General features: G+C 40.7%; 3 protein-coding genes and 1 pseudogene across 15 annotated transcripts; 1 reads left to right on the forward strand and 3 right to left on the reverse strand.

Annotated features, from left to right (window-relative positions):
• Positions 1–1,530: 1,530 nt before the first annotated feature.
• Positions 1,531–118,440, reverse strand: LYN (LYN proto-oncogene, Src family tyrosine kinase). 2 transcript variants are annotated; one of them, XM_045896539.3, is made up of 13 exons: positions 118,172–118,440; positions 61,417–61,490; positions 58,420–58,465; positions 57,499–57,604; positions 55,822–55,920; positions 55,596–55,699; positions 55,300–55,449; positions 54,283–54,435; positions 38,919–39,101; positions 36,626–36,702; positions 12,274–12,427; positions 9,113–9,244; positions 1,531–2,986 (listed from the first exon to the last, which is right to left on the reverse strand). In XM_045896539.3, exons 2-13 carry the CDS (start codon positions 61,483–61,485, stop codon positions 2,784–2,786), a joined length of 1,476 nt encoding a protein of 491 aa, XP_045752495.1. In that variant the 5' UTR covers positions 61,486–61,490; positions 118,172–118,440; the 3' UTR covers positions 1,531–2,783. The 2 variants fall into 2 exon arrangements, with proteins under 2 accessions (XP_045752495.1, XP_045752493.1); XM_045896537.3 differs by having other exon boundaries at positions 61,354–61,490.
• A 54,721-nt stretch (positions 118,441–173,161) lies between these two features.
• Positions 173,162–212,166, reverse strand: TGS1 (trimethylguanosine synthase 1). Of its 9 annotated transcripts, none has more exons than XM_045896541.3 (14): positions 211,866–212,165; positions 206,865–206,929; positions 204,199–204,359; positions 203,048–203,873; positions 200,288–200,405; positions 198,863–198,949; positions 195,384–195,555; positions 193,369–193,675; positions 191,131–191,283; positions 189,131–189,274; positions 185,527–185,743; positions 184,558–184,636; positions 176,266–176,298; positions 173,162–173,630 (listed from the first exon to the last, which is right to left on the reverse strand). In XM_045896541.3, exons 1-14 carry the CDS (start codon positions 211,967–211,969, stop codon positions 173,508–173,510), a joined length of 2,589 nt encoding a protein of 862 aa, XP_045752497.1. In that variant the 5' UTR covers positions 211,970–212,165; the 3' UTR covers positions 173,162–173,507. The 9 variants fall into 9 exon arrangements, 8 of the variants coding, with proteins under 8 accessions (XP_045752497.1, XP_064444386.1, XP_045752496.1 ...); XM_064588316.1 differs by lacking the exon at positions 176,266–176,298 and adding an exon at positions 175,174–175,255 and having other exon boundaries at positions 191,131–191,286; XM_045896540.3 differs by having other exon boundaries at positions 191,131–191,286.
• A 24-nt stretch (positions 212,167–212,190) lies between these two features.
• On the forward strand, positions 212,191–261,594 carry TMEM68 (transmembrane protein 68). 4 transcript variants are annotated; one of them, XM_064588319.1, is made up of 9 exons: positions 212,191–212,332; positions 219,215–219,259; positions 219,868–220,261; positions 238,773–238,940; positions 241,670–241,863; positions 244,094–244,264; positions 247,024–247,084; positions 248,738–248,877; positions 259,898–261,576. In XM_064588319.1, the coding sequence occupies exons 3-9, from the start codon at positions 219,937–219,939 to the stop codon at positions 260,000–260,002; spliced, it is 1,164 nt and encodes a 387-aa protein (XP_064444389.1). In that variant the 5' UTR covers positions 212,191–212,332; positions 219,215–219,259; positions 219,868–219,936; the 3' UTR covers positions 260,003–261,576. The 4 variants fall into 4 exon arrangements, with proteins under 4 accessions (XP_064444389.1, XP_045752499.1, XP_064444390.1 ...); XM_064588320.1 differs by lacking the exon at positions 212,191–212,332 and adding an exon at positions 212,382–212,535 and having other exon boundaries at positions 259,898–261,577; XM_045896543.3 differs by lacking the exon at positions 244,094–244,264 and having other exon boundaries at positions 259,898–261,570.
• Positions 261,595–281,329: 19,735 nt separating this feature from the next.
• Positions 281,330–282,656, reverse strand: LOC123858214 (nucleosome assembly protein 1-like 1; annotated as a pseudogene).
• Between the last annotated feature and the right edge of the window lie 5,702 nt (positions 282,657–288,358).

The following is a 288,358-nucleotide window of genomic DNA, read 5'->3' on the forward strand; positions in this document are numbered from 1 at the left end:
GATGACGCAGTTTGTTCGAGCAAAAGGAAAGATAAAAGGAGAGCCATCACCACAGGCAAAGTTGAAAATGGGTTTATAGTTAGATTTCAGTGCCCTTGATCTATCCCGCTGTGTAAGTAAATAAATACGGTCCCTTCTTTTATTGGCCTCTTTTACACTTTGGGGACACGAATGAGGCTTCTGCAGTGTAGTATCTTCCCTAGGAGAAGGCCTGGGCAGTAGGCTTTTCCAGTGCGATTCTGACAGAACCCAGGGAGGTCTGCGAGGAGGGGCTACGGAGTGTCCCCTCTCCTGAGGACACCCGTGTCAAGCCTATGAGTTTTACCTCAGATTCCATGAGCTTCATGGTCGTAAGAAAGGAAAAAGGCACCTTTTCTCCTTTTCCTTCTTCCTGTAATCCTCCCTCCTCCGGGGGCAGCCAGACCGTCTGAGGGAAAGAGAGGGCTGGCCTTCCTTTGCGCAGTTAACTTTGCAATATTGGGTCAAAGCGAGGGAGTGACTTTCAAGCCTGGGCACAGTATATCCAGCGGGGAAGCTCTTCGAGTAGTGACACAAGTCCCTCACCACAGAACCACAAAGGCAAGGTCTGAGGGGGTAGAGGAGCGGCCATTCTACCTTTCAAGTCCTCGATGATGATCGGGGAGGTGATGATATCAGGCACTCTGCACTCCACGGGAGACCCTATCATGACACAAACACCTGCCCAGCCCCTCATTCTGCCTGCCAGTCATGAGGAAGCTGGAATCCTCCCGTCGAGGGAAGAGACTGAGCTTGCTGTCCCTTGAGCATCACGTGGCTGGAGCACATCCTGAAAGGGAGCGACAGGCCCAAGGTGATGGAGGAAAGGCTCACTGACTTGACTGAGAAGGAAAGTTGAATGTCAAAAGGCAAAAGGAAGCACAATCAAGGGAAGAAAAACAAGGGAAGATAAACTTACTAATTTTCTAGAGACTTCTTCTTGTCTTAGGGATTCTTTACACTTTCTCTCCGCATAACATGCCGGGCCATATGTGTGATTCTGAAATGAAATGTGAACAGGTGGGTGTGTGCAGAAGACTGAGCGTTGTGAATCAAGTCATCAGCTTGTGCAGACATTATATGGGGATAATACTCCATTTTCGTGAGGGTGGCACTTGTCAATCAAGAACTTTAGAATATTTGAGGAAGGACATTTAAAAAAACGCACAGGAAAACAGGTTAAAATTTAGGGAACAGTAGAATATTTTATCCCTTCTCCTAGGTACCCAACACCTAGGCAACACACATAAAATGAAATTCTAGTGATACCTGCTAAGCCTATTTGAAAACAAATCCTATTTGGCTCTCTTAAGGGACATCCAGGCTGTCAACTCCTGGTTTTCATTTTCTTTCTTTCTTTTTTTTTTTTTTGCTCAAAAGATGGAGGTAGAACTTGTACAAGTTCTTTAAACGATGTAACTATATGGAATTCCCTCTCATTTCCCCCCAAACGGTACTCATTTTTAGTTTAATGATCATTAGAAATGTTAAACACAAGGAAAAAACTCGAGATGTTATTGGGCCAGGTGTATTAAAATAAAATCAAAAAATAGAAATATTAGGTATATACACAAGAGCATGAGAAACATGAGGTGATACAGCATTTTCTATTCAAAGCTTACAGTAGAAAAATTTAGTAAACAAAACCTCTCGTATCCTGTGCTACGGGGGCTCTTTTGAGCCTCCTCAGTCACTTATTCTGCTTTCATATCCTTGTATAAATAGTCTCACACATGCCTTACACAATTTAGAAAAGATTGCTGAATCACAAAAATAGACCCAAAGATGGCGTCTTTACTTTTCTCAAGTACAACTAAAATTAACATTTCATCATTAAAATAACGTTCAAATCATTGGAAGCAATAAAGAAAATTCTTATGTTTTATCAGGCCCCATAAGGCCCTGCAGAGATTAGAATCTTATTACTCTCCCAAAGTACACTGTAGGAAATTGTGGAATTGAAAAGCTGGACTGTTAGAAATATTCCTTCTTAGGGTAGAGCAGTTCCTGCGGCCCTTGTCCCTGTCCTGAGAGGTCTGGGCCAGGCCTGGCTGTTGGCGGGGTCCCTGCTGGGACACACAGCAGCTCTGATGCTCACCAGGGACATTTCTACAGGGCCAGACCAGAAGATTGCGGTTGTTCTGCTTCATGTCTAGGGGTTTCTGAGCAGTCTCCACGGAAGGAAAATGTTTACCAGTCTCGGATTTTAGGGGGAGGGGACCTCACTGAAATCTGGGAGAGACCATTTTAACTTTGGACTTCACCTGCAAACTCTAACAGATTGGATTAGTAATTTTTTTAACAGATAAGCCAAAGCACAAAGAAAATGCAAAGAAGGGTCACGATATGCATCCGGTTACTTTACTTTTATAAATGAGTTTCAGTCTGTTACTATTTGAGATTCACTGCAATGGCCTCTGAACCCCAGAGTCACACATTAAGCTGTAAACAAGAGGCCAGAGTGGGTGCATCTTGGACAGAACAGGTGTTTTCTTCTCAGAAGGCTGGCTGCAGATGCTGGTCTAGCAAAGCAAGGGTCCCAGCTGGGAGCAGCCCAAGCGGCCACCAGCGAGCATCAGCCAACGAGAACGAGAATACTTTTCTTCCATGTCGAGAATGTTCTTCCTGAGTAGCCTGGCCTCACTTTCAGGAAGCAGGGGTGGTGATGACCTAGTGCAAGAGATCCTAGCGCAGCCGGTGATTGTCCTGTTTTCTTTTGGCAGGAGGCAGCCGTCCCAGCCAATGGCCACGAGCCTTCCTGTGCGTTAAGGCTGCTGCTGATACTGCCCTTCTGTGGCCGTGTAGAAATCATCCAGGACGCTCTGCAAGTAATCAAACGTTGGCCTCTCTTCGGCCTTTTCCTTCCAGCACATTTTCATGATGTCATAGAGCTCGTCTGGGCAGTTCTCCATGCGGGGCATCCGGTAGCCCTGGGACAGGGCGGTCATCACATCGGCATTAGTTCTCCCTAAAGCAAAAGAAACCAACCATTGAGAAACCTGACCCAGGGTTGAGCTTTGCAGTGGGCTTTCTGATCCCCACGTCCCGCATCCATTCTTTTCTGTTTTTTATTTTATTTGTATTTATTTGAGAGAGAGAGAGAGAGGGTGAGGGAGAGCGAGCACAGAGGGAGAAGCAGACTCCCCGACGCAGGGCTCGATCCCAGGACCCTGAGATCAGGGCCAGGGCCTAAGGCAGACGCTTAACCGACTGAGTCACCCAGGCACCCCATCCTGCATGCAATCTTGAAGCAAGCTTTAGAGGTGGTTATGGGCTGAATTGTGCCCCCACCCCGCCCCACAATACATTCATATGTTGAAGTCCTCAGAACTCCTGAACTCCTCAGTCCCCAGCCTCAGAACATGACTGCCTGCAGAGACAGGGTTTTTAAAGAGGTAATCAAGTTAGGGTGGGCCCTAACCCAATCTGACCGATGTCCTTAGAAGAAAAGGAGATTAGGATACAGAGACCCGGGATATGTGGGCATCGTGTGGGCACCGAGGAAATGCCCGTGTGAAGACACAACAAGAAGGTGGCCATCTACAGGCCAACGAGGAGCCTCAGGAAAAGCCAAACCTGCCCACACCTTGTCGGAGACACCTGGTCTCCAAAACTGAGAAAATTAATTTGCCCCATTCAGTCTGTGGTATTTCGCTACGGCAATCCTCGCAAACGGATAGGGACGCTAAGGAGATTTCTGTGAGCAACTAAGTAATGTAAATTTTAGTACGAAGGGGTCAAGACAGTATTCAGTTTGCCTGAGTGAAAACAGGCCAACATGGGAAGTAGAAAACAGAGCAAGCTTTTAACGGCAGAAGGATAATGGACTTGGCTGACCCTTCAATGAACTACTCAAACCCAATCCTAACCCTCAATCTCAGTTTCTTTTATGGTATTGTTTCCAGCTTCTACCTGTAATACATATACCAAAAAATCATCTTCATGTACATTATCTCTTACCAATATATATATATTTAAAAATCCGCTTTTCCCTATAAGTTTAGTGGAAGAAGTCAAAATCCTTAAATCAGCTAGTCCAGTGGATTATGTCCCAATCATTAAACTGTCCCCTACAAAGTCTTCAGTACAGGCCAGAGTCAGAACTCACACTGACTCTGTGATACGCGTGTTCTCAACACCCAGTGAGGGAAGTGGGGTGTTCATTATTCCTACTGAGCTCTACAAAAGGACTGGTAATGAAGGGTGGCTTGTAATATGGTCAAACGACGCAGGGTAGTTCAGAAGCTGAAATGTCAATCTTTGATACCAAGAACAGGTTTAAGGGGGAAAAAGAACATTTTCCTCCATGATTAAAATGGGATAGAGGAATATGCTCATTTAGCAGTGTAGCAGGACCTATCCACATCTGCATGTTTTGCTTGTTTTGTGAATACCTCATTCTCTAGGGAAAAAGGTATTTCATGCAGCATATTTTCAGGTAGAATATGTCTGATGCCCAGCACATGAGGAATTCCATTTATCTCAACCAATTTCCTTTCCACAGCCATAGATTTTTACCACTGGTGGTCACTGGGAAGATTCTAAGATAGCTAGAAGTGAAATGTCCTTTACTAGATTTGAAACAGAGCCTTCTTTTGAATTTATCCTCTAACTGGTGTTTCTCAAATTGTGGGTCACTACCCATTTGAGATCGACAAATTAATTATTTTTAGGGAACTATCAGTATTTTTAAAATAAATCACAACAGAATGAAATAGCAAAGATCAGAACACACCGCACATAGTAAAAGTTAGTGCGATTTTATGAAACTTTTGTTCTATTTGTGGAGTGGGGTTTCTGTTTTTTTCTTACCATGGGTCATGATCAGTGACCTTTGAACTCCTCTAACCTTAACTAACCTTGCTTTTTCTAACACAGTGACTGAAGGCCCTGCATGGATTTAAACCCTTGAAAGAAGACATGATTACTTCTGTCTTGGAAGAGTCCTTCTTTTTCGAAATGCAAAGTTCCAAGCAAACTTTATAAATGCTAAGATCTCTTGAAAGTTGTTTACATAGTGAATTAATTTTGCTCAAGTCTTCTGAAACACGGTCTTCGGATATTTGTGTAACTGGAATGTTCTAATGGAAAGACTTCAATTTATTCTCATTCTTGAAGCCAAGAGACCGATTTGCAGTCCTTTCTTCATTTGGGGTTCCAGTCTCCAGAAATTATGTGGTTTCAGCATTGCTCTGGCTCTTGTCACTCACTCTCCTCACTTAGATAAATCTCAGATGAAATCCCTCTATTTTGCTTCTACATGGGCATTGGGGGAAGCTCTGGGATCCTGGGAGGAGGACTAACATTCAGGGTGATAGAAAATGGTAGCTGGATGCCCAACGTCTTAGGAATATCTCTTTCACTTTCTGCCTGGAGAACCCCCAGCTGAATGAAAGGTCAGAACGTGCCCACAGAAGAAAAGATTTTTCTAGCCCCTGCCCCCCGAACCTTGCCCCACTGCAGATTTTTCCTTCCTTGTTCTCATATGTTTTCCTGACTCTGCAGGACTCTCCGTGATGCAGATAAAAGCCCATCCTGCCTGGGGGAATCTGACTTGGTAAGAGGACTAGAAAGAAAGAAATCTAAATGCACGAGTAAATCAACGAGCAAAATAAGGCTATTAAGTAACAAGTCTTACAGAACAAAGAAAGAGGGGGAGGGAGACCTCAACCAGACCCTAAGATTAAACCTGATACTTGGTCATTGCTCTGTTGCTAGGTTAAAGAAAGCAAACACTGGTGCTCATAAAAGCAAGCCGTTTCATATTCCATCCGCCATTCTCTCCACAAGCATTTCCTGAGTGCTTACAATGGGACACAAGCTAACACTAGGCTCTGAGAGATACAAAGACGATTAAGACCAAGTCTTGTCCACAAATGGCTCACAGACCAATGGGGGAGATACCCTCAGGAGAGGGAGGTGGGTGGGAAGCAGGAAATGAAATCTGGAGTGGGTAGGAATTAGCAGAGACTAGAAGTTGGTGAAGGAGCACAGGGAGGAGAAAAATGCAGTACAGCAGAGAATAGAAAATTTAGTATTTGACTACTAGGGTTTTGATATGTAACTTTTACTGACAAAATTATATATTTTACTCTCTTATCCCCAGAAGTTTGCTCTCTGTTGGTGATATCAGTTTTGGCACCCAGCCAACATGTGTATTTGCTACACCTCTAATTGTATCTCCATGGATATTTCTAGAGGGTCTCCGTTCAATTCACTGAAATTGATATTAATGGTTCTGATGGGGGCAAGGGGAGGGAGGGCTGTCTGGAGATGAGGAATGAAAGGCACACCACTTCCACCACATACTTCTTTGTATCTCTTGAATTTAGAACCATGGGATCATACTCTTAACGATAAGTAAAACGGGGAAAATTTTTTATTTAAGAGATAATAGTATGAATATAATATTTTGAATTCTGAACAACAAATATTAGAATAAATAACTAAAATTCCTGAAAGTAAATGCCTTTGAGGAGCATGAGGCCAGGGAGGCAATTTTTCATTAGAAGTCTTTTCATACTACCTCATTTTTTGATGCATGTATATTACTTAAACAAGAATGGAAATACTTAATAAAGACATAATTTTTAAAAAGTTAGAAAAAAATAAAAATTGGAAACTTCAGAAGCTTATCAAAAAGAAAATTAATATAGCCTATCATTTCACTGCCCAAGGATAATAACATTTTGCTGTATTTCATCTTTTAGTCTTTTATTTCTTTTAAAAAATATGTGTTCACTTTATATTTGACCTTCTTATTTCCTCTTTGTTTTGTCCCCTCCTTTCTTTTATTCCCATTATTTTGCAAAGGTAGGCATATGGTTTCTAAACCACTTAAAAAAACCCCAAACTTAACATATCCAGCACTCTTCCGGGTAAAGAAGATACGCCCAGATAACTCAATTATCAGTGGCGTCTCTCCCATGAGCAGTTTTATAACAGTGATGGGAATACCCCATGTCGGCAACGTTCACCAATTTCTGTGCCACCTGTGAATCAAGTCCTCTGAGATTTATGTAAATAGGATTGTTCAGTTCTGTTCGCATCTCCTAATGCTAAAGGCTCTCCTCATGACCTGAATACATCATCAATCCAGAGCTCCTGACGGTATCTCTCACACCCCTGGTCCTTACAGGGGACAAGCTACCCTGGGAGTAGATCGGTCAGTGCTTTCTGGTTGGTCCTACTGTATTTTTTTTATTTTATTTTATTTTATTTTATTTTTACCATTTTTCTACTGCTTTTTTTTTTTAACAATTTTTTTATCCTAAACATTTTTAAATCCTGAACATTGAGCATATGGATGAGAACATGGGCCTGGGGTTCAGAAGCAGCTCTGCCAGGAGCTAGTGATTCAGTTCTGGGCAAGAGTCGCCTTCTCTGAGCCTCATGGGAATTGTCTGTATGTCGTTCTGGAGCATGTCAGACATATCACAGATCATTTGATGAAGTTAAATATTTATTTATTTATTTATTTATTTGACAGAGAGAGAGAGAGCACAAGCAAGGGGAGCGGGAGAGGGAGAAGCAGACTCCCGCTGAGCAGGGAGCCCTATGTGGGACTCGATCCCAGGACCCTGGGATCATGACCTGAGCTGAAGGCAGACGCTTAATGACTGAGCCACCTAGGGGCCCTTAAATGTTTATTTGATCAGATATCAGATTATATATGTAATCTGAATAGACTATCTTTCTCTGTAGATAGATACAGATTATATAGATACATAATGTCAGATATCATGATCGATCAAGAAAATATTTCTTTTTCCCTATTTTCCCCTAATGTTCTCATTCACTTCAGCATCTAGAGCAGAGTGGCAGTCAGATATGAAGTGTTGGCACAAGGGGGATTTCAAGGGACAGTCAGCCCACTGTGTAGGCGCCATCCGAAAACTCTCCCCTCTCCCCGCTGGCCCTGGTCCCCGACTTCCCTATGACTCTTCCCCCAAACAGCACTGAGGGTGATCAGGAGCATGAAGGCCACACTGTGGCTCTGTCCACAAGTTTTTCTCATCCACAGCATGGTGTCTATCTAGATGTTAAATGGCTTGAGCACGTCCATTCATTCATCCAGCAAATTCTCACTGAGACCCAAACCATGGGGCCTCGGGATCCCATATAGTGGCTGTTTTCTCTAAGGGACGCTCAGCCCCCCCGACGGCCCTGTGGCTCCCTCCTCATACCTGCTGCTACCAGGATCATAGTGTAAAACCAGCAGCCCTCCTCCTCCTCGACAATCTTTAACCCACTCCATAGGGCACTGTGCCATCTGACAGACTGTCGCCTCACTGTTATCAGTCTCTTCCTACCAGAATACCAGCTCTCAAAGGCAGGAGCTGTGACTGCTGCGTTGGGGCCCCTCAGGGGTACCCGGCACCCTCAGATATTTTTCAAATGAGGGAATGATTTAACTATTAAAGATTCAATTTTAAATTCATCATATCCATCGATTTTGTAAAAAGCCTAACATTAATGTGAAGGCTTTGGGAGAAATCCTCCTTGCATATTCAGGCACGGGTCCCGGTTAAAGGGAAGACTGGTGCAATCCGGCTCCAAGGGCTTTCGGTGTTAGGAACCGAGAGACACCGAATGGATGTCCTCACATTCGGTAAGTTATAGGTCGGAAAGACCTTTCACTGATAAACAGAGGAGGTTATTTCCCGAAGAGACAGAGGCTCCGAAGTACTTCATACAAATCTCTGTTTCAAAACTAACCCAAAAGCATTGCGATTCCTCATTTCTGGGTCTGTTTCCTTCTCCGTCAGGTGCACTGCTTAGGAGAGCACCCGTGTCTAGCCTTCTACTCCGTCCTCGTATCTGCAACACCTACGACGGTGCCAGGCACCTTCCAGGCACTGAGAGGTGCCAGGGATTCGTTAGGGGGAAAAAACAAAGGAGATGCACTCAATCAAATAAGAAGGCAGAGAAGTGTCTAAGCATTTTTAGAACACTTTCCACTCAAGATAGTCATTTGGAAAAGGGCTTATTCTTAGCTTTTGGATATGGATTTATGTTTTTATGCGTCCTGCCATTTGGCTTTTTTTTTTTCTCATATAGACCGCTTGAATGGAAATAGGTAAGGAAACGGTACCTGGGTAGGGAATTTTCCCATAGGTGACGATTTCATACAGGAGAATTCCAAAGGACCACACATCAGACTTAATCGTGAAACATCCAAAGTTGATTGCTTCTGGAGCTGTCCACTTAATGGGGAATTTGGCACCTAAGGGAGAAGACATGTCTTACTTGGGCCTCTGAACTGAAACAAAAAAGTCGTGGGCATGTCACCTTCATACTTTCCTTCTTTTGGGGAAAATTTTAACTATTTCTTTTGAATAGGTAATGCATATACATAGCACAGGACAGAGATGGTAACAAAAATGCTATACTGAAAATAGTTGCCTCCCTCCCGTTTCCCTTTTGGGCATTCCCCTTGTGAGAAGCAAAGTTTCCTTTTTTTTTTTTTTAAGATTTTATTTATTTATTTGACAGAAAGAGACACAGCGAGAGAGGGAATACAAGCAGGGGGAATGGGAGAGGGAGAAGCAGGCTCCCTGCCAAGCATGGAGCCCAATGCGGGGCTCGATCCCAGGACCCTGGGATCATGACCTGAGCCGAGGGCAGACCCTTAACCGACTGAGCCACCCAGGCACCCTGAGAAGGAAAGTTTCTTGTGTATCCTGCCAGAGACATCATAATGAGCCCACTTTAAACCAAAGAACATGACACAGAATGTAAAGAAATTTGTTCTTAGCTTGTGTATTTGTCCCTTAACAGCAGCCTCTAAAGCATACATCTTCAGTGTTCACATGTTCTCCAATGAACCCATACTATGTTTATATGGAATATAAATATCTCTTGATGTGTACATTCTTGCAGACAAATCTCTGTAAGCTCATACCAACAGGAGTTTCAGATACTACTCCAAATGCTAAAGTCTCCTGATTTCACTTGCTCAGCCCAAACTTTACTACTTTTAGGAATTGGGTAGCATCATGATCTGCCCAGAGAGAGATAGTAATGACACCAGGATTCTCATGGGGAGCTGGTGAGGCTAAGGGACAAACCTGGCTCGGGGTAACTTGCAGGGACATCTCAAGGAAAGTAGGGACTCAGGCACAGAATGTCATCCTTATATCCTGGAAAGGCTAGGGGTTCCCACCAACCGTTTTTAAAGATTTTAAACATGTTTGCCTTTATTAGATTTTTGCTTTAGAATTTCTTGTGGTATCAGACCCAAATTGGAAATCTGAACGAGATCAATAAGGACAGCAGAAAGCCTCATGGAACAGCTAGGTACGGTGTGCAGAGCACTCACTATTGCACGTTCTGGGGACTGACCCTGCTGGGCAGTGGCAGAAGGCAGGGTGGGGGTTGGGGCATGTTGATCCAGGAGGGGCCCTGGTGTGTGTGTGGGGGTGTGGAGTCAGTCCCACACAGTGCATCTTGGTTTGAATCCCGGTTCTGCTGTTTCCAACCTGGTGTGACCCTGGCAAACCACCTACTGTCTCTGGGCTTTGTCGGCACCTTCATCTATAAGATGAGGAGACGGAACCTCCCTCAAGTTGGTGCCAGAGTTAACTGGGTTGATCTGCACGCTCGGCACAGGGTAAATACAGACAAAAGGTAATTATTATGGTGGCCCTGAAATGGCTACTATTGAATTCTAGGACCCAGGCTCTCTGAACTAAGCCACCTGTCTCACACAAGAAGAGTTAGTTATTTTTTAAGGCACCACCAGTCTTGTCCAATTCAACAGAGCCAGTGGAATATGTTCTAGATGGTGAACTCTGAGACTACATCTCTTGGGTTTGGTTCTTGGCTCTCCCACTTACTACAGGACCTTAGAAGCTGCTGAGCTTCTCTGTGGCCTCACCTATAAGGTGGGAATGATAATAACAACAACAACAATAGGGCTTATTACATAGGGTTATTATAAACATAAATGAAATAACGTATGAAAAGCACTTAGAGGGGAGCCTGGGTGGCTCAGCCAGTTAAGCACCTGACTCTTGATTTCGGTTCAAGTCATGATCTCAGGGTCCTGGGATTGAGCCCCACGTCGGGCTCCACGCTTAGTGGGGAATCTGCTTGAGATTCTCTCTCCCTCTCCCTCTGCCTCTCCCTGCCTCGTGCGCTCTCCCTCTCTCTCTAAAATAAATAAATAAATCTTAGAAAGAAAGGAAGAAAAAAGGAAGAAAAGCACTTAGAATAGTGCCCACCATACTGCAACTACTCACAAGATTTTAGTTGTTATTTTTCACTCCCTTTCCTCAAACTGTTTTCCTTCACCTGCCTTTTTGCTGAGGACAAGTTGTCACCCACCTAAGAGAACACAATCCTGAGGCAGGAGGAGAACCGCCTGAAGCATGATGGGCACAAGAGATGCTAAACAAATCAAAACAAGGTTCTCAAGCTGCCATCTTTCTTTCTCTCTCTTTCTTTCTTTCTCTCTCTCTCCTTCCTTCCTTCCTTCCTTCCTTCCTTCCTTCCTTCCTTCCTTCCTTCCTTCCTTCCTTCCTTCCTTCCTTTCTTTCTTTCTTTCTTTCTTTCTTTCTTCTTTCCTTTCCTTATTTGTCAGAGAGCAAGAGAGATAGCACAAGCAGGGGGAGGGGCAGAGGGAGAAGCAGACTCCCCACTGAGCAGGAAGCCTAATGTGGGGCTCGATCCCAGGATCCCGGGATCATGACCTGAGCTGAAAGCAGATGCCCAACCTACTGAGCCACCCAGGCGCCCTCTCTGTGTTTTAATATGTGTAGAATATGGAATGCGGTTAAATAAAGGAGTGCATTACATTTATTTCTCTGTGTGTGATAATTTCCAAGTTTTAATTTGCAATGAAAAGGCCAGAATAGAAGATACAGAATTATTGTTGCAAATGTCTTCTCTACAGTTAGGAACAGTGTGCTTCATTGTTTGGGTAAAAGGCTTGAACATACAATATAAACAAAGAATTTTGAACTTGCCAAGTCTCTTTTTGTTTTCTTTTGCTTAACTGAAATACAAATGACAACATCTGTAAACTTTATAAACAGTATGTGGAGTTAATCAGGAGAGTAATTTTTAAAAACAAGTATTAGAACAAACCCACAAACAACAACTATGGTATATTGTGAACATTTTACAAAATGAGTTCATTTTTTTACAGATGACTATTTGTAATTGCTTTGTAAAAAAAAAAACAACAACAGACAGAAACAAAACTAAATAACAAAACATGTAAAGATCGTAAAGATGGTGAGGACAACATACCTTCCCTTGCTGTGTACTCATTATCTTCGATTACTCGAGCAAGGCCAAAATCTGCAATTTTGCACATGAGTGACTCAGAGACCAGAACGTTTGCTGCTCGTAGGTCTCGGTGAATGTAGTTCTTCCTCTCGATGTACGCCATTCCCTCTGCAATCTGAAACCAGAAAGAGGCTCTCATTTTCAATTTAGGGGAGGTTATCACATCAAGGAAAACCAAAACACTTACAAGTTCCTGAAATCCTTTCATGGATATTATTCTGGCCATTCAAGTTTTAAACACAGTGAGTAAAATACAACCAGTATTTTGAGTCCTTTCTAAAATAGCTGCCCCCACCCCAAATCTCCAATATAGGGGTCACGTCTCAATGTGATTTTTAACATAGCTGCCTGTCTTGACATTTCCTAATGGGTAGGGAATCTTAAGACCCTACTAAATTCTTGCACAGAGATCCACAGACATCATGATCCCAGTGTTTCAGATGAGAAAACAGAGCTGGAGAAAGTCACATGCCAATATGAAATGCTTGGGGTATCAAGAACAGGATGTCCTTGGTCAGCAGCCTTGCTGTCCAGTTAATCAACAGCCTGCAGAACCGGTTCTCCGAGTCCCCCCCACCCCCCAGAGTTCCAAGAGGAACGGAGAGATTCACTCTGACCACAAAGCAGGACAGCAGGAAAGAATCCAAAGACCTAAACAAAACCATAAAGTAGGGGAGGTGAAACTACTTCATTACTTGCTAGAAAACTGGGTTTTTAAAGGAATCAAAATGAGATGTTTAGGGAACATATTACCAAATTATAAAGATAAGGATCTGGAAGGAAGGAAGGAAGGAAGGAAGGAAGGAAGGAAGGAAGGAAGGAAGGAAAGAATCAAGGATGGATATAACGAAGGAAGGAATGAAGTACGTCTCGGGATCTGGTGGGCAGTGAGAAGGACAGCTCTCATTAGGATTCTGTCACATAGGAATGAATGTATTCTTTTGGATTCTATCTCGAATTCCTGCAGTCTCAGCTCGGAGGACCTGACTTTCCCCACTCATGTACTCAGTTGAAGCCCCCCCTTCAGCAAGGCTGGGCTGCTTCGCATGGAGCTCAGCTTACTGGCTGTGCTTCTCCTGGACCCTCCCCCGGACCGCCTTGCCTCCCTCCCCTCGGCCAATCCCTACGTTTACCTTCTGCCCAGAGGGCCTTCCCTGAACTCCTCTTGGATGGTTTCTCTTCACTCTCTGCCCACCCTCAGTGGTCAGTTTGTACAAAAACCATCTGCACCTACTGATCAGAGCTCTGTCTTTATTTTCACCCAGTTTTGTGTGCCTATTGTCTTCCTGCCAGACAGGAGACACCTCCAGGGCAGAGCCACACCTTGTACCTTGTCTGTCTTCCCGTGTATCTCTTGGAACCCTCAAGCTTGTCAACAAGCCTCTTCTCAGAAAGTTCTTTAGGAAATGTGCTGGGTTTTCAATACTACCAGAATACTATGTTGCCAGCACACTGCTGCAGGAATTGGGCAGATGGGATTTTCGCGGCCACAGAAGTCTGGTGGGTGATAATCAGCACACACGAGGGCAGGTCTCAGTGTCCCATCAGCCCGGCGGTTGGCATCTGACACCGAGGAACACCGTTTTGAACAGAGAAAATCATACATCAGAAAGAACAACAGAGGTCTGATCTTTTGCTTTTGTTGAAGTGACGATTTAATAACGTACAGCTTTTCCAAGCAAGACGAGCGCGCGTGGCCCTGGAACAGTGCTGGTCAAGTGCAGAAGACCTGGGCTGTGTGACCCCGAGTGGGTGTCGCTGGGGTTGGGTCCCTGCCCTCACTTCCCTGAGGGTCTGGGCCACCACATCCCTCCACAGGAATACTTTAATCCTCTGTGCAAGTCTGACCATGTCATTCCCTGCTTAAAACTAGCTTCAAGACAAGGTCTGAACTCCATTGTTTTTTTAAGATTTCATTTATTTATTTGTCAGAGAGAGACAGCAAGTACATAAGCAGGGGGAGTGGCAGGCAGAGGGAGAGGGAGAAGCAGGCTCCCCTCTGAGCAGGGAGCCCGATGCGGGGCTCAATCCCAGGACCCTGGGATCATGACCTGAGCAGAAAGCAGGCGCTTAACCCACTGAGCCGCCCAGGTGTCCCAGTGTCTGAACTCCTTATCACTGCCACTGTGTGACCGGCCCCTCCTCAACCCTCCTGCCTCCTCCCCGTTGACCAGCTCCTGTCCTGTATCCAGGTTCCACAGCTGCCTCTGCTTGGAACGTTCACTCTTGGTCCTTGGGCCCGGCCAACTCATTCTGAAGGCCTTAGTGGAGATGTCACTTCCTCTAAGGAGCCTTACCCGACTCTCCTCTGCAAACGTGTGTGGTCTCAGGGCCCCGGCTCCTTCTCTGTTTACCTGTCATCGCAGCAGGAATGTAAATCCCTCAGGGCAGGTGTAGGGTGTGCACATTCCTATCCTTGGGCCCTTAGGTCACATTCCAATAGCTATATACAAATGGGGGCAAGAACCCCAAAGAGCTGAAGTCAGCCGCCATCTCAAGCTGGGTCTGCACTTGCACTTGGCCTTGGCCCTGAGAACCTCCGCTGTGCGCCCCTCTAGGGACACAGACTGACCCACACAGATGCGTGCTGGTGGCCCGGACAGAGCCTCTAGGCCACGGCACAAACTATCCACGTCTCTCTTATTCTTGCTGGCGGATTTTAATGATCTAAATGTTATTTAAAAAAGAAAAAAAAAAAGCAGTAACTGTCATTCCCCTTAGAGCTCTGATGAAGCTGAAAGGAAATTTCTTTCCCAGGGTCACACCACAGGTTAGTGCAATGGTTTGGAAGTCAATTGAATTTCCCTTCTGTGCATTTAGCAGTTAAGTCTTAACCCCATGCCAGTATTTCTTAACTCTGGCTGTGTCCCTGGGGATCTTTACATACTACCACCACCTACGCCTCACCCTCACCCAATTAAACCTGAATCTATGGGAGTGGGGCAGTCCAGGCGGAGAACCGCTCTGGACCCTTGTGACACGAAGTGTGGCCCTCAGGTCAGGAGCAGGCTTAACATCAAGTGGGAACTTGGCAGAAGTGTAGCATTTTGGACTCGGACCCAGATGTATTCATTCAGAATCCGAATTTTAACAAGATTTGTGGGTGATGTGCATGCATGTTAAAGTTTCATAAGCACCACACCAGATCATATGCTTTTAAACTTAAGCTATTTTAGGATTCAAAGTTCCACATAGGGGGCGCCTGGGTGGCTCGGTGGGTAAAGCGTCTGCCTTCGGCTCAGGTCAGGATCCCGGGGTCCTGGGGATCCTCGGATGGAGTCCCGCATGGGGCTCCCTGCTCAGTGAGGAGCCTGCTTCTCCCTCTCCCCTGCTTGTGCTCTCTCTCTCGCTCTCTCTTTTAAAATCTTTAAAAATTTTTAAAAAACACTCAACGTTCTACATAGATTGGAAGGAGCTCTTAGTCTCAACACATTACCTACAACCTTGCCAAGTGGACTGCTGTCCTCATAATGCTTGGGAAAGGAAGCTCCCGTACAGCTCAGCTTAAGCCACAGAAGGAGCAGGGGGGTGCATCCAGCAGTAAGGAGCCTGGGCCAGCAGGGAGGAGGCTAAGGTTCAGGGCCCAATGACAGAGGTGCTGGCAATGCCTTGGCTGAAGACCTAGTCCATCAACAGCTCGGCGTATGTGCCTTGAGCCTCTGTATTTCCTATCACTCCCCCAGCCTCACAGCCTGGGGACAGGGGACCGTGGCCTCCGTCTCTCTATATCATGTTCTGGGGCTGGGCCATTCTTCAGAGGACGTGGGAATGACTTTATCCTTATGTTTTAAATCTTAGGAAGAGATGGTCTTCATCCTGGACCACAGCAGCCTCACAACACCAGGCCTAGTGATGTACAAACCCGAGAAGACCTCAACTCCTGTAAACTCCCTGCTGAGGCTAACAAAGGAATGAAACATGTCTCTCATGTTGACGTACTCATTCCTAACTCTATGAGAGAGTCTGGGTGTGAAGCTACTGGAAAGTTGACATAAAAGTGTCCCCATTACCTAAGATGAGAGCAATCATGTAAGAAGACAATGTTAGTGATGTTTTCCTACTCCGGGTTTAAAGCTAGCTGATTTACGCTTAGGTGTGCTTTGCATTTCTCATGTTCTCACAGAGCATGGCAAATGTACATTTCTTAGTTCCTCTTTTTGTCCCTTCAGTGGAAATATATGATGACATTTCTCCCTTTGGGGTACGTGTGTGTGTGTGTGTGTGTGTGTGTGTGTGTGGTGTTCTGCCATCCTGGGAGGGCCAAGAGGAATTATTAAGATAGTGACCCTGAGCCAGTAACCCACATGGGCTCTGGTGAAGTTCCAGGCATCGAGTACCTGGTGCAAGTTCTAGGCACAAGGGCCATATGAAAAATGCTGTCCCCAAGGTAAAGGGCAGTCTTATCTTGTCAGGTGCTCGAGGAGCAGACTTCCAGTCCCATGCAATCCAAGTTTTTCCGAGAGGCCTTTTGGATGCAGTGTGAGAAGAAAAGAAATTGCTCATCCGGTGTCTGCATGGGGGAAATGAACGAGCTAAAAACACACGTGCAGCCAGGGAAAAAAGGTATTATCAAATGCTCTCACCCCAAATACGCTGGCCTGTCTCTTCTGCTGCTGGTGTGAAATAGAAAGTATCATCCCTCCCAACAGATGTACCCTCCAAGGTCCGCAACGAGGTCGAAGGCGCAGTCCTCTAGGGGTAGGTGAGCCAGCTGTCTTGGCTGGTGGGGGAGCTGGATCGGGGTGGATTTCAGACCCTCCTCAGCACCTCAGAGGGGCCTTACAGTGGTGTCTCCAGCATGTGTTTATTTTCTGGTATATTCGTATCTACAGATGTCATTTTACACACACACAAATACACACAAACCTATGGCCAGTTTTCAGAACACCAACATTCTGGAAAGCACTACAGCCTCTGCTCATTACTTTCGACGACGCACAAACAAATATACACCATACACGCCCGTGTGTACACTTATGATCGCAAAGTGGGCACGGAACACTAAATCTAGAGTTCTATTTACTTTGCAAATACATTTTTTTCCCCAGGGTACAAGGTCAGAAATCAGACCAGAGTTTTCAGAAGCATGTGAGCTGAGCTAACTCATTTAAATTCCTTCTCCAACATTAGCATTCAGATAGAAAGTCCGTGTTCCTCTTCCCAAAATGGGGAGTAAACATGGCGGGCAGCTCAGCAGACACTCTTCACACACCCCTGCCTGGGCTGTTCTGAGGAAGGCAACAAGGCTCCCGCTCTCTGAGTGATGCACAGCTTCCATCATCAAATACATTTACTGAGAAGCGAGTTGCCAGTGGCCAACTGGGGGTCTCAGGACAGTTCTGCTTGGGGCAGGAAATACCTAAGGACTCCAGCCGCTAGGGAAATTCCAGTGGGCTTATTTTATGTGGAATACAACTCTAGAGGGGAAAAAAATCTCAATTATGTTTTTACATACCAAAGCAGAGCTCAAATAATCCTCCTCGTAAGTGACCTTCCTCGCTAGCAATGACCACAGAGGTCACTCATCTTTTCCTGTTTTTCTTAGAGGTCCAATCAGAAGCGTGTCCACCCAGCATCCCACACAGTACGTACGCCCCAGCTTCTAGCAGTTTCTCTCCCATTCAGATGCTCAGGCTCTGAGCCTTCAGTAGCCTGTCCCAAGCCTGTGCTCTTGAATGGCTTGCCTAGCACACACACTGGGCTGCTTTCCCCAGAGAATCTGAGTGATGCTTTGGACAAATAACAAAATGTTTGTGTGGACTGCCTTGCTCTGGAAGTCTTGCTCTGGTGTTCTTGTATTCATCCTAATTACTATCACTTTTCTGAGAAATTGGCAAATAACAAGCTATCTTGCTTAGTGAGTTATTTTTTATTTTAATGAGAAGAAGCCCACATTTGAGTCAGATGACGGAGGGAATAAAGGAATGAAAGGAACCTAATTGAGGGACTCAATGTGATCTCTCAAGCAAAGCTAAAATCTGCCCCAGGAAATTCCAGCCTAAATGAGAATCTGGAACTGAAAATAAAACCTGTCTTAGAATTGGCTGGTTGGAAAACATTTATCATCTAGACAAGCAATGAGAGAAATTAAACAAGAAAAGTGCCAAAAGGCAGGAAAGAATAAAAATCTGGTTTTATTGCTTTACCTGTCCTAGTGGGCATCGATAACTTTATTCTTTAGATGATGTATTTGCTTCCTACACTTGGGAAAAATAGAATTCAAATAATTAATCACTTTCAAAAGTCCTAGGAAGCATGTGAAATAATGATAATGATAATATTAATAAGTTGGAATAGAACCAATGAAAAGCAATTGGGTAAAACCTACAGTCTATGTGAAGGATCCTTTGTAACAGGGATCCCCTAGGGTCAATCTGAGCTACAGAGCATTTAATGACCACAGAAAAATAGAATGTAAGACAACAGGGAGCTTTCAAAAAGAAAGCTTAAGTAAGAACACATCTCCTCTGTACTCTAAATATGACAGCATTTGTTTTATAGCCCTTGATAGTTTTTATAGAAACATTTTTCTATTAATATTCATTGATCTTTCCATACTAGAGTCCTACACTCTTCAATCTGTAATTTGGTAGAGGAAGGGATGGAACAGAGAGATCATTCCTTGCTGCGTTTTGGGGTGAAAATTTCTTAGAAATGTTGTTTTAGCTTTATTTGGTTATTAGGTTTTTATTTTTCTCTTTCAAGTGAAACTGCTAAGAAGTAGTGAAGTATATTACTCTGATAATGGGGTGATGGTGATGATTACAGCTGCCATGCACTGGCTTCTTACTCTGCCCAGGCACCTGGCCAGGCATTTATCATCCTTAAAAGAAGCCGATGAGGCAGGCAATCTTCATAGTAAAGATAAGGAAGCTGAGTCTTGGGGCAGCTGGGTGGCTCAGTTGGTTAAGCGACTGCCTTCGGCTCAGGTCAGGATCTTGGAGTCGCGGAATCGAGTCCCGCATTGGGCTCCCCGCTCAGTGGGGAGTCTGCTTCTCCCTCTGACCCTCCTCCCTCTCATGCTCTCTGTCTCTCATTGTCTCTCTCTCAAATAAATAAATAAGATCTTAAAAAAAAAAATCATTAGGAAGCTGAGTCTTGGAGAAGGTAATTTTTTTCCTGGATAAACTTGGATTTGAATCCCAGTTTGGCTGGTCCCACCACCTGTGCCCTTAACCATTTATCCAGACTGGCTTCTTCCTTTACAAAGAGGTACAGATAGTGGAAGGCTCACAGAAAGGTACAAGGAGGGAAAAGAGAAATAAAAAAACAAGATAATTTATAGACTGGCCAAGTTAAAGTTTGCAGTCTTTCAGACTACCTTCAAAGCTCAAAGATGAGGGCAGTTTGCTATATGCAAACTTAGGGAGGGCTGGTAAGGTTCTGGTGACTGGTCAACATTTAATCCATCCAACGGTATGCAAGAATGTCTCAGGGAGACACCCACAATGTCACTGAATATCATATTCAAATCAGTAAGTTTTCATGAAGGAGATTCACCTTCTTTAGCAAAAAAGGAAGACACATTTTTCAACTAATTCCCATAGATGTTCTCTTATGACAACTTGTTGGGAGTACTTCACACCCATGAGGATGGTTATTACAAAGACAAACAAACAAACAAAAAACAAACAAACAAAAAAGCAGAAAATAACAAATGTTGGTGAGTATGTGGAGAAATTGGAATCCTCATGCTTTGCTGGTGGGAATATAAAATGCTGCAGCCACTGTGGAAGACAGAATGGGTGTTCTTAAAAAAATTACCATACAAACATGGAATTACCCTGTGATCCATCAATTCCACTTCTGGGTATATCCCCCTAAAATTAAAAGCAGATGTTTGTACAATATGTAACAGATATTTGTACACCTCTGTTCATAGTAGCATTTTTCACAAGAGCCAAAAGGTGGAAGCAACCTAAGTGTCCACTGATGAATGAATGGATAAACAAAATGTGATCTATACACACAATGGAATATTATTTAGCCTTAAAAAAAGTAATGAAATTCTGACACATGCATGGATGAAAATTGAGGACATTACGTTAAGTGAAATAAGCCAGTCACAAAAGGGCAAATACTGTACGATCCCACTCATATTATGTACTTTGAGCAGTCAAATTCATAGAGACAGAAAGGAGAAAGGTGGTTGTCAAAGGCCAGTGGGAGGGAGAATGGGGAGGTGTTTAGTGGATATAGAGTTTTATTTTTGCAAGATGAAAAAAGTTCTGGAGATGGACAGTGGTGATGATTGCACAACAACATGAATGTATTTATTGCCATTGAACTGTGCACCTAAAAATTATTAAAATGGTGAATTTTATGTTCTGCATATTTTACGCCCTCAAACACACACACGTAAAACTGTCCTGGAAGCCTCCCACTGTAGGAAAGCAGGGTGAGCACCCAGCAAAGGCTCTTGCTGTAGGGAGAGCTGCCAGCAGAGGACTCATCACCCACCCACCTGTGCAATGCAGCTTCCCATCAAGGACAAGACGTGGCAGCTCGCCGTGGCACACCAGATGGGAGCACTCATGCACGCCCGGGCGGGACCAGATCAAAGTGGGAAGCAGCCACAGCTCCTCCCACATCCCTCCTTCCCCTTCGGCAGCTCCTCGATCCAGCCTCGGCTAAACCTGGCCAAGACATGCATACATAACTCGGGATCGGCAAGAAGCAGAGGGATTACCACTGATGCCCCAGGACAGAGTCGGACCGTTGTGAGCGTTCCGAAACTTTAGAATGACTCAGCTTGGGTTTATATAAAACGGGGGGTGAGTTTCTTCTTGAAGCCTCAAGCTTTCCACTCTGCAAAATGGTGATAATAATAGTAGCAACCTGGTAAAGCCCAGATGAGATTGACAGGGAGAATGGAAAAATGCTCGATGCGAGATTATTACTCTCATGACTACCACTGCTACTAATCTTAATCACAGAAAGACCCAAATCCAGATTTGGCTCATAATGTCAAATGACAACCAGTAGAGCTGATCTTGGAGAGCCAAGGGGCAAGTGGTGGGAAGCTGCCAGCACCGTAGGCAAGTGCAGCCCCGGGCACGCCAGCTGGCAGCGCCCTGCCTGCCGGCCCCCTTTGGCTGAGAGGCTGCCACCAACCTTGGCAGAAGCTGACTTCCGGACTCCGCGTGACTAGCTAGCTCCCTTCTACCAACTGCCTGGGAAGGTAAACGGATGATCTGCCAAAGAGTCCCCTGCCCTCCCCGTCGTGAAAGTGACTTGCCACTTCTGTAGAGTGGATAAATGGCACTCGGGGATTAGAGATTGCCTTTGCTTACTGTCCCCTCTGCTACATCAATTTTGCTGCTACTACGACCATCTAAGTGAACTTACTCCTTGATCTGTGGCTAATGAGCCATGCTCCTGCTTATCACTTTGAAAAGAGAAGGAAGCAAATGGTTCACAACTTCTCCCACTGTGGGAGGAAAAGAGAAAAAGAAATGGCTCTTACTTCTGAGCTTGAATACGGATCGCCTCCGAGGTGGAATGTGAACCAACCCAGACATTCCCCCAAAGCACCTCAAACTGAGAAACAATGCACTCTACTCAAATGCCAAATTTTGCTCAGTGAAAACAAGCTGGGAATGTCAAAAGACTTACAAACATTCATGTTCTGATCTGGTTATCTGGCTACTGGGGGCAGGGGAAGGGCGGGGGGGTGCGTTCTAAAGTAAGGAAATAAAATAAGTAAAGGTTTGTCCACAGAAATGTTTTGTATTGTTATTTGTATTAGTGAAGAATTGGAGATTCTTCTTATGTTAATCTATAAGGGAATGTTAAAGAAATCGTGATATAATCATAGGAGTAGAATATTGTACTGTAAAGATACATACATGTTTGTGAAGGATTTTTCATAAAATGAAAAATTATAATATTCAGTCCAATACATATGAAACAGCACTTATGGTAAAAACCTAATGTGTGATTAGAAATAATTAAAATGGATGGTGATATGAGCTGATTGAAAAAATGAGCAAAAGTTTAAAGAAAGAGTTCCCAGAAAAATAAACTTCAAAGAATAAATATAGAAAAGGTGTTTGACCTCATCTATGTTAAATAAACATAAATTGCAATAATGAATGCTAAATTTGACTTATCAGATTGGATTAGAGAATGCTAATAATATCCAGTTTGGGCAAAGGGATGAAGCAAAAGTTACTCTCATTTTTTTGGAAAGACTTTCAGGAATAACTACCAAAATTTAAAATGTATACATACTTTTGGTAGATCTACAACCTACAATTTATCATTCAAACACACTTGTGCAAGTATACAAAAATGTAGCAAAGGCTCTTCACCATATACTGTTTCTTACAGTAAAAACAAAAACAAACAAAAAACTCCAGAAAATAACATAAATGTCCATCAATAAGGCAATGGTTAAATAAATCACAGGACATCTATACAGAAGCAGAGATAAGTGGTTTTAAAAGAATGAGGAGGATCATTCTACACTGATATACAAAAAAAATAGCCCAGATATGTTAAGCTATAGAATTGTAGCATGATACATATCGTGCATTTCCATGGGGGCTGGGGAAGAATGGCCATAATCTATGCTGGTACCTGGAAAGAAGCATTAGAGTTGCTAAAATTGGGACCAAGGAATCGGGGTTTTTAGTTTCTAAGCTATAATATAGTTAGACTTTTCTTTTTTAACCCATTATCGATATAATGCTTAAAAAATCATTAAACAAATAAAATAAAACTGAAATATAGCATAAGAATACACAAAAATGCTTATCAGAGAATAACAGGATCTGAATACTATTTTTTCATTTTTTTCAATAATTCTATCATAAGTATGCATTGACTTTTTTTTTTAAGATTTTATTTATCTGAGAGAAAGGGAAAGCAAGAGAGATCACAGAGGGAGAGGGAGAAGCAGACTTGCCGCTGAGCAGATTGCTCAATGTGGAACTCGATCCCAGGACCCTGAGATTATGACCTGAGCCGAAGGCAGACGCTTAACAGACTGAGACACCCAGGTGCCCCTGCATTGACTTTTAGTAAGGAAAAAAAAAAACCTCTATTAAAAAAAAAAAAAAATGAAATCTGATACGGATCACATTTTCCCAGAACATAAATACTTGTTTTGTGCTACAGGAACCTTGAAAGACCTTCAGGATTATTCACTAAGTACATATTCACATTTATATAATCGTATCATACATGTAGATGCCACAAGTTCACATAAAGCAGCTAGGGGTGTAACTGAATGTCTAGTGACTTGTGGCTTCACAGGATGCCACACCTGGAGGACACTCTTAGCACGTTAAAACACTGAAGATCACTGTCATTCTGAGGCAGGGTCTTCCATTAGCCTGAGGACCATTTTCCATTTATTTGCACCCTGTCCAGCCTGCCCGCCAGGAGCCTAGTCCTGTTCGGGTGCTGTGGGCAACTAAACGCAGTCCCTACTTTTGAAGTTTACTTCCCAGTGGGGCCAAGAGACATACCCTAAGTCAGACAGCCAAGAACCGAAGAAAATATATAGGCACGGTGCCTTATTTCAACTCCAACAAAATACTTTAAAGAACTTGTGTTTTGTTGGGTGGAAAGAACCCCTGGGCAAAGCCCGAGTTCTAGTTCTGAAATTCATCCCTGACTTATTTTTCCTGTGACCCATTTAATGAAGCCTACCATGAGATCTGATAAATTCCAAATATACTTGAGACAGCTTTGCTATAATCTTTATTCATATTCCAACCCTCTTGAAATAAGTTTCCAAGATAACGTGCTTATGAACGGAGCCCGTGAAGGTTTCCTCAGGGTCTGGGAGCAGGAGGGGGAGCTGAAATGCCTGAACCCGAGGTAAAAGTACTGTCAAGTATTTTGTTCACCAGGTAGAATTCCTCTGTGCCTAATGACTGGAGGAAACAGTTACTGGTCTTCACGATCTCAAAGGAGGGAAAGAAATAGAATCCTCCCTACTGGCTATGGGAAACGAAGCAGTAGACTCAACCCTTGAACAACACAGGTTCAAACTGTGAGGGATTATATGTGGATTTTTGGGATAAATACAGTACAGTACTATAAATGCATCCTCCGTATGATTTTCTTTTTCTTTTCTTTTTAAAAAAGATTTATTTATTTATTTATTTGAGAGAGAGTGAGCACACAGAAGGAGAGGCAGAGGGAGAAGCACTCCCCGCTGAGCAGGGAGCCCGACGCGGGACTCAATCCCGGGACCCTGAGTGGAAGGCACACGCTTAACCCACTGAGCCACCCAGGCACCCCTTCCTTATGATTTTCTTAATAACATGTTTTTCTCTTTAGCTTACTTTATTGTAATACAGTATGTAATACGTGTAACATACAAAATATGTGTTAATCGACTTTATGTTATCAGTAAGGCTTCAATCCAGTAGTTACGTCTGGGGAGAGTCAAAAGTTATACACAGATTTTCAGCTGCTTAAGGGGGGTCAGTGCCCCTAAAACCTGTGTTGTCCAAGGGTCAACTGTACTTTTCAAAATGTATGACCTAGAAAAACGGTCACGCGCTTAGTCCAGCAAATTCTTAAGGACAGTGCTTTCCAGACTCATCCGAGCCCGCAAGACAACCTGCAGCTTGTCCTGGGCCCTGCTTCTTAATTACTGATATCAAAGAGAAGGACCCAGAAACCTACAGAGTTTAAACAAGGGCCCAAGGGGAGTCTTATGATAAGGCAAGTCCATGAAACCCTGTGACACAGACTTCCACACAAATAAAAGAATAAAACATTTGTGAAAAGATGGAACTTCTGAAAGATAGTCTATGGCAAGACTACCACCACAGGGAGATAGCCTCTGCGGGGCCTTCAGCTCGTCTTCCGAGTGAGGCGCAGAGCAACTGGAGGCTGAGAAGAGGAGCATGTTGATCTGATTTAGGTTTTGGGAGTAGCACTCTGGCTGCCGCATCTCACATGGGCTCTGGAGGATGCAAGAGCTGAAGCACAAGACGAATCAGGCAGCTCCTCAGTAATTTGTTTTGAGAGACAGCGTGGGACTTGGGCCAGAGTGACAGCGGTGGAGGAGTTAGGAATGTGAATCTGTTGTAGAAGTAGAATCACCTGATTTGATGAAGGATTGGATGCAGGAGAAAGAGGGTCAACAATGACTTCAAGGTTGGGGCCTGACGAGTAGAAGGATGGAGTTGCCGCCACCAGTTGGGGAGAAAGCTCTGGTTGGGCAGGTTCTGCAGTGGAGAGGACAGGTGCTCCGTTCGGGCAGTGTTGAGTCTGACATGCCTAAGACACATGCATGTGGAGATGCTGAGTAAGCACTCAGCTCAGGGGAGCAGATTGAGCTAGAGAGACACTTCAGAGTGCTCAGAGTAGAGACAACTGTGCTGGGTCAGAGAGTCCCCCCTCAAATTCATGACCACCTCGACCCTCGGAACGTGACTTATTTAGAAACAGAGTCTTTGCAGATTGAATTAGTTAAGGATCTCACCATGGCGTCCCATCCTGGGTTTAGGGCAGATCTTAAATCTAATGACTGGTGTCCAAGACCAGTGTCTTATAAGAGAATGGCAGAGGGGGCTTTGAGACACGGATGCAGAGGACCAGGGCTGTGAGGAAAGAGACAGAGTGAAGCAGTATTGCCACAAGCCAGGGCGCACCAGGAGCCAGGAGGTGAATAGGCAAGGAAGGGTCCTCCCCTAGAGCCTTTGGAGGGAGCACATGCAAGCTGACATCTTTATTTAGGACTTGTGGTGCCCAGAACTGTGAGAGAATAAATCCCAGATGTTTTAGGCCACCCAGGTGGCTGGGATTTGTTATGGCGGCTCTAGGAAAGCAACCCAACACTTTCAATGGGATCACTCAGGAGGTCAATGTGGGGAAAGAGAAGGTCCTAGGGCTGAGCTCTGGGGCCCTCCCACGGTTAGATGTTAGGAGATGAGGAGGAAATGGCCAGTGGGAATGGCGTCTCAGAAGCCAAGTGAAGAGAGCATGTCTGGGAGGAGGGGGGTGACCAGCTGCACCAACCATAGCCAGAAGCCCACCAGAGAAGAGGCAGAGGAATGCCCTTGAACTCATGTGGTGGGATCACCTATGACTTGCCAGGACCTGTTTGGGTGAATGGTGCCAAGTTCAAGAGTAGGACACAGGAAAGGAATTGGGAAAAATGAGGATAGTTCTTCCAGGGCTTTTGACCCTACAAGAAGGGAGGAGAAAAATGGAGATGGAGGTAGCTGGAGAGAGAGATGGAGGAAAGGGAGAACTTGTTGTAATTGCTTTGAGAACGGAACAGAAAGGAGGGGGTAACGCTAATGCAGAATTTCTAGAACAATGTCTTGAGATGGCAAGAGGGGGTGGGACCTGCTGCCTGAGGCAGGGTGCTGTCACACCAGGAAGGATGGAGTGGGGGGCAGCTTTGGAAATCCACTGAGGGAGGGCAGGGGAAGGAGGTAAGGCATGGGCACGGAGAAGAAGGAGAAGGTGAAAAACAGTTGTCTAGAAGTGTGAGGAGGCAGCCCCATCACGGGCCTTGACCTAGAAGTGCGAAAAGCCAGCATGTCACATCAGCGCTGGCAGCAGCTGTGAGGTACGGGGCTCAAACAGGTAAAGCGTAGGACTTAAGGCACGTGTGACAAAGGGGGAGGCCCAAGTGGGTCCGCAGAAGCCAGGTCAGGACAGAAGAGAAACAACAAGGGTAGTGGAGACATGAGGACAGTTGGAGGGTTCGATGGGTCGGGAGTGCTGGGAAGTGATTGTTGGAGGTGGAGTCCTGGGGAGGTGGGGAGCCAGACAGATGGGGGCCGGTGGACTGGCTGGGACTTGCGGGGGGTGCAGCTATTGGTCATCAGCATGGAGTGGGCTGCGTGCGGCAGTGGAGGAAAGAGGACAGTGTCCCGGAGGAGAGGAAGTCAAGAAACCGAGAGGCCTGAGTCTGAAGGCCTACCTGCCTGGATCCCTACAAACAACGGCAGGGTCTCCAGGCGCTGGAGGGAGGAAGCGCTGAAACATGGCAGTGACAAGTGTCCAGGGATCCGGGGACAGCCACAACGAGGAGGGAGGGTGGACCTCAAGCTGGGGGTCCTGGCGGGGGGAGGGGGTGGACAGGGAGAAAGAAGGTCTGGATCTTCCATAGGGAGAAGGTACGAAAATGATCTTCATTAGCAAATGTTCAAGCAGCCAGCTCTGTAACACAAGGCGTCGCCCAGCCAGTTACGTTCTAGACATGGGAAGAGATGCGGAGAGAACACGTAACAGGAGCTGGAAATCCTGATACTGGAAGAAGAATCCGCCAGCCCATTGCCACTCGACTTCCAGCATCCTTGCCTCTTCCGGCGGCTGCAGGGACAGACACAGGGCTCTCCCCAGCCCCGGGGAAAGGCCGCCAAAGGATCCGAAGGACACAGTGGGATGAAAACCTTGCTCGGTACTGCCCCCCTCCCCAAGTTAAATGCATCTGCTACTGGCTTCAGTGTTAAATGTTTCGATTATAATATTTCATTCCTCCCGGCATTCTCTATTCCACCGACAAGGAGAAACAAAGCAACTCTTTGTCTTCGCATCAAGGCCCAGATACTTGTATTCTACTTCCTTCTTCTTTTCTCACTTCTGTTTAGACCAACAAGGTAAGTTTTGTGCAGCAAAGTAAACACACTTGGAGGAAGAGGAAGAATGAATGTATCAGGAAAATATTTTACAGTTAAACACACCTGAATAGTGACCCAGAGCTTATGAAGCAGAGAATAAAGAATTTATTGTCTTAAATTGAATATAGGCGGTCCCCACTTTGGTCAATAGAGTCATTCAACAAATATTATTGAGCAACTTCTATTTACATGGCACTAAGTGCTGGGGCAACGGTAAACAAGAACTTATCAAAACATTCAAATTGCCGTAAGCTTTCTGAAAGAAACGAACAGGAGGCCAAGATAGAGAAGAATGGGCTGAGCCGGGGCTTGGGATGGAATTATTTTAGGAGGGATGGTTGGGGAAGGTGTCCTTGAACAGGAGGTGGAGAGAAGGGGTGGCTTCCGGGAGGGGGCTTGGGAGAGGCACAAAGATAGGACAGAGCCTGGTGTTATTCCCGATGGGAATAAGGCAGGATGCTGGGGAGTCGAGCTCATAGGCCATCAGGACATTTTACAAATGTGATGGGAATCCATTGAAGGTGCTAAGCAGGGATGCAAAAGCACCTATTGGTGAGACACCTCAAGCAGTGGACTTCATAGGGACAGAGACAAAAGGGGTGGTTGCCAGGGGCCGGGGAGAGAAGGCAATGGGGAGTCAGTGTTCAACGGGTGGGGACTTCCAGTTTGGGAAGATGAAAAGTTCTGGGGATGGATACTGGGAACGGTTGCATAACAGTGTGGATGCACTTCATGCCACTGAACGGTACACTTAAAAATGGTTAAAATGCTAAAATTTTATGTTATGTATATTTGACCGCACTACAAAATGCACATATACATTTATCTAATTGGCCCTGCCTACTCCGGGCGGCTTGGGAGGAGGAAGCCAAAGAGACCTTAAGAAGAGGTTGCCAGGTAAAATACAAAGAGAACACTGCGACTCAAACATTGTTCCTTGTTTACCCGAAAGTCACATGTCACTGGGAGGCCTTGAATTTCTACTCGCTCAGTCTAGCAACACGTTAAAACGATGGCAACCACCATCGTTCAGATGAGACTTGATAGTGGGGGGAGGGAGATATATTTCAGAAGGAACGAGAGGGTTTGTTTACCAGCTGTCTATCAGGGCAGGGGGTGGAAAGAAGAGAGGGTCCAGGAGCTGCCCCTGGAGTGGGGTGGGGGGTGTTGGTGGGAGGAAGCCAGGCTGGGAGGCCCCTGCAGGCCCACTTCCTGGGGACTGCAACCTCCCTGGCTCTGGCTGCTGCCAAGGGCAGGAGCTCTAGGGGCTGCAGGAGGGGGCCAGCAAGGGGTTTCCTAGAAAGGGGTGTCCTTGTGAGGAGGGAGGGAGGCCACGTGGTGGCACCTGTGGCTCAGCTGCCCTCTGGCGGCCCCTCGCTTGCTGTGGCATCCCTGGCCCCTCGGGTCCTGGGGCAGGGCCTCAGTCTGGCTGCTGAGCTGCACCAGGGAGATCAGAAACAATTCCCCCAGTGGGGGACAGCGAATGAGGCTTCTGCTCTGCTGGCCAGAGGCTGTGAAGCCACCAGGGAGATGCATTCCAGGCGCCAAACTGACCTCACAATAAACTCTGAAGACAACAAACCGTTCTTAAATTGGGGAGCGGGGGGGGCGACTTTTGGTGACTCAATTAAAAAAAATTTTTATATTTTACGAAACCCCACAAGCAATGTAACAGTGTTAAGGCCCACGTTCCAAGGACAGGAGAAGAAAGATTTTTTTTTTCCTACAGCACACTACAAAAACATTTTTTAAAGATCCATCATTTAAAAATCTCTCTTTAAGGAATTTTATTTCATTTTTTTTTTCCTTCATAGAAAACAATCAGTTTGAACTTGCTTTTGAAAAGAAGGAGTATCCAATTGCATTGAAGTAATGACAGAAATCAGTTGTTCCAAGAGTGTGGCTGGGGAATGGTGGGGGAGGACCGAGAGGGAAGGGCGGGAGGGTGAGGAGGAGCCAACCAGGTTTAGAGAGGAAGCCCTACAGACCAAGGAAAGGATTCCAAGAACTGGGAGCAAGGGAGGAGAGCTAGGAACAGAGAAGGGCAATGAGGCCAGGGGTGGGGCTTCCACCTAAACTGCTACACTCACAGGGGTAGCCAAGTTCCAAGTTCTCCAAGGCCTTCCTCATTGCAAAAACCCAATGGGAAGTTCCCACCTTCTCCTTACAGGGCTGTCTCCCCGGACAATGCTCCTGCTGTCCCCAGGCTGGCCTCTGTCCTCTCCCTGGGGTTCTGCTCCCTTCACCCATTCTCCCTGGGAAGTCACGAGATCCCCATTAAAAAGATGGTCCAAAGGGCCAGGCTTCCTGTCCGTCCTCCAGCTCCTGTCTACAGCAAGCACCTTGAGGGCATGTGAGGGGTGGGGGTGGAGGCACAAATACATCTTCTTAGAGTCACCTAGAAAACAGTTAACTGTGCCTCCTATGTAAGTCAAGAGAGGACAATACTTCCAGTCTCTCCCAGCTCTGTCCCCACCCCATTCTTTCCACACGCCCTGTTTGCACCCCCTGTGCCCCTTTTCTGTGTCCTTATGCACCAAGTTCCCTCAAAGACTCCTCCTTACATCCAGCCCCTCCCAGGCTAGCAGGGCCAACCCTTGCTCTGAGGGTCACCTCCTCCAGGAAGCCTACCTCCTCCTGCAACCCCGCCCCCGGGGTCCATCCAACTGCACATGCTCTGAAAGCAGCCTGCAGCGCCCATCCCAGAAAGGCCCTGCCTCATTCCTTATGCACCATCCACTGCTGTTACTGATCTGCCAGGCTGCTCTCTCTACATGCTCATGGGTGAAAGGGGGGGGGGTGTCCCAAGAGGGTGAGGGGAACGTGGGGAAAGCAAGCCAAGGGCTTCAGACAAAGATCAATCGGAATTCACACTCTGCTGCTCCTTTCAAAGTGCTCTTGTCTCCATTTTTAAATTGTGAGCATCTGATAATCAACTCTCTCCGCTCCTAAACTACTTCAATTTAATTCTGGCCTTGCGGGCTTCTGCGATGAGTCCCTAAAGAGGAAATTATTTTGTGACTTACAGTAGCACTGACCAGAAATTGCCACCCTTGGACAAAATAATATTGAGCTATTCCAGAGGAAGATCTGGAATGCAGACCAGAAGTACCACGTCCTCCCCTTTACATTAGCTTAACACTTCTCACTGCTGCTGGAAAGTCTTCCAATCAAAATCGAAACAACAGTAATATCGTCTGCCTTCGTTGCCATTTTAAAAAGCCAGTCATGGTTCCTCCATGTAAACCCACTAAACATCTCCACCCCCACCTAGCAAAGTGGGGAAAAAAGAGAGTTCTTGTTTTATACAATTTTTAAACGACAGCTTCCCATTCTTTAAACTTTTTCAGAATGAAACTGCATATGATCCAGTTTTGCAATTCTGACAGGACCTCTAGTTTCATTTGCCCATTTTGCAAGTTTTCTTTTCTTTCTTTCTTTTTTAAAGATTTTTATATATTCATTTGACACAGAGAGAAAGAGAGAGAGAGAGCACAAACAGGGGGAGTGGCAGGCAGAGGGAGAGAGAGAACAGGCTTCCTGCTGAGCAGGGAGCCCGATGTGGGACTCAATCTCAGGACCCTGGGATCATGACCTGAGCCGAAGGCAGACGCTTAATGACTGAGCCACCCAGGCGCCCCTTTACAAGTTTTCACAGTCAAAGTTTAAGTCTCAGACATAAAGCTCACTATGCAAAACAGATAAAGAGAGCATTTACAGGCTCCAGAGTACTCTATCCCTGTGATACATTCATCGTCCTTTATGTACAGCAATGTCAAAATCTTACATTAGCGTCATCTGAACACACCCAAAATCATTCATTTCACTTTTGGGTGATGATTCACATAGATATTCTCAGTAGATCTTCTTAGTCGTGGAATTTTAGAGTTGGAGCATCAGGCTGTGGGCGACCTAACCTGTGCCTCTCATTTTACAGATGAGGACCGGGCCTATGAAATGATTGTCCCCAACCCTCGGCTCAATGCCTTCCCCTCTATTCACATCATCCATAGCTCCATTTGCAAAACGAGAGTGATATTTCTCATATTCTGTACAAAGAGCTAGCCACCATCTCCATATTTTATATTGGGATTTACATTCTAAGCCATGGCTCCTTAGTAATGCCTCCTGGGTAACGACCATGCCCCTTCAGCCAGCGCAACGTGCCGCTCAGATTATTTTGTAGAATTAATTAATTATCTCTTCCATGCTGGCCTCTTCCCCCTCTGAGGAGGCTTCTGTGCTTGGAAGAAGAATTGGCAACGTGGGGCCTCAATACGGAGTCATGCATGAGAATTCCGGGGTGAAGAAGTGAGACCAAATATGGAGTGGAAAGGAGATCTGGCCTCCTGGATGAGGGGCGAACCAAGTCTGCAACCCGAGGCTTTCCCTTGCCATTGGATCTGATTCATTATCTCCACGCAATTCTTCCTCCAGTTTAAGTAAATTAAATGGGCCGACACTATCAATCAGGGGTTGATTAATAAAGGTTTGGAAAATAAAGTTGTTGCTTCATTATATTACGGTGGGGGAAGCGGGGAGGAAGGGTAGCCATGAGCTGCAGAATGAGAACCTAACTTACCTTTTAGGTTCTTTACAAAGAGGTAGAATGAGCAAACACATTACCTGATGGTATTGGCAAATACTCTACAAACTTCTGCAGCAAATTCCCTCCAGACACTCATTTACCACCAACAGACTGGTGGGTCCCAACCTATAGTTATTGCAAGGGATTCCCAGTCTATGTCTTGTTTTCTCAGTCAGCAGATACTATAATGAGGGGGTACTTTAAAAGCTCTGATGGCAAGTGGCCTTCCTACTCAAAAAGGTTGAGAATTACACAGACGGAGATTTCTGGCCTTCCTCAGTTTACCAAATTCCAACTTAAAATGTGTCTTAAATGTAACGTAGGGGGCAAAATACAGTTGAGCATAATCACTATGTGAAAGAAAGATCTGTTTGTGAATAGAGATTTTTTTTGGGGGGGGGAAGCTATATATCTCTAATTCTGATAAGCAAAACCCACTGAGGGGTAAAAATGCATTATCAGCGCGGTATCAGGTACAAAACGATCTTAAGAGCAACTCTGACCTTGGAATGCAAGTGTGAGACAGTGCAGAGGAAAGAACAAGTTATCTAAAGTCAGAAAACCCAGGACCGAGTCCAGCAATTCCAGCCACTAGCTCTGTAAGCTTAGATAAACCCAAGGTCACCTCCTCATTTGGAAAATGTAGTAAATAAAGATATAAATGCTGTCAAGGTAGTTGGGCTCAAATTAGATATTGTACGTAGAAGTGTTTTATCAACTGGAAGGAGTTAGAGAAAGGGTACTTGTTGTCACGACTATAACAAAAACTGACTTTTCTGTTTCTATTGCAGTTTTACTCACACACAATTGTCCATTTCATTTTTGGTAATTTTTGCCCTTCAGTGATGTTGCCACCAAAGAGCAAGAGATGCTTTGGTTCACTTGGCCTGGATGACAAGATGATTTCTCTGACCGCCATCTTGCAATTGTGAATTTCCCACTTCTGTCCCCTCAGTTGTACAAGTCTACGATTCCACTTCCACTTCCCTTGAAGGGAATTCCCAGATTTTAACCCTCTGCTTTTTCAAGTTCATTTTTCTTCTCTTGCAGGAGGCAAAGGTCTCTCTGCTCTGAAAAGTATCAAACTTACTCCGCAAAGGGCTAATTTTCCTATTTTAGCACAAAGAGCACAACATCGCTTCATTTCATACCAGGGGGAAAGCACTGGTAGAGCTACTTTAGTTGGGATTTCTTCCTCTCCATTAAATGCCGAGGGAGGCGAGTGAGCTGAGAGACAGGTTGCACGGAGTGAATTGCATTTGGGTTCAGAAGAGCTTTTTAGGACTCATCCCGAGACAGGAAGTGATGAAATCAGCTCTCACATGAACCGAGAGGTTGTGTGCACTCACCCACTTCCTGTCCCGACTGGTGTAAGGGGAGGATGGTGAGGGGAAAGCAGAGCTTGGGGAAGTAGGTTGTGGGGAGAGGGAAGAAGAGGCTGATGAGAGGCTGTGGGAAAAGTCCCAGTGCTGTCCCTCACCCGCCCCCCGCCCCGGTTCCCTCATCCTTCTGGGGCTGAGATTAAGTAAGCTGGTTTCTTTCTACTCTCCACCCCTCATTGTGAAAAACAGCTGAGTTTAATTATATCCTCTTGTGCTCTTTGATGTTACTGACAATGCTAACAGAAGAAAGAATAAACTACAGCCTGCTTATTGTTTAGTTTAGAGTTCAAATATGGACTTATACAAATCTTCCGCTTTACCCTATGTCCACTCTAAAGAGTCAAGTGGAAGAAGGTATAGAGAGGATGGATTATTCCAGTATGTGGGCACCAGGTATCCTCTATCACCCTGGGCCAGCGTTATTAGTATTTATTATTCTCATCTTATCCATTAGGGAGAAGTGATGGAGTTAACTGGTGGCACATGATGGAGAGAAAAGGGAAAAAATGCAGAGATGACTTTCTGTATAGAGAGATCATTTCGGAGGAGTGTTGGTAGTACCGGTCACAGAGGGAAATGACAATATTGTGGTGGGAATGCGCATCGGGTGTGGTCAACAGAGAGTCATGGTCAATTTCATGCTCTGGGATAATTTCCCTTGCAAACTACAAAGTTTTAGAAAGCAACTTTTTTCCCCGACTCATTCTTAAGTTAGAAAAATTACCTTTTTTAGCAATAGTAGTAAGGTAGAAAGTTAAAGAATAGATACAGAGACCGAGTTGGACCTTAAAAACTTTGACTATGTCGAGATAAAGCTTTATAAGGTCAGGCATGCAAAATCAAATAAAAAATACCCATGTGACAAATTAAAGTCCTTCTCCAGGTATGGTACACATCCTGATGTGCATAATTTCCATACAACTGTAGACCTTATATAACCCTATAGAACTGTAGGTACACATAGATCAGACCTCAGCTGCACTTGAACTATGACCACTCAGGTCTCCAGGTGCATGGCCCACTTTTCCCTGTCAGCCCCCTTCCCTTCACACCCCTGGGTGCAACAAACCTTCGCTACACTCCCCAAGTGTCTCATCCATAAGGGATGCCTAAATCACCGCCCCAATCAAGGGTCTTCTTTATCAATGTCAAGTGTGACACAAGTTTATCAACGTCTGCTTTCTCCATTTTCTGACTCCTTATCTACATAGGATCTAGAGCTGCATCCATCCAAGTAATCATTCCTCTTGCTGCAGAGCAGTGGTTTTCAAACTATGGTCTTGGAACCCTTGGAGTCCATAGATCCTCGCAGGGGCCAGTGTAGAGAGTTTGAGTAAAGTCAGGGCCGTTGGACTCTTTCCCTTTCCCCAGTGCTACCACAGCAATCTTGCTTCATTCCACGTTAGATACTGGGGTTCCAGATCACCTTTGAATTTCTTACTCAGATAAGGAATCTACTAAAGCTTGCCAAGTTTGGATGGATGAGATGGGGGCTGAGCTGGGTGACTTCATCACACACCTTTACCAGAATGATGGGGACTGTCATCCCCAAGATTCCCTCAGCTTCCATCAAGAGCCTCTGAAGTGCTTGTGTCCATGCCAGTCTGTGATTAGATTAGACCCCCAACAACATCTCCTGAAAACTGGAATTACCATTCCCATTTGATGGGTGAATAAACTAACCCAAAGAGGCAAAAGGCTTCCTGAGTGGTTATGGCTATTGAGTCAGAGCCACGAGCCACGACACATGCCAGTCTTCGGATGTTGAACCCCAACTCTGCCCATGATACTCTACTGTTGAATATGTGTTCTGATCCTCTCTTGAAGGACTTTACCTGCATACTAATTCATTCCTTTGATCTCATCTTCCCAAGAAGGCCTTATCAATTTCCCAACTTAAAGAGGGTCTGAGGGAAGAAACGGGAGTAAGAAATGAAGATCATAAAGGCGACCCTTTCTTGGAACCCCTGGAAGTCCCTTGGGCTACTTTAGGCTTTATGGCACATGGCCTTCCCAACATGAATTACCATGGCCAGTATCAAGAAACAAAACAAGCAAATTACTGAAAATGACTAACAGATACAATTAGACTATTAATAGTCAGTAGCTGGCATCATTCAAACGCGCATTTCCTTGACACACCTGGTACATTGCTGGGTTTCTTCTGCCCTTAAACGCACTTCAGGAAATGTGCTAAACAAACTTGCAACTTCTAGGCTAGTACTAGAAATATAATAAATGAATATTTCTTAGAACCCTAAAGATGTATCTAACGAGAAGGATTGGAAGGGGGTAAATAAGGAAAAGAATATAGTTCCTCTGTTTTCAAGAATACTAAGGACTTAAAAGCACTTGTACCTTAGGTTAGTAACTTAAATACCACATGTGCATCATTTAGAATGTGCTGTGCTCAGAACACTCGGGATTGAGTCTCCAAAATGGAGTGCAAAGTGACCCCTTCCGCCTCATTGTCTCTCTAGCTGGTGCAGGCGTGAACATAAGTATAAGAGGTGCCTTGTTTTAGGGAAGATGACATTCAAGTCAGACCTGAACATACGCACACACTCCTTCAGTGTGAAACACCCATCACTGTCTCCAAGGAAGTGCACTTTGGAAGGCCTTTTTCTCAGAACCACTACTGGGAAACACCCAACACAAATGCTTTCTCCCTAGAACATCATGACGCTGAAGCAGGGAGGTCTTCGAGAGCTTACATGCACCCTGGATTTTTAATACTTCACCTGGGCAGAAAAGTCAATTAGCTTTGGAAGCAGCACTTTGCCCCCTTCTTCGCTCTTCAGGAAATCCAGCAAACTGCCTGTTGGTAGAGGAGGAACCAGTGAGCGTAGTTCAAACACACAAACAAAATGTTTGGAATCGCACATTTAGTTTGGAATCGCACATTTCCTTTCAAAATCCAAGCAAAAGTCAAACGATCCTTACTATTAGCAAGGGAACGCACAGAATGATGGCCTTTACGATTCTGTACGGCCAGAGTGCCTTTTTCTGAAGTTGGTCAAACGCAGTCCCCTCTAACCTGTTACCTTTGACCCGATGTGACACGTGGCGTGTGGGCCAGGTAAGAAAGGGTGACGGTGGACACTGTTTTTCTAGCTATGCGTTTCAGAGCACTTTGCACCTGCCTCCACAATCCACTTACTGCAGCTGCCTGATCTTCAGAGCGGCTCAGAGACAGAAACCAGCAGGTCCTCATAGCAGGCCTGCCTGGAGCAGGCACTGGGCTAGGCTTGCTGCTCTCTGTGTCCAGCAAAAGCACAGAAGTCAGTGCAAGCTGTAGGTGCTCAATGAGAAAGTGTGTCAATAAACCCTCCTACTTCCTACGGCTTCACCTCTAAAACAAGACCTGCTTTTTCTCCTAGAACTTAAAGTGTCACCCTTAGGCAAGCTGCTTACCCATAATGTCTTAGTCCCTGTAAGAGGGCATGTCCTACTAGCTATTATCAGAGGCCTCGTGAGGACAGATTTAAAGCACGTGCCACGGTAGTGCTCAATAAATGTTCTGCTACTTCATCCTCAACACAGAACAATGGTACTTAGCCCTCCGATTGCTAAGAAGATTAAGGGAGATCACGCAGGGAAAGCATCAGAAACAATCTGGTATACAGTAAGTACTCAAGAAAGGCTAAGTATTGTTATGAGGAGAAACTCATATTTACGTTTATGATCCAAATACGACTAATTGCTTAATTCAACAAGGATTTACTGAACTACAAAGTGTCTGATCCGGAGCCTGGTTTCTGGGTTAGAGCAACCTAAGCCACAAGGGTTAGTTTTTTTTTTTTTAAAGATTTTATTTATTTATTTATTTATTTGAGAGAGAGAGAATGAGAGAGAGCACATGAGAGGGGGGAGGGTCAGAGGGAGAAGCAGACTCCCTGCTGAGCAGGGAGCCCGATGTGGGACTTGATCCCGGGACTCCAGGATCATGACCTGAGCCGAAGGCAGTCGCTTAACCAACTGAGCCACCCAGGCGCCAGTTTTTTTGTTTTTTTATTTTTGTTTTTAAACAACGTCTTTTTTTTGAAAGGACTCTGAGTGACTGCTATTTTGAAATATTTACATATATTAAACAAGAAAATGTAATATTCATCTTTCTAATCTACTCAGTTGTGACATCACACTATGAGCTCCATGATGCATGATTCTTAATTCGCTATTATTGTTTATGTTTCTTTCTTTTCTTCCTTCATTCCTTCTAAAGATTTTTAAAGAACCATTTGGCAGTTTGCTAGTATCTCTAACTGACGTGGAGGAAGAAGGGTAGTAATTCAAACCCTGTTATCTGAAGGTAATATCGGCCGGAGAAAACATGTTTGCTGGATACCTCTTCCTCAGTGATTCTGATGACAGAGGAATGTAACCTCTAACAGTTTTAAAAATGTTCACATTTTAAAGTGACACCCTGAACGCTTAGATAATGCTAGAGAGGAAAATGAATGCATTTTAGGATTTTGAGAACTGCCGTTTTAAAGATATAACAAAAATACTCTTCTTTGAAATATGTATTTTTTGGACAAATATTTATTAGGGACCTTCTATGTACTGCATGTGATTCATATGGCTAATATGAATATGAAGACAAATGCAGAGAAAATAGAAAGATTATACATTATTTCTATAATACAGATAATACACAAAATATTTCTGGTGAGGTGGTTTACAAAAATGTTCTGTTTCCCCATGTATTCTGATTTTTCAGGAGTAAGCATGCTGTTTTGGAATTAAAACTATTGGAACATTCTGTGAACATTTAAACGCTTTACTTTGGGGCGCCTGGGTGGTTCAGTCGGTTAAGTGTCTGCATTTGGCTCAGGTTGGGATCCCAGGGTTCTGGGATTGAGCTCCATTGGGCTCCCTGCGTAGTAGGGAGTCTGCTTCTCCCTCTACCCCTCCCCTGTTCATAATCTCTCTCTCTCTCTCAAATAAATAAATAAAAATCTTTTAAAAAAATAAATGTTTTACTTTTGAAGTTTGAAGTCTTTCAAAAGCCCTGTGTTTGGGGGGCACACTCACCCTTGGCCATGTACTCAGTGATAATGTAGATAGGCTCCTCTCTGGTGACCACGGCATAGAGCCTCACCAGCTTGTCATGTTGAAGGGTCTTCATGAGGTTGGCTTCCTCCAGGAAAGCTTGCACAGACATAGTGCCTGGTTTTAGGGTTTTCACAGCCACTTTGGTACTATTGTTATAGTAACCTAGAAAGACAGCAGAAGAGAGGGCATGTTTTATCCAACTGAAAACCAGAAACTTCATGCAGAGTTAGAAGAAAATTTATAGATAGAAAAAACTGACACAAAACTCTAGACATTGTTAACATTAGGGGAGGCCGAGTCAAGGGTGTCTGAGAATTCTCTGTACCATCTTTACAAAAAAAATCTAAAATTATTCCAAAATCAACAAGGTTTCATAAAGCAATATTTCTGGAAAAACCTCCAAATGCACTCCATCATGGAGAAAAGATTTTCCTCTAATGAATAAAATGTTCTTTATCCAAGAACAAAAAAAAGTGCATAGCAAGGCTCGGTATACTCTTACACACACCACACACACACACACACACACACGCATACAGGTCTGGAAGAAAACACACTAAAATATGCCAAATGCTGGCCATCTCCAATGGTGCAATTAGAGTGATTTCATTTGTGTTCACAATACCTTTAACTACCAAATTTTCTACAATGAATATGTATTATTTTTGTAATCAGGAAAAAAAGGTTTGCATTTTTTTAAAAATTTTTTAAAGATTTTATTTATTTATTTGACAGAGAGAGACACAGAGAGAGAGGGAACACAAGCAGGGGGGAGTGGGAGAGGGAGAAGCAGGCTTCCTGCCGAGCAGAGACCCGATGTGGGACTCGATCCCAGGACTCTAGGACCATGACCTGAGCCAAAGGCAGACGCTTAACGACTGAGCCACCCAGGCGCCCCAGGAAGGTTTGCATTTTAAAAAATTATATATACTAACTTTGAAGTATAATATCCTAGAGTCAAATAAACGTTTCCCCAAGTTTTCCAAGAGAACTGGACTTGGGTGACTCTCCATGAGCAAAGGCTTCTGTACGGAAATGTCTGGGAACCACCGCCTGCCTCCCCCTCCCCCATCCAGGAGATGCAGCAGAAGCAGAGAGTCCCGCAGTGAAGAAACTTGTCAGACTTGGCTAACCCCAGCACTTCCCACACCTTCTTGACCACAGGACACACTGTCATGTACCTTTTCACATCCTGTGAAATGCACTTTGGGAAATACTAACTCCTTCATATAGTGTCCCCAAGGTCCCTTTTTCTGGAACCTGCCCCAATGGCGTGCTTACTTCTAAGCCTTTTCTCAGTGGTTTGGCAAAGCAGAAATAGAGATAATCATGTTCCCCTTTCCTCTCCTCTCTTTCTTTACTTCTCTTGGAAGTGCAAGGAAAAGGTGAGGAAGGAGGAACAGCAGGTTCCCTGCGGGTTGCTCTACCTGGTGTACTACAGCTTTTTTTTTTTTTTTTTTAACCTGCCAGCGAAATGGTGATGTCTAGCGTCTGGTCTCTTTGTTAGATCACATAATCATCTGTGTCTGTACAGAATACAGAAATGACTGGAAGCATGCTCAATAAAACACCAACAATGATGATGATCCCTGGGTGATAGAATTTGGAGTGACTTTTCCTTTCTTTTGTTCTTTTCCATTTTGTTTCATTTTGTGAATGAATATGTATCTTTCTTTACAAAAGGGATTATTTTTTTAAAGGAAATTATATCTCTATTTCTACACTTCCAAATGGGCCAGAAAAAGTGTTAACTACAGCTAACAGTCAACCACACTTACTAACTTTTCTTCTGATCATTAACACTTACTACTCTGTTAAAACTTTTCCTTTTATATTTCACTTTGATTTGTACTTAGTAGTAGCTTGCAGTGTTGTACAGAAAAATGAAAAATGCAATGTACAAAGTAAGTGTTAAAATGTATGGATAAGGGGCGCCTGGGTGGCTCAGTCGTTAAGCGTCTGCCTTCGGCTCAGGTCATGATCTCAGGGTCCTGGGATCGAGCCCCGCATCGGGCTCCCTGCTCCGCGGGAAGCCTGCTTCTCCCTCTCCCCCTCCCCCTGCTTGTGTTCCCTCTCTCGCTGTGTCTCTCTCTGTCAAATAAATAAATAAAATCTTTAAAAAATAAAATAAAATAAATAAAAATAAAAATAAATAAATAAAATGTATGGATAAGCCAGTAATAGAAAGCTGACAAAATACTGTACTAGGTTATTTTCAAAAGCCACAACCTACAAAAAATAATGGAATCATAAATCTATTAAATTGATTTTCCATTTAAATGCATAATTACACACAATATGATCTTTCTTATAGCCCTTAAGAGTAAATTTAAAGTAAATTCCACCAACAAAAGTCCTTTAACATTGTATTTGAACCAAGAAGATTCATTATCTCAAAACTACAATAAGATATCACCTCACACCTGTCAGAATGGCTAAAATTAAAAAGACAAAAAACATCAAGGATTGGCAAGGATGTGGAGAAAAAGGAACCCTATTGCAGTGTTGGTGGGAATGCAAACTGGTGCAAGCACTGTGGAAAACGGTATGGGGGTTCCTCAAAAAAATTTAAAATAAAACTATCCCATGATCCAGGGGTCGCACGACTGGGTATTTACCCCCAAAACACAAAAACACTAATTCAAAGGGATACGTGCACCCCTATGTTTATAGCAGCATTATTTACAATAGCCAAACTATGGAAGCAGCCCAAGTGTCCATCAATAGATGAATGGATAAAGAAGATATATATATATATGTATATATATATACATATATATATGCAATGGAATACTATTCAGCCATAAGAAAGAATGAAATCTTGCCATTTGCAACAACATGGATGGAGCTAGAGAGTATAATGCTAAGTAAAATAAGTCAGAGAAAGACAAATAGCATATGATTTCACTCACATGTGGAATTTAAGATACAAAACAAGGAAAGGAAAAAAAAGAGAGAGAGAGAGAGAAACCAAGAAAACAGACTCTTAACTGTAGAAAACAAACTGATGGTTACCAGAGGGGAGGGGGATGGTGGGATGGGTGAAATAGGTGATGGGGATTAAGAGTACACCTCATCATAAAAAAATTAAAAATTAAAATAAAAAAGATTCATTATAAATTTGTTTAAAGGTTTATACATAGGTATTCAGTTACAGGAATAAATCTAATAAATGAATTTAGAAAGTCACAGGATAGAAAGTTAATAAACAGAAATCTGTTGTATATCTACATACTAATAATGAACTAGCATAAAGAGTAATTAAGAAAACAATCCCATTTATAATTGTACCAAAAAGAATAAAATATCTAGGAATAAATTTAACCAAGGAGGTAAAAGATCTGTACTCTGAAAACTATAAAACGTTGATGAAAGAAATTAAAGATGACACAAACTAATAGAAAGATATACCATGCTCATGGATTAGAAGGATTAATATTGTTAAAATGAACTTACTATGCAAAGCAATCTACAGATTCAATGTAATCTCAATCAAAATGCCAACAGTATTTTTTACAGAACTAGAACAAATAATCTGAAAATTTGTATGGAACCACAAAAGACCCTGAATAGCCAAAGCAATCTTGAAAAAGAAGAACAAAGCCGGAGGCATCACAATCCCAGGTTTTGAGATATAGTACAAAGTTACAGTAATCAAAACAGTATGGTACTGGCACAAAAATAGACACATACATCAATAGAACAGAACAGAGAGCCCAGAGATAAACTCATACTTTTATGGTCAATTAATCTGTGAAAAATAAGGCAAGAATATACAATGGGGTAAAGATAGTTTTTATAATAAGTGGTGTTAAGAGAATTGGACAGCTACATGCAAAACAATGAAACTGGACCACTTTCTTACACTATACACAAAAATAAAATTCAAAATGGATTCAAGACTTAAATATAAGACCTAAAACTATAAAACTCCCAAAAGAAAGCATAGGCAGTAAACACTTGACATCAACCTTTGAAACATATTTATAAATATGTTTCCTCAGGCAAGGAAAACAAAAGCAAAACTAATCTACTGGGACTACACCAAAATAAACAGTTTTTGCACAGCAAAGGAAACCATCAACAAAATAAAAAGACAACCTGCTAAGTGGGAGAAGATATTTGCAAGTGATACATCCAATAAGGGGTTAATATCCAAATATATAAGGAACTTCTATAACTCAACACCAGAAAAAAACAAATAATCTGATTAAAAATGGGTAGGGGATCTGAACAGACATTTTTCCAAAGAAGACTTACAGATGGCCAACAGACATATGAAAAGATGCTCAACATCACTAATTATCAGAGAAATGCAAATCAAAACCACAGTGAGATCTCACCTCACACCTGTCAGAATGGCTCGTATCAAAAAGACAAGAAATAACAAGTGTTGGTGAGGATATGGAGAAAAAGGAACCCTTTGCGCAGCCACTGTGGAAAACAGTATGGCGGTTCCTCAAAAAATTAAAAATAGAAATACCGTATGATCCAGCAATTCCACTTTTGGGTATTTACCCAGAGAAAATGAAAACATTAGTTCTATGTTTATTACACCCTTATGTTTATTACAGCATTATATACAATTGCCAAGATACGGAAGCAACCTAAGTGTCCACCAGTAGATGAATGGATAAGGAAGTGGTACACACACACACACACACACACACACGCACTAGAATTTACTCGGCCATAAAAAAGATGAGATCTTGCTATTGGCGACAGCATGAATGGACCTAAAGGGCATTATGCTAAGTGAAATATATCAGACAAAGAAAGACAAATACCATATGATTTCACTTAGATGTGGAACCTAAAAAAACAAAACAAATGGACAAACAAAAAACAAAAACAGACTCAACAGAGAACAAGCTGGTGGTTGCCAGAGGGGAAAGGGGTGTGGGGAAGGGCAAAATAGGTTTAGGGAATGAAGAGGTACAAATGTCCAGTTATAAAATAAGTAAGTCATGGAGATGAAAAGTAGAGCATAGGGAATATAGTCAATAATATTGCAATTATATTATGTGGTGACAGATGGTAACTGCACTTACCAGGGTGAGCAGTGAGTAATTTATAGAATTGTCAAATCACTATTTTGTGCACCTGAAAGTAATATAACATTGTGTGCCAACTATCCTCTAATAATAAATACAAAAAATAAATTATATAAAATGCAAAAGAAAGTTTATACATAGAACCTCAGTTACATGACTATATCAGTGGCAAACAGCAAGAAAATACGATCTCTTTGACACATGTAACTGACAAAGGACTAGTGTCCAGAATATGTAAAGAATTCCTATAAATCAATAAGAAAAATAGAAAAATAGGCAAAGGCTTGAATAGACATTTCAAAAAGAAGAAGTCCACTGGGTGATGGACATTAAGGCGGGCATGTGATGTAATGAGCACTGGGTATTATGTAAGACTGATGAATCACTGATCTCTACCTCTGAAACTAATGATATACTGTATGTTAATTAATTGAATTTAAATTTAAAAAAGAAGTCCAAATGGCTAGGAAACATGTAAAAAGAACTCAATCTTATTAGTAATCAGAGAAGTGCAAATAAAACCATAGGAAGACACCACCACCCAGCTCAACAAAAATGACAAAGCCTGACAATGTGAGTGCTGGTGAGCACACAACCCTAGTGGGGAAACTGGGGCAGCTCCCCAAGGCCTTCTTCTGTGCTCTTTTCTGAGCGTCAGTAAAATTCAGCTGGGAAGCTTCTATCTTTACCAACATTCCCAGGGGCCCATGGCGGATTTTGACAGAGCAGCCTTCTTTCAAGTGCAATTACCTTGAGTGACCACACACACACACACACACACACACACAAACACACAAGGGCTGTGCTGACCAGCAGCCCCCCTCCTTCTAGATACAATTCTGTTGATCAGGAAATGGCACACTGAAATCTCTTGTACATTTTGCTGGGACAAGAACTTTGGAAACAGAGTTGGCAGTATTTAGGAGAGTTGAAGATTCATACTCCCATGATCCAGTAAAACGACTCCTGGCCACCCTTGAGAAAGTCACGTACCCTTTGCACCAGTACAAAAATGTTCCCGGCAGAATTGTTCATAGTGGCTTAAAACTGGGAACACGTCCAGTTCCATCAATAAATAGTGAAATCAATGGATAAGCCTTCTTACCACTTGAGTACTTATATAATGCAACACTACATAGCAATGAAAGTAAATGAACTGTAGCTACACCCCAAAAACATGGATGAATCTCACAACGATAATACTGAACAGAAGAGACGAGACATAATACAAGAGTACATTTGGTATGATTCAATTATATAAAGTTTAAAAACAGGCAAGACTAAACTATATTGTTTGAGGATGCACACCCCCATATACAAAAGTAACAGAAGTGTAAAGAAAAGGAAATTATCACAGAAGTCCAAATGGCAGTTGCCTTTGGGGGACGGTCTTTTGGGGGATAGCGAGGTTGGGGTTGGGAAGGGATAAGTAGGGGCTTCTGGGTGCTGGCAAGTTTCCAGCGTGTGATCTCAGTATCTACCACACCAGCTTTCCTTTTGTAATTATTTGTGATCTTGACTATTTGTGCTGTACATACTTTCCAGTCTGCTTGTTATATGACACAGCAATAAAAGCGAAAGAAACAAAACTATTCCCTCTCTGTCGAACAATGGAACTCACTGAGACTTTTACATCATATAAAATTATGGCTAAAGGATGAAGAAAATAAATGCTTTCCAAGGGTAGGGGAAGAGTTATCAGGAAATAGCACAGCTGCTAAAGATATTAAAAATGCTGATAGGGAGTTTGAGATGAACAGGGACTAAAACAGCTGTGTCAAGAGCACAGCTCAAGAATGGCAGTAACTCCCACTTACTTGTGTCTTGGGGTTGTGGTATTTAAGCAACAGGGCATGTTTCCAACTTGCACTAAAGGCATGGTTTTTATTCGGTGCTACGGATCAAACTGTACTTTACCAAGATATTCTCCAGTATTCAATTAACCTGCTCATGGAGATTTGGGTTGGCATTACAGATGCAAATGATTTTTTTAAAAAATTCATTTGAAAGTAAAGAATGTCTTGAAGAGTGCCACTTTGGCACAGTTAAAGACAGTTGGGGTGACAATCTGAGAAAGCTCTATTTTCAGGTGTGCCTAATTTGCTAAAGAACACCTAAGTACCACAAAATGGAAGTTGGTAAAAAAAAGATGCATGGGGTTGATTTTGCAAGTTGGCTGGTGATTAATTTCAATGCAGTTGGCTTAAATGAAAATGTATCAAGCAAAACCTGAGTGGCTCAGGCCATTAAGCGTGGGACTCTTGATTTCAGCTCAGGTCATGATCTCAGGGTTGTGAGATCGAGCCCCACATCTGGTTCTGCGCTCGGTGCAGAGTCTGCTTGTCCCTCTCTCTCTGCTCCTCCATCTGTTCATGCTCTGTCTCTAAATAAATAAAATCTAAAAAAAAAAAAAAAAATCAAAATTCAATTCAAAACAAGTTCCTTTTCTTCTACAAAGTCTCTTCGTAGACCAAGTGGTAACAGGAAACATCATCCTTGGCTTCACTGACTAGTCAGTTCCCTCGGAATCCAATAATCCACGGGGGAAAAACGTGTCACCAAGCCAGATGTCAAGAGGATCACATGAAGGACAGGAAACAGCTTGAGGGAGAAACTGCTTTCTTTTATCCCCACCCCTCCTCCCCAGAACAGGTCACTTCCTCGTATTTGTTCACTGCATTTCAGACCAAAAAAACCCAGACCATAAAATGTGACTGGTGGTCTATGAACCATTCCTCAAGCTTCACAAAAATATCAATTTACTTGGTTAACAGTGATATCATTTTTAATTTGTTCTTCTTTTTCTATCAATGAGAAAAACTAGCCTGCTCATCTCTTGAGAAATAAAATAGAGAAATAAAAAGAGAAAAAACAAAATTCAGGCAGCTCTAAATGGCAGACTTGTTATTACACCAACCCTCAAGAGAGTTGGAATGAGACATACAGACATACCTAGGAGAGGGGGCAACCTTTGACCTCTGATGCATAACATAATGTCATCAATCATTATTCTTTTGGTTTTATTCCCAGTATTCCTCTGCTAAATGCATTCAACATATTGACCTTATTTCAATAGCTAAGGAAGAGCTCCCTGATAGCCAAATTCACAGAACCGATATATCTGCAAAAGACTGCAGATCAGAATTTCTATTTTGTTCTATTCCCTTTCTTTTTTAAATTTCTTCCTTCTTTCCTTCCTTCCCCACCCTGTTCCTACCTCTTCTTCCTTCCTTTCTTTAATACAAGACCAAAAAGAGAAAAGCCCGATTAAAAAAAAACATCTATGTCAATATCCTGGCAATGATATCATACTGCAGTTTTGCAAGATGTTAGCATTGGGGGAAACTGGGTAAAGGTTACATGGGATCTCTTTGCATTATATATATATGTGATACAATATATATGTATATAAAGCTTTGTTGAAATATAATCCATATACCATACCATTTGCCTATTTAAAGTATACAATTCATTGGTTTTTATATATTCAGAGTTGTGAGCCCATCAGCACAATTATTGAAACATTTCCATCACCCCCAAAAGAAACCCCATATCCCTTGACAGTCACATCCCCATCCTTCCACCTGAGGCAACCACTCATTTCCTTTGTCTTTATAGATTTGCCTATTCACAACATTTCATATAAATGGAATCACATAACATGTGGTCCTCTGTGTCTGTCTGGCTTTTATCATTCAACATAGTGTTTTCAATGGTCATCCACACTGTAGCATGTGTCAGTACTTTATTTCTTTTTCTTGCTGAATAATATTCCATGGTATGGATACACCACATTTTGTCTATCCATTCAGTTGATGGACATGTGGGTTGTTTACACTCTTTAGCTATTATGAATAATGTTCTTCCAAATATCCATGTAAAAGTGTTTGCATGGACATGTTTTCATTTCTGTATTATTTCTTACAATTACATATACATCTATAATTATCTCAAAATAAGAAGTTTAATTTTAAAAACCCCAAGAAACAGGGGTGCCTGGGTGGCTCAGTTTGTTAAATGTCCAACTCTTAGTTTTGGCTCAGGTCATGATCTCATGGATCATGGGACTGAGCCCTGGGTCGGGCTCCACGCTCAGCAGGGAGTCTACTTGAAGATTCTCTCCCTCTCCTTCTGCCCCTCCCCACCTCTGTGCACGCATGAATATGCATGTGCACGCACATGCTCGAGTGCTCTCTCTCTCAAATAAATAAATAAATCTTAAAAAAAATAAATAAATCTTAAAAAAAATAAATAAATCTTAAAAAAAAATCAACAAGAAACAACTTTGTTGAGTGAGGAAATCCTGGGTAATCTCTCCTATTTCGGTCTTTCCACTAATGTTACCATACTTTCTTTATAAGAAAATTCAGTATTTAATAATAACAACAGTTCTCTGAGTGCTGTCGACTACGTGCTCACCTGAATCATCTCATTTAATCCTCACACCATGCCTACAAAAGCTAGGTTCTATTATAATCTTTCAGATAAGCTTCTGTTGCCTCTCTCTTATAAAACATTATTAGCAAATCAAACAAACCAATTAAAACCTGAGCAAAGGACTTGAATAGATATTTCTCCAAAGAAAACATATAAATGGCCAGTAAACACATGAAAAGATAAACACATATACTCAACATAACTAATCACTAGGGAAATACAAATCAAAACCACAATGAGATACAACCTAACATCCATTAGGATGGCTACCTTAGGAAGGAAGGAAGGAAGGAAGGAAGGAAGGAAGGAAGGAAGGAAGGAAGGAAGGTAGGAAGGAAGGAAGGGAAAGATAGAAAAGTAAAGAGTAAGTGTTGGTGAGGATGTAGAGAAATTGGAACCCTTGTGCACTGTTGGTAGGAATGTAAAGTGTAGCTACTAAGGAAAACATTATGGCAGTTCCTCAAAAAATTACATATAGAATTTCCCTGTGATCCAGCAATCCCACTCCTGGGTATATACCCCAAAGAACTGGAAGCAGGGTCTCAAAGAGAAATTTGTGCGCGCATGGACATAGCAGCATTATTCACAATAGCCAAAAGGTGGAATCAACGCAAATGTCTATCAGTGGATGAATGGATCAACAAAATATGGTATATACATACAATGGAATTTAAGTCAGCTTTAGAATGGAAAGAAATTCCATCATAGGCTACGACATGGATGAACCTGGAGGACGTTCATATAGCTAAGTGAAATAAGCCAGTCACACAAAAAAGTACATACTTTATGATTCTGCTTATTTATAAAGAAGAAAGTAGAATGGTGGTGAACAGAGGCTGGGAAGAGGGTTATGGGGAATTGTTGTTTAAAGAGTATAGAAGCCCAGGGCGCCTGGGTGGCTCAGTTGGTTAAGCGACTGCCTTCGGCTCAGGTCATGATCCTGGAGTCCCGGGATCGAGTCCCGCATCAGGCTCCCTGCTCGGCGGGGAGGCTGCTTCTCCCTCTGACCCTCCCCCCTCTCATGTGCTCTCTGTCTCTCTCATTCTCTCTGTCTCAAATAAATAAATAAAATCTTTAAAAAAAATAAAAAATAAAAAATAAATAAAGAGTATAGAAGCCCAGTTTTCAAGATAAAAAGAGCTTTGGAAATTGGCTGTCTAATCAGAATGTCCATAACAGTATTGAACTGTACACTTAAAAACGGTTAAGATGGTAAATTTTAAGCTATATGCATTTTACCACGCACACAAAATTATTAGCAAATCTACTCAAATGCTGAATTTTCACCAGATTTTTACCTTCTTTCAAACAGTTTAAATCCAAGTAACACTCTCGATAGAACAGTTAAATATTTTCCAATGCTGCATTTCTCCTCTCTTCTAAACCTCAGTTTCTCCCACTACCTCGGCTCATGCTAAAAAATGTTCTCTAAAGTCAGTATGAAGATTTAGCAGGTGGCCAGTGGAAGCACATGAACAGGAAAAGGCGAGAAATGGGCAGGAGGATCTAGTATATCTGGAATTGGAAGCAGAGGTTTTCCTCATCTCAGAAGGACCAATGAGCTTGATCTGCAGGTGACAATTTCAGCACAGGTTTGGGTCACTCAGGACAGAAATGTACTGTGAGCCGACTGACTCAGGCGTTGACCCCTGCTGCTACGCTAGCTCACCCCCTCCTCAGTTTCTCTGGCCGAGTTGGGCTGGCATATGGCACCTGCGACCACCACCATGGCAAACCTGGCAAAGAGTTTACCATTCTACTTGCTAGTAGCTCTCAAGAAAATTTTAAGAAGGGATGCCCGGGTGGCTCAGTCGGTTAAGCGTCTGCCTTCGGCTCAAGTCATGATCCCGGGGTCCTGGGATTGAGCCCCACATCGGGCTCCTTGCTCAGCAGGGAGCTGCTTCTCCCTCTCCTGCTGCTCCTCCTGCTTGTGCTCTCTCTCTCTCTCCCTCTCTCTCTCTGGTAAATAAATAAATAATCTTTAATATTTAAAAAAAAGAAAATTTTAAGAAAACACAAGAGGACTAACATAATCTCTTCCCCTCAAAGCAATAACTTCCCAGACTAGCAGATCTTATCCCTTCTCTCTCCAGTGCAAACATCATGTAGTTTGATGCCTTCATCCCGGCTTCACAGCTGAACATGAGGAGGTTGGAACAGAACTCCAAACCATCATTTCATATGCAGGGTTACTGTTTTAGAGCAGATGAGTACACCCTGTTAAGCTCCCTCTACTTTTCTCTTCATGACAGGTATGCAATTCCTTTGCTGGCAAATATTCACAGGAAGGTCTAACTGGATTATTTAGAATTCGAACTCATGATTGAAGTTGGGGAAAATCCACTGAAATATAGCTTCCAGTGACTATGGTCAAATATGGTAAAATAAAGAAGATGAAACTAGAGTGCACAGAACCATACTGTATAGGAAACACGTCAGGTATAGAATTTCATTCTCATTTCAGCAACTGAGAAGATGGTTGTTTGCCCATTTTACTGATGAGGAAACTGATGAGGTCAAACTAACTTGTATATAGCTTTTAGCAAGCAAGTGAGTCCAGGTCTCTGGGAGGCCAAAGCCTCTGGTGTCTTCACTGCCTTGAATGACTTTGGGCAAGTCACTTGTCTGAGTCCAGTGTCCTTGTTTATCAAATGCTGACAATAATTCCTATCTCACAGTGGTATTGCAATGAGTATGAGAGATAACTGAAGAATATGTGCCTAGAAGGCGGGCAGTGGACACTGTACAGCTTGGATAGTCTTTCCTCCCGTCCTTCTTCTTCCTCATCCCCCACTTCATCACCTCCTCCCCATTCAAAGTCATGGTAAATACAGGGAGGAACATGGTTCCCTCAGTGAGCCAGCGGGGTTGGAGAAGACACGTTGGGAGGGAGCGTGGAGGAAGATAGGGGCAGCTTCTCTTTAGAGAAGTGATGGCTTCTAAGAGGGAACAAACCTCAACATGAGCAGATAATGCTGAAACCATTTGAGGAAAGTTCTCTTGGAGCAGAAGATATTTACAAGATCTTAAATGATCTCCCCACAGATTATCAATTAATTATGAAAAAGAACTAAAAAGTAGTATTTACAATGGAGAAATCTGGTAGACCTCCTTAAAATCACACAGACCATGAGCAATAACGGGACCAACTAATATTTTGTACCTCCTGGTAGATGCCTTGCGGACACAGCATCGTTTACTGCTTAGATACTATTCATGCACAAAGGCATTTCCTGAGCCAAATCATGGAAAAATCCAAATGAGGAACATTCTACAGAACAACTGACCCATGTTCTACAAAATGTCAGTGTCATAAAAGATGAAGAAGGACCGAGGGACTGTTCCAGATTAGAGGGTAGTGAAGACACGTCAACTCAATGCAAATACATGATCCTAGGGAGCTCAAGGGCATTACTGGGACAACTAAAGGAATTCTAGACTTCGTATTAGATAATAGTATGTATTGATGTTAGATCTCCTAAACGTGGCCAATGTATTGTGTAAGATAATGGTCCTGCTCTCAGGAGACACATATTTCTGTATTTAGGGGTGAAAAGTCATCACATCTGCAACTCACTGTGTATGTGTGTGTATGTAGAAAAGAGAAAAAGCAAATATAGCAAACCACTAACTGGTGAATTCAGGTGAAGGGTTTGCAATGTTCATTACACAATTCTAGCCCCTATTCTGTGGATTTGCAAAAAAACATATTAAGAAATAAATACAAACACCTCAGAGGAATAAAGAAGGTAGCTTTTTTTTAAAAATGAGCAGGTAACAGCTTGATGATCCCTCAAAAAGCTAATGATAGAATTACCATATGACTCAGCAATTTCACTGTTAAAAGAACATATATACCCAAGAGAAATGAAACCATTTGTCTACACAATTTGTACATGAATGTTCGTAGCAGCACTATTCACAATAGCCAAAAGGTAGAAACAACCCAAATATCCATCAGCAGACAAGTGGATAAACAGTGTGGTGTATCCATACAGTAGAACATTATTCAGCCATTAAAAAAAGGATGAAATTCTGACACATGCTACAACATGGATGAGCCTTGAGGACATTATGTTAAGTGACGTAAGCCAGTCACAAAAAGGCAAATGCAGTAGGATTCCACTTACATGAGGTACCTAGACCAGTCAAGTTCACTGAGACAGAGAGCAGAATGGTGGTTGCCCGGGTCGGGGCAGGGGAAATGGGGAATGGTTGCTTCACGGGTACACTGCTTCCTTTCTGGAACTAGATGGAGGTGGTTATGCAACAACATGAGTACAGTAAATGTCACTGAATCGTTTACTTTAAAATGACTGATTCTCTGTGACACAAATCTTACCTCAATAAAAAGGAAAAGGGCAGACAGGCAAAGGGGGAGTTGGATTCTACAACCTGGGCCACAGAGTGTGAATGAGAAGAGGCTGCCGCGGCCAGGAGTGCACACTCACACCCACGAATCTGCTGGCTGGGATGGAAATGGTGTGCGTGACAGGCACTACTGACTGGTTCTGGAATATGCTAACCAAAATGAAGACTGTCAGCTTGTGTAATTATCATTTACCTGGATTCCATAACAAGTTCACAGACTTACAGCGCAGCGAACTCATTCTATGCTGGGTCAGTATCCGCCATATTCAAAAGATGCTTCAACTAAAGCAACAGCAACAGGAGAAAGGAGGCGATACTCTGATCCCAGAGGCCAACATGTTAGAGGAGAAACCTCTCCCTCACAGACCCCTGGATGGGCAAGTGGGCTGCCTACATGGTCGCAGCAGGCTGAGTCTCTAGCTTCTGCTCAGCTGGGACTGCACAGGATTAAAAGCTGCTACCCCTTCGTCTCTCTAGAAATCACAGTTGCTTTTCACTCACACAAAGCTGGCACAGAAAATGTGATCCACTGAGACTGCCTGACCACACGTGTTATCCTGAACAAGAGCAACGGCATTTTCAGTTAGAACCTCGAAGAGAACATGACTTTTTTAAAAAGGGCTCTATAAATTCTATCACAAAAGAAAAAAGAAAATTCAAATTTGCTATAAAAACTTTAGAAAAGACATGGGGAAAAAAATCCCCTGGAGAAGTCACTGCTCTAATTTCATGGTTACCTCTGGTCTGCCTGAGAAGGCAGGACGTAAGGAATAATTCATGAATGGCAGCATTTTGAGCACCTTTAGAAACTTTCTGGTGAGAAAGTGCAATAAATGTGATGCTTCTTATTATGCCCACTAGTAAGGACGAACCTCACCCTGAATATAATTTTCCCTGAGATGGAAACCAGTTTCCTGCCCTTAAAATATGTGTCCAGAGAATCTGGTGATGAGAGAATCACGAACGAGTAGACAGAACAATCAGGATAAAAACCCACTGTCCTCTTCCTTACAAACGTTCATTCTAAAAGAGCTACTACAGGGGACAGGAGAAGTGAAATAGGTGAAGGGGAGGAAGAGGTACGAACATCCAGTTATAAAACAATTAAGTCACGGGGATGAAAAGTACAGCACGAAGATAGAGTTAATAATATCGTAACAATGTTGTATGGTGACAGATGTGACTATACTTCTCATGGTGAGCAGGACAAAACATACAGAGCTGTTGAATCACTATGTTGTACACCTGAAACAAATATAACATTGTATGTCAAGTATAATTCAACTAAAAATTTAAGAGAGAGAGTTACAAGGAAGAGAGTCCAATCAAACCAATTTGCAGGCCAGTTCTTGTGCCAGGTGGGCAGAGCAAAACAAAAGAAATGATGTTTCTGACATGGTTTAATGTTTGGCTGAGAAAATGGATGGACACTGCTTGAGCCCTTATTTCTCTGGTCACCTCCTCCAGAGCCACACACTCACCCATCCAGACTTCCCCGAACTGCCCAGCACCAAGCCTTTTCACCAACTTGATGGAATCCCGTGGGATCTCCCAGGCATCTTTGTCCCATGGCTTTTGTGGTTTGGGGCTAATACAAGCCTTCTCCAACCTTCTGCACAAGCCATCTGACTGCTCTAATGTGAAAGAGAAAAAAAAAGGTTAAGAAATGTCCTACTTTGTAATTTACCAGTATCTATGAAGAAATTTCGACTACTAGTGGGATCATTGGTTGACGCAGTCGATGCAGTCTACGAACCTAAAATGCTATGGGGGTATCTTTTGTCTAATTGTGACTTTGGAAATTCTTGCCTGAAGGACATTTTATCCATTAGTACTGTTTGCAAACCTACAATATGTATCCCCTCAGAGTGGGTTACAGAAGTAAACAGTACCAGCAGCTACCGACTATAACTGACTTTAATCACACAGAGAATGAACCTAAAGGCCGCCCATGGGTTTGGCTTCTCAGGGCTGAAAAGTGGCACTGGAGACTGAGGACCATTGACTTGCCTCTTCTAAATATTTTCTTGTTGTTGTTATTTCTGTTTTCTTTTACCCAGACTATGGATTACTTTTACACACACACACACACACACATATAAATATATATATATATATATATATATATATATATATATATATATAAAAAGACACAGACCCGCAAATCTGCATTCTGATTCCAAATATTTAAAAATGTGTTGTAAAAATATGCACTACATGAAAAGAATATTCATTTTTCTCTTCTCAGTTTTGGAACATTAACTGTCAAACAGCATGGATGTGGTGGAAAGAACTGGGATAATTATTCACTAAGATCCGATCTGACTTTAAATGCATATGTAATTACAGATTAATTTAGAATCAATTACAGATACGGATCCTCCAAATTCATCCAAAAGAAATATGAGGTAGAAGAATTTTAATATAAAGAAGTGTCTGACACCCTACATTTTGTAATAAATCTGTTTTGTCTTGTCCGACCTTCAGTTTTTACTTACTTTGGTAATGTTTAATCATGTCACTGATACAAGGAAAAGTGATTCGTGGAGAGATGTAATAACCCCCATTGTCCAGACTTCTAATTTTGTAGTGCTTAATAACATCACCGTGCACAGGGTCATAATCTCTGACAGAAAGAGAGTAGCTTCCTGTGGGGGAAAAACATAAGTTTGTTATCAAACCATAAAACTTTCACGACCAGGATATATCTCTTTTTAAAAAAAGAATTCTAGACTAGTTTCTAAGAATGATTTCCTAAATAGTGATTTAGAAGGGGACTTAAACCACTTCCTACCTTTCAAGGTTTCGCTTTCTCTGATAAGAAAAGCTCCAGGACTGTTCCCTGGCGCCAGCAGCTGTCTTTCTGCATCTTTCCTGGTTATATCCTTGAAAAACCACCTGAGAAGACATTGTCACACTTCATGGATGTTACGCTCCAGGGAAGGAAAAAGGTAAGGAATGCATAAGAAAGCCAAGGCAGCAAGCAAAACCATCCAAGATGGCAACAGGTAAGGACTCACTCTTCCGTTTCCAAGGTGTTGACTTTGGCGACATAGTTGCTGGGGATGAACCCTTCTCTCTTTGTTGAAAGGGATTTAGCTTTCCACCATTCTCCATTCCTGGAAGAGAAGCGGACATCAAAAAGTGTCTGTGTCCAGGGGCGCCTGCCTCGCTCTGTTGGTACAGCATGGGACTCCTGACCTTGGGCCTGTGAGTTCGGGTCCCACGTTGTGTGTAGAGATTACGTTTAAAAAAATAAAACTTTAAAAAAATAAGTGTTTGTATCCAATGAGTCAAGAACTGCAATAACAATTGTCTGAAGGGGGGGTGAGGGAGGGTGGGAAGATCCCTGGAGCCCCAGAATCCAGCGGGAAAATTCGCTCCTTTTGCTGAAATAAAACTATGTTTAGGGACTTAAGGCAAAGGAAAACAGCCTCATAAATGGATCACTGTGCTCGGCGCCTCACACACAAGAGTTGGTGAAAATGGTTCCTCTCTTGCAGAAGCAACACGTTTGTAATTTCCCCCAGAATCTCCAAGAAATGCCGTAGGATCCTTATATAGAAACGAGAGTCAAGGGAACAATGAACCATCGCTCTCACGTTATAAACTCCTTTGTTAAAACATCTACTTTCCATAGAGAGGTGCTGTGGAGAGAAGAAACGGAAAACCATGAAGTAATCCCAAGCAGGTAGGCTCATTCCCCCTGTTCTTGCCCTCAGCATGGAGCCAAGGAGGAGGCTGGGGCCGAGGAAGGAGGCAGGAATGGAAGAGTCCCCAGGAGCCTCAACTATGATGTTCAAATCCCCACGCCCAGTCGGGCTCCTTGTTTGCAAGCCATGAAGGACAGCCACAAGGGACACGAAGCTGCTACCTGCCGTACGTGTATTCACGACATTCTCACATCAACCCCCGGACAGAGCCACTGTCACTCCCATTATAGGCCACTCCCATTTCCTAAGTGAAGAAACGAAAGCATAGAGCTGAAGGGACTTGTCAAGGTCACACAGCTATCAAGAGGCAGGGCCAGGATTAGGCCCGAGTTCACACTCACCCAGTAAGTGAGAACTGCTCTTAACCACTTAGCACCTTGTACTTACTAAGGGGTCTCTCTCCTCCAACCCTGGTAGGCCGGCCAGCATGACAACGTATGCAAGATCAGGGGCAAATACTTGGGAAATCCTTATTCTCAGTACCAAGTCCCTGTGGTCTGAGCCACAGGTCTGTGAGTCAGCATGGGGAGCTGGGGGGGCTGGGTCAAGGACACGACAATGTCTAAGTGTCTTCACAGAAGGACGACAACGGCTGAGTAGGGGCTTTTCCAAAATGATGGCTGCTTCTGCACAGTGCCCTTAAAAATCAAACCAAGTCGGACCCATACACCCAGTCTGAATTTGAGCAATATAACTAAGTAAAAACATAAAATAAACATGTTATTTGCATTAAAATAACATGCAAACTCCACACAGACACAAGCTTCTTAAGGTGGCACAGATGGATAAAGAAAGAAACTGGTGTCTGCATTCAAAGGGAAACCTGGAGAACATAAGAGGAAGATTCCTTTGGCCTCACTCCTTGCACTCCCAAAGCCCTGCTAGCAGCAAGGAGGCTGGGAGGCTGCTCATTGCTGTGCTGCTGGGAGCAGAACGAAGGGGCCAGGACTCTGGCCCGAGTAAAGGGTGCGTGGGCATACTTACTCCTCCAGGACTTTCATCTTCTCTCCTTTCTTGAAAGACAAGTCGTCCGGGTGGATGCCATCATAGGGGTACAAGGCTACCACGATGTCTCCTTGCTCCTCCGGATCTAAAAATGAAGGACGAAAGGGGAGATGTTCAAGAATCCATCAATGGAAACGTTTTAACAAATCTTTATCAGGCACAAAAGATGGATAATGACATGTGTTTCCTGCCTAGTGGGGCTCAGAGCCCACATGGTCTGCAGTAAGCAACGTATTATCCACACTGGATACAGCTGATGTTATCCCCAGTCATAGAGACCTACAGCTATAATTAATTCCAGCCCTATACTTCAGAAAGGATACAGCCATGTTCAGAGCAGCATTATTCGCAAGAGCTAAAAGGAAGGAACAGTCCGAATGTTTGGTGGCAAATGAATGGATAAACAAAATGTGGTGTGTACATACAACGTGACATTATTCAACCTTAAAATGGAAGAACATTCTGACACGAGCTACAACACAGATGAACCCTGAAGACATTGGAAGGAGTGAAATAAGCCAGACACGAAAGGACAAACACTTTATGAGTCCACTTATTTGAGGTACCTAGAGTGGCCAAATTCATTGAGACAGAAAGTGGAATGGTGGTTGGCAGGGGCTGTGGGGAGTTGGGGAATGGGGAGTTAGTGTTAAACTTGGACCGAGTTTCAGTCTGGGGAGATGAAGAAGTTCTGGAGATGGATGGTGGTGCTGGCTGCCCAATAATGTGAATGTACTTAAAGCTACTTAACTAGACACGTAAAAATGGTTACAATGATAAATTTTATATTCCATGTATTTTTTTGACAATGAAAATATAAATAAAAACACCCAAGCTGACTCCCTTAATGCATCTCTAACAGTAAAGAAAGGAAACCACCATGTTGCTATGGAAACATACCTTTAGTTTGAAACCTCTGTCCTGGTAAAAGCTGAGATTCTGGAACCTAGGAGAGAATATTGGTTAGGAAAAGGATTTTTACGTTTAGCTTTTCTTACTCACATACATGTTGTATGTTATGTCATTTTTCTCACAGTAGCAAATGAGGTTTAGAATGGCTCATTTAGGAAGCCGGAAAGAAGAGAACAGAGAAAACATTTCGCAGAGCTGGGTCCCATCCTACACAGCTCAGCGGAACAGCTCTCCCTTCTAAGAGCAGTCATTTGCCGGTGGTGGCAGGAAGTGAACAGGTGAAGGCTGGAGTCTCAGCATGGAAACCAGACACTAGGGACTGCAGAGCAGAAGACGGAAACGGCCTGGGCCCCTGCTGGCTTGGTGGGATTGCCATTTTGGCCAGGACTGCTGATCTCCGTGTTTCCCAGACTTGTTTAGCAAACAGAGTCCGGGCTCTGTCACTAGAGGCTGAGAACAGGTACTAACGGATCCAGGTTTCCTAAGGCTGACCCTGCTCCTGTCATGGGAACAGATGGCATCCCCGGTTACTTCAGCTGGGAGGTGAATTGGCAGGAAGGGTCTGTGGGACAGAAGGTCACCTCAATGACCTTTTAAACCAAATTCCTTTTTCTCTCAGTGACCATGGGGAGGATGATAAGACCTCGTGGGCCCCTTTTCAGGAAAGTACTGTCCAAGGCCTATATCCACAAATCATGCAACTTTTCCCTTTGATTCAGTGACTTAATGGAATGGGACCAAAACAGTTTGCACTGAAATTTAAATTTCTTTTTTTTTTTTTTAATTTAAATTTCTGATGATGACAGTTAGCCCATAAAATCCCCAATTATGAGGTTGGGGCAGTGGGGGAGGGGGCATTACTCTATGTCCTGGTATCAGAAAATCAGGGGTCCGTGCTATCCTTGAATACTTACTTTAAGAAGTTCTAGACTGATTTTTTTAATCATGGGGATTTGCATAATTAGGATGCATGATCAATTACAAATGATTTAGAGGAAATAATTAGAAGATGAGAAACTAGTTAAATCACTTTGAAAGCAGCAAGCCGATTTCAAATACCAAAGAGTCCTTAATTTACAAATGTTTTAACAGACTTTCTAGAAGACCAAAACACGTATAGGCAACTCATCTGTCATAACTCTTTCCTTAAAATGTCTTTTCTTCGGGGTGTTGCTGAATTCCATCAATTTCACCTCACCGGCTTCTTGGAGCTCCTGTCACAGAGCCAGAGCGTGCATTTTTGGCACATCTGGCCACAGCTGGGAGTGTTATCTATGGCCACGGGATAAGGCCGTGCTAGCGGGCTCAGGAAACAAGGGCAGCTGTAGCCAGAGAAGGCACAGACTAAGAGACAGAATCCAGGAGGGAGCTGCCATATTGCAAACCTGTTTACTATTTCTGCCTTCCAACCCCATGGTTAACCTCTTTCAATCTTAGGAGGAGGAAAAATGGTACATTTATACGATTTGCCTTTGTTTTTCTGAATCAAGGGCATCTTCGTTCATCATTTCAAAAGAAAACTTGGGTTCAAAGCACGTAAAGTGCCTATAGCACATAATATCAGGAAAAGCCAGATTCGTTTTATGAGATCTCTTGAAGTCTATAAGGAGGCAACTATCTGTGACTCCAATTCTTTCAATCGTTTTCTTTCCTATTAATCATGTGTATGTAATATAGTTCTCTAATTATACTGGTTTATGTAATGTTTTTAAATATTATATTTATATTATTTATTATCACTAAATTATGAAAGCTATATAGTCTTATACATTTTGAGTTTCTCTCTATACAACTGTAACATTAATTTATCTATCTAGAAACATCATGTACAATAATTGACAGCAATAATATATTCACTCTTCATCTCCACTTTTTAAGAAGGCCAACAGTAACTTCTCAATTTCAGCAATGGCATGAGACTTTGACATCCGTCAAACCTACAGGATAATGGGGAGCTGTGGGGAAAGAGCTGGAAGAAGGCTTGGTAACAAGAACATACTCCATAATGCCAAGGCCTTATATTTAAAACATATCAGACTAGAGACACTATGAAAATTCTTAATAAAGGCATTGGGGCTAATTTGATAATATACTATACATATATAATTTGATAATATACTATTTATATACTATACATATACTTATATATATACTATATATACTAATTTGATTCTATATATATGTATATAATAAAATAGATGGAAAAGATAAAAGATCTGAAGTAAAGTACGTTTAACATAGCATCTATCCAAAGCTCTGGTCCTCTTCTCCATGAAATTGGATAGAGTATTAGGTCTTCCTTTGCCAAGCATTTCCCAACTGCATCAAATAGCACAGCACTCATGTAAAATTTCTGGTACAGGTATCTGTCCAAGGTTAGGGGGTAGAATTAGCTGTGTATTTTTTTAATCCTTTAATTCTCTGTAATAGGTCATGACAACTTCAGAATCTGTACTGTCTGGAGTTAACTGAAGAATGACAAGATAGGGGATAAAATATGATACGCCAAAGGGCATATTAGCACTTATTTTAGCTTCTGACTTGAATCCAGAATTTCTTTTTTGCCTCCAGACCACTGTGCTAATCTCACTACCTATCCTAAGTCACCCAAGTTCAGATAGACAGATAGATTGATCTTTATATATAAAGGGTGGGTCTTTGCACCAGTGATATGAAAGATGATTTTCTTTACACGTGAGTAGGTGATCAAAGGCCCTTTATTGTACAATAAGTGGTCTGCTTATCTCTAAAATGTTTACAAACTCTTTAAAGGATTAAGCTATAAAGGAAATCAAAACTTATTTGAGGCCCAAGTAATGGATGTGATTTTTTTGCACGCACATGTTACAGATTTGGCGTCTAAATTACGCAGCCATGCTTTGATCCTGCTGTGGGAATTCTCCCCTGAGACTATCTACTTACTGGCCTTTGCTGTTTATTGGACGTTGGATCTCTCACATAAATAGTTCGGTCAGTATTACGTACTGGTTGAGTCTTCAAATCTATTCCATCGTCATTCAGATTGTCTTTCCTTTTTGATTTTATACATCCCATATTTCCTGTGGGAACACAAAAGCAATGACATTGTTTTACCATTTTAGAACTGGCTTCAAGCTACCAAAATATCTCCATTCACAAAGAATAAAAAGACTACATTTTTATTTTTTATTATAGATAGCTTAACAAACTCAAATGTGAATACTGTCCACATACCCATTTGCTTGTTCATTCATTCATTCAACAACTATTTATTGAGCACCAATTTTATATCAGAAGACATCATTCCTGCCCTAAAGATGCTCCTATTCTTGTGGCAGAGATTTGTGAATTAAAACTACAGTACAGTGTGGCGAGTCAATGACAGAGGATGCACAGGACCTAGGAAAGGGCACCTAACTCAGGCAAGTGGAAACGCCCCAAAGGAAATGCTGAGTCAAAATGGGAGGGATGTTAGTCATGTGGCAGAGTCAGTAAAGGGATTCCAGGAAGAAGGAACTTCATATGCAAAATACGGATCCCGAGATAACATGGCCCCTTCAGGGAACTAGTTCATCACATCCCTTTGGGGAACTGGTTCATCTCACTCCTTCAGGGAACAGATTCAAGCTGATCCCTTCAGGGAACTAGTTCTATGATGAGAAACCCTTTAGCCAAGGAGCAAGTAGGGAAGGCCAGGAGTTGGGATGGAAACAGAGGCGCACCGTGGGTGCCATGCTGGGGAGCTGTTTTTCTTACTTTGTCATTTCACGAGGACACAATGGGCAAGGTCAAGTGAGGGGGCTTGAGGCTTCCAAGGCAAGCATGATTAAGAGCTAGATGGTGCAGAACCTGGCTCCAACTGGATGTGGCTTGGGGCCTGGGAAAACGGTGGTGGCCCTTCACCAAGACCAGAAATAAAGGAGGAGATGCCAACGGGAGAGACGATGCCTGGAGGAACATCCAGATGATCAGCTCCGGTGGGCTTCCCAGGAAGCTACGTGAGTGTGGAAAGCAGGAGAGATGGTGGAGGTAGGGGCAGCAACGAAGGCATCAGCACACTGTGACCGTGCATAATATTCGGAGGAAGAGCCGTGGACAGAAGGGGCTCGAGCCTGACCAGTGCAGAACGACACAACCATGCTTCTGAAAGCTAAACTCCTTTATTAATTCCTCTGGTTCATAGTAGGATGTATAGAGCACCGCACCGAGCACTCTGGGGACTGAAGGATCGAATTTAAAAACTGAAATCAGGGCGCCTGGGTGGCTCAGTTGGTTGAGCGACTGCCTTCGGCTCAGGTCATGATCCTGGAGTCCCTGGATCGAGTCCCGCATCGGGCTCCCTGCTCGGCGAGGAGCCTGCTTCTCCCTCTAACCCTCCCCCCTCTCATGTACTCTCTCTCTCTCTCTCATTCTCGCTCTCTCAAATAAATAAATAAATCTTAAAAAAAAAAAAACTGAAATCAGATACGAATCTTGCCTTACAGCACAGCTCACAGTTAAATCCATACATTAAAAACAATAAATCTGTTATGAGCTCCATTAGAAGGTCCCATAGGGCAGTGGCTCCCAAAGCTGAAGGGACACCAGGATCATCACCCGCAACAGAACAGATTCTCTGGATGCATTCCAGGAAATTCCCTCAGGCCCAGTGGAGGCAGGGTGTCCACCCCTCCCCTGCCCCGGGGTGGGGGGGGCGGTAATCTGTGGAACGCGGAAGCACTGCCATTGGAAGACCACTGCCTAGATCTCTAGAGGAGGGAGAGAGGATTCCCAGTCTGGGGAGGAGGTGGTGGGAAACAGGAAATAACTCCCGGGGGAGGAACTGTTCTAAGAAACCTCAAGATCTCCAAATTGTCAAACTGTCATCCACAGGCCAGCTCATCTCCGCACCTTGTCCTGCAGGATTCCAGGGGGCCTGCAACCTTCAATTTGTTTATCATCTCATCATGGAGATCTGAAGCCTCTAAAGTACAGTCACACCTCTTTCCGAAACTAGCAAGCAGCAGTTCCCAAAATAAAGGGGAAGCAAGTACTTCTTTGATTCAAAACAGCCCTTTTTTTTTTTTAAATATGCTAAAGTATCTGCAATGGGGAAGGGTTTTTAAGTTGATCTGTAAATAAGTGAGACAGGTTTTAAAGTTGATCTGTAAGTAAACAGTCAAGCTCTTTTCTCACCAGTCTCAACCCCCACCCCCTCCCAAAAAAGCTGTATCTCACTGATCATCCATTAAGATGGTGCTGTTCAAGAAGGGAAGGTGGAGCCCACCACTGAGCACACAGGCAGCTCCAAGAGGAGGCCCCGGAGGGTCCACCTGACCACCGCTGCCCTTTGCCCTTCGCAACACCCCGCTTTCCCCTCGCACTGACCGCACCCCCCACCGAGCCTCTGGGCTGCCAGCACTCCCGCAGACTGGCCAAGCTGCCCCACTCCAGCGCACGCTCTCTATCTCTCTGTCTCCGTCTCTCTGTCTGTCTCTTCCTGCCTGTCTCTCTCTGTGTCCCTGCCTGTCTCTTTCTCCCTCTTTCCCTTTCAGTGTCTCTCTGTCTCTGCATCTCTGTCTCTCTCTCCCACCCTCTCCAGATCTAAACACAATGTTACCTGCCCAGACTGGTCTTCACTAACGAGCCTACTAAAAAAATCGCCCCTCTGCCCATTCCTCAGGCTTTACACTCTTCTTTTTCTAATTGTGACCGACATCCCATTACATATTGGTGAATTCGTGGTCAGCCCCCAGCAGAACTGAGGCAGACAGGGAGGCCCCCAGCCTGTTTCTTCAGGGCAGTATTCCCAGCAGCTACACAGGGCCTGCGCAGAGCAGGTGCTCAGGGGATATGTGCTGTGAATGGATGGACCAGCTCCGGTTGCTGCACTCCACCTTCCCACATGTTCATCCTGACGCCCCTTGCAAAAGGTGGACAAGAAAAAGGAAAGGAGGTGAAACCCACCTCAGTTGTTTTAAAAGATACAGAAACCTCTAGAACTAACTTCTAGTTTATAGGAAACACAGAGGTTAGAGGAACAAAATGATCAGACAAATCCATAATGTGTAACCAATCTCGATACTTTTAAAAGTACAGGGGGCGGGGTAGAGAGGTGAGGACAGAACTATTCCATATTAAGAAACGAAAGAAACACAATGGGTGAACTTTGAATGAATCCTGGATGGAGGGGGTTGGGGGTAGAGGAGGACACAGGTTGGGATAATTGGGGAAATCTTGAATATATTTGAACATGGTATTAGGGAATTGCTGGGCTTCATAGGTGACATGATGATAGCACCGTGGTTATGCAGAAGAATGTCCCTATCTTAGGAGATGCATACACACGTGTGCACGAATGGAGTCTCATGGTGTCTGGGAGTTACAACACTTTGGGCAAGATGAAAAAGAGAAGGGAGTGGGAGACAAATGTGGCATAACATTAAAAAATCAGTGAATCCAGGTGAGGACGTTCTTTCATTTTTTTTTTCCTGTGGCTTTGTTATTTTCAAAATAAAAAGTTGGAGTGGGGAGAAAATAAGGGGATATTTATATTATATTACTTTCTCTCATAAAGTTGTTCAAAATGTTAGAAACAGTGAGTGTGTGCATGCACACAGGGGATGAGGTTAGAAAAGTACTTTGAGGGGTGTTATTTCTGTATCATGCCAAGGAGTGCAGACTTTATTTCAGCAGGAAGCCATGGGAAGTTTTTTACCCAGGGAAACGATATGATGAGACCACTCCTTCCCAGAGAGAACTCTGTAGGAGCAAGAGGGGAGACGAGAGCTGGATGGGGACATCTGGGACCCAGACCTCTAAGAGGTCTGGACAAAGAGACAATGGCGACTGTCCATGGGCAGTGGCCCTGGGAAGGAAGACAAAGGATGGAAATAGAAAGCAGGTGGATGTGTGAGGGGTGGTGACAGTCCACGGATTATCATTTCTTTATGCTTATTTCGTATTTTCCTCTCCCCCATCACCATGGATCACTGAGAACCAATGCATGGGCCATAGATGGAAACAATTACAACATTGCTCCACGTGGAGATACCGTCCTTGGTCGCTCAGGCTGAGCCGGCCTCTGCTGACTGCCCACCCAGCAGGGAGCCCTGGGTTGGGGCCCTACAGTTCCTCACGGTCCAGCAAGAAAGCTCAGAGAGCTCCTTGTAGTGACATGGGGATGAACTCAGACCAGGTCTTGCCTTCTGCTGTGGGAAGGTACCAGAAAGGTCGAAGATACAACGTACGCCCACAAAAACTGAGAAAGTGGTTACATGTTTGCAAATGATATGAGCTACACTGTACAATGACTTGCACCTTAGTATTTTTTAATTAAACATTTATCATTTTCTAAGCATCTTGTTTACTGCTTGAATAAACCCTATGACATAGGTATTACTAACCCCACTCTACAGAGGAGTACACTGAGGCCTACAGAAGTCGTGTGACCAGTTCCCAAGCCACAGCGGTGGGGAATGCCGGCGCTGGGCCTCACACACGGCTTTAGCCGAAAGTCCGAGCGCCACCATTTTGCCATACGATGGCTATTTTGAAACTTGTGCTTTATCTACATATTACCGATGCTGAATGAAGGGATTATTTCTGTGGCCTGCTTCTTTCTCAAAAGGACTTGACATGCTTTCACCAAAAAAAGACGATAATGAGTTTAAACAAATGAAAGCAGAAAAGCTGAGCCCAGGACAAGAGGAGAACGGAGGTCGGGTAACATGGTGCGCACCAGATTTGTTAGAGCAGGTTTCCTGGCAGGAAGAGCGAGAGTGCAGGGCGAGTGACAGCGCTTTCATGAAGGGAAGAGGAAGTAACCGAGCTCGTCACGGGAGGCCAAGGCCCCGGCACGAATGCTTATGACAGATGTGACATCAAGTCCTATGGACATTCAAGTCCGATGGCAATATATTCCTTTTTTTTTTTTTAGCAGTAATGAAGGCACATTTCATATGTGGAGATTCTCATTTAATTATGATAATAACCGGGGGTTTGACATGCAAATACAGCCCTGGGATATTCATTACATGAGCTCAACTACATGGTCTGAAGAGACACAAACAGCTGGGCAACCATTTGCTCACAAAGGGACATCCACCCACACATCCAGGAAACGGGAAGTGGGTAAGTTTTCTTTCCAAAAATGTCTGTTGGTCACTGCAACAAATATCCACTGGGTGGCTTATCCTCATGTAAGGGCCTTAGAATACCAAAATCCTTAAAAAAAAGAAAAAAAGATTTTGGAGAAAAGACTAAGTATGAGTCTTCATTCATCACTCCTGCTGCCTGTGGTCAGATCCAATAATGCCTTACAATTATCCATGTGCTCAACAAAGAAGCAACTGTCCACTCGGAATTCTACTTCTGGGGATGGGTTTGTTCTTTTTTTTCCCCTCCAGCTTTATAGAGATATAACTGACACATGACTTTGTGTAAGCGTAGGTACATGACGTAATGATTTCATATACTGTGTATTGTGAAGTGATGACCACAATAAAGTTAGTTAACACATCCATCACTTCACATGGTTGTCAGGTTTAGTTTATTTGTTTTATGGTAAGGAGTTTTAGAGGTTTTGTTCTTGAGATACACTTGAATAGGGCACAAGGACGTTCACATGAATGTTATTTGTATTATACAGAGAGACAATCTAGATGTCCATCAATAGGGAAGAGTTCATTAAATTGGGTCAAGCTGACATATTCTGAGACTAGGGTGAATTAAAAAGAGAGATTTGTATAATTTAGGCATTCTTGACCATCAATCATTATTGACTGAAAAAATGCACATATACATAGTTAACACAGACATATCCATACGAAAGCAAATCCACATATCCACCAGCCTGGCAGTTAGGTTCTAAAGTCCACTTATAAGGTGCAAGATCCTATATAGAAATTTTCTCTTAAGAATTCCTAAGGAAGACACTACAATTTACAAGATATTTTGGAGTAAGGACTGTAGAGTTGGCTCCCTGACCTCAAATCCTAGGTCCATCAATCATTAACTGTATGATCTTGGGCAAGCTGCCAAACCTTTCTGTCCCTCAGTATCCTTCTGAAAAATGGAGATGACTTTATCTGGCTCTTTGCATTGTTATGATGGTTAAATGAATTAAATTAGCTGATATTTGTAAAGTGCTTAGAGGTATGCTTAAAACAGTAAGAGCTATAAACATGTTTGTTAAACACATAAATAAATGAGGTCTAGATACTAGTGCACAACCCCACCCCACCCCAAAGAGGGAATAGTAGGAGCACATCTCCCATCTCACCTGCAGGGTGGAACCCAGGCCACTTGGACCATCTAAATGGATGTTTTCTTCTGCCCCCCCTTCCCTTCCCACTTTTGGGCGGGCACCTTGCATGCTACACCAACTCTACTGTATACTTTGGTATTGCAGGATGATCTGAATGTGAATGTACACATTACTCGGTAATTGAAGAGCGGAGAGGGAAGCTGTGAAGTGAGAGGGGTTCCTGAGTTTGCATATTACATGTTTTGGGTAATATTTTGTTTGTCATAGATTTCCTAAGGTTGAAAGGTATTACATCCCGCTGGATGCCACTTCCCCCTGTGAAAGCTGAATCCATGTTTTAACAATTCCACACAGTCCTAGATCTTAAAATTTAAAAATGAAGTTACTAGAATTTAACCTCCCAGAACCTCAATTCCTAGCCTTTACAAAATGCTACAAAGAAACTGTGTTGGTATCATGTTTTGTTTTTCTTATGACTTGTAAATTTTCTCTCTTTATTCCAGCAGCCACCAAAAAGCAACTAAAAACTTTTTTTGGCATTGAACTTCACCACCACTTCCCAAACTGACTGCTTCAATTTGCATTGAGTTTCCCAGCAACAAGCCAATTACTCATCCAAAGACTCATCGGGAGCTGTGAAATCTTTCTCCTGTTAGCTACCTTTTGCCTGACCCTGCATTATCAAGCGGTCATTCTGGAGTTACTAGAAATATCTATGCTGGTAGGGAAAAAAAAGAGAAGAATGTGTAATTACCTACTTTGTGCCTGGCACTGCCCAGATGAGGAAAGAAAAGCCCTGATGTAAACCTGTGCCAGGTTATCAAAGGTCTTAGATAAAAGTGGAACTTTGTCCATCTGCTTCAAAGCTGCACTTTTTTTTTTTTAAAGATTTAATTTATTTATTTGTCAGAGAGAGAGCACAAGCAGGGGGAGCGGCAGGCAGAGGGAGAAGCAGACTCCCCGCTGAGCAAGGAGCCCGATGGGGGGCTCGATCCGAAGACCCTGGGATCATGACCTGAGCCGAAGGCAGACGCTTAATTTACTGAGCCACCCAAGCGTCCCCCAAGCTGCACTTCTTTACCCACCCAAAGCTTTGCGGCCTCTCTGTGGAGTGAGTTTTATCTCTCTGAATTAGCGAGCTTAGAAAAAGAGAAAGAAGTCCCAAGGACTTAGAGATGGATGGTAACAATCCCAAACAAAAGTGATCTTGAGCTTCCAAAGTAGGCTGGGTTTGGTTCAAGGGTCGTTCAGAGGAATGTATCCCTAAAACAGTGTCCGCGCCTCGTGCTTGCATTCCAGGACCAGTTCGTTAACTTAAGAGCCTTGCTTTGCCTGCCCAAATAGAAGACTTTTCGACACCCTTTGACTGTTTTCCTTCTTACTTTACTTTCAAGAATGAGACTTCAGAGATGTTTTCAGAGAAGCAAAGTCTACATATGGAAGAGTTGCAATGTTTTCTTCATACAACCTATCAGAGAGAAAAGGGGTCAGAGAAGCCTTAGAAGTAGCCTCAGGACAGCAGAGGAGGAGAAAGCTCCAGAACTAAACTCCACAATCAACTCCATCCAGTTCCTATCTTAAGTAGCTTTCTTTTCTTTTGCCCATTTCTTTTTGAAAAATACAGAATTGAAAAAAGGTATAGCCAGACTCTCTTTACTTAGATAACTAAGATTTCTCTCCTTTGTATGTCATGGTAATAATTTTCAAATGTTCTCAGTATTTTTCTTCTGTGAAATCTCCCAGAAAACCATTGTTGACACAGTTAGTAAGCTGGTAACCTAGGTCTGCCTGGGTCCAGACCCTGGCTTTGACCAGTCTCTAATATGAGATCCCTAAGGTTTAAATAACATATGTAACAGGAACAGTGTCTTGGGGCAATTAAGTCCATGTCGTTTTGGTATCTGGTAATCCCAGCTCCTGGTGTTCCTCTGGGTTCCTTATTAAGAGGAAATCCTTGACAACTCAGATCCCAGGGCTGCTCTATGGTGTGGATATCATCTCCAGTCTGGGAGGAATATTGGGTTCCCCCTAGAAGGGAAGGATGTATACTTTACAAGAAGTACTTCTTGAGTTATAAACTGTGACAAAGAGGAGCCTGAAGGAGCATTAGAAAGAGTAAGAATGGGATAGAAGGTGTGTCCAAGGTGGCCACCCCCCAACCATTTTTACTAGGAAGGGCCAATTGGAAAAGGGCGGGGGGGGTGGTGGAAAGTGACTTGAAGATCTAGTAGTTTTAGGTCCACATACCTAGACCAAGCCTGGAGGAAGCTGTAGATCTGAAAGAGTTGCTGCCTCTCCCTTTGCTTCCCACCTCACACAGGGTAAAGCACACAGGGCGACTGTCTAGAGGGTCCCCTCACTCAGCCTGCTGAAGGTATAAAGGGCTCTGGAACTTTTGGAGTGTCCCAATGTGATGCATTCGCTCTGGGGGCGCTGTTAGGGTAACACTCGCAACAATCAGCAGTGCCCAGTCATATGTCAGCAGACATATAAAGAATATGGAGAGAATCTGTGGCTTTTTTTCTCCCCAAACAGCACAACAGAAACCCTTTATCTACTTAGGTACCATCTTCGAAGGGAGCTGGAGAAGAAACGTGGACAAAGCTCCTAGGTTAAAGAAATGGCGGCATGACGGTAAAAAGATTAAACTGGATCAAACCCTGTTGGCCAAACTTAAGGCTGTTTTCCCACCTGCCGCTATTCAGAGGGATGAAGAGAAATAGTTAAAGAATGTGAAGGCTTTTTTTCCCTTTGTTTTTGCACAGCTGAATTGCAGCGTGTACATTCTGCAAGCACGCTACACAGGAGACACAGAGGATTCTGGAATTAGAGAGTGGTGATGGTGTTACAACGTTGTGAATATACTAAAACCCACCGAATCGTACACTTTGAAAGGGTGAATTTGTGGCATGTATCAATAAAAAAATTAATTAAAAAAATGCTTTCCCCCACCCACCAAGAGAGATGTAGTGCAGTATGGCTGGCTTCCTCCTCATCACATTTTCTTTATGTTTTTGTGATCTGATCGGATGAATCCAATACATTTTAATTTACCTTATGCTTGCCAATGTCTTTACCTGATTTGAAAGCATTTTTTTTTATTATTATATGCTGTAGGACATATGCATAGCAGCAGGAAGACCCAGGTATTACGTAGTTAGCTATAACAGGAATGTGTAGCATAACTAATGTTAAGCCAATACTGAGATATTCTGAAATAATGATGCATAAAAAGAGCAAATTGACTGCATTTATCAGCACCCTAATAAGCCAGTATAGTTTTAGTCACAGTATTTGTTACAGTGAGTCCGAAAAAGACCATTAAAGAGGTAGGTGAGGGTTCAAATACCTTACCATTTGGAATCTAGAGCAGAGAAGTTGAAGGGTAATTTGACTCCTGCCTGGAAGAAGGCAGTGGATAATGACATGTGCAGCAAATTAGGAATTGGGAAGCAGGGAGGCTACGTCCAGTAATTATGGACAAAACCACTTTCTTCTCTCAGCTCCAATTTCCTCACCATAAAATGAAATGGCTGGGCTTGGCAGAGGGAGTAAATGATACTATTTTTAACTTGACAATACATATATTAAAGTCCTTTAAAATGTGTGCACTTCTTAACATTCCACTTCTAGCAATACATTGTTTCTATGAAAATAACTGGGCAGTTACACAACGCTCTGTAGAAAAGGATATTTAGTGTGGGACTGTTTGTTGTGGGTCAGCTTAAGTTTACAACTGTGTATTGGTTTTACTGTGAAGTGGTTTTAATAGCTTAAGGGTATAACAATTCTTATCAAATGTAATTGTTTTAAAAGCTTTTGAAAATTTCTATGATGCCTTTTAAGAAATGTTCTCTTTTTTTAGGGGGAGGGAGGGGCAGGAGGAGAGGGAAAGAGAATGTTCAGTAGGTTCCACGCCCAGCGCAGAGCCTGACTCGGGGCTCAATCTCATGACCCTGAGATCATGACCTGAGCCAAAATCCAAGAGTTGGATGCTTAACCAGCTGAGCCACCCAGGTACCCCAAAATGTTCTTCTTAAAAACAGGATTGTTGAATCTTCTTAGGATTATATTAACATTAGCTGATAGTAATAAGCAGCTTAGTTATTAACAACAATAAGATAACTGGAGAAATTGGATCATTTACTGGATATGTAATAAGGAGTTATCAACACTTTTATGTTTAATAATAATGGTATTAAATTTATATTTAATGGGGCGCCTGGGTGGCTCAGTCGTTAGGCGTCTGCCTTCGGCTCAGGTCGTGATCCCAGGGTCCTGGGATCGAGCCCCGCATTGGGCTCCCTCCTCGGCGGGAAGCCTGCTTCTCCCTCTGCCACTCCCCCTGCTTGTGTTCCCTCTCTCGCTGTGTCTCTCTCTTCAAATAAATAGATAAAAATCTTTAAAAAAAAAAAATTATATTTAAAACATGAGTCTTTACCTTTTAGAGATTAAAATATTTATAGATATAATTTTTAAAACTGTAACAAGTAGCTTAAGTGTACTCTGAGATATGGTTGTTTCTGTAGTTTCCTAGTTCATTCCTTACTTTATTCACCCTTACATTTTTAGGATTTTAAACTAATTTCTAAAAATTCATCAACCCTGGTCACACGTTTTTGTTACATCTGAGGTGCAAATCTCCTGCTTCCTTCTAGAAATTCCTCTACACATCCTCACTTCCCTTCCACATCTCAGGATGGTTTTATCCCTCTGTGTCAAATGGTTTTGCAAACAGTTGCTGGGTCAACACATCCTAATTTCTCCTTAGAAGCTAAAGTGTTAGCATGTCTGATGTCTTGGGAATGTTTTGGTCACTTGTAATTTCTTTCTAATGCTTCTAAATTTAAACTTAAGCTTAAGTTAAAATTTTATTATTTTAAGTACAGAAACAACAAGGTTGATATGCCTTTTGAAAACTAGCAAGAGAAACAGTAAAAAAAATGAATATACTTTAAAAAAATAGGCATAATATTCAAGTCCTCTGGTAAATTGGAAAATTTGATAAATATATCAGATTGGCCTTTAGGCAACTGAGTTTTGGAAAGTTGACCTAGAAGATTAGATACATCAACATAAAAGAATACTATGTAGTTATTAAAATAGTGTGTGTGTGTGCGTGTGTGTGTGTGTGTGTGTGTGTAGCCAGAGGGAGGGAGCACCTGGGTGGTGCAGTTGGTAAAATGTCTGACTCTTAGTTCTGGCTCAGGTCGTGATCTCAGGGTCCTGAGATCCAGCCTAGCCACGGATTCTGAGTTCAGCTTGGAGTCTGCTTAAGACTCTCTCTCCCTCTTCCTCTCCCCCCATTCCCCTCTGTACACGCTCTTTCTCTCTCTCTCAAATAAATAAATAAATCTTTAAAAAAAAAAAGATATTCAGAGTACATACAGCATGATAGCATTTTGTTGGGGAAAAACAAGTAGAAAAAGGTCTAGGAAGAAATATCCTAAAATATCAGAATGTTCCCAATGATGGGATTGCAAGGATTTTTGGTTTTGCCTTGCCAAGTTTTAAATTTTCCATATATATGTAAAATATTTTCCTAATATATATACATATATATGAGTTTGAAGGACCTTAGGTCATGTATTCAGTTACCCTTATTCTAAAATTTTTAAAGCTGTTTCTATTTTGTATAAATTATATATATACACACACACACAATGTATTTTTATTATACATATATATGTATTTTTATTTTTGTATTTTTCTTATACATATATAACATGTAATATACGTACATATATATAAACTTGTACAAAAATGGAAAACATTTTTTACAAGTTTAAAACAAAATACACCTAGGTCAGTGGCACAGAATAGAGAACTGAGAAATAAATCCATGCTTATATGGCCAATTTATCTATGACAAAGAAGGCAAGAATATACAATGACGAAAATACAGTCTCTTCAACAAATGCTGTTGGGAAAACTGGACAGCTACATGCAGAAGAATGAAACTGGACCCTTTCTGACACTATGCACAAAAATAAACTCAAAATGAATTAAAGACCTAAACGTAAGACTTGAAACCTTATAAAACTTCTAAGAGAAAACATAGGCAGTAAACTCTTGGCCATCAGCATTAACAATATTTTTCTGTCTTCCCAGGGAAGTGTAACAAAAGCAAAATAAACAATTGGGACTACATAAAACTAAAAAGTTTTTGCACAGTGAAAGAAATCATCAACAAAATGAAAAGGCAACCTACTGCATGGGAGAAGTATTTGCAAATGATATATCCAATGAGGGGTTAATAACCAAAATATATAAAGAACTCCTACAACTCAACACCAAGAAAAGAAACAATCTGATTAAAAAATGGGCAGGGGATCTGAATAGACATTTTTCCAAAGAACACATCCAGATCGCCAACAGACATGAAAAGATGCTCAATATTACTCATCATATCAGGGAAATGCAAATCAAAACCCCAATGAGATATCACCTTACACCAGTCAGAATGGCTAAAATAAAAAAGACAAGAAATAACAAGTATTGGTGAGGATGGTGAGAAAAAGAAATCTTTGTGCACTGTTGGTGGAATGTAAATTTGTGCAGCCACTGTGGAAAGCAGTATGGAAATTCCTCAAAAAATTAAAAATAGAAATACCATATGATCCAGCAATTCCCCTTCTGGATATTTACCCAAAGAAAATGAAAACACTGGGGCGCCTGGGTGGCTCAGATGGTTAAGCGTCTGCCTTCAGCTCAGGTCATGATCCCAGGGTCCTGGGATCGAGCCCCACATCAGGCTCTTGGCTCAGCGAGGAGCCTGCTTCTCCCTCTCCCTCTCCTCTCTCCCTGCTCATGCTTTCTCTCTCTCTCTCTGTATCTCTGTGTCTCAAATGAATAAATAAAATCTTAAAAAAAAAAAAGGAAATGAAAACACTAATTCAAAAAGATACCTGCACCCCTCTGTTTACTGCTTCATTATTTACAATAGCCAAGATATGAAATGTCCATCAGCAGATGAATGGATAAAGAAGTGGTGTGTACACACACACACACACACACACACACACACGCTGGAATATTACTCAGCCATAAAAAAGAATGAGATCTTGCTATTCACAACAGCATAGATGGACCTAGAGGGTATTATGCTAAGTGAAATAAGTCAGACAGAAAGACAAATACCATATGACTTCACTTACATCTGGAATCTAAAAAATAAAACAGGGCACCTGGGTGGCTCAGTCGGTTAAACGACTGTCTTCGGCTCAGGTCATGATCCTGGAGTCCCGGGATCGAGTCCCGCATCGGGCTCCCTGCTCAGCAGGGAGTCTGCTTCTCCCTCTGACCCTCCTCCCTCTTGTGGTCTCTGTCTCTCATTCTCTCTCACAAATAAATAAATTTAAAAAAAAAATCTTTAAAAAAATAAAAATAAAAATAAAAAATAAAACAAATGAATGAATAAACAGATACATACTCATAAATACAGAAAACTGATGGGTTACCAGAGGAGAGGGGGGTGGGGGATAGGCAAAACAGGTGAGGAAGATTAAAAGGTACTAAATTCCAATTATAAAGTGAGTAAGTCACAGGGATGAAAAGTACAGCATAGGAAATAAATGAACAAACAAGAGAATCTGAACCCATGGCCTAAAACCTTCAAACTCTGATAATCTGTGGGATTAAAGAATTTGGAGAGGTTGCAGCTGGAGTCATAGTCTTTGCCAAGAATTTAAACAGAAATAAATTGTCAATCATGAAGATTTTTTACTAGATATAAGGAAAACTGCTCAACATCCAGGAAATGCACCTAAGTGGGCTCTGAAGAGACAGCAAGGGCTCTGTCAGGCGTCTCAAGAGGTGACAGCCACTCAGGCCCCCATGTGAACAGAAGAAGCAATGTCCCCTTCTCTTTGACTCCTAGCAAAGTTGGGATGTCTCAGGGAAGGGAGTTGGAGGTGGAAGAAAGAGGCCATGCAAAGGTCCTGTGACTGGAATGAGGTGAGGGGCAGAAAAGGAGCTGGTATGGCTGGAGGGAAGCAAGCAAGGGGATGAGTGGTTAAGAGGGAAGGCCTAGGTCCTGACCCTCTTATGACCAGTGTGCGGCTGATGACAGACACGCCAGAGATGGGTGACATTCGCCTGGATCGATGTGCAGTAAGAAGCCTCACTTACACAGCTGATCCCAATTTGCATAACTCTTAGTTGAGCAATTTCACACAAAGGAAGACAACAGGGGATTGCTGAAACAATGGGGTTTTTTGGTTTTGTTTCTCTTAACAATAAAAGGGAACACACTGAAAACAAGATGAGCTCATGGAAACTTACGTATCATAGAAACTTATGTATCAAATGCATCATTTAAAGGACCAGAAGAGGAAATGAAAAGCAGATTCTGAATTATGCATGTACAACCAACTAAGAAGTATTATAAACATCGACTTTGTGTCTAGAGTCAGATTTTTGTGATCAAGAATTCAGTCACATGTATTCAGAAATATATAAAATTACGTATTTATATTCCACTTTAAGAGTTAGGGCAGCTTCACATAAGTGCAGGCAACATAATGCAGACTACTATGAAATCAGAAAAAAGGTGAAACTAAGCCCAAGACATCTAAAGGAAGCTGAATGTTACAGCACACCGTAAGTTTTGGTACAATTGTTGGACATAGGCTATAAATCTACAAAAAGGTAGGTTTTCTAGAGGTTAAAGCCAAGAGGAAAACATGACACGATATAAATAAATCAGCTGCTCTACAACAGAATTTCTCAACCTCAGCACTACTGACATTTCGAACCCCCAAAATTATTTGTTGTGGGGGCTGTCCTGTGCATTGTAGGGTAGTTCACGGTATCCTTGGCCTCTACCCAAGCAGCTAGTAACGCCCTTCTCCCCCGCCTCCTCACGAGTGGTGATAACCAAAAATGTCTCCAGACACGGCCAAATGTCCCCCGATGAAAGTTGCCTGGGCAGGAAATCAGAGGTTTTAATGACTGGCAATGACCTTAAGTATATTTTCTGTTACAGACTGGAATAGAGCAAAATGCTTTGTTGGTCAACAGTGCAAGACAGGTTTAATAGCCCATTATAAAACTTCAGGGGCATCACCAGAAATCTTGTACAGTTGATGTCTGTCACTCCGCCTATACACACAGACACAGAAACAGACTCACGAAGACAAACACACAGATCTGGAGTTTGTTGGAACTGACCCAGAAACTTTATGAGAAAATCATCGGCCTGACTCTATATTTCAATATAAACTAGTCTCATGAGATAAAGCTAGAAGAAACAGTAAGAATGATCTAGGCTACCTACCCCCTTCTTATGAAAATGTATTTTATTTTCACTGAAATTAACACAAAAATTCATTTAAAAGTTTATTGTGAACAGAGTAGAGAGACCAGAAATAGACCTACAGAAATATGGTCAACTGACCTTTGACAGAGGAGCATATACAATTCAATGGAGAAATGATAGTCTTTTCAACAAATGATGTTGAACAACTGAACGTCCGCGTGAAAAAGAAATTAACGTAGACCCAGATCTTACATCTTTTACAAAAATTAGCTCAAAATGAACTAACAGAACTAAATGTAAAATGCAAAAGCATCAGACTCCTAGAAGATAACACGGGAGAAAATCTAGATGACCCTGGGTTTGGTGATGACTTTTAGATACAACACCAAAAGCATAATCCATGAAAAAAAATTGGTAAGTTAGATTTTGTTAAAATTTAAAACTTCTGTTCTGTGAAAGACACTGAAGAAAATAAAAAGACAAACTAAAGACTGGGAGAAAATCGTTGCAAAACACAAATAAAGAACTGGTAGGCAAAAGATACAAAAACTCCTAAAAATCATTAACAAGTAAACAAAGAATCCAAGTTAAAAACGTGCTGAAGATCTGAATAGACAGCACTGAGGCAGATACACAGATGGTCAATAAGCATCTGAAAAGATGCTAAACACCGCATGTCATGAAGGAATTGCAAATTGAAACATAGTGCTATGTACCACCACACACCTATTCAAACGGCAAAATCCAAAACACTGACAACACCAGATGCTGTTGAAGATGTGGAGTGACAGGAGCTCTCATTCACTGCTGGGGGAATGTAAGATGATGGTACAACCATTTACAAAACTAAACTTTCTCTTAACGTAGGATTCGGTAATTGTACCTCTTTGGAATTGAAAACTTAAGTTTACGTAAGAACCTGCGCACAGATGTTTATAACAACTTTATTCATAACTGCCAAAACTTGCAAGCAACCAAGAAGTACTTCACTAGGGGAATGGATAAAGAAATGATGGTACGTCCATGCAGAAAATCTTCTTCATAAATTAAAAGAAATGGGCCATCAAACCACAAAAAGACATGGAGAAAAGGTAAACACATAATGCTGAATGAAAGAAGCCAATCTGAAAAGGCTACATACTGCACGATTGCAACTATATGACATTCTGGAAAAGGCAAAACAGCACCGTTTACTGGAAATGGTAAGAAGATCATTGCTTGCCAGGAGTTTAGGGGGAGGAAGGGGTAAATAGGTGGAGCACAGGGGATTTTTAGGGCAGTGAACTATTCCATACAATGCTGTAATGATGAATACATGTCATTATATATTGGTCAAAACCCACAGAATGTACAACACAAAGCGTGAACCCCCAAAAAACTGGACTTTCACTGATGATGATGTACCAATATTGGCTCATCAGATGTAACAAACGTACCACATGAATGCAATATGTTCATGATTTGGGGAAGCTGGGGGGTGGTGAGTGCTATATGGGAAACTCTCTGTACTTTCCAGTCAATAAACCACTCTGTAAGCCTAAAACTGCTTGAAAAAGGTAATTCTATTAATTTGTTAAGTTTATTGTGACAGAATGGGTACCATGTACTTTTGAGTCAGTATTTCAGAAAACAGATCCTCAATTTTGAAAAGATGATTGCCTTAAAATATTTCTGTTGAGAAAATTTGCACACATCCATATACTATGCTCCTTCCTAACACCCCAAATTTTTCAATTATCAAGGGCAGGCTGTTACCTGCCTTAATAATTATGGTGTAAAATACAATAGAATTTCATTAAATCTTCTCAGCTGAACTCCTAAACTTCTACAACATTAGCTTGGGAAAATTACTGGCAAAAGATGGGAGTCCCAGTAATGTTTAATAATAAAGCCGTGAATCCTAACAATATGCCTTTGGCCATTTATGATGAATGAAAGGTGAAACTGAGTTAGGCCTATAAAAATGGCAAGGCAAAGTACATCTGATAATGTGGCCCTGAGTTTACCCACATACATTTGCACAGTAAACAGGATTTTATCAGCAATTAGTAAACCTGAAGAACCACCAATGTCAACTGATAGTTCAGTAAAGCCAAACAAGTAAAAACAGGCTGGGTAGCAGGTACATAAATGATGTGGTCCATTTAAGGGGCTATTACGGAGCCACTAAAATTGAGGACAAGAAAGTGGTTGGATCTAGTGAGTAAAACTGGATGGGGGGGCATCAGGAAAGTGGGGTAGGAGTCTGCTGTTTTATGTTAAAGCTTTTTAGCTGTTTTGGTTTTCAAATTATGTGCAAGTATCACCTTGATGGTGATGAAGAATTTTTTTAAGGATGGCTAAAAGAACTATGTACCTAAATTTAAAAAAAATGTTTATAATGTAACTTTTTAAAAAAGCAAGATCAGTGTTATATACATTATGATTACATACGTAGAAAAAAGTTTGGAAAGAATATTAAAATCGAATTAAAATCAAAATAAAAACACTTTCATGCTTCTATGACTGGTCAGTATTTATTCTTCTCTTTCTCCATTAACAAAATGTACACAAAAAGCTACAGTGTTGGGGGGTGCCTAAGCAGCGGTCAGTTAAGTATCCGACTCCTGATTTCTGCTCAGGTCGTGATCTCAGGGTTGTGGGTTTGAGCCCCTCATCAGGCTCCGTGCTCAGTGGGGAGTCTGCTTAGGATTCTCTCTCTCCCTCTCCCTCTGCCCCTCTCCCACGCTCCCCCCATGTGCACTCTCTCTCTCTAAAATAAATAAACACCTTTTTTAAAACAGCTACAGTGGGGATGCCTGGGTGACTCAGTAGGTTAAGCATCTACCTTCGGCTCAGGTCATAACCCCAGGGTCCTGGGATCGAGTCCCACATCGGGTTCCTTGCTCAGCAGGGAGCCTGCTTCTCCCTCTCCCTCTGTTGCTCCCCTAGCTTGTGCACGTGTTCTCTCTCTCTCCCCAGCTTGTGCTCTCCTTCCCCCCACCCCCCAGCTTGTGCTCTATCTCTCTGACAAATAAAATCTTTAAAAGAAAAAAGCTACAGTGTTTTACTTTTATAAAAATATGGCTGTCATAGTTACCTCCACCCAGAGTGACCTCTGGGACTTTCTCATTATCTGGGAGACAAGCAAAACTCATATGATGTTCCGTCCTGCTGCAATGCCTTGATATCAGCCTGCCTCAGTCTCCTCAGACAGGAACGGACTGGTAATGGCACTCATCCCCATGGGGTTGTGGTGGACTCTCAATATTTTCAAGAGAGCTGAAGGCATGGGAAGCCTGTCTTCCCTATGGCCTGGCACCCATGTGAGCTTGTGGTCAATAAAGTATGATGGTTAAAAGCCAGGCAATGATTCTAACCCAGAAGACCAGAGGTCACAGGGCCACGATTTTATTCACAAAAGATGTGAGGAAGAAGAAGAACTGGAAACAATTCCTTGGACTAAGCTTGAAGACAAAGCAGTGACTTATCAAGTGTGGTGTATGATATCAAGAGTGGACTGGTGAGTCACTTTAAACTCACGCCAAGAGTCTACAAATGAAAAAGAGGAGATAAGGCCATGGCTGGGTCTAAAGTTACTTTCTTAATTAAAATGGGTATGGCCAAGAAGTGTCATAAGGGTGAGGAAAAGAAAAAGAGACGGTAGAGAACAGGCCTGTACCGTAGTTCCCAAACTGTGTGCCAAGGTACCCAGGGTGCCATGGCAAACTCAAGGGGTGCCTGGGGATATTTCAAATTTTCAAGGGAAACATAATGACATCTGTTGGACACCATGAGAACTAAGAGCTCAAAGTAGCTCAGTTTCAACATTAGATCGTACTGTATTCCTTTCAACAACTTCGTATTTGTGTGACATAGGGTTTTCTGTGGTTGCTGTGATAAAAAGGAAGTATCACATGGAACAGAAAGTAAGGGTGGTGGTGTCCAAATACATTTCCAAAAGCTGAGAGGCTGCACGACACAGGTATACATTTCTTAAATGGACACATATTTGTGTCCATTTAAGAAGAACATAAAAATAATATTTTTGCTTTCAGTGTGTGTGTACTATTTTTTCAAATAGTACTAAGTTGTTATAATAAATACATGTTACGTTGTTTAGACCTAACAAGCTAACCAATGGAACTCTTCTGCTCTAGGATGGCGACGTAAAAGTCACTGACACACTCAGGGTCCGTAATCTTTGAAACGTGAGCTGCAGCAGATAGCAGGTTAGGACAGAGCAGGTGGGTGCAGTCAGGGTGAGAGGCGAGGCAGAAAGGCAGCCGAGGGTGGGGCCACTGGCCAGGCGCACCCGGGGGGGAGAGGCAAGGTGTTCTGGCACCGGGAACCCACCACCTTTAACTTCATCTTGCCCACCCCGTTGTAAGGAGAAACCGCTGGTTCTCACTATGAATACACTAGAGGATGCCCCCAATTAATTCCAGAAATCTTCAAATCATGGAAACAGCATGACAGATACTCTGCTGAATTTCCATTTTTCTTAATGACATCTCCTTTTTCTCCGCATCCTACTCACCCAGGCTCACAACCTCTGTCATCTTTGTGACTCCATGTCACACTTTATGTAGTAGAAACAACTCCTCACCAAGCCCTGTCCCTTTTGCAATATAATTGTGCTTGGTTTCGAAGCTTAGGAAAAGGGGTGGACCAGAAAAATCGTGTATTCCAGTGGTTTTTCCTACACGAGTCTTCTTTCTCTATGAAACCCTACATGATGTTAATTACTAACATCATAGCATTTTAGGGAAAACTCCTCTTGATTGTTGCAGTTGCCTCCTAGCTAGTCCCTACGGCAGCATCCGTCCTTCCCCTACTCTTTGCTCATCTTTGCGAATTACATTATCTTCATGTCACTCTATATTCAACGTTCTTCAGACCACCTTCGATCTTTTCACTGATTCAATGAGTTAATACATATACGCAGGGCTCAGTCTTACAATGGCGATGTCCTCTCATTCATCCCCACCCTGCCCACTTCCCTATTTCCATTTCTCTACAGCATTATTACAGGAATTCAGATTAGAAGACCTATTTTATCATCTGTCTGTCTCTCCTCTCAGGAGAGCAGGGATTTTTGTTAGTTCTGGACACGGCTGTACTGCCAGAGCAGAGAACAGTGCTGGGCACTTGGACGTGTTCTTTTTTTTTTTTTTTTTTTTAAGATTTTATTTATTTATTTGAGAGAGAGAGAATGAGAGACAGAGAGCATGAGAGGGAGGAGAGTCAGAGGGAGAAGCAGACTCCCTGCCGAGCAGGGAGCCCGATGCGGGACTCGATCCAGGGACTCCAGGATCATGACCTGAGCCGAAGGCAGTCGCTTAACCAACTGAGCCACCCAGGCGCCCGGACGTGTTCTATAAATGTTCATTTGTTGAATAGAGCGCCCCGTAGTACCAACGCTCAACAAATGTTAGATATGTGTTTATAGTTATTAGTGGTACACCACCACCTCTAATACTGCCATCAGCCTCACTGCCATTGCCAATAAGATAAAAGCTCCAATATTTAATTTGCCACTCAGCCCCTCACAGCCTGGCGACAGTCTACCTCACCAGCACCTGTTACTCCCAACAGAAGACTCCCTGATGGACACAGATATGTATTGACGTGACAGCATGAGCCTGCCTTGATTGGCATCTCGGCTCTTACCCATACAGGCAAATCCTGCGTATCCTCCAACACCTAACTCACACCCAATCTTGCCTGATCCCCTCAGGTTACATTCTTCTCTCCCTCTGTGACCATTCAAAGAATTTGGGCTGAAAATCTCTCCATTATAAAAATAATTTTTCTGAAGTGAAGTGAAGCAAAGGGCTTTGGGATGAGGAAATCTGCATCCAATCTGGTTCCTTTGTTTATTAATGGCCATATAAACATCAGCAAGTTACTCAATTAAGCTTCATTTTCACTTTACTCATCCATAAAATGTAAATAATATTCCTCCTTCAAGGGTTGCCGCAGGGATTAAACGAAATAGCATCTGTTAAATGCTTCTCCCAAAATAAGTGAACAATGTGTTACTTCCCGTTTTCCCTCCCTGTCCCCTAAAACAAGGAGGGCCAGATTACAGTGACATTATCATACTTAAGCGAAGAAAGGCTCCTGCAACCTTTGACACAAACAAAATTGTTAAATAAAAATTGTTAAGGGGGCGCCTGGGTGGCTCAGTCGTTAAGCGTCTGCCTTCGGCTCAGGTCATGATCCTGGGGTCTTGGGATCGAGCCCCACATCAGGCTCCCTGCTCGGTCAGAAGCCTGCTTCTCCCTCTCCCATTCCCCCTGCTTGTGTTCCCCCTCTGGCTGTCTCTCTCTCAAAAAGTCAGGAGAATGGTTATCTGTTGCACAGGTAAATGCAGCAGTGTTGTTACTATTTTATTTCATAAATTGAAGGGTGGATTTAATTTGTCTTTTTAACGTATGTATGTAATTTTATTCATTTGGAGATTAAAAATATTACATGCAAATTTAACATGTTAAACTTAGCCTTAATTCCACCAGAAGAAAAAAAAAGAATAAATTAAAACAAGGGGCGCCTGGGTGGCTCAGTTGGTTAAGCATCTGCCTTCGGCTCAGGTCATGATTCTGGGGTCTTGGGATCGAGCCCCGCATCGGGCTCCCTGCTCAGTGGGAAGCCTGCTTCTCCCTCTCCCACTCCCCCTGCTTGTGTTCCCTCTCTCACTGTGTCTCTCTCTGTCAAATAAATAAATAAAATCTTTAAAAATATATATATATTTAAAAAGTTCTTAAAAAAAATGTTGAGCTTTCTGGGGCGCCTGGGTGGCTCAGTCGTTAAGCGTCTGCCTTCGGCTCAGGTCATGATCCCAGGGTCCTGGGATCGAGCCCCGCATCGGGCTCCCTGCTCTGCGGGAAGCCTGCTTCTCCCGCTCCCACTCCCCCTGCTTGTGTTCCCTCTCTCACTATGTCTCTGTCAAATAAATAAATAAAGTCTTTTTTAAAAAGTTGGCGAGGAGTCTTCCCGAGTGTGGATTCCGCTCACAGCTAAAGCCACTCCAGTTTTCACAGCATCCCAGGTAACTTCTGGCGAACCCCCTCACCTCCACCTCAATTCCCACCTTCCGTTTGCTCTACTAAAATCGAAGGGGCCCGGACTCTAGACCTTTCCCCAACTTGCACGGGGCTCCCCTCAGTTAATCTGCTAAGTCGCTTTACGGGATTCGCAGCACACACTCCACATACTTGGCAGGAAAATGAGCTCTGTGTTTGCGGCTATTTCTTTTTCACTTGGCCTTGCCTTTTCTCGGATTTGGTCACCAAGTGAGCTAAAAAATGAAGAATCTGATTTTCCGGCTTCGAGATGTGTTTGACGGAAGGACAGAAGAGGCAGAGGAGCAAAGAGGGGGCACTCAGCACAGTCACTCGGGTCATTCATTCCCTCAGGAGCACACAGAATTAGAAAGCTGCCCCTCACCAGTTTCTTTGCCTTGAGAACCACGTTCCAAACCTACCTCGCAGCCAGTGTGTACTCAGTTACTTATCCAAGCTGGCGTGCTCTCTCTCCCCGCTACCCCTTTGCATCTCGGATGCCTCCCCAGCCAGCCTCATGCTGAGCAGGAAAGGGACTCATGACAGGCAGATTAGAGTTTTCAAGCAGCCCCAGGAGGAGGAAGTTACTCGTTCCCACGGGCCTGGGTTTTTCTTTTTGTGGGTGTGTTTTCTCTTTCTGAAACCAGGAAGCTAAATTTGCCTAATGGTTAAACCCAAAAGGATTACAGATTCTTTCTTCAAGAACCCTCAGAGGCCTGTCGTCCATCCCTCTGTGTTAAAAGCAGTCCATTTCCAAATCACCCAGGCAGGGGAGAGGCTTTCTCTACACTCTTCAGTGAAGTCTCTTCTATTCCGTTACTTTTATGACAAGCACTATATCAACAGACCACTCATATTTATGTTCCCCACTCTCCTTACCAAACACTACACGATATCTCAATTTCCTAAAAAAACAAAATTCAAAACTTCATTTCCCCCCCCCGCCCCCACCACTTCTTTCTCCTCTATGAACTAAACTACTTTTAGGTTCAGGCTCTCACTCACTCACATTCTTCACATTTCCGTTAATTAGCCCTGAACGCCCAGCATGTTCTGCTTTTCTTGCAATAATTGAGATCCTCTTTCTCGCCTAGCATTTTTACTAAAAATGTGTTCTCCCTTGGCAACAACGTATGCCAACATTCAGCCGTCATTGTGTCAGGGATGTCACTGTTGGCTGTTTTAACCTCCAGACAGGTGGAGGATCCTCACCGAAGCCCCAGCATGGTCCCACACGGGAACGTGGGAGAGAGGCCACTCAGAATCTGCTGTCTCAGCGTGCTGGCCGCGTTTGTCCAAGAACTGTGGGCACAGGCTGAGCTCGAATCCCAAGCTACTGGTCCACCCTGGGACGTTATTTAACCCCTCAGTCTCCGTCGACTCACCTGGAAAATGAGGATACTGCCACTGTAGGTAAGGCCACTGTAAGGACTAAGGGAACTGGTACACCCAGAGCACCTAGCAAGCCCTCAGTGGGAGAGGGCTCTTGTCAATTTCACTCATGTGTGGTTATCTACAAATAAATGCCTTGCTATTCCTTAATAATCCTTTCTAGATTTCTCATCCTTAATTCTTTTAAGCATATTTTCAGCTGCACTGCTTATGGCAGCACACTCTGTCTTTGTTCTATCAATGCGTAAGGCCACGATTCTTAACCTCTGTGTGCCTTAAAACACAACGTGGGGGCTTTTAAAAATAAGTGCCCAGATCAGTTATGTCAGAATCTCTGGAGGTTAGGCCTGGGCATCAGTATCTGGAAATCTCCAGAAGCAAACGAGTAAATGGAAGATTGGTAGGTGATGGTATGTACAGTGGAGAAAAGACAAGGTCCCAGGAGAGGGAGGTATGGGATAGTTGGTCAGTGAGGCCGGTATGAGCAGACCACGCTCAAGGTGAGGCCAGCCTTGCGGAGTCTCACGTCTGGGTCAGAGGCAGAGTGGCCAGGGAGCAGGGCTGAGGCAGCAGCAGGAGATCCACAAGCTGGGCTGTCCGGAGGCCACCCAGGTTCCTTCCCACCGCAGCTCTGCTTGCTCAGCATCTCCTTCAGTTCCGGGCAATTTTGGGCAATGCCTCAGCTTCCTTCCAATAATTCCCCATTTCTGCTTAAGCTAGCCAAAGGAGATCTCCATGGAAACCCAACAAACTTCTACTAAGACAAGAGCTTATTTAGTTTAAATCAGTCTTATTTATGTAATCGTCTTTGACAAACATGGAACTTCAAATCAAGATATTTGGAGGAATTCGTTAACGTCTCGACCACTGAGGATCCCAAATATATTCCTTAACTTTTCCTGGACCTACACCTTCTCGTCACTTGTAAAACACATGGGTCAAACAAAATATCCATCTCTTCCAGCTCAAGTTCTATGCATCCGTGCATCTGGGATCATTTTCATTTGTTGAACACATTATAAGAGAGACACTGGAGGCATAAATATTGTAAGACATGGCCATCTCCAAGGAGTTGAGTATGTCTTCCTATTAATGGAGGATAACTACCCAGTGTGTGCGTATTTAGGAAACTCTTTTCCTTTCCTTCTTTCTTTAGTTCACGTCACCAGCTCATTAGCACCAGCCTCTCCTTTCTCACTCCCGCAACTTCGCAAGTTTGACAAAATGTTATTATTAGTGTATCCAGCATATCAAAACTTCGAAAGAGCAGTTTCAAAACTCTCCCTGACCTCAACCATCACCCCAAATTAAACTTTTATTTTTAAATTTCCTCTGCTAATTTTTAAGACTTCTCTCTGATATCACACACACACACACACACACACACATGCCTGCACACACTCATGTATGCACACACACCGCCTGAGGCAGCATTTAATCATTCTGCACAGGCTCCAGAGCAGTGACTATTCCCACATTTCTAGGATAGAGCCAGATAGAGGTGGGTCTGTGCTCTTCTCTCGGGGGTGGGGCATTGGGAAATTCAGTACATGATGAGGGATTTATATCTTCCTTAACATCTGGTGCTCAGGAATCATCATCAAAGACAGGATACCCATCTAGAACAATTGTTCCAGGGTAAGAGTCTACATCATTGCCCTATGATGTAAATATAGGTCTCTGTTGCTCTGTGATTTACATTTTGACTACATCCTTCCAGAGTGGTATTATGTTTGGAAATTAGGCATAAATCTTTCAAAATCACCCAAAGTAATCTGACAAAGTCTAGAAGAAGTAGAAGATTTGGCCTTAGAAGCATTATTTTTATTTTTTATTTTTATTTTTATTTTTTTTTAAAGATTTTATTTATTTGATGTGAAAGAGACAGCGAGAGAGGGAACACAAGCAGGGGGAGTGTGAGAGGGAGAAGCAGGCTTCCCGCTGAGCTGGGAGCCCGATGCGGGGCTCGATCCCAGGACCTTGAGATCATGACCTGAGCCGAAGGCAGTCACTTAACCAACTGAGCCACTCAGGCGCCCCTAGAAGCATTATTTTTAAATGAGGAAATACGACTGTTTAATAGTATACATTGGAAACACAACCTCATCAGTTGCAATTTACTGATATTAAAAGCACATTAATGTTTAACACGCCCAATATTTCTCTCCAATATTTTCCTTTTCTGCCTTCAAAAACCAAAATAAAATGTTCCTTTAAAACCAGTACTTCTTTAGCCAATGATCAACTTGATAGAAATTTTTTCTCAACATTTAGCTAACAAATGGGACTATCACAGAAATAATTTACCATAAAGTAGAATTACCGAATTAATTTACCCAAAGTGTTATGTTCTCCTGAATCTAAAATACTGTTGATTTGTACATCATTATTTTATGTAACGTTAAAGAAAACAAAACAGGGGGCACCTGAGTTGCTCAGTTGGTTAAGCATCTGACTCTTGATTTCGGCTCAGGTCATGATATCAGGGTTGTGGGATCAAGCCCATGTCAGGCTCCACACTTCCTGTAGAGTCTGCTTGAAATTCTCTCTCCCCCTCTCCCTCTGCCCCTCCCCCTGCTTGCGTGTTCTTTCTCTCTCGAAATAAATAAAACCTTAAAAAAGAAAACAAAACAGAATGGCAACCCTTCAAATTATTAAGATGCCTTTAACTATGATTTCAAAGGTATTAAAATGTAAAAATATGCTTGCCTTAGAGCTTGTGAGATATAGTAAGTACATGCTTACTGAATATCCATTTATTTTAGAAATGATAATCCATGTTCTGTTTTATCCTTAAATGTCTTTTTTTTTTTTTTGGTAGTGCTGCTTCATATTCTTTTTAAGTACAGAGAATTTAATTATTATTAAAGTAAATTTTAATAGAATTAAGCAAGAAGAAGCTCTCTTTTTTTCCCATTTAATGGTGAAATGAGTAGTATTTCAAAAGCCTGGTGCCTGGTTCATGCAGGGTAATTGTATTATCATCATCTCTAATCCATGCCGAACTTGTTTTCCCATCCAGACATTGCTGCTGACCATACCTGATAAAAGCTAACATCTATTTAACGCTTACTATGTACCTGGTACTGTGTCAAGCACTTTACATGGATTGTTTCATTCAATCCTTAGAACAATCCTTCAGATACTATTATTAATCCCATTTAACAGATGAGAAAGTTGCGGCTCAGAGAGGTAAAGAGACTTCCAAGATGACCGAAACAGTAAGCAACGGACCCAGAGTTGAGATGTGTGCTGTTAAGTAAGCACCATTTGCTCTCCAGGGCGTATTGCAAAAAACCCCCCAAGAGTCCAGACTTCAGACTACAGAAGCGAGGGCCACTGGGTGCCACTGTCCACCCCAGGATGACTGCACACTGTGAATGTGGTGTGACCTGGCCTCTAGATGCTGACAGGTAATGGTTTTTTTAGTGGCTGGAGTGAGCTGCAGGAGCAGAGAAACAGGACCCCAGGGGTGTGACTGGAAGAAATCTGCAGGAGCAAGAAGGAGTAATTACAGAAAACACCTGTGAAGTTGAGGGCAGAAATGGGCAGACACCACCATCTATTTGAGAAATGTTACCAGGCCCCACTTGATGCATTATAGAGGAACATAGAATCAAAATTTTTGAGCTGGAGAAGACTTTTTAAAGGTCAATCTAGACCAGCAAGCTCAGCACCTCCTGGGAACGGGTAAGAAATGCAAATGCTCAGGGCCAACCCCGACCTTCGGAATCAGACCCTGTGGGTGGAGCCACAATCTAGGTCTGCACAAACCCTCTGAGGGATTCTTATACCTGCTAATGTTCCAGAACCACTGGGTCACCTGGGTGGCTCAGTCGGTTAAGTGTCCCGACTCTTGATTTCGGCTCAGGTCATGATCTCAGGATCCTGAGATTGCCTAGAGCAGGTCCTGAGCTCTGAGCAGGGACCCTTAAAAATTCTCTCTCTCCCTCGATCTCTACCCCTCCCCCTGCTCCGGCCCCCCCTTCCCACTTGTGCGTGCAAGCACACACACACACTCTCTCTCTCAAATCTCCTAAATTATAATAAACATTTAAAGTTTCAGAACCCCTAACTAGTCCAAACTCCTTATCTGACAGACTGTGATGCTCAAGGTCCAGCAACCTAGACACGGCAAAGTGAACAAACAGAAAACCAGTTTTCAGGGACTTAGTCTAGAACCTCAAATACTTCAGTGTTTGGTTTGTGTTTCACAGAGGTACTGATTTTTAAAAAAACTGGATGCAATAAAATGTATTGAAACAAACTATAGTTAATATAATTAAACCTTGATATCAGAGGCTCGGTGGGGCTCTGGAATCACAGAGCGTTAAGTTCACAAAAGATTGGGCAAAGAACAGTAAGAGTTGCAGCACCCAGTTCTAGAATGCCAGAGACTAGACAGCCCCAACACAGCGTGATAGAAATTAAATAAGACACAGTTAGAAGAACAGCTGATAGATAGGGCTTTAAGACATAGTATGGCCTCAGCCATCAACCCGCGGTTAGTAGAAGTATCATAAAATATAATTTCTTCATCTAATTAACAAACCCATTAGTACTCTCCCAGTCTAATTGGACTTTATTAAATTATCTTAATTCAAAGCAGGTGAAACCTCAGGCATACAAACAGATGGCAAAGAGCCCATTTTCAAGTTTAGCTGGCCCTGGATCCTACTGGAAACAAATCCATTAGCATTGTTCACCTTTTCTGCGTTTGTTTGAAACTTGGCTTCACTGTTACAAACAAAGCGAATAGGGATGGGGGAGGGGGGGTAACAGAATAGCCACTTCCTGGATCCTTCTTATTTTACCAAGTAGGTCAATCTACTGGATTTCGTTCTGAAACAGCGTATCCTCATGTCTGAAAGGGGAGGTTGAGGCTGGCGGGAAAGAGGTACAAGGAACACAGCCACCATGGTGATTCCGTTGGCCGGATGGCCACCAAAGGACCTGGCAACAGAGGCCTCAGGGAAAGGTCCCAGAGCTCGGGCTGCTCCTGGGAGCGCACGCAGATGGCCGGAAGGGCAGCGGTGTCCCCAGGGCCCGGGGGGGGGGGGCCGCTGAGGGGGCCTGATCCCCCCACGCAGTCAGTCCCTCCCTGAACTCCGAAGGATCTGAGCGCATCTCACATCAGGAAATCAGAACATTCTCACCTTTGCTTTTTCACTCTCGTCTTTAAGGAAACATTTGCACCCAAAACTATGCAGTCATCTCAGCGTGTTTCACGTTAAATACATAAAATGCTTATGGAGGCAGCAGGGCTGCCTGGGAGGACACACGCAGGGTTCCCTCCTCCTCCTCCTCCGTGCCTGGGCACCTGCCCCCTCCCTGGAATACCACACTCTACCAGCAGGCTCCTTCTTGTTTCCAGTCACCCATCTCAAGCATCACGTCCTGCAGGAAACACTGTCCTCAACCTGCAGGCAGAAGCGCACCTCTGTCCTCCTAGCCCCCCCATCTCAGGCCCAGCCCTCGCTTCACTGTTCATTCCACCGAGTGTCCTCAGCACCCAGGATGCTGCCAAGCCCAGGAGAAACACTGATAAACTTGGCTGAATCCTATAACTAACGAAATTGTTTTGCATGCAATTACCTCTCCTCCAGCCTCTCCAAAGGCTCCTCCACCCATACCTCTGCCCTTGCTCGACTTCAACTACGGAAACCTTTAATCCTCTCACTCAAGCCAGTGTATTCCAGACCTGCAGTTCACAAGAATGACCGGGACGTTGGTTAAAAAGAGATTCTTGGGCCCTGCACTCAACAGACCCTTGAACTAGAATCTGTATGGGGGTTGAGGGCATCTGGAGCAAACAATACAGGTAATTCTTAACATTGAGTTGACTTGGGTGATACTTTGTCCCCTACTAAATTGTGAGATTCTTTGGAAAGAGAATGACATAGTAAATTTTATTAACTGTTTGTACTTTAATGTGAATTTTTGGTAAAATTCCTAAAAGATTTAAATAGAAGGGGTAGGAAAAAAAAGAGAGAGAGACAGAGAAAAGAATGGGTAGAGAAAAAAGAAGAAGTCATGGAATACATCCAATATTGATTTAAAACATTCTCTGGGGGCGCCTGGGTGGCTCAGTTGGTTAAGCGTCTGCCTTCAGCTCAAGTCATGATCCCAGGGTCCTGGGATTGAGCCCCACTTTGGGCTCCCTGCTCAGCGGGGAGTCTGCTTCTCTCCCTCCCTCTGGCTCCCTCTCAAATAAATAAATAAATAAATCTTAAAAAAAATAAAACATTCTCTGGATATGATGTCATTTTACATCCAAACCCTCCCTAATCAAAATGCTTATGTGGTAAAGTGGCGTTATACTATATAAGAATAAAGTCAAGGCAAATGAACTTTTTACAATGGCCACCTTAAAGGAAATTATAATATTTATAGTCCATTTTTTTAAAAAAGTTTTTTTTTATCAGGAAATTCAGTTTTGCAGCTGTGTTTATGAACTCTTGCTTTTTACTCAAAATGAAAGAATTTCTTATTTGAGCTAAAATTTCAGAAAATACCATGGCCGGGTCTGGTTGTAATGCTGGATTTTATAAATGTTGTAACTCTGACACTTTGAGCCTGATTTATCTTATCTGTCCTTCACCGCCCACATAACCTCTTCATTGCAAAAATCATTTTCCTTCATTATGCCTATCAAGGTATCCATAAAGGTACATTAGGAAAGAGGCACCCAGAAATCTGTTACACAATGAAATAGAAATAGTCTGTAGGCTCCTGTGAAGTGCACTGACTTTTCCCCTTTTGGGTTTCTTTTAGGAAGTGGCTTGTCCTAGTCAAGTTATGTTCTAAATTACTCCTCTCCTTCCATTTGAGCCGAATAACACTAGATGGGGAGAGGGAAGAGAGAAGCCTGGAAGGAAGAGATGGGGACGGATGGGGTCACATTACCCAGTCAGAATCAGGCTTCCGTGTCTCCACTTCCTGTTTGCTATACCCTTAAATAAGACATGTCCTCATTGCACACAGAGAGACACACGACCATTCCCCCCATCTCCACTGCGGTAAAGGGCGCCCTCGGCTCTTGAGGTTGGAAACCGAGAAGTCATCTTGATTCCTCTTTTTCTCACTCCCCAAATCCAACTCAGTGGCAGGGTCTTTCCATCGACAAGCACAAGCTCTCCCCAGTCTGACCCTCCTCAGCTCCAGGACCAGGGCCAGATGCATGGGTGCCCCAACAGCCAGATAAAATACAGGACACCTAGTGACACTGGAATTTCACAGATACAGTAATTCATTTTTGCACGGGACACACTTATACTAAAAAATGATTCATCGTTTACCTGACATTGAAGTTGAATCTGGCATCCTGTATTTTTATTTGCTCAAACAGCCAGCCCTGTCTGCCCCTGCATTCCCCACACAGCCAAATCTTTATCTATAGATTAAAACCCTCCCACAGCTTTCTTCAGAATTTAGAATAAAAACTAAGTTCTTTACCAAAGTCTTGAGGGCACTTGATCGGAGAAGGTGGGAGAGCTTGGAGAGGGCCCTCTGCTTGCCTCTCCAAACTCTCTCACCCCCATCCTTCTTCTCTGCAGACACTCAAGCTCATCCCTACCTCAGGACCTTTGCACTTGCTGTCCCCACTGTCTAAAATCCTCTTCCTCTTCTTGTCTTCCATATCATTCACAACACAACTCAAAAAGACCTACCCCCCGGCCAACCTAGCTCAATATGCCCTCTGTCACATTACCCAGTCTTACTTTCCTCAGAACCCCTTCATCCAGCCTGAAAGCATTTATCAATATATTGTCTTTTGTCCTGACTGGCAATGCATGGCACAGAGCAGAGCCCTGTGTCTTTTGTTCAATATCTCCAGCGCACCAAGAACTGAACCTGGCATTTAACAGTCTCTCTTTATGTATTTGCTGATGAATAAATGAATGAGTTTCCCATCTGTAAAATGAAATGTCCTTAAATTCCAAATGGTCTTCACTTTCACATGTTCAACTTCTATAGTAAAATGGTGACATTCCTAAACAACCTTTCCTGCACCAAATGCAGACTTTCTCCCATCAGCCAGCAAATACACCTTTTCACCGATTGCATGGTGGTGCTGCCCACCACTCCAAGTTCAGAGTCATCAGGAGCAGTGTCTTACTCAGTACAAGGTGATAGTGGATGCAGTTACTGGAGTGTGTCATTATATTTTAAGCCTATAATTTAAAAAATTTAGTAGAAAGCCAAAAGCCCAAGTGTTGATATGAATGCTATAAAAAGAGAGATGCCATAAATCTAATTCAACAGTAACAAGATGAAAATCATAAGATAGGCTTAAAGCAAGGACCCTTTAACCTAAGCAAAGCACGTTTTTTGATCTAAGCTGATAGCCTTACTGTGAAGAAAATGCATAAAATTGGAGACCAAGGACAAAATGCTGAATCTATTTTGAAAATTATGTCTAAACGGGAAGACACAATTAGAAACAGTACAAATTGTTTAGCTGTCTGGGGATGGAAGCCCTTATCACATTTAACCCTATTTTTGGCTTTCAGGCTCAGAAGAGGAAGAAGGGGCTGCCCGTGGACCATCTGTGGCACAGCCCGAAAGCACCGTGGCCAGGTCCTTAAACAGTAGCCTATGGTAATCCTTCCCATGACTTTATACTCCTCCTGATCACTGGGAAATCATGGAGTTTCTGAAGAAGAAAAACCTGAAGTTTTAGTTTCAACTCTTCTGAGCTGCTAGGAGAATAAAATATTTTCAGTGGTCGCCCAGGCTCTTTTGTGTTGTTTAGATAGTTGATCTGGAGGCAGGACAGGAAACCACAGGGCACAGGAGAAAGGGAAGTGCCTAAGTCATGGTGTTGGGTGTGGGAGTCCAGAAGCGGACTACAGCAAGAAGGAAGAAAAGAGATAAAACACACATGTTAAATAGAATCAAGTAGTTCCAGGAAGTCATACTAAATGTTCCCCATTTCGAAATTCTAAATTTTCACAGTTTCTTTAACCATTTTACAGAGGTAGTTGTGAAAAATACAGGCTCAGGCGCCTGGGTGGCTCAGTTGGTTAAGCGACTGCCTTCGGCTCAGGTCATGATCCTGAACTCCTGGGATCGAGTCCCGCATCGGGCTCCCTGCTCGGCAGGGAGTCTGCTTCTCCCTCTGACCCTCCTCCCTCTCATGCTCTCTGTCTCTCATTCTCTCTCTCTCAAATAAATAAATAAAATCTTTAAAAAAAAAAAAAAAGGAAAAATACAGGCTCATATTTTCTTTAAGAAGAGCGTGGAGGGGTGCCTGGGTCGCTCAGTCAGTTAAGCGGCTGCCTTTGGCTCAGGTCGTGAGATCGAGGCTCCTGGGATCGAACCCCGCAGTGGGCTCCTTGCTCAGCAGGGAGCCTGCTTCTCCCTCTCCCACTGTCTGCCACTCCCCCTGCTTGTGCTCTCTCTCTCTCTCTCTCTCTCTCTCGCTCTGTGTCAAATAAATAAATAAAATCTTTAAAAAGAAGAAGAAGAAGAACATGGAAACGTAGCAAGCCAAAATCTGCCATTGGGATCATTTGGAGTTCAGCACATTTTCATGAAAACCTCACTTAAATGGAAGAGGATGAGCACGATACTCTCTGCCCTTGGGAATTCAGGGAACAGTGGGAGAAACAGGCAAATCAATGGTAGTGCCAATAAGACATGACAGGTACCACAGCAGATGTATGTTCGACACGCTTCGGGGCCACAGGCCAAAGAAGCGTCAGGGCTGGCTTCACCAATGCACCAGGTGAATACCTCAGTTAGAGCTTGAGTGGACCTTACCACATGATGTTACCTTTCGTTGGCCTCTCTGATTGAAACAAAATGTACATATCATGTTCTGGACATGGATGGTGGTGATGGCTCAGGATCAATGTGCTTAATGCCACAGTACACTTAAAAATGGTTACGATGGTAAATGTCATGTATATTTTACCACAATTGAAAAAGTCAAGAAAAATAAATTCTGATTACCCACCAAAACAAATATGTATATATAATGAAATGCACAGATCTTTTTTTTTTAAAGATTTATTTATTTATTTGAGAGAGTGAGAATGAGAGAGAGAGAGAGAGAGTACATGAGAGGGCGGAGGGTTAGAAGGAGAAGCAGGCTCCTCGCCGAGCAGGGAGCCCGATGCGGGACTCAATCCAGGGACTCCAGGATCATGACCTGAGCTGAAGGCAGTCGCTTAACCAACTGAGCCACTCAGGCGCCCCTCTTTTTTTTTTTTTTAAAGATTTTATTTATTTATTTGACAGAGAAAGACACAGCGAGAGAGGGAACACAAACGGGGAGTGGGAGAGGGAGAGGCAGACTCCCCACTGAGCAGGGAGCCCAATGCGGGACTCGATCCCGGGACTCCAGGATCATGACCTGAACCGAAGGCAGTCGCTTAACCAACTGAGCCACCCAGGCGCCCAAAATGCACAGATCTTAAATGCCGTATGAGATTGATACCGATATATATGTCCACATTCACCTACCCAGCTTCCAAAACAAGATACAAAACATTCCTATCACCTCAGACAGTCCCCTGTGTCCTTTTCTGAGTCACACGCTCCCTGTGAGCACTGCTTCATGCAAATGAAATCATCCAGTATGTATTTCTTTCTGATGTGTTTCCTTTAACATGTTTGTGAGACTCACCCAGCTCTTGCTGTGTCAGTATCCTTTTTTTTTTTGGTCTGAGCACTATCCCATTTTATGAGTCTGCCATTCAAATGTATTGAACCACTCTTCTGATGATGGGAATTCAAGACATTTCCAGGGTTTTGCGGTTTTATAATATATATAATGAAAAATGGTGCTATATACATCATTGCACGAGTCATTTTGTGGATGTATGTTTTCATTCCTCCTACCTAGGTGTGGAAATGCTAGGTTGTGAGGCAGATGTATTTTGAATTTTATAAGAAGCTGCCAAAGGGTGTCTTGTGGTGGTAGCTGTCCCATTTTTGACTGCAATCTCCCCACATCCTTGTCAGCATTTTGGTATGGTCAGTCTTTTTTTTTAATGGACACCGACGGCTCACTGAACCACCATGAATGCTACAGAAAGAGGAAAGTACCTCTTAGACAGGGTTACTGGTTTCCCAGAGGGCTGCTCCTTTTCTCTCAGGCAGGAGGTTTCTACCCCAGCTCAGCGGGAGATTAAATGGGGGTTATTTCATTCCTTACCTTTTCAACAAAACGCTTTCACATACCCTTTCAAAACGAATCCTGAGGGGCGCATGACTGGCTCAGTCAGTTAAGCATCTGCCTTTGGCTCAGGTCATGATCCTGGGTCCTGGGACTGAGTCTGGCATCAGGCTCCCTGCTCATCAGAGAGCCTGCTTCTCCCTCTGCCCCTCCCCCTTGGGCATGGTCACCCTCTCTCTCTCTCTCTCAAATAAATAAATAAAATCTTAAAACAATAACAACAACAAAACGAATTCTGATAAGGAATTCTAACATCTGATAAAGGAGCAGCTCTGAGATGGGGTAATTTGCCCTAGGTTCACAGGGCAGACCTCCTCATTCCAGCCCTCTGACTAAACAGGTTCCCCATTTCTGAGCACATCAGTCAACCTGTTGCATGCGGAAAGAGGAAAAAAAAAAAAAAAAAACTTATTGATTGATGAGTTCTGATGAACTATGCTACGTCATGGTTTCCTATACATACTCCCTCTCACTCACAGGTCCCTTTGACAGAAGTCAAGACCAGTGGGAAAGTGGAGCGAGCCCCTTGCACATGGGAGTCACTCCACGCCTGAATGTGAGGTCCCTGAGTGATGGAAGCTCTGTGGACCCCACACACCTTAAAACACAGCCAAGATATTGCTATTTCAGTGAATGAGACTGTCCCAGCAGGTGGTGTGTCCCTGTCCCACTCCAGGTGCTTCTAAATGTGTGTGGGAGACAGTGGAACAAGCCCTCTGACCCCAGGAAACTGTCCACCCTCTTAACTGGTGCCCACTGCAGTTGCTTTCCTCGAAGGGCGAACTCCTAGCTAGGGAGCTCTTCTGCACATGTCTCCACACTCCAGGATATATGACATTCAGCTGGAGAATGATCAGGTATTAACAGCACCACCTTAATTCATTGATCTGAACGTTTTCTTATAATAGCCCCCAAATTCCATGATGGCTAGATCTAGTGAAATGGTTCTCAACCTTGATACACAAGCAGAATCTCGACGAGAGCTCAAAAAAAGACTGAACTTGGGTTCCCCACTATTCCCATTTAATTGTCTAGGTCCAGCTTGGCATGAGAAGGTTTAAATACCCCCCACTGATTCCCATGAACAGCCAGGATTGAGACTAACTACAAAAACCCCACACTACAACTTCACCTGCTTTTGAAAAAGAAAGGCACCATCCAATTGTGTTAGGAACCTTCGCAAATACTGAACTCCATGCCAGGACTGAAATCATAGCAATGGAAATGCCATGGATGATTTACTTTCAGGTGCCCTGCGGGTTAACTATAACAGTAACGATCCCAAATGGCATTACAATTCCCTGCCCTTATTCAGGAATGGGAATTGGGATTTATCCACTGCCCAGTCTGACCCCATACCTGAACTCAAAACAGAAAACAATGCTCAGGAAAGAAAGTAAAGCTCTAATTGATAAACAGAGTTCATAATTGTAATGTATTTACTGGTATGCAGGAGAGTTGGCTTTCATATCATATTTTTGCTGCTGTGAACTTTATTTCTGTTCTACAAACCTGATAGCCAAAGATAAGGTTACACTATAGCCATAAAAAAAAAATGGTAGAATTTACAAAGTATTAGCTTTGGGGTACATTTTATGGAAAACAGAATTCACTTATAGTTATCTCAGATTTATCTATTATAAAACTATTGCTATCATTTTCCTTTATTTCAAAAGTCATTCTACCTCGTTGTTTATAATCAACCCTCAGAGAACAAATACTTTTATGACTGATAAAACAATGCCACTTCAAGTTTAAGATCTCAAAATCTATATAAAGGATAAAACACTCTAAATTCTACATAAGCAAACAATAAATAGGTAGAAATCACTTTCAAATGGGAGGGTCCCAGTAAGCCCCAATGTCCTCAGATTAAACTATCAACACAGAAATAAAAAGAAGCTTCCGAGGAAATAATTTCTCTCCTGACCTTAAAAATAAAAACTTAGAACAGCAGAAAATTTCCAATCTGTTAATTTCCTGAACCACTGGCAGTCAAAACCAGAAGTAATTCAGTGCATCATTGTTCTCTTGTTAAAGTTTACTTCATCTTTTTCAACTTTGTCCCACAAGTCTTGCATGCAGAAGCCTTACCATTTTCACTCTTCCCCACGAGGTCACTTAGTTCTTCTGAAGGCTTGAAAGAAATACCTCAGAGTAGGGCTCTGCTCTTCTATTTGCTCCACTGTGAAGACACCTTCCCATTCATAACAATACAAGACACTTTTTAAATGAGGATACATAAGTGACTCATGTGACTTTTCAAACCCCAGATTCCCCCGTGTCTGTTCAGGAATGAATCCGTCACTGCCCTGGGTAGTATATTAACCCAAATCGCAGTCCTCGTGCCCGTTTTGGCTTTGGCTCTTCTCATCTGTTCGTCTTTGGTTGAGCCAGGAACCCAGATAAGGACTTAGCACGAGCTGTTCGGCTGGGTGCTCCCTCCTTGCTGCCTCCAGCTCAGGTTCAGGAAGGCGCAGTGGTGTTATGGCCCAAAGGTTCTCGAAGGTCCAGCAACAATTCCAAACTGTCAGTCGACGTAGTTTATTTAAGTGTATGCCCTGTGTTTCTTCTGAATCGGCATGAAAAATATTGACGCAAGACTGCCCCGGCAACACCTTCATCCCCACAGAAAACAAGCATAACACGGCACCTTTGGTCAACATCAAGCCTGAGGCTGCCATATTTGGGGACTATTAGTCCAGGGAAATCACCAGAAGTGTTTCCGGTTAGGCCACAAGGTGGACCGAAAAAGGATCCTGGACGAGCCCAAGAATGAGCACAAGGGCTGGCACTGAGATTAAACAGCTCCTTTTCTCTGAAAGTCGATGTCAAAGCACTTCCACTTAAACCGACTTCCTCAAGACAAGAGAAATCTGGGGTTTCCTCCAAGAACCACCTGACACCCCAGCAATGAAAGAAAGCAGAGAGATTCTAATACGTTTTCCTTTTTTAAAGGAAAAGTTGAAGTCTTATCCATTTTCCTCTTAACTCCTTTTCAGAGAGCCACCATTCAGAAACGGAACAAGCCATGTATAAACCATACAGGAGACAGTGCGTCATGATGTGCCCAAGGGCTGAGCAAAAGCACGGGCCGTTTCGTTGACACTGACTCCCAGGGAACAAAGTGGCTTCGCTCAGGCACCTAGACCCATTGCCACAAATGCCACAAAGAAAAGCGAAGGGGAATGAGCTGGAGAGAGCTATACAACTCCCCTCATCCGGAAGTCCTTCGCCTATTATCCAACCCATTGCCATTCGTAATCTATTAACGACAGTATTAACCTTTCAAACTGCGAGGACTTGTAGCAGCATTTCCTGGTAAGAGTTACCAACTGTATGATACTGAAGAGTTACTGCTTAGTGGGAAGAAAAATGCAAGTTACGTAAGTAATTAGCAAAAGAAAAATGTGAGCTACATACTGAAGAAAAGGCTTAATCCAGTCACGATTCAGCCTTAGCTATAAAACAAAGTATTTACTTTGCTCTGGCGGAAGAGGAAAATGATTCTTTCCCAGCAAAGGGTCACAACTCTAATTGATCAGACTGAGTTGCCAGCTGAAGTTAATGTGGATAAATTCAGCTGGCTTAATCTTGATCGTGCTTTAAACTCTTGATGTGATGTTTATAAAATTTCAGTGCAATTTCAACACATTATTTTGCTCTTCGTCTTTTCAAGTGGTGACCATGGTAAAAAAAATCACACCAAGTTGGCAGAAGTGGGGGCTCTCTCTTGTGCTGACTGGTTTCTAGTGTCTGGGCTTTTGTCTTCTGCAAGACCCAACAGTTAGTTAGACATTAGATTCATGCAGCAGCGGAGCTGAGTTTGACAGCCAGACTTCCTGGGTTCAAGCTCCAGCTCCATCCGGCAGAGCCATGTGACACTGTGGTTAATTAATCTTTATTTGTCTGCAAAAAGGGGATGATAACTGTACCGATTTCAAAAGGTTGTCGTGAGGGTTAAATGAATAAAAATTTCGCAAGTGTTAATGATGCACAGTGTGTGCTCAAAAAATGTTTGCTGCGTCATTTTTATTAGTAATCTCTCAGGAGCAAGCATGTTCCTCTGTTTTCATTTAAGTAAATGTATAAAGTCAACTTGATAAACTAAAGTGGACATTACCTTCCACATGTTATAGTCATGATTTTTTAAAAAATAACCTTTCAGGGGGCGCCTGGGTGGCTCAGTTAAGCATCTGCCTTCAGCTCAGATCATGATCCCAGGGTCCTGGGATAGAGCCCTGCATCGGGCTCCCTCCTCCACGGGAAGCCTCTCCCACTCCCCCTGCTGTGTTCCCTCTCTCTCTGTGTCTCTCTCTGTCAAATAAATAAAAAAATCTTAAAAAAAAAAAAAAACCATGCGGGGAGTCTGCTTCTCCCTCTCCCTCTGCCTTCCCATGCCCTCTCTCTCTCTCTCTGAAATAAATAAAATCCTTAATAAATAAATAAATAAAAATAACCTTTCAAAGTTAAATACAAGTATACCTCATTTTATTGCACTTTGCTTTTTCTGACAACATTTGCTGATTTCATGCCTCTGTGTCACACTCTGGTAATTCTCACAATATTTTAAACTTTTTCATTATGATTATACCTGTTACGGCAATCAGTGATCAGTGATTATGACTCACTGAAAGCTCTGATGATGGTTAGCATTTTTTAGCAATATTCTTTCACTAAGGTATGTACATTTTTTTTTAGACATAATGCTATTGCACACCTAATAGACCATAGTATACTGTAGACAGAACTTTTTTATGCACTGGGAAACCATGGCAATTTGCGCTTTATTGCAGTGGTCGGGAACTGAACTTGCAATATCTCCGAGGTATGCCTGCAAAACACACCAGCGTGGGAGTCAAGCTGGCTCAGGTTCCATTTACTTAGTAGCTAAAGGAGCTAATAAGCGTAATTTATTATCTCTGAGCCCTGGTTTCCTTATCAATAACAAGAATATCAATAACACACCTTGTAAGGAATCGGTCACCTAACAGAGGACACATACTCCATAAAATTGCTATTTCTATTATATTTTCTGTGAAAGGTAAATATTGCTTGATACAAAAGTAAAACAAGTCATAACTGTCCTGGCATCATTATAAAACTCTTGCAATTAAGAAAGAAAGTTGCTTTCCCTTCTACACCAAAACCAATCATTCCCAGCTCCTTTTCTCCCTGATCCTGATAGGTCAGTCTTTTGTCAAAAAAAAAAAATGATTGCAAATTGGATCCTGTGTCTCATCATTAGCTAGTGTTCAGTAAGACCGTCTGGGTTTGAAGACGAGGGCCAGAAAGCTCCTTTTGCTCCCTACAGAGACTAAGCAATGCATGGAAAACTTAAGTCATCCTTATCCATCGTTCATCAAAACATTCTTTCCCTTTTGGCATGTGCTTCTAAGCTTTAACAAACATTTCAAAATGCAGTGCTGGCTCAAGTCCAAGCATGCATCTAAGTTCAGACTGCCATGGCCTTTGCAAAATCTTTTCAGTGATTTACATATAGTTGCACAGAATAAGCTCCCTGAAGACTCTGATGGCCAAAAATGATTATTTTACCAAAGGAAAATCAAATATTAAATATTTGTTATGACTCTATTATGTTTTGAGTATATCCACATAAATGATCACAGCTAAACTTCCAAAGACCTTCTATAATTAATCGTCACACAACAGATGGCCACATGGAGATGACCAGAAGTCAAGTGCCTTGCCCAAGATTATACCTCCAACAGTGAGAATTTATACCTGCAAATGTAGAGCCAGGTCATGTGACCGGGTCCTCCGTCCACTGTCCCTACATGACATTACCTCTCACTAAGAAGCATTGGCTCAAATGATCATGCTTCACTTGATGCTTCTGAGAGTCTGTGAGAAGCGACTTGTCATGTTCATTCTCTAGGTGGGGGAGCTGGGGCTTCCAGAGACCACCTCCCCACAAAGTAAACCTGGTAGTTAGGAACATCGCCATCACCCTCGGGCAGCAGGGAGGGGTGAGCAGCAGAATGCGGCAGGGCAAAATGCCCAGTTTATCCTCAGAATTTAAAGCTCAGCCTTCCAGGATCCCCTCCCAAATGATTTATGTTCCAGTGTTAATAACACTGCCCTTTACAATCTTGGAGGCTTCTCTTGGAGAGGAACTTTATTTATTTTAGGTTGAAGATCTAAAAGAGAAACACTACTTTGAGTACCCTTCTTGATAAAAGACAGAATAAAGGTTCCCACCTTGCCAACAATATTGAGCTTTATAGAAACTGCATTATGAATTACACCTAGAAATTCTGCAGTGTTAAATTAATAACACTGGAAACAGCTGAGTCTGGGAAACATCAGAAGCCATGCACAAAATATCATTAAAAACAGTTGCCTGGAATCTATATGAAGAGAAAGTGGATGAGTGGTGGCTACCCAGGGCAAGGGGGATGGGGGGAGGTTGAGGGAAATGGACAGCGACTGCTTGTGGGTACAGGATTTCTCTATGGTGTTATCAAAATGTTCTTAAGTTGATCGTAGCAATGGTTGCTCACTTCTGTGAACGAACTAAAAATCCCTGAATCGCATACCTTAAATGGGTAAGTTATATGGTACATGAATTATATCTCAATAAGGCCACACTGTAAAAAAGGTCACATACAGTAGGATTCTGTTTATATTACATTCTGGAAAAGGCAAAACTATAGTGACAGAGAGCAGACCAACAGTTGCCAGATGCCAGGGGTGAGAGAACCATTCCGCATCCTTATTATGATGGTGGTTGAATGAATCTATACATTTATTTAAAATCACAGAACTGTATAGCAAAATTTTAGAAGTCAGCTTAAACAACAAAAAACTCCAGCTGTTTCTTAAAGTCAAATCTACTTTCATTTAAGTTTTTGCTACCCTTTTAAAAAAATGTTTATTGATCTTAAAAAGTTATTCTGATGGCTTTGAGTGCTGTATCTCTCTACTGAAGGGATTTTGAAATATCTTGGAGTACATATTAAGTAGTACATTTTTTATTAGATGGGGAGAAAGCCAAGGTAGAAAAGGCAAATTTAAGAGAAAGCTGGGGTGGGGGATTACCAGCAGTACTGTTGTCATGACTGAGGGTCCCATGCAGTCAAGCCCCTCCTAAACGCCACAGGTGAACTTAGAGGTCTGCTCAGCATCTGAGAAGCTTGTTCCTGATCTCAAGGTGTTTTTAATTTGTAAGACGACAAGCATCCTGTAACCGATTATTAGAAGGAGAAAAAGTATCTTTTAAGATACAATAGAGAGGACGGACTTCACTTTCCTTAGCCTAAAATCTGGATTTTCATTTAAATGGCATGATAGGAGTCACATGATTCGAAACCAGTGTACTAACATTTGTGCCTCATCTCCTTGTCGGGAGGAAATAGGCCAAGGCCACTCCAAATGTCAATCGGAGGGTTTGCATGGAGGGAGAGCCTGCATGGAATCCACTCTCTGGCCAGGGCACGGGACTCCACCGAGCTACCCACACCCATGATTTCACTGGGGTCCTGCGACCAGGGCTTTTAAGTTGAGGTGAGGGAGCCTGAGGATGGGCCTCGACCAAATTTGGCAAGATTTTTATCCCCTCTGTTTCTTTATCCATAAAACTAGCTTTTTTTTTTTTTTAATTTTTTCAACTGCTTTACTTCTCATGCTTAAGGACAGCCTAAATAATAAAAGAAAATGTTTTCCCTTTGCCTTTTGCCTGAAAAGAAAGAAGAGGCTAGGGGTACAGAAGCTGAACCCCAAACAATAGCCACAAGTGTGTGGCCAGTGAGATTTCGCCCAGGACTTTCAGGTATGTTACCTCATTTCAGCCTTGCAACAATGGGCTGGAGTAGGAGACAAGCATGTCATTACCGACTTGGGAATGGAAAGGAACTTCATCTCCTCCTGCCCTGAGCCTAGAGCATGACACACGTGGACTGGAACCCAAGTCCTGATTCTTAAATCTATGAGACCATGGCATTACACTGGTCCTCAGTCAGACACCACAAAGTGCATGCCGTGGCCACCCCATTCCTCACAAGTGACCGTACTTTCACTGGTTTTTCACTTGCATAAGGAAGGGATCCTGCTAAGTCGTTTCTCCGCTTTTTCTTTTTTATCCTCACCTGAGGAACACACTTCTTCACCCCGAAATGGCCCTGCTGTGGTCAGGCTCCTTGGCCTAGCCCTGCCCTCCCTCCATTTCCAGGCTTCAGTCCTTCTTCAATCTTCTGTAGCACCCACAGCTGCCAAGAGCCATACATGGTGAGGACACAGAGAAGCCATGCTCCGACGCTGTGGCCAGGGGCCGGGGGCTGCAGGCAGTCCAACCGCAGGCTCTTCCTGTCCTCCCGGCGTGTGGTTCCTCTGGGCCTTGACCTGGACCACAACCTGTGACTTTCTCACAGGAGGACCTCATCTCAGTGCTCCCTGCCTGTGTGTGCTCTTCCTATTTCAGATGAGCGAGAAACTTGTACTCCTCGTTCTACTTTTTCAAGTATTTTTACTTCCTCAGTCCATATGGCACACACAATTCTGCTTCTGAGCGCAAAACGGATGGGACTGCAGGTCGTATGCATGCATATTCATGAGTGCTGAGTGTCCAAGAAATGTTTTCGGAATGGTGAATAAACGAAGCATTACTTCATGGATTAATAAATTCCACAGGTCAAATCATGGATTTCTCTCCCCTCCAAGAAAAATAAATGTCAAAACTACGTGAGGCAAAACAGTCAGTAATAAGGGTACTGTGTGCCTTCACATCGGAAAAGGGAGTCCTATTTTACTGAGGAATAGCATCACTGAATTCCCAAAACTAGTTAGTCCTTTCAAAAGTCTGGGCACGGGCAGCTTTGTGGCGCATAGCAGGATGTTTGATTACATGAGGGTCACTGGAAACCACCTTTATCACACCCGCATTTATATATTTGCATTTATAAATTGACTTAGCTATGCAGAGATGGGCAGAAAAGCAAGCTGTATGTGGCTAGGGCTGCCTAATTTTACTAACTAATGGTTGAATAAAAAACGTATTTAAATGAGGCTCTGATCAAACTCCCCTGTGAGAATTTTAGCAGCTGAATAGCCAGGGTCTAAAACAGGACAAGGACTTGCTCTCTGATTGAACTGCAGTCATTCCGCACACAGGGGAGAGGCCAGGGCCTGCCAAACCCACAGCTTGAAAATCTGTTTATCTGCCAAACCAAATGGCTTTGTACTGCTTTTCAGTTTCCTACACCTTATTGTTAAAAAAGCTGACACTGGAAACTAAATTAAAGCTAGGAGCAGGATGAGAGATGCCTTTGAGGGAAGCGAGTATTGTTTGGGGGTGCATAGGGAGACGCTGGGTTGAGCACTGTTCTGCTTTTTGAGCTGGGGTGTGGGGGTAGTTACATGGGGGTTGGTTTTAAGCTGCTCTGCTACATGTATGTTATACTTCAATTAAAAGAAAAAGACCATTTCTGCCTGGGGGAAACTTTTTAAAAAGCTCCCCTTCAAGCCTATGAGGAAAGCTCCATCAGCAATATTCTTCCCTGCAATTTGGAATCGGTGAGTACGTGGCTAGGAAACACAGCATTATCAAATCAGAAAGCACCTTTTAGAGCCATCTAGTCGGACCTGTTCTAAAAGGTCCTATGAGGGGGGTGCCTGGGTGGCTCAGTTGGTTGAGCGACTGCCTTCGGCTCAGGTCATGATCCTGGAGTCCCTGGATCGAGTCCCGTATCGGGCTCCCTGCTCGGCAGGGAGCCTGCTTCTGCCTCTGACACTCCCCCCTCTCATGTGCTCTCTCTCTCTCATTCTCTCTGTCTCAAATAAATAAATAAAATCTTAAAAAAATAAAATAAAATAAATAAAAAAAATAAAAGGTCCTATGAGGGGCGTCTGGGTGGCTCAGTCATTGCAGCGTCTGCCTTCGGCTCAGGTCGTGATCCCAGGGTCCTGGGATCAAGCCCCCATTGGGCTCCCTGCTCAGTGGGGAGCCTGCTTCTCCCTCTCCCTCTCCCCCTCCCCCCCGATTGTGCTCTCTCTCTCTCTTTCTCAAATAAATAAAATCTTTAAAAAATATATATATAGGGCGCCTGGGTGGCTCAGTTGGTTAAGCGACTGCCTTGGGCTCAGGTCATGATCCTGGAGTCCCGGGATCGAGTCCCGCATCGGGCTCCCTGCTCGGCGGGGAGTCTGCTTCTCCCTCTGACCCTCCTCCCTCTCATGCTCTCTGTCTCTCATTCTCTCTGTCTCAAATAAATAAATAAATCTTTAAATAATAATAATAATAATAATAATAATATATATATATGTACACATAAGGTCTTGTGAGAGAATCGCTCAGTGTACACCTGCAAACTTCGAGGGATGGAGAAGGCCCATTTCTCACCCTGGCCAGGTCCCCAGCAGACTTTTGATTGTTCAAAACCTCCTCCTTACCCTCTAATCCAGCCCCTGCCTTTATAAAATTCTCCACTCTCATACCCTCTCACACACACCACAGCCACTTCCGTATCTTGTCAGCCATCAAGCCACATGGCCCTGTATTAAATACAAGTTGAAGACCCTGTCTTCTCCCCTCAAAGAAGTGAACACCGGCCATCGTGGTGGGCAAATCTCCACTCAGAATAAGGACAATCTATCAGACTCAATGAAATATCCTCTAGACCACCCTCATTATTTGTTTACATTTCTGTTTGCCTAGCAACTTTTCTAAAATCCTTTTTTTTAGGGGCGCCTGGTGGCTCAGTCAGATAAGCGTCTACCTTCCGTTCCGGCCATGATCCGGGAGTCCCAGGATCAAGCCCCGTGTTGGGCTCCCCGCTCAACAGGGAGTCTGTTTCTCCCTCTGACCCTCCCCCCTTTTGTGCTCGCTCTCTCTCACTCTCACTCAAATAAATAAATAAAAATCTTTAAAAGAATAAAAAGTCATTTTTTAAATTGTGATAAAATACACAAAACACTTATATCTTAACCATCTTGTGTTACTATCACCACCATCCACCTCCAGAACTCTTTTCATCTTGCAAAACTCAAACTCTACACCTGTTAAGCATGTACTCCCATGTCCCCCTCCCCCAGCCCCTGACAACCACCATTCCACTTTCTGTCTCTATGAATCTGACTTCTCCAAGAGGATCTCAGGTAAGTGAAATCATACTGTACAGTTGTTCCCTGACCTATGATGATCTGATTTTTTGACTTTATGATGGTGCAAAAGTGATATGCAATCAGTAGAAACCGTACTTGGAATCATGAACTGGGATCATTTCACAGGCTAGCAATGTGCAGTACATTATTCAATACATTACATGAGATACTCAACACCTTATTATAAAATAGTCTTTGTGTTAGATGATGTCGGACAACCTAAGTGTTTTGAGCACATTTCAGGTAGGCGAGGCTAAGCTCTGATGTTCAGTAGGTTTAGGCATATGAAATGCATGGGTTTATTTGGATGTAACTCCAACATAAGTCAGGGAAGAGCTGTCTGTGTCCTTTCATGACTGGCTTATTTCTCTTACCATACTGTTCTCCGAAGGTTCATCCACCTTTCAGCATGTGTCAAAATGTTCTTCCTTTTTAAGGTTTAATAACATATTTCCAGTGTCTGTACATCCCACATTTTGTGTGTCCACTTGATGGACATTGGGGTTGCCTCCACCTCTCAGCTCTTGTGAATAATGCTGCTATGAACATGGGTGTACACATAATCCATTGAAACCCTGCTTTCAATTTTGGGGGGTATAGACTAACACAGAATTACTGGATCATACGGTAATTCTATGTTTAATTTTTTGAGGAATTCCGCCATGTTTTCCACAGCGGCTGCACTGATTCACATTCACACCAGCAGTGCATAAGAGTTCCAGTTTTTCCACATCCTTGCCAACACTTGTTATCTTCTGGTTTCTGTTTTTGTTGTTTTGTTGTTTTGATAGCAACTAGATAATTTCTTTTGATAGTAACGATTACATGACAACCACCAACTACGTGCTTCACGTGTAGCTGGTTCTGAATCCACTGCATCTTGGAATCCTCACAACCAGGGGGGACCCTGGGGCTAACAAGGCCAGCATCTTGTCAGCAAGCTAGGAAAGGACAGAACTGGAATTTGAGCCCAAAGGTGATAATTACACATCCTGTGTTCTATCCACCTCATATGCTGCCTTCTTTCTTCCCAAAGATATTGGTTTCTGGGCACTGATTAAGGTGCCCAGGGAACTCCTGAGCAAGGTTCCTGTCCTGCCTCCTGGCATATTAATTTGTCAGCCTTGTGATCAGTGTACCAGCCAGAGAGAAAAGAGTACAAGAAACTCTTCCAGGATAGGAATCTCACACGTCCAATGTTTGTTTCCCCCAGAGCACCCAATATATGATATTCAATAAATATACATTTGAAAAAGAAATTATAATTATGGAAACCCAGTAATCCCGAATAATCCCACACCAGTCTGTGTGACTGGAGAAAAAAGAATACAGAGTGGACAACCACATACTGTGCACATTACAAATTTAGTAATCAAGATAACTTACAATATTTTTCTTCCTAATTTCTTGACTCTCACATGAGGTTTTTTTGTTTGTTTCTTTATTCCTCATTTATCTCTCACTTCAATTCTCTCCGTCCCTTCCACTCCTTTTCTATTTATATGTTGGGACCATCTATGGAACATTACTTTGCTTTTCTGACTATTGTCCAACCCAAAGTACAGCCATTTATGAACCAATCACTGGCAAGAATAGGAGCCTCTGACCAGTTAGGGCCACCCTATCAATGGGGATGGAGAAAACTTCTGCTGAACCTTCCATGGAGAAGATGGATCCTGAAATAATCTGGGTTCTGTTAGGAAGAGAGTGATGGTGATGGGTGGATAGGCAATCAATAATGTCCCTCCACATCCCAAAGTGAGAGCCACAGCTTCAGATATGTCAAAACAGTGCCAGAGGGCAGAAGTAGAAGCAGAAGGCAGAAATTATGGAAATGAAATATTGTAGGATGATAGAATAAGCTTTCTAATATCCACAGCTGTCCAAAAATGAAATGGGCCACTTTGAGCACCCTATCCTGGTGTTTCTCACGATGTGGCCTCCACCACCTGCATTAGGATAACCTGGGAAGAAACTAACATTTGAGACCCAATGTTCAAGGGAAAGTGATTACCTGCAAAGGTTTATGTTAAGACACACCACCAGAATCTCCTCCTTCTACAAGGTTCTATGATTCAATTATCAAATACCAAGGCAGATAGGCGATGTCAAGAGCCCAAGGGTTGATACTTGACACCAGATGGGCCATGTCATTTGTTTAATTGGATTGTATAGTCCTATCTTTGCTAAAGACTTATAACTATAGCAACAATGTAACATTTGAGAGTCATTCACTAAAGTGTTCAGAAATTTTTTTTTACTAGACTCTAGAAAGATTATCCACTTGTAAACGAATTTAAGGAAAATTACAATTTTCATTTAGTGGTTATATTAATTCATTCAAAACTTTAAAAATAACTGAAAACCATAACGTAAAAGATACACAGGCAGTTAGGAGATTTAACTTGTTAGAATTTCTTTTTTATATACATTTTAATCCATTAAATTTGAAACAATTCAAAAAGTCAGTGTAGCCCACTGTCCAGAGAGACAACAACCAGGGTTTTGTTTAGAGAGACAAAAACCAACTCTTACAGTGCTCATTTGATTATATTGAAGACCATAAACTCCATATTAAAATTTCATTTGAAGCCAGGGACTGTGTCTATTATGGTATTTGTCTGTCACTCTCTCATGAAGCTTCTCATTATTTAAGGATGCAGTCCCCTTTTATTCTATGCCTACTGTGTACCAGAAACAACATTAGGAAATTATAGGTTAGCTCTGTCAATCACCACCACAAACTTGGGTATTACTAAATGGTGAGGCTAAGTAACTTACCTAAAGTTATAAGCAGGGGAACCAAACTAGGAACTCAGATCTGCTTAACTTGGAAGCCCACTTTCTTTTTACCATTTTATATTATCTCCCCTCAAATTTAAAAGTAATAATCCCTCAAAGGCATTGAATACAACAGATGATCAGTATGACATATCTGATTATTCAATATAGTTGCTGGCATCATTGACAAATTATGCCATTTTGACCAAATACTGCCATTCCTAGTTATGGTAATTCTTTTGATAAACTAATATATATATATATACACACATATCATAACATGATCCCAATACCAAGCTGCTGCTTTACAACATATTCTCCTTTAAAATACCACAGAAACTTAGACCTCAACTCCAAATTAATTTCTTACTTCTTCAACAGTGCTACCATCATCAAGAATATTTAGATAAATGTTTGGGCAAGATGACCATTTAGGACAGTGATCAAGTAGCTACGTGCTAGTGACTACAAGGTTAAGCCTTCTGATGTCATGTAAAACAACAACAAATGTTACATTTCAGCCCCAAATTAATCTCTGTTAGCTCCAGGGTTAATCATCCACCTAATTCAGAGCAGTTAATGAGTGCTCACTGTCTCTTTATCATTTGGCAGCACCATATGGAGCCAAAAGTCTAGGCAGTAAGTTGATTGTGATGGAAAAAAAACTGGTTTCTCACTAAAAGGCTCCAATGATTCTCCCTTTTACACAATGAAATCCAACATTTAGTATTCTGGGCAATGGTCCTCCACACTAACCACCACGTCACTAGAACAAGTTCTTGGGCCTTGGAATGATCCCTGCACAAGGTACTCAAAAAATAAGCTCCATACTAAATATAACTAAATATAACTAAACATAAGAAGTGGATGTTCCTTTAAGAAAATGTTATACCTGGGGCACCTGGGTGGCTCAGTCGGTTAGGCGTCTGCCTTCAGCTCAGGTCGTGATCTAGGGATCTTGGGATCGAGCCCCACCTCAGGCTCCCTGCTGAGCCCGCTTCTCCCTCTCCCTCTGCCCCACTATTCCCATGCATTCTCTGTCTCAAATAAATAAATAAAATCTTAAAAGAGAAAGAAAATGTTACATCTATTTACCACATTCATAGTGCGTGAGTTCCTCCAGGGGCAGGTCTGCTTACAATTATATCCACACAAGCGCCATAATGGCCACTTTTGCCCCAATGTCTTCTGATTGCTCCTCCCTTCCCCCTGCACTCACACTGGCTTCGTGTCATTGCTCATTTTACCGCTATTTTCAAATCATACAAGTGATTCTCTTTTTAAAAAAATAAAGATGGGGGGCGCCTGGGTAGCTCAGTTAGTTAAGTGGCTGCCTTCGGCTCAGGTCATAAACCCAGGATCCTGGGGTCTTGGGGGCAAGCCCTGCATCAGGCTCCCTGCTCCCTCTCTCTGCTCCTGCCCCCACTCGTGCTGTCTCTCTCTCTCTCTCTCTCTCTGTCTAAAATAAATAAATAAAAATCTTTAAAAAAATAAAAATTTAAAAAATAAAAAAATAAAGATGTACAAAAGCAAAAAAACAGCATTCACCCATAACCCAGAAATAATCACTATTAAAACTTCAGTATCAAAATTACTGATATGCATAGCTTACAGATTATGTGTCCCACCAATGCATATTTTATTTCAGAAATAGTATCATATGTTACCTACACATTTGTGTTAAGCCTTTTATTTTTTTTTATTTTGTGAATTTATTTTTAATTTATTTTTTTAATTTTAATTCCAGTAGAGTTAACATACAGGGTTAGTTTCTGGTGTACAATATAGTGATTCAACTTTTTAAAAACATCTTTCATTTTAGTAATGTAATTTAATATTGTGTTTAAAGATATCTACAAGGTGTTCCATTGTACGGATGTATCTTAATTTGTATTTGCTTAATAATTAATAAGGCTCTTATCGGACTGGAGCTTGTGGAATTGCTGGGCTCCCCCATGGGCTTTAAACTCTGATCGATCCCACCATGCTGCTGGTCTCAAAGGAACTGCTCTGGGTCACACTACCCAATGAGCTGGAAGGAGGCGTTCTTTCACCAAATTGTGTTTCTTTCTTTCTCTTTTCTTTTTTGCATACAGATAGATGTGCATTCAGGCCCAAGGTAAAACCTGTTTTTTGATGTGGGGTGTGGTCAAAGAAGCATGAAAGTCACCGTTCTATCCCCCCAAATTAATTAGAGGCTAGAACTTAAGTAATTTTTTTTTAAAGATTTTTATTTATTTATTTGTCAGAGAGAGAGAGAGAGAACAAGCAGGGGGAGCAGCAGAGGCAGAGGGAGAAGCAGGCTCCTCACTGAGCAAGGAGCCCAATGCGGGGCTCAATCCCAGGACCCTGGGATCATGACCTGAGCCGAAGGCAGACGCTTAACGACTGAGCCACCCAGGCATCCCTAGAACTTAAGTAATTTTTAAAAATAGAACTGAACCATTCTCACGAGATTAAGAAAATATTATATTGCCTGAACATTAAAAAATTTCAAAACACCCACTTAGATTTTCATAATAGTTTCCATGATGGTGAATATCAAAAGGTACATCTTTCTGATGCTGAAAAATCAAGCATGGCCAACATGGGCTTCGCCATAGAAGGCTCTCCGGTAATGGCTACGTTCATTCTTTTCCTCCCTCCCCCTCTCTCAGGGGCAAACGGAAAATGAACAGAACAGAAGATGGTGGCAAGAACTCTGAGGAAAAAGCCGTGTTGGGTGGCAAGGAAGGTGGGGCTGCAGGCAAATGACTGGGTCTGGGGCCTTCGAAGCAGGAGGAAGTATCACTTCCTTGCCGGCCCCCTCCCTCGGGCCTCCTGTCAGGTCGCTGGCTACAGTTCTGCTCTCCGTGACACAGCTTCCCCGTGGAAAGCAGAAGTGGTCCTCCCTCTCCAGAGGGTCTCTCTGAGACGATCTTCTCTGTTCCCCTCACTCCCGTGGGGGTTAACATTTACAGGAAGAGCAGAGGCACCCAGAAGGCCCCAAAGCCAAGAAGACATCATTGTTTTCAGTTGGAAGTAAATTGGACGTGGACCCATCTCGCCCGTCTCACTGTGTATTCTCACCAGCGCTGAAAAGTGGGCCCACGGAAGTCGTGACAGATGCTGTACCACCAGAGAGAGGAAGGAGGACTGGAGAGGCGTGTTGGCAAAGACCTGTCAATCAGCACGGCTTGGGATCAATACAGTGAGTTTCGATGTTCCCAGAAGGGTGGGAGTGTGGGCAGACCCTGTATTATTTGACTTGCCTGAGGTGTGAACTGTCAAAAGGAGATGAGACAGATTTAAAAGACCCTCTGGGCTACAGGAAATGGAGATCTCTGCCCAGTGTTCTACGACCCAATGGAGGCACAGCCTACAGCGTTAAAAAACACCCGCTCAGATGGATTCTGTAAAGGTATCCCCATTCATATCATTTTACGGGACATCATTTATTTAAGTCAGCATCATAAGAAATGGACAGTTACAACGACATGAACCAATAATCTCTTCCCATAAATGCTCAGCTCCTATCGTGTCGACTCATGGTTTGTGGACCTTGTAAGGGGGGTGGGCAGAGAGCTGACCAGAGGGGCCAGAGAAGGGAGATTGGCAATATGTGAAGGTTAACAAAGACGGTCAAATAATCAAACTTTGGAAGAGTTCTATGCAAACGAAAATGACATCCTGATGGCAAATAGAACTTTCAAGAAATAGTTTTTGTGGCAAATAAGGAACGTGGGCAACTCATTAAGTACTAAGGGAAAGTGAAGCACAGAACAAGACTGAGGAAAAAGTCCAAGAATGAAGAACAAAGGCTATATTCTCGGGCCCTGCAACTTGGCAGCATGGATGCACCTTTGTAACACATCATCCCAAGTCATTATTTGAACTTGATAAATTACGCGAGACAGCCCTTCCAGTTAACTTAAGCCAAAGATATCCAAAAGAAGGTCCAAGTCTGGAAACAGGGCTGTTCCAAAAATTCTAATTCCTCAACTGGCAGATTCCCATACATTGTCTACACTTGGGCTTCTCCCCTAAATGGGAACTTACTCAAAATAAATTTCAGAAATGATGATAGAGTCAACTCAACATTTCACAATTTAAGTATCAGGAAACTGGACAGCTGTAAGAAATCTTTCAGTAGTTCTGACTGGAAAAAAAAAAAGAAAAAACTTCCTCTTTGTCACCAATCTTTAAAGATGGTAGGCAGTGTGTGTCCATTGTAAAAGTGTGGGCTTTGAAGGGCGCCTGGCTCGTAGCAGGTGCTCAGTAAAGGAGTGCATGTTTAATGAGCATCTGGTGCTGTCTCCCTCCTTTATATTTTCACCTCAAATGATGTTCTCACTGTTACAACGACCACACAAGGAGGCTTGTAGGGTTCATGGGAGGCCCTTCCAGCAGCGGCTGGAGGCAATCCTTTGGTAAAGTATTACCTGGTTACTTCTGTATTAACCAATAAGCCCGACAGTCCCCAAGGCGGTCTCTCAAGCTGCTTGGGCAACAGCCAATATAAGTGTCACCCTGGCAGTTATGCTCCCCAAGCAGGAAGCAGTGCTGGAAGGCACAGAAACTCACCTCCCTGAATATGCCTGGAGTGCTCTGCTTGATGGTACAATTACCAAGTGATAGAAGAAAATTACCTTGTGGTTCCCTGTTTAAAAATGTTTATTAAGTGATCATTCCTTTGCTTTTATGAAATTGAGTACCTACTACAGGCGTAAAGGCAGAAAAGTGGGGAATGCTCTGAAGTCAGAGCCAGAAAACATACCTACTCTGCCCAGTGGTGCCACGTAACCAGGTCTGTAACCTTGGACATGACACCAAACCTCTTTTTTTTGAACCTGTCCCTGCCTACCCTGGGATCCATGAGAGGTTCAAATGAAATCAGAGCTCAGAAAGGCTTCTGACTCTGGAATCAGCAATTCTCAGGAATCGCTTCCGACAAGCAAAAGGTGTGAGCACAGTCATTGCCAGGTAAAGCCAAAAAGAGATCTGAGGCCACCTTTGTCATCAATGAGTCATTGGTCAGTGTCCCAACTAATGATTGTAGTGACCTTTCAATGTTAATACTGTCCATGCCTGAGGACATGGCGGTCATTGGGATCAGCAGTGTGCGCGAGATGTAACAACTTTTCATACAGTAGACACGTACACACTGTATTCTTATTTATACTGATTTAAATTTCTATGGGTTTGTTTATGGATTTTATTGTTTAATGTTGTTAAATTACAAGTCTGCATATTCATTTGAACCAACTGACATCTCAGATGTTTTGGTGATTTATTTTTGAATACAAATATAATGGAGCTAAGGGGCTTAGAGAGTCATTGATTCACAAACCTGTGGACCACTTTTCTGCTAAAAGAAACGCCCTTGGGGGTCAGGGGATATTGCAAAGTCTCCATATATCTTGGCAACATCTATGACTCCTAGATAAAGTGGGTCTTTTTGATGGGACGAACTACCTTTGCAAGCTACATCTCATCACTCCAAGTCAAGCCCTTGCTCCGAGGGATAGGGCAGAATAATAACCTATCCTGTGTAGAGATTCCCATTTAGAACACTGCCCCCGGGATAACCAGACAGTCAAAAATTCCCGTTTTAGAAACCAGGACAGAGAGAGCCAGCAGGCTTCAGATGCCTTAGGAACCAGACTTGTTCCTTGGCCTTGCACAGAGCCAAACTCAGAGCCAACCTTCATTCCCTCTTCCAAGTAATCTTGACTGTGACAAGCACCGGGGCTAGAGTTTTGGACAACACAGAGCTGTTTTCACAGAGCTTTTCATTGCAGTGGTGAATATAGACTAGACACACACGGACAAATCAGAAAATAACTCTGGTTACTGCTATGAAGGAAATGTTGGCTGAATAAAGGGCCCAAGTCATTAACCCAATTTATTCCATATCACAGCTCTGGTCAATGATGGGAGAGACCCAAACTTAGCTTTTCCAGCTCCTGTTTTCTCTTTCCTTACATGGGCTGACCTCTCCCCTTCACCCAGGAAGAGGGTTTTACCCCACTCTGCATCCAAAGAGGCCCGGTCACCAAAACCCCTTGGGATCAAATTAAATTTCTTCAAGCCTCAAGACATTTATCTCCTTACCTCGGGACCTTACCTCCTTACCTAAACCCGTGACTAACTGAATCCCCCCCTTTTCCAGCACAGTTTACCTTACTTAGGAAGGGCTTCTGGGGGTTTAGGAAATTCCTATGCTCCTTCAGTGCCTGATCCCCTTAGCTTTTACCTATGCAGGGACAACAGGCTTGCCCTCCTAAACCCTACAGGCAGCATGGGGGGCAGCCAACAAATCAGAAGTAAGCCAAAATCCATATTAGCTCGTGCTTAGGGTGAGTGAGATTCCCAGACCCTAGCTTTGCAGACAGCAAATCTCTGGTGTATTTATTAAGCAGCTTTACTAAGAAGGTCAGATGGCTGAATCAGACATGTAGTCTCAGGTTTAAAATCAACAAATTGCAAAGAACCAGGGAACCCTGTCTTAATGGATAGAATTATTTGCAATAAATAATAACAGCGCCAGTTACGGAATGCCTATGCATGCGCTTGGGGCTTTACGTGCAATAAATAGCTCAGAAGGTAAACATGTTCTCTCTGAGATGAAAAAACCCACAAAAGTAATTTCAATAATAGGCCCAAGTTGACACGCAGCTAGGAAACTGCAAGGCCCGGATTCAACTGGGGTTTCTGGCAAAGAAGCTGGGTGGGTTTGGGATAATTCAAACACACACACACACACACACACACACACCAAACACACACCACACACACACACCACACACACACACACCACACACACACACACACCACACACACACACACCACACACCACACACACACACACACCACACACACACCACACACACACCACACACACACACACGGAAACACAACCAGACGACCACGTCAGCTATTAGTAGGAACGTTACAAATGCACAGCTTGGAGAAGCCGCACTCGGCCAAGATAACGCAGGAAAGCGAGAACTGACGCTTACACCCTTCCCCCAGGGCGAAGGAAAGGCAACCCCTGAATTCTTAAAATAACTCTCGCTTCCTCTCCGCGGGCGGAGGCACGGGACTGCTCCTCCGCAGGCCGGGAGGCGCCGGGCGCAGCGGGAGGGTGCGCAAGAGTCTCTGCCGCAGCCCCTCGACGTCACGCTCCCGCCCGGGGCTCCCGAGGAGCGCAGCTGTCCGCGGGCCTGGCTGCCAGCCCCGGCCGAGCCCCATCCCTCACCTCGGGGAGCCGGGGCCCAGCGGGGAGACCGGATTGTGCAACCCGAGGAGTCCCCGCCAGGATCCCCGCCGCGCGCCCGCTCTGCGCAGAGAGGGGCTTCCCCGAGGCGCACCGAGAGTGGCCCGAGCGGGAAGCGCATCCAGCCCTCGGATCGGCGCCAGAGGGACGCGCGGCGCGCCCGCTTCCGCGCCCACACCTCCCACCGCCCCCCTGCGCGCCGCCGCGGGGAGGACACCTGCCGAGCTGCCCGCCCCCGCGTCCCCTGCTCCCCAGGGTCCGGCCACCCACAGGCTGGAGGCACCTGGGTGCCCTCACCGCGGGGGCCCGCGCCCGTGCGGCCAGGAGGCGGCGCGCGCCCGTGCCCGCGGCCACCCCCAGCCCCCGGCCCAGGGCCGGCCGGGCACCCGGGACTCCGGCCGGTGGCACAGCCGCGGCCCCGGCCCGGCCCGCCCCGGCACCCGCGCCCACCCCCGCGCTCGCGCCTGGGACTCACCAGCTCCCGGTGAAAGTTGCGGGGCGACGGCGGCTGCGGCGGCGCTCCACGGTGACTCGAGTTCAGCGCGGGGGGCGCGACGGGGCGGCCCGGAGGGGCCCGCGCAGGGCAGGCTGCGGGCTCTGGGCCCGGGGTGGCGCGGCCGCCCCTCCTGCCGCGGGCTGGAGGCTGCAGCGCGTCGGGCCCGGAGGCGCCACCGCAGGGGAGCGAGCGGCGGACGGCCCGGAGCGGCGGGAGAGGAACTGGCTGTCGCTGGGCTCGGCCGAGAGGTCCCAGCTACTTCCTGGTGCTCGGATTTGCATACTGCGCCGGGAGGGCGGGGAAGTGACCATTTGGCCCCTGCCCAAGGTTTGGGTCTTTGGTGTGGCCGTCGCGCGAGCTTTGAAGGCAGAGAAACTTAGCCTCTCAGCGTGCCGCTCGCGAATGTGGAGCCGCTGGGGCCCGCCATCCTCCTGTGACGGGGGCAGAAGGGTCTTCCAGGGGGATCCTCTGGAGCCTGGACGTGGGAGCCTGGCGACGAAACCTCTCGCGTCTCCTTTGCTTCTTTACCATCGTACTCCCTATAAGGTGTTAGGAAGTGGGGTGCCCCTGGCAGCAGAGGGGCACGCTCTGGTCCCCCACATCTGGAGTTCTCAAGAAAGAGGATGAGATGGGCCGAGTGGATGTTCAGGGTCTCACTGTGTTCTGAATCATCAGTACAGAGTAAGCTCCTTAAGGGTGTACGCGCCGATGCTCAGGGTGTAGAGCCGGGGCGGAGGGTGGCTGTGGAGTTGAATGGCCTGGCAAATTACTCAGTTCCTCAAAACTTCGATTTCCTCCCAGGAAAATGGAGATGGGGGGGGGGGTCCACTGGGAGGATAACATGCCTTCTGTAAGGGGTTCTCACTGTGCCTAGCACCCAGTAATGGTAGCTGTTATCCGTTCAGTCCTGCGCTCTCTGCCTCCCCGCATGGAGCGCAGTGCTTGGCACACAGCAAACGCATAATCAATGTTTGTTGAAAGAATGATTGCATCGTCGTCGAAGTTGGTGTTCCAACTCAGTAAATGCCACATATAAATCCAAGATTATTAGTCCCAGTCACAGCGGATGACCAATTGTTTTAAGCAAGATTCACTGGGATCCCAGCATTACACTACAGTGTGAATTTACAGGGAAATAAACAGTGCCCTGTAGGAGATTTTCTCTTTGTATTAATAATAGCAAACACATAGGGCCTATCAGGTGCTAGACATTGCTCTAAGCACTTTAGGTTGATCACCTTTCATTAGTATGTTCTCCTTTTTTCCTGTAATTCTTCTTTTTTTAAATCTTTTTTTTTTTTTTTCAAAGTATAGGGGCGCCTGGGTGGCTCAGTCGGCTAAGGGTCTGCCTTCAGCTGGGGTCATGATCCCAGGGATCCTGGGATTGAGCTCCTGCATAGGGCTCCCTGCTCAGCGGGGAGTCTGCTTCTCCCTCTCCTCTCTGCCCCTCCCCCCTGCTTTTGTGTGCGCGCGCTCTCTCTCTCTCTCTGTCTCAAAGAAATAAATAATCTTTAAAAAATTTTTAAAAATTAAAAATCAAAGTATAGTTGGCACACAATGTTACATTAATAGTGATTCAACAGGTCTATATGTTCATGCTATGCCCACAACTGCAGCTACCATCTGCTATCATACAGCATTATTAAAATATCATTGACTCCATTCCCTGTGCTGTACCTTTCATCCCCATGACCTATTCACTCCATAACTGGAAGCCTGTTAGCTCCCACTCCCCTTCACCTCTTTTGCCCATCCCTCATCCCCGTATCCTCTGGCAACCATCAGTTTGTCCTCTGTATTTAGCAGTCTGTTTCTGCTTTGTTCATTCATTTGTTTTGTTTTGTTTTGTTTTTAGATTCCACATATAAGTGAAATCATAGGATATTTGTCTTTCTCTGTCTGACTTATTTCACTTAGCACAATGCCCTCTAGATCCATCCATGTTGTCACAAATGACAAGATCTCATCCTATTCTTATGGCTGAATAATGTTCTGTTGTGTATGTGCACACAGACCTGTTTTAATTTTTTGAGGAAACTCCATACTGTTTTCCACAGTGGCTGCACAAATTTACATTCCCACCAACAGTGCATGAGGGTTCCTTTTTCTCCACATCCTCACCAACATTTGTTATTTCTTGCCTTTTTGGTTTTAGCCACTCTGACAGATGTGAGGTGCCCTCATTGGGGTTTTAATTTGTATTTCTCTGAAGATTAGTGATGTTGAGTGTCTTTTCATATGTCTGCTGGCCATCTGTATGTCTTCTTTGGAAAAATATCTGTTCAGGTCCCCTACCCATTTTTTAATCGGATCATTTGGGTTTTTTTGGTGTTGAGTTGTATAAGTTCTTTATTTATTTTGAATCTGATATATCATTTGCAAATATCTTCTCCTATTCAGGAGGTTGCCTTTTCATTTTGATGACAGTTTCCTGTGCTGTGCAGGAGTTTTTATTTTGGTGTAGTCCCAATAGTTTATTTTTGCTTTTGTTTCCCTTGCCTCAGGAGACATATCTAGAAAAATGGCTCTAGCTGATGTCCAAGAGTTTACTGCCTGTGTTTTCTCCTAGGAGTTTTATGGTTTCAGGTCTTACATTTAGGTCTTTAATCCATTTTGAGTTTATTTCTGTGTATGATGTAAGAAAGTGGACCAGTAGCTGTTTCTTTTTTCCCAGCACAATTTATTGAAGAGACTGTTTTTTCCCCCATTGTATATTCTTACCTTCTTTATCCTAGAGTAATTGACCATGTAAGTGTGGGTTATTAACAACTTTCTTAGGAGGCTGGCTCCCCCTGAGGCTATAGCCACGTTAACATAATCCTGTACAGCAGTAGTTTATTACTGGTAACAGACTGCAAAGGTTTGCAATACTCTGCCTCCAGCAACAACAAGGAGTAGGATGGTTTATACCTGTGATGTTCACTAGTATGTAGCCGCTTAGTTTGCTGCTGAAGAGGAGGGAGTGGGTTATCTGCTGGAAGGTATTGAATGTGTGAGTGAAATCTGTCACAGATCCTATGGAGTAATTCACTACCTGAGAGCCCATTTCCTAGACCTTTCTTCAGGATGACATCTCAAATATATTGGCCCTAAATTAAAATAGCTACTATTACCAATAAATCCTTGAGATCTTGGCAGAAGGCATGTGATTGGGACACAAAATGTTTGGTGCTGGTTCATCCATGTGGAGTGTCCTGTCAGTGTTTCTTGGTAAAACGTCTGACAGAACAAGGAACAAAGCATCATCAGGCAGAGCTGGGCTTGCACTCAGCTCTATCACTTCTAACTCCTTACATACAAGCATCCTGTCTAAGTTCATCTCTTTATTCTTATTTGGGGGGAAAAATCGATGTTCATTCCCACTTCTCAGGCTGCATTCATATACCCTGAAAACTTCCCCACCTACTCTCCATATTTGTCTTTCCTAAGTCCCATGAAATTCCCATGTCTCAGAAAAGTTTTATTTAAAGACCTCATTGGTATCTTTCTTTTCTAGACATCTAGAGCACCTGCAGGGTGCAACATTTTTGTAAACTAGACTTAGGTCCTTTCCAACATGGTTTGCCTTTGTTTCACATGGTAACTTTCTCTCCTCAACTGCTAGTAAATAGCAAACCCCTCTTTGGAAGCCATTGCTTCTTTTTTTTAAAGATTTTATTTACTTATTTGACAGAGAGAGAGACAGCAAGAGAGGGAACACAAGCAGGGGGAGTGGAGAGGGAGAAGCAGACTCTCTGCTGAGCAGGGAGCCCAGTGCGGGACTCAATCGCAGGACCCTGGGACCATGACCTGAGCCGAAGGTAGATGCTTAACAACTGAGCCACCCAGGCACCCCTGGAAGCCATTGCTTCTTGTATTTATCTTTCTCCCACCACACTTCTCAAAAGTTCTATTATGTACTTTAGGGGGTGCCTGGCTGGCTCAGACATGCGACTATTGTTCTCGGGATTGTGAGTTCAAGCCCCACATTGGGTGTAGAGATTACTTAAAAATAAAATCTTGAAACAAAAAAGTTCTATTGGGTGCTTTAAAATACTTCATGAGTATCGGTTGGTTCAGTGATTGATGGACTGAGTTGTCTCAAGGGTATTCTCAGTTGGGAATTGAGCACAGACAAACGATCAGAGACAGGTTGCAAATGAACAAAGATCCCTCTTGGCAGGGGAAGTAGGCTTTTGAAGGTGAGGGGTAGGACTGAGCAGGACCATAGGAAGAAGTCGTGGAAATGGCACCAGCTATGTATAGGTGATCCTCGTTCTTTCAAATTCCATATCTACAAATTCACCCACTCACGAAAACTTAAGTGTAACCCCAAAACCGATACTCATAGTGCTTTCACAGCCATGCATGGACATGAGCACCGCAGTGAGAATCTGCGTCTCCTCATGCACACATTCCCCTGCAGAGGTCAAACAAGGTGATGCTCCGCCTTCTTGTTCAAGCTCTTATACCATAAACCTGTGTCCTCTGGGGATTTGTTTAGTGCCAGGCTTTTTGCATTTTCTTGCTTTTTTGTTGGCCATTTCACTGTTTAAAATGGCTCCTAAGGGTAGTGCTGAAATGCTGTCTGGTGTTCTGAGCACAAGAAAACTGGGATGTACCTTATGGAGGAGATGCAAGTGTTAGATAAGCTTTATTCGGACGTGAGTTATGGTGCTGTTGGCTGTGAGTTCTATGTTAGTGAGTCAACAGTATACATTAAATAAGGTGTCTTTAAACAGAAGCACACAAAACAAGGTAATTTATCCATCAGTTGATGAACATGCAACGGCCAGAGGCTCTCAGCAACTGAACCCTGTCTTCCTCCCAGGAACAGTGGTTCCATATTAGCTAATTCATTGTGTGTGGCAACTTTATAGACCATCATTACCACGAATAATGAGAATCGAGGGCGCCTGGGTGGCTCAGTTGGTTAAGCGACTGCCTTCGGCTCAGGTCATGATCCTGGAGTCCCTGGATCGAGTCCCGCATCGGGCTCCCTGCTCAGCAGGGAGTCTGCTTCTCTCTCTGACCCCCCCCCCCTCTCATGTGCTCTCTCTCTCAAATAAATAAATAAAATCTTTAAAAATAAAAATAAAAATAATGAGAATCGACTGTGCATAAGACCATCCCGATATCCACTGATAGGAAAATGAAATGCCTGACTTCAAGGAAATTTTTCTCCAACACAATCTTCGTCTTCGTATACCTGATCGTGGCACTTATAGTGCTGATGAGGATGACCAATCTCAGCCTACACCTTCATGCCATCCTACCCATCTCGCCGTCTTACCTGCCGCTCATCCCATTGCCACGGTGTGGACTGTCCTAAGGCCCCTTTCACTTTTCTGGGAGCTGCCCTCCAGGGGTTCAGACTCCTCCCAACAACTCAGGGATTCTTACGGATTGTCTGCACAAGCCCCCTCTTCGGCTTTGGGGGAGGAAGAGTGGAGGCTAAGACTCTCCGTCTGACTCTTGCAAACATGGTCACAGACTGAGGCCCAAGTAGCAAATAATACAGATCAGTGGTCCCCAAGCCTGGCAGCACATGAGAATCACCTACCCAGGCCCTACCCAGATAATTAAATCAAATTCCAGGGGTGGAGTGAGAGGGACTCAATCATCAGAGCTCCCCAGATGGTGCAGCAAAGATGGGAAACCACTGGGAAAAAGCCCCAGTCAACATCCTCGGAGAATATGGGGTATTTGTATTCGCCAAACAAATGGTTTCTAACTACCACCAGTGTTCTTAATAAAATACATCAGAAAGCCTTTCATCTAACGCACGGGGACTAATGAATCAAAAAAGCTGTTTAAAGTGGGGAAATAAAAAAAGTGATGTAAATGTGCCTTAGATATTTGACTTGAAATTCAACCTAAGTTGCATTCACATTCATTCACTCACTGCCAATCTCTCAGGTGATGATGCCAGGACATTGCCCCTGAGCGTGAACCCCCAGCTGGGCATTCTGTGTCATCTTTCTTACCTAAACCACACCCATGAACCCGCCTCTCTGATTTCCAGTCACAGCTTTGTGGAAGCAGAGGAAAGAGTCACAAAGCCATCTCTCCCATGGTCTCTGACCTTCTAGAGCCACTTCACCCCACCTAAATAATTCCTAAATCGACAGAATTATTGCTTTTACCGTTTTACCTGTGACTCTTTCCAAATAGTCAGCTTAGTTTACATAGAAACAACTCTTTCACTCATTTTTTGAAGTTTCTATTTAATTAAACTGCCTATTTATCGTATCAGGCACACACTGACCTAAAAACAGTTGGAAAGTCATGGGAAGGAGAGAGTTCACTTTGCTGGAGGGATCCAGCAGGTGTTTATAGAGGCAAGCTTGAGTGCTGGCTCATCCAGAGTTCTCTGGGAAGAAGGTGATTCCCAGGGGTTTCTATCACAACTACTGGTGAGGAACTGGGCAGGTTGTTTTATGTGAAAGCCTCCTAGCAGTCCTCACAACAACCGGGCTTTCTTTTCTACGTTTGACTGATGAGAAGATAGCCTTGAAAGAGGAAGGTGACCCACCCAACTTCACCTTGAAGTGGTACACACTGGATTCGAACCCCATTCTGTCCTTCTGACATCACAGCTCAAGCTCGAAACTTTGGCTTACAATGCCTTCTGGAAAGTCTCGGCTTCTCAGCCTGGAATACCACAGAAGCAATGCAACATGCCCGAAAGCATTGCCGAAATCTGGGCCCCGTCCTTATCAATCCCTGGACATTGTAGAGGAATAACCAAACTACCTAAATGAGCAATTATTTAAAAACTGAGGTGAATTATGATGGTAAGCATACTGATAACCTAACTGAAATTGAAATCTTATCAAATTTATAACAAAATTGTCACTCGATGACAGACAAGATCGTGCTACATGGTAATTAGACCACAACAGTAAACTATGTGTACAAAAAAGTCTCATGTGGTCAGATTGGGGGTCTGGGGGTCTACAGCTGAATGTCCAGAAGGTAAGAGGGAGAATTGCTTGTGACTTCATTTCTGTTTTCCTTGGAGGGAGGAGGCCCAGTGCCACATTTCCCTTTTTCCAGACTTTCTGATCTTCAGCAAGGGTGCCTAGCCCCTCAAATCAAGCCGGTCTCCCAACTCTGGGATCTGCCGTGTCCCCAGTTTTAATTCTAAAGAGGTCAAACTTCCTTTCTAGGTGCTCTTATGATATCTAGGAACTCATGTATTTAGTTTTTCATAACTTCAGACTTAAAGAAAATTTCCAAAATAAGCACAAAGAATCACCATACATCCTTCAGCCAGATTCTCCAACTGTTAACATTTAACCAGATTTGTGCTCTATCAATCAATAAGTTTTTCTGAATTGTTGTTTAAGAGTAAAGTTATAGACATGATTCCCTTTTACCCCTAATCCTTCGGTGGGTATTTCCTAAACACGTTATCTTATCAGGAAACTAACATTGATACAACACTACCAATCAATCTGCAGACCATTCAAATCTCGGCAGTTGTCCTGCAAATACACTTCATAGCAAAAGAACATCCCAGATCATGCTTTGTGTTGGGTTTATGTGCTATTTCCTTATAATTAGATTCAGGCTATGCATTTCTGGCAGAAGCATCCCTCAAGTGAAGTGCTACTGGGTTCTTGTCAGTGCAGCTATCTGGAGGCACAGAGGGTCCATTTCTGTCCTCACCAGTGAGGTGGAGTTTGATCACTTAGTTAAGGTGGTGTCTGTCTAGATTTTCCACTCTAAAGTCACTATTTTCCCCATTATAATTAATCAATATCTTGTAGGGAGATACCTTGATAACTGTATAAGTTTCCTATTCTTCATCAAACTTTTACCCCCTAGCTTAGCATCCATTGATGATTCTTGCCTGTGTCAGTAATTATTGTGATGGTTGCCAAATGATGTATCTTATAACTTTTGAACAAAAAAAACCTTCTGGAATTGGATTGTGTCGGTTAAAGGAGGTAGAAAAATAAGTAGCAAGGGGGGCGCCTGGGTGGCTCAGTCGTTAAGCGTCTGCCTTCGGCTTAGGTCGTGATCCCAGGGTCCTGGGATCGAGCCGCACATCGGGCTCCCTGCACTGCGGGGAAGCCTGCTTCTCCCTCTCCTACTCCCCCTGCTTGTGTTCCCTCTCTCACTATGTCTCTCTCTGTCAAATAATAAATAAAATCTTTAAAAAAAAGAAAAATAAGTAGCAAGGATCAAACAAAAAGCATAAAAACCGCTTAATTTTCAGAGCAGCCCCATGATGTAGTTTATTTATTTATTTATTTAGTAATCTCTATACTCAGTGTGAGGCTCAGACTCACAACCCTGAGATCAAGAGTCTCATGCTCTACAGACTGAGCCAGCAGGCCGCCCCATGATGTAGTTGAATCAGAGAGCTTTCTTAGGATGTTATTGGCATGAAGACTGGCAGTTTGGATGAAGGTGGTGGTGGGAGGAATGATGGTAACGGGTCACGTGGTGCCCAGGACATCATGCAGGAAGAGGTGGGCTTTGAGGGAAGTAAGAGTCTAGAAGCAGGGCTGGAGCGTGGGGCAGGTGCTGGGTAGGAAAGGGCTGCAAAAAGAGACTCCTTCTCCCCCACGCCCTGACCGTGGGCAAACTTGGCCTGTTGCTTTGGAAGTCCAGGGATGCATCATACAGATACTGATCTTAAAAGCTGGTTGTATAACTTAATTTCCTCTGGAAGATGCAGCTCCACTAATCACCTTTAATGTTCACAGTAACAAACAAGCCATTACCAAAGGGGGCAGTGGATGGGGGGCTGGTCTCAAAAGGCAAGCGGAGGCCAGGAAGCCCACTGTCAGAAACTGGGCAGCATCCAACTCAAGTGGTTTGGGCCGTGGATATAGACAGGGTGTAGCAGTCAATGCTCAACTGCAGTGCGTCTAGGCCCTCCCACTGTTTCTGTGCCGTCTTCTTTCAAGTTCTCCTCCTCATCCAGAAAGCAAAGGCTACCTGAGTTGGTTGGGTTACCACCACGACGTGAGCATGTCTGGAAGAGGGCTTGCCCGGTTGGCTGGATTCTGGCCCCAGAGCTGTGGGTGGAGGCTTTGGTCTAGGCTCAGGACCTGAATTTTCTCCTTCTTGGAGACAAGGCTCTGCCCATTCCATCCCTTCTCCCTTTGTCTCTTCTCTATGTACCAGAGGTTCGCTTCTATTCTCGTAGTGGGGTCTGCCATCCCCACCGCCTGGAGACCAGCTGTCCTAATAGTAACACCCTCACCCAGGGCCTCCCCTCACCCCAGGACCTCCATCTGTAAGAGAATCTCTCGTATACATGCATATGGGTGAGTAAAATGGTAAGCTTTAAAAAAAGAATCAAGCCTGTGTTACCAGCAAAAAAAAGTGACTTTAGCACAAATGCTTATTAATAAAGGGAATTAATAAAGAAAAAAGAAAAATCATAAAAACCCTTTCAGGTTACAAAAATTTTTCATAAAATATTATTTAGGCATAAATTACCACAGAGCGGAATTTCTCAAACTGTTCATCAAATATTAATAGGTGTTACATGGAAAAAGTTGTCATGGTTACATTGTTTGGGGGATCTTGGATGAACCCAACCTCAGAGGCTCCAAGTAACACAGTGATGTCATTGTGGGTCCTCAGGAAGGGGCCCGAGTATGCGTGTGTCCCAACTCATGGACCCAGGGGATGCGTGTGCTGAGAAATGTGCTCGGGACCAGGTGTCAGAGAGAACACAGCTGCTCGTGGTCATCGAGAGCCCTCACGGCCACCTGGTGCAAGCAGGGCAATGTGTCTGAGGCAGGACCCCGGGACTCTGCTGCTGCCTCGCCCACTACCATAGACATGACAGCAAAATAGTTTAAATCGTGGGCATGAACGACGTCCCCATGGATGTTTGCACCCCTTTCCCAGTATGAAAACAAACCCAGTCTTCTTCCCAGAGCTCTATGTCAGTCCGTGTTGACAGAATTGTCCCTCAGAGCCTTTCATGATGAGCCGGTTCCCCGGGGTCTAGCTATTGCCATCTCCTCTCATTGATCCCCCTACCCTTTCAGTCCCCCCATGTTTCTGTTCACTGAGTACTTGTCATGGACCAGAAAGAAGACGGCATGATGAATACAGTCCCCCCCTAAACAGCTGTCGTGTGAAGACACAGTCAGATGAGGATGTTTGTGTCAAGTTGATTACGATTTTACATTCTGGTTACATTCTCTATCTGCATTGACTAATGTTATGTCGTTTTTATGGAGGTTATGTATGTAGTTTGGCGACCGCCTTGGATGTTGTCTCTCTGTCTGTGCTGCCTTTGAATGAATTTAGCTCCAAAGGCTACTTCTGTTTTTTGCCCTGGTAGGAGGCATCAGCTGAATCCTCCCAGTTCTCTGGATAGCCAGCCTGATAAGGTGATTTAGTTATTAGCACGGCTATGAGAAGGGAAGTATTTCAAGGAATCCATAGATTCTAACTATGTGGAAAGAGGTGGTGTGCTTTATTTTTTGTTTGTTTGAGGTTTTTTTTATGATTTTATTTATTTATTTGAGAGAGAGAGTACACAGAGGGAGAGGGAGAAGCAGACTCCCCACTGAGCAGGGAGCCTGACCTGGGGCTCAGTCCCGGGATCCCGGAATCATGACCTGAGCCGAAGGCAGGCGCTTAACTGACTGAGCCACCCAGGCGCCCCTGTTGATGTGCTTTAATATGAACCCCATTGACTTGTCTTCACAGAGCAGTGCAGACCAACAAGCCAGTGATAGCTGAAGTCTAAGGAGGGACCTTCATGGCCTCACTGTGGTCATTTTCCGTTACTCACCTCTACCTTCAGAAATATCCAGAAAATGCAGAGTATTCCTACAGATCACTCAGTAAAATCTCAGCCACCCTCTAAAAGTACAGTTCATTCCAGGGTGGGTTTATGAGTTTCTCTGACGTTGGGTGTGTCTTTTTGTTGATCTAAATAGTTTATGTGTGTCTGTTCCTCCGAAGTCTTGTTTATTTTGATTTGCTATTGTTAAGCTCTGAGAATACCACTATCCTAAAAATACACTGTCCTATGAAATATAATATTTGGTTCTTACTTAAGGATTCTTCAGATCTGATTGTAGATAAGAGTCAAAGTTATAAGAGAAAAAAATCACATTAATTTAGAATTTAAGAGTATATGTATTTGTCTTACCACCCAATGGGAGAGTTTTTATTAAAAGGTATGATTTTGAGCCTGAATTGCTCATTTACATGACCCAAGGATATCAGAAGAGGTCCTTTGTGATTACTGGGTAGGGACTATACTTAATTTGATTCTGTTTGCTCATCTATAAAGTGAGTCACATCTAGCTCATCCAGGTCTGTGAAGGCAAGTGACCCAGTTTTCCTAGTCTCTGCATAAAGTGATGGTATGAGGGGAAGAGGTGGGAAGGAGGAACAGAAGCCCAACTAATACTTGGGGTACACAAGATAATGAGAATATTTTTGTGTGGCTTAGTTTCTTTATGTCTTTCTTTTCACGTGTTTCCCTTTCCCTCCACCTTCACCTGGCCAATTTTTACCCATCTTTCAAGGACCAGTTCAAATGCCACCTCATCAAAAATTCACTAAACCTTCTTTAGATTCATTGCATCTCTTCAGCCCTTAGCACCCTATGAAAAGTCACCTCTAGCTCTGTTGACACTTGTCCCTTTAGACCTTTCTTCTAATATTGTTATTTATCTACGTGGAGCTCCTACACCAGAGGGTGAGCTCCTGATGGAGGATCCAGGCCTGTTTCTTCTGTTTTGATTTTGTGTGCTGTTACTCTTAGCAGTAAGCACAGTGCATAGAAGCAGCAGGTCCTGAGAGCGCGTTTGCCAAATGAAGAGTTAATATGGCAGGAGAGGCTACCACCGCTCTGTTGGAACCCAGAGAAGCAGTATTTTGCTTTGGTTCATAGAGAACACCAGCTAGTAGTTGTTGTTCTGGGTTGAATTGTGTCCTCCAAAAGATGTTGAAGTCCTTATCTGCAATGCCCACGGGTGTGACATTACTTGGAAACAGGATCTTTGCAGATAATCAAGTTAAGGGAGGTCATTAGCATGGGCCCCAATTCAATATGACTCCGTCCTTACCAAAAAAGGGAAATGTGAGCCCAGATAGCCACGCCTGCACACAGAGGGAATGCCGTGTAAAAATGAAACCAAGGATTGCCAGACATTGCCAGGAAACCAGCAGAAGCTAGGAGAGAGGCATCACACAGACTTTTCCTCACAGCCTCAGAAGGAATCAAGCCTGCCAACACCTTGATCTTGGACTTCCGGCCTCCAGAACTGTGAGATAGCAGATTTCTGTTGCTTAAGCCACTGGTTTGTGGGACTTTGTTACAGCAGTCCTAGCAAGAGTATCTCATTCTTGGGTCCCTACTGTGCTTCGGAGCTGGGCGAGTCCCCTACAGACACCACGTATGCTGTTTTTACAGCAATGTTGGAGACCCATGCTGTTTCCTCTGTCTTACATGTGATGAGAATGATGTCACAGAGGAGGTTACAGCAGTTTTCCAAGATCACGTGGATCATTCACTCGCACCTTATGGATAATAGAAGCAAAATTTGACTTTAGGTTTAATTAGCCAAGCCTATGGCCTCCCCACTGCACACTACTGCCTCTTTCCATCTCCTTCCTTCCTAAATTCTTCTGTAGCTTTAATGTCAAGATTTGACCATCTGGTAGCAATGAGCATCTATATAGCGCTTGCTGCACTCAGCTAAAGCACACATATTTAGGACCTCTGTATTCACAGTGTGGGAACTGCAGACACATCCAGTCTCAGCCCTAATATTTGTGGGACCATTTGTGAGCAGTCTAAATAATACGTGTCTAATATGTCCAGTCTGTATAAATCCAGTGCCAGATAAAATGTGATCTATCCTTTTACCTTGGTGTTAGTTAGGATGCTTCAGAGAAACAGAATCAATATCATATAATATGAGAGCGAGAGAGAGAAATTTATTTTAGGGAATCAGCTCATGCAGTTATGGAGGATAGCAAGTCCCAAATCTGCAGGGCTGGCCAGCAGGCTGGAGACCAGGGAAGAGTTGATGTTGCAGCTCAAGTTCAAAGGCAGTGTAGGAACAGAATTCCTCCTTTCTCAGGGGACCACAGTCTTTGCTAATAAAGCCTTCAACTGCTTGGACAAGGCACACCCACATCATGGAGGGTAATCTGCTTTACTCAAAGTCCACTGATTGAAATTTTCATCTCATCTTAAAAATGCCTTCACAGCAACATCTACACTGCTGTCTGAACAGATATCTGGGTACATGGCCTAGCCAAGTTGACACATGAGACTAACCATCACAACCTTCAGAAGGACTTGGGAAGTTAGAATTCTCAGACCCCTAGAAGGTGTGCATCAGAGTGTGGCAGTACCAGGGCTGGCTGAAGGCCCTTCCTGTGCGCTGCCCCCCACCCCTGCTCTTCTCTCCTCTGCCCCTCATTCTGAGCAGTCTTGCATGCAGGAGTGTGGCACTCCTAACCCACACATCCACATGCCATCTGCAACTCCGCAGATAGCGGGCTCTTGGCCTCCTCTCCACATAGGGCGGTGCATGCTACCATGCTCTGTTCTCTGGGGGAGGAGACCTGAGCATCTGGTCTGCCCAGGGACACCTGAACAGGGACTCTGTGGTTTGTGGTACTTAGAACATGGGTTGGGAGGGGGCACAGGCTCCAGGAAAGCATGAACTCACAGACTCCTCTCTGGAGGGGCATGGTGTTCCAGGGGCAGGTTCTCTAACATGTGGGGCATCAAGCCAGGCTCTTCTTGCCCAGTTCCAAGAAATAGGCATATTCATGTATTCCAGGTTTCTTCTGCTGGGTGTGAGGCCCTGAGACTCAGAGAGCTTCCATGATATGCCTCAGGGATTCAACTCATACAGCACGTGGCAGGCACTACTAGCTGCATATCCTAATTCCCAACTGGCACAACCTCCATTATTCCACTCAGCATTCCACTCTGGATACTGGGCTTAGTTTCATCCCAAATGGATTGCTTGGGAGATCCCTATAAGCTGCCCTCAGGTATGTGTTATGAAACCATCTTATAGCTAAATGTGTATCAAGGGAGAGTCTGGGGCGCCTGGGTAGCTCAGTTGGTTAAGCAACTGCCTTTAGCTCAGGTCATGATCCCAGGGTCCTGGGATTGAGCCCCACATCGGGCTCCCTGCTCAACGGGGAGCCTGCTTCTCCCTCTCCCTCTGCCTGCTACTCTGCATGCTTGTAGTCTCTCTTTCTTTCTTTCTTTTTTTTTTAAAGATTTTCTTTATTTGACAGAGAGAGATAGCGAGAGCAGGAACACAAGCAGGGGGAGTGGGAGAGGGAGACGCTGGCCTCCCGCCGAGCAGGGAGCCCGATGTGGGACTCGATCCCAGGACCCCGGGATCATGACCTGAGCCGAAGGCAGACGCTTAACGACTGAGCCACCCAGGCGCCCTTGTAGTCTCTCTTTCTATCTGTCAAATAAATGAATAAAACCTTTAAAACAAAAAAAGGGAGAGTCTTTCTAATATGCCCAAGATCACTACTCTTGAATAAAATATTGGGTTTGACCATATGAAGCTGCCATTTTTACAGATCCAAAAATGATTGAATATTGGCAATTTTACATGGTTCAACATACTACAAAAGTATTAATATCTTTATTAATTCTTAATGTCTTAATATCCTTAATATCTTTAAATATAGACTAGTCTTTCAGTAAACTCCACAGAGATAAAACAAAAAACAAAAACAGAATCTTGATAAAGACTGGAATTACTACCTAACTTCTCTGGGAGCTTAGTGAATGCAAAAATAACTTTGAATCAATAGCAATGGGATCAGCACACAAAAACACAACTTCTTCCTTAAATTATGCTCTCCTTATCCTGGTCTTGGTGGTTTTTGGAAGGTGGACGATGGATTTTTTTTTAAGTGGTTGGAATGCTTGAGCTGGAAAAAAACAAGGAGTAAGCTAATAGTTACGATAAAATTAGGGTAAAAGAAACATAATAATAATCTTTTACAAATTATTTTAGAAAGCATTATTTCATTCAACCTAAAAACAGAAAGAGAGGCAAATCATAAAAGACTCTTAACTATAAGGAACAAACTGAGGGTTGCTGGAGGGGGAGGTCGGTGGGGGAATGGGGTAAGTGGGTGATGGGCATTAAGGAGGGTACTTAATGTAATGAGCACTGGGTGTTATATGCAATTGACCAATCACTAAATTCTACCTCTGAAACTAATAATACACTATATGTTACCTAACTTGAATTAAAAAAAAAAAAGTCTTTGAGCTACAGAGGGTAGATGTGATTTCTACCTCTGCTTTTCAACAACGGGGAAGGTAAGTAACAATTATTGAGTTCAGGGTACATTGCTTGTATTATATCGTTTAGCCTTCACATTCGCCCTGGCTACTCTGACCTTTATTCTACAAATGAGGGAAGTGTGACACAGAACAATTAAGACACTTGCTCCAAGTCCCATAACTTGTGAATGGGAGGCTGGGACTCAACTCTGGTCTTCTGAGCCAGAACCAGGGTGCATTCCATTGCTCTCCATGATCCACTGGTCTTCAATGATGACCCACCTTACCTGTCCATTCCCTGCCTCAAATACAAATAGACATGGTAACATCCCAAGTTGTATTCAACAGGTACATCCAGGAGGACCATGAGCTTCCTTCAGTTGAGGACAGTGTCTTCCACTTTCTATCCCTGTGCCTAGTGCAATGCCAGACACATGAAGCTGCTCAGTGAATATTTGTTAGATGTGAGTTTTCCAGTGTATTAAAAATTTATTTTCTAAACAAAATAATCTTATGCTTTCATGCATCAATAGAGCTTAAGTTCTGTTGGATTTAAGCTGGTGATAAAAAATAAGCTTTCTTTGGGTGCCTGGGTGGCTCAGTCAATTAACCGTCTGCCTTTCGGCTCAGGTCATGATCCTGGGGTCCTGGGATCGAGCCCCACATCAGGCTCCCTGCTCAGCGGGGAGTCTGCTTCTCTCTCTCTCTCCCTCTGTCCCCACCCACCACTCCTGCACGCTCTCTCTTTCTCTCTCGCTCATAAATAAATTTAAAAATCTTAAAAAAAAAATAACCTTTCTTTGATAGAAAGAACATTGCATAGGAATTATAAGCTCTCTGTTTCAGCTCTGGCTTCACCATTCATTAGCTATGAAACCTTGGTTTCTTCATTTAAGTTTAGAGGCTGGTCTGTGGGATCTATAGGAACTTTCAGGTTTCAGAGTCTATGCTTCTGATGTGGTGGGAGGACTTCTGTTGCCTGCTCAGGGCATTTTACCTGAGAAGATAATTCACGGGGACCTGGAGCAATTATGTGAGCAGTATAAAGTACCATTTTTGCTTAGGCCAATCAGAAGTAGCTTTTTATTTCAATAAGGAAAATCATTTGAGGGACATCTGCATGCAAGATTGCTTGTATTAGGGAGATTAAACCTTCACCAACTATTATGAACTCTTATAAACCAGTCCAACTAGATGCTTCTATTAAATGGAAACAAAGAAAACTTTATGGGGCGACTGGAAAACTAAGGCTGCATCTTCTAAAGTTCCTTTACATGTGAATGTTTTTGTGATCTGAGCTTGAAAGTTTAGAACACTGCTCAAGTACACAGTTGATTAGGGCACATTCCCCGAGAGAATACAAATGGCCCTAAGACATCGTGCTTAATGTTGACTTACTCCTCTGGCAGTGCCTGGCTTTCAGCCCTAACAGAAGGGGGTTCCAAAGAAATGGGCTCAAGAAATGATTGAGAACCAACCACGCTAGAGCCATCAAATACGTTGGGCTAACAGACAGATGGGGGGAAATTCAAATTTTAGGACAATGTATTAAATGAGGTTGAAGAGACCGTGATTGTATATCTATGTACACGTGTGTGTATGGCCTGTATTATGACATATGTGTCATTCCCCACCTCCCCCCAACATCAAGGAGGAGGAGGCTCCGTTGGAAATGGCCAGAAGATTCAGCAGGTCTGAAGTCCAAGACCCTCATTGGCACAACTCTGTCAAGAAGTGGGAAATTCAAAGATGTGATGAGATTGCTGAAAACTGGATTCTCTTTCCAGCTTTTCTTTCTTTTTTTTTTTAAGATTTTATTTATTTATTGAGAGAGAGCAAGAACACGGGTGCATGCACAGAGAGAGATGGAGAAGCAGACTCCCTGCTGAGCAGAAAGCCTGATGCGGGGTTTGATCCCAGGACTCTGAGATCATGACCTGACCCAAAGGCAGATGCTTAACCAACTGAGCCGCCCAGGCGCCCCTTTCTCCAGCTTTTCAATCAATGTATACATCTTGCACGCCTTGCATTGCACTAACCAGGGAACAGTGGCCCAGCTCACATAAGTGAGGTTGACGAGCTATATAGGATTAGTGAGGGCGTGGGCGTGAAAGTCGGAACTATTGCTGACTCTTGCTACATGTGATTGTTTGGCATTTGCCACACACATCCTCTCAGGCATCTCTTCGATGCCACCTATTTTTCATACATGCTTCGTTTGTATAAAACTATGATCTGTCTTGGGGAATACCGCCATTCTTCTTATAGGCTGAAATCACTTATATGCTGATGACACTACCTATTTTCTCTCCCCGATAAAAAATCTGTCAAGTTTTCTGCTATTTTCCCCTTGAATGTTATCGTAAAGAGTCAGAGAGCCAGGAAGGATCAGGAAAGGGAATCCGGTAGCTGCCTACCAATGGCCAGCAGTGTGCAGGGCGCTTCACAGGCTCATTTTTCGTTCATCTGACCATAAGAGAATTGAGAGGCAGAAAAGAGAAAATCCTTGTCCGATATCAAACTAGTAAATTGGTGGTTCCAGGACAGAACACAGGCTTTTTGGCTCCAGAGCTTGCTGGTCATTCTACCTCCCCATGATTGCTTTGTTTTCATTATGTGCTAAGCAGGACACATGCTGGATATTGTTTTATTTACTTCTCATAACAATGATTTGCTGTTGGTATTCTTTTTTTTTTTTTTTTTTTTTTGAGACAGAGAGAATGAGAGACAGAGAGCATGAGAGGGAGGAGGGTCAGAGGGAGAAGCAGACTCCCCGCCGAGCAGGGAGCCCGATGCGGGACTCGATCCCGGGACTCCAGGATCATGACCTGAGCCGAAGGCAGTCGCTTAACCAACTGAGCCACCCAGGCGCCCCTGCTGTTGGTATTCTTAATCCCTAGGTTGCAGAGGAGGAAAGTAAGGCTCAGAGAAGCTAAGTAACTTGCCCACTATCACACAGCTAGGAAATGGCAGAAAGAATAATTATCACAATCATGCAGTACTTCTGTATAAATATGTTAATATCTATAGTTAAATGTTTAATTAAGCTCAACTAATTGCATGTTTATCTTTTGGGTTAGATTTATAATTATAACTTTCTGATATGAAATAAAATGCTTAAGATATTTGAGGACATTTGTAAAAATCAAATACAATTCAACTTGTTAATATTTACTAAGGGTCATTCTCAATAAAGAAACCCCAAAATTTATTCTTTAGGTAAAACCTAAATAATAACATATTAATTTCTTAATTGTTCATCCTGTTTATACATATTAGCTGACTTTTGTTCTATTCTGGTGAATCCTCAACCATTTTCATTGGTGGCCCATGGTCTACTGTCTACTCGATCTGATATTGGGAAGAAATGTAAAATCATTTCAAAGTAGATGTGGGAACTCTGTAGAAAATAGCATGTTGCCAAACAAAATTATATCTCCTTTAGCCTTTCAGAGAAGTCCCTTATTTCCCAGTAAAAGTAAAAGAAAAAAAAAGTAGCCAATACCAAGCACATGGCAAGAGTACAAGTAAGTGTAGAAAAAGTACAAATGAATAAACACCAATATAAAGGGGATTTGTGCTCTAAAAGAAAAATCTATTTTGCAGAGATGTTATCAAACACAATAGTCCTTCCAGAGTATCTTTACCATTCTTTCTTTTTGTACACAATTGCAACTATCATTATAACAGGTTTCAGTATTTGGTTAAATTTGGGTTGCCTTTGTGTCTCATGCAGAGCCAGAAAAAAAAAAAATAAGGAAAGAAAAGAAAAGAAAAAAAGAAAAACTTAGAAGCATTGGAAAAACTGCACGGTGCCTACAGGATGTCCTGTTACATTTATCTGGTTAGACAGACCCATGACTTGCTATAAAACTGGACACATAGGAAATGGTTTTATTGTGCAGAATACTTTTCTCCTCGTAAATATTAACACATAGATTTGAAAATAACGAAGTACATTTGTCCTAATATAAAAGTATCTACTCTAATCTTTCACAAATGAACGAAATTGAACCTCAGACATGTAGTTGATGAGGACCCAGAACGTACAAGTAGCATGAAGTCAAACCTTCCATCTGAACTCTCAAAAGCTCTCGTAGTCTACCTCTGTGAGTGGTTGGGTAGTAAATGGTCTAAGGAAGATATCTCTTGATGGAATCTCTGTGTTTTATCATCGCTTTGCAAAGCTAGGATACACTTGCTCTACTAAAAAACTTCCTGGGTGGCGCCTGGTGGCTCAGTTGTTAAGCGTCTGCCTTCGGCTCAGGTCATGATCCCAGGGTCCTGGGATCGAGCCCCACATTGGGCTCTCTGCTCGGCGGGAAGCCTGCTTCTCCCTCTCCCACTCCCCCCGTTTGTGTTCCCTCTCTCGCTGTGTATCTCTCTCTGTCAAATAAATAAACAAAATCTTAACAAAACAAAACAAAACAAAACTTCCTGGTCCTGGAACCATACAGAAGTGACATACTGCAAAAACTCACCAGTAATCAAGTAAGAAGAAGAGCAGCCTCACATCATAAGGGATGGCAACACTTTCTCATTGTAATGAAGCAGAAAAAATTCCGTATACTACTCAGCCATCGAAAAGAATGAAATCTTGCCATTGGCAACAACGTGGATGGAGCTAGAGAGTATTAAGCTAAGTGAAATAAGTCAGTCAGAGGAAGACAAAATACCACGTGATTTCACTCATATGTGGAATTTAAGAAACAAAATGGATGAACATTCAGGAGGGGGAAAAAGAGAGAGAGGGAAAAAAATCATGGGAGACTCTTAACTGTAGAGAACAAACTGGGGGTTGCTGGAGGGGAGGTGGGTGGGGAGATGGGCTAGATGGGGGATGGGCATTAAGAAGGGCACTTGTGATGATGAGCACTGGGTATTAGATGTAAATGATAAACCACTGACCTCTACTCCTGAAACCAATACTGAACTATATGTCAACTAACTAGAATTTAAATTAAAAAAATAATAAAATAAAATTTAAAATTTTTAAAGATTTAATTTATTAATTTATTTGAGAGAGAGAGGGAGAGAGAGTGGGGAGACGAGCAGAAGAAGAGAGACAAGCAGACTCCATGCTAAGCCTGGAGCCTGACACGGGGCTTGATCCCACAACCCTGAGATCATGACCTGAGTCGAAATCAAGAGTGAGACGCTTAACTGACTGCGCCACCCAGGCACACCAAAATAAAATTTTAAGTTAAAGAATTCAACTCCATAATCTTTTAAAAACACAAAACAGAATGAAGACACACAAAGGTGTCTTCTTCTTCCTCTTTTTTAAAATGCAGTTATTTACACCATCTTACTTAGGTGGCCTAAAATGTCTCCTCCGTACAAAAACTTGTTGACTACATTACCTGAAATGATCTTTCTCCTCTCAGTTAATTGCCAAATAACACTATCAAAAAAATTTAACAAAGAGAGAAAATTTCCCTTAGTCCCATCAATGGAAATGTAAAATGATAACACGTAGCCCTAGTTACTTCCACCTTCATCTGTATTCAGATAGTGGGCAAGTGCATGTGTGTGTGACAGATGTGCACGTGTGTGCAAGGACGTGTGTCTACAGAGTACGTATTTAGGAGTCTGTGTATGGGAATGCTATTTGTATGTGTTTAAGAGTGTGTGTATGCAGGGAAATATGTGTGTATAGGGGTATGCCTGTACATAGATGAGTGTGCAGGGTGTGAGTATGTGTAAAGACATTTGTGTGTGTAGGATGTGTTTGTGCTCAGGCGTGTGTGAGTAAGGACATGTATGTAGGAGTGTGTTGTAAGGGCGTCTGTGTATGTTTATGCAGGAGTGTGGGTATGCAGGGATGTGTGTTTATTGAGTGTTATATTGCATGTGTATAGGTTTGCGTGCATGCCGACACAGGCTTGGGGTGTGTGTGTGTGTGTGTGTGTGTGGTGTCGTGTCTGGGGAAGAAATTTTGAAATGTGGGTCCGCCATGGGGAGACGTTGAGAGAAGTTTGGAAAATAAAGAAGATGGCATGGTTGAGGTCTGATTGCACTGTCTTGAATACTAAGGCAAGGGGTATGGCTTCATTTAGTGGACAGTAGAGAGTCATTGACCATTGCTAGGAAGGCAGGGAAGGATGACGTAAAGCTGCTTTGGGGATTACTGCAGTCCTGCTGCTTCTTGTGGGTTGAGGGGTTGGAATTTGATGGCGGGGTTGGGAAGCTCAGGTGAAAGAAGGTGGACACCGATCATCAACACCTGAGTGGTCACGTCATGGGGGAGCCAGGGGCTTGGTTATGTCTCAGCCAGAATTCAAGCTTGGAAACCTTGGAACTCAATAAACTTCAGTTTCTGATTTTTAAAATGGGAAGACTATGACATCAAAGAGACTCAACTTGTAACGAATTTGGTGTAACTTGGCTCATGGGAAATTCTCAATAGATGGTCGCAACAGAAAAGGAGAAGATGTACAAAAGGAAGAAGAAATTTCAGGGAAATGCAAGGAATGCTTTACTTTGGTATCGAAAGAGGAACGATTCTGTTTTTGACCTTTCAAGTTCTTTCTGCTGTGTCTAATTCAGAGTCCAGAGATGAATGCTTCCAGACCGCAGGGAGGAAAACTTACAACATAACTCAGACACGAGTTGCTGGTGAAGGGTAGAAGAGCCATGCCAGGGGGGAGTTCGGTGCACTTTCATTCATGGGGGAAGGTGCACGATGGCCATCTCGGGGCAGTGTGTCCCCCAATCTACCTCTTACTGTGGTGGCAGGGGAGATGTGACTCACAGGGGATTTAGGAGGAACTGCAAATGCATCTCTGGGACGAAGAGCTGGGTCTGAAGACTGGATGTCCATCCAGCATGCAAAATAGGATAAACGAAAAGTGTGATGGTTTGTGTAATCTACCAAATCAATATAAAGACACAGGAGGGTTTATCTAAAGAAAATGAGTTGCAGTTCCCCTAATTTTTGACTTACGCTCTTCCACACCAAGTACTTAATCCTTCATCCTATAGATCTACCAATAGAAATAATTAAACTTGCCATTTATTGCTCTTTGTCTACTGCCTTTTTTTCTCAATTCTTCTCTTGGGCTAAGAAGTACTGTTGCAGAGGATTTTGCACACATTATCTCTTTTCAATTCTCACATTTGTTCAACATTGTTATTGTTGAACATTTTCCATGTGCGAGGAGCCCTACTGATAGTGGCGATGATCCCATTTTACAGCAGAGGAAACTGACTCTCAGCAAGATCGAAGGTCTTGCCCCGAATGGCCCAGCTGGAAGGTGGTGGAGCTCAGCTCTGCTGCCTGAGCCCTAACACTGCACACTCATCCTCCCCAAGCTTGTTCAACGGAGCTTGACTCAGAGAAGCTTTGTGAAAATCCCTCGTGACAAACATACATTACTGTTGGTCAGAGGAAGATCAGATAACACACTTGTGATATACAGCATAAAATGCAGCGGGTGTAGGGACCACTCCAGACAATCAGCCCTGTCGGCCACCTTTATTTCACACCCTCTGTGCCAAAATGCTGTCTGGTTAGAAAACTGAAACCCAAGTGGGAGGGAATATTCTCTGGTCTTTTTCAAACATCATGCCACATGAAGGGAAAAAGAGACTGGGAAAGAAAAGGAATAACGATGTGCTTAACCAGAAAATCAAGTTTTAAATTCATCGTAAGATGAAATTACTTTTTCCTAAAAATCACATTCTTGTTGACTTCGAGGTTGCTGGCATATTTCAGATTAATGAATACTAATTTGTAAAAAAAAGTAAGATGGAAATAAGTAGAGAAGTAATCTGTTTCTGTTCTAATCCAGTTTAGATGTTAAGAAAAAAAGTGGATTTTTTTTTTTAAGATTTTATTTATTTATTTGACAGAGAGCAAGAGCACAAGTAGGCAGAGTGGCAGGCAGAGGGAGAGGGAGAAGCAGTCTCCCCGCTGAGCAGGCCCAGGACCTTGGGATCATGTCCTGAGCTGAAGGCAGCCACTTAACAGACTGAGCCACCCAGGCGCCCCCCAAAAAGTGGATCTTTTGGCTAAATGTAGAACTGATGATACTGTAAAACGAAGAATGGAATTTTTGAGAAATAGAAATGTCTTGATGTTTTTTTTGCTTAGCTTGAGGATCAATCTTAAAAAAAATGAACTTTTAACAGATTAGGAAACTCTTAAAGGACATTTTTTTTCAGGACATTACAAGTAAAATTAAAATTAAAAACTGAATATAACGGCATTACAGATATTATGGAGAACAGAGTCCCCACAGGCCTATGGGAAGGGCCTAGAAGGAAAGGTCATTAACTGAGGGCCGATGTGGCCCATTGCAATTTAGACAGAGTCTTTCCACTAAAGAAGGGGAATTATGATTTTTTTTTTTTGATGTTCATTACTGTTTTTTTTAAGCTTGACTTCTCTAGATTTAGAACATAACAGACCTTTGCCAAGTTGCATGCTGATTTTTCTGGTAAATTAACTAATATAGGCTAAATTGTGTCCCCTCCCTCCTCAATTCATATGTTGAAGCCCAAACCCTTAGTACCTCAGAACGTGACTATATTTGGAGATAGGGTCTTTAAAGAAGTATTTAAGTTAAAATGAAGTTATGTGGGCGGGCCCTCATCTGATATGACTGGTGTCTTTATAAGAGGAGATTAGGACATAGACAAGCACAGAGGGAAGACCATGTGAGGACACAGGAGAAGGCGGCCATCTTCTAGCCAAGGAGAGGTCTTGGGAGAAACCAACCCTGCCGACACCTTGATCTAGACTTTCAGCCTCTATAACTGTGAGAAAATAAATTGCTGTTGTATAAACCACCCAGTCTGTGGTATTTTGTTACGGTAGCCCAAACAGATTAATATACCAACCAACCAATAAACAAACGAGAACCAGGAGAGAACCAAATTGGCAGCATCCACTCTATCATATCCTTGTCCAAAGATAGAACTGCATGTTAGAGAGATATGGATAGAGAAATAATTTATAAACCTAGTGTCTGTGTGTGTCTGCACATAGGTATACACGTGCTTACAGGTGCATAGCGATGCTTCCTCATTCTGCTCACCAAGAAGGCCTGGGAGCAGCAACACCCCCATAACAGTGAACACATCCAGTGCTGAGATTTTGACCTCTAATCTGCATATAAAATGACTAATGAGAGTAATAAATTATAATGGACTCTAGGTATAGATTATAACCTGTTGAGTAAAATGGGAAGCAAGAGTTTATGCGGATGTATAAATGGGAAGTTTGATGAGGAACAGGATATTTACATAGTTTCAGAGTTTTTTTCTCCACAAAATACTGATTAATTATAAAGGGAAAAAGGGTAACTGTTTCAGGGAAAAGCCTGGCAGACACCAATTTCATCAAGTGACCAAAGTCACCCGGTGAGGTGATGCTGTCGTGACCGGCTGGGACACGCTGAGGACACAGCGTCACTTGTTTGATATTTCACCAAAGATGCAGAACCAGAGTCTAATCATGGGAACAAACAGCTGATAGGTCCAATGGAAGGACTTCCTACAAAATAACTGGCCTGTAATCTCCTAAAAGGTCAAAGTCATGAAAGCCAAGGAAAGATGAGGAACTGTTCTGGTCTAAATGATACTAAAGAGGCCTGATGACTAAATGTGATGTCTGATTCTGGTCTGGATCCTTTGTCTGTAAAGGATATGGTTGGGATAACTGGCAAAACTCAAAAGGAGTCTGAAGATTAGATGGTAGTGATGTTATTAATGTTAAATTCCAAATTTTAAGAATTGTTTTGGGGGTGCCTGGGTGGCTCAGTCAGTTACATGTCTGCCATTGGCTCAGGTCATGATCCCAAGGTCCTGGGATCAAGTCCCACATCGGGCTCCCTGCTCAGCAGGGAGTCTCCTTCTCCCTCTCCCTCTGCCCCTCCCCCCACTCGTGCTCTCTCTCTCTCTCTCTCTCAAATAAATAAAATCTTTTTAAATAACAGAGTTGTTTTGTAGTTATATAGGAATTATACATGAAGTATTTGCAGATGATTGTGGTTTAATAGGTTTTATTATTATTTAAGTATGGTAACAGTAACAGATCAGGAAATGACAGCCATTGAAAAGATAGTTTGTTACCGTTTCCAGGAGGAGGTGGAATGCCACACCACACAGGCCCACAGGGGAAGCACCCCAGGCTGTAAGGAGGGAGCAAAGGGGAAATGTCAACAAGAGCTTTCACTGTGGTTTCCATGGAAGAACAGGCAGGGCAGGGCAAGCAGGTGTGGGATTGGCTATTTTGAATTATTTCAGTGGGCTTCAGGGCATAAGAGCTGTCCTTGCCTATCTGCTACCTGCCTTGGGGTGAGCAGGGCAGGTGTTCAGTGGCCCAGAGGGCAAGAGTTGTGGGTGTGACTCTGGCTTGGTTAGTTTGCATTGAAAAGCATGCTCCTCCGGCAAGTTGTTTGTTATCTTTAGGAAGGGGGCTACCCTGATAGGGCCAGTCCCTCCAGGGCCAGCAAGACCCCTGCTGTCAAAGCATCAGAATAGGGCGCCTGGGTGGCTCAGATGGTTAAGCATCTGCCTTCGGCTCAGGTCATGATCCCAGGGTCCTGGGATCAAGTCCCGCATTGGGCTTCCTGCGCAGCGGGGAGCCTGCTTCTCCCTCTGCCTCTCTCTCTGTCTCTTATGAATAAATAAATAAAATCTTAAAAAAAAGAATTCTTTCTTAAAAAACAAATCATCAGAATATAGACAATAAGATACATAGTATTACAATATGGGACAACAGATCAGCAACTTAGTGTAAACCGATGGAAGAAAAATGTCTTCCTAGGGTACCTGCAACATTTCTGTAAGTTTCTGATTATTTTGAAATTAAAAAAAGAGAGAGAGAGACAGAGAATGATATACAGATGTATCCACCTTCTCTACGGTGAACTTCTGGAAGGCAAAAGGGATGCCTTATTCACTTTGCATTCCCAAGGCGCCCAGAACACTCTAGCAGTTAGCAGGTATTCAACAAGAGTAGATGCACTAATGAATGAAACAAAAAGGTCTTGCTGCTTCCCTTTGTGTGTCCCCTCCTCTGATGCTTTCCATTAAAGAATCTGTCCCCTCCATTTGGGTGGAGGGCAGTTTGATGTTATAGATTGTGCTTTCCTCCAAAATCAAAGTCTGCCACTTTCTTGAGATTCTCAAGCAAGTATGAGAAGTCAAACGTAAAGTCACTGCACCTTAACTTTGTTACTCTCTCCTTCTTTTTCTGCTTGACATCTACTTAGACCCTAACAAGTACAAAATCAGAATTACTCTTACAGGTGCTACCAACAGGCTTCCATTATTTTCTGTACTAGACAAGTGGTCGTATTTATTTATTTATTTTTTAAATTTTTATTTATTTATTTGACAGAGAGAGAGACAGCGGAAGAGGGAACACAAGCAGGGGGAGAGGGAGAGGGAGAAGCAGACTCCCAGCTGAGCAGGGAGCCCGATGCGGGGCTCGATCCCAGGACCCTGGGATCATGACCTGAGCCGAAGGCAGACGCTTAACGACTGAGCCACCCAGGTGCCCCGTGGTCGTATTTTTTTAAAGGGGAGTTAGGTCTTGGCAAACAGAAAGTTTTAAATGAGAACTTTCTGGAAAATCTGGTCATTGTATTTACATGAGATGAAGACAATTTTCTGGCATGAGTTATAGAACAGTCACTCTGGAGAAAGGGACATGAGGGCCAGGGATGCTGTGAGGCTGAGAGAAAGCGTAAGGGAAGGTGTTTGGTGGAAGGCCAGCCATCTTCCCTTTGCACTGACCTCCCGTCTACTGGTCCTGAGGATGGCTGTGGGCTCAGAGAGAAGGGGGAGAAGGAGGAAGAGACACTCCAAGATGCTGAGAAACGAAAGGAAAGGAAAGTCCTGTGGTCGTGGAGCCACCTGATCGGGACCCCACTTTCCAGTCTAATATGGTTTAAAGATGATGATGGCTTGGGACCTGGAAGTCAGAGGCCACGAGAGCTAATAGGGGACCATAGTGCCACCTCTGGAGATACCAGGGATGACAGAAACCAATGAACACAGTGTCCTTTTATGTGAGGTGAGGGATATGAACAGATGATGTTCTCACTCTAGGTACATTTGTGGGAGATAAAACCTTAATGAGATATGCAGGAAGTTAGAGTTTTGAGGTGGGTGATTCTTTGAAGGTGACACCAAAGCTGGATTATTCAATAGCAGACTATGTGGGTGCACAGGGCACCAACAAAGGGAGGGCAGGGTCAAGAAGGAAGGAAAATAGGGAGGAAGGAAGGAAGGGAGGGAGGGAAGGAGGGAGGAAGGGGGGAGGGAAAAATTACTCCAAATTTGACAATAGAGAAATTTAGAAAGATGCAATTTTGTCTTAGCATACAAGTATTTTTGTATTGTATGGCTTATTTATCTCTCCTTGTTGTTTTGCATGACACATGACGTGTGAGCTGAACTTTTTGGTGCCGAGGGACACGGAGACAAGGGGAGGTGAATGCCAGAGCCCTTCGTGGCATGGCCAGTGTCGCGGGAGGTCAGACCGCCCCCACTGGTGTGACCTAGTGAGGCACGGCTTATGTTTACAAAAATAACTCTGGCCTTTCAAGCATTTAGAATAAAAACTTCCCACTTGGGAGAAAAGTTTGAAAAGATTTGAAAGCTTCGCTTTCCCCAAGCCTTTGGTAAATTCAAGTTACTTGCCGTGCAACGTCATTCTTGTCCAGTTCGTCTTGAGCCACCATTCCCGGGCCTGTCTGCTCACATACGATTAATACGAGACTATTTCTTGAAACACTTGTTTGGGAAAAGATACAGTCCTCTGGTCCTGAAAATAGATAGCAAAGCAACATGTCCCAGTTTCCCAGACACAGGGACAACGGAGGCCTGGCGGAGGCCCAGCAGACATCTGCCACCAGGGAGGCCCCTGAGGTTCATCCCTCAGAGGTGCCCGGAATCCCTGGAGCTCTGAGCCCTTCCCTCGCCGTCAGCTTGGGGTGTTCGGGGACCTCTGCCATGTCCCATGGCCATGCTGGAATTCTGCCTAATTCGCTGTGCTCTCCGTGTATGACCAGCTGAAGCTTCTCCCAGAACCTCCACAGAGGGTTTACTCTGTGCTGTGCTCCTGAAATAACAGTCCTGGCCACTGGGAAGAGAGATGGCCAGTTATCAGGAGCCATCTGTATGTGGGCGTTGCCATCCATTTCCTCAAACGTCCGTAATCAGGAACTGCCCCCGGCCTGCACGGTATTATCAGTGGTTGGTGTAAATCTAGTATCCTCCGGCCTTCGCTGATAACTCAACCATGTTCATAATCTATAGCTGTCTTTATAGCAGGCCTGTACTTTTGAGTGAAAAGTTCATCTGTTCGTCAGATTTTTTTGGCATAGTAACACCGACCATTTGGATTGTTCCCAGGATCCAGGTGTGCAGCATCATGTGGATGCATCCTAAGATCTGGTTATTTCCATCTGTCTTTCATCACTTACCAGGTATTGTAACCCCTACAAGGTAGGGAAAGTCTTATCCCATGGGCAAGAGGATTACTCTTTATAAGCATCAAAACAACGTAGAGTCAATTTCCTCTTTTATACGCACGAGAGGAAAGTGAAGCTTTAGAAATCTAGACAAGATTCAAGCCAAGATACCTGGTTATTGGAGTCTGTGTTTCTTTTTCCTCAGCTCTGTGGTGCTGGGCCAGCCACAGCCTCTATGGTCAAAGGAAAGGTTTTTCCATGAGATCTGTGATTTTCCAGGTAGAAACGGTCAGATGCAAAGACCGTCTCAGGAAAGTGGGACTCTCACCTGTTTAGCAATAAGTACTCATCCTGGATGTTACATTATCTTTGGAAAAGCCCTGAGATGGGTGTGGGGTTATGATGGAGGGAGATATTATAATTCTCGTGATAAGTTCGGAGATGATTATTGGACGCTGAAGTTGGCTGTAAGGGGCAAGTGCATTCCTCCTCATTATAGGAGAGGGTCCTACCTGACCACGATGGGCCATTTGGTTGGCTGTGGATGAGGTAGGTGACTGTTTCAGATGGAAGAGCAGAATTGAATGGGAGGAATATGGGAGGTGAGAGACACAGAGAACTTTTGTCCCCGACTGGTGCAAGGAAGTAAGCAAGTCCCCTGGAGAAAGTTCCCGCAAGGCAGGAGATAAGGCTGTTATTTGAGAAGCCACATCCAATGGAAATATAATGGTAGTCACGTGCATCTTCGTGAATGTTCTTATAGCCACCTTAAAGAAGGCAAAAAGAAGCAGGTGAAATTCATTTTAACCATATATTTTGCTTATTTCCAAATACCCAAAATATTATCATTAAACATGTAATTAATATAAAAAAGTAGTCATATATTTTGGATTCTTTTTTGGTAGTGTTTTGAAATCACGTGTGTGTTTTCCACTCAGAGTTCTGACCACCCACATTTTCTTGTTGTTCTCAGCCATGTACGGACCAGACAGGGAAGCGCAGCAGACTTGCACAAAACTGAGTCAGTGACCCTGGGAAGGCTACCTCATCGCCACTATCAGCAGCCTGGGCTTTTTTTTTTTTTTTTTTTTTTTTTTGTGGTTATTCCTCCTTTGGTCGCCCTTCCCTTTGTTTTCGAAATGCCAGGCTGCTGTGTTAAAAAGTAGAATTCTGAAAATTAATCTGTTCGAGCCCCAGGTGGGAATACTTAGGATAATGTAAAGAGAAGGAAAGAGAAGTGGCTTTGAACTGGGGACCTTGGGTGAAGAGGGAGTCAGAGAGAGAGATGTCCTGCTCTCCCTGGCCACTTGGAACTCTTCCAGCATTTTCTGTGGCTGTAGCCGAGACAGCAGCAGAACTAATAGATGAAGATGGTGGGAAGAGAGCATGAAATAAATGGTCGTAGATAAAAAATACAGATACAGAAACGTCAAGCTGTGGTTTGTGACTCAAAGCCTACAGAAGCCACATGCTGGGACTGCCCTGCCCGTGGCACGAATAATACAGGGTGTTTTGTAAACCTTCAGGAAGTAAGGAGAAGAACAGATCAATCATTACAATAGAAGATGCCCTCCTGGGCCAGCGCAGGTAGGAGCCGCCCCAGGCGTCTTTGATCTGCCCTTCAGCATGAGTGCATCTGGGGTGGCCTGGAAGTGAAAGCACGAAGGATTATCATAATTACATGACTCAGTTGGCTTGGGGCAAGACTTTTGACGTGACTCTGGTAATCAAAAAGAGTATCACAGGCAATTGAATGGATAAAATAAAAACAATGACAAAATATAATCCTGCTGAGAAAGATCCTTTTCATCCAAACTTCATTGCAGCCAGGTACTTTTAAAAAAACGTCCTAAACCGCATAAACAGTCATTTAAAGTGCTCCTGGGAAGCAAGCTTTGGGATTAGAACACTTCTTAGCAAACCAGCAATTCGGAGCTGAGGCTCCTCCCTGAGAAGTTCCTCTCCAGCATAGAGCCCTCTGGCTGCTGGTGCGCGGACACCTGCCGACAGGTGACAGGTGTGCGTCAGGTAGTGCTGGGCACGGCCTTTCTGAGAAGCCAGGGGAGGGTCGAAGTTTCCAGCGAGGCCCTGCCTTTGGTGCGGAGAAGTTCCCCCGGCTGTGCCGAGTACTCTCCTCTCTTGAGTTCACATTCATGGAGAACAACAGAGCCTTGTTGGGCCGGTCACAATGGGGAGCTTGTAGGGATGACAGGGATACGTGACACCCCACTGGGGTTTCCCTTTGAAATCCCTCTAGAGTCTGAGTCGGAAAGTGAAATAGCAAGATCGCAGGGTGGGGGCGGGGTTGGGTGGGGGCAGGGCAATGCCGCAGGGGAGGTATTCCGAAACCCACGCTTATCTTCGCTGGCCTCCACCCTCTCCCTGGAAGCCTGTCTGAGTGGCAGTTGGAACCACTGTCTTCCCCCTATTATCTCTCCACCCATGCCCTGGATTCCTCTCCACTCAGCCTGAGCCTGTGAGATTAACACTACAAACTGGACCATTAGCCCTTCCTTCAAGTGCATTTCTGCATATTTCAGATATGTGTGAAGAGAGAGGTTACAGAACTGTACAGAGTATCCTCCCTTTCTCGATACGTAGAGTACTCCGCATCTACACAGATCATGGAGACAGACACCGAGTGGGAAGGCATATGATAGCTTTTTTTTTTTTTTAACAAACCCCCGCCCGCCTTTTTCCTTCCCAGCTGTACTTCACACAGAAGTCTTGCTCAGACTTCATTCATTCAGCAGCCTTTCATGAGACTGACTTTGTTGGAGGGACTGTGCCTGTGCTAGGCTTTGGGGACACAAAGACACCTGCTAGCTCTTCCTGGAGGGGAGCCAGCTCTTCATCAAAATAAGGTTTCCACGAGTTACAGGGTTCAAGGTGCATGTGAGTTACGGTAGAAATATGGTCGGCGCACCGCCCCATTACAGATGTACCTAATAGCTGTGCAACACATTTTTGGTGGGTGACTAGGTTAGGAAGATAAAGGCAGAACACTAATTGTGGAACAGAGTGGAAGCTTTTAGCTGGAAGTTGAACAGTGTTGGACTTTTATTTTTAAGAAACTTGCAAGGCACTTAATATCCGATTTAGAGACGGAAGCCTGCAATCGGAAAGGTAATTTAATGATAAACTAAATGCCTTCATCCAAATTAGGAACAAACTCAAACAAGAGAAGCCTGGGGCAGGGGGCCATGAATGTGATATTCTTGAAGAGCATCAGAGCCCTCCTTGAGCTCCCTGTGTGTTCAGCATTGTTTGCATTTTGCATCCCCAGGAGCAGGGAGGGCGTGTGGCATTAGGTCTTGTCAGCACCTTGGGTGGCTCTGAGGTCTCTCTCATTCCACAACCTGGGGCAGAGTTCTAATTTTCATTCATTTTCCCAGATAGTTCACTAATATTTGGAGGAACTCCAAAATCTCCTCCACCAGCATGTAAATCCTTCCCTGCTCCATGTGTTTATCGGCTTCCAGGCATCTGTTTATGGAGTTTGTGCCCGGGGAAAGCTTGCAGCCTCGCAGGGAGGCTGGACAGACCTACAAGAACCAGGGGCCTCGGCGCCCTCCGGACGCCCAGAGATAGAGAGAGCATCATCAAGTCCGATAAGGCCTCCTCCCTGGAGGGCCTTATCAGGTCTACAGAGAAAGAGCCAGCTGTTAGCCAGCTGGTCACCCAGGAGGAAGGCCAGGGAATGGAGAAGTGAGAAGTTTCAGCGCTGTAACTCAGGGCACAGCTCCTCTGACTGTGGCCGGAAAACCGCAAATGGAAAAAGAAAAACTGCCCTGAGAAAACTTTGAGAACTTGCATGAAGTGCACACTATCAGTGCCTGGGCTTGATTTCCTTACCCGAATTCAACCAGGCAACCACACACTTTTCTTTTGGACTGCAGAGACCCCTCTGCCCAGCTAGTCTCAGCTTCTGGATGGTCTGACAATGGGCTTCGATGGGAAAGGCTGGGACTTGTGGGTCCTCCTCAGTTCGGTTTCCAGGAAGGCCTCGGGGAGTTCAGTGCCTGCAGCTTAGCCGGGGCCCCGCCTGGGACCCTCCAGCTGTGGTCCGGAGCCCTGCTGCCTTTCCAGGTCCCCAAGCCCTGGTTCTGTGTGACCTGCCAGGTTCTGTGCCGGCTCTGAGCTCAGTTTCCTCGTCTGCAAAGCATAGCCACTGGTGGTGCTTCTGTCCCAGGCTGTTGTGAAGAGTACAGATTAGGTCCAAGAAAATCATTTTGGAAAGCCTTAAAGCACGATTTCAATCTCTGGGTTAACTATTAACTAAACGAATCACTCACATAGAAAAGCCAGTGTCTACCCCAAACTAACTTTCCCCACTCTTTTCTCACTTCTTCTTTTTCATAGAATCGTTACATATTTTGTTATTAGACAAAGTCAGTAAACATCTAGTGAGTTCTGCAAGGACACTGGGCTATATAGGTTCAGGTTGAAGTGCCCCCAAGAACCTTACCGTCCAGTTGGGAAAAAAACATAAACACACTAGAAGTTTTAAATGGTACTCATGACAAATTATGTAAAAACAGGTAAAATGTAAAAAATATATATAAATTATATTTAAAAACTCCCTAATGCACCATGAATTACTGTATTAGTTTGCTAGGGCTGTCATAACACACTGGATAGCTTTTGAGACAACAGAAATTAATTTTCTCATGGTGCCGGAGGCTAGAAGTCCAAGATTAAGGCGTTGGCAGTTTCTTCTGAGGCCTCTCTCCTTGGCTTGGAGATGGCCTTCTCCCTGTGTCTTCACGTACTCTGTCATCTGTGTGTGTCTATGTCCCAATCTTTTCATGTAAGGACATTAGTCTTTTGGGATTAGGGCCCACCCTAATGACCTCATTGTTACTTAATTACCACTTTAAAGACCCTATCTCCAAATACAGTCACAGTCTGAGGTACTGAGGACTAGTACTTCAATATAACAATTGTGGGGACACTGTTTAGCTTACAACAATACCCAACTAAATGATGTAGACTAGGGATCCAGATGCTACCAAGGGAGTCTTGATGAGCCACAAATGGACTTCTGACAGCAAGCGCGGACAGACCCAAACGCACAAATCCTTCTTTAGTTCTCTTGGTGATAGGCTGCTTGCAAATTGGTGCTATTTAAATAAATTGCTATCGTCAACAAAACCAAAAGACAACCCACAGAATGGGAGAAGATATTTGCAAATGACATATCAGATAAAGGGCTAGTATCCAAAATCTATAAAGAATTTACTAAACTCAACACCCAAAGAACAAATAATCCAATCAAGAAATGGGCAGAAGACATGAACAGACATTTCTGCAAAGAAGACATCCAAATGGCCAACAGACACATGAAAAAGTGCTCAACATCTCTTGGCATCAGGGAAATCCAAATCAAAACCACAATGAGATACCACCTCACACCAGTCAGAATGGCTAAAATTAACAAGTCAGGAAACGACAGATGTTGGTGGGGATGCGGAGAAAGGGGAACCCTCCTACACTGTTAGTGGGAATGCAAGCTGGTGCAGCCACTCTGGAAAACAGTATGGAGGTTCCTCAAAAAGTTGAAAATAAAGCTACCCTATGACCCAGCAATTGCACTACTGGGTATTTACCCCAAAGATACAAATGTAAGGATCCGAAGGGGGCACGTGCATCCTAATGTTTATAGCAGCAATGTCCACAATAGCCAAACTGTGGAAAGAGCCTAGATGTCCATGGGCAGATGAATGGATAAAGAAGATATGTATATATGGAATATTATACAGCCATCAAAAAATGAAATCTTGCCATTTGCAACGACATGGATGGAACTAGATGGTATTATGTTAAGCGAAATAAGTCAGTCAGAGAAAGACAATTATCATATGTGGAATTTGAGAAACAAGGCAGAGGATCGTAGGAGAAGAGAGGAAAAAATGAAACAAGACGAAACCAGAGAGGGAGACAAACCATAAGAGACTCTTAATCTCAGGAAACAAACTGAGGTTTGCTGGAGTGGTGGGGGATGGGAGGGATGGGGTGGCTGGTGATGGACACTGGGGAGGGTATGTGCTATGGTGAGCCCTGTGAATTGTGTAAGACTCATGAATCACAGACCTGTACCCCTGAAACAAATAATACATTATATGTTAATAAAAATAAATAAATTTTATAAATAAATAATAAATAAATAAATAAATAGATAGATATCTTCTACTTAAATACGTTTGATAAAATTCTTAATGTATTTTTATTTCTACAGGATATTGTATCAAACATTCAACTCCAAGGAGAAAGTTCAAATAATCATTTGAATAAATGACTTTGCTTATGGAAAACAGTAAATGAGTTTATTGCAATACAGTTATTTTTGTCTCTCCCCTCTCTCTCCCTTATTCCTTTTTTAAAAGATACATTTATTTATTTGAGAGAGAGAGAGAAGGAGAGAGAGTGTGAACACAGAGGGGAGGGGCAGAGGGAGAGGGAGAGAGAGTCTCAAGCAGACTCACCGGCGAGTGCAGAGCCTGATACGGGGCTCGATCTCATGACCTCACTGAGATCATGACCTGAGCTGAAATCAAGAGTCAGATGTCTGCTTACCCAACTGGACCACCCAGGCAGCCCTTTCCCTTATTCCTTTGGAATGAGGATGGTCCACAGGCTGTGGAGACTTTACTAGACGCAGGCCATAGTTACAAAGGAGGTGGGCAGTAAAGCCAATGTGGGGCAGGAGAGACTTGGGGAAACTCGGTGGTGCGGAGCCTCCATATAGAGGAGGTGGCCCTGGTGCTGGGGACTGGAGTGTACCCATATATCAATAAATCCAGTTTCCCCAGCTTGTCATATGGTTGCACGGAACTTCTCAACTGAGTTTTACAGAACACTTCTATAGTAGTTCAACGTGGTTCTAAATTGTGTTTTTCTATGTGTATGTACCACAATCTATTTAAAAATTCAGTTTTTTTTTTTTATATCTAGACTGTTTTCAACTGTTTACTCAAAAGAGCACTGCAGTGAACATCTACCTGATGAGTTTTATTTGCATTTAAATTCTTACTCTCCTGTAACCAGACTTTTTTTAGTACAAGCAAAGTGTTCTGCTCTCTGGACCTATGACGGCTTGCTTCTGCTCCTTAGTCATCAGGGTTATACCCAGTTACTGAGCTGGTGTGGCTATTATACCCTTTCTCTCCTGACACACACACACACACACACACACACACACACACTTCCCTGACTGCTTTCTTCTGTAGGGAGACACAACGCAGAAGGAAGGAACAGCAAAATCAGAGGCTGGAGTCTCCACCCCAGAGACTGGAGCCCTGCAGTAAGCCCCAGGAGACTTGTGAAGGAAAGGCTTTGAAAGTCTAGGTCGGATTTACTCAACTAGAGTCAACAATAAGGCCTGCCTTGCCACCAAAGTAAAATAGAGAATTAAGGGAATTGTTTCAGCAGCTGCTAAAATCTTGACTAATTTAGCCAAAGCCCCTAATTTCATTTTTTACAGTATCCATTTCAGCTTAATGTCTATTCTAGAACAATTGTTTTGTTTTGTTTTGTTTTGCATAAGTATTTCAGAGACAACCATGGGTCAGCGAGTGCATATTTGGCACTTGGTTAGGAGAATAAAGATTAAATACAATACTTTTTGACATGGTTTTCCCCTTTGTTTGAGCTAATTCCTAAATATTTCTAGATTAAATTTTGAAATTAATTTCTAACTTCTAGCACTACTGGAAAACCAGAATCTGTCATATTAAAAGGCAAGTATTTCTTGTTTTATTTATTAATTTTGTTTTTGTTCAACTAAAAGGTAATGGGAACTTCTCGACTAATAGTAGAAGTCTGCCCCTGCAGCGTGAAAAGCTCTCATAAACAGTATGTAAATGAATGGGTTGTGTTCCAATAAAACTTTATTTATAGACACTGCAATTTGAATTTCATTTTCATTTGTCATGAAATAAAATACTCTTCTCCTTTAAAAACCTATTTATATATATATATTTTAAAATATTTTATTTATTTATTTGAGAGAGAGAGAATGAGAGACAGAGAGCACGAGAGGGAAGGGTATCAGAGAGAGAAGCAGACCCCCCGCCGAGCAGGGAGCCTGATGCGGGACTCGATCCCGGGACTCAAGGATCATGACCTGAGCTGAAGGCAGTCGCTTAACCAACTGAGCCACCCAGGTGCCCTAAAAACCTATTTATAAATGTAAAAACCATTCTTCTCTGACAAGCCTTACAAAAAAAAGGTGCTGGGCCAGATTTGGCCGGTGGACAATAGTTTGCTGACCCCTGACCTAGAAGAACTGAGAAATTTCGAATATTCACCACTATCCTTTGGTTAGTTACAGGAAATTGAAGGACGGTTGCTCTAAGATAAGTGAGATAAGGTGTACGAGCCAGGGAGTGAAGTTTTCTTGCTTTAAGTATTTCTAGAGACTGGCTAGAGCCCTAGGAAGTCCATAATCGTCGTGTCCCTCCCAGGTTGCACTGGTTACTTGTTGCGCAGTGGCCTTTAACAAGGGCCACAACATGTTTTGAATGAAAAAACACCTGCTTACAATGCTAACCAGACTCAAAGGCAGAAAGCATAGCAAATGAAATCTTTCCATCCAAGCAGGCTTTTCCGGTAGTGAAACTAAAAACGCAGCAGCACATACTGGTCAATCTATTTTCACATTTGTACTTGAGGGCACGACACGGTGACCCCGTCTGGGAACTCTGCTACTCTGAGCAGCTGTGCAGGAGAAGCCGCCAGACTTCCCCAACAGGGAAGCTAGCTCAAGACTTTTGTGTAGTGGGCCTGCAACTACCTTTAACCTTGACTCCTTCTTTCTTTTTTAAAATGGGATTTTAAGTCGCATTACTTGAGTAATAATTACTTATTATTAACATAGAACATAACATATAACAATAATAATTACTTATTATTAACAGAAATAATAACCTGTACTTTCTTGGTGCCTTCACAACACTACAGCATCGTTTCATCAACATCCCCATAATAGTTCTGACGTTTTGAGGCAATACCGTTTCTGGAACAGTTGTGTGCTAAGCCCTACATCACCTATGACAACCTCTCAAACAAAGGGGCTTCAGTAAGACCCGGGGCTGTAAACGCAGGTGCGAATGACTCTACAAACTTGAGCCCCTCTATGACACCATCTCTTCATTTCTTCTCCCAATTATTTTGCGAACCTGCAATTGTTATTCCCATTTTAACGTGCAAAGACTCAAGAGATGCTGAATCGCTTGCCCAAACTGGATCACATTATCGTCTTATGACCTCAAGCCCAGTATCGTCGCTTCTTTATGATTAAAACAATGTGATCAGGAAGGTGAGGGTTTTAGGTTCAAAAACGAGAAGACCTAATGACCTTAATGTTCATGCCTCTAACTTTACTCATTTGCAAAAAGAAGAAAATTTAAATTTACAAAATTCTTAAGAAGGTAGTTTTTTATGTAACAAAAATAAAAGTTTCTCATCAACCTCCTGACAACCACTTTTTTATATTGAGATATAACTGATATATAATATTGTATTAAGTGGACAACATGATGATCTGATAGATGTATATATTGTGAAATGATTACCAAAATGAATTCCATTACCACACATGGATACAACTCTTTTTTCTCATGATGAAACTTAAGATCTACTCTCTTAGCAACTTTTTTTTAGTATTTTGTTCTTTTTTTAAATTGAGATTTAATTGATTTAATTGATATAACAGGTACACAACATGATTTGATATTTGTATACATTGTGCAATGATCACCACAATGAGTCTAGTTAACGTGTCACCATAGTTACAAAATTTTTTTCTTGTAATGAACACTTTCAAGATTTACTCTCTCAGCAATTTTCAAATATGCAATATGGTATTGTTATCTATAGTCAATATGATGTACATTATTATATCTCCGGGACTTCTTTTTTTTTTTTTTTTTAAGATTTTATTTATTTATTTGACAGAGAGAGATACAGTGAGAGAGGGAACACAAGCAGCGGGAGTGGGAGAGGGAGAAGCAGGCTCCCCGCGGAGCAGGGAGCCTGACGCAGGGCTTGATCCCAGGACCCTGGGATCATGACCTGAGCCTAAGGCAGACACTTAACAACTGAGCCACCCAGGTGCCCCTCTCTGGGACTTCCTTATCTTACAACTGAAAATTTGTACCTTTTGACCACCTTCCCCATTTTGCCCACCCTCTATCTCTGGCACAATCTGTTTTCTGCATCTATGAGTTGGTTTATTTTTAAATTGCACATATAAGCAAGATCATATAGTTTTGTCTTTCTCTAATTCCACTTAGCATAATGCCCTCAAGGTCCATCCATATTGTCACAAATGGCAGGATTTCCTTCTTTTTTACGGCTGGATAATATTGCATTATCTATATCTATATCATCTATCTCACATTTTCTTTGTTCATTAATCTGTTGATGTATACTTAGGTTGTTTCCATATCTTGGCTATTGTGAATAACATTGCAATGAACCCGAGGGTGCAGGTATCTTTTTGATATAGTGATCTTGTTTCCTTCAGATAAATACGCAGAAGTGGAATGGCTGCATCATATGTTAATTCTACTCTAAAATTTCTGAGGAATCTCCATATTGTTTTCTAGAGTGGTTGCAGCAATTTACATTGCCACCAATGGGTCACAAGTGTTCCCTTTACTCCAAATCCTCATGGACACTTGTTAATTCTTGACTTTTTGATAATAGCCATTCTAACAGGTGTTAAGTGATATCCCATCGTGGTTTTGATTTGCATTTCCCTGATGATTAGTGATGTTGAGCACAGTTTCACGTACCCGTTGGCCATTTGGATATCTTGTTTGGAAAATATCTATTCAGATTCTCTGCCCGTTTTTATGTTGGATTTTTTTTCTTTGAGTTTTATGAGTTCTTTATATATTTGGATATCAAGCACTTACCAGAGATATGATTTGCAAATATTTTCTCCCATTCAGTAGGTTACCTTTCCATTTTGTTGGTTTCCTTTGCTGTGCAGAAGCTTTTTGGTTTGTTGTAGTCCCTCCTGTATACTTTTGCTTTTGATCTCAGATCCAGAAAAATCATTGCCGAGACCTGTCAACGAGCTTACCACCATGTTTGTGTCTGCTTTAATGGTTTCAGGTCTTATGTTTAAGTCTTTAATCCATTTTGAGTTGATTTTTGTGTATGATGTAAGAAAGTGATTTTTCATTTTTTTTTGCATGTGGCTATCAAATCAAGCTTTCCCATTGATTGCAAAGATTGTCCTTGGGGCGCCTGGGTGGCTTAGTTGGTTGGGCATCTGTCTTCAGCTCAGGTCATTATCCCAGGGTCCTGGGATCGAGCCCTGCATCAGGTTCCCTGCTCGGTGGGGAGCCTGCTTCTCTCTCTCTCTGGGCTTCTTCCCCTGCTTGTGTGCTTGTGCTCTCTTACTCCCTCTCTCTGTCAAATAAATAAATAAATAAATAATCTTAAAAAAAAAGTTTACAAAAATTAAAAAAAGAAGAGACTGTCCTTTCCCCAGTGTCCTTTGTTATAAATCAGTTGACCACATATGTGTGGGCTTCCTTCTGGGGTCTTACACCGTTCCATTGATCTATGTATCTGTTTTTATGCCAATACCACACTGTCTTGATTACTATAACTTTGTAATATAGCTTGAAATCACAGCGTATGATGCCTCCAGCTCTGTTCTTCATTCTCAAGATGGCTTTGGCTATTCAGGGTCTTTTGTAGTTCCATCAAATTTTAAGATTGTTTGTTTTATTTCTGTGAAAAATACCATTGAAATTTTGATAGGGATTGCATTCAATCCGTATATTGCTTTGAATAGTATGGACATTTTAACAGTATTAATTCTTCCAATCCACAAGTATAGAATATCTTTCCATTTATTTGTGCCTTCTTCATTTTCTTTCATCAAGCTCTTATAGTTGTCATGTACAGTGTTTTACCTCCTTCCCTAATTTATTCCTAGGTATTTGATTCTTTTGATTCTTTTATTCTTTTTGATGCAGTTATAAATAAGATTGTGTTCTTGGTTTCTCTTTCTGATAGTTCCTTATTGGTGTATAGAAATGCAATTGATTTTTGCATATTGATTTTGTATCTTGCAACTATACTGAATTTATTAGTTCTAACAGTTTTTTGGTAGGGTTTTGGGGGTTTTCTATATATGATATCATGATATCTACAAATAGAGACAGTTTCATTTCATCCTTTCTGATTTGGATGCCTTTTATTTCTTCTTCTTGTCTAAATGCTCTGCCTGGATTTCCAGCACTATGTTGAATAAAAGTGGCAAGAGTGAGCATCCTTGTCATGTTCTTGATCTTAGAGGAAAAGCTTCCAGTGTTTCATTGTTGAGTATGATGTTACCTGTGGGCTTGTCATATATGGCCCTTATTTTGTTGAGGTACACTCCTTGTATACCCGGTTTGTTGAGAGTTTTTATCATGACAACCATCTTTGATTCCTAATTTTTCCTTAAGAACAATGACTAATACTAGCTAGTCCTTACCACATGCCAGACATACAGAGCACTTTACAAAGTCATGTCCATTAACTCATGTAATCTTTGTGACCACTTTATGAGATAGGTGTCATTAGTATCTGTTTTTCAGTTGGAGAAACCAAGGCACAGAAAGAGAAAGTCCATTTCTAGATGCATCTCTGTATCCTTATAGGTCTGGGGCATAGAGAGATCCCCAGTTTGTTAAGTTTCATTTGGGCAGAAGAGTGCAATAATTCTGGAGACAGAGTACCTGGGTTCGAATCCCAGCTACCTTGTTTACTAGCTCTTTGAACTTGGGACAAGTTACTTAGTTTTCCAGTACTTCAGTTTCTTGATTTACAAAATGAACAAAATACTACCTATCTCGTAAATTTCTTATATGTGTTAATGAGTTAATATACACAGAGTTTTTACAAAGCTGTCATCATCAAGACAGTATGGTACTGGCACAAAAACAGGCACATAGGTCAATGGAACAGAGTAGAGAACCCAGAAATGGACCCTCAATTCTATAGTCAACTAATTTTTGACAAAGCAGAAAAGAATATAAGACAGTCTCTTCAACAAATGGTGTTGGGAAAATTGGACAGCCACATGCAGAAGAATGAAACTGGACCATTTTCTTACACCATACACAAAAATAAACTCAAAATGGATGAAAGACCTAAATATGAGACAGAAATCCATCAAAATCCTAGAGGAGAACACAGGCAGCAACTTCTTGCTAGACACGTCTTCAAAGGCAAGGGAAACAAAAGCAAAAATGAACTATTGGGACTTCACCAAGATAAAAAGCTTTTGCACAGCAAAGGAAACAGTCAACAAAACCAAAAGACAACCTACTGAATGGGAGAAGGTATTTGCAAATTTCTTATCAGATAGAGGGATAGTATCCAAAGTCTATAAAGAATTTATCATCTCAACACCAAAAAAACAAATAATCCAGTCAAGAAATGGGCAGAAGACACGAACAGATATTTCTCCAAAGAAGACATACAGATGGCCGCCAGACACATGAAAAAATGCTCAACATCACTCGGCATCAGGGAAATACAAATCAAAACCACAATGAGATCCCACTTCACACCAGTCAGAATGGCTAAAATTAACTACTCAGAAAAATCACAGGTGTTGGTGAGGATGCAGAGAAAGGGGAATCCTCTTACACTGTTGGTGGAAATGCAAGGTAGTACAGCCACTCTGGAAAACAGTATAGATGTTCCTCAAAAAGTTAAACATAGAGCTACCCTATGACTCAACAATTGCACTACTAGATATTTGCCCAAAGGATACAAATATATTGATCTGAAGGGGCACCTGCACGCCAATGTTTATAGCAGTAATGTCCACAATAGCCAAACTATGGAAAGAGCCTAGATGTCCGTTGACAGATGAATGAAAAAGATGTGGTATATATATACAATGGAATATTATTCAGCTATCAAAAAAATGAAATTTTACCATTTGCAGTGACGTGGATGGAACTAGAGGGTATTATGCTAAGTGAAATAAGGCAATCAGAGAAAGACAATTATTATGTGATTTCACTCATATGTGGAATTTAAGAAACAAAATACAGGATCCAAAAGGAAGGGAGGGAAAAATAAAATAAGACAAAATCAGAGAGGGAGACAAGCCATAAGAGACTCTTTACTATAGGGAACAAACTTAAGGTTGCTGGAGGGGAGGTGGGTGGGGAGATGGGGTAATTGGGAGATGGGCATTAAAGAGGGCACTTGATGTAATGAGCACTGGGTGTTATATGCAACTGATGAACCACTAAACTCTACCTCTGAAACGAATAATACACTATATGTTAATTGAATTTAAATAATAATAATAATATTGGGCGCCTGGGTGGCTCAGTCAGTTAAGCATCTGCCTTTGGCTCGGGTGATGATCCCAGGGTCCTGGGATCAAGCCCCGAGTGGGGCCCCCTGCTCAGCGGGGAGCCTGCTTCTCCTTCTCCCTCTGCCTGCCCCTCCCCCTGCTTCTGCTCTCTCTCTTTGTCAAATAAATAAATAAAATCCTAAAAAAAATAAAAATATACAGAGAGGTTTTAGAGCAGTCTCTGTCCATTGTGAGTACTGTATTATTTCCTTTACCATAGTAGGGGTTGGCTCTGTGGAGCTGTTTCCCAGCTCTAAAGATGACTTGTGCTGATATCATCCATTTGAATCTGCTTTCTGGAATGATCGAGGGCTGGGCTGACAAATAGTTAATGAGGAAGTGAGACAGATAAAGCCACATTAAAAATGATAGTTATATAATTACGTAACAAATACTACATATTGATGTATGATACACACACACACCACACTTTTTCATTTTTTATTGTGGTAAAGTATACATAAAACTTACCATTTAAAATATGCAGTTCAGTGGCATTAAGTACATTCACATTCTTGTGTAATCAACACAACTGTCCGTCTCCAGATTTTTTTCATCATCTCCATCATAAATCCTGTACCCATTAAACAGTAACTCTCCATTCCTCCCTTCTCCGAGCCCCCAGTAAACACCATTCTATTTCCTGTATCTATGAATTTGACTGTTCTAAGTGCCTCACATAAGTGGAATCATCTGGTATTTTATGTTTAGATACATAGTTTGAGCACAAAGAACTGTGTACATGAGTTAGAGGTTATCCATATGCTACACACCCATTTTTTTTCCTTTCTTCTTTTTCTTCCTCTTCATTTAAAAAAAATAAACCATCTTTCTTTTTTTTCATGTGGAAAGAAAGATCCCCCAAATCTGGGGAGGAGGCACATAGACTTTGGGGCAGGGAAACAGTGGCAGAGGAGAAAGATGAGCCTCACAGGAGAGGAAGAACAGGAAATCATTAAGACATCAAAATTATCCCTCTAAAAAGAGTAGTAACTCTCTAGAGTCTTATCTTCCTGCTGATTGAAGTGACTTAGACTGCATGTCCACTTCTTTTTTTTTTTAAAGATTTTATTTATTTATTTGACACTTGCCAAAGCAAGAGAAGGAACACAAGCAGGGAGAGTGGGAGAGGGAGAAGCAGGCTTCCTGCTGAGCAAGGAGCCTGATGCGGGGCTCGATTCCAGGACCCTGGGATCATGATCCGAACCTAAGGCAGCTGCCCACTGACTGAGCCACCCAGGCGCCCTGCATGTCCACTTCTAATCCAGTTCTTGTGACAGGGCAGATGTAACTATACTGATTTGCTTTGGCTACTCTCAGCCCACCCTTAGATGGCTGGGGGCCATCTACCCAAATCCCATGACAGGGAAATTCAGGATCCTTTTGGAATGACTGGTAGGTTGGTAACCATTAATAATATCCTCTATGATAGTGCATGGGTTATTAACACCAAACGATGTGTATTATAACTTAACGAATATTAAGTCAGAGCTTAAAATACCCCAAGTCCAACTGGCCCTGTTTTGATTCAAGTGCTGACTTGAGAGGCTTGCCCCCTGACTATGATGTGACACTGATAGTTGAGTGTTGGATCTGGTTATAAAAGATCCGGGTTGTGGCTCTAGCCCTTAAAAACAAATTTGTTCTTAGAACCATGCCATTGGCCCTGAGCTTTAGAGGCACCATATATCATCGACACCAAAAGGCACACAGTATGGGGACCTCCACCGATAACTCTTGGCCTGGGTCCTGCAAATGGTAGGTGGGGCAGGCCACGGATTCATCGAAACTCTCTCGATCTCTGCTCCTGTGTAAGACAGGGATGATCACGGCTGCCACACATCATCCCGCGGTGTCAGACAGACCAACTGAGATAGCAGCTCTCTGGAGGTACATGCTGAACTACGAAAGTATTACACACACATATGAATTGCTACAACATACAGTTGTTGCTATACTCTCTGGAAGGATATAGTTGCTTTACAGGTTTTGTTTTTTCCAAGTGCCAAATATTTAGTTTTGATTACAGATCTTTTTTTTTAATGACTTATGGATCACTTTTTCAACTGGAGCAGGTTGCTTTCAACTCTAGGGTGGGTGAGAGAAGCAATTTTTAAAACTTGTCACATTGCAGGCTTCCAAATTCAAAAACTAAAAAAAAATATCTAAGAAAGAAATTTAAAAAGTTTAATGTAAATTTATAACCATTTAAAAAGCAGTAAAGAGTAAAATTTGATCTTTAAAACTCCTTTTGGGCGCCTGGGTGGCTCAGTTGGTTAAGCGACTGCCTTCGGCTCAGGTCATGATCCCAGGGTCCTGGGATTGAGTCCCACATCGGCCTCCCGGCTCAGCGGGGAGCCTGCTTCTCCCTCTGACCCTCTCCTCTCTCATGCTGTTTCTCTCTCGCTCGCTCTCCAATAAATAAATAAATAAAATCTTTAAAAAAAATAAATAAAACTCTCCTTTTACATACAAACAGTAAAAAATCTGGCACAGCTAGGCTAGAAAGTAAACTCAAAATTGTTACTTTAATATCAATCACATGGTGATGTGAAAATCTAATTTTTTAAATTGTTTTCATCAATAGAATAAAAAAAGTAAGTTTATCATTCAGATAAATGTGGATGGATATGAATTTTCCAAATATGGTTAAAATGTTTAGGTAAAAACTGCCCTGGACAAATGTATTTGGGTTATATGTAGTGTTTTATAATGCTGGCTGGGCGTTGCCTTTCTCGTACGCAGAAAGGAGAAGTCAATGGATTTGTGAGCATGAGTAGAGAGAGGAAGTGTTCATAAGAGTTCAGGGCAGAAGTCAGAGATTCAAGAATTGTATGTGCTGTTCTTGATTTTGAAACTAACTGATCACGTGATTGTGGGTCAGTCTCAATTTCTATAAATGGAAAGATTAGATGATGCTATAAATCCTTACCATATATTGGATGCAGTAATTTGTAAGAAGAATTTTTTGCCATCTTCCCACAAAGGTAAAAGGACAATGACAACCTAACTATTTTAGTTGAGGACACAAAAGTCTGTGATTAATACAGGTTTTTTTTTACATTTTAGCAGAGGTTTTCTGCTCAATGTTTCAACTCAAAGAAGCGGTCCAAAATCTGTCTGAGGATTTTGTGTGAGGGATCTGTAGGTGAGTAGGGCAGAGAGTCACAGGAACTCAGAGAAGGCAATGGTCCATAGAGTTGGCAAGAAGGCACCGTAAGGTAAGGGAGTGATAAGGAAGGCCTCTGAGCTCAGAGAGCTAGGCTGAGTTGCTTTGAGTCAGATGACTACGGTGTGTTGGGGGAATGTCCTAGCCGAGGGAATGGCCTGTGCAAAAGCTGGAACTGAACAGTAGGATCGGGGCTGGATGGTAGGATGAGGGGAGACTGGGTGGTGTGGCTGAGAGACGAGCAGGAGTGGGCTGGCCGTGCCAGCCATGGAAAGGCATTTGAGCTTTATTATGAGGGCAGCATGAGGGAGGGTTCAGGAGTGATACTCAGGGTTTTCTCCTGGATGGAATAGCCATTAAAGAGTTATAAGTTAATCAATGGAGAGGGAGTAGCGAGACCTAAGAAGGGAGCCTCAAAGGACACTATTTTTTGTTAGAAGATATACCTTGGAGATTCTCTTGAGTTGTAAATGCATTTATGTGCTTTCATAGTCTTAACAGTCCCAGTGTAAATAACCATTCATCTTTAGGGAATATTTGGGTTGTTCTCAAATTTTTCCTTCTATGCAATGAACATCTTCATGTATATGTCTTTTTTTTCTCCCCCTCTTTCAAGTATTTATTTCCATAGGGCTGATCCTCAGGAGTCAAGTAAGTGACAGAGGGAGTATATTCAGACTAGACTGAGGGCTGACGATGAAGAGGCCAGGATGGACCAAGACCACTTCTAGAGGTGAAATGGAAAGGGAGAACCGTGAGGCCTATCAATGCATCAGTGTGTAAGGCCCAGTAGGAGCAGCAGAATCCAGGGATAAGCCGTTAGACCCGAGGAACACAAGACAAGAAACTGTATTTGGAACTAGAGGTACCTGTTGGAACTTAAATTCTCAAGTTGTAGCCACCAGCTTGGGTTGACAGTGAGCGCTAAAGGACTCTGAGCTATCTCGGATTCCATTCCATTGCTTTTGCAAAAGGCACTAATGATGAACAACTACTGAATGAGTGAATTATTTATCATAACAAGCTAGCATGGGATGCTACTTTTAAATTGCTAACTGATGAGATAAAATCTGGTATCTAAAGGTTGTTTTAACTGGGATTGTGAGTTCCCAACGTCTAGCAGTGCATACTTATTTGTTTAATAAATGATTATCAGGGAGAAGTACATTTCTTGTTTGCATACAATTTTTTTTTAAAGATTTTATTTATTTATTTATTTGAGAGAGCGAGAATGAGAGAGAGAGAGAGAGAGAGCACATGAGAGGGGGAAGGTCAGAGGGAGAAGCAGACTCCCTGCTGAGCAGGGAGCCTGACGTGGGACTCTATCCCGGGACTCTAGGACCATGACCTGAGCTGAAGGCAGTCGCCTAACCAACTGAGCCACCCAGACACCCCTGCATACAATTTTTATTTCCTCATGTACATTAATGTTTAGATGCTTTTTTCCTATTTATTTACTAGAAAGGTAATTTCAAGAAATGAATTTGAATAAAGGGAGCATAGGTCTTAAAACTTAGAGTAAAATGCTTCTTCTGTCTCTTGCTGTGGTGCAGGTTGAAAAGGGATTCCCCAGAATGGCCAATTCCCCAGAGTTCTCCTGGAGCCCGAGCTCTTCATCGGCTCCCAGAGAGAGGCTGTCAGGCCTAAAGGAATTAAAGCAAATCCACCCAAGATCCATATTCAGTCTAGGCTCAGAGGCAAGTCACTGTGGCAGTTACAACAAAAACCTTCAGCATGTTATGTTCACTATGTTTAATCTCTGTTATATTATTGTTAATTACTTAAAGGATTAAAATCATGATTATACTTCATTTGGGACAATTAAACTATCATAACCTTAATGTAGGACTTCCTAAGCTCTTATTTGAAATACTGTAAAAGAATCTCCATATTTCTAGTTGGAAGGAGGAAGACCTGTGTACACTATTTCATCCTATGTCATAAAATGCAAATCTGGTCATTTCCCTTTCCAGCTTCAATTACTATGTCGATCAGCTGGGGATGAAATCTGAATTCCTAAGCATTTGAGTTTTAATTACTAGATACCAAAGCCTCCAAATGAAAGTGTTCTTTTTTATTCTCCAGAAATCTAGATCCACACAATCTGAACAGAAGCCACCAGCAACTGGCCCCATGTAGGTACTGAACACAAGAAGTGTACCTGGATGGGGTGCCTGGGTGGCTCAGTCGGTTGTTTCTGCCTTCAGCTCAGGTCATGATCCCAGGGTCCTGGGATTGAGTCCCGCATTGGGCTCCCTGCAAGGCTGGAAGCCTGCTTCTCCCTCTCCCACTCCCCCTGCTTGTGTTCCTGCTCTCGCTCGCTCTCTCTCGCTCTGTCAAATAAATAAATAAAATCTTAAAAAAAAAAAAGAAGTGTAGCTGGTACCAATGAAATGTACCATTAAGTTTAAAATACACACCGGATACCAGAAACTTAGTGAGAAAGTAAAATATCTCATTAATAAGGGTTTATTTACATGTTGAAATGACAATATTTTCAACAGTTAAATATGTTATTAATTTCACCTGTTTATTTCTACCTTTAAATGTGGCCACTAGAAAATTTAAAATTACGTTTGTGGCTCATGTGAGCTAGATGATCCCCATTAACACTCTTCACTATTTCCACAGGGCATCTTGCTTAATTACAGAATGCCTTCCCCATTCAAAGCTGGAGAATAAACCCACTCTTCTCTTGCAGAAAGGAGAGTTTTGTCTTACAGAGTCTCCAGGAACTGAGTGCCTCCTAGGGAAGGTAAGGAGTTGCCCACGGGCTGACACTAATTTGCCTCTCTGGTGCGAGCTCTATCTCCTAAACCTCTCTCAGATCTGCCTCTGCCTTAGGTCCTCCCTGCCACACACACATCGCTGCTGTGGGTGAGGACCTCCTCCCTTGACTCCCTTGCCTCTGGCTTCCGGTCAGGCTAATTCCCGAGTCAGAGAGCTCTCTGGAAGGGAGTTCTTCATCTGGAGTCTGTGGCCCCCACAGGGATCAGGGTAGAACTCAGGCAGTCTGTGAACGTGCATGGCAAACGTAGAAACAGGCTCCTAGCAGTACCTGTGCTCTGCAAACAATAGACATTTTACATGTTTTCATGTAATATTCTAGTTGTTGCAGCTTTCTTGAAATACCATTTACAGGTCTCACTACTTGGAAACTGTAGTAGCTGGTAGACCCTCCAGCGGATTTTATTTAATGTGTTGATTAAAGAAAAGCTACACTGTATTCCGGATGTAGCGGGTACTCCTTAGCACAGCATAGGGCAGCATGCTTACTCTTCAGCAACTTCACCATGGGTTTGACATTTACTGATGCCCAAATAGACTCTGCATGCTTTTGCCTTTGTGCCTTCTAAATGCCGTTTCCATTCTTGGAGCGTCTTGTCCTGATTTGTTAACCTGTGATAACTTACCACTCTGTTCAAAGGGCAGCCTTTTCATGGTGCACAGGGCATCGTGTCACACTTCTCGGCTCCTTGAGGGGACAGTGTGGGTCTTTATCATTTGCCATCCATCCCACTGTTTCTCAAAGTGTGGTATCTAGCATTGTTTTAGGTAGTAAATGGATGAACATTTTTTATCTTAGTATACAAATATTAAAAGGGAGAGTGATTTTTCATTTATGATAGTATTTGAAATTGTTTTTCATATATATTTTAAGTTTAAAAAAATTAGCTGAGTTAAAAAAAAACTAACCCTACACATGGACACAGACATGGCGATGTTATGATGGTAGCAGACAACTACCTGAAGTCTGGGCAGCCCTGGCCTGACCCAAGTCTTGCTTCTGTCTGGTTAGGCTGTGGTCCGGGCGGATGAGGGCTTGGGGAGCGTTTCATGTGTTCTCTTAGACCCTCTGCTATTGTCTCCAGAATTTGCCCAGGCCTACTTCTGAGTAGTAGCTTGAGATAAGACATTAACATTTGGAAAATGAGTGAGCTGTACACACACAAAAAAATTTTTTAAAGATTTTATTTATTTGACAGAGAGATAGAGAGCACACGCAGGGGGTGTGGCAGGCAGAGGGAGAGGGAGAAGCAGGCTCCCCGCTGAGCAAGGAGCCCAGTGCAGGGCTCTATCCCAGGACCCTGGGATCGTGACCTGAGCTGAAGACAGACACTTAACTCACTGAGCCACCCAGGCGCTCCACACACAAAAATTTTTTATGCCAGTTTTTCAATCTTTTTATGACAGAAATTATAAAAAAAGTTAAACAAAGCAAGTAGATGCCATAAGATAATGTACTAACTTTATTATCAATAAGCCAAAATCTAAGTGAACAGATATTTCCTAGGAAATTATAAGTTATTAAAAAAAACTTACAGAAGAATTAAAAAAACTGAAAAGAGGATTTAAAAAAATGCTACAGGGCGCCTGGGTGGCTCAGTTGGTTAAGCGACTGCCTTCGGCTCAGGTCATTCCCAGGATCGAGTCCCGCTTCGGGCTCCCTGCTTGGCGGGGAGTCTGCTTCTCCCTCTGACCCTCCCCCTGCTTGTGTTCCCTCTCTCGCTGTGTCTCTCTCTGTCAAATAAATAAATAAAATCTTAAAAAAAAAAAAAAAAGCTACAGTGAAAATCTTTCTTGAAAAAGTATCAGGCCCAGTTTTCCTGGAGTTCTAACCAAGGGTTCAATGAACCAATAATGCTAATGTTATTTAGGATTCAGAAGAAAATCGAAGCATTTCCAAAGCATTCTGCCAGAATAGTCTAACTCTGATACCAAAACCAGGTAAGGTGCACAAAAAACAAATATAAACAGAGTAAACTTACCAAGTGAAATCCAGTAGTGACTAAAATAATACATTATAATAAAGTAGGATTTAGTGATAAATGCCCATATGGTTGAATAATTTGAAATTTTAAGAGTAATTTAGTACGTTATTAGATTAAATAAGGACAAAAAAACCTCTAGGATAAAGTACTATCTCTAATTTTAAAAGCAAGCTCTAATATTTAATAGAAATGCTTCTAACTTTTCATTGCAAAATAAAAAGCAAGGAGTAAGTGACATTAGCATAACACTCCTGGCAGTTCTAACCAATATAATAGGAGAAGAATAAGAATTAAAAGGCATACATTCTGTCAAAGAGAAAAACTTTTACGTGGATGTCATGACTGCCGATTTAGGAAATCAAAGTAAATCAGTTAATAATAGAACTATTAAAAAGAGTTCAGTGAGGTGACTGATGTAAGAAAGTAAAAGCATTGTTACATGCAAACAATACACCCGGTAGGAAATAGTAACAAAAAGACCCCCATTCAAAATCAAACAGTAAGTGTGAAATACCAAGCAACAGACTTGGCAAAAAAAAAAATGCAAGATTTATACAACTAAAATAATGAAGGCTTTACAGAAAGACACAGAAGATCAGAAAGGGACATACATTTTAAGTCTTTGGATAGAAAGATTCAATGCTGTGACGACATCATTCTTCCTCAACTGAAAATTTAAAATCCTAAAGGAGATTTTAAAAATAGAACTGGCAAATTCAAGCTCACCTGAAAAAGTAAAAAATGCTCAGGAAGAGCCAAGAAAAATCTGAAAGACTAATGATGGGGGTATTTGCAACTATTAACATGTACAAGGAAAATTACAGTAATCAAAACATATGGCACAGGAATGGACAAGTGATTGATGGAACAAAAAGAATTCCAGACACAGAATTACACACACACACACACAGATGTCAAATTAATGGAGAAAGTTTAGTTCATTTACTAGAAAATGGTGAAAAAATTAATGCCTAACAACACATGCATTTGAATAATAATTATATATATGAAAAACTGCTCATCCCTCACTAGTAATCAGGACATGCCAATTAAGATAACTTTGTTGTTTGTTGATTAATTTGGTAACAATAAGAAGTGAAAACATGCCATGTTTTTGAGAGTCTGGGGAAAAGTGGCCCCTTTTATGCAGTTAGTGAGAATATATAGTTTTCTAGGGCAACATGACAACTTCACTAAATATAAAGATAAGCATGACTTTTAACCTAAAAATTTCACTTCTAGGATCCTACCCTACCTAGAAATATACCCTGCAGTATCATCTGCAGTTGCAAAAACTGGCAACAATTTAAATGTTCATAGTGGGGTAATGGTTAAAGAAATTCTCAGATCTGCACTATGTGACGGATAAAAATGATAGTGCAAATGTGTATGTATTCATGTGGAAAAATTTGTAAGGCATATTAAGTGAAAAAGTCAGGTGTCAAAATCATATAACCCCATGCCATCCCATCCCACTGTGTGTGTGTTTATTAGTTAGGGAAATGTCTTGAAACCCACATATCGAGGTGCTGGCGATGGTGGACTTTGGGAAGTGGAATGGAAATGTGGGAGAGGAGGTGGAGAGAAGTGCCCCAAACAGAAGTTGAGGGTTGGGGTGTCACTTTTCGAGTTGTTCACTGTGTTGAAATTGACAATTCATATTCATTTTTCACAAAAATGTCTTTTAAGAAGTTTTGCAATTCAACAAAAGAAAAAAGAGAGTTGGATTAGAACGAGGGCTGCTCACTTCCTCACTTCGGTCTTATCTGAAGCAGCTCCAGCAGCTTTACTTTTTATCCATTTTACGTATTTGGCTTTTGGTAAGATTTTATTTGAACACAGGAGCTGCACAATAAAGTTCTTTTAAGCACTAATAATCCATGAACAAGTCTACAAATGTTATATCTCTGTGTGATTCGTGGAGAGAAATATTTTAATCTTGGTTAGGTTTCCTTTTCTACTCATATAAGGTTATGTACGCTCAGAAAGATAAACTAGTTTTAATATTAACAATATATAAATAAGAAAAGATATTGTGGAAAAAAAGGTATGCATGAAAGGTTAAGAGACACAAACTAAAAAACAAGTGGTGATTTTGGAAATCTGTTTTTACTCCTCCACTTCCTACCTCAGTGGCTAGGTCAAGTCACGTTCTAGTTCTAGAGGCCACGTGTTTATGACCAATGCTGCCATTAATTTAAAAATGATGACCAATTTATGATACATAGACCAATGTTCCATGATGACGGAGTATAAAAACAAAGAACCCTGACAGATTTTGATGTTGCAAATCAATAAAAAATTAACCCTTCATGACTGGCTCTATTGCTTCTATAGTGCAGGACAATTGGGCACACATTGTAAAGTTTCAAGAGACAGAAGTTAGCACTGTTTCTCCATTCTCCAACAAAGTTGTTTTTATGTAAGTTATTCTTTCCAGCACTTACTGGAAATTCCCCCAGTTTATTTCAATTCCCCCAGCTCCATCCCAGCCCAAACCATGTTTTGTTTAATGTTTAACATGCTCACATTATGAAAAGATAAAGGTCCCAGATCCCTGATAGCCAGAGTCCTGTGTCCCTGTAGAATTAACTGAACACACATAATTTTAGATGAATAATTAAGCAACACACATTCTTCCTTTGTCATTTTAATAGAAAAAGAATATAAATCCCAATGTTACAAAATATATTTCATATTGTTTTTGTAATTGAAATTAAAAAAAAAACCCACCAACTTTATAAAATAAAAGGATGTAAGCAAATTCCAAATGGAGCAAAGACATAAAAACAGTAAAATTCTAGAAAAAAACTTGGACAAATGTATGTGTATTCTGGGAATGGAAAAGATCTTTCTTTCTTTTTTTTTTTTTTTAAGATTTTATTTATTTATTCATGAGAGAGAGAGAGACAGGCAGAGGGAGAAGCAGGCTCCCAAGGAGCAGGGAGCCCGATGCGGGACTCGATCCCAGGACCCTGAGATCATGACCTGAGCCGAAGGCAGACGCTTAACCATCTGAGCCACCCAGGCGCCCGGAAAAGATCTTTCAAAAAACCATAAACCCAGAAGCAACAGAGAAAAAGACTGATTGATAAGTCTGACTACATAAAAACTTAAAAACTTATTTATGGCAAATAAAAAGTCACAAAACAAGCAAAGGCCAATAACAAACTGGAAAAATGTATTTGCAACATCTACTGAAGCCAAAGGGCTCTTTAATTTATGAAGAATTCATGCATATTAATAAGAAAAGGTAGTAATCCAAAAGAAAAATTGATGAAAGATAGGAACAGTCAGTTTAAAAGGGGAAAACTATTGTAAGACCAATGTATATGAAAATATGCTCAAATCTCATTCATACTTGAGGAGTACAAACAGTAAGATACCATTTTTCTGACACGTGAGATAACAAAATTAAAATGCCTGATGATGCCCACAATAGTTGATAGTTGCGAAAACTGAAAACAGCCGAAGTGTCCATCAGCAGGGGACTGGTTAAATTAATTATAGTGTATGGAATACAAGATAGCCATGAAAAGGTATGAGGTAGATCTCTGTGTATGTAAGGACAAGGAAAGGTCTTCAAGATATATTTGTAAAATGTACATAGTTTAAAAAAAGATTAAGTAAAAAAAAGGAAGGAGTATTGAACAGTGCATGAATGAGAGGAAAAAAGTATATTAAAGTATACTGCAATTCCTTTTCTGTCTTCTAAAGGAATTATAAAATACTGTTGGCTGTAGTTATCTTTAGGTAAATGAATAAAGGGTAGGGCCAGGGTGGGAGAGTTTTACTTTTTATTTTGTACCCTTCTGTACTGTTTTATGTTTCTACCCTTAAGGGTTTAACATTATTTCAGCAGGGTCAAATGGGCAGATAGACTATGGCTCATTCATTGTTTTCTTTTATCTCTATGTTAGAAAAAACACAGTAATTGTTTTTTACACACACTTAACACACAAAGATGTTAAACCAAAACATATGCAATTATAAAAAAAAACCAGAAACACACACATACACATATACACATTGTCTGACAGTAAGCACAGGGGAAAACCTACCTTTTCCATTTCAGTTACTTACTATCCTAATGTATAATGTACAGAGTTAATATTATCCAAAGATGTCAAAGTACTTCATTAATATTCCTTAATCTACTTAATGTAAGTTTCCATTTCATATGGTGATATAAGATCGTGGGTACAAAATATTAGTGAATATAGAAAGAAATCCCAAGGGTCTCATCTGAATAATGTTCTGACCACACATGAACTTTGTCCTTGTACCACCTCACAGTTATGAGTCAGAGGCTGATCTTCGAATCAGGTCCCCAAAATAAGCAGTGATTGTCTTCAATTTATTATTAAGAAAGTTTTGTTCAATTTCCACTTGCCCTCCAGGCCCAGCTAAGGACGCCACCTAAAAAAAGGAATGGAAGAAAGTCACACATAACATAAACATGATTTCAAAATAAGTATTTTATTTATATGCTTTATCAAATAATAAGACTGGGTTTTCATTTAAGTTTTTCAAAATAATGAGGCACCTCAAATGTTCACTGTTACTTTCTAGGCAGGCAAGCAAGTATTTATGCAGTATTTGGTGGTGGAAATACTTGTTTCCAATAATATGGTAAGACCATTATGCTATGTTATTTGTACAGGGCCTAATCTCTCCAATGCCAGAAGCTAAAGAACTCAGAGGAAGAGAAAATGAACATATTCTTCCCAAATATCAAGAGTAGGATGCTTTACCAACTAAGCCACCCAGGGGCCCCAAGACATGTAGTTTCTGTAATTCATTCTGTGATCATAATTGGCAAAACTGTTTATTTTGTGAAGAGAGGTGCTGTTGGTTTAATTTGGTTTGGAGGTTGAGAAATCTAATCTCAGTGGTATTACACAGGCCACACCAGCATCTGGCTGAAGGGAAGATTTATTGTGCATCACCAATGAGTATGCTTTAAAAAAGCATTTCAACTTCCTCTTAGAAAAAAGTCACAGATACAGAAATAGGGAAGAAACCACAGGTCATTCTAAAAGAAGCGGTCCCACTAAACCAGTAGCAATGTCAATGTCAATATCAACCCCCATCTCCAAGAGGGACACAAAGCGATGGCTGTGTTTTCCTCAGTAGGAATAGCTGACAACTGGAGTCAAACACAGGATCTGTCATAATGATAAAAAGCACACGTGTATCCACTATTCACTAATAAGCAATATATTAACGTAAAATTTTAGAAATTAAAAGTATTCAACTAGTCTCAGAGTGGCAATTATAGGAATAATTGTTTTATTTTCTATTTTGGTACCTTTATGCCAGCTTGATTTTTTTTTTTCCTTTTTTTAAGTAGCTCTACACCCAATGTAGGGCTTGAACTCACGACCCCGAGACCAAGAGTCACGCTCCACCACCTGAGCCAGCCAGGTGCCCCTGCCAGTCTGATTTTTCATAAGGAAGGGTAAAATGGAAAATATTGTCTTTACCAATAAAAGGCATTCTGACTGGTACATCTACAATATAATTATTTCACAGTAATTTTTCTAGGAGTTAGATATAACTCAGGTGAAGTATTTCTCCTGTTCCTTTAAATAGTGATTTACTTAGAGGAAGCGACATTGGCAGCAAAAGCTGAAGTTTTCTCTGGGGGAATAGTGTTGGTTGGGGAGGAGAGAGGAGGAGTGGGGAGGAGAGAGGAGGAGTGGGGAGGAGAGAAGAGGGCAGATTAAGAGAACCAAGCAGAGCTGAAACCATAGCAAAAATCTGTTAGGATAGGTCTAGCAGAAAACCAAAAGCAAAGTCAGAGGCAAACTTTAATACCAGTTCAACCATCAATTTAGAAAGATCTGAAAAACAGGAATACTACCTATTTCCCTCAATAGTGTATTTTGTGAGCCATAAAGAGAATAATTTTAAAAAAATCTCTGAGAAGGTGGGGTACTTTCTTTTCCCTTTCTCCCACCTTTTAGAGGGTTGCCTGGACTTGGGTGCTTTGGATAAAGGAGTGGAGATGTCCTCTTCAATGTGTGGGGGTTTTTCCAGGTCTGTTGCAAAATAGTTAATGAATTACTATTTTATTCAACAACTATTTACTGAGCGCTTAGAGGTTTTTGTCCCAGGCAGTGGAGTGCAGCAAAAACAAAATAATCTCTGCCTTCATGAAGGCTGGGAGAGTCAGATGACAGACAAATAAAACATGTGTGCACCATTCCTGATATTGGAGGAAAAGGTGAATCTATATCAAAATACAATGAGAAAACTTGTTTCTATTCAGTGTTTAGAGAGAAAATAAAAAAAAAAACAAAACTTAGTATGTTACTTTCACATGTTCTAATTAAAAACAATTTCTAACTTTAGCCTTTTTGTACTTTTAAAGGTTAGCATTATGGAATTGAAAAGACTATAAGGTTATGTAGTTTAAATCAGTAATGCTTTGCTTCAATCAAATGGCCAAATTAAGGCCATTAACTTCCAACTGTCTTTATTTTTCACCAGTAGGTATAACTGGCAAAATGTTATTTGATTCCTTCCCCTTTCTTAAAGTTTAATAAATTGAGAGAGAGGAGGAGGAAAAGAGGGGGTGAGACAGGGGAAGGAGAGAAAAACATAGGTAGATAAATAGATAAAGGTTAACAACGGCTCTGGATTACACGCTATGTTTTTGGCATATTACCCAAGTATACTAACAAGATTTACCAAAAGAAATCCCAATTATTTTGGATTGGCACTAGAACTAAGGCTGGAACTCTCATCAACTAGATTTTATAATAGTTGTTCCTTGGGGACTGGGAAAGGAGAAACGGGTAACTATTATTTTTACTAAAAGGGATAACTTTAGTAAAAATGAAAGGCATTGAAGATTTAAGAGCCAACTAAACATTCAAAAGTGCATTTCTTTCTTTCTTTTTAAAAGTAAATTCTACACCCAACATGGGATTTGAACTCATGACCGACCCTGAGATCAAGAGTCGCACGCTCTACTGACTGAGAGCCAGCCAGGCACCCCTGCATTTTTTTCAAAAGCAAACTGATTTGAAGTAAAAATGTATGGTACCTGAATGAGAGACAATAACCACCAAACTGGAACCTAATGGAAAAACATGTAATCAATATCAAGGACAGGAACACTTTATTGTAAGAAAGATACAGAAAAATTAGAGCACTGAAAAACAGTCCTATTACTACATTGGAGAAGTGGTTATATCGCAATATGCAAAAACTTGCTTAGACACAAATTACATCAGGTGAAAATGAAGAGTATTTTTTATGGGGTCTATGGATTTCTGCCAATTAGGGACTGGAGTAGCAAGCACCTGAACGATTATTGGCTGTGATTAGAAACGAGTGTCCAACAGGCAAGTACCTTATCTACAGTTCCTTTCGCCTTCATGTTCCTTTTCTGACATCCAACTAATAATTACACACAAGTCAAAGTAAGCTGGATAAAGTATTTCTGATGAACAGGTTCTCCGGGAGATAAAAGGATATATTTTTTATCAGTAGAAAACCAGGCAACACTCAAAACTTATACTTATTAAGATTAGTTCTATTTATCTGCACATGGTAAACAGAAATGAGATTTTTATGTGTAAGTGAATGAATCTTGGGCGCCTGGGTGGCTCAGTCGTTAAGCGTCTGCCTTCAGCTCAGGTCATGATCCCAGGGTCCTGGGATCAAGCCCTGCATCGGGCTCCCTGCTTCTCTCTCTCCCACTCCCTCTGCTTGTGTTCCCTCTCTCACTGTTTCTGTCAAATAAATAAATAAAATCTTTAAAAAAAATTTTTTTTTAAGTGAATGAATCTTGTTTTTTGTGCTAATAGTTTTTCAGATAATTTGAATGCTACCTCAGGCTCTCAGGTATCATTTCCTGTTTCCTTTTTTCCAAATATTTACTTGTTGATTAAAAGAAGTATGATTTTTAAAAGCCACCATTATCAACAGGGCGGCAGTGGGCATATGTCAAAAAAAATTCTCCTGGGCATTAAAAGTTTACCTGCATTAGTCTCTTAGGAGAAGGCTACCAAAAATCAGTTCACTAAGCTTTACTTCTTACCTGTTCTCAGAGCTGGAATCTGGAAACTGGAAACATGAAGACTGTTCTTAAATTTAACTAGTTACATAAAGCACAACAGACCAGAGAATCAGGAAGTCCCCAGCTGTTAGCACAGGACTTGTTCGTAGCACTATGTGTGGTATCCTTCTATTTATCTACATCATTTACTGAAAAAATTTACCCAAAGGGACGAAGAAAATATAAGCTTATGTTCAGAAGCATTTGTGCCTTTCCAATTCCACTTACGAGGCCAGGTGCACAGCCCCTGTGGAGAATGAGAATATACAGAGTACAAGAACGAACAACACTGCGCTATTGTCCAACAGCAAACTTCACAAGGGAAAAGCCAGCTAATAAACGTGAGAAGCTGGTCAACTATGTCCTTAACTGCAACGCATGTACTAAGCGGTAGGTTTTGCTAGGAACAGAGGTGGTCTGCGAACCTGGGTACCAGTTACTAGACGAGATGAGAGAATACCTGTGGCAGACAAAGCTCAGCAGCAAGTGCCTTCTAGTTTGTGGTGAATTTTTAGCTTTCTTTTGCTTTTCTCACCAATCAAGAATGGAACAGAACTGATTCAGCAGAAATTCTTCATAATTCCTTTTGCTTCTCTTGTCACCTCAACTTCTATTCACTGCTCCCAATTTCAGGGTGGGCTAACTCAGTGATAAGAGATGGATCTGTTCCTTTTGGTAATGAATCCCTTATCAGTGGGAGACCGTAAGGCACTGCCACTGTGAAAGAGAATGACCAGGCACATCACTGAACTCCCCTTTTCACTCTTCTGTAACTTTAGGCTGGTTTATAACCTGACTTGTCTACTCTAGCTGCTGTGATAATCCAATGAAATGTGCTGGGAGGTCCCAAACTCTTAAGTATGCCATTCAGACAAGAAACATTTATTGAACATTTATAATTAAAAATTATTTGTCTTGTGGGCGCCTGGGTGGCTCAGTCGTTAAGCGTCTGCCTTCGGCTCAGGTCATGATCCCAGGGTCCTGGGATCGAGTCCCACATCGGGCTCCCTGCTCAGCGGGAAGCCTGCTTCTCCCTCTCCCACTCCCCCTGCTTGTGTACCTGCTCTCGCTATGTCTCTCTCTGTCAAATAAATAAATAAAAAATCTTTTAAAAAAAATTATTTGTCTTGTATACAGATGCAGGGTACTGGTCCTTTGTAGGATGAATGTACTTTTGAGTGTTCGGAGTCTGGTTATTTTCAGGTTCAACAGTTTTAGAGTTTACTATTCCTACATGTACCAGAAGTCCAATCCAGTTCTTGGTCCACCTGTTATTCTCTCCTTCTTCTGGTATCTACACATGGACTAAGGGTCCTCCACTTTTGGGATGACTTTGTCATACTTACCATGTGGACAGAGTTTTGGCTATCTGATAGTGCTGCCCTTAGACCAGATTTCTACTATGGAAATTTCATTTAGAAGAATTTGACACAAATTTCTTATCACTCTTAATATTTAGAAACCAGTAAGCCTGGAATAAACTTTTCATTTATTAAATAACTAGATATTACAATAGCTTATAATTAATATTTGCAAAGAAATTAGTGGTAAATTTTTCTTGTACTCAGCTAAAAACAAATGCTAATGAACTGAATTTAATTATATTTAAAATATTTTTCCAAATAACAATATTTCCTAATAGTTTCCATATTGATAAATAGCTTTAATTATTCAATTGCATAGTTGTATTCTTCTATGTGGTTTTGGAAATGTTACTATAAATAAGTCCTCCTTTCCTTCCCTTCTCCTTCCCTGCCTGGCTACCTACCTAATGAAATAAGTTATGAGAAGTGTGATGACTGCTCTAATTAGGGGAACCTGCCCCTTCTCAGATATGACGTACTGGTTTCAGTGGGAACTTCAAGAACTCTGCCCACCAGAAAGAGGAGCCCTCTTGATTAAATCTCACAATTTCTATACTTAAGGATACAACTTAAACAATTGCAGGTTAAGTTTTACCTGGTATTAGGTCAATTTGCAAGTACTTTCCTGTTTTATCAGGAAATAAAATAGGTGGGGCTTGGCCTACTTGTTACTATGATGTCTGTGTGGGGTAAGTCACAGAAGGTGGAGCATGTCTACTAGACAAGTGCCAGGAGTTACATGATATAGGGCCACCTCCCAATTCACTTTTCAACACAGTTCTTAGGGATGTTGCTCAGTGTTGCCCTGCTTTCTATACTGGTTTAAACAAATTACAAAGGAAAGAGTTTTAAGTTAATTTGACCTGAAAAGCATAAATGCTATCACTTTTCTGACTCCAAATATTTTAAGAGAGAAGGATAAGGAGGTGCTGGGTCACACCAAGCCCCAGCCACTCCTCCCTGCATTCCAGTATCTGCCTAGGAGACAGGGCTCCTTCTGGTTTGAGCTTCCACCCACAGGGACGTCATACAAACATTCTACTCTGCTCAGAGACCTCTATCCATACTGTGTATATTTACTTTTTAAAACAGAAGTTTTCCATATTTGGAATGCCTGGTGGATCCAAAGCTAGTATTGGCTGCAATTGTATGACTGTTAAAGGAAAGAAATGAAAGAAAACACAGCAAGAAACACGCATCCAGTAGATAAATATATATACCCTGGGCCCTCTGAACTGAAGCTAATCAGTTCCAAAGGTTCACTTGTGATTTCCCTCCAAAGAGCCTAGCACAAAAAGACTTCCTAAATTAGTTAGTTGTTGAGTTGGATAGTTGAGAGTTTGGGTAACAAGGGAATATGTGTCCTGGAGTAACCCCCACACAGAAAAAGGGAGTAAAAGACTGAGATAATAGGGGACCTAGAAAAATATTTTACTAGATACAGAGAACAATTGGCCTCATCTCCCACGTGGAGAGACTACAGGACAAGCTGTATCTGTATTGGGCCCACATTCAGTTCAGTTACCCCAAATATAAATATTCTCCAGAGTATAAACCTCCCTGGATGAGAAATTAACTGTTCTTTATAGACATTTCTATGGGAAAAATGCAGCCCGAGCTTCAAAAAGCCAACTCATAAACTTGAGGAACCCAGCCCATTTGTAAGTTCAGGTCGCTGTGACATTCTAAATGTTCCTTAACAAAAAAACTGACTTCTCTGTAACGCTGCTCTCATTCTTGCAGTTCTGCGTTTTCTCTCATTCTAAAAATCCTACATATGGATAGATTTTCTTCATTTTAAAAAGAAAAGCTGACTTCCTTCTGTAATTTGATCCCAATACCAAACAATATAATGTACTTGAAATCTCATTTCCTTTTTGACTTTTATTATTCTTCAGTGTCATTACTCCCTCTACAGGTAGAAGATGTAAAATCACCAACCTTGATTCTAGTAGGTTTTTGAAGTAAACCAAAAACACAAGTTAAAGAAAAAAGTTAACTTCCTCCTTGGGCAAGTGTTAATTTAACTAGAAAAAATGTACTCATTGTAACTTTTGCAATAAGTAGGAAATTTCCTATTGTCATTCAAGTATCCAAGTCAGCCCATCTAATATTTAATACAAGGATCATATAACCTCTTATGAGACTAGTTATAGAGCATAATATTTACATGGGCAAATAAGAATTATGGAATCAACAGGCTCAACCTTATCTGGAGTCTAGGATGCAGATCAGAGTCACATAAGTAGCAGGTATGGCTTAATATCAAATTTGATATAAAAAATAAAAGATAGTAAAAAGGCAACCCATGGAATGGGGAAAAATATGGGCAAAGCATATACTGACAAGGGATTAATACCCAGAATATATGTATGTGAATAGACGGTCAACATCACTAGTAATCAGGGAAATGCAAATCAAAACTACAATAAGATACCATTTCATACCCATTAGGATGGCTATTATTACAAAACAACAACAAACAAAAAACAAATGTTAGCGAGAATGTGGAGAAACTGCGAACGTGGAGAAACTGCAACTCTTAAAGAACTGCCAGTAGGAATGTAAAATGGTTCAGCTGCCATGGAGAACAGTATGATGGGTCCTCAAGAAACTAAGCAGAATTACTCTATGATTCAGCAGTTTCGCTTCTGGCTATATACCCAAAAGAACTGAAAGCAGGAATAGACACTGTGCGCCCATAGCAGCATTATTCACATCAGCCAGAAGGTGAAAATAACCCAAAATGTCCACGGATGAATGGATAAACAAAAGGTAGCATATACATACTCAGCTTTAAAAAGGAAGGAAATTCTGACACATGTTCAAACATGGATGGACTTTTAGGGTATTACACTCAGTGAAAAAAGCTAGATAAAAAAGGACAAATGCTGTAAGATTCTACTTATTTGGGGTTCCTAGAATAGTCAAATTCATGGAGACCGTGGAATGGCGGTGGCCAGGTAATGGGGAGTCAGTGTTTAAAAGTATAGAGTTTCAAAGTAGAGAGTTTCAGCATGGGAAGATGAAGAAGTTCTGAGAAGGATGGTGGGGATGCTTGCACAACAATGTGAATGTATGTAATGCCACTAAACTGCATGTTTTGTTAGGTGTCTCTTACCACAATTAAAAAAAAAGCCACTCAGGCAATTCCAATTAGCAGCCAAAGCTGAGAGCCAGTGTCCCAAAGACCAAGGAAATAAGCCAAGATCGGGAGAGTGCGACAAACTGATACAAGAATATGTCCTTTCAAGCGAGTATATGTTTCTGATAAGAGAAAGAGAAAAATATATTATCTGGGATTCTATCATTTCATAAATATAAAACCTTCTATTCTATCCTCTAGAGAAAAGATGTCATCTTTCCATACTGGCCCTCTTCAAAGTGTTAGTAACATTTACATTCTTCTCACAAAAACTTTGTAACAGGATCTTCAAAGTCACATACACGGGACTTTATTGAGAGTTTATGGGCTAGAGGTACTGAGTATCCACATACTCATTTATGCCTCAGAACTGTCGCCAGACAGCTAGTAAGTGGCAGGGCTGAGACTCAACTAGGTCTGTTAGACTCTTAATATCTCTCTCTCTCTCGTTTTGAGCCCATTAACTGAACATTATTCACATATGCTCACTTTCATATCACTGGTGCTCTTGCCACCTTCTCAACTCCTATAATCGAAGCTTCTTTAAAGTCCAGTTTTCGTTCGAGATCATTAGAGCCTTTCCTGAGGTCATCACAATGAGAGAGCCAGACATTTAATCTCCACCTTTTTAATGAGAAGGTTGCATTGTTACTTACGTCCCCATGACCAAAGCCCTAGGAAGATGCTGACACAACAGAGGGAAACCAAACAAAAGAAACCTCTGGAGACCCAGGATGGTCTGAATGTGTGTGTGCAGGATGAAGGGGAGTGCCTCTGCCTAGGGCAGGAGGGAAGTGCTTGTGCTTGTGAGAAGCTAAGACAGGAAGAAAGAAAACAAGAACTTAGAAATTCTGCTCTCAGGGCGCCTGAGTGGCTCAGTTGGTGAAGCGGCCAACTCTTGATTTCGGCTCAGGTCATGATCTCAGGGTCGTGAGACTGAGTCCCGCATCAGGTTCTGCACTCAGACAGGAGTCTGCTTGAGATTCTCTCTCTCTCTCCCCCTGCTTGTGTTCTCTCTCTAAAATAAATTAAAAAAAAAATAAAAGAAATTCTGCTCTTGGTGCTCCCTCTCAATCACCCTGCATTTGGTATATGCTGCCTCACTTACAAAAACTGGGAACGCTGGTCTATGTTCAGGAGCAAAGGTAGGGCAGTCTGAAAAGAAATCCTGCTGTGAAGAGCTGAGAGCAACAGGTGGGAACTAATCCCTGATATCCACTGTCTCACTCTTCCTTCTCCACACCAGTGAGCTGATGAATGACGGTAGAAGATTAAAGCGTACAGCCTTTAAATCTGCTTTTGTCCAGCTCCTCCTCAAAGGTGAGGAGTTGTGTCCTGAGACACCTGTAGTCTTGTGGGACCTGGGCTGGCAACCCCACAGCTTACCTACTTTCATCCCTTGAGGTTATCACTGGGGCTAACACAGACTGCAGCAGTGGTTCTCAACCCAGGCTGCACATTAGAATGATCTGGCACCTTTAAAAAACTGGTTAGATCAATTTCTGAGGTGGGACTCAGTTACAGTTTTTACAAGGGTCCCCAGGGACCCTAAACACAGCCTGTCTCCTTCTGCATTACTTGAGAATAGCCAATACACAGTAAGACAAGATATTTGAGGACAAGTATTTCATGGAAGAAAAACAAAATGGATTCTAAATTATATGAAATTCAGAAAGGATAGACCAGATTAGGAATTTAAACTTCTTAAAATAACAGTAAGAGATTTAGAGTGTAAAAGAAGAAAACAAAAAACAGTACAGAGATATTAAGTCTAAAGAATATAATAGTTGAACTAAAAAACACAATAGATGAGATAGATAATAGAACACATATACCTGAAGGAGCAGCTAGTTGGAAGACCAGATCTCCCAGAAGAAAAAGGAAGAGAAAAAGCACCAGGAAATACAGTTATGAAAGACTAATGTCCACATAAGTGATGCTCCAGAAAAAGGAATAAAAGCGGTGAGAAATTTAGTTCAATAGATAATGAGAGAGAATTTCTTCAGAACAAGATGAAAAAGGTCAGAACGACAGGGTCAGCTCTCAGTATCAAATAGGAGAGAAAGAAAAACCTCGGAGCTAGTAACACTACAGTAAAATTTAAAATATAAAAAGACAAAAGATTTTCAACAGAATGCTTATTACACATTAGATATGCAGTGTTTATAGAAAGCAAATCAACAAAAACATGAAGACATCATCGAATCTTTATGAGGCAGTTATACCAAATCCAATTCTACGAGAAAAAAATAACATTATTAAATAAGTGTTTATGGGAAGAATGGCATAAGGACATTTAACTCATTCAACTATTAGTCAAGTGTCCTATATCCCAAGACTATAGTTAAAATTGCTTCTGGCCAAATTAAAGTTTTATCTGTCTGTATATTTCTATTTAGGCTCCTCTTTCGAGGAATACCTAAAACCTCTACTCCCAAGATAGGTCTCAATAAAGACAGATCTTGGCTAGTTTAGGCATGTGCATTTGAAACACAACATACTACCCTTTCCATGTTATCCTTTCAGAACATATAATTAAAAGCCCAAAGGGTTCTAATTTATGTATATGTCCTCCGGGAGTTGTGGAGATGAAGTGGATGAAACAGGCATGGATTTAATTGCCAAACACCCCCAGTTTTCTAGTAATAGTCAAAAAGCCAGAGACTTCTCATAAATACGTTCTCAAAGGAAGGCCTTGTATCTTTTTTCTGCGCATTTTTTTAAGTTATGCCGGAGGCTCATAGAAGTTCTTTACTAGTGGCTTACCTGGTCAATATCAGCATTTCTTGGAAGAAAATAAACAATATTATTAGTGATCTTCCGGGAAAGCCTGAAGATTTCAAAGGTGGACAACAGTTAAGGAACGATAACAAAAACAGCAGTTAATTTCTGATCAGAGATAGGTTCTTATGTCATAACCCAAATGTATTTTGATATGTAACTAAGAGACACACATTTAGATCCTCTAATGGAACCTAAAAGAGAATTAAGTAGCAGATTTTGTAATTCAGATGGGTCAGAGATTGGAAGTTAAGCCTATTCATTCGTTTATCCTTGTGGAAAGCAGCCAAGAGTCAGAAATACACTTTCTCTTTCTGCCATTTCCTAATTATGAAAATAGAACAGGAAAGCATAATACTACCTCTTTCCAGTAAAGAATAAAGACAAGTAAATCTGGTCGTTGTGGATTACATTCTAAATTTTAATTAGCAATTTAGAAACATGCTTCCTGTTAGAGTCAAACAGATGATTCCTCTGGGGAGGAGAGATAAAGAAAGGGACAAATAATAAAAACTATTCTTTATGAAAGAAGGGTTAGCTTCAGTATCTTGGAAGAGTGACAGGAAACATTTGAAGATGCAAAGAGAATTAGCACAAGCCAGTGTAAGCTGAAGAAAAGTTAAGGGATGGTCACCTAGAGTCTACGGACAGGTCTTGAGGAAACTCCCAATTTCCAAGACAATAATTTCAAGCAATTAATATTTCCTAATTCTTGTTTTCTAATGATAAAATTGGACAGTACCCGAAGGAAATATGACTTCACATCTGCCATTCCTCTTGGAAATCAACTACTACTTAATTTTTACATACTGGCTTTTTATGTAAAATAAACTGGAATCCCACTTCACTAATCCCTCTATGAAACACACACACACAACACACACAGTCACTCACATGCACACCTTTCTCTCCATAACCACTGTTCGAGTAAACTCTCAGCCTTCCAAAGGATATCCATCAGGAGACATCATGGTCCTGATGTCAAAGGTCTCCGCAGTAGCATAGTCTGGTCCTCCCCAAGGGGGGCTAAGAAACACAACATCAGCCTTTAAATGTGAAGCCAGCAGGAGGAAATCTCCACAGATGAATTCTATCTTGTCTGCTACTCCATAAACTTCTGCATTATTGCGAGCAAGATCAATCTTCACAGGATCAATATCAATGGCAATCACTAAAAGTGGGAAAAGAAGAGTCAATGACACTGACCTATAGAACAGTTCATCTTCTGAGCAATCTGATTTTTTTCTCGGTCTAAGAACTTTTTTTTTCTTAAAGATTTTATTTATTTGACAGAGAGAGACACAGCAAGAGAGGGAACACAAGCAGGGGGAGTGGGAGAGGGAACACAAGCAGGGGGAGTGGGAGAGGGAGAAGCGATGCGGGGCTCGATCCCAGGACCCTGGATCATGACCTGAGCCAAAGGCAGACGCTTAACAACTGAGCCACCCAGGCGCCCCGGTATAAGAACTTAAAGACTAAGGAAGTTTGGCACATATACCAGAGATAAAGACCTTAACTAAAAATTTTAATCTAAATTAGAAAGATTCACTTGTGTAGTACCAAGAAAATGTGACTGAAGGACCTGGCTTTCAAAGCTGTGTCACTCAGCTTTTCCAGAGTAAGTAGTGACAGTTGCCACATAGTATCTACTGAGAGTTGAACACATGCTCAGCACTTGCTCTGAACAGCCTGAGCAGCAAACACTTGGAAAGGTCACTGACTACATGTCAAGCCTGTAACACTAGGATTTCAGAAACGACCGATTTCCTAAAATGAGATGCAGCCTCCAAAGAAAGACAAATTTGACAACTTCTACAGAAAAGCAAATTAAAACACATTTTGACAAACCCATATAGCCAGCTTATGAAGAAGAAATGTAAAAACATCTGCCGATAATGTTTAATGAGACATCTTAGGAAGAGGGAACCGACAACGTTATGTTTTCATCGAATGGGTTTTCATTTAATTTATTGCAATTTCATAATTAGCAATGCAAACATAAGTTAATTTTAGCTCACTCCTATCTGGCACTCAATAACTCAAATGCACCTGTATGTGCACCAGTGTGCTGGTGGCAATATTTTATATTTGGAAGGGCTAAATGGAACCCTGATGCATACACCATGGTTGTCATGGAAACATAGTTGTTTTCTAGAAAATGACGTTTTTTAAAATTTGTTAACTTTTGAGAAATAATGCACTAAATAAATCACTTGAACAATGAATATACGCTCCAATTACATGTTGAAATCATGCGTTTACAATGCTATTTTTTCTGTTCTAAGTAAACTAACATTCGTAAGAGAAAAGATGAAAATGTCCTTTTTAGCTATTCAATCTGCTCCATTTGTAGTACAGAGACAGATGGAAAGATATGCTGACAACACTAGAAACTCAATAGGAAAATGATTTTCAACATCAAATATATTCAGTCAATCCTCCTGTTTTCATCTTTATTTCTCTTACAGGCTGCTTTGTTTTTAGGCCTAACAGAATGTAAACACTCAGTCTATCATGTAAATGAAATGCTGGCAAATGCTGGATGACATTATACAGAACTGCACTGTCCAGTAATGGTAGCCACTAGCCATACGTGGTTATTATCTTTAAACTGATTAAAATGAAATAAAGAATTTAGATCCTCAGTCGCACTGCCACATTTTTTAAAGACTTATTTATTAATTTGAGAGAGAGTATGCGTCTGTACCCATGAGCCGGGGGAGGGGGAGAGGGAGAGGGAAAGAGAATTCTCAAGCAGATTCTCCACTGAGCGTGGAGCCTGACACAGGGCTCTATCCCAGGACCCCGAGATCATGGCCTGAGCTGAAATCAAGAGTTGGCTGCTTAACCCACTGAGCTACCCAGACACCCCCACACTGCCAAATTTCAAATGCCCAAAAGCCACATGTGGCTAGTGGCTATCATACTGGACAGTGCAGATACACAACATTTCCATCATCACAGAAAATTCTACTGGATAGCAGTAACACTGAAGTACACAGAAAGGGAAAAAAATCTTTAACATCGAAGTGCAAAACTTTGTGGATTCTCTAACCATTCAGTTGAGCATATGCCTAGACAACAATTGGGTCTGGGAGAACATGACAGAAGTAGCCTTCCTTTAGCTTTGGACCCACATTAGATATTTTTCTTTACCAAATGTGTACTAAGCTACAGAAAGCCTTGGCAAGAGACCTATATTCATAGAAATATAAATCTACAATATGGATGGTTTCCATAATATTTTGAAAAAATTTCCAAATCTATTTGCTACTGTATCATAGGGCAGATATTTTAATTGTCATGTTACGATACAATGTCAAAATGAAGACAAATTTGAAAAATTTTGAGGAAAAAATCATTTTCATGCAATAAACACTGATTTGAGCTCACAGGACTGGATAATCTGGCAAGCGCAGAGAGCTTTGAGAGTAAATAATGAATTTACGGAAAACAGGAAAATAAGTCCTATTCCAGTTATGTGAAGACAACTTTCATTCAGGCTATTAGGAGACCATATAAGGTGAGAAGCGTCATGCCCTAGGGCATGATTTAATAGGGGTTACATACAGTTCATCAACATGGGTCTGGGTCTTCAATGTTAAGTTTTCCTTCACCATTTTCTAGCTTCTATATTATGCTTCCAGAATCATACTTTCCTAGTTAATATTAAAAACTTTATATAAATTAATGAGACTTAACTGTAATTCACTGAAATGGAAGCTATTTGTATAATACAAAGATGTTGGGGAAAAAAAGCATCTTCAGAGTATGACTTAACAATTGATATCTTTGAAAAATCACATATACTACACTTTTAAAAGAATTTAAAAAGAACAGGGATATCAGAAAAAACGGAGTAAAAATCCTGGCTTCATGACTCAGCTATGCCCATTTGGGCAGATCATCCAATTTTATAGTTTTCTTTTCCTTAGGAAATAGCACACATACAACCTGCTTGACATAGTTCCTGGCACATAAATAGTGACAGAAGGTTTCTTTTTCATGATTCCAAAGTCAAACAACCACAAGAATGATCTAATACTTAGAAGATTTCTAGAGTTTTACAATGCACAGCTGAAAGGTATTACAGAGGTTACCAATTTAAAGTCTCCTTTAAATTGAGGTTAAATGATGTCCAAAGTCATAAAGGTGGCAAAGCTGGAACTCCCTGTCCATTCTTCTTCTAAAGAATGGTTTCCCATTTTAAAATTTTTAGTTTTATATAATGTTATAATCTTGGCTTCACCAAACTGTGTCCGTGTAATCTTGGGCAAGTTATTTCATCTCTTTATTTCCCAGTTTATCTATGAAACGCAGACAGTAAAAGATACACCTCACAAGATCACTGACTAATAAATTAATACATATTAAGCACTTATACCAGTGTGTGATACAAAGCGTATGCTTACTATATGCTAGCTATTATTATTTTAAAAATTTGGCATTAAATTACTAATTATATATTAAATCTCAGCAAAGATAGGCTAAAGCAAAATGAAACATTTACTGAATAAATTAAAAAGAAATTACTTTGCTTCCTTTGATGGCTAATTACCTCTCTTTCCTGTTAAGGCAAACTGAATAGTATTTCCTCCAACTCCACAAAATGCATCTACTACAATGTCACACTTGAAGGACTGGCTCACCCGGCCAGCAATGTGTTCAGCAATCTTCTCAGGAGTAACTGAAAACCAGCCCTCTGTGAAGGGAAGAAGAGTATTTCTGTTAAGATATTCAGTTTCAAGAAGCCAACCCAAGCATAAACATAGCTAACATTACTATATATTATATATACTTAACCAAAACTTAGTTTCTCTTTTTTTCTTTTTTTAAAAAGATTTTATTTATTTGACAGAGAGAGACACAGCAAGAGAGAAAACACAAGCAGGGGGAGTGGGAGAGGGAGAAGCAGGCTTCCCGCTGAGCAGGGAGCCCAATGTGGGGCTCGATCCCAGGACCCTGGGACCATGACCTGAGCTGAAGGCAGACGCTTAACGACTGAGCCACCCAGGTGCCCCTCTCTTTTTCAAAAATTATAAATTACTTAGTTTTTAAAAAGTTCCACAAAGCTCATTATACAAAGGAGCAGTACCATTTCCATTCCCAATTTCCACCAAAGCAACCGCCTCAGTTCTTGCCTGATTCTCTTGTAATATACTTCCAATAACTTAATGTAATTTTAGTTTTTCTGTTTGAAGTATTAACTACTGACTATTATGGAAAATGGAAAGTTAGCTATCCAACTGGCCAACTCCCCAAACTCCACTGAGTTTCCTCATTATTTCATTTCATTTTTTTTTTAAAGATTTTATTTATTTATTTTTTAGATAGCGAGCGAGAGAGAAACAGCATGAGAGGGGAGAGGGTCAGAGGGAGAAGCAGGCTCCCCGCTGAGCCGGGAGCCCGATGTGCGACTCGATCCCAGAACCCTGGGATCATGACCTGAGCCGAAGGCAGACGGTTAATCATCTGAGCCACCCAGGCGCCCCCTCATTATTTCATTTCTAACGGGTAAGCAAATTGACCTCCTTTCCCAATAGGATTAACATTTTTTTCAGAAAGATATTTCTCTGATCAAAATGATACACCAATTTTCCTGTTCCCTTTCCTTACCAAAACTTTAAATGGCTCCTTATTGCTGGAAGAATAAAAATATACACTTCTTTTATAGAATTAAACAGCTTTTATCCAGTCTTATTTCTCCAAACTCCTATGCACTTTCTTCAATACACAACATTTTGTAAATAATTATAAGAGGTCACAGAACCCAAAATTCTAACCCCAGATCAAGCCTCCTAATTTTGACAGTTAATAAAGACCACTGTTTAAGTAGCCCCAATATGAAACTAAGCATCAATTTGTAGAATTGAATTAAGGAAGGTGTTCAAGACATAGCAGGAACACTCACAGAAGAACTTGGTTTCCAGTGTTAATTCATTAGTGTCTTTCTGCACTAGGTATTTCATCATCAGATGTTCTGCTTAATAATCTATTGATTCCTTTTGCTATCTATCCTAAAATATAGATTAAGAATAGATTAAACCTGAATGTGAAGTTTTAAAAACACATATATCCAAATTGAGAGATACTGTTGAAAATAACTGGCCACTTTTCTTTGGAAAATGTCAAAGTCATGAAAGACAAAAAGGCTGAGGAACTATTCCAGATGAAAGGAAACTAAAGAAACATGAAAACTAAATGCAATACACGATCCTATACTGGAAGTAAAAACAAATACCATAAAAGACATGATTAGGGTAACAGATTAAACTAGAGTCTGGACTACAGATGATAATACTGTAGCAATGTTAAATTTATAATTTTACCATTGCTACATAAGGTATCCTTGTTCTTAGAAAATACACACACAAGTATCAAGGGATAGGAGCAACTCGGTCAGAAACACACACAGAATGATAAAGCAAATGTGGCAAAATGTTAAAAATAGCCGAATCTGGGTAAAGGGCATTATGAAAAATTATTACTATTCCTGCCACTTTTCTGTAAGTCTGAAATTATTTCAAAATAGTGTTAAACATTATATATAATTTTTACCTCTGTCCAATTTAATCCCATCATCAAAACGGGAGAAGAGCCTGTATCTCTGGGCCCAGTATTTTGCCAGCTCAGGAACAGCAGCTATCTCAGGAGGCAGACCAATTACCTTTTTGTTCTTGTTTTTTTTCTTCTTCTTCTTCTTTTTACTTTCTGCTAAAATAAAAGAATATAAATACAGATGCTCACTATGAAAAAAGGCAATCATAGATGAATTCATCTGAAGAGTGCAGCCACATTCAGTATTTACAGTTTGGGAATGTACTGCAGACCATGCAGGCAACGGCACCCCAGGAGAAGCGGGAGGGCATACTGCAAACAGCACTGACTTTAGATTACAGCCTCTATTTTGCTATTTATAAGTTCCCTGAGCTTGGACAGTAATCCAGGCTCTCTAAGATCCAATTTTTAATTCTTCAAAACGAATGAATGAATAATATTTCACCTACTTACTTCACATGATTATTAGGACATATGTAGAGATACTATGTAAGTATGAAAGTTATTACTTCTGTTAGAAAAGACACTGCTTTAGTTGGTCAATTATAGAAATCCAAACATTTCTCTTTCCTTCTTTAAAACAAAATCTTCCAAGGACTGATTAAACCCCTAACTTTCAGCGTGGTCAATCCTCTAAATCCAGATGTGACCTGAAGGTCGTATGGCCTCCAGGAAATTAAAACAGGTCACTGCTTTAATGTTAACAGAAAAGGATCTCATTCATTCAGAGATTGACTTTTTCTTAAACAATTTTTATTAATTTGGTTATTTGGTTTAAGTTCTGAGCAGATTAGAAACAACTTAGAAAGAATGCTGTCACAGCTAAGTATAATGACAAGAATTGGTGTTGGCAAATAAAACTACTACATTTAAATGATCCTCAAGGATAGGACTATGTCTTAATATGGTCATCTGATCATTGCAAAGAGCACAAGGTGTCATCAACAGCAAAATGTACTAAGAGTTTTTTAGGAGAGGGGACACTAACATTTTGAGTGAACAGTTCCTTACTGTCCAAGACCATCATGTACACGACATAATGTTAAGCAACCCAAAGTACTAAATGCCAGCACCCCCAGGTCATTCTAACAGCCAACATCTTCCAAATGCCCCTGAAGTGGTGGTATCACCCCAGCTGAGAACTACCAGCACTATGAGGCAAGGTAATTAGGGAAGTAGGAGAGGGTGGGAAAATGGGACTGAGGAATCAGACAACCTGGTATTGAGTCCTAGCTATGCCACCTACTGGCTCTGTGATCTCAGGCAAATTTCTTAGTTTCTCTGAGCTTTACTTTCTGTATTTTTAGAATGAGGATAATCCCGCCTACCTCACTGGGTTATTTTATAGATTAAATGAAAATAAGGCACATGAAGGCATTTTAGAAATCTGCAAGTACCCCATGAATATCAGTTGTACATGACAATAAAAAAATTTAAAACTACCTTAAGTATGCTTTTTAGAAAGGCAAAGAAGTATATGATACACAGAACACAGCTCTACACACACACACATATACACACACACAGAAAAAAAAATTAAGACTCAAATGAGGTATTTTCCTCAATACTAAATTAAGAAAAGAGACCATCACAATATAATTGTTTCATTAGGGCAAGTCTGAAATCATTCATCAATAAAAATGAATACATATCAAATGAAAATTTCTAACCCATAAAAGCCTCAATGTTCCACTGAGTACAATTATAACAGAACATTTACTGTAGAATACATTCAAACAGTGCAAAAAGGGCATAAAGTTGAAATGTGACTCTGTTCTCCATTCATTACAGGCAACTACTATAAATACCTTATGTCAGTGTACCATCCAAACAATAACTACCACTACCAACAACCATACCACAAAAGCCAAAGGGAAAAAAAAAAAGAATTATCAAAAGGAAAACCAGGGCAATGCCAAATTTCAAGAGGGTTAAAAGGGACCGCCAGTCACTTTTAGCCCAGGGAAGAGGGTAGTGGCAGAGACCAATACTTAATGGCATAGACAGAGGTACTCAGTTTTCCCATGTGTTTGGCCTTTTGTTTTGTCATGCTTGCTCAGCCAAGAATGTAGTGTTCTGGTGTCAAAACATAACCACTAGCATATTTACACTTGCTGTGCCTTCTCTCTACTGAAAAATAAACAGCAGTGAATCCTTAGGTATAGATGATTCATAAGTGAAAACTAGGGAAGCACATTATCTAAACTCATTAGCAAGTTGAAGCATACTTAGTCTTACCTTCAGTTTCTACCTGAAGAGAATCTGGTGTAATCTGAGTAACACCATCTTCCTTATCTGTAATAGCTACTACTGTGCTGTCTCCTTCATTTTTTTTTGTTTCAAGTTCATCAGCTGAAGACATAGCATGACACTTTTCAGGCTCTGGATTACTTGTCTCCAGTGGGTCATCACCTTTTTTAACAGACATTTCTTGTTCCTCTGAATCACTGCTTGTGCAGGTGTCTTGCACATTGTCATGAGAAACTGACTCCTGTTGTGCTTCCTCCGCCATTGGTTCATTAATCCATTTTAGGAATTTTTCTACCTGAAATTTTAAGTCGTCACAAGCATGAATGAATTCCAAATTACATAGAATATTCCCACCTGTTTTACCATTTGGACTTCACTGAGAAGCTGTTGTAATTATTAGCTCTAATAAGTACACTGCATCATACAAGCTAATTATACGTAAGTAATTCTAACTACACTTTCGTATCTGGACATATCATGATCTTATTAAAAATTTCTTTAAAAGGAAGAAAGTATCAGATTAAACACATGACAATGAACTTCCTATAATCAATTAACACTAAGAGGATAAAGCTGAACTGTCCCAGTAGCTTTCCATAAAAGGCTTCTAACAATATAACCATACAATGTGATATTACCATTACAAATGTACCTACTAATTGTTGAGTCATTATTATTAGCTTTTCAAATTATACAGACCTTTCTTCAATGGCCCAGGCTATGTTTAACTGTACTCAGCATCAAAGATAAACTCTAAAAAGATCTAGTGCCCATCTATCTGTAAGAAAAAGAGTGCTATCTTAGAATGCAAGCTACCCTTTAATGGGGCAGTAGGCCAGTAAAATGATTCCTAAAAACTGGATTTCTTAGAAACGTTAACAAGGTGTTAACAGATAATATGTACTTCCTTGCAAACTTCTGTAACAAGAATATTCTTCATAACAGATCTTCGTGACCTTTCTATGAGTTAGGAAATTCGAAGATGAGCATAGACAACAACCCAGAATCTTCAAAGGGACTGTACCTATACATCAGTCGGATATCTAATGATACAACAGCCATATTTCTTTTCTCCTTGGCAATACTTAGCAGTTATGTTTCTGCTATTTGTCTACAGATGGATGTATGGGGACTATCACATCCAACATGTAAAAAGTTCTATAAGACTGATTGGTCTGATATTGGGAAATGTGTTCCAGATATAACCAGGGCCACTAAAATATTAAAATATCACCAGCAGCCAACCCATCCGAAATATAACAAAAATAAAGCCAGCTATAAATCTGTAGCATGTTTTGGAAGAATGCTGAAGTTGGGAAGGATAATGTATCCTAAGGGTAAAACAAAGTCATCACAGGGTCTGAGATTTTGTTTTGTTGACTGAAGGAGCTGCTGGAGAGGTAATTGATACAAAGGTTTTGCTCACTAGAAGGTGTTTTTGTTTTTTTCTCCTGTAATGGATAAGCATCACTCATCAAATCAAGCAAAAATACTTCTAATTACCTTTGTTTTTCAGGTGCTTGGACAGCAGGTATAGCAGAGTCCAAGAGAGGGGACATGAATATTCCAGTTAGCAGTGTAAATCACTAAATTAGCATGAGACTATTAGGATGAACTGGTTAGTGCAACGTTTGATTGATCACCTCTAGATGACCTCAAAATTAAAGCTTACAATAAATGCTGGACCAGAAATTGACTTCCAGGATCCTACTTAGCCTGAAGCAGATGAGAAATTCTGTTACTATGTATACGAAGCAATTTTATCCATTTATCTTCCCAGACACTGATACTAGCTTTCAAAACATCCCCTTTTCGTATTACTACCAACTTACTCTATTTCAAATTTTGTTCACATGATATATGCCTTTAGGAAGCAAGGGGAAGACAATTTTAGGTACCCTTATATCTGGTAGAAACAGGATTTCCACTTGAAAAAAATTTTAGGGAGTCAAGCTTACAAAATGAAATTTTATCTATAAATAAAGAACAAAATTTATACATACCTTAGTCAAAGTTTTGCTTTTTTTGAACGTTTTTTCTGATTCTTCAGTAAAGAAAATGTGTTTGTTTTTCATACTTATTTGTCTTCTCATGTCCAGGAACTTTGACTTATACTTCACATTCTTCTGTAGGTATCTGACCTGCCGATGACTGAAATTTGAAATTCCTCCGTATCTGTGACCAAACCAAAGGAAGTTGACTCAAACCTTAAGTTCTATGAGTTTTCTTATATGAAAAGAGAATAAAACTGACAATTTTCACTGTTTTTCTACTAGCAGCCACCATTTTAATTTTATTTTTCTAAATTATAACAATTATGAAATAAAGTTTGAATGTAGAGGAGTTTAAGGTCTTGGTTATATGCTAATTTCCAAGTAAATGTGAAACACCAGTTGGGGATATCAACATACCTTATATGTAACAGAAAGCAGATGTTAAAATGTAATAAAGAAATAGCAGAAAAATATAACCCCACTGCACGTTAGGGAAATATAATCTTTTCTCATGGTGAGATGATACCAAAGTGCTTTAATACATATTTGGGTACATTTGAATTATTTTATTTATTTTATCTTTTAAATTTTTATTTAAATTCTAGTTAGTTAACATACAGTGCAATATTGGTTTCAGGAGTAGAATTCAGTGATTCATCACTTACATATAACCCCCAGTGCTCATCACAGATGCCCTCCTTAATATCTGTCACCCATCTAGTCCATTCCCCACCCACCTCTCTCCATCAACCCTCAGTTTGTTCTCTATCATTAAGAGTCTCTTATGGTTTGTTTCTCTCTTTTTTATTCTTCATCTTCCCATATGTCCATCTGTTTTGTTTCTTAAATTCCACGTATGAGTGAAGTCATATGGTATTTGTCTTCCTCTGACTGACTTATTTTGCTTAGCATAATACACTCTTAGCTCCATTCACGTCATGGCAAATGGCAAGATTTCATTCTTTTGGATGACTGAGTAATATCCCATTGTATATATGTACCACATCTTCTTTATCCATTCATCAGTCGATGGACATTTGGGCTCTCTCCATAGTTTGGCTATTGTTGATATGAATTATTTTAAAAGTGGTCACTATTTTTTTAACCTAAGTTAATCTGAGCTTAAACCCCTATTATCAAAATAATTAGAGAATATCTGCTGATCTAGCCATCTGAATTTTTCTAGTCCTAAATCATATAGATGTGCTACAAAGACTTCTTTGACCGTTATCAAGCCTCATTTAAGTACCTCTTCCACAGTCCCACAGATTATTAGAAACTTAAAGTGTAATATACAATTTAGCACTTATAAACTCCTGAACAGTTGAGTGTTAAATGTCAGGTGTTATCTTCTAGCCATATTATAAACCTTTATAAAAAGTCAATTTTATGCTTTTCTTTTTTTTTTAAAAGATTTATTTATTTTATAGACAGAGCACGCTCACACAGTGGGAAGGGGCAGAGGGAGAGGGAGAGACTTTAGCAGGCTCCGTGCTGAACATGGAGCCCTGCCCCACGACCCTGAGATCATGACTTGAGCTGAAACCAAGAGTTGGACCTTCAATCGACTTTGCCACCCAAGCGCCCCAATTTTATCCTTTTTAAGTAGAATTGGGAATCCTAAATAGAAGAAAAATTAAATCCCAGGTAACAGAATAAATCTCCACAAATGTATACTAGCAAGAGCCACCCAAGTAATTTCTCAATAAAATTATATGTGGGTAGAAATAAATTCTGCCAGAAATTTAAACATGGCAATATTGGGAAAATATTTTATATTACTTATCTTTAGGATCTTTAGTTTTAAATGCTTATCTGAGCTGCAACTGCCTTCAAGTACCATAAGGAAGAGATAACTGATAGTTTAAAATATATTCATAGTATTATAATTATGAGCATGTATTTCTGAACTAATTTGGATTCAATTTATAAGTCAATTTTGAGATCTATGCCCTTTTCTTGCTGACTTCATGATACATAGGTATCAGTTAAAATTTCACAACTAACAAAATAAGTCTCACGCCTTAGAAACATCAAAGACCTTAATCTTGGTTTAAATCACTGGTGCAAGCTGACATAAATGGTAAGACTTTAGTGTGCCTTAACTACTCAGTTCAGTCTTCATGCTATATGCAATAGACCCTTCAGTTTTCTTATATATAATTTAGTTTTCTTATATTTTCTTCAGTTTCAGATTTCCTATAAATCTCAGATTTAAATGCTTGGGCATTTAATCCCAGAGAAAACTTATACTTTCTATATACAAATGTTCATAGCAGTTTTATTTGTAATAGCAAAATATCACACACAATCCAAATGTCCTATTGCACAGATGAATGGTTAAAACTGTGATATATCCATACAGTGAACACTATTCAGCAGTAAGTAGGAATGAACTATTGGTAAATGCAAAACCTTGTGGGGAACCTCAAGGGCATATGCCTAGATCTTAGGAACAACCTAGAAGTACATACAGGGTGGTCAATTAAACACACAAGGACTAGATAAATGTGCATGTACTGATAAGTCAGGATGTTCATGGTACATTGTTGAGGGAAAAAAAAAGCAAGCTGCAGAACATGTATAATATGATTCTATTTTTGTGTTTTATAAAAAAGGGAGTAACCTGTTTATATGTACATAAGCACAAAAACACATGAGTAAATTAGGAAGGACATATGCCAAACACTGTCTACCTCTGAGGAATGATTTAAAAGACTAGAAGGTGTTTGGTTTTTTTCTCCTATAATGGATAAGCATCACTCATCAAACCAAACAAAAATACTTCTAATTATCTTTGTTTTTCAGGTGCTTGGACAGCAGGTATAGCAGAGTCCAAGAGAGGGGACATGAATATTCCAGTTAGCAGTGTAAACCACTAAATTAGCATGAGACTATTAGGATGAACTGGTTAGTGCAACGTTTGATCACCTCTAGATGACCTCAAAATTAAAGCTCACAATAAATGCTGGACCAGAAATTGACTTCCAGGATCCTACTTAGCCTGAGGCTAAGTAACGCTTTATTACTTCTGTTTTGAGTTTTAATGTTTTCATAATAAAAAAGAAAAAAGGCTCCTGCAGATTTGAACTTTTCATGACATGCTCCCTTTACATATCAGATGTATACAAAGGTAGACATGTGAGATGCAAGGTGAAAAAGGGAACCATGCTTAGAAAAGAGCTTGGCCTGAATCCTCGATGTGATCCTGACCAAGTCATACTTCTGTGGGCTGCAGCTGCTTTATCCATGAAATTGTAATAATGATATTAGATTACTATGAAGTACAACTGAGTTAACAACACATCAATATATCAAATGTGCAGTAATCTTTCTATGAGAGATTAGTGTTTTAACTGTAATATCTCAAATTCTATCAAATCTATAACCATCATTAGCTATTTGAATATCAGAGAACTTGAAGATATCTGAAGTGTTAACGATTTCAGGAAGACAACAGTATTTCTGTTATATTTATATATAATTACTTTTGTCCTGAGCCATGCTTGAATCCTAGAAGGGAACCACTGTCATCAAAGTCTGAATCTGGGTTTTCATCAATGTCCAGTTCGTGGCTAAACAAATAAACAAGAGGTAAACAGCGATAAGCCAGAGCCCACCAGTGCAGGCAAATATCAAAAGATACATATAGTCAACCTACACACACTTTCCTACTGCAACAGTCAACCACAGCTCCCAAATCCAGGAAGACAGGAAAGAGTAGTTTAATCAGATTTTCCAAATATGATAAAGTACCCAGCAGTGTCTGGAACACAGCAATAAGTACTCAAATCCCAATTATCTCTGTTCTTGAACATGGCACTAATACAGACCCCTCCATTTGCCTTTGGAAAAACACCTGTAAAAACTGCAGCCTTAAACTAATCTCCTAGAGTGATATTTTTAGTTTTCCTTAAAAATGAAGACAGAAGCATTTGAGAAGTATCAAAGCAACCAAAAAAATTACAAAAAAATATATATATCAAGAAGAATAAGGTTGTGATACAAGTGATAATAAGTAACCCATGATCATCGATCTATTAGGGATGCCTTCTAGTGATCCCTACTACCTGGTGACAGTACCAAGTAAGAGAAAAAGGTGAGAAATAATTCTTACAAATTAAGTTAAGGTCACTGAACATTTACGGTGGACTTACTAGGTTCCAGAAATGTAACCTAGTCTCTGCCTCCAGGAACTAAAGGAGGAATCAACCAGCACTGTATACCAGGTAGAAAGAACCCAATGGAGGCATGCTTTTATGTATATACTAAGTTACTGAGCCTCCAAAGCTTATATATTGTTTTTTTAGAAGCTGTGTGGAACATAAAAGTCTTATGTGGAACACTTCATATCCTGTCAAAGAAATAAAATGTTACTAGCTAACATCTGAGTTCTGCAATGTCCATCCTTTTCTTGTATTTTACGGAATTAGCATTTAACCATATCCTACCTTTATTACTTGCTACTTGTTTAATTTTACTATCAACAGTATACTAGCACTGCTTCCAGAAGAGTTGGTCTGGGTGTTAGACTTGGAGCTGCCATTGTTTTGCTGCGTAACTCTGGGCATAGCACTTAATAGAACTTCCTTGAGAGAAACCATATCAACTTATCTATTAGTTAAAAGCTGTCATCCATTGATAGCTACTGTCAGATATATTACATGCTAGTTTTTGTCTTCCCAATGAGCTCATAAAAAAAGCAGCAGTTCCATTTTAGAAACAAGAAACTGTGGCAGAGTAAGAGCTGGGATTTGCTGGGTGTTCAAAGATGCAGCGTCTTGCTAGCATGTCTTGTCTTTTCTCCTCACAGGATTAACAGTACTGCAATATAACAAGCATTTAAAGCCACTCCCTCACGGACACAAATGTTTATGCTACCACATCGTGGAGAGAGGTAATATGCAACTTGCCTCCTCTTGAGTTTGCTTGGCTTACGTTCAGGTGGATCTTCTTCACTCTCATCTCCATCAATACTGTTGGGATGTGGTCTTTCTTTGATTGTATTTGCTTCTGAAGAGTCCTGTGAATCTAAAGAGGCAGAGATATTGCAGTGGATTTCCCCTTTAGCTTAACAACTCTTCTGCCTTTTGTAAAGGCCATCAAAATATATATATATATATTTTTAAAGATTTTATTTATTTATTTTGACAGAGAGAGACAGCGAGAAAGGGAACACAAGCAGGGGGAGTGGGAGAGGGAGAAGCAGGCTCCCCGCGGAGCAGGGAGCCTGATGTGGGGCTCGATCCCAGGACCCTGGGATCATGACCTGAGCCGAAGGCAGCCGCTTAACCGACCGAGCCACCCAGGCGCCCCAAAATATTTTTGTTACTTTCCTGCAATGAACTGTACATGCACATCAGGCACAGTAACAGACCACATCTACCTATTTTGTGTATCTACACTCAGAGTCTGAGCATAAAAAACCTATAGCTATGTCTATCAAAGTTTAAAAGTTTAAAGTTTAACTACTTAAAAGTTTTAAGTTTAACTACTTAAAAAGCAAACTAAAACTACTTTTTCCTCATAGCTGTCCAAATCTACACAAAGTAATCCACAGTTACCTTTGTGATAGCTGAACAGTTATCACATTTTGATGGAAATTTAATTAATTAATTTGAGGGAGAGAAAGAATCTCAAGCAGACTCTGCTGAGCATACAGTCTGTCATGGGGCTCTATCTCATGACCCTGAGATCATGATCTGAGCCGAAATCAAGAGTCTCACGCTTAACCGAGTGAGCCACTCACGCACCCCACATTTTGATGGAATTTTAACTTAAATCACTCTGAAGACAGCATAATGCATTGATTAAAAATGATTTCTCCTTATTAAGAAGTAAATATATTTAGTTATCTCTAATATAGCTCTTAAATTAAAAGTAATAGCAAGGTAAGCTCCACCATTTAGAAAGAATATTTTTAACTTGTGGTAGCTCCAACTGAGGCACCTGTCTTTCTTCAGACTGGCACAAGGTGAGTGGGTGGGACTGGAAATGGGAGAACTGTCTGCAGTGTAGACAGTGAGAGGCTTTGATTGTGTGGACGCAGACTACTTCAGGAGAACACCCAACCACAAACAGAAGAAAACATACTTACAAAGAAATGCAATATATACCTGTGTGTGTGTTAAAAGATTTTATTTATTTATTTGAGAGCAAGAGAGACTGAGAGAGCATGAGTGGGGGGAGGGGGAGAGGGAGAAGCAGACTTCCCGCTGAGGAGGGAGCCCAATTTGGGACTTGATCCTAGCACCTTGGGATCATGACCTCAGCCGAAGGCAGACACAACCTACTGAGCCACCCAAGCACCTCTATACCTTGTGTTTTGATCTCAAGGCAGGATCTGAAACAAATTAAAACCCAGAATTCTCAGATTTATCCTGATGGCACTCACCCTGGGACTAATTAAAGAAATGGACAATCTATACATATAAGTTAGGAAATAGGCAACAAATGGCACAGACTATGAGGTTTTTACTATGTCTGACAAAGGGAAAAATAGGAAGATAAGGGAGGATGATCAAAGGAATAACATGAAGGAGTAAGACAAGGGAAAATACATTGGGCAGTATACATATTTCAGGTTTTATGGTCAAAATCAGCATAGAAAGTAATCAGGAAAGTATAGAAGAGTATCAAAAGACCAATGTAAAATAATCACATTATTTACAAAAATAGGAAAATAACACCAAAATAGAAAGGAATGAGAATACCTAAGCAAGCTCCATCGGAAGAGCACAGAGATAAAAGAAATTAAAAAATAGGTAGAGCCCTTCAGTAACTCTCTAAAGGAAACTCTCAGCTAGATGAAGATCAGCAATCTGAGGAGCAAAGCAAATCCAATTGTTAAATAAAACGCCAAAACCTTTTACTTCATATAGGAATGAGGCTGAGAAGAAAGTCCTATATTATAAACCAGACTTTTCTAGCACCAAACATCAAGGATGCCAAGAAGACATCTTAGTGGCCTTCTGGAAATTCAGAAATTATAAAAATTTTCTCCTCTCTCATTTTCCTGGTGCCATCAGTTAGAATCCTCCTTCCCAGAAAGAGCATTCTTACCAACCTCTGACTTTTCTTAAAACACCTCTCCACTGGCTTTCTTTAGTCCTTTCTTTAGTTCTTTAGACACCAGTTTGCATGATAGGTTTTGTTTTGTTTTAAATCACTTAGGCTAGAGTCAACCAAGTTCCTTATCCTGAAGTCAATCCTTCCAGTTATAAATTAATACCATGCCCTGTTGAGATTCCCTACAGAGCAAGACTTCATTTGTTCTGAAATAAATTCCAGTATGACTTACAATCAGATTTGTCTGATGTCCACTGTGTACTCTGAACCATTCTCTAATATGCCTCCTATAAATTCATTTGCTCCACAGAAACTTGGAAATTCCACACTCTATTAAATTTCTCAAGGGAGTTCCAAGTTTTAATTCACTGGCCACCTAGGTACAAGTGGAAGGAATGATACTTTTGAGAACCCTTAACAAATATTCTTTTTATTTACATGAAAAGGTAATAAACAACTTGTGATATATGGATTAAATCATATGATACTATAAAATGTAGTTAGCATTGTGTAACTCTACCATAAAGGATAGGTGTTAATTATTTTGATCAGTGGGTTAATCTTCCCAACTGTTATTTAATAGGATAAAACTTGGCCAATCTTACCCTGAGCTGGTTGGTTTGTGCTTCTGTTCCCAGACAAGCTGCTGTCCTTGGTTCCTCCATTACATGGTTCACTCTGGCCAGAAGCAGGGCATTCTCTGCTGCTGCTGACTTCACTTAGCCACTGACGTCCATCACAACTTACTGAAGAATCTAACTGGCTCTGTTCCACTTCCTCTGAATTCAAACTTATATTACTAATTCCACCAAGGATTTCATTATGCTCTTTATCACTTGAACTAGAGCTTTCACTATCAATTGTAACAGATGGAGATGGAGAAGACATTAAGTCTGCTATCATGCAATTCTCATCTTTCTCATTGTCAACTTCTATTTTAGACCCACAAGTATCTGGTTCACAGGTTTGTGAGGGCTCAAAAGTCCAACCCTGAGCTTCCCAATACTGAAATTGTTCCAAATAATACCAATAAAGTTGACTATAATGTTGTTCCCATTCCTCCTTTGTATCAGGACTGTTCCAAGGTTCAGAACATAGTATCTGATCTGAATGTTTTTCTTGCCAGCTTTGCCATAATAGTCCTCCACCATATTCATTCCAATACTTTTCCCATTTTTCTGTGATTTCTAGCTTTGGAGATAATGTATTTTCAACAGGAACATTTTCAGTTTCAATGTCTTTTTTGGTTTGAAGTTTACATGTTTTGGTGCTCTTATACTGTTCAACTGAAGATGGATCATCTGAAGCCAAAATGTCATCTTCTTCATATTCTTGTCTCCAAGATTCTCTCATAATTTCATCTAAGTACTTTTTTTGATGTTTTTTCTTTTTCTTTTTTATTTTAACTTTATTTCTAGTATTCATAGACACCTACATAAGATAAATAACTTGAATATAAAATGCATCTCATAAACTGTAATAGAAAGAGAATCCAAGTCTATTTTAAACATTAAATCAAATAATATACCGTCAAACCCCCATCCTGGGTTTTTAGTTATACAAACAAGTTAATCTTACTATTTATGTTTCCAGGAGGAGGAAAAATCATACATGAATGTATATTAAAACTTGCAGTTTTAACTAATTTATAAATATGTTTAAAAAGAGATGGAATGCTCTAGTTTCTGAATATAAAAAAAAATTCTTTGTGGTATCTTATGAAGAAAACTAAGAAAAAGAAATATAAATAACTTACCTCAAAATTCTTATGTGCAGATATCCCACCAAACTGAAGTGGTAGTCCCATACTTCTCATGAGTTCAGCTTCAGAATCAAGTTCACTTTCATCTAGGCCTAAGCCTTTACTGTCATGTGACTCTGCAGTGCCGCCTTCCTCCTCTTCTGTAGCTTGATCTCCTACAGACAGCATTTGTTAGCTTCATTTTAGAGAAAATGAAGATGCAGGTTTTTTTCAAAGGTTTATTTACTTGAGAGAGAGAGAAAGAGCGTGCACGTATACACGCAAGCCCACATGAAGGGCAGAGGAAGAGGGAGAGAGGCAGACTCCCCTCTGAGCAGAGAGCCCAACATAGGACTCAATCCCAGGATCCTGAGATCATGACCCGAGCCAAAATCAAGAGCTGGATGCTCAACCAACTGAGCCACCCAGGCGCCCCTCATACTCATTTTAAAGAGGAACCGAGACCCAGAGTTATGCAAATGTTATGATTATTAAGGTGTAATATACACTAGTAAAAAACAGCCAATTAAGAATCAGGAGACAACTTCTAGTCTGGCTCTGCCTGCTACCACCTGCCCATTCAACTTACACTTACTGAGCATCTCCTCTGTGCTGTGCACTGTGCAAAGCACTGAGGATATAAGAGGGAACATGGCAGAATAACCACAGGGAAAACACTTACATTGACATTCCTTATATGCAGTATTAGTAAACTAGATCAGTGAATTTATTTATTTATTTTTAAAAGATTTTATTTATTTATTTTACAGAGAGAGACACAGCGAGAGAGGGAACACAAGCAGGGGGAGTGAGAGAGGGAGAAGCAGGCTTCCCGCGGAGCAGGAAGCCCAATGCGGGGCTTGATCCCAGGACCCTGGGATCATGATCTAAGCTGAAGGCAGTCGCTTAACGACTAAGCCACCCAGGTGCCCCATAGATCAGTGAATTTAAAATGATGATTTGTGGAATTTATTTTAGGAGCTAGTAATAAGAGAGGTGAAAGGTATGTCTTTAGGCCCTTCATGGATATTTCAATCACAACTGGGATTTATAGTCTGTGACTGTGAGCGAGAAATGATTTAATGAAAGCTATTAAAAGTCTGAAATCCTCTGAACTGGAAGATCCTTTCAAACTCCCTGATTCTCCCAGAAAACCTGTTTTATTATAACAAAACAAGTTTAGCTTTATATTAATATGGTTATATAAAAGTGTATCACATCATTAATTGGACAAATGCCATTCAAATGCTCTATTAACCATTTAAAATGTGAGATAAATATCACTTTATACATTAGCATACTCAATTAGGGCTGAGCTACACTCCAGCTAAATGATCGTAGACAATAGAAGAGTTAATCTTACAAAGTAAAAATGGAGACTGTAAAGAAGAGGAATCTTCTGTGTATAAATTCTACTAAAAGAAATTGGGAAAAAGATATCTACCTAAATAATAAAGGGGACTCCACTCACCATTCCATTCAATGAACTTATGGAAGTTCAGGAGGGAGCAAATAGGAAAAACAAATGTGCTTTTATGTTCCTTTCATGGTATGCATATTTTATGTTCAGTAGGAGCCTGGTGTCTAAAGAAACCTTATTTGTACATTACATTGAAATACAAACTAAACACTTCATTCAGTGATCCACTGAAGAAATGTGATTTGTTCCATCATTGTGAGAGTTAAAGGATTTTTAAGGGTAACATGATGCGCTTTACTTGTGCTGACTTTAGCCTAGAACTCACGCTAGTTTTCCCTGTATTTAGAGAAACAAGATCTGTGTGGAAAGAACAAATGGGGTCATTGAGGGAAGTCTAAGAGAGAGCAAGACGGTTTTCAGGTAAGTAGGTGAGACTCAAAATACATAACAAATTCTATTTGTTACTTGGGAAAGTTAACCCAGATTGTGGCCTCTTTACTTCAAGCAGAAGACTATGGATGTTCACTTGGCATTTATCCTGAATAATTTATCTATACAACCGTTAAAGTATCTAAACAAGGAGGTCATTAGACTGAGGTGGCTTGAAGGCCTTCGTTGTCTATGTAAGCAAACCAAACACCTAAGCCAGAATCAAAGCACTCAAATCTAAGAAAATAACAGCTAAGATCAACTAATCACAAACAGCTAACTAGGCTTCCCCAAATGAGGTCATTGCTTAAGGCAGAGCCAATCAATAATTTCCTTGCTTTGCTTCTACATCTTCTCTATAAAAACCCCTCCCCTAACTCCTGTCCTGGAGTGGTGCTCCTATCTAGGGAGCTGGTACTGACCGAGTTGCACAGTTATAAGCTCAAATAAACTCTTGAAAATTTTAATGTGCCTCTGTTTATCTTCCAACACAATAAAATTTTGCTGAAAAAACCTTATGTTCTCTACTTTTCAAAGCTTCAAATTTTAGCTTGCTCTTATCTAATGGCAACAGCTCAGGAAGGAATGCTACATAGAGCAAAAGAGGCTACCTCAAGTCCATACAGGAGCTAGCTACAGAAAAAGAAAAGATCTGCTTTGACAGGGGTTCTAGAACCACATTATAATAAAAAATAAGGACTGTCGATGATTACTGGTTGTCATTTATATTTTATGCCAACAAATTAATATAGTATTATAACAAATTATATTTAAAATCAATACACTATTACTTTGAGCACAAAAAGGGCCATATTGTTTTCTACTGTATTACCTGCATTGTCGCCATTGCCTTTGACATAGTAGCCTTTTAATCCCAAATTGCACAATTTTCGATCTCTACAAAGCAAATTAAACAGTCAATATTGAAATAAATTAAATTATAAACTTGAGAAAAAAACACGTTTGAGGCAGCACAGATTAATTAAAAAGGTTAAGGAACAGAAAAGCAATTTGCTAATATATTTTCCTCATCTGTAATATACAGGTAATAATACATATCTCGTGAAATTGTTATAAGAATAGTATATGTAAAGTATTTAATATATATCACATGGGAAGCATTTATAACTGTAACTACTAATTATTAAAATTAAATGGTAGTTCTGGTTTGGAGGAAGAAGCAATCTTATAATACATGAACAATGAAGTGTTCTCTAAATTTGCTGTACAAAGTAAGCATAAAAATGGAAAGATTTATCTTACATATATATAAATCCACATGCAGACCCTACTCCATTTGCAAACAGGCCAAGTTATCATTGCCTAGTAGACAAGCTATTCATGGTCCAAGCAAAGGCTGTTTTGGGGACTAACCCCAAAGTTCTTATTTAAATATTTTATCAAACTCAAACATAAAACAATCCAGCCTCAACAATTTTAAATTTTATCTACCTACCAACCTACCTACCTAGGTAAGCTCTAAGCCCAACATGGGCCTTGAACTTAAGACCCCGAGATGGAGAGTCGTATGCTCCACCAACGGAGCCAGACAGCCATCCCAGTCTCAACAATTTTTAAAAAAACAGTGAATGATTAAACTTTTCTTTACATATCTACTTCTAAATTTTTCCTCTATCTGCTAAGATGGGAAATTATCTAACCCAAATAAACTTAACAGAACACTTAAAAAAATAAAATTTTGCTATGATCTTTCTACCGTTAAATTCAGCTATAATAAACTCCATCAGAAGTGCCATAATAAGGCTATCTTTAAGTATTAGCTAATACTGTTTTTCTAATGGGGCCACAATAAATTCAACAAAATAAAATTCTTGTATACTTGATATATTTCACTATCCTGTTTATTTTTGATACTTTATAAAATATAAAGTAGGTGATGACTCATAGCAGGACAGCAAACAAGCCAGTGGATGAAGTGCAAATGTGCTTTGGCAGCATACCCACTGGCCCCCAAGAACATTGGACAATGGAGAAGCGGTTAGGGTGGTGGGGGAGATCAGCAGCTGTACAGAGGATATCAATGGTATGCCCACCAGTACCCACGGATATGGGGCACTAGATGTCAGGTGGAGGAAAAGACTAATATGGTTGCAAGATTTGTTACATTGAGCAAATAACTAAATACACTGAAGATAATGATAGCCAAGATTTTCCACCCACATACATGTACTTATGTATGTATGTAAAATTTGGATACATCCTGTGTCTGCTGAGAGAGTGTAGAGGCAATGGAAACTCAGGAGCAATGAACACAATGAGCATCCAAGTCTTGGTTTCTGAACACTATACTCTGCTAAAAGGAGCCAAGGTACCCTTGGAGAAATGGCAGCTCCAGGTTAAAGCATGAATTGTAAAGATAAGACTGGGTCACCTTCTGTGCCAGGTTAGGAGGAGGTCAAAGAATGCCAGGGACACATTAAAATGATAATCAAGCCACCTCAAGGGGCCCATACCACCTAAACTGAGACAATACGAACATCAAAATAAATGAGAATAATAAAATAGGACTTATTAATAAAATGAATAATCCAGAGTCCATGTTAGTGTAAATAAAGAAATAAACAAATACATGGGGAGAGAAGGGAAAGTGCTCCATACAGAATGTCAACTAATAAAAGTAGAATGACAGAGACAGAGAATTGCTCTTTGGCAACCTTCAGAGGCAGCTGATTCAGGCAGGAACAGGGTACTAGTAACACTGGAGTACCTTCCCCCCAAATACTAATACATACAAAGGGAACCACTGTGACTTCACAGCAGAGATAGCTATGAGACTGCAACATGATTAGGTAACGGAGGTCAATGTCACCGGGGGTGAAATGGGTCCACAGCAAGTGACTGAAATGATGCAGAGCCAAGCACAGGATCATTTCTGTGGCATTCCTGCCAAGAAGGCACGGCACAGCTCTGTTCATGTTGAAATGTCAGATAGACCCAGGTTAAGGAAGATCAGCACAGAAGGTAAGGTCAGCATTTTTTAAAATGCTGAGGCCATGATAGGGAGGGAAAGGGTGAGGAATTTTTCCAAAGGAGGAGACTGACAAGTCATAAGTAAACGTAAGAGAAACTATGTGGAACTCTGGATCAGAAAGAAGAGAGACACTACTGGGAAAGTTGAGGAAATGTGCACCCACCACAGTGGTTATGGAAGAGAAAACACTTGTTTTATGGAAATACACAATGGAGTATTTAGGAGTGATAGGGAATCATAGGTGCAGCCTGGTCCAGAAAAAGACTAAAGATTGGATCGAGGGGAGGAGGGGGGCACACGCGTGTGTCTGTGTGTATGCAGAGGGAGAGATGGAGCAAATGCAAGTTAACTGTTAACACTAGGTGAATCTGGGAGAGGGGAATATGAGAGTTCTTTGACCTATTTTTGGTTTTTTGTTTGTTTTTAAGTTTGAACCCATTCTTTACTCCTCTACTGACCTATTTTTGCAAGTTTGAAATTATTTTAAAATGATTTACTAAAAAAAAATTAAGTAAAGCCTGTTATTTATAGCACAAACTTTATAACAAAAATCTACTACTCCATCATTTCAGCATTTTCCTATGTTCTATTCTAGGCTTTGTACACAACAACACAAAATTTTACATAACTGTAATCACAGTGTAGGTATTTTATATTCAGATACGTTAATTAACACAAGGTATTTTTTCATGTTACTACTGAGCCATTATAAAGATTATTTTTAAGAGCTCCATTCCATCATAATTATGTTTTTTTCATACATATAATATATGGAAACCTGAATGTGCAGATGAAATAGAATTATTATTCTAGAGCTCATAAGACTGCAGTATGTTAATATAATGTCCTCAGATAATAAAACTTAGTTACGATACTAGGTTCTATTTCCTGCCTTTGAGGAGAGGTGTACAATAACCTTACTCACTATGAGAATCAACTCAATACTGAGATTGAGTTGCTAATGCTCATTTTCTGTTTTCTGCTACATGGACTATTTTCTCAGTTTAATAATTTATTCTAGAATTTTGCTATCAATCAATCTGTTGTTTTAAGACTGAAACAAACAAACAAGACCGTGAAACAGACCTTTTCCCTACCTGGAAAGTAGGGTTATACTAATAAGCCTCTGAACTTCTAGCATGTCTCCAAGTCTCAACGACTTCTCATATGGCTACTGGAAATAATTCCAAGATCACATTCTTTTTGTTCTAAAGTGTTATAATTTGAGCATTGAATGATCTAAAGGAAAAAGCCATTCTTTTCTCTTCACCTATTTTGAACTCAGAATGTAGTTTCTAAAAGTAAATAGTGCTTCTAAGTTTTAAGAATATGTATGAAATTATCTGAAATTTAAAGGATGAATGTTTTGGCTCAAAAAAGACTAAATTCAAAGTAATTGGTGATTTATATGGCAATTAAATTGTGTTTTAAATAAAGTTGCTTTAATTGGAATCCAGTAGCATATTGTTTTGTAGGGGTCTTACATTCTCTTTCTCTTCTTTTTGAAAAGGAGGCTTCATGAAGACAGCCCCATGACTCAACCCAGCTTCAGGCGAAGAACTAAGTATGTAGTCTTGGCTTTCTTTTGCTTTTTACACAGAGTTCTGATTATCGCTCCCTACCATTCAAATATACCCCTGTTTATCGCCACTCTTTAGACCTCTTTTCAAATGTTACTTCCTCCAAGAAATCTCTTTGGAGAAAGGTTAGGTTTCTGTATCATATATAGCTGTACTTCTTCTCTCTTTTAGTACTTACAACTGTAATTAGCTAAGTGATCTCCTTTGCTAGAAAGTAAACTCAAAGGTTGTAGGGACGGGCTGTGTCTTTTTTTTTCTCCCTACCAAACATTTTTATTGTTATGTTAATCACCATACATTACATCATTAGTTTCTGATGTAGTATTCCACGATTCATTGTTTGCGTGTAACACCCAGGGCTCCGACGGGCTGTGTCTTGTACCCCAGTGCCTACCAGTGTAGCTAATACAAGGAAGCACAAAAAGCATCTGCTGAATGAATATGTGCATGTATGTATACAAAGACAATACTTTTAAAAAATGTTTCATTTCCTTTCGGATTAATTTTCCGATTACCCCACAGAAACACAATGACAAACAGTAAGAATTGCTTCAAACTTAAACTCTACTACAATAAACTATATTAAAAGTCTAGCACATAAAATTTGCCTCCACAAGTTGAATCTAACAATCAGCCTGTGAGATAACTGGGGTAGATACACCTGTTTTAGGAATGAGAAAAAGATTCAAGTGGCTAAACTCACACACCTAATATAAAGAAAGCCATACCTGGAGTCCAATTCTTTAGTCAGTTTTTTCCTGCCCACTGGCTATCTTCCGAGCAGTGCAAGGTTTACCGCAAACACGTATTTTCCAAAAATACAGCTCAAAAACTGATGTAATTAGAGTTAAGTCTTTTATCTCAGGTAATTAGTTCTATTTCAGCGCATTTGAATAAGGTTTTAAAAAATGTTAACCCACGAAATTTACTTATTTAAAGCCTTCAGCTTGTGATGTCACAGCCACTAAGGAGATTTCATTTTACATTTCGCTTCCCCCGATTTTTAAATGTCCCCTCATTAAAATGAAATGAATCAGCTACCACATTTTTTCACGGCAGCCTACAAAGGAGATTTTACTTGTTCACTTAATGGCAATCGGCGACCTCTCCGTGAAGCCCGAGGACTTTTTCTTCTGAAACATCACCCTGCCCAAGGGTCTTATACACTCCGATGGTGGATCCCAATTCCAAGTAGTTTGCAAGGCCTACATTTCTGGGAAATAACTGTGGTAGAGATGAAGAGGAACACGTTTTTACTTACTCCACAAATGCCCTGGAGCAGAGGCAAAGAATCTTATAATCCTCTTCTAGGTCTTCAATGAAGAGAAACATCTCAGCCACGCGGCTCCACTTCTCGCAGCACATTTTACCACCTCAGTGCAGGACGCTCTGCGGGAGACGGCACGGGACAGGCCTTCCCGGCCTCTGCTCGGTTCCTGGAGACCGAAAAGAGGTCCCGCCGGCGCGACCGAGGGGACATCAGGGGTTAGAAACGGGCCCGGGGCCGCACGAGCCTGGAGCGGGCTACGGAGCCGCCGCCGGAAGTGGCTCCCGGAGCCCACGGGAAGAGGCGGGGCGATGGGAGGTGTCACCTTAAACGCCGTCCGGGCTACAGCTGCCGTTTGTCTTTTTCTTCCCAGGTTGCTCGGGGGTGGAAACCGGCTGCTGACATGTTCTCTTCTTCCCTCGGTCGCTGAGCCACCGAAGAGCTCCCGCCGCTGCTCGAGGGTGAGGGCGAGTCGCTTCTGCCCCTCCCGCCCGAGGCGTGTCGGTCCTCATCTTGGCCACCTCGCGCTCCTCCCCGCCGGGCGCACGGCTCCGCCTCAGTCGCGCGGGGCTCAGAGCGGCCAAGGCCGCACGTCTAGTCTCAGTGGGGCAGCCCCGGAGTCCCCGGCGGGGGCGGGCGGACTGGGCTTCCCGCCGCACTCGGTGTAAGCTCGGGCATCGGAGTGGCGGGGAGGGGTGATCCTGCCTGGGTCACAACGAGCCCATTCACTCCACCGCGCATTCCCCTTCGCGCTCAAAAACCTCGTTTCGTCTCAACTTGGGCGGCGGGGCGAGGTGTCAGAACCTCGGCAGAAGCCTCTGGGCTTGCCCGGTGACCTTTCTTTCCAGGATCCGAATCGAGCCTTCTGTACTCGGGAGGCCGCAGGAATAAGTGGTTAAGAAGGCTTCACGACAAGTCGGGCTTGGAATCCGGGTTCGATGCTCCTTTGCTACCTGTGTGCTCTGGGAAAGCGACTTAACCCTTCTGAGCCTCCTTGTGGTCATCTGTAAAATAGGAATGATGCATAGTCCCTGCTTCCTAGGGCTGCTGGAAGGACTAAATGAAGCTGTGTATATCAGACCTCTCATATACTATTAATAGTTTTAGTGGGTACCTGCTTTGTGCGCGGCAGACACTGCATTGGTCCCTGGGGTTTGCAGCCTGTAGAACAGGTCTCTGTCTGTCCTCAAGCTGCTGCTGCGTAAGAAAAATGCATGTGCACTTAACCAGGATGCCGAAAACTGGAACACCACTGCTAAATTTGAAAAAGGCAGTTCGTATTTGGTGTGTGGTAGTCGTTGAGACTGTCCAGGCAGCTTCCTCAGAGAAGCAAGTTCGAACTTGAAGGTGGTTGGAGCATTTCAGGACTTGGTTGTGCTATTAATGCCAAAATGGCATTGTTATTTCTTTAGAATGTATAACTGAGGGTAAAATCCGGATATTTTAAGACAGTCCCTGATATTTTGGTCGCATTTACTATTGGATGGAAATAGAAGGTTAATTTTCAAATGAAATGTTTATTTCCACAATCTTACTTCTGTCTTACTTTGATGTCGGAGATAGGCTCATTTTAGTGACTCAAGGAGGTAAGAGTGCTGCACAGTTACAGATACACCGGTATAGATGTGCCACATTTGGGGGATGAGGATAGGTTAAGAAAAAAACGTAGAATAGTAATTATCAGAGTGGAAGATTTTAGCTAGAAGTCGAAGGACATTCTGGGGTTTAAAAAAAAACAAGACACAAAACCTTGAAAGGTAGTTCATAATAGAACCTAGAGTTTGAAGCTTGAATCTAAAAGGTATTGTTTTAAAGATAAAATGATTAGGTTTGCCAAATAGATTAATTTATATTAGATAAACTACTTTTAGTTTGAAGTGGAATGCTCATTCACTAGAACTGAGTCCTAAACCCCTGTTAAACAATTATTAAAAATGCAGACAGGAAAAGGGAAAATTAATTTTACTTCAGTGAGTACTTAATTTAATTGGCATTTTCAATGTATCTTCAATGTGCCTTATATACTAAAAGTAAGAAATGGATCTGCTGCCATCCATGGTGCTAAAAGTCCTGATAATAGGTGTTTAAAAATAGATTTATTTCCTTAAGGTTTTCTAGAAAACAAAAGATCCTCTATTCTGATTTAATAGTTTTTGAAATACTTTTATTTTAAAAATGTATAAAGTCAATTACAGTAAATGTTCCTCACCATCAATATCAACATGGTGATATTTTCTTTATACGTGATGCACAGGACTATGTTTAATTGTAGATTTTTTTTTTTTTTTTGTTAGGAAATGACCTGGAATTTTGGTAATTAAAATATTGTATCTCCTCCAAAACATCTTTTAACAATTATATTTTTTAATTGGATTAAAATAAATGGGTATGGAGTCAAATATAGTCTGTGTTAAATTGGAGGGGGAGAAGGGCTAGGCATAAGTAGAGGGAAGACAGAGATTGGAATCTTAACATTTTCAGCCTTTCTGTAAGAGAGAGAGAGGGAGGGAGGGAGATGTTAAAGAAAAGTGTAATGAAAACCAGAGTAGGAAGTAGGAGAATTGGGTTTTAATTTTGGCCCTTGGTTCTTCACTGAATTAAGTTAGTAACTTTGGGCAAGTCAACTTGGCTCTCTCTTTTTAACTGGTTTCTGCAAAATTAAGAGGTTACATTCATTGAATTCTAAAGCCATGCTCTCATATTATCAAAAGTATTTTATCAACTCAAAAGCTTGTTATTCAGACTCTTCCCATAGTTCTTGAATGGCAAGTTTTAGGGCACTGTCTTGGTCCACATCTTTTGTCAAAGATTTGAATGAACATAGTTAAGGTCTATCTTTATTTAGGTGGTACTTGTTAGGTGCCTACTATGTGCCAGTCATATTATTGTAAGTGCTTTACATATGTTTTCTCATGATTTTGTTTACCAGTGTGTCCCCCAGTGTTTAGAATAGTGTCAAGCGCAAATTATTTGCTTAGTAAACATGTTGAGTAAATGAATTAATAACCCAATGATTTAAGTCTTGTCTGAGCCATGCCCAATACACTGTATTCTGTCCCCTCTGGCCTAGTTAAGGACTGGTCTCAACAATTACTCCTCTCCTGCATCATCTGTTTCTTACTCTCCCACTGACGCATTACCATTGGTATTAAAGACTGCTATGTTTTCTTTCATCTTAAAACAACAACAAACTTGGATACTCCCTAGATACTCACCTATTTCACTGTTCCTTTTTGCATCAGCATTCCTCTGAAGAGCTGTCCATATTTTCTGTTTCCAGTTCATTTTCTCTTAGTTTTTCATGAATTTACTCTACCCGACTTTCATCCCCACTGTATCAAAATAATTCTTAATTATCAGGGTTTGTCAATGTCTCTGTGTTGTAAAACCCAATGATCCATGATCATTTCTTAGACCTCTCCACATCATTTGAAACCGCTGAATACTCCTTTCTTCTTGAACACTTTGTTACTTTGACATTCAAGGTGCCACTCCTGGAAGGGGAATGCTGGTTCCTCATTGTTTTCCCAACTTCTAAAATGTTGAGTGCCCCAAGGCTCAGTCCTGGGGACTCTTTTTTATTCTATATTTCCTCCTTAGAAGGATCTTTTTTACTTTCATGGTTTTCATACAATCTATATGTTGCCAATTCCCAGATATATTTCTCTAAACCTGATATTCCTGCTAATCTCTATGACCAGCTGCCTATTTAAGGTCTTCACTTGGATGTCTACTAGAATATTAATACATTCAAAACTGAATTCCTGATCTTTATCACACTCTCAAACCTGTTCTTCCTGTAACTCCATCTTTGCACAAGCAAGCTAATAATGTTGATGCCAGCAATACTCACCTGGTGCTTATATAGTGGAAGGTATTCCTCTAAGCTTTTTTTTTTTTTTAAACATATATTCTTCACAACAGTCTTACTAGACAGATACTGTTAATATCCCCACTTTACAGATGGAGAGACTGTGGCTGACTTGGTAAGTAACTTTCCTAGGTCACACAGTAAGTGGCAGAGTCTCCTGGAATACAAACCCACCTTGCCAAAAAACCGTGTAGTCATCCCAGACTTCTCTCTCTCACTTACGTTCTGTATACATTCATCAGCAATCCCTGTTGGCCGTATCTTCACAGTATATCTAGAAATTGATCATCTCTTACAGACCTTCACTCTGTCACCGTTGTCCAAGCCACTTTCATCACTTATTTCAGTTATTGCCTGAACTTCCTATTTGTTTCCTGTGCAGTGTATTCTCAACATAGCTGTCATTTAAAACCCAAGTTAGGCAGTCTCAGTCTTCTGGTGCCTTCTTCATCTCACTTAAGATAAAAGCAAGCCTACAAAGTTCTACAGTGCTACCCCTCTGCCCATTTCTGACTGCTCTCCCTATCATTCTTCCTCAGCCTGCTTCCTTGCTGCTCCTCAGACCACACCAAGTACACATCGTTTGTATTTACTTTTATTTTGGCCAGAGTTCTCTTCCAAATACCCACATAGTTTGCTTCCTCACTTCCTCAGTTCTCTGCTCAAATGTACCTTTCAGAGAGTCCTTCCTAGGCTACTATATATAACATAGCAACCCCCCTCCTACCCTCTGGCCTGCTGGAGACCTCCATTTTCCTCTTACCCTGCTGTATATTTTTCTCCATAGCACCTATCATCATCTAATGTAGTATATGTACTATTATATCCCAATTTTACAGATCTTAGCAAGTCGAGGTACGGGTGGGTTACTGTACATGCTCCTCTCAATATCAGACCACTAGAGTCAGTCATGGGGAGTGACCTGAGTGCTGAAAGGTTATAAAACTAGGATCTGAGGAGTGGTTCAAAGAATTAAGGATTCTGACCAGAAAATGGGATTTTGCAGCTCATCATAGCTTTGTTAAAACTTAAGAGTTTGTCTAATGGAAAAAGTTCTATGGTATGGAACTAGGTGCAGTAGGGAAAAGTTACAGTGAGATAAATATGTGGAAGATCTTTTTAGTAGTTTGATGGATGGTTTTGAAGATGGAATTGGACAGCTTTTCAGTTTTCTGTTGTGGAAGGGTTTAAGTCAAAATCGAGGATGACCATTCTGGAGGAGGTCCTTGCATGCAGCACTGGGCCACTGTTCAGGGACTACTTATGAAGATGTCCCTCTTTGCTGATCGGTGTCTGTACTGTGTTTGGTAAGTCAGAGTGTAATTAGGATAAGAAGTATGGTTCTATTACCAATTTGAGTCGGGGGGAAGTACTAAAGAAGGTTTTAAAATCACAACATGTTATGGTCCTGTTAAAATCAGAAATGAGGGCGCCTGGGTGGCTCAGATGGTTAAGCGTCTGCCTTCGGCTCAGGTCATGATCTCAGGGTCCTGGGATCGAGTCCCACATCGGGCTCCCTGCTCCTTGGGAGCCTGCTTCTCCCTCTGCCTCTCTCTCTCTGTCTCTCATGAATAAATAAATAAAATCTTTAAAAAAAAAAATCAGAAATGAGACCAGATTATTAGGGCAATTGTATTAAGCAGTAAGGGTCAGATCATCAAAATGATTGGTTTTTAGGCCTAGGAACAGCTCCTTTTAACATATTTGAGAGACTGTCATAAATTTTAATTTATTAGCAATATTTAAAATCTCTTTTTCTGTTGAGGTGTAATTCACCATAACATTGACCGTTTTAAAATGTACAACTTCATGGTTTTTAGGGTATTCCCAAGGTTGCACAACCATCATTACTATCTAATTCTGGAACCTTTTCATTATTCCCAAAAGACACCTCTGTTTCCATTAGCGGTCACTTCTCATTGCCCCCTCCCCCAGCCCCTGGCAGCCACTTACCTTTCTGTCTTTATTGATTAGCCTATTCTGGGTATTTCATATAAATGGAATCATACAGAACGTGGCCTTTAGTGTTTGGCTTTTTAAATCTAGTATGTTTTCAAGGTTCATGCCTATTGTAGCATGAACCATTACCTCTTTCCTTTTTATGGCTGAATAATATTCTTTTGTAGGGGTGGAGCATATTTTATTGATCCGTTCATCAGTTGATGGACATTTGTGTTGTTTTCACTTTTGGACCCTTAGGTGTAGTTTTGCTATCAACATTCATATATGAATTTCTGTGTGAATGCATGTTTTCAGTTTTCTGGGATACGTATCTAGGAGTAGAATTGTTGGGTCATAAGGTAACTCTATGTTTAGCTTTTTGAGAAACCGCCAAATGGATTTCCACAGTGTTGCACATTTTACATTCCCACCAGCAATGCATGAGGTTCTAATTTCTCCACATCACTTACTTTCCATTTTTGTGATTCCAGCCCTCCCAGTGGGGGAAGCTCTCATTTTAAAAGTAGTAAGTTTCACTATGTTTATGTTGCCTTCTAAATTTTCAAACCCTGATACATTAAGGGTTCAAGTCTTTAGATGGATTGATGAGAATATGATGTAATTAAAGCCCACATCATTGTATGGTGACAGATGGTAGCTACAGTTGTGGTGAGCACAGCATAACATATAGAGTTGTCAAATCACTATGTTATATACCTGAAACAAAAATTGTGTGTCAACTATACTTCAGGAAAAAAAAAAATAAAGCCCAGATTGTGGGCTTAATGTGTGTTGTGTTTACCTTCTGTTACCATAGCAGGCCTACATTTCTCACAAGTAAATGCTGTTGGTTACAAGGAAATTAAATTAGACTAAGTCTTCCATCCCTGGAGGACTAAGTCAAAGTGTATGCCCTGTTAATAAGTCAGTCAGCAAGACAATCTTGGCATAAAGACAACATATATTGCTCTTGTATATCTGTCTCTCCCTCCCTCTCCATCCCTTTCTTTATTTACTCATTTCCTGTCTCAGCTATAAAGGGTTTGAGATGATTTTCATAAAGATTATGTAGCATGGAGTAATGACAAAATATCTCTAAGAATAGAATCAGAACCAGGGAAGATAGGAATGAAAGAAGGAAATTTTGTGTAGGACAACATGATCGTTAAGACCTAATGTAATTATCTCATTGAATATCCATATTTGACATCAGCTTATTATCTGGCAAAGTTACTAAGAAGAGACATGGTCAGTTACACATTTTACCTTCATACTTTTTCTCCAAAGAAGCAAAGGTTTTTATAGCTCTGAATTTTAAAAAAAGTCTCAGGTGGGTTTTTATGTAATGGAAATAAATCGTGTGTAGAGCTGTCCTCATTAAAGCACTGGTAACATGAGTATAATTTTTAACTGTGATACACTAGTGTGGGGCTATAATATTTGTCACACATTGTGAATGTCTCTTGCTATTTATTTTATGGACACTTTAGGTATTAATATTTTTCTTCCATTTGTATTCTCTGTTTTCCAGAACACATACACTGAAGCTTGGGACAAGATATTTACCTAATTTCTGGTAAGTTAAGTGACTGGTTTAGAGCTAAGTGACATGAAATAATTATACAGCTATAGTTTTAGTCATTGAACATTTAAGAGAAATTTTAGTGACTATAAGATAAAAATGGCAGGGATAAATTTTTATTATTGCATAATGTTAAAAGAACAGAGAATTTTTTGTGAACCTGCTTGTAAAAGACAGTAGCCAAAAATGTAGGTCATCATTTCCTAAAGAATTGGATTACTTTTATTGAATCACATATTGATGCTTTCCTTTGTGAAGAACAGTTATCTCAACATAACCTAGTTTAAGATAGAAACTTAGTATGATCCACTTAAGATGTAAGTCAAATTATTAGGATCAATCTGAAATTTCATTCTTCATCAGGTTTATTTTTCTCTCTCAATTATAGCTTGTGAGTTACTTCAAAAGCTAACCCTGACATGCTTCGTGAGCATGCAAATGAAACCTTATAATTTTCACATTGAAGTCTGCAACAAAGTTAACCATTAACAATCTACTCATTTTTGGTATTAAGAAATGATTCTATGCAGTATTTATGTAGACTAAAACATTTAACTTTTCAGCTGTGAAGAGAATAACACTGGATTATTTTTCCCTTCTAGTGGCCAAATTAAAGACCTACCATGACAATGAAGAAAGAGACTGAATTTGTCATTTTCACCTAAAGAAAAATGATAGACAAAAATCAAACCTGTGGTACAGGACAGGATTCTATGCCCTATATGACTTGTCTGATTCACATACTTGAAGAATGGTTTGGTGTGGAGCAGTTGGAGGACTATTTGAATTTTGCAAACTATCTCTTGTGGGTTTTTACACCACTAATACTTTTAATACTTCCTTACTTTACTATCTTTCTTCTCTATCTTACTATTATTTTCTTACACATTTATAAGAGGAAGAATGTATTAAAAGAAGCCTACTCTCATAATTTATGGGATGGTGCAAGGAAGACGGTGGCAACTCTCTGGGATGGACATGCAGCAGTTTGGCATGGTAAGCAAGATGATTTTGCTGTCTGTGTGTGGCTGTTCATGTGTGTGGCACTGAAACTGTATTATCATCCCATTTTATTGATCAATACTGAAAAATATAAGGGATATTTACTATTTCCTTTTATCTCTTTGCATGCATATGTCTTTCTTAAAATGAGTTTTTCCAAACACATTAATTTCCATTAAACAAAGAACCATACAACAGTGTAAGCTCTTACTATAACCTAAAATATTAAAGTTTATATGTAAGACATCTGAAAGACTAAGAAACTAATTAAAACTGTATAGAAACCTGTAGAAATCTGCTTTAATTATTTAGTATTTAATTGCATTTTGTTCAAAATAAGTTTGACTTATTTTTGTGTAGTGTATTTTTAAAAAAATGAATATTAACTAATAATATTAAATATAATTTGTATACCATAATTTACCCATTTCCTGTTTGATTCATTTCAGAGGTCATATGTCTCTTGAATAAATGAGATAGCAACAAGTTTCTCTCTAGGGTATTTATCCTTTTCTTTATCATTTGAGAGATTGTGTTGTTTTACGTTTAATGATTGGTGTGGTTCTTTGGATAACATGAAAATTACCCTCTTGTGGCCTATTATCAAGGACTTGGTGTCTTTTTCTACCAATATTTATCTTATCTGTTGGTCATTTTTGCATTGGAACTATAAAAAAATAGAATTCAGTAGGTGTGTAACAAAGTTGTACTTTCTGTTTCATTTTGGGCATCAAAGTCATTTCACAGAAAGATGCAGAAGTACAGATTTTGAAATAGATACCAGAGGATATATACCACGGGAGTACAAGGCTGCTATTAGCAAAGATCACCAGTGACATGCTTATTAGGCCAGTGTGTCATCATTTTAATGCTACATGCAGTCTTATAAAGTCTTTTTTGAGCACTTCTTATGCCACACACTGTCGAATGTTTAACATACATTCTTCTAAAACTTAGAATAGATTCTACATCTTATCTCATTTTACAGATTTCCTGTGAGGAAGTTGAGGAACAGAGAGATTGTTATTTGCCCAAGACACACTAGGAAGCTAGGAAGTAGACAGGATACAATCTCAGCTCCAGAGCCTGTCCTCGTGATCTGTGCTGTGGTCAGTTTGTCCCAGGTTGGGAATTCAGGGTCAAAAGTAGTGGTATTCAGCAGGTTTGCAAACAGGAGCCATATGCCTTTGATGTATTGAATTCTGAATATTACTCATTAATACTAATGCTCTCGCCAGTCATTACAACTCTCATGCCCTTTTATGGTTGTTTTACATGAGACAAGATGATACTTCAGCATATCACACGTGTACATGTGCAGAGACTGCATCTTTGTAGGCTGCTGTTGGTTTATTGTCTTTAATACGGTCACACACAACTTAAGTGGCATTGTTTCCAATGTTTGTTGGGAATATATATCCCCCTCCCAAATATATATCCCCTATATTTCAGGATAATGTATATCATAAGGAATTTGAATTTATTTCGATTTCAGGAAACATGATTTAACTTAGATAACTTCAAGCACTAAGCTTATTTTGTAGTAGAATATAATTTTGAGGTGTTTTTATCTTTCTGAGGTAATTTTTTTATACCCTTTTATTTTTTAAATTTTATTTTATTATGTTATGTTAGTCACCATACAATACATCATTAGTTTTTGATGTAGTGATCCATGATTCATTGTTTTCATATAACACCCAGTGCTCCATGCAATACGTGCCCTCCTTAATACCCATCACTGGACTAACCCATCTCCCCCCCCCAAAACCCTCAGTTTGTTTCTCAGAGTCCATAGTCGCTCATGGTTCATCTTTCCCTCCGATTTTCCCCCCTTCATTTTTCCCTTCATTCTCCTAATGTCCTCCATGTTATTCCTTACATTCCACAAATAAGTGAAACCGTATGATAATGGACTTTCTCTGCTTGATTTATTTCACTTAGCATGATCTCCTCCAGTCCCATCTATCTTGATGTAAAAGTTGGGTATTCATTCTTTCTGACAGCTGAGTAATATTCCATTGTATATATGGACCACATCTTCTTTATCCATTCATCTGTTGAAGGGCATCTTGGCTCTTTTCACAGTTTGACTATTGTGAACATTGCTGCTATGCACATTGGGGTGCATATGGCCCTTCTTTTCACTACATTTGTGTCTTTGGGGTAAATACCCAGTAGTGCAATTGCTGGGTCATAGGGTAGCTCTATTTTTAATTTTTTGTTTTCCAGAGTGGCTGTACCAACTTGCATTCCCACCAACAGTGTAAGAGGGTTCCCCTTTCTCCACAACCTCTCCAACATTTGTTGTTTCTTGCCTTGTCAATTTTTGCCATTTTAACTGGTGTACGGTGGTATCTCAATGTGGTTTGATTTGAATTTCCCTGATGGCTAATGATGATGAACATTTTTTCATGTGTCTGTTAGCTATTTGTATGTCTTCTTCGGAGAAGTGTCTGTTCATATCTTCTGCCCATTTTTTGACTTGATTATTTGTTTTTTGGGTGTTGAGTTTGAGAAGTTCTTTATAGATCTTGAATACCAGCCCTTTATCTGTAGTGTCATTTGCAAATATCTTCTCCCATTCTGTGGGTTGCCTCTTAGTTTTGTTGACTGTTTCCTTTGCTGTGCAAAAGCTTTTTATCTTGATGAAGTCTCAAAAGTTCATTTTTGCTTTTGTTTCACTAGCCTTTGGAGATGTATCTTGAAAGAAGTTGCTGTGGCTGATGTCAAAGAGGTTACTGCCTATGTTCTCCTCTAGGATTTTGATGGATTTCTGTCTCACATTGAGGTCTTTCATCCATTTTGAGTTTATCTTTGTGTATGGTGTTAGAGAATGGTTGAGTTTCATTCTTCTGCATGTGGCTGTCCAATTTTCCCAGCACCATTTATTGAAGAGACTGTCTTTTTTCCATTGCATATTTTTTCCTGCTTTGTCGAAGATTATTTGACCATAGAGTTGAGGGTCCATATCTGGGCTCTCTATTCTGTTCCATTGGTCTATATGTCTGTTTTTGTCCAGTACCATCCTGTCTTGGTGATCACTGCTTTGTAATATAGCTTGAAATTGGGCAACGTGATGCCCCCAGCTTTGTTTTTCTTTTTCAACATTTCCTTGGCGATTCAGGGTCTTTTCTGATTCCATACAAATTTATGACTGTTTGTTCCAGCACTTTGAAAAATGTCATTGGAATTTTGATCGGGATGGCATTGAAGGTGTAGATTGCTCTGGGTAGCACAGACATTTTAACAGTGTTTATTCTTCCAATCCATGAGCATGGAATGTTTTTCCATCTTTTTGTGTCTTCTTCAATTTATTTCATGAGTGTTCTGTAGTTCCTAGAGTATAGATCCTTTACCTCTTTGGTTGGGTTGATTCCGAGGTATCTTATGGTTTTTGGTGCTATAGTAAATGGAATCGTTTCTCTAATTTCCCTTTCTACAGTTGCATTGTTAGTGTATAAGAAAGCAACTGATTTGTGTGCATTGATTTTATATCCTGCCACATTACTGAATTGCTGTATGAGTTCTAGTAATTTGGGGGTGGAGTCTTTTGGGTTTTCCACATAAAGTATCATGTTATCTGCGAAAAGAGAGAGTTTGACTTCTTCTTTGCCAATCTGAATACCTTTTATTTCTTTTTGTTGTCTGATTGCTGTTGCTAGGACTTCTAGTACTATGTTGAACAATAGTGGCGAGAGTGGGCATCCTTGACGTGTTCCTGATCTTAAGGGAAAGGCTCTCAGCTTTTCCCCATTGAGGATGATATTCACTGTGGGTTTTTCATAGGTGGATTTTATGAACTTGAGGAATGTTCCCTCTATCCCTACACTCTGAAGAGTTTTAATCAGGAAAGGATGCTGTATTTTGTCAAATGCTTTTTCTGCATCAATTGAGAGGACCATGGGTTCTTCTCTCTCCTCTTATTAATGTGTTCTATCACATTGATTGATTTGCGAATGTTGAACCACCCTTGCATCCTGGGGATAAATCCCACTTGGTTGTGGTGATGATCCTTTTAATTTATTGTTGGATCCTATTAGCTAGGATTTGGTCGAGGATTTTGGAATCCATATTCATCAGGGATATCAGTCTGAAATTCTCCTTTTTGATGGGGTCTTTGCCTGGTTTGGGTATTAAGGTAATGCTGGCCTCATAGAATGAGTCTGGAAGCTTTCCTTCTGTTTCTATTTTTTGAAACAGCTTCAGTAGAATAGGTATTATTTCTTCTTTGAAAGTTTGGTAGAATTCCCCAGGGAATCCATCAGACTCTTGTTTTTTTGGAGGTTTTTGATCACTGCTTCAATCTCATTACTCGTTATTGGCCTATTCAGGTTGTCAGTTTCTTCCTGTTTCAGTTTTGGCAGTTTGTAGGTTTCCAGGAAGGCCTCCATTTCATCCAGATTGCTCAGTTTATTGGTATATATTTGTTGATAATAATTTCTAATAATTGTTTCTATTTCCTTGCTGTTAGTCATGATCTCTCCCCTTTCATTCATAATTTTATTAATTTGGGTCCTTTCTCTTTTCTTTTGGATAAGTCTGGCCAGTGGTTTATCAATCTTATTAATTCTTTCAAAGAACCAGCTTCTAGTTTCGTTGATCTGATCTACTGTGTTTCTGGTTTCTAATTCATTGATCTCTGCTCTAATCTTAATCATTTCTCTTCTAATGCGTGGCTTAGGCATCGTTTGTTGCTTTTTCTCTAGTTCTTTAAGGTGTAGAGTTAGTTGGTAAATTCAGGATTTTTCAGTTTTTTTGAGTGAGGCTTGGATGGCTATGTATTTCCCCTTTAGGATTGCCTTTGCAGTATCCTATAAGTTTTGGACCAATGTGTTTTCATTCTCATTGGTTGCCATGAATTGTTTAAGTTCTTTGATTTCCTGGTTGACCCAAACATTCTTGAGCAGAGTGGTCTTTAGCTTCCAAGTGTTTGAATTTCTGCCAAATTTTTTCTTGTGATTGAATTCCAGTTTTAGAGCATTATGGTCTGAGAATATGGAGGGAATAATCTCAGTCTTTTGGTATTGGTTGAGACCTGACTTGTGACCCAGTATGTGTTCTATTCTGGAGAAAGTTCCATGTGTGCTCGAGAAGAATGAGTATTCTGTTGTTTTAGGGTGGAATGTTCTGTAAATATCTATGAGGTCCATCTGGTCCAGTGTGTCATTCAAAGCTCTTGTTTCTTTGTTGATTTTCTGTGGAGAGTGGAGTATTGAGCTTTCTGAGATATTTTTAAATACGCATTTATGGCTCAGAGGAAGTAAAATATATAGTTCTTAGTCTGTTTTAATTTTTTTATGGTAACTTGACATTATATTTTATTAGGATAAGTGATACTCTTTTAAAAGTGATTTTTCCTTATTCAGCCATTAAAAAAACGAGGAAATCCTGCCATTTATAACAACATGGATGGACCTTGAAGGCATTATGCTCAGTGAGATAAGTCAGAGAAAGACAAATACTGTATCATTTCACTTATATGTGGCATCTAAAAAAGAAAAAACCCAAACTCATTGAAAAAGAGGTCAGACTTACGGTTATCAGAGGCAGACGTTGGAGAAGGGGGATTGGAGGAGGGTGGTCAAAGGTACAAATTTCCAGTTATTAGATAAATAAGTTCTAGGGATATAATGTACAACGTGACTATAGCTAACAGTGCTGTACAATATATAGTAAAGTTTTTAAGAGTAAATCCTAAGAGTTCTTATCACAAGGAGAAAAAATTTATTTCTTTATTCTTATCTATATGAGATGATGAATGTTAGCTGAACCTACTGTGGTAATAATCATTTCACAATATATGTAATTCAAACCATGATACTGTTTGCCTTCAGCTTACACAGTGATACATACCAATTGTTTCTCAATAAAACTGGAAAAAGTGATTTTCTTTGCCCTGTTGTTTAGTGACATATATAAAAGGCATTTGTGTGCATATTTGGATTTTGTATTGGTATCAAATCAGTTTTAATTCATGCTTTTTAAAAGAATCTTCAAAGGAATTTTTTAACTAATAAATATGTTCATTGTAAAAAAAAGTGGCAAAAAAACATAAGGAAAATGATGGTCACCTAAAATTTACTATTGCACTTGAATTTTGTTAATATTGTGGTGTGTTTATAATTTTTTATATGTGCTGCCAACTAGTATTTTTCATGTCACTAAGCCTTAGTGACTTCTAATGACTACATGGAACTCTGTAAATCTTAATGAATTTAGTCAGTTATCTGTTGAACCATCACTTATAATTTGTTCACTATAAGTATCTTTGTATAAGAATCTATCCAGTGTGGGGCGCCTGGGTGGCTTAGTTGGTTAAGCGACTGCCTTCGGCTCAGGTCATGATCCTGGAGTCCCTGGATCAAGTCCCTGGATCGAGTCCCGCATCGGGTTCCCTGCTCGGCAGGGAGTCTGCTTCTCCCTCTGACCCTCCCCCCTCTCATGTGCTCTCTCTCATTCTCTCTCAAATAAATAAATAAAATCTTTAAAAAAAAAAAAAAGAATCTATCCAGTGTTTTCTGTTTTGAAGTTGTATTTTATGTCATACTGTACATAATTTAATGTTCTGTCATTTTTCAAAAAATTCCTGATTCTTATTTGCTGCATAATATAATGCCTATAGTAAATCAAAAAATATTAATTTGATGTTTCTTAAATACCTACATTTCTAGGCAGTTTGCTTGGCGGTAGGTTGATGAAATCCCTACCCCCAAGTTAGCTTTTAAACTATTAAAAATTTTGACTTATTTTTCAAAAAAACATTATTCCTAGAAAATATGAATATTTTTAAAAGCTGGACTTTTAATATTTAATATTTCCCCTGAAAATTAGTAGGATCAGGAAGAGTCCTCAGTAAGATATCTAGATGTTTTTGAGAAAAGTAAAAGCTATATATTTTAGCACAACTGTAAAGGTGAGGACTGTAACTTTCACCTTAGGGAAGTAAGGAATATTTCATTTTGGGGCTTTTAGTTGTTTTTTTTTTTTTAAAGATTTTATTTATTTATTTGAGTGAGAGAGAGCGAGCGAGAGCATGAACAGGGGGAGGGGCAGAGGGAGAAGGAGAAGCAGACTCCACACTGAGCAGAGAGCCCGATGTAGGGCTTGATCCCAGGACACTGAGATCATGACCTGAACCTAACTGACTGAGCCACCCAGATGCCCTTAGTTATTTGTTTTATCTTGTTTTATTTTGTTTGTTTTACAAGGGAAATTTACTTCATTGTCTGAAAATATGTATGCTTACCTAATGCTGTCATAACTGGTTAAATTCATTGGCAATACAAAATTTTTGAAAAATACGATGGTTTGATTAAGTAGGCTGGTTTATGGTTTATTATTTGTTATATGAGTTAGAGTTTTATTTATTTATTTTTAAAAATTTTATTTATTTGACAGAGAGAGAGACAGCAAGAGAGGGAACACAGCAGAGGGAGTGGGAGAGGGAGAAGCAGGCTTCCCGCGGAGCAGGGAGCCCGATGTGGGACTCGATCCCAGGACCCCGGGATCATGACCTGAGCCGAAGGCAGACGCTTAACGACTGAGCCACCCAGGTGCCCCGAGTTAGAGTTTTTTTTAAATGGGCCATAATAGCACAAACTTAACTTTCTTTTACTTTATATTTTATTATTATTTCATAAAGAAATGAATACATTTTATTCACTAAAAGAGTCCTATAAATTAAACAGTATGTAGCGAAGTCTATTAATTAAATTGAGGTATTAAGAGACATCTCCTCTCTACTTCAGTTGGTAAAGCATTTCCTTTAACCTCTTCTCTTGTCTTTTATTGAGTGAGGGACTGCCTGAGCTTAAAACCAGGTTCTCCCCAACTACTGGCTGCTGGCCTTGACAAGTTACCTAACTCCTTTTCCCACTTCCCCCTCTCCTTTCTTCTCCCTGCCTTTTGCAACCATTATGATTTTTTCTAAAACATTTAGAATTACAGAGAAGTTGCAAAAATATATTTTTTCCTGCATATTTTTCATCCACCTTCCCCTAATGTTAACATCTTACATAACCATTTCTACAGTTATTGACTTTATAATGGTACAATACCATTAACTAAGCTACAGGTCTTACTCAACTCTTACCAGTTTTCTCACCAGTGTCCTTGTACCAGAGTCCCATGCTACATTTAGTTGTCATGTCTCCTCCAATCTATGATGGTTATTTAGTTAGGTGTTTTGTTTTGTTTTGCTTTGTTGTGTGTGTCTTTCATATCCTTCACAGTTTTGAAGAGGACTGCTAAATTATTTTGTAGACTCTCAATTTAGATCTGATGTTTTTCATAATGAGACTGAAGTTATGCATATTTATGCATATTTGACAAGAATACCACAAAAATGATAATGTGTCCTTCTCAGTGCATTATATCAGAGGTTCATGATGTTGATATGTCTTATTACTGGTGATACTAACTTTGATTATGTGGCTAAGGAGGTGTCTCTGGGTTTCTCCACCATAAAGTTGCTATCTTTTATTTTGTAATTGATAAATATCTTGGGGGGACCACTTAAAACTATGTAAGTAAACTTCGTCCTCAAACAAGATAATGTTTTTGAACCTCATTTTCCTAAGGATTCAGTGAAATTTCATGTAAAGTAGTATTTAGCATAATTTCTATTACATACTAAATGTTTAATAAATGTTAGCTATCATAATTGTAGAGCATCTTTTTTTTTAAGATTTGTTTATTTTAGAGAGAGAGCAAGAGCACATGCAAGCAGGGGGGGCAGTGGGAGAGAGAAAGGGAGAGAATCTCAAGCAGACTCCCTGCTGAGCACGGAGCCCGACCCAGGGCTCCATCTCATGACCCTGAGATCATGAGCTGAGCTGAAATCAAGAGTTGAACGCTTAACGAACTGAGCCACCCGGGCACCCCACGAGCATCTCTCTCCAATAATTTGGATGGCACCAAAATACATTGTCTGTATCTTGATCATTATTAAGTTCAACTTAACATACCTATGTTCAGAGTCCCTAGCATTTTCAAGATATTTTTAACTATTATTTTTAGTAAGAAATGCATTTTGCTATCAAGTATACACACACACACACACACACATATATATATATACTATTTCATGAAAAGTATATGTACTTTCTACAGTGATGTTTTATTTTCTATTCTACTTTCTTTTTTTTTTTTTAAGATTTTATTTATTTATTTGAGAGAGAGAGCACATGAGAGGGGGGAGGGTCAGAGGGAGAAGCAGACTCCCTGCCGAGCAGGGAGCCCGATGCAGGACTCGATTCCAGGACTCCAGGATCATGACCTGAGCCGAAGGCGGTCGCTCAACCAACTGAGCCACCCAGGCGCCCTATTCTACTTTCTTATTTAAAAAGAAAAATGCTCATAACTCACTAAAATGATTTCATAACTCACTAATAGATTGCAACCAGCATTTGCAAATCACAGATGTAGCTTAGTATGGGCATATCTGTAGTACAAGTTACAGTATAGGGCGAGAGCACAGACTTTGGAGTTAGACAAATGTGGGTTTACACCTTGGCCCCACCACTGTGTGACCTGGGCCCAGGGTCCGTACTACTCAAAATCTGCTACCCCCCACCCCCAGACAGTGGTTGGATGGACAGTGACAATTAATTGCCATTGTGATTACTTTACCTGAGCTTGTATTGTTCATGAAATCCCCTAAGTATTTGGTATACTATAGGCAGGAGATGATAGGACTGCACTTTGAAACTAACATTGGGAAGAGGGAGTGATAGATTTAAGAGGTTTTGGAGGTAAAATGTAAAGACTTGGTGACCAGGTAAATATGGAGTCTTGAGGGAAGAAGGACTAAAGTGCCCTTAAGTTTCTACTTTTTTTTTTTTTTTTTAAGATTTACTTATTTGAGAGAGAGAGAGAGAGCAGGGGGGAGGAGTAGAGGGAGAGAAGCCCAAGCAGACTCCATGCTGAGTGTGGAGCCCAGCACCGGGCTCTATTCTATGACCCTAAAATCATGACCCAAGCCGAAACCAAGAGTCCGCCGCTCAATCAACTGGGCCACCCAGGTGCCCCTAATGTTTCTACTTCTGCTAGACAGGGGAACATTGGACAGGAAGCATTCCATTTAGAGGCAGTCACGTGAATGGAAGCACAAAGATGGGAAAGTATTTTTAGGGAGCCACCTTTTGTCCATATAATTCATGAAAGAATTTGACTAATAACACTTGATAGGCAGTTGGGCTCTAAAAGACCTTGAAAATGTTGGACTGGAGTGTGATCTGATGCTTTCTGAGCAGTAAATGGTATATCACATCTTTGCTTTAAGAGTGACACCATTTAATATTTGGACTTCATGTTTATTGCCACTGTGGTAAACCATAGTTTTTGTCAATAATTGAATTAACTGAATGTTTCTGCTTTCAGCTGATGATTTGGTATTATATAAGTACAATTATTTAATTTTTTTTTTAATATTCTGGAAGGCAAGAAGGAACCTCAGAAATATTCTGTGTAGTATCCTTCAAAGAAGTATTTCTTATTTCTCAAAAAATTTATCTGATGAGACAATTGATTCTTTTGGTAACTCAAGACCACCTCAGTGATTGTTCTATAGAGCCAAAAGTAAATCCAATTACTTGAATTAGAACTAGGTAATTAGAAAGAAAAGTTAAAAGTATACATAATCTCAAAAAATCATTAAATTCAATTTTTAAAAACATTATTTTAAGTCCATTTGAGATATTACCAAGTACTTTATTTTAATATTAGAATCACAGTTACCACACTTAACTTTCATCTGTTGGGTGAAGACATTATAGACTACTTCAGAAATGAATTTCCTGCTCTGAAATTTACACTGAAGTCTTCATTATTCAAGTTTGTTTCTTAGCAAATCAAATGGGGTTAAACTTAAGGAAAGAAACAGATAGTTTCAGATTTTCATATTCTGGACTTTCCTTTTGTCTCTTACACATGAACGGCGGGCTCCTTGGGACAGCTGCTCTGTGTGGGGCAGTATGGCTTTAGGAGCTTCCTTTCCTTTTCTGCTCTAGTCACTTGAGATATTCTTCCTTCTTGGCTTCCTTTTACTTTGAGCCTAATTCTGCCATTGGCCTCTAAATGCGTGTTTTTTTTCCCTTGTTTTGGGTTTTTTTTGGAGAAAGATGTCTACATTTTTATTTAATTGAATGAATTGGAGTATAAACCAAAGTTGGTGTTTCTTTTATGACATGAAAAAATAGTAATAGCAAGAACAATTTCTGTATCACTTCATAATTTTATTCCTTTTTAAAAATTGAGATATAATTAACATATTTCAGGTGTACAACATAGTGATTTCACATTTGTATATATGTGAAATGATCACCACAATGAGTAGTTAAAATACATCATCATACATAGTGACAAAAATTTTGTTTTCTTGTGATGAGGACTTTTAAGTTTTATTCTCTGAACAACTTTCAAATGTATAATACAGTATTACTGTAGTCACCATGCTGTACATTATATCACCATGACTTATTTATTTTATAACTAAAGTTTATATTTTTTGACCCCATTTTGCCCACCCCCTATCTCCTGCCTCTGGTGACCTCCAATCTCTTCTCTGTATCTGTGAGCTCATTTTTTTGTTTGTTTGCTTGTTTTTTAAAGTCCATATATAAGTGAGATCATACAGTATTTATCTTTCTCTTTCTGACTTATTTTACTTAGTATAATGCCCTCAAGGTCCATCCATGTCACAGATGATGTAAGATACTGTTCTTTTTTTTTTTAATAGGTGGATAGTATTCCATTGTATGTATATATGCTGTATCTTTATCCGTTCATCCATTCATGGACACTTAGGTTGTTTTTATATCTTGGCTATTGGAAATAATGCTTTAAAGTGAATATGGGGATGCAGATCTCTTTTTGAATTAGTGTTTTTGTTTGCTTTGGATAAATACCCAGAAGTGGAATTGCTGGATGGTGTGATAGTTCTATTTTTAACTTTCTGAGGATCCTCCATACTGTTTTCCATAGTGATTGCACTAATTTACATTCGCACCAACAGTGCATGGGGGTCCCCTTTTCTCCATATCCTTGCCAACAGTTATTTCTTGACTTTTTGATAATAACTATTATAGCAGATATGAGGTGATAGCTCATTGTGGTTTTGATTTGCGTTTCCCTGATGATTAGTGATGTTGAACATCTTTTACATACTGGTTGGCCATCTGTATATCTTTGGAAAAATGTCTATTTAGATTCTCTGTCCATTTTTAAAATGGATTGTTTGTTTTTTTGCTATTTTTGAGTTGGGGGAGAAGTTATAGGAGTTCTTTGTGTTTTGCACATTAACTGTTTATCAGATATATCATTTGCAAATAACTGGTTGCCTTTTCATTTTATTGATGGTTTCCTTTGCTGTACAGAAGCTTTTAGTTTGATACAGTCCCATTTGTATATTTTTGTTTTTGTTGCCTTTGATTTTGGAATCAGATTTAAAAAATCATTGCCAAATCTGATGTCAGGGAGCTTACTGCCTATGTCTTCTAGGAGTTCTGTGGTTTCAGGTCTTAACGTTCAAATCTTTAATCCATTTTGAGTTAATTTTTGTGAATGAGGAAGATAGTAATGTAGTTTTATTCTTTTAAATGTGACCATCCAGTTTTCCCAACACTGTTTATTGAAGAGACTATTCTTTCCCCATTGCCTATTCTTGGTTCTTTTGTCAAAAATTAATTGACCATATTTGTATGGGTTTATTTCTGGGCTCTCTATTCTGTTCTGTTGATCTGTGTGTCTGGTTTTATTTCAATACCATACTGTTTTGATTACTGTAGCTTTATAATATAGTTTGAGATGGTGCCTGCAGCTTTGTTCTTTCTCATGATTGCTTTGGCTCTTTGGGATCTTTTATGGTTTCATATAAATGTTTGGAATTGCTTGTTCCATTTCTGTGAAAAATGCCATTGAGATTTTGATAGGGATTGCATTGAATATGTAGATTGCTTTGGCTGGTATGGACATTTTAACAATATTAATTCTTCCAATCCATGAGCATGGAATATCATTTCATTTATTTGTATCTTTTTCAGTTTCTTTCATTAATATCTTAATAGTTTTCAGTGTATAGGTCTTTTACCTTTTTGGTTAAATTCATTCTAGATATTTTATTCTTTTTTATGCAATCTTAAATGAGATTGTTTTCTTAATCTCTCTTTTTGATAGTTTGTTATTAGTGTACAGAAACACAACAGATTTCTGTATATTGATTTTGTGTCCTGCAACTTTACTGAATTTGTTTATTATAACAGTCTTTTGATGGAGTGTCTAGGGTTTTCTGTATAGAATATCATGTCATCTGTAAATACTGACAGTTTTACTCCTTCCTTTCCAATTTGGATGCCTTTTATTTCTTTTTCTTGCCTAATTGCTCTGGCTAGGACTTCCAGTACTATGTTGAATAAAGGTGATAAGAGTGGGTATCCTTGTCTTATTTCTGATCTTAGAGGAAAAGCTTTCAGTTTTTCACCATTCAGTATGATGTTACTGTGGGCTTGTTATATATGGCCTTTATTATGTTGAGGTATGTTGCCTCTCTACTCACTTTGTTGAGAGTTTTTATCATAAGTGGATATTGAACTCTGTCAAATGCTTTTTCTGCATCTATTGAGATGATCATATAATTTTTATTCTTCATTTTGTTAATGTGGTCTATCACATTGATTGATTTGCAAATGTTGAACCATTTTTACATCCTTATAATAAATTCCACTTGATCATGGTATATGGTTTTTTTTAATGCATTGCTGAATTTGGTTTGCTAATATTTTGTTAAGGATTTTTACATCTATGTTCATCAAGGATATTAGCCTGTAATTTTCTTTTCTTGTGATGTCCTTGTCTGGTTTTGGTGTCAGGGTAGTGCTGGCCTTGTAAGATGAGTTTGGAAGAGTTCTCTCCTCTTTTTTGGAAGAGTTTGAGAAGATTTGGTATTAATTCCTCTTTGAGTGTTTGGTAGAATTCACTGGTGCAGCCTATCTAGTCTTGGACTTTTGTTTGTTGGGAGGTTTTTGATTACTAATTCAATCTCCTTACTAGTAATTCGTGTGTTCAGATTTTCTGTTTCTTCATGATTCAGTCTTTGAAGGTTGCATTTATCCATTTCTTGTAGGTTGTCCAGTTTCTTGGCGTATATTATTCATACTAGTCTCTTATCCTGTGTATTTCTGTGGTATCGTTGTAAGGTCCCCTCTTTGAGTTCTGATTTAATTTTTTGAGTACTCTCTTTTTCTTATGAGTCTAGCCAAAGGTTTGTCAGTTTCATTTATCTTTTCAAAGAGCCATCTCTTGATTTTTTTTTTTTTTAGATTTTTATTTATTTATTTGAAAGGGAACTAGAGAGTGAGAGAGAGAGAGAGAGAGAGCATGAGCAGGGGGAGGGGCAGAGGGAGAAGCAGACTCCCTGCTGAGCAGGGAGCCAGATGTGGGGCTCAATCCCAGAACTCTGGGATATGATCTGAGTTGAAGGCAAAGGTTTATTAACCAACTGAGCCACTGAGGCACCCCATGTCTTGGTTTCATTGATCTTTTGTATTGTCTTTTTAGTGTTTATTTCACTTATTTCCCTTCTCGCTCTATTTCCTTCCTTCTATAACTTTGTCCTTTTTATAGTTTCTTGAGGTGTAGTTCGGTTGTTTATTTGAGATTTTTCTTATTTTCTTGAGATAGGCGTTTATCACTGTGAACTTCCCTCTTAGAACCACTTTTGCTATATCCCACAGGTTTTGTTATGGTATATTTCCATTTTCATTTGTCTCAAGGTATTGTTTATTCTCTTTTGATTTCTTCATTGACTCATGGGCTGTTCAGTAGGCTTTTTTCTTTTTGCTGGGACCGGCTGAGCCTGAGGTCCACGTGGCACCTGACAGCAGTGAGATGGGAAGGAAAAACAGATCTTATGACTAGAGCCATGCTCACATTTCATCTGCTACCCAGAGTATAAGTTCCAACTCTTGTGATAAAATATGCAGGGCATTTTCCTCTGAAGCATTGGTGGAGTTTACTTAAATCTTTTATATTCCCCACAAACACCAATAGCACAGGATTGCCTTAAAAAATGTGTTGGTATAGCAGTGTAAAGGGCAGTAGGCAGGTTAATCTCTTTAGCTGGCAGAGGAGAAAAAAAGTATGGACAGGAAGCCAATGTAAACTGGGTCATGTTAGAAGGAAGCCTCCAGAGGTCGCCCCCCTCCCCATCTCCACCAACCTTTCATCTTGTCATTTGCTTGTCTTACTGAAACTCTTGTTCCCCTTATAGTGACTTGGAATAGGGTTAACAATGTGGCAGGAAGGAGAGATAAGGGGTGGCACGAGTCTTTAATTTCACTTGTAGTACAGGAGAGATGTTTTCTTGACATCTAGTTCAAATTTCTCATCACAGTTTTTTCCCCTGCATGTAGTAGTTAGATTTTATAAATCATTTTTGTTTTTGATGAATAAAATGGGGGGAATTTCTAAAATATAATTTATATGTTTGTGAATGAAACAAAAGTTTGCAACATTAGTAAGTTACCCATTTGTATATAACAGTTTAAATGATGTTTTATTTTGCATTGGGTCAAGAGTTTCTTAAGAGTTTTATTTTTATCAATGAATTATTTAGTATGCCAAAGCAGGCCCTCAATGAATTATTTTATGACTAACTGTTAAATTTTACTCTAGATTGTGTTATCTCAGGGAAGCCATAACTTAATTGATGTCTCCTGCCCTGGCCCTCTTCACTAGTCCCCTTTATCTGTTCATTTCCCCCTTTTATAACCTGCTGGTAACAAGTAGAATCTCATACTCTTGTGAAACTACTCTGTATCAAGCTTACACAGAAGGGTCCAGATTATGTTATAGAAACTAGTCGATTCAATAAAGTATGCTTGATGTTTCACAGATGTGTGACTCCTTGAATAGCCTTGATTAACAATCAGAGATAGTCTTAAGTTTTAATATTGTCTATTAGGTTGGAACCCAAAGGTTCTTTATATTTTATAGATTCTATGATTCTAAGATCTTACATGGTTTTTTCATAGAAGGCAATAAGTCTATTGCTTTTATTCATAGACTTTTTAAAAATTAATATTCCAAGTATTATACAAAGAACTTATTTTCCTAAATCATTTGACTATAAGTACCTACATTATCCTCTCTTTAAATATACACTTTTAGTGTATATTTCCTACAAATAAGGATGTTCTCATATTTAACATCAACAAAACCATTAAAATCAGGAAATTAACATGGATATGTTACTAATCTTTAGATCTCATTCAAGTATTTGGCTTTCCATTAGACTCATTGTTTTTATAATTTCCTTCTATCTGCTGAAATTTCTTTCTTTTCTTTTTTTAAAGATTTATTTATTTTAGAGAGAGTGTGTGTGCAGTGGGGAGGGGCAGAGGGAGAACGAGAGAGTCTTAAGGAGACTCCACTCTGAGTGCAGAGCCTGACATGGGGCTTGATTTCACGACCCTGAGATCACGACCTGAGCCAAAACCAAGAGTAGGATGCTCAACCTACCTCACCACCCAGGCGCCCCATCTGCTGAAATTTCTAATCTGATTATGTATGTGTTCACTTTTCTGCTAAGTCCTTTAACATATTAACCATGGTTATTTTAAAGTTATTATCTGATAATTTAAACATTTGGGTCTGGTTCTTTTGATTAGACAATCTCTTGACAATGGATTTATTTCTTGATGTTTTGTATGTCTCACAATTTCTTTTTATTGAATTCTGGGCATTACTTGTAAAAGAACCAGTAGAGAATGAGGTAAATACTTATAACTGAAAATTGACCTTTTGCTGTCAGGCCATTAGCGTCGGGTGGACTTTAATTCAGCCTACTCTGTAATTAAACTAGGTTAGGGTTTTATCCTAGCTCTACGTACCTTCAGTTCAGCACAGACTACAAAATCCTGCTGCTACCTTGTGCATTAATATAGGGCCTGGAGTGCCAGAGGGTTTTTCTCCATCTTCCTTCTCCATCCTCAGTCCAGTATACTTGTGCCACAGAGGGGGTCTCTCTTTGCCTTTGCTTAAAACTCCATGTGAAGCTTGCGGTGGGTTGGGGATGACAGGGGCCGCTCTTCAATTTTCTTGGTTTAGCCAGAATTGTACAGAGGTCCTGTCTGCCTGAGGCTCAGGTGTGAGGCTTTCTCAATGTCCCTTTGCCTCTTCCCTGTGGCAGGCAAACTCGGCCTTGTGTATGTGGGAGTTTGGGGTTGGCAGCAAGTCTCTTGCTCTTCCTCCGAGTGGTAGCAGATCTCTGCTTGATGTCATTTTAGAACGTGGGCCTACTCTCTACCTCATCCTTTGGCTTCTACCCTTTCCCAGCAGTGGTGGACTTCTGCCTGAGAGTGGAGTGGTAGGGTGAGGCAAGGGTGAGGGGAGAGGGGGAGTGAGTTCTGTCCTTTCCAGCATCAGATGCTTTTTGTATATGCCCTTTTCTTAGAAGGGATGGGAGAGTTTCCTGCACCTCTCCCAGTGTCAGGTTTTGCTTTTCCAAGGGAAGCTTCTGAGAAGCAAGTGGGGTTTTGTTCTCTATACCATTTGCAGGGGCTCTCTTGGGTCTCTTCCTTGCCGTGCCCCCGCTTTTTCTTATAAGCAACCACTGAGTCCTGTGGAGGAATGTTGGTGAGTGTGAAGTCTTGTTTGTATCTGGGATTCCCGGTGATTCTACACTCAATGGTCACCTGCACTTGGCCTTTAATTTGTTAACATTTCAGTTATTTTCTATTTGTCTACTTTTAGGGCACCTACGTCTTCTTCCCATCCTTGGTTTGTCTCTCATTAGAGGAGCTTGTCTCCCATTGCAGCTGTCGATTCATCTATTTGAGAGAGCAACCTCAGCTTTCTGACATACTGCTTTTTCTTACTTTTAGGGTAGGGGTGAGGTTCTCTTATGGCTTGAGTTTATTCTAGTTTTCTCCTTTTCTGTTTTTGTAGCTACTTTCTCCAACAGTGAAAAACCAGGCTCACGTTATCCTTAATGTGTAGACTCATTTGACCAACCCCCCTGTATGTAACCAACCTCTTATCACTGCCACCGTCCTTTGCCACTCACAGACACCATCTTACCCCACTCGGGCTGATACCCCATACTAGGCCACTGAAGTGTCTGCATACTATCCTCTAACCCTCATGCTTGATCCCACCTGTGGGTCCCCTCCCTTTCCCACTCAGGCCCCAGCACCGTGTTCTAGGCTCTCCTCCTGTGGGGGTGCACTCACAACTCTGCTTGGACTTTGACTCTGGGCCACCTCATGTGGATGCCCTCCTCACCCTGCCTTGGCTCCAGCATGCACTCCAGGCCACCCCTCCACCCCAGACTTCGCTCTGGCCCACCTAATGGCTGTAGGACTGATTTGTGCAAGAAAGGAAGGAGAAAAAGGAAGGCTCATGCACTTCTATAAGAAAAGACTGAGTTTCTGACTTAGTAAACATCCTTTAGTGTAAATAAACTAATAAATATATTTTAAGCATCTGTATTTTGTCTTTCTAACAGGTTATGAAGTTCATGGGATGGAAAAAATACCAGAAGAAGGACCAGCACTTATAATTTTTTATCATGGAGCTATTCCTATAGATTTTTACTACTTCATGGCTAAAATTTTTATCCATAAAGGCAGAACTTGCCGTGTAGTAGCTGATCACTTTGTCTTTAAAATCCCAGGTAAACTTTGACTGTAGATAGTGATATAAAAATGTTTAATTAACATGATCAAATTATGTTAAAGTCTGTATCTTTGAGGTCTGTAGTATCATTTGGAAAATCTTTTTGCCTTTTTAGGGTAATGCACTTAGCTCTAATTTGGGAATATCTAATTACGCTATTTAGGTAGTATATCTAAATATAAAAATATTATGGTCAAAAATGTTATCTAATTTTTTCTTTATAAACAGGTATTTAGTCATTATTTTTCTAAGTTAAATGCTGAACTTCCACTTTAAAAAAATAAATTGTAACTTTTGCCACGTAATTAATTTATATTTTGGTATAGAAGGTAGTTGATTTTTCATATGATGAATTTTTCAATGAGATATGATTTTTGGAGTTTAACTTCATAGTAATTAAAGTTTGATTACTATCAGTATTATAGCAAATCAGAATTATTTAAAAAAATCAACCAGGATATATTTTGTCTTCATATAATAATATTGCTTCAGAAATCCTATCCTAAAGAGTCTATATGTCTTCATCATACTTGACTTGCCGTCTAGACTTATAACTCTTAAAATTAAGGACTATATTCTTAATCTGTTCGTAAAGGCTTTATACCTTTTTAAAAAGATTAATTAACCAAATAGTTTTATTTTATTTTATTTATTTATTTTTTTAAAGATTTTATTTATTTATTTGACAGAGAGAGACACAGAGAGAGAGAGAACGCAAGCAGGGGGAGTGGGAGAGGGAGAAGCAGGCTCCCGGCAGAGCAGAGAGCCCGATGCGGGGCTCGATCCCAGGACCCTGGGATCATGACCTGAGCCAAAGGCAGACGCTTAACGACTGAGCCACCCAGGCACCCCAACCAAATAGTTTTAAACAGAGTTTTTAAAAAGCCATTCTAAAATAAACTCATTGGTAATAAATCCTATTTTCTTTTGTCATTGAATGACCAGAAATAAGCCAACAAAGCTTATAGTATGTCCCCTAGAATAATAAAAGCCAAAGCCACCCATCAACCAGAGAGACAAACACCAAGCAATGAATTAAATAACAGTCTACTCAGTGGCTTTCATAGACAAGGTTAATGTTTTGGGTATCCTTGTGTCTGTATAAGCTAAATTAGTTAGAAGAGGTTTTTCCTTAGAAAGCAATATGATCACTTTATAATAAATTTGAAAACTAGAGAAAAGGAAAACATCATTATAATCTTACCACCCTAACATAACCAGTTATCGTTTTTATTTATTATACTTCATTTTAATTTGCATATTTTTGTATGTTATGCAAACTCTTTTGTGTTCTTTTTAAAAAAAATGTAATGTTAGCATTAACATTTTACATGCTTTATAAAGAATAGTTTTAATGTATGACTAAAATATTTACTTAACTAGTTTTCTCTTATAGAATATTGGGTTGCTTCCATTTTTTTTCTTTTTATACATAATATAATGTGAATATTTTTATTTAGCACTTGGCTTTTAAAAAGATTTCCCCTTTCTGATCTTGTAATTTATGAAACCTATTATGAAAATGCATCCCGTTAAGTCAATGAGCTTTTAATATAATATGGGGTGAACATTATTTCAATCTTAATAATATTTATAATCTTGCTTCAGATCCTTAAACCTGTGAGAAGTTTTCACTACTCATATTTCCCATTCTCAAAAATAATGTATTACAATAACATCAGTCCTCCAAAGTTCTAGTTTAGGATTTGGTTAAAATAGTTAATTACTGATAGGATTATTTCTTTGATCCATAAATAGTTGTGCTTTGAAAAACTGTATAATATTAAGACTTGGAATTGGCTGTTACTGAATTAAACCATCACTTTATTAAAAACTCTTAATGATTTTGCTATTATTATTGACTTAAAAAAAATTTTTTTTTTAAAAGATTTTATTTATTTATTTGAGAGAGAGAGATTGAGAGAGAACACATGAGAGGGGATAGGGTCAGAGGGCAAAGCAGACTCCCTGCCGAGCAGGGAGCCCGATGTGGGACTCAATCCAGGGACTCCAGGATCATGACCTGAGCCGAAGGCAGTCGCGTAACCAACTGAGCCACCCAGGCGCCCGACTTAAAAAATTTAATTGTGGGATTAACATCATCTAACTTCTAATTTCAGCAGATTTGGTTATGGCTTGCCAGTTTTGGTAGGGCTAAGTATAGTCAGATTTACATTCTCTTGAGTGATTCTTTTTCTTATAGGGTTGAAGGAAGATTAGATTTGTGATTGCTGATGGGATATCATTTCTGATTGCTCTAATAAATACTGTAGACAGTGTTTGGCCCTGAGATGCAGTGGAAGGAGCTTTGGACTAAACATACCTGGACTGGAATCTCTGCCCTGCCATCGGCTAGGTGTGTGACTTTGAGCAAGATACTTACCCTCTGAGCCAACTTTCTTTGTCTGAAAAATGGGGATCAGAATCCCTGTTTTCCAAGGATTTTGTGAGTTTTAATTCAGAGTTTGAATATGTACTGTAAACCAAGTAGTAGGTGATTGCTGAGGAGATGATCAATAGGAGGTGATCAATAAGACATAGCTATTACTTTACCAGCAATGTTAATTTTATGTAAGACTTAAGAGTTCTTGTTGATTTCAAAAAAAAAGTAAGAAAAGGAATTTACTGATTTAAGTATAGATATTTATGTAGGTTGTAAAGATTTTTGTCTTGAAGAACTGGACAAGAAGTACTTAAGATATATCTTCATGCTAATGTTTCTTACAGGGTTTAGTTTATTACTTGATGTATTTTGTGCTCTACATGGACCAAGAGAAAAATGTGTTGAAATTCTGAGGAGTGGTCACTTGTTAGCTATTTCACCAGGTGGAGTTCGAGAAGCCCTAATTAGTGATGAAACCTACAACATCATTTGGGGTAATCGTAAAGGCTTCGCTCAGGTTGCAATTGATGCAAAAGTGGTGAGTTGTATAAAACTAATTATTAAAGTAAAGCTAGGTTGAATTTAAAATAAATGCTTACGTAGTGGGCCAGAATATATAAGAATTTAGATATTTTCATTGCGCTACTTAAAAATTAGTGTACATAACTCTTTGTAAGGATAATGATAGAGAAATATTCCTTGAGCTTGGAATGCCATCTTAAAAAACTCAATCTGGAAATTTGGCAAATATCCATCCAAGTTTTATTTTACTTCAAAATCCAGCTTCTTTTAACTAGATTTGTAAAATTTTTTGTATTCCTTCAGTTACATCTTTTTCAAAAGTATAATCATTTCAGTTCTATGTATTTTAAGCCTTTGGTATGATTGAGTTGGCATATTTCAGTGATGGTTGTTGGTTGGTTTCATTGCAATTTTTTTATCTGTGACCAATTTGTATAATAATAGGACTTGAATAATACATAACTCCTATTATTTTTTATCAGCAAATGTGATCAACTATCTGATAGTATGAATAAAGATGAGAAATAGATATTAGTGTAATTTAGATCTTTTAAAAAGATTTTATAAAAGAATTAGTCAATAAAATTAATGTTCCTCAGGGATCCACAGTAATTATTCTACTTAGCAGACTGGAGAATATGAAAGCCATTTTGTCCTTTTCTTTTGCTTTGGAAAGTAATTCTCAACTTTTTGGTCTCCATATTGTACTTTATCCTATGAAACACTTACTTATTACTTATGGAATGTTTCTTCTTTGTTTTCTGTTTTCGTTGTAGATTGTCTGTCAGAAAAAGAAATGGTAGGACCTTTGACAGGATGGTGTTCTTTTTCCAGGCCAATTAGTTAGAGACTGTTGCCAGTACTTTCATGTCTCAGTTTTTTTGTGTACCCATTGCTGCTACATAGAGACCAGTATGCACCCTTAGCTTACCTGTTCATCTTGCAAAAACGATTAAAAAGAAAGAGTTTATGGATGACTCATTCTAACCCAAGACCAGTATTTGGAGAAAAACGGAAATTTTCTTTTTTTTAACTGCGGAGTTAAAATAAAATGCATTGAGCTTTATTCTCTCCTGTACACATGTACACGTAACTACTAGAAGTTATTGCTGTAGTGCTTTAGTAATGTGATCCCAGAATAAGAGTTAATGTACTTGCCCAAGTGTTTAATAATAGACAACATAAAAATTTAAACATTCTTGTCCTACAGTAGATTATAAGCTCCCAAAGGACAAGATCATCTTTTTATATTCTGAGTCCTTAGTACAATGACTAGCACTTAGTACAATGACTAGCCCTTAGTAGGCTATTTGAATTGAATTGAATTGATTTTTTTTTAAAGATTTTATTTTTTTATTTATTCATGAGAGATAGAGAGAGAGAGAGAGAGGCAGAGGCAGAGGGAGAAGCAGGCTCCCCGCGGAGCAGGGAGCCCGATGCGGGACTCGATCCCAGGACCCTGGGATCATGACCTGAGCTGAAGGCAGACGCTTAACCGACTGAGCCACCCGGGTGTCCCGAATTGATTTTTTTAACACAGTATTAAGCGCTACTAGAAAGGGACATTTGGAATTTAACTTTTTGTTAGTAGTATTAGTGATACAGAAAATTAATTCATAGCACATTTTATTTCCCAAAAAGTCTTAAGCACTGATGTATAAAACAAAATTCTAGAATATATGAATAATATAAAGTACAAAACGATATATGCACCATTGTACAAAAATTAAGGGTAATGAAAGTAATGTCTATTAAAGCAATGATAAAAGCTAAAACCCTAATCAAGATAATTTAATTTTCAGGTTTATATTTTGAAAGGATTATTTCTTATGAAGTTTAAAGGTAAAAATGACAAAAATAGATTTGGAATTATATAAATTGATCATGAGATTCTAATTTCTCATCCTTAACTTCACAGATTTAAGGAACATTGCCTGGAAGAAGGCCGGAAAGAAAGAAATTATAGAGAGAAAGGAACAATTTTTTTTCAATCTTTGCTAGAGTTTCTAGATAATTAATTAAGATAATCTAGATAATTTAAGGTTTTTGTATGAAACTTGAGAACATTTTATAAACATCCTTTTGTAAGTTTAAAGCCAGAAATCCTTAACATTGTTGATTTACAGGATAGCATTGTACATTTGATAACTATTGTACCACCCCAACCTCTTGTAGTGCTTTTAAAGGCTTTATGTCAGTACTTGTACAGTAAGTAGGTGACATATATAATTATTCCAATGTTACAGATGAGGAAACTCAGGCACAGAGAGATGAAGGGATGGAGGGATCGGGTCATACAGCAAGGCAGAAGCAGAGCAGAGCATACAGTTCAGGACCACAGGCAACCGGGGCTGTTGCCATCCCTGACTGCATTTCACAGTGAGTCTGCTGACCTTGAGATTAGAGGGACCTTCCAGGTACATGAGGGGGCTCTTTCAACCATATATAGAGATAGTCATAAATGGTACAAGTATCCCATCTGGAAAACCCCTTCATAGTCCTCACAAAATCATCATAAACTTTGGGTAAAAATTTAAGACTGTTGGAGGAATAACTACATTTAAATTGTGACATAGTAACAAATTAAAGTGAAAAAACCTAGATTGTCAATGCAAGTTCACACAATATTGGTAAAAAATGTTTAAGGTTTATCTGAAAGTTACAGGCTTTTTAATATAATTTAAGTCACTCTTATTCTGTGAAATTGCTGAGAATTTTTAGGGAACTTCATATCTAAATAAGTTGGAAAAATATTAGCCCATTTACTCAAGTTGGAAAACAACTGATGTAAAAGAAGATAACATTTTTTTTTTAAATATTTTATTTATTTGACAGAGAGAGACACAGTGCGAGAGGGAACACAAGCAGGGGGAGTGGGAGAGGGAGAAGCAGGCTTCCCGCCGAGCAGGGAGCCCGATGTGGGGCTTGATCCCAGAACCCTGGGATCATGACCTGAGCCGAAGGCAGACGCTTAACAACTGAGCCACCCAGGCGCCCCAACATTTGTTTTAATAAAATTGTTTATATGTATTATATCAATCCATAAAATAACCTTTGAGATAGTATAATTATTATTATTCCCACTTTATACATGAAGAACCTGAAGCATAGACATGGTAAGTAACTTGTCCATTGGTGCTCACTTATTTTTAGGGGCAAAGTTTAGACTCTAAGACCATATTAAACTAATTCCCCAAGAACAGTTTCAACAAAATACACATTCTCTTTCTCTTCCACACGTGCACACACGTACATAAGGAGACACGTGTATACATGCAAACAATTTAATTCTAGGTTACTTATGCTAATACCTTATATGCAAAAGGTGTACAAGGAAAGGAATGGGTGATTGTACTACAGTATCAAGTTGTAATAAAGTAATGCTTATAGCTTTAAGGCTGTTAGCTTGAATGCAAATTTAGAAACCATATGCCCAGACTCTAGCCTGGAATACTGAGCCTGCTAGGGTAAGCATTTTCCTATTTAGTAGGTTCTAGATATATCGAGCTTCTGGAGAGTAAGCTATTTAAAGGGTGGTATGTACCCTGAAGAGTCTTTATAAAGTGCATGCTTCAGTATGAACCTAGGGGTTCATGCCAGTCAGGCATAAATCCAGCAGTACTGGTCAGAGAAGACGAAGGGTATATATACGAGCTGAAAGGTTTCTGGTCCTTTTTGGGCATTTTATGTTCTCAACTCTAAAGACATTTTATAACTCTTTAAAACATTAGGATGTCAGCAGTCACTATTTCGCAAAACTAGTGGTGGTTTCCTAGATCATAATCTGAATTTTGTACGAAAGAGTCAGTGTTTTCTGTTTTAGCTTTGTGAATTAACACCATGAAACTTTAAATTCTTCCATCAGAGTGCCTTTCTTTACCTGACTTCTTTTTTCCAAACTGGTTTTAAGATTGCTGCTGCCTGTTTCCGACACTTTATATTCAGAGAATACAAACTACTTCATTATGTGCATTGTCTCTCTGTCCTGTGTCTTCATTCCTTCTTTAATTCATCCATCACACTTTGTTTCAGCACCTAGTCTGTTCCAGGCACTATTCAGGTGCTGGGGATACAGCAGTAAACAAAACAATGTCTCTGCTGTTAGAGGTCTTCCTTCTGGAGAGGGGAGAAATACACTAAATAAATGATCAGTAGTTCTGTGTGAGGTAATAAGTTTTATGAAGAAAGCTATACCTGTAGTCCCTTTCCTTCAGTCCACCATATTTTACTGTTTTCCACAGCTGAGTAAGAATGGCTTTTTAAATGTCAGCTTATTTAAATATCTCCAACCCTGTTCACTAAGGCAGATAACTCTGTATTAGACAAATACTGATGGTAGAATGTAAGTAAAGTGATACTCAGTTTTCTAAATTCTAAAACATCGTTTAATTCAATGTATTTTATGTGCATTTTAAAGTGTTTTTATTCAATTTTTTATCTACTTCAGTTTAACCATGGTGGAACCTCCTTACATGATCCTTTGCTACTTCATCATTGTTTTTAGGACATTTAATTAAGGTCTCCATTTAAAAAATCATACTTAATCACAGATATTCATGGAATAATAAAAACCATGAACTTGTGAGCAGAAATCCTCTAAAATCAATGATAAAAGGAATTGTTTTATATATTTTCCTTTTTTTTGCAGTCTTATGCTTTTCATTGATGTTCAAAATTTTTAGATTTAATAATCTCACACACAAAAAAATAGTGTTTCCGTAGTTCCGTGACAGCATCTTGCCAAAACCTGTCATTTAAATTTATATAAATTTCCCCATAGAGGGAATATCTATCTTGTAACTTTTTCTCCAGTGAGCACACTATTCAGTGGGCCACCAAAATCAATTTAATTTACCACATTAATTTTATTTAATGAAATTAATGATTACTGCAATCTTTTATTTTGAGTGTCAAGAGTTTATGTGGAAGGTAGGAAAGTTGGTAAATGAAATATTATGTATTACCACTAGAGGGTAGTGTTTCTAATTTTTGTTTTTACAGATGATCAAGTTAAATTTAGTCTGATAAATCACACTGGTAATAAAAGTATACCTTTATTTTAAAAATACCTCATTCTCATAATCTTGAACAGGCCCTCAAAATTTTGCATTATTGACTCAGTGGAGATATTGAATGGATCAATATATTTACTTTTTAATTCAAATTCTCTCTCTAGCCCATTATTCCTATGTTTACACAAAATATTCGAGAAGGATTTAGATCACTTGGAGGAACAAGTAAGTTCTTATTCATACAGTTTTTCTAATTATAATGTAATATTTAGAATGAAATACTTGGGCTTTTGAACACTCTAAGAAATTCTTTTGAATTACTACTTTAGATAATGGATATATTATTTAGATGTTTTTCTATTTAAAGTCTAAATGATAACTGATTCTAAGTAATGGCAGTTCTGAGATGTTAGATTTTTATTAAGAGTCTCGTAGACATACTGAAGCTTATTTGTTTCATGGGCTTCTTAAAATTACAGAGTGAGTTATCTAATTTCCTTGGTTGAACCACGCTGTTGAGGTTTAGAACAAATGTACCCATTGCCCAGACTATCTTCCTAACTCACTGCTGAAGAAGTTACAGCTTTAAAAATGGATGACAATATGATACTGAATTAAGATTAACAACCTAAGGATGTCTGCTTTGGTTCATTTCTGTTACTTCTTGTTTTTTGCTTTTTAAATATTTTGAACCATGATACATTTATATTGTAAAGTTCTTTTTGCCTAACTTTAATTTATGGGTAACAAAATAAGCTTTGAGTGTAGTTATAGGAGTGATAACGATTAGAAGTGCTTTTTCTTTGCAATTCCTCTGTTGTTTTCTTTTTATTTTGAAATTTTCAGTTTGTTTTTATACCCTATGGTTTATATATTTGATTGACTATATTTTATATCCCTAGCACTATATTGTTCCTATCCACATACAGATCCCCTCCTAAAAAACTTTAAACTTCTGTTGTTTCTTTTATGTGTAATGTTGGTATGTTGTTGATATTCTATTACTTTTTTTAGGTGTTAACATTTTTTCCCTTTTTTTTTTCAAATTTAAGGTGGAAAGGCAGATTGATGTGAGGTTTAGCTGTTGCTGTAGAATTATTTCTTCTAATTTTCTCTCAGGTTATTTCTTCAGAATTTAAGTTGCATAACAGAAATTATTCCTAATTTTGTTTCTTTAATCATAAAGTGGTTTAAAAATTACTGTTGACTGCTTTTTGACTTTCTTTTTTTACTTAATCCTCCAGTTTATTTTACATTATTACTGCTTTTAATCTTGCTAAATTTCATACTTGGTCATTAGCATTAGTGATTCTTTGCTACTCTGCATTTTTCTTAATTTACAATAATGTTTTTTTCTTTACCTATTTATTGATGCATTTTAGTTTCATGTTTTTGTGAATTTATCTTATGCTTTTATTTTTTTTTCTTTTATTCATATAAGTCTTTATTTGTGAGTCTCCAGACTTTTTAGCTTCTAGCTTTTGGTTGCAGTCTTTACCCATGGCTTTGTAATAATAGTAATTGGTTTGCCTTTTAAAATTCTCATATGTTTGAAAGCTCATTTTTAAAAAAATTAATAAACCTGATTTTGGGGGTCATTTTTAGCTTTACAGAAAAATTGAGTGGAAGTACAAAGAGTACTCATAAAGCTTCTCACCACCCTCCAGCTTCTCATATTAACATCTTACATTAATGTGCTACATTCGTTAGAATTGATGAAAAGCTCATCTTTAAAAAAAAACGTATTGTATTAATTGCCAGGAGATGATACTGTTTGCTATCTTCTTCTAAGTCTTATATTATTAATTATTAATTTGAAAGTTTACAGTTGCTCAGAATATTTAACCAATTAAAATAATTTTGTTTGCTTTAAAACAGGGTTATTTAGGTGGCTTTATGAAAAATTTCGCTATCCGTTTGCTCCAATGTATGGTGGTTTTCCAGTGAAATTACGCACCTATTTAGGTGATCCTATCCCCTATGATCCAAAGATAACAGCAGAAGAATTAGCTGAAAAGGTAAATTATTCTTTCTTTCTTAATCTTTGAGCAGATTTTTACTTTCAATTATTATATTAAAGTTGAATTCATTAATTAATTCCACAGACACGTTCCTGCGATCAGTGGCGCTTTTTCCCCCAGGGGACGTTTGGCAGTGTCTTGAGACATTTAGTTATTGTCATGACAGGCAGGTCCTGGGAGGTGGTGGAGCTACAGACATGTAGTGAGTAGAGGCCGGGGATGCCGGTGAACTTCCTACCATGCACAGGACGGCCCCCCGCAACAAAGAACCACTCATTTTAAAATGTCACAAGTGCTGAGAGGTTGGGGCTCTTGGCACTGGTAATTAAAAAGTGTCATAAGTGATGTCCAGAAGAAAGAGTTGACTTCCATAAAAAGAAAGTGTTGTTCTTGTTTGATAGAAATATCCTGGCAGGAAAATGGAATAGTTTTCAAGAGTGTGGGTTATGAAATCAGGTCGTTCCTAGCTCCACTATTCATGTGCTGTGTGACCTCAGGGAGTCTGCAGAACAGGGAAAAGAATAGTACCCACTCACAGTTGTCCCTGAGGATTACGTGAGATTGTACATGATCATTGTTTAGAACAGTGAGTGAGGGGCGCCTGGGTGGCTCAGTCGTTAAGCGTCTGCCTTCGGCTCAGGTCATAATCCCAGAGTCCTGGGATTGAGCCCCGCGTTGGGCTCCCTGCTCTGCGGGAAGCCTGTTCTCCCTCTCCCTCTGCCCCTGCTTGTGTTCCCTCTCTCACTGTGTCTCTCTCTGTCAAATACATAAAATCTTTAAAAAAAAGAACAGTGAGTGACATACAGTAAGTGCTCCGTGAATGCTGGGTATTAACATTATTAACAGTAGTGAATACTGTCGTCCTAGGAACTTGCAGTCCAGTGTGGGAGCTGAAGAACTAAATCAGCGTTTATGTGGTGATTCATTAACCACAATGGTGTGCCTACAGCAAGGTTTCTTAACCTGGGTGCTACTGACATTTTGTTGTGGAGGCCTGTGCTGTGCACCGGAGGATGCTTACCACTGTCTCTCACCTCTACTCACGAGATGCCAGTAGCACTCCCCATCCTCATGTGACCCTCACCGATTGTGATAATAAAAAATGCCTCTAGACCTCTTCATGTAATGCCCAGCGGGGCAAAATCCCATCTGATTGAGAACTGTGTCTTAGGGTATTATGGAAGCACAAAGGAAAGATATCTAAATTAGATCGGGGATGCCTCCTTGAGAGAGGTGATGGTTGAATTCAGTTTGGAAAGACAAGGAATTAGCTGGACAGAGAGTAATGAGGTAGAGGAAACTGAATGTATAAATGGATGGCAATATGATATAGCATAAAATCTTTGGGGAGTTGAGAGTAGTCTTTTATAGCTAAAAGGAATATATGTTATGGGAGATGAGGCTAGAAACACAGGACGGGTCTGGACTATGATGGCCTATAATTGATTTTGTTTCCTGAAAGCTGCGGCAGGGGTGGCATGTGGTGCTCTTGAAAATAGGTGAATGGTGTAATAGGTTTGCGTTTGCAAAGATCACTGGAAACAATATGGAGGCTGAATTTGAGTGAGACAGTAGAAGCTCAAAGGGGAAAAAGACTGCTTTGTGAAGGAAAAAATAGGAAAAGCTTTCTGGAATGAGGGCATTTGTGGTGGGTCTTGAAAGAAGGATGTGACTTGGACATGTGGACTTGGGGTTGGAGGAAGAGTATGAACAAAGAAATGACGGTAGGGAAGTTCACCATGTACCAACAATGGTGAGCAGTCTGAGGGGGTTAGAACAGCAGGGTTGGGAAAAACTGCCTGATAAATTCTCCTCCAGGAATTTTGCAAAACACATTAACATATTAAAGGTTCTAAGAAGCCCTGCAACAAAGAGGTCTCTTTAACTTTGTTTCAAAGCATATTTTCCATTCTTACCTGACCAAAACCCTCTCCTTGTTTTTCCTTCAATAGCACTTAATAACAATTGGGGAATCACTAGCTTAATGGGTAGGGTTTGGTTGAGATGAAACCGGAAAAGTAAGTAGGAGCTATATTTTTAGGCCCTTAACTATCAGACTAGGGAATTTGTCTACCAAATACATTTCAATTAGGATAGGCCTCTGTTTGGGAGTGGCTCATATCAGTTTCATTCAAATTTGTTTGGCGGAAGCAAGCAGATGTATAATCTGTTTCTCTACAATGGTTTGTGAGGATGACTCTAGCAATTGTGATTACTTAGATACACATAAGTGTGCTCTTTAAGAGCAGAGGTTATGCTATGAATTCTTGTGTCTCCAGTTCCCAGCACAGCGTTTGGTATTTAATTAGATCTCAATAAATGTTTGATGAATGAATGAATTACATAATGATATTTTTATCTACTTGAAAGGGAGAGCAAGGTGCAGATTTGAGAGATTTTACAGAGATAGAAAATACCAGACTTGAAACCTAATTCTATAGCTACCTGCAGGATATGTATGTATATATTTATATGCATACTTTTTAAAAAATTTTTATTTCTTTATTTGAGGGAGAGAGAGAGCAGGTGAGGGAGAGGGAGAAGCAGACTCCCCACTGAGCAGGGAGCCCAGCACAGGGCTCAGGGCTCGATCCCAGGACCCTGAGATCATGACCTGAGCCTAAGGCAGATGCTTAACCAACTGAGCCACCCAGGCGTCCCTGCATAGGTTTTAAAAAATATTGCACTGGAGTTTGGGAGAAAGGTCAGAATTGATGATGAAGTTTTAGAAGTTATCTGCATGAGACAGTTACTGAAGTCATGAGCTTTACAAAGCAGCTTAGAGAGAGAAGGAAGAGGACTTAGGACAGACCGTAGGGCAAGTAACATGTAAGGGGTGTGCCAAGGAAAACACCCAAAGCTGACAGAAAGGGAGATGGCAGAGAGGTGGGGAATAAGTAAATTTGTGTGAGAGAAGTCAGCAGGTGAGGATGTTTAAAAAACAGGAGTGATCAGTAATATTCATCCCTGCAAAGACATCAAGGAAGAAAAGACCACTCAGCTTGCAGTTACACGTTCGGAGAGTATAAAACTAGATAAAAGCCATGAATGTCATATTATTGAATCACCTGGAGAATGGGATGAATGTGTTTTGATTACAACTTTATACCAGCCTTTTGTATGTATACTGTGATTTTTTTTTAAGTTTTAAAGTTGTGGTAAAAAATATAAAATTTATTACTTAACCATTTTTAAGTGTATGTTTTATTAGTGCTAAATATATATTTACATTGTTGTGAAACCAATCTCTAGAACCTTCTCATCTTGCTAAATTGAATCTCTATACCCACTGAACACCAGCTACCCATTCTTTCTCTCTCTCTTTTTTTTTCATATATATCCATCAACATTTTATTCTGGTTCCTTTATGGTCTATGCAAGATTCTTTTTCTCCCCCAGCTTTATAATCAAGATATAATTGACATATAACACTGTAAAAGTTTAATGTGCAAGGTGAAGATTTGATACATGTGTATATTGTGAAATGATTATCACAATAAGGTTAGATGACACTTCCAGCACCTCATAATTACCATTTTGCGTGTGTGGTGGGAATATTTACGACCTTTTCTCTTAGCAACTTTCTAACATATAATATAGTATTATTAACTGTAAGTAACCATGCTGCACATTAGATCCTCAGAACTTACTCATCTTAGAACTATAAGTTTGTACCCTTGGCCAACATCTCCCTATTCCCCCACACCCTGGCAACCCCCATTCTACTCTGTGTTTCCACGAATTCATCTTTTTTAGATTCCGCATATGAGGAGAATCATACACCAGCTCACCACTTCTTCCTTGCAGCCCCTGGCAACCCCCATTCTTCTTTCTAGTACTATGAGTTGGACTATCGTAGAAAAGTGGAATCATAGTGACTGGCTTATTTCACTTAGCATGTCTTTCAGGTCCATCCATATTGTAGCATGTGACAGGATTTCCTTCTTTTTTTAAAGCTGAATAATATTCCATTATATGTATATGGCACATTTTGTTTATCCATTCATTCATTGTTGGACATTTGGGTTGCTTCCATTTTCTTGGCTGTTGTGAATAATGCTATAGGTAAAATCCATGTGCAAATATGTCTTCAAGATCCTGTTTTGAATTCTTTTGGATATATACCAGAAGTGAGATTGCTGTATCATATGTGGAAAGAAAAAACTCCAGCTTTTCCCTCCTATAGGGAAAAGCCCAGTTCTTTTGTACTATGCCTTTCTTTCACTTGTGAGTCTCCTTCACTTTTACACACAACGTGACTTCTGACACTTCTGGTCACCAGATGTGTGGAGGTTTCTCCCCCACCAAGCAATTCTCTGACACCAGCTGGAGGTCCTGTAATTTAACTCAGTTCGGACACTGTCTACCTGGAGATAGCGTAGATGCCGCAGGGTAAGGGCTCAGTCCCACAAGGCTATTCTCACCCCACTCTAGATGCTAATCACGAGTACTGGGTCCTCAGGTAACCCACAACTTCTGTCTGAGTTGGCTACAAATTGGAGGTTCCCATGACCCCTCCCCAGGTTCAATTAATTTGCTGGAATGTCTCACAGAACTCAGGAATACACTTACTTTTATCAGTTTATTAAATGATATGATAGAAGATACAGATGAACCGCCAGATAAAGAGATAATGTAGGGCAAAGAATGGGAGGGCTCCAAGTGCAGGACCCCTGTGGAGTTAGGGTGCGTCACCTTCCTGGTGTGAATGTGTTCACCTACCTGGAAGCTCCCTGAACGCTGTACTATTGGGATTTTATGGGGGGTGATGGAGTCGAGCTGAAAATTCTAAGCTTCTAATCATGGTTTGGTCTTTCTGGTGACCAGCTCTTATCCAGAAGCCATCCACAAGTCCAATAGAACAAAAGACACTTTTATCACCCAGGAAATTATAAGGATTTCAGGAGCACTGCATCAGGAACTGGAGTCAGAAACCAAATATTAGAACAAAAGGTGCTTCTAGTACCCTTATCACTTAGGAAATTATAAGAGTTTCAGGAGCTCTGTGCCAGGAGCCAGGAGCAGAGACCAATATGTATTTTCTATTATTTCACACTATGATAATTCTATTTTTAACTTTTTAAGGAGCCTCATCCATACAGTTTTCTATAGTTGGCCATGCCATTTTACATCCCTACCAGCAGTACAGGAGGGTTCCAATTTCTCTGCATCCTCACCAACACTTGTTATTTTCTGTTTTGTTTTGTTTTGTTGATGGTAGCCATCCTAATGGGTGTGAGATGGTATCTCATTGTAGTTTTGATTTGCATTTCTCTAATGATTATCTCAACTGATGTTGAGCATCATTTCGTATGCTTGTTGGCCATTTGTGTATCTTCCTTGGAGAAATGTGTGTTCAAGGTATTGGCTCATGTTTTTAATCATATTATTTGGTTTTTTTGTTGTTGAATTATAGAAGCTCTTTATATATTCTGGATATTAACTCCTTATTAGATAGATGATTTGCAAATATTTTCTCTCATTCCATAGGTTCCTTTTCACCCTATTGATTGTTTCTTTTGATGTTTTTGAGTTTGATGTAGTCCTAGTTGTCTATTTTTGCTTTGTTTCCTGTGCTTTTGGTGTCATATTCAAGAAATTATTGCCAAATCCACTGTCATGAAGCTTTTCTCCTACATTTTCTTCTAGGAGTTTTATAGTTTAGTTCTTTAATCCAATTTGAGATAATTTTTATATATGATGTAAGATAAAGTTCAACTTCATTCTTTTTTTTTTTTTTTTCAACTTCATTCTTTTTTAATGTGGATATCTAGTTCCCTACCGTCATTTGTTGAAGAGACTGCCTTTTCCCCATGGTATGGTCTTGGCACCCTTATCAAAGATCATTTGCCATATATGCAAATGTTTATTTCTGGGTTGTCTGTTCTGTTCCATTGGTCTATATGTTTGTCTCTATGCCAGTATCACACTGGTTTGATTTTTGTAGCTTTGTCATATGTTTTGAAATTGGGAAGTATGAGGCCTGCAACTTCCTTCTTTTGTCTATAGAGTCCTTTGAAATTGCAAATGAATTTTAAGATTTTTTTTTCTACTTCTGCAAAAAATGCTGTTGGGATTTTGATAGGGATTGCCTTGAATCTGTAGACCACCTTGGATAGAATTGACAGCTTAACAATATTAAATCTTTTAATCCATGAACACAGATGTCTTTCTGTTTATTTGTGTCTTTAATTTCTTTCAGCAGTGTTTTATAATTTTCAGTGTGTGAGACTTTCTCCTCCTTGGTTATGTTTTTTCCTGAGTATTTTATTCTTTTTGATGCTATTGTAAATGGGATTGTTTTTTGTTTTTTGTTTTGTTTTCAGAGTGTTCATTGTTAGTGTATACAAACACAACTGAGTTTTGTGTGTGGATTTTATATCCTGCAACTTTGCTGAATTTGTTTGTTAGTTCTAACTGTTCTTTTATGGAGTGTTTAGGGTTTTCTATGTATAAGATCATGTCATCTGTGATGACATTTCCTATGCATAAGTCTGATTTAATCCCGTAGGGTAGACCTTATTATTGCTGTTCTACACATAAGAAAACTGGATGATTTAGTCAGTTTTGCTGGGGTGTGCTGCAGTAACAAACAACCAATCTCAGAGGCAGTAAAGCTTACTTCTTGTTCATGTTGTATTTCCCCTGAGATCCACCTCTTCTTTCTCCTGGGTTCAGGCTGATACAATGTTGCCATGGTAAAAAGAAAATGTCAGGAGTGGAACCTTTTAAAGCTTTTGTTTGGAAGTGGCTTACTTACTCCCACTGACATTTACTGGCCAAAGCAGTCACATGGCCACACTAGACTTGACTGGGACAGTATCTGTATTCTTCCCAAAGGATGGCCCAAAAGACAGGGGCTGGTAGGCAGAGGGAATAAATCACTGTAATCTATTATACCATACTGGGACTCAGCAAGACCAGACACGTAGAAAAGGATGTACAGCTGAAACAGCTATAATGTTATATTAGATGAGACTATTCAAATCAGGTAGGAAATTCAAATAGATAGGAAGTTTCACGAAGGGAACAGTAAAGAAACATTATGTGCCTTGTCTATGAACTTCATTCTTAGAAAACTTATTGCCAGTTATGCTGCTGGTCCATTAATACTCACAGTTTATTGTCCTCCTGCATCCTGAAAACAAAACTCTTTGACACTGGTTTTCAGGGTCAGGACATGCTCTCTGCATGCATGATGCTTCTCTCATCTTGATCCTGAAGTGATGCCTTACTGATAGGGCTCCACGAGCTTTTACACCAGGGTGAGACCTTACCCAGTGACGTTGCTTCTACCCGCATGCACTTTACTATTTATATAACACATTTCTTTGCTGCCCCCAAACAGTGCATTCTCCTGTAGAATATAACCAAATTCTGTTTTGTTCTTTTAAAATTTTTTTCCTGTCTATTAGGATTTAAGTGGGTCAGAGCTACTTAGGAACACTTTTTACAAATACCATATGTTTTTATGGGCAAAATAGAAGGTAATAGAGAAGGAGGGGGAAAAGCCTGGTGTGGAGGTTCAGGGATCTGGGTTATAATCCTCACACTACCACTAGGCAGCAGTGTCACTTTGGATAAATATGTTCTTTTCTAGGTCCCAGTTTCCTTATTTGTAGAGCAGATAAATTGAACTAGATGATCTCAGATGTTTCTTTCAGGTCTCTTAAATGAACCCTGTTCCCTTATTTTCCTCAGTTAAGGAAAATTCCAGTTAAATTCCAGTGCCTTGATTTTTCATATGAGGTTTTTTCATATGAGAGCAAAATTTACTCACATTCATGTCACTGGTAGAATTAGATATTTTATATATTAAAATATGTAAACATAGTACAACCTTACCTATTTAAGTAAGAAAGAAGGCCTTTCTGAATCCTTGAAATACCTCAATTACCCTCTCCAGTTACTTTATGTACTTTATTATCAGTACCAAAAGTAACAAGTAGTCTACCAAAGCATAGTAGAATTTCTTGGGGGAATTCATTTAAATACATCCATACATAGTTGCCATATTCATATTTTTGATTGTACGTTGTCATTATTGAACTAAAGTATACTTGAAATAAGGAATACTTGAAATTTTCCTTTTGTGAATATATTATCATGATTTTCCAATCTTCATTGTTAATAATATAAGCATAAACTGTAAGATAATGATCCCTGGATTATCACAAATTCAAAATTATTAGCATCCAAATTAATGTAGAAATGAAATCTCATTTAAAAATGGGTGATAGATTGTTCAGTCATTTGACTGTGGAAAACCATTTTGTAAGCAGTATCTAAATCTAAATTAAAATATAGTGTGCTAATGCTGAACAGGGCACTTGGGACATTTCCTGAAAGTTCTCTCAGCTTAATCTATTGTTCCATCTCTGCATTTACAGTGTCTGTTTCTGTCTGTCTCTTTAATTCTCTCTCTACAGTCTCATCCACACATCCACACATATATGTAAATATAGGTTTATTCATATATACATGCATATATCATATATATGTATTGTTAGGGTGGAAAGAAGTTGGAGAGAAGTGGATAGATGTGAGTGGTATTTGGGAGGTGAAACAAATGGATGTTGCCGATGGATTAGCCATTGTGAGTGGGAAGCAGGAGTTGTTAAGGGTGACTCCTAGGTTTTGGCTTACTTGGCTAGGTTCCTGGTAGTGTCATTTGCTGAAATAGGGAAGGAACTAAGAAAAAGACAAAGTATGAGGAAAAGAATGTTAGGTTAGTCTTAAAGATATTGAATTTGAGGTGCCTTTAAAACATTCATGGGAAGTCATATTGAATATTCCTATATGAAGCTGAGCGGGCTGGAGATACAAATTTAGGAGTCATCAGCAAATGAAAGTTAATTAAAGTTGTCTGAACCTTTGAAGAATAAGTCAGTGCCTGATTTTGGGATTATAAATCTGCAAAGAAGATTGGAAAGGAGCAGCCTGAAAGCTAGAAGAAAAGCTAGCTTTTCCTCCAGTATGAGAATTTCAGAAGCAAGATCGATGGTGATTGAGAGGTCAAGTAAGATTAAAAGAATGTTACTGGGTTTGGTGACAGAAAGGTGTCATTGGTGATTTTGCAAGAGTTGTATTTTCTTAATGCATTGCCCTGATATTTCGTCACCCACAGCACTTCCTTGACACCTCAGTTCATATTAAATTAAGCCTATACTTTTTCACTTGGCGTTTAAGGACTTTCATGATTTAATTGAATTCTAATTTTAGAACCTTGTACACCCAGCTTCTGAACACATACCTGAAACTCCAGCCAAACTCACGAACTCACCATTCCTTAGGCAATTGTTTTCCTGTGGTCTTTTTCCTCCTGCTTTTGCCTTCACTGTCAGTGAAATCTTACTGGTCCTTCGAGACCCAGACCAAAGAGCAGCTCATTCATGTGTCCTTCCCTGTCATTTCCCACCAAATGAGCTCTCAAGTCTGAACTTCCAAATGCTTTCTTTTCACATCTCAGATGACAGGTACATCTTACAAATGATCTTACGTTTTTATTACTTTGTACTTGATCCGTTTATTAAGTTTTGAGCTTGAGATTAGAGACTTGTTTCACTAATGTTACAGCTTCCAAAGCATCTGTTTTCTAAATACATGAATACAATTTAAAGAATATACTTCACAGAAAACAACCTGTATTAGCCACTTTTAGTCACTGTGCCAAGTACCTGAGGACATGGTTGCAATTTCATTTAATATTTACAATAAGTGTATCAAATAGTTCTCCTTTCATAGATGTGAAAACTTGTGCTTTAGAGAGGTATACTTTTTTAAATAAAGATTTTATTTATTTATTTGACAGAGACAGTGAGAGAGGGAACACAAGCAGGGGGAGTGGGAGAGGGAGAAGCAGGCTTCCCGCTGAGCAGGGAGCCTGATGCAGCGCTTGATCCCAGGATTCTGGGATCATGACCTGAGCCGAAGGCAGACACTTAATGACTGAGCCACCCAGGCGCCCCTAGAGAGGCATATTTTTAAAATACATCTTTGGGCTAGGGTTTATTAATTATATTTTAAAAGAGATGCAGCTCAGACTCTTCACTATAGAAAACTAATGGATCATTACTGGAAGGGAGGTGGGTGGAGGGATGGGTGAGATAGTTGATGGAGATTAAGGAGGGCACTTCTGATGAGCACCGGGTAATGTATGGAAGTGGTGATTCACTAAATTGTACACCTGAAATTAACATTACACTGTATGTTCACTAACTGGAATTTAACTAAAAACTTAAAAAAAAGATGAAGGTCCAAGATTTACAAAAAGAAGGCTATTGAAAGGCTAGCATCTGAAAGGAAGTGTGTATGCGGGTACACACATGCATTATGTGCATGCACAGAAATTTTTTTAGATAGCCACAAACTGATCTAAAAGTAAAAATTATTGAAATTTGTCGTGAATTGAATGGGAAACAAATAGTTTTGGGAGATTTCTTATTATATCTTAATAGACTTTTCCATTGCTGTGACCTAATTTAAATTCCTGTTAAACTCTCTAGAAATTGACCTAATGAACAAGTATATCAGCTCATTCATAGTTTTCCTCACTTTGTCCTCTTGCACTGCCTGCTGTAGTTGTTTGGGTGTGTAGTGATGAAAGAAAAATACACAAAAGTTTATTCATGAATAGAAAGGAGTAAAACTTCCACTAGAAAATTTCCTACTACTTTTTTTTTTCTGATTTTTCTCCTTCAGTTCCTTGTAGTGTTTACTGTATGCAAAGCATTGCTGTGCTCGGTGCTGAAGAAATACAAAGCTATGTCTTAAGGAACTTACAGTCTGGTGTAGAAAATAGCCATGTAACATTAACTGTACTTCCAGCATAATAAAATCAGTATGAGGACTACACTACACTGTGGGTGTGCTGAGAAGGAAGTCACTAATTTTGAGGAGAGAGGGGTGCTAAATTAAGAAGGACTTTTTTGAAAGTAGTATATTAAAATCTTTACAACATAAATGATCTATTTTGAGAACTAAAAGAATAATGGCTTTTCTTTTGTTTTCTTAATAGACAAAGAATGCTGTTCAAGCTTTGATTGATAAGCACCAAAGAATACCGGGAAACATTATGAGCGCTTTGTTAGAACGTTTTCATAAAAAACAAAAGACCAACTAGAAGACGATTTAATCCATTTATATTAGTATGTTTGTGTCTGTGGTACTGTCCTCTAAATTTTGTAGGTTCTATAATTACTATTTAAAAAAAATGTTAATAAGCATCCTAGACTGAACTTGTTTGTTTAAAATTGTATTGTTGATTTTGTTTTTGCAATCAATTGTGTCACATTTAAACAGTAACTCATTACATGCCTAATAATTCAGAAAATGATCACGTTTCTTTCTATAAATTCCTGATGATGTATAATAAACATATAGATTTTAAAAGTTAAGTTCATTAATAATCGCAGTTTAGGTTAAACAAACATTCCTAAAATATTGCATCTAATTTCTGCATCTGTTGCACTGAGCTAATTTTGCAGGATGGCATAATTCAGTACAGACACTGAAGTTAGAGAAGAAATACTCTTTCATCCACCTCTTACTCCTTTCATGACCTTGGGCGAATCATGTAATGTTTTTATGCCTCAGCAATTCACTCTGTAAAAACATGCTAACACATTGTTGAGGAATATTATTTTAAATTCTTTTTTTAAATTTTAAATTCTTTATATTTGCTCTGATTGATAACTATAGAACTGAAATTATAACTGAATTAAACAATACCAAGAATTTTTAAAAGTTTATGTATATATTTGGTCCACACGATGTTTAAATTATTTATTTAGGTATGATGTCAAGTTGCCAAGCACAATGGAAAAGATACACTGTTTTTCAAATTGAATAAAAAAGAGATTAGGAACAGCAAAATTTCTAATAATTATTATTATTTTTAGTATTATATTTTTTAACAAGAATCTGTAGGCACACCATATAGGGTGTGCTATGCATTGTCAGCTATGTAATATGGCATTTAATAGTATAAGGTTAAAAATCACTGTTGTGTTCTGCATTTCGTATGTTAGAAGTTGATTCTAGGCTGATAAAAGCAGAGCTAAAGAAAGTTCTGCTTTTGCTCAGTACCATGGCTTATTCAGTTTGACTTTGCAACCAGTCAAATGGTTTATTGTTTCAATAAAAATATACTTGAAGGATAAATTTATGTGAACACAAAGCTTTCTGAAAAATTAATGGCTTTCAGTTTGTCTCCTTGAAATCTGAATTTTAAAAGTATTTAAATGGAAGAGTACCAGAAATCAAATGCAGTATCTCCCTCTTCCTTTTTTAGATATTAAATTACTTGGATTTTTGTATACATTTTTGTATAACAAGTATATATGTATATGTGTAATGTATATAGAATTAAGCAACATAAAATAAAAGTAAAGGTGAATTGCAATTCATTTTCTTGTGAAATTGCATATGTGATTTTCTTATTTTAAACTGTTTTTTTGTTTTACTGTTTATTCATTTTTCACCCACAATCATATTCATCTATCTCAGCCACAGAGAGTAAACTTCACTTTCTAATGTAATAAATATATTTTAATTTCAATTGCAATGAAAAGAGTCAATTAGTGATTATTTGCAGCTTTTTTCCCCCCTCTAGCAGTGAACAGTGTTTGTTTGAAATCAATAAATATTTCCAGAATGAATGAATAAATGATTATAAAACAAATGAGAATAATGTTTTGGGGCAACGATTGGTTTTTAAAAATGGAAGAAAGAATAATATTCATTGCTAATGTAGCAAAAGCTATTATTTTTTACAGTATTTAAGTTTTACTGCTTTACTTAAAATCTTTTGTTTTCTGATACTCAGACTAACTAGAAGCCATCCTGTCTCGCTCAATGCAAGATCTTTATCTTTGCTATTTGAATTTAAGTGCCATTTAGAAGAATGAGGGAATACGGTCAAATATAGAAATGCAAGTAATAATGAAAAGGGGATGTTCTTAACCCTTTTTGAAGGGAGTGTTCACAAGTCTGATGAAAGCTAGGGACTCTCCAGAAGCATGAACATGGCATACCTTTGTGGGAAGTCTTTCATATCCTTTAAAAAAAAAAAAACTTTAACTTTGAAACAATATCAAATTTACAGAAAAATTGCAATAGTAGTATACAGTACTCCCATATACTCTTCACCCAGATTGACTAATTGTTATGTCACATTTGTTCTCTTCACTCACCCCTCCCCTCTCTCTCTATATATATGTATATATAAATTTATAAATAATTTTTTCTTCTTTTTTAAGATGTTTTCTTCTGAATCAACTGATAGTAAATTGCAGATACCATGCCCCTTACCTTTACCCTTGATTATAAGGCCATCCATTCATAGCACCACAGCAATGATCCAAATTAGGACATTTATCATTGATATCTAGTATTATCCAATCTTAAGTCCAGATTTAAATTTCACCAGTTGTCTCAATATCCTTTATATCAGTTTCTCTTCTTGATGCATGGTTCACAGCAGGATCACATATTGCATTTAGTTTTCGTATCTCTTTAGTCACTAATCTGGAATGATTCCCTAGCCCTTTGTCTTTAACGATACTGACATTTTTGGAAAAGACAGACTGTTTTGTAGATACCCTTCACTCTGTTTTTGCATGATTTGATTCAGGTTATGCATTATTCCAGAAATACTACATAAATGATGCTGTGCTCTTTCAAGTGTTTCACGTCAGGAAGCACATAATGTTGGTTTTTGTCATTAGCAATGGTAGTAACTTTGATCATGTGGTTAAAATGGTGCCCACCAGGTTTCTTCCTTGTAAATTTTTCCTTTGTATTAAGTTTATGGAGAGATACTTTGAGACTATGTAAATATCTGTTTCTCATCAAACTTCCACTTTCCAGTTTTAGCATCCTTGAGTTGACTATTTCCTGAAATAATTACTACTATGAGGTTTTCAAAAGTGTGATTTTCTAACTCTATTCTACATTTATTAGTCAGCATTCTACTATAAGAAAGAATTTTCCAATTTCTGCTCTCCCCACCTACTTGATGTTATCATTGTGGACTCTGAGATTCATATTTTGTTCAAAGGGGTATACTTACACTTTTAAGTAATTTAAATATGAGACCCTCTGAAGTTTATAGCATTTATGACCCTTGGAAATAATATTTACAAGGGTAGGTGGGATATGTTTTTGTATTTGTATCTGATTACTATTTTTAAAATATATTTTTGTTACCTTTTTATTGTAAAATGTACATAACAAAATTTATCATTTTAGCCCTTTTTAGGTATATAATTCATTGGCATTAAATACATTTACAGTATTGTAGAACCATCACTACTACTCATTTCCAGAACTATTTCATCATCCCAAACAGCAATTCTGTAGCCTTTAAATAATAACTCTCCATTTCCTGCTTTCCCCAGCCCTTGGTAGCATCTTTTCTACTTTCTGTCTCTATGAATTTGCCCAGTCTCTGTATTTTATATAAGTGGAATCAAAATATTTATTCTTTCGTGTCTGGCTTATTTCACTTAGCAAAATTATTTGGTGTCTTCTTTGACTCCAGATAACATAGTTCCGTTGCCAATTCTCCAATCTCTGACATCAACTGGATTTCCTACAATTCCATTCAATTCTGACACTAACTATTGGAGGGAGTTAACACAGACCCTATAAGGTAAGGCCTCAGTCCCATAAGGTTGTCCCCACTCAGGTGCCAGTTGCAAATAGGGCCTCCAGGCTACCCCCACTTCTGCCTCTGTCTGGCCTACTACAGATTTGGGGGTTTCCATGACTTCCTCCCATCCTCCCCCTCTCAGGTTGGATAATTAGCAGCACAACTCACAGAACTCAGGAAAAAGCCACACTTACAATTTTATTATAAAGGATACAACTCAGGAACAACCAAATGGAAGAGGGCAAGGTATGGGAGTAGGGGGTGTGTCAAAGCTTCCATGTTCTCTCTGGGTGTACCCTTCCCAACATATGATGTGTTCACCAATCCAGAAGGCTCCCCCAAAGCTTATCTTGGCATCATTGGTTGACCTCTCTCCTCCCTGGAGATTGGGGATGGGGCTGAAAGTTCTAACCCTCTAATCACATAGTTTTCCTGATAACTAGCCCCATCCTGAAGCTATCTAGCCTTTCCCCACCATACCCAAGTAGGAGTCATTAGCATAAAACAGGTATTCCTATCACTCAGGAATTTACCAGGATTTTAGGAGCTCAGCACCAGGAGCTAGGAACAAAGACCAAATATATACATATTTTATTACACCACAATAATGTTTTCAAGTTTCATTCATAAAGCATGTATCAGAATTTCGTTCCTTTTTATGGCTGCAAAATATTCCATTGTATGTATATAGCACATTTTGTTTATCCAAAGTGTTGTTTCTACCCTTTGGCAGTTGTGAATAATGTTGCTATGAACATTGTTGTACAAGTATCTGTTTGAGTTCCTGCTTTCAATTCTTTTTGATATATACCTAGGAATGGAATTGCTGGATCATGGTAATTCCATGTTTAACTTTTTGAGGAACTACCAAACTAATTTCCACAGACTACCATTTTACATTCCTGACAGCAGTGTACCCGGATTCCATTTTGCCCATATCCTCATCAACACTTGTTATTTTCAATTTTTTTGATCCTAATGGGTATGAAGTGGTATCTTATTGTGGTTTTGATTTGCATTTCCCTAATGACATGATTTAATATCTTTTCACGTGCTTGTTTGCCTTTTGCATATTGTCTTTGGAGAAATGTCTGTTCAAGTTCTGTTTTTGTTTCGAGAGTTCTTTATATATTCTGGATATTAATCCCTTATCGGTTATATGATTTGCGTTGATCCCATTCTGTGGGTTGTGTTTTTACTCTCTTGATAGTGTCCTTTGTTGAACAAAAGTTTTTAATTTTGTTGAGATCTAGGGGCTCCTGGGTTCAGTCATTTGAGCCTCTGGCTCTTGATTTTGGCTCAGGTCATGATCTTGGGGTCATGGGATCGGGCCCCAGTTGGGCTCCCCACTCAGCAGGGAGTCTGCTTGGGTTTCTCTTTCACCCTGTCCCTCTGCCCCTCCCCCACTCTCTAGAATGGCTAATAAATCTTTAAAAAATTTTTTTGTTGAGATCTAATTTATCTACTTTTTCTTTTGTTGTATTTGCTTTCAGTGTCATATCCAAGAAATCATTGCCAAATCCAATATGAATTTTTCCCCCTATTTTTTCTTTTAACAGTTTTATGATTTTAGTTCTTAAGTTTAGGTCTTTGATCCATCTTAAGTTAATTTTTGTATCTGGTATAAAATTTATACATTTGCATGTGGATGTCCAGTTTTCCAGAACCATTTGTTGAAAAAACTGTCCTTTTCATGTGTGGTCTTGGCACCCTTCTCAAAAATCAAGTGATTGTAAATGCAAGTCTTTATTTCTGGACTATTTATTCTGTTTCATTGGCGTATATGTCCATATGCCAGTACCACTGTTTTGATTAACTTTGTCATAAGTTTTGAAATCTAGAAGTTTGAGTCCTCTTTGTTCTTTTTAAAGATTGTTTTGGTTATTTAGAGTCCCTTGAGATTCCATATGAATTTTAGGATGGGTTTTCCTGTTTGTGAAAAAAAAAACTATTGGGATTTTGATAAAGATTGTATTTAATCCATACATTGTTTTGGGTAGTATTGTCATCTTCACAGCATTAAGTATCCAACGAACAGGATACTTTCCATTTATTTATATCATCTTAGATTTCTTTGAGCAATGTTTTATAGTTTTGAGTGTTCGAGTCTTTGCATTTTATTCTCTTTCATTCTATTAAACAATTGCTTTCTTAATTTACTTTTCAATGTTCACTGTTAATGTATAGAAATGCAAGTACTTTCTGTGTGTTAATTTTGTTTCATCAACTTTGCTGAATTCATCTATTTAACAGGTTTTTTTGGAGGAATCTTTTTTTTTTTTTTTAAGATTTTATTTATTTGTCAGAGAGAGAGAGCATGCACAAACAGGGGGGAGTGGCAGGCAGAGGGAGAAGCAGACTCGCCACTGAGCAAGGAGCCAGACATGGGACTCAATCCCAGGACCTGGGATCCTGACCTGAGCCAAAGGCAGATGCTTAACTGACTGAGCCATCCAGGTGCCCCTTTTTTGGTGGAATCTTAACAGTTATCTGTATATAAATTCATGTCATCTACAAACTGATAATTTTGCATCCTCCTTTCCAATCTGGATATCTGTTATTTCTTGCCTAATTACTCTGATTAAAACTTCTGACTATGCTGAATACATGTGGTGAAAGTGTGCATTTTTGTCTTTCTATGATTATTTTTCATGTTCAAAGTTGAAAGAATAGATGTGACTCATATCTCTTCCATGTTGTTTGTTGATTTTTTGTTTTTTAAAGATTTTATTTATTTGACAGAGAGAGACACAGTAAGAGAGGGAACACAAGCAGGGGGAGTGGGAGAGGGAGAAGCAGGCCTCCTGCCAAGCAGGGAGCCCGACGCGGGGCTCGATCCCAGGACCCTGGGATCATGACCTGAGCTGAAGGCAGACGCTTAACGACTGAGCCACCCAGGTGCCCTGTCTGTTGATTTCTAAACATCAGGCTGGTTTGTGGTATTAGGATTAATTTGAATTCTGGGTGGCTTTATGATCATAATTCAATATCTGTGAAACATTTGTTGTCTTGTTCATCCCATTTAATTTACCCTACAGAAGCTATTTATTTGTCCCATTCTTACCTCTTCTCTAATGCTGCCATCATCCAGCAGTACTGAAAACCAAGTACTCATTATTTATTCAAAACCTTTATTTAAATTCCACATTTAACATTATTTCCCCATTCAAGACTATTGTTTTATAGGTAAAAGAACACATTCATCAACTGGTGGACAAAATCAAATTCCAAGCAGAAACTCTCACTTTTAAAATTTGGCTGTCTAAATATTATCTTATACAAATAAAAAATGACCCTAAACTCTGTAAATCTAAATCAGAAGACACTATTTTTCTCAAAAAGCTATGTATTATTGTTTGCCTCTCCTCAAAAATTCTGTAACACAAAACTGTCTTTGGCTTATTCTGATCAATAAAGGAAAAAAAGGATTCTCAACAAAATATATATAATAAAAGCTCTGTAATTTTCTGCCATTGAAATTGGGCTTGGTCTAGGTATCTATTAAATTGTGGAAGTCAAAATACACTCATATTTTTTAAAATCTAATTTTCATTTATATCAAAGTAGTACATGTGCTAAATAAAACTTACAAGGAAAAGTAGCAGTCCTCTATCCTCTCTTTTCCCCCACCCCCTATCTCCTACTCTAGACACAAACACTTTCAGTTCTTCTAGCTTCTTTTGGTAATTACTTCCAAATAACATGCTCATATACCATGACTTCTAGATTTATCTGCTGATTTTCCTATGGATTTCCTACTAAGAAACTAGTGATTTAATTCATTTACATCCACTGCTTCCCATACCTCTCCTATTCCCATTCTTCTAATAGAGTTAAAACAACTGGATGAAATTAGTATCCGGTGTGATTTGCAACTATGCAAATATGTTTACAGCTTAGCCATATAGTGTATTATAATTAAATTTCCTTTTTTGAACAGCCTTCTCACTTCCCCTGCTGAATTAGTAATTATCTCACTTTCTGTTCGGTTAGTTTTCCATGGGCCCTAACAGTTCCTCCCTGAACTGTTCTACAAAGCTGTTAAAACCAGTCGAAACAGTTTTATGGTGAAGCACACCAGCCAGGCTATTTGCTGCACTCTCTGTCTGCTGAGGTCTCGCATAGTTTCTCTCTGACCCGGCTGTGGCATCCTAGCAAGTCTTCTAACTTCTCTCTTTTGGATTCCTGCTTTCTGGATCCCATTCTTCCTTTTTCTTGGCTTAAGCCCACTTTTGGTGGGACACATCCTCCAGTAGTTTCCTGAGAAAGGTTGCATGAGACACACATGTTTAAGCTTTTGAGCAGCTTTGGGGGTAGAATTCTATGATGGAAATCATTCTCAGATTTTTTTTTTTTTTTTTTTTTAATGTGAGGCTTGAGTTCAAACCCTGAGATAAAGACCTGAGCTGAGATCAAGAGTCAGACACTTAACTGACTGGGCCACCCAGGCGCCTCCATTCTCAGGATTTTTGAATCATTTCCTATTATCTTCTAGTATCTATTGTTGCTCCTATAAGATAGTTCATGACATTTTGGTTGTAAATGTTTTCTGTGGGACCCGTTTTTCTCTCTGGTAGTTTCATTTTATCCCAAGTCTCCTGCAATTTGTTGATACTTGTTTAACTCTATCCTTTGAGCTGGATATTTGATGAATTCCTTTTTTTCTTTTTTCCCAAATCTTTCTCCCTTTCTCCCTTTCTCTCTCCCTTTTTTCTTTCTTTCTTTCTTTCTTTCTTTCTTTCTTTCTTTCTCTTTCTTTCTTTCTTTCTTTCTTTCTTTCTTTCTTTCTTTCTTTCTTTTCTTTCTTTCTCTTTCTTTTCTTTCTTTCTTTTTTCTTTCCCTTCCTTCCTTCCTTCCTTCCTTCTTTCCTCTCTCCCTCCCTCCCTCCCTTCCTCCCTCCCTCCCTCCTTTCTTTTATGAGAACTTGAAAGATTTGCCCTCTTACAAACTTTTAAATATGCAGTACAGTATTGTTAATTCTAGTCAACATGCTGTACATTACATCCCCAGGGTTTATTTATTTTACAATCAGAAGTTTGTACCCTCTGACTCCCTTTACCCATTTTGCCCATCCCTTACCCCTGCCTCTGGAAACCACCAATCTGTTCTCTGTAACTATGTACTTGGTTTTGTTTGTTTTTTGTTTTTTAAATTACACATAAAATGAGATCTTAGGGTATTTCTCTTTCTCTAATTTCACTTAGCATAATGCCCTCAGGGTCCATCCATGTTGTCCCAAATAGCAAGATTTTATTATTTTTTATGACTGAGTAATATTACACACACACACACACACACACCATATCTTTATCCATTCATCCATCAAAGGGCAGTTATGTTGTTTACATATTTTGGCTACTATAAATAATGCTGCAATGTACACCAGGCTGCAGATATCTTTTTGAGTTAGTATTTTTGTTTTACTCAGATAGATACCCAGAAGTGGAATAGCTGGATCATATGGTAGTTTAATTTTGAGTTTTTGAAGGCACGCCCATAGTGTCTTCCACAGGGCTGCATCAATTTACATCCCTACCAATGGTGCACAACGGTTCCTTTTTCAAGGGACATTGGTTTTTTTTCGGTTTCTGGCTATTGCAAATAAAGCTGCATATAAATATTTTTGTACAAGTCTTAGGTGAACATAGGTTCTCATTTCACTTAGATAAATACCTAGGAGTGAAATTGCTGTGTGTATTAGTTTCATAGGATTTCTGTAACAAATTACCACAAACTCGGTGGCTTAAAACAAGGGAAATTGATTCTCTCACAATTCTAAAGGCCAGAAGTCCAAAATCAAGGTGTCAGCAAGGCCACACAAGGGAAGAATCCTTTCCTTGCCTCTTTTAGTTTTTCATGGTTGCCAGCTTCCTTGGCTTGTGGCCACGTGGCTCTGATCTTCATCTCTGTCTTCATATTGCCCTTGCCTCTGTCTTCTTTGCATGCTCATATTCCAACGTGTTGGCCTTTGACTGCAGGTGACAAAAAACACATTTAGTCTGAGTGCACACAGCTCCCCTCTGAGGCTTACTGATGGAATTGAGAATGTATGGGGAAGCCAGGTGTCACTCCAGGCATATTTATATTTATGAGAGTTTCTTGAGCCATGCTACTTCCTTCCAGGTTCTCTCTCTCTTTTTAAAAAATATTTTACTTATTTATTTGACACAGAGACACAGCGAGAGTAAGAACACAAGCAGGGGGAGTGGGAGAGGGAGAAGCAGGCTGCCCGCTGAGCAGGGAGCCCGATGCGGGGCTCAATCCCAGGACCCTGGGACCATGACCTGAGCCGAAGGCAGACACTTAACGACTGAGCCACCCAGGCTCCCTGCTCTCTCCTTCTTTTGGCTCTGTCAGGGTTCTTGGTTACAAACAACAGAAACTAATTCTGGTTAACTCAAGCAGAAGAACCCTTTTTGTTAGGATGTTTGTTAGCTTGCGTGATCAATGGAAAGTCTACATTTTTGGGCTTCAAAGATGCACAGTCACCAATGGAACAAACTTATGACACCCTTGCTCTTGAGCTCCCGCTCTGTGTCCCAGGTTCCTTGTCTCTACCACCCATGTCAGGAATAATCTCTGCCTCATCACTTTTACATTATCTCTCAAGATTCAACTCTCTAGGCAGAAGCATCTAATTGGCTAAGTCAGGACATGCAACCATGCCTTAGTTGTGAGCGAGTTGAGAAGAAATTATAACTGTCCCTTCACATTAGCTACCCTACTGGGAGCATCCTATTCCTACAAATTTGGTTTTCTCCAAAGTAGGAAATGTGTTTAGCTTCTAGGTAGCCCAAACAAAACAAAAATCACAAATGTTTGCTACAAATACTACAGAGTTCCTGGGGCACCTGGGTGGCTCAGTGGATTAAGCGTCCAACTCTTGATTTCAGCTCATGATCTCATGGGTCGTGGGATTGAGCGCCATGTCAGTCTCCATGCAGGGCGTGGAGTCGGCTTGGGATTCTCTCTCTCCTCCTCCCTCTACCCCCACTTGTGCACTCTCTCTCTCTAAAAAACAGCAACAACAACAAAACAAATTACAGATTTCCTTTAGTAATTTTTTTTCCCTAAGGTTCAGTAGGGATGACTGTATTTCTTCTACTTCTAGTCCCATAGAGGATGAATTTGTCTTACTTATAACCTCTATTACTAATTTGTTTGGAACTGAGGCAGAAACATAAAGCTTGACCTTACAGCATTATCTTGACCAGAACTTCTCACACTGCCCAGATATGTTAGCTAATGCCTATCATTTGGTGAGCCTTTGTTCCCTTGTTTACTGTATCAAAAATGTCATAACCAAAATTACTTCATAATTTTTAAAAACAAACAAAAAAAGCTGGCCAATAGTAAAGAAATTTTGGAAGCATACCCAGTTGGCATGTGGCTATATAATAAATTTGAAACCTTGCCCTCCTTCTCAGACCTTCTTGACTTCCTCCTCTTTCTCGATTCCTTGGTTGGCCCACTCCCTGCACCATGTTGGCCTTCCAGTTTTGGACTTTGTTAACACTTTACACAGAAGAATATGATATTTGCCTTTCCGAGCAGCTGCCAATGGGCTGGATGATACTACCTGGGCACGTGAGGGAATTAGTTCCCCTTGTGGTGAGTACCAGTGAGGGGGAGCCAAGCGATGAGTGGAAGTTAGGCCTGTGCATTCCCTTCCTTTCTCTCTGCGGTGGACTACTCTGAGATGCAGTCCCTCTTTACAACCCTTCTGGAAGATGGTATGTGGTGAATAAACATACTGCAGAGCAACCTGCTGTTTTTTGTTGTCACTGAATGAAAAACAGCTCGAGCAGTCATGCTAACACATCCCATTATGCTGTGTCACAGTTCTGCCTGCCTTACCTCTCTTTTTACTTTACCATTGATGCCCTCGGCTTGCATTTCCTAAATAAAATATTAGCATCTTAATCCTTGTCCCCAGCTCTGCTTTCTAGAGGATCTGGGCTAAAAGCAAGACATGGATTTTAAGAAAACAACTCTTGGTGGACTTACTCTGTCCACAACTACTGAATGTGATGGGTGGAAGGCTCATTTCCATAACTGACCCATTCTGAAAATCTGGGGAAGAAGTATGGAGTTTGTCTCTTACTCCTAACAGAGATTCTAAACAAATCCAATCTTCCAGAGCAGATAGTTTTGAAGCTATACATTTATAAATCTGAGCAGCAATGATTTATAAATCTATGCTTCTGGTACAAAAGTCAGAGGCATGGAGAAAGTTGGGGTTTTGGTAATATCATGCAGATCATGATATTATGAACTGGCTGGAATAGGGATAGGCAGTCCAGTGTGGGCACCAGCAGTAGGAATTCCAAGAAGACTTGTGCTTTCCCAGTCCTCATCACATTGCCATTGGGAAACTGAAACACATTAGCAGACTTAGAAGAACTAACCAAGGGGCGCCTGGGTGGCTCAGTTGGTTAAGCAACTGCCTTCGGCTCAGGTCATGATCCTGGAGTCCCGGGATCAAGTCCCACATCGGGCTTCCTGCTCAGCAAGGAGTCTGCTTCTCCCTCTGACCCTCCTCTCTCTCATGCTCTCTGTCTCTCATTCTCTCTCTCTCAAAATAAAAATAAAATCTTTAAAAAAAAAAAAAAGAAGAACTAACCAAAAATTGTCTTCTGTCCAATGATCATCTCGAGTCATCTCTCATCATTTGAGCAATAATTCTGCATTCTGTTAGTGATTTTATTATTCTAGCACTTCTTGATTTATTTTAAAAGTCTAACCTGAAGTATTGAATGAGGCATAACAAGCCTTTAGAGAAATCACTTAACTCATTTAACAACAACATTTAACAACAGAATTTATAGGCATTCCTCATTGAAAATAAACGTAGTGATTCATAGGGACACGTGCACCCCAATTGTTATAGCAGCAATGTCCACAGTAGCCAAACTATGAAACGAACCCAGATGTCCATTGACAGATGAATGGATAAAGAAGATGTGGTGTATATATACACACGCACAATGGAATATTACTCAGCCATCACAAAAATTGAAATCTTGACATTTGCAACAACGTGGATGGAACTAGAGGGTATTATGCTAAGCAAAATAAGTCAGTCAGAGAAAGACAAATACCATATGATTTTACTCATATGTGGAATTTAAGAAACAAAACAGATGAAAATAGGGGAAAGGAAGGAAAAATAAAGTAAGACAAAAATAGAGAGGGAGGCAAACCATAAGCAATGCTGAACTCTAGGAAACAAACTGAGGGTTGCTGGAGGGGAAGTGGGTGGGGGGATGAGGTAAGTGGGTGATGGGCATTAAGGAGGGTACTTGATGGAATGAGAACTGGGGGTTATATGCAACTGATGAATCACTAAATTCTACCCCTGAAACTAATAATACAGTATATGTTAACTGAATTGAGTTTAAATAAATAATAAAAAAAGAAAGAAAATAATCCATTCTGACAAAATGAAGACTACTGTCATTCTTCCAAATTTCCATTCCTCTAAACTCCTCTTGGGGGGCTCCTGGGGGCTCAGTTGGTTAAGCGTCTGCCTTTGGCCCAGGTCATGATCCCAGGTCCTAGGATCCAGTCCTGCATCGGGCTCATTGCTCAGAGGGGAGCCTGCTTCTCCCTCTGCCTGCCGTTCCCCCTGCTTGTGTGCCCCCCTGCTCTCTGTCTCTCTCTCATAAATAAATAAAATCTTTTAAAAAAAACAACTCCTCTCGGACTTTCAACCACTTTCACATAAGTTAATTAAATATAGTGCTAGCTTTCCCTGCCCTTTCATTGTTTTCTTATTTCCATCTTAGCTGCCTAGGTAGGATATAAACCTCTTCAGGACTGTGACTCTCTTTTTCTACTTTCTTTGTGTCCTTCAGAGCATAGAGCGATGCTTGGGCACATAATAGATGCTTAACAACTACCTGCTGATTAAAAACTTACACAGTGAGTAAAGCAGCAATCAATCACTATAGAATTTGGCACCTCAGTGTATGAGTTAGGATGAGTCCGTCTGCATGTGACAGAAAACCCCAAGTAACAGTGACTTCAAAACATTGGAAGGTTATCTTTCTTTCACTTAAAGGAAATCTGTGCCCTGGACCTTTCCATCATTATCTCCTGCTGCCCCCGAGTTGGGTCGTGGTCCATGACGTGGCTCAAGGTCTAGGCTCCTATTGTGGTCGAGACCACAGAAAGGAGGGTGGGCAGAAAACAGCTCTGCCCCCCCCCCCCCCAAGAGAGTTCCTGGAATTCTTCACATAGTACTTTAGTTTACATCTCAACACCCAACACTTACTCAGACAACTGCATCTTTTTTGGGGGTGGGGCGGTGGAGAGCAAAACAAAGTTTATTGAGCGACTGTGAAGTTTCTTGAGTGATAGTACGAAGCTCCCCAAGAGGGAGGGGACCCGAGAGGGTTGCCACCGGAGTTTCTAAGTCTAGGGGATTTTATGGGCTTGTTGGTGGGCTGTTTTAATCTGATTAACCCTCCATGTGCCTGTCATCCAATCAAGTTTTTGTCATCTGTCTATCACATGGGAAAGGGTGGAGGGCTCCTTCCAGAGTGGTGTAATCCTTTTAAGGGTGGTTTCCCCTTAGGGTGGGGGCCCCTTGTCCCTGCCTTCCTTTCTTCTTCTTCTTCTTTTTGTTTTTTTTGTTTTTTATTTTATTTTAAAATATTTTGGGGAAGTGGCAATTCATTTATTTTTTTAAATTCAATTAACTAACATATAAAGTATTATTAGTTTCAGAGGTACAGGTCAGTGATTCATCAGTCTTATATAACACCCAGTGCTCATTACATCACTCCTTAATGTCCATCACCCGGGTACCCCATCCCCCCCACCCTCCACCCCCCTCCCCTCCAGCAACCCTCAGTTTATTTCCTATGATTAAGAATCTCTTGGGACGCCTGGGTGGCTCAGTCGTTAAGCGTCTGCCTTCGGCTCAGGTCATGATCCCAGGGTCCTGGGATCGAGTCCCACATCAGGCTCCTTGCTCAGTGAGGAGCCTGCTTCTCCCTCTCCCTCTGCTGCTCCCCCTGCTTGTGTTCTCTCTCTGACAAATAAATAAAAATCTTAAAAAAAAAAAAGAATCTCTTATGGGTTGTCTCCTTCTCTGATTTCATCTTGTTTTATTTTTTCTCTCTTCCCCTATGATCCTCTGTTTTGTTTCTCAAATTTCACATATGAGTGAGATCATATGATAATTGTCTTTCTCTGATTGACTTATTTCGCTTAGCATAATACCCTCTAGTTCCATCCACATCGTTGCAAATGGCAATATTTCATCTTTTTGATGGCTGAATAGTATTCCATTGTTTATGTATACCATATCTTCTTTATCCATTCATCTGTCAATGGACATCTGGGCTCTTTCCACAGTTTGGCTATTGTGGACATTGCTGCTATAAATATTGGGGTGCAGGTGCCCCTTCGGAGCACTACATTTGTATCTTTGGGGTAAATACCTAGTAGTGCAATTGCTGGGTCGTAAGGTAGCTCTGCTTTCAACTTTTTGAGGAACCTCCAGACAACTACATCTAACCACAAGGGAGGCTGATGGCAAAGTGCCCAGCTATGAACTGAGGTTCCTATTCCTGAAAAAGAAGAAAGGACACCAGGAAACAAAATTAGCACCCTTTGCTACAGTTACCTTGATGAAATCATGAGGTGGGAAAGCATCTCATTTGACTGTGGACTTGCAGCCTTGGTCTACTTCTGGCAGATCCTCAGACTCAAGGAGGAGGGGGCCACGATTTGGAAACTATGAGGAAGGGAATCCCCAGAAATGAGAGGATTTATCGCTTTGGGGAAGGATATAAACTGAGGCACACAATCTCGTGCAACTCTGACCTGGTTTCAACTGAACAAGTGGAGTGGGAATCAAGTCCGGTTCTCAATTCAGGACCCAGAGGTTTGGAGGTAGTCAACGCAAGTTAAGAGGCCATTGAGAGATATGGGGTGAGTGAAGAGGCTGCCATCAGGGGAGCCAGGGGAAAAAGAGATAAAAAGCAGGCCCTGGAAAGGAGGCACTGCCTTGGGAGCTGGGGGCATTCAGCAGGAGGCCAAGCCAAGTTAGGCCATTTTCAAGAATCAGGAAATACACATACAGTAATAGATGATTTAGAGTCCAGCCCCACCTTTTTAGGATGGTTTTTAATCTTACAGTGGAGGTATCATGGCAAAATAGAGGTTTCTAGGGAAACTTTGTTTTTGGTTGGAACAACTTTTCCTGTTTATTTATTTTTTAAAGATTTTATTTATTTATTTGACAGAGAGACACACAGAGAGAGGGAACACAAGCAGGGGGAGTGAGAGAGGGAGGGGGAGAAGCAGGCTTCCTGCTAAGCAGGGAGCCCGATGCGGGGCTCGATTCCAGGACCCTGGGAACATGACCTGAGCCAAAGGCAGACGCTTAACGACTGAGCCACCCAGGTGCCCCAATTTTTCCTGTTTAAATCCTCTTTAATAGATTTCTAAAATACAAAAGTAAAGCATGTTCTTTGTAGTGAGTGAATTTGTCCAAAGGCATAAAAGAAAATAAAAAGATCCCCCTCATGCCTCCCCCTCTATGAGCCTCTGAGGTGTGTGTTGTTAGCCTTCTGGTGTGCAGTGAACACCTTCCTCTTCTTCCTCATGAATGCAAGACATATTCAAATGGATACGCACTAGATGGAAATGTTGTACTCTGGGGTGTGTGTGTGTGTGGTGTGTGTGCGTGCGTGCTGTTTTTGCAAACATAAGATCTGATTATAAACACTGTCTTGAAACCTGCTTTAAGAGAAAAAAAACCTATCTTGAACACCCCTCCAAATGAATAGATAAAGACCTAACTCATTCTTTCTAATAGATGCATAATACTCCACAACAAATACAACTTTCCTTTGGTAAACCATCTTTTTCCTGGTGGATATTCAGGAACTCATTTGATAGTCATCTATCTATGTTAGAATATCTCATTTCTGTGAAAGACTTGCAGATAAACTCCAAGAACTAAATTAGTGTGGCTGAACCTGAGAAACATCAATATTCTTCACGTCTCCCTTCTTTGGGGGTCATAATGGGATCCAGTATTCCATGGAGGACCTGAGAAGAGAAATTCCCATCAAGCCTTCAAAGGGTAAATATGTTATATGACAGTGCATGACTATTTACAAATTTTGAACTGTAAGAACTTCACCAAAATGCCAAAGAGGACAAAAGAATTGCTGGAGTAAGCATCCACCTTCCCAGGGAACAAAGTATTAAGTTAATTAAGATGACAGTGGTGTGCTTTGGGTCTGCATGGAACCCTTTGTGTCAGTCAAGAGGAGAAAAATCGTCTAAAAGTGATACCTCCAGGATAGAGATTAAGCAGTTGCATGAAAAATTGCCAATCCTATAATCTGTAACTAACTAACCAGACATGACAAGGGCTGTCATGGCGCCAGGCTCTTTGTCCCAGCTCCCCCACAGCTCAGTCTGCGTCAGGCTCCCCTAATGAGACTCATCCGTAACTGTCTCCCTTCAGTTCGGTCTCCCTTCAGCATTACCCAGCATCACCCAGCAGCTGGCCCTTCCTTGTTGTGCCAGTCCCCCTTCCAAGGCCTGGGAAATCTCTCGTAACCTGACAAGGCTTGGAAGGCTTCATTTTAAACATTGTAAATAAGAGAGGATCCCAATTTAATAATAGGAGACAATAGCTGCTGAACACTCATCACGAGCCAGGGGCTGTTCAAAGCACTTTAGGTGTCTTCTAAAAATCCTTTAACAACTTTGTAAAGTAGGCAAATAGGGGGACAGTGTCGGTATAACATGAAAGCATCATGGTTCATATGTGGTACCCCCCTTTGCTAATATTTTAAGTTGATCAAAGGCAAGCTTTTTCATGAGTTAACGAAAAAACCTGAGCAATGTACAAAAAAACTTAAAAGGGCCAAAATTCTGCAGAAGTGCTTTCTTCAGTGCACGTGACTGCTCTAGTGGATTCAAGAAGCACCATTCTTTCCACAAAGTTAAGAGATCTGGGGGCGGGGGCAGCAGGTGCTGAGGAAGAAGCTGTGAGTGTTCTGTAGGAGGTTTTTTTTTTTTTTTTTCCCATTGATGCTGAAGGTTGCTCCCATATCCGTATTATTTAATTTTGATGTAACAGGTGTCTATTAGAAGCAAGTGCCTTCAGAGACTTACCTCTTGAAAGTGCAAGCCTTGGCTGTGGGCTGCAAAACCTGATTCTTGGTTGGCCTGTGGTTCCAGATGACACTGCCCGGAGCTGGGTCCCCATCTGCCAACCAGTTGCCAAAGCATGTTTATAAAGCAGAATGTACCCACTTGTCATAAGGTCTGTGCCTTTCAAATAGCTGAAAATGCTAGGATCCCCTTCAAAACCAGTCAAACATATCTTCACAGTGAAGGACTCTAACCAAGATGTGGAATTTGTCGTCATCAAAAATGATTTTCTTCAAAAAATTGTACAGTAACCCAAGTCATATCTCTAACATATGAAAAGTGAAAGAAAACTAAATTTATTCATATTCAATTGGTAACTTAAAAAATTGAAATATTCTATTAAAACTAAAGGACAAAATTCATGAAAATAGAAGAATATAGGAAAGCCACATTGAGGTGGTAGGATGAGGTGCCTTTGCATTTAAAGTCCTGCATTGTTGACCAGGTTCGCAAGTAGAGTCTTGCTCCTTGCCCTTTCTCCCTCCTTTCATCTATTGATTGTAGCCATACAGGGTTTCTTCTTTTATGGTTTCTTTGCACCTTGCCCCCACTTTTCCTCTGCTTAGCTGCACATTTCCCTCAACTCCTCTTGCTTTCCTTGGCTAACTCTTGTTCAGCTAAAATGTCATACCCACTTTGGTCTTCTCTGACACCGCAATGTTGGCTGCCATAGATTTCCTTTCTATTTCATTTGTCACATTTGTAGTTTCTTAGCACATATTATCTGCCAGAAGCATTATAGCACTGTGGTTAAGACTTGGGTTCTAGAGACATCCAAACTGGGTTTGAATGTTACCTCTTCCACTTCTTAGCTACAATAGTTTGGGTAACTCACATGACCTCTTTGAGAAGAACAAACAGAAAACAAAACTAAACAAAAAAACAAGATGTACCTCCCTTGGACACTGGATACATGTCATATATTATTGTCAGCAATGGTTTGCATCATTAACTGTTGTGTCCTTGTTTCCTTCCAGAATACTTGCCGTGTTATACATAATCACTGAATACATGAGCAAAGTGTATGAAAAGATTAAAACATTTTCTTGTGGTAACATCATTTGACTTCATATAAAAAGGTGGTTTAATTTATTTATAAAAATGCACCAATGTATTTAAGTCCCAAGCAACAAGTTCTACTAGCTAGGAAATTAGAACCTGTTCAAAAATGTTTTTCTCTATTGACAAATGGAAAGAATTTGATCCCCTAAAGATCAGCGTTCGGGACAACACCAAGCCTAGAATGTAGACACAACAAAGAAACCCCCCTGTAAAATGTATTGTATTGAGTTTTCTGCAAATTGAATCTAGGAATTGTTCATTTTTATTGATTGGCACTGCCAGCCTGAGATGCTACAATGAGGTATCTTTTAAGTGTTCCGTGATAACAATTAAATAGATTTTGTGAAATCTGTGTGGAGCAACTTTGGGAAATGAACAGTTGTATTTCATGTGTGTTTAAGACTGAAAAAGACTAATTGGCCTTACATTTAGGCAAGCATGGTATTGATTAGGTTTCTTGAGACTCAGGGCGATAAAGCACTGTACTAGGCTAGACAGGGACATTGTGAATCCAGAGAATGTTTTTGTTTCTAAAGCACTAAAAAGATAATTACATAAAAGACAAAGTCCATCCATTTTCTCCTGGAAAAACTTTATTTTTCCTCATTTACCCAAGTCCCATTATTTGAGCATGTATTCTCTCATTTCCCATTCCTACTCACTAACACTAAAGACGTTAGTTTTTACGAAAAAGGTGGGTTACAGGATTCTTCATGCACTTCACATTGCATGCCTGCTACCACTTCAATATCCTTAGTTGCCCATTTTAACCAACAAAAAGAGCCGCTTTTCAGATCTATATCTTCTGCTTACAACATCATTCATGTGTCTTTGCTACTGCTGTCTACCGACCTCCAGATGTAATTTACAATTTCCTCTCCCCTAACCTTCCCCCATGGTGACTCTTGGTCCCCTACCTGATTAATGAATCATCTAACATTCTAAGTTGCAGCTGGCCTTGACCCTGGAGGTCCACCATTCACCCTGAAACAGCCATTCCTGTTTCTTCCTTGCCCCACTTTGGTTTGAGTGGCCACACTTCCCCACAAGACACCCACAGAGTTGCTGAATAGTCCAGTCCTTTCCCCTTGCCAGAGATGTGTTTGGGGTTCGCATGTGACCCAGTTTGGGTCAAAGACCCAGGAGGGTAACTATAGTGGGGTCTTCTAAGAAATCTTTTCCTCGCTGATTAAAAGTGAGAAGTACGAGAAGAGATAGCTTCTTGTCTCTGTTGCCCATTGCTACGTCTGGAACATAACACGGGAGCCAAGGCCATTCTTGCAACCACAGGGGAGCTAAACTAGGCTAAGGATGGCAGAGTGAAAATGTCAAGAGACAAAAACAAATCTGAAATGCTAGATTAGCTAAGCCTGGGGCCATTCTGCCTCCTGGTGAAAGAAAAAAATCTTCCTTGTTGTAAGCCAGTTGAACTGGAAATTTCCTTCTTCATAGTGGTATCTTTTACCGTGATATTTCCTCATCATTAGATTTAGGCTACGCATTTTTGGCAGGAGCACTGCTGAAATGAAGTGCTGTTGTGTTCTTCCTGGTGAAGCTGTCAGGAGGCCCAGAGGGTCCACTACCTCTAATACTGGTGAAGTGAACTTGATCACTTGGTTAAGGTGCCTGGTTTCTCCACTCTAAAAGTCACTGTTTTCCTTCTACAATTAATAGAAGGGAGGTACCTTGATACTCTAAGTTTCCTGTTCTCCATCATATTTTCACCCACCAGTATTAGCATCCATTGATGCCTAAATCATTTATTACTGTTATGGTTGTCAAATAGCGTATCCTATGATTTTTTTTTTTAAGTTTTTAAACTAAAATTGTGGGAAACATATATAAAACATGCCATTTGAACCTTTCTTGAGTGTATAATTCACATTGTTGGGCAACCATCACCACTACCCATTTCTATAACTTCTTAGACATCTCAAACTGAAACTCTGTACCCATTAAACTCCGCCCCCCCCGCTCCCCCCCAGCCCCTGGTGACCACTGCTTTACTTTCTGTCTCTGTGAGTTTCACTGCATAGGTACTGCATATAAGTGAAATCATTCAATATTCTTTTGTGTCTGGTTTATGTCATTTCACATAATGTTTTCAAGTTTTATTCACGTTGTAGCATGTATTAGAACTTCATTCCTTTTACAGGCTGTGTAACATTCCACTGTGTGTATATACACTGCATTTTGTTTATCCATTCATCCAGCCATGGACGTTTGGGTTGTTTCATTCTTTTGGCTATTACGAGATGTTGCTATGAACACTGATGTACAAATACCTATTCAAGTTCTGCTTTCACTACTTTTGGGTATACCTAGAAGTGTAATTCGTAGATTATATACATGATATTATGTTTACTTTTTTGAGGAGCTACGATAATTTTTTCTAGGTGCTTGTACCATTTTACTTTCCTCCCAGCAATGCCCAAAGGTTCCAATTTCTCTATATCCTTGCCAATAATTATTTTTTAAAAATTATATTTGACATTTTTATTTGAGGCTGCAAAAACAAAAAAAAGCAAACAAACAATAATGACAAACTTGAAATAGGCTTGTCAAATGATGTAAAATCATCTTTTCCAGGGGAGCAGAAGGTAAACCATCCTGCTTCACTGCTGCTTGCACTCTGCTGGGTTTTGATCCTTCTTTGAGTCATAGTCTGGATCATTTTCCTCATCTCTTTCTTCTTCCCCTTCCTCATCTGCTTCTTCACCTTCTTCATCATCATCATCATCATCTTCGATAGTTTCTCCAGTAAAGTATAACACTGATCTTGGGATTATACGCTCACGTAAGAAGTGACCAATTTCAAAGTCTGCAGCAAGGATAGCTTCAGCAGCATCATCCAGATCTCCATTCTCAGGAACTTCAGGAGAGGCAAAAAAATTAAAGAAAGAGTCACTGGAAACTGTTTTGGTGACAGTACAAACTGTCCCACATCCCTTGTGTTTCTGCTTCTTCTTAATGGTTTTCAAAGTGACATTCTTTTCTTTTTTCCAATCTACCTGGCACCCTGTATAACCCATAATTTCTGGCCCATCGAAAGAAAAGGGATCAGAATCATCTGGTTCTGACCTCATCCCATATGTCTTTGTCAACACTTCATTTGTGAAATATTCATTGGGTTCAAAGTGAAATTCTAAGACAAAACTCATGGGCTGTCCAGCATCTGAGAACTTCACTTTAATATCTTTCAAGTGCTTCAAAATAGGTTCATCATGTTCCTTAACCATATCAATGAGCAAGTCAACGTTCTTAAAACAGTCAACCAGAATTCAGGAATTCCCTTGGGGTCTTCTTTTTCTTCATCCTTTTTCTCATCTTCAATCTTGGCTTTTTCTTTCAGCTCCTCCAAAATTTCATCCTCCTCATCTGGTTTCCATTCACATTCTTCTTCCGTAGGTTCATAAATTGCATTAATGATCTCAAATCGCTTATCAAATAGAGGCTGATAGAGAACAGCATATTTTCAGACCATGAACTTCCTCATAGAATTTGGCTTCTATCTGTGCACATTTAACTTGAAGATTTTTGAGAGCATTCACTCGTCTTTTAACTACCCTAGGCAAGCTTTCAGTGTATCCTGTTGGTGTTTCTACCAGACCATCAAGTCTTTCTTGAAGGGCTGCAAAAATCTGAGGATTTTGCATCATCTGAACAGTCAGCTGACGCACTTTGATTTTTGTTTCTTCACCAGTTTCTTCTTCTTCTAATTCTGCAACATCTTCCAAATCTTGATCAAGTTCAGACTGTTCTTTGTTGTCAACGTCTGCCATGTTGTAAGAACTCCAAATATCGGTGGCTAGCACGGGGAGCCAGGCGGTCGGAGCTGTGCAGGCAGTGACTCAGGACGGCGGTGGGAGGAGCAGGAGGCCTAATTATTTATGTTTTTAAAAAGATTTTATTTATTTGTCAGAGAGAGAGAGAGAGCACAAGCAGGGGGAACGGCAGGCAGAGGGAGAAGCAGGCTTCCTGCTGAGCAAGGAGCCCAATGCGGGACTCAATCCCAGGACCCTGGGATCATGACCTGAGCCAAAGGCAGACGCTTAAGCAACTGAGCCGCCTAAGCATCTCTATTTATGTTTTTTTTGATAGTTGCCATCCTATTGGGCATGAAGTAGTGTCTTATGGTTTTGATTTATACTGTCTGAATGATTAGTGATGTTGAGCATCTTTTCATGTGCTTATTGGCCATTTGCATATCTTCTTTGGAGAAATGTCTAACAAGTCCTTTGTTCATTTTTGAATTGGGGTGTTTGTTTTTGTTGTTTTGAGTTTTAGGAGTTCTATATGTATTCTAGATATTAATCCTTTATCAGATGTATTTGCAAATATTTTCTCCCTTTCTATGGGTCTCCTTTTCACTCTCATGTTAGTGTCCTTTAAGGTGCAAAAGTTTTAAATTTTGAACAAATTCAATTTATCTTATTTTTCTTTTGTTGTATTTGCTTTTGGAGTCATATACAAGAAATCATCGCCAAATCCAATGTCCAAATGAAGTTTTCCTCTGTTTTCTTCTAAAGGTTTTATGGTTTTAGTTTTTACCTTTAGGTCTTTAATTCATTTGGAGTTAATTTTTGCATATTGTGTAAGGTACAGGTCCAACTTCATTCTTTTGCATGTGGATATCCAGTTTTCCCAGCACCATTTGTTGAAAAGGACAAGATTTTCTTTTGATTGTAGCAGAAAACATGTTACCTCTGAGGTTCTCAAACTTGCCCAAGTCAGGACACCCTTAGCATCTTAATACATTTTTTTATGGTGCATTGAGTCCAAAAGAAATACCTAACAATCCCACTCACTGAATAGTTAGGTCTAAACAAACTAATATGTAGTCATTCTTGAACAACTTAGCCACTTGAAAAAAATACTACACATAAATTGAAAGAAAAAATACTATTTTAATTTTATTCTTAAATAACACAACTACTTCCTAATGCAGTGTGTGTTGGGTGATGCGTAACATCTCAGACCTTGGAATCAGATTGGATACTGGAATCAGATGGTGCCCTCATTTCCTGTTCACATTGGTCGTTGAGTGGTTTTGCTTTCTGTCTCTACAATTGTGGTGAACTCACCCTTGCAGAGATATGATGTCGCTGAATGTAAGTAGTGTGATCTGATGTTGGAACTGTGAACTATTTTAAGCTAATAGTTCACATGGTGTCTGAAAGACGTCCGACATCTCTGTGCTTGCCTTGAGCATGGCACCCTGTGAATTTGCTGTGGCATCTCAGCATTTGGTGCAGTTTGGGGCTGCTATCTTAGCTGATACAACTTCTTTAACTTTGATGACCTTCACCTCCACCTCTCCCTTAGCCAGCTGCTCTGATGACCACCCTAGTTCTTGTCTGATCTAGAAGATATTTACCTTTTACTCCTATATTCTGCTCTTTCATACCTTGATCACATTATCCTGTTGTCTATCTCACATTCTTTCTCCTGATTGCTACTTTTACTTCATGAAAATCTCAAAGTTCTTCACTTTTCCCCTTCCCGCCAATCCATCAGCTTCTTTCTGCTTAAGCATTTCCCCATCTAGCCCATCATTCAACATCTCTACTTATGTCCCCAGCCCACTGAACATTAAAAGCTCCATGGAAATTGGGGTTAGTAATCTCTAACATCATTAAGACCCTAAACATTGCCTGAAGATCTTTTATATAAGTTCTTCACGGCTATCCCAAGATGATCCCCAACTTTCCCCTCATTTCTCAAAATCCCTGCTATAATGCCTTCAGCCTCATAATTAGTGGTCTCCATGAACTTTACTGAGGAAACAAAAATCATTACCCTCGTGCTAGAACTCCCTTAGCTCTCTCCACCTGCCACCCATAAACATCTCCATCTCTACTCAGACATCTTGCTCTCCTCATGGTTCAGTAAAGGAGGGTCACTTGCATCTGTCAAGGAGAGTCCCACCACCTCTGTTCACATGCCCCATTTGTCCCTGAGGATGCACACTCCACCTTCTCTACCTGCTGTCTGCTCTGGCAAGCCAAGCCCTTGCCCTCTGGCTTCTGGTGGGGTTTGGCCAATGGACTCTGTCAGGAGACTGGGGAGGAGAAGGAGAAGAAGGTCTGTTGACTGAGCCCCCCGCGCCCTCGATGACCAGCTCTGGGTTGACAGTGGCTGCCTGTCTGTCAAGCCAAAGTTCCTGCTGGGCGGTCCTCTCTTAGAGCTGGGACATTTTCTCCTCTGGTCCCTTCAGGCCACAGGTGGCAGTGGCTTCTGCTACTAGGCCAGGAATGCTCTGCTCTTCCCCTTTGGTTACTACCCCTGTCCACACCCTGGTAAACAGGTCCTTCACTGAGCTCTCTTTGAACACCTGTTTTGAGTGTGTCATCTGTTTCCTGTTGGGACCCTGGGATACAGATCCACCCTCTATACTTCCTTATGGCATTTCTTTCTAGAGGATGCCGTTCTCTGGCTGTTCGTCATGCTGATGATAAACTAATAATAATATACCAGTAACTATGATTTATTAAGCAGTTTTGACATTCTAGGTGCCATGACAATAGTTTAGCATGTGTGATCTTATTTAAATACTGAAACTGCTGCCATTTGTTCACATCCCCCTTTTACAGATGCGGGACTTGAGATTGACCGAGGATAGGCAATTTCCCCAAGATCACACACTAGAAGTAGCAGAGTTGGAATTTGAGCCCAGGACTGTGAGGGACTCACCTGTTAGACATCTAACCACAAGGACACATGGCCTCATTATCAGTCCAGATGGGTTGTCATGACTTTCTAAAAGCAAAGAAGAGACCAGGAAAAAGTCCAACACGGTTTGCAGTGTCAAACTGATGTTACTATTTTGGGGATTTAAATTTGGTGTTTGAGTCCTTTGGTTTATGAGGAATGCAAAGCAGCCAGCTCTGGAGTTGCAGCTTATTCCATCAGCGTCGTGCTGCAGAGCTGGAGTGCAGTGGGGACAAAACGTTTGTGGCAGTGAGCAAGGATGAGCGGGGGGTACTGCACAGGGACAGTAAGTCTAAACACAACCTTCTTGCTCCTCATTCCATCAGGGAAAGGAGCATTTGTATGCCATGGGGACTGACTTTTAGGTTAAGCTCTGCTCTGCCCTGCCATGGAAAACATTCATGGCCCTTCAGTGAAGTGCTTTCTTCACGAGGGACTGAGTGATACCAGAAAACATTAGGAAAGTTCTCCAAGAGAACAACTATTGTGCCCTGTGTAAGAAAACAACTCTAGTGGTGCCCCCTGGGTGGCTCCTTTCTTCTCACACTGCAGCCACTCTTTACTCTGGTCACCAAATGTGTGGCTGTTTCCCCCACCAAGCAATTCTCTGCCATACCAGCTGGGTGTCCTACAACTTAACCCAATTCTGACACTACCCACCCAGAGATAGTGTGGATCCCACAGGTTAAGGTCTCAGGCCCACAGAACTGCTCCCACCCCACTCCAGATGCCAATCACAAGCAGCAGGCACCCAGGTCACCCATAACTTCTGCCCGACTTGGCTGCAAACCCGAGGTTCCCAAGATCCCCTCCTTGAGTTTAATGAATTTGCTACAGTGGCTCCCAAAACTCAGGGAAACACTTACTTACGTTTAGCAGTTTATTAAACATGTGATAAAGGATATAGATGAGTAGCCACATGAAGAGATATGTAGGGGGAAGTCAGGGAGGGTCCTGAGTGCAGGAGGCTTTGTCCTTGTGGAGTTGGGGAGTGTCATCCTCCAGGTGTGGATGTGTTCAGAAATCTGGCAGCTCTCTGAAGCCCATACTGTTGAGATTTGATGGAGGCTTCCTCATGGAGGCATAATCAATTATCAACTCCATTTCCAGCCTCTCTCCCTCTCTGAAGGACAGGGGACAGGGCTGAAAATAGCAAGCTTCTAATCATGGCTTGGTCTTTCTAGTGACCAGCCCCCAGCCAGGAACCATCCAGGGGCCCAACCAGAGTCACTTCATTAGAATAAAAGTTGCTTCTAGTACTCTTAGGAAATTACAAGGGTTTTAGGAGCTCTGCACCAGGAACCAGGGGCAGATGCCAATATACATATTTTCTATCATCTCAGATTCTCTCACCTAGAAAATGGTTGATATTCCAAAGTCTCTTTTGGAGCCTCTACAGAATGCTGTCTGTTCTCAGGTAGATCGAATGACGGGTGGGGATGTGCTGTTGAGAAAGAGTGAAACAGAAACATTTTTTCTTGATTTTCTTTTCAAGATGTTGGGGGTAATTAGGCCGGGAAGAATGTAAGTGGAGATAAACATAATCCTCATTCTTGCCTTGACCTCTTTAGCTTTGGCCAGTGCTTGGATAATGAACACATATCTAGTAACTGTGATTCAAATAAATCCTTTCTCAATACTTGCCCTTGAAATCCAATGATTTCCTCCTGAATCTAAGCATCGCTTTCAGAGATAGCACAATGGGAGTCCAGCAAATGCATAATTTAGATTCTTCCACAGAACATCTGCTAAGTTTCTATCTTTTGCTATTCTGGGGAAATGGGCTGGATACGTCAGAAAGATCCGAGAGTTCTAGAGCCAGTTCTGAGCAGCTTGCCCCTGGCTTCCTCTCCTATTGCCCTCATCTACCTTCTGGTCTGCCCCCAGCAGAGGTGCTTTGTGAGCAAAAGGCAACTGGCTGAAGAGGATAGTCCTTCTCCAAGCCTCGGAGAGCCCCAGAGGTCCAGAATTCTTTTACGTGTCAGAGCTACATGGCTTCCTATTCTACTTTTGTTAGGTCTTCACTTTCTTTTCTGCCATCTCGACTCTTTGGCTTTGGGATTTATTTATACCTAAGAATAGGGGAAGAAAGGAGAAATGTGGCTCTGTCATCATGGACTACTGTTCCATTTATTTACCACCTATAGGGTGAATATGTGTGGTTTATCATGGTTACCAATCTTAAATCTTAAATGGACTGTACTGGGGAGCCATTATTCCATAATTTTTTCTTTTAATTATTTTTCCCCCCAAATTGAGAGATTCTGAAAGAAGACTTTTCCAAGAATTGAGTTTCTAACTTACTCCTTATCCATTTCAAAGCATTTTTTTGATTTTCCCATTAGATCATAGGAGTGTTGCTTTCTTTCTTAGCTTCTCAGATTTCTGAAGTTGAGGGAAGAAAATTCTGAAAAAGGGAAAGCCAGTGTTCTCTGAGTAGCAGGAAGAAGGAAGTGATTTTCTTCATGCCAGAGGGCAGTACTGTGGTGAGTAGCGACTCTTTCCCAATGTCACACTGCTGTTCTGGGGGCAGCTTGCTCTAGTAGCCTTAAATTATGCACTTGAATAGTAAATAAAATAAAATAAAATAAAATAAAATAAAACAAAATAAAATAATAAAAATCTTCCAGGGCGCCTGGGTGGCTCAGTTGGTTAAGCGACTGCCTTCGGCTCAGGTCATGATCCTGGAGTCCCGGGATCGAGTCCTGCATCAGGCTCCCTGCTCAGCAGGGAGCCTGCTTCTCCCTCTGACCCTCTCCCCTCTCACGTGCTCTCTCTCATTCTCACTCTCTCAAATAAATAAATAAATCTTTAAAAAAAATAAATAAAATAAATAAATAAATAAAAATCTTCCATCCTGTGTCA

This window comes from Mirounga angustirostris, unplaced genomic scaffold, assembly GCF_029215605.1.
Source record: "Mirounga angustirostris isolate CCGP_5_RB_7025 unplaced genomic scaffold, mMirAng1.0.hap1 SCAF_4, whole genome shotgun sequence".
Lineage (NCBI taxonomy): Eukaryota > Metazoa > Chordata > Mammalia > Carnivora > Phocidae > Mirounga > Mirounga angustirostris.

Bases quoted from the DNA above. Each gene is read 5' to 3' on its own strand.
- LYN (XM_045896537.3), bottom strand. From the start codon at position 61,485: ATGGGATGTATAAAATCAAAAAGGAAAGACAATCTGAATGACGATGGA. The intron at 58,466-61,353 runs GTAAGTAGATAG...ATTCTCTCCTAG, and splicing joins CCAATAAACAGCAAAGGCCA to GTTCCAGAATCTCAGCTTTT. The intron at 55,921-57,498 runs GTAAGTATGCCC...CTTCTCTTCCAG, and splicing joins AAGATGAAAGTCCTGGAGGA to GAATGGAGAATGGTGGAAAG.
- TGS1 (XM_045896540.3), bottom strand. From the start codon at position 211,969: ATGTGCTGCGAGAAGTGGAGCCGCGTGGCTGAGATGTTTCTCTTCATT. The intron at 195,556-198,862 runs GTAATTATATAT...GTTTGGTCACAG, and splicing joins AAGCATGGCTCAGGACAAAA to ATACGGAGGAATTTCAAATT. The intron at 185,744-189,130 runs GTAATTAGCCAT...TCCCACTTTTAG, and splicing joins TGCCTTAACAGGAAAGAGAG to TGATTGCCATTGATATTGAT.
- TMEM68 (XM_064588319.1), top strand. From the start codon at position 219,937: ATGATAGACAAAAATCAAACCTGTGGTACAGGACAGGATTCTATGCCC. The intron at 244,265-247,023 runs GTACATGAGGGG...TTCTCTCTCTAG, and splicing joins AGATTAGAGGGACCTTCCAG to CCCATTATTCCTATGTTTAC. The intron at 247,085-248,737 runs GTAAGTTCTTAT...GCTTTAAAACAG, and splicing joins TAGATCACTTGGAGGAACAA to GGTTATTTAGGTGGCTTTAT.